The 285,849-nt window shown below is 52.5% G+C and overlaps 4 protein-coding genes and 1 long non-coding RNA gene across 9 annotated transcripts; 2 read left to right on the top strand and 3 right to left on the bottom strand.

The window, feature by feature from the left end:
- Window positions 1–115,567: 115,567 nt before the first annotated feature.
- On the bottom strand, window positions 115,568–129,640 carry CE2H16orf95 (chromosome E2 C16orf95 homolog). Its single transcript, XM_032591434.1, has 7 exons — window positions 129,568–129,640; window positions 128,163–128,214; window positions 127,516–127,653; window positions 121,807–121,953; window positions 121,003–121,039; window positions 117,702–117,912; window positions 115,568–115,779 (listed from the first exon to the last, which is right to left on the bottom strand). Exons 3-7 carry the CDS (start codon window positions 127,651–127,653, stop codon window positions 115,761–115,763), a joined length of 552 nt encoding a protein of 183 aa, XP_032447325.1. The 5' UTR covers window positions 128,163–128,214; window positions 129,568–129,640; the 3' UTR covers window positions 115,568–115,760.
- A 7,450-nt stretch (window positions 129,641–137,090) lies between these two features.
- On the bottom strand, window positions 137,091–182,171 carry FBXO31 (F-box protein 31). Of its 3 annotated transcripts, none has more exons than XM_030298164.1 (10): window positions 181,801–182,171; window positions 169,636–169,707; window positions 166,447–166,533; window positions 159,786–159,862; window positions 154,486–154,653; window positions 153,748–153,822; window positions 147,139–147,248; window positions 145,852–146,005; window positions 144,164–144,549; window positions 137,091–141,464 (listed from the first exon to the last, which is right to left on the bottom strand). In XM_030298164.1, the coding sequence occupies exons 1-10, from the start codon at window positions 182,147–182,149 to the stop codon at window positions 141,242–141,244; spliced, it is 1,701 nt and encodes a 566-aa protein (XP_030154024.1). In that variant the 5' UTR covers window positions 182,150–182,171; the 3' UTR covers window positions 137,091–141,241. The 3 variants fall into 3 exon arrangements, with proteins under 3 accessions (XP_030154024.1, XP_030154026.1, XP_030154025.1); XM_030298166.1 differs by lacking the exon at window positions 181,801–182,171 and adding an exon at window positions 169,893–169,910; XM_030298165.1 differs by lacking the exon at window positions 166,447–166,533.
- Window positions 182,172–188,052: 5,881 nt separating this feature from the next.
- Window positions 188,053–200,934, top strand: MAP1LC3B (microtubule associated protein 1 light chain 3 beta). The gene is made up of 4 exons (XM_030298167.1): window positions 188,053–188,163; window positions 194,478–194,533; window positions 198,381–198,487; window positions 199,127–200,934. Exons 1-4 carry the CDS (start codon window positions 188,124–188,126, stop codon window positions 199,299–199,301), a joined length of 378 nt encoding a protein of 125 aa, XP_030154027.1. The 5' UTR covers window positions 188,053–188,123; the 3' UTR covers window positions 199,302–200,934.
- Window positions 200,935–204,556: 3,622 nt separating this feature from the next.
- ZCCHC14 (zinc finger CCHC-type containing 14) lies at window positions 204,557–260,734 on the bottom strand. The gene is given in 24 exon segments (XM_030298168.1): window positions 204,557–206,614; window positions 207,223–207,827; window positions 207,829–207,873; window positions 207,875–207,939; window positions 207,942–208,057; window positions 208,059–208,194; window positions 208,197–208,253; window positions 208,256–208,334; window positions 208,336–208,373; window positions 208,376–208,526; window positions 208,528–208,687; window positions 208,772–208,927; window positions 209,756–209,838; window positions 209,840–209,876; window positions 210,577–210,668; window positions 212,346–212,625; window positions 213,636–213,662; window positions 213,664–213,688; window positions 213,768–213,862; window positions 214,492–214,601; window positions 217,283–217,354; window positions 225,693–225,766; window positions 237,462–237,585; window positions 260,159–260,734. Coding segments are annotated over 24 exon segments (3,258 nt in total). The 3' UTR covers window positions 204,557–206,559.
- A 991-nt stretch (window positions 260,735–261,725) lies between these two features.
- On the top strand, window positions 261,726–273,019 carry LOC116737787. Of its 3 annotated transcripts, none has more exons than XR_004342962.1 (4): window positions 261,726–261,974; window positions 264,915–265,024; window positions 265,684–265,835; window positions 266,065–267,221. It is a non-coding gene; the product is annotated as an uncharacterized LOC116737787 (long non-coding RNA). The 3 variants fall into 3 exon arrangements; XR_004342961.1 differs by lacking the exon at window positions 261,726–261,974 and adding an exon at window positions 262,106–263,930; XR_004342963.1 differs by lacking the exons at window positions 261,726–261,974; window positions 265,684–265,835; window positions 266,065–267,221 and adding exons at window positions 262,106–263,930; window positions 272,328–273,019.
- Window positions 273,020–285,849: the final 12,830 nt, after the last annotated feature.

The raw sequence follows: 285,849 nt of genomic DNA, 5'->3' as shown, positions 1-285,849 counted from the left end.
AAAAAATGAAGGACACGGCCAGTGCCTCGCAGGCGTCAGGTGACAAGTTACTGGTTATTAATGCATTAACATAACCCCACATTTATATACGTGTGAGTACTGGGGAAATGCAGAGGTGTGGCCACCAAAGTGCCAGCAGCACATTACTCTGGGAGGTGGGGTTACGGAAGATTTTGGGTTCTTTGTGCTTCCCTGTCCTTCCCGTGTTTTCTGGTAAACGCCTATTCCTCATGTTATGTTAAAGAAACGTCTCTTTGTGGGGTCTGAAGATTTGAGGACATGTTGCTTGCCTACCCTCAAAAGCTAAAAACTCTATCTAGGAAAAAGATACTTCAGGGGCGCCTGGGTGGCTCAGTCAGTTAAGCGTCCGACTTTGGCTCAGGTCATGATCTCCCGGTTTGTGGGTTTGAGCCCCGCGTCGGGCTCTGTGCTGACAGCTCAGAGCCTGGAGCTGCTTCGGATTCTGTGTCTCCCCCTCTCTCTGTCCCTTCCCTGCTCATGCTCTGTCTCTGTCTCTCAAAAATTAATAAACGTTAAAATTTTTTTTTTTTATGAAAAAGATACTTTATAGGGTAAACCATCAGCAAAGGAGCTCGTGGTTCAAAGTGTGGAAAGGGAACTTGGAGGAGGAAGGGGATCCAGGGCGGGGCTCTGCTGAGCAGGGTCAGGGGGGCGTCTGAGCCCCAGATGAGACAGGTCCTCTTTCCGCGAGCCCACCGCAGCTCCCGCACTTTCCTGGTCCCAAAGCTGGCCTCGAAGCCCGACTGCCAACATCTCTGACCGCCAACAGCACTGTGACATTTGATGTCGAAGCCTCTGAAGCCCATTTCCAGCCATTCGGAGTCTCCACTGTGGTCCTGCTCGTGCGGCTCTATGGTTTGTTTTCAAATGCCAGTGGTCAAGCTAATTGCTCAGGACCATAGGTGATGGCCACTCAGCGCCCAGCCCTCACCCTGCAGGGGCTGGAGGGCTGGGAACAACTTTTCTACTAATGAGAGACCCCCACGCACCCACCCCCTACAGGACAGCCTGGGGGCACTGCTCCCTGGGCACTAGTGGGCAGACACGTGGGATTCGGCACTGACAAGCTTCTGCAGCCGCTGCCTGGGGTTCCCACCAAACACCCACCTTGGGGCTGCGTGGGCTGAGGCCACCGGTGGCAATTCCCCGAGGTTCCGGCTACCTCTTGGTTTGCCACACATCGGCGGCAAATGTGGACATGAGCGACAATGTGACCCTTGCTCCTCTAGTTCTCCGACAGCTTTGGGTGCCCCCGACCCTCTGAATTAAATCTCTGCCTTTTCTGAGTGATACAAAAACGTTTCCACCTGATTCACAGATAATAGAAGATACAGGATGACAGCTCTGATTATTGTCACTGTCCCTCTTTGTGCTGCGTCCCAGCTCACAGAGATAATAAGAGGCACAGCTGGGACTCCGACTGGGGGCCACCTTCCTCCCCAGCCAGGGCCGGCCTCGTCACTTTGCTGAAACCTCTGTCCAAGCTCTGCATGCACTGGGGCTTCTGCACACAAACCCAGACAACACAGATGATGCAAGACGCCCAGGAGACACAGCATCACAAGTCGGGTCTTGGGGGACCTGGGAAGAGACTGTGCATCTTCTGCCTGTTTAACTGGCATCTCCCTGGAGACCTAAAGGCAGGTCAGTCAGCAAAGGACAGTGTCCAGCCTCACCTGGGTTTAAGACAAGCCCGATGGGGCTCATGGAGGCTTGTGTCAATAAGGGAGCTTGAGAATACTAGGACTGGCAAGTCCTTAGCCCATTCCCAGACTGTAATCCCAAAGGTCCCAAGCCAAGCCTTCGGGACTGTCTCACTACTTACGTCATCTTGGGGCGGGGGGGGGGGGGGGGGCGCGGATAAGACACTGTCAGGTTTGTACATTTCCAGAGGATGTTGGTGACTTAACTGGTTTCTAAAGCAGCTAAACCTTTGTTTAGAATCCACCTCAAGTGGAAGGTCAAAGGGCCTGGCTCAAGTGCGGAGCTGGGGCTGTTTTCTGTCCTCTGACCTGCTTCTTTAAATCTACTCGGATTTGGTAAGGAAGCAAACCAACTCAAGAAACGAGACTAACGGAGTTCCGGGTTTAGGATTATTATGTTTTAAATTGGTGGAAAATATGTATGTATTTATTTTAGGCCCATTAGAGCCTTGAGACTTTAATGTCTAAATTGCCAGGGTTATATGAATTCTCTTTCAAAATCACCGTTAAGACATCTGTAACACGGTTTGGAACCGCCCCCACCACTCCGTCCCTGAGTCTTTTCCTAGTTCATCAGAGCAGATGTGCCTGTTTGGTTCCGCTGACTTTGGGAAGCCCCAGGCAAGACCTTCTCCGCGAGCCACCACGGCAGCCCGGTGCTTCTGCCGACAGTGGGTACTGATCCAAAGACTGGCGAAGGAGCCCCTTTTCGTGGAAACGGTTCAGGGAATGCTGGAACCGCATGATTTATTATGCTAAACATTTCCCCTCCGTAAAAAAATAAATTGTGGTGGAGTAAGGTGTGGAGGGCCAGGCAGGTGGTTCCGAGCGGGGAGGAGGCACACCCTGGGGCCAGCCAGGGGGCAGAGCCGAGTGGTCCTGGTTTCAAACGTCTTCAGATTTTTCCAAAATGAGAACACGGCAAAGTTTTGAAGGTTCCCTGAAGAGTCCAGAGAGTGGCTGGATCACGTCACGACTGTGGGCTATGCAGGCCACCAACGCCCTGCACACGTGGTCCGCAGGCCCCAGAAGGTCCAGGCGGGGCCACGAGCACAAGAGTGAGCACCTGCACGTCCCGTCTGTAGCTGTTTTATTCTGACACCAGGTTCTATGATGGACTTCAGCTGAAAAAAGTTACGTGGGACCAAGAAAAGTTCAAACACCTTGTATCTTTTCCAACTATTTCCTTGAAGAAGATGAGATCCAGAGAGGAGAAATGACTCACCTCAGGCCACGGTATTAGAGTCACAGACCCTGAGGCCAAGAAGGACAGTCATGCTATTTGTGCGTCGCCTGCAGCAGACCCCGGTAAGTCGGTCACCAGGTTTTCCCCTTGAGACCGTTTCCTGGCCGTGGTTAGGCGTGGCCTTGTGATCAGGTCCGGGCCCAGAAGCACACCCTCCATCAGCTCTGCCCTCGGGTGTGGCCGGACCCAGAGGACGCAGAGAAGGACAGAGCCTGCAGGAAGGGGTCCGAGTCCCTGGGTGACCGTGTGGAGCAGGGACCGGGACAGCCACCCCTCCAGCCACTTCTAACAGTTACCTGTGCATCATTCCGGAACTGTCCTACGTACATACCAGCATAAATATTATAGTTTTCCAAAAATCTAGACAAATGGGTTTATTCTAACACAGCCTTCTGTGTCTCACTTCTCAACCTTGTACCTTCAGGGTCACACTGAGCCCGCGCTCAGACCACCCTTGTTGTTTAGCGGTGACCTAGTCTCACTTTACAGACACACACCGTTACTTATCTCTAATTATCTACCGATAGACATTTCAGTGGTTTACGGCATTTCAGTGTTTCCACATTCAGTGCTGACTTCACATACGCATTTGGACATTTCAGTGAAATACATTCATTTCAGTATTCGGGGGCCTCAAGCACACGTGTGAGTGCATCCACAGGGCCCATTCCTGGATAAGAAACTGCTGGGTCCCAAAAGGTGCATGACTTTTATATTCTGATACGTGTAGCCAACTTGTGACTTTTATAGTCTGATACGTGTAGCCAACTTGCTCTCCCAAGCAGCAGTCCTAACTCATGCCCCACACATGCACATCGCATCTCGGGGAAGCTGACAAGTGGCCTCAGAATGTGAGATGGTGTCATGGACAATCGAAGGGACGCTGTTGGTTCAGAGTTGCTGGGTCCCATGGCCCATGTGGAGAATCCCTGCCTTTTGCCCACAAAACACCAGGATTGCAGCTTTTGACCTTTTGGGTAACAGCCAAAAGACATTTGCCCTGAATCAATAAAACACACGAATCCAAACAAACGAGGCTCCCTCCACCCCCGTCATGAGAGGTAGGGTTTGATGTGCACCCCCCTCACCGCAGCTGAACATGTAAGAGCTTCAGAGAATGCTGCTGGTTTGGATTACCACAAAAATAATGTGGCACCGTAAATAGGCCTTATGACTTTTTATGAGGAAGCCATGTGATGCTTTTACTGCCTTCACAGCAATAAATGTCGACATCAATTTAATTATTTGCTGCCTGCCCCCTTCCCACAGAGGGAAAACGATCACAGTGTTTTCACCAGACCCGGGCCCCATGGAGGACCACTAAGGGAGTGGACTGGAGCTGAGGTCTGAACCACGGGACCTCCAGCTCGAGCAAGAGTTGGGGGATAGGTCGCTGACCCCATGGTTCCCAGGATCCACCCCTCAACCACCTCGGTATTCAGTACACGTCACCGTAAAGTGGCACTGCGGTCCCCAACACACACTCCACCCACCTTCTCATTTTCCTTTTAGAAATGATTCCGGGAAACGGGATTCCTGGACCTGGGGCCAGCAGCCAGCGGTGGAGCCAGGAGGTAGACACGACAGGCCGGGTTCAAGGGCAGCAATCATGTGAACCGCTGTGGTCTCAGACTAAAAGTCTTGAGAACAGTCCTCGGTCTTCTTGGCAACTGGCCCTTTGGTGGCTCCCCGACCCCCCCTCCCACCCCCCAGCCACCCTCAGTCACACTGGTGTCCTTGCAGTTCATCGAACAGTCCAGGAGCATTCTACCTCAGGGCCTTTGCACTGACCGTGTGCCCTGGCTGAGATTCACTTACTCCAGTTTCTACGTGGCTCCCTGTCAAACTTCTCTCAAAGTACTTCTTGAATGCCCCCTGCTCAGAGAGGGTTGTAGACCAAGCACGGTATTTAAAGGCAATGCTGCCCCACCCCCAACACCATCTCCCACCTGTTCTCTTTTTGCTCCACAACACATGTCCCCAGCAGACATCTGTTACAGTAGCTTACTTATTTGCAGATTGCCTATCTATCCCCTAGAATGTGCCCCCATGAAAGTAGGGCTCATTTCTGTCATTGAGCTTGGGGTTCACTCTTCTCTGCCACACCCCCACATCCTAGAACAAAGCCCAGAATAAAATGTCACTGAAAAGGTGAGTGAAGGGAGGGGCAGGGGGAGACAACACAAGTGCGTATTCTGCAAATTCTGTTCCCCTCCTGGGACACACAGGAAGGCTGCACTCAAAGCCTCCCCTGCAGCTGGCAGGGGCCCCAGGATGGATTTCCGCCCGGCAGGGCGTGGGCAGTAGAGTTCTAAGTCACCCCCACACCTTGCTTAGGAAACACCCGCCAGGACCCCAGCTCTCTCTTCCACCCTGTCGGTGATGATGGGGCCACATGACAAGGGGCGGAGCCACCAGATGACAGCAGCCAGGATCCCCGAGTCACAGCAGAGACAGCCTAAAATTTCAGGGTGTGTTTGTTACTGCAGCAAAGCCTGGCCCATCTTAACTGATACGGTAATAACCCGTGGAAAGCTACCAGACTAGAACTCAGGAGGCCTGGGGTATAAAACAGTTCTATAACACGGCACGTGGATTCCTTAATATCACTGCAGTGTGCAAAACTGCACGGCGACAACCCGATGAGACAAGGACGTTGGGAGCATAACACCCCAAAACTTCATCAGGGACACAATGAAAAACAAACAGCAGGAACCTAACAAAAACGGTATCTCAATTTCTCAGCTTCTGAGTTAAATGGTTAAAAAAAATACCCAAGTGCTACGGTAAATATGACCCTTGACCTTCAGAAAGACCTGAGGTTTGCAGGGGCAGGGGACTCTGGAGGGCTGGGCTCAGCGAACTACTGCCCCCAGGACAGGTCTGGCCCACTGCCTCTTTCGGTAAATAAAACGCCAACGTCACACGGCCACGCCCGTTCTCTCGCATGTTATCCGTGTCTGCTTTCACGCCAGGCCAGCAAAGCCTAAAATATTAACAAGCTGGCCCTCTACAGCGAGGTAGCCAACCCCTGTATGAGGCGGTCTCATACCTTGATTTGCTAAGAGCGGTGACCAAGCCCCTCATTCTGAGGGCCTCCTCTGTGAACGAGCAGGGCGGGGACCCACTGTGGCCAGACCTTATCTGAGTGGCCCGGCCCCACCCCGGGCACCGTGCCCCTATCTGGGGGCAGCCGTCCTCCCCAACCCCACCCACACGCACTGCGGGCTGGGAGCGCTTGAGTGAAACCTTCCATTTCCCCTTCCTCTCAGGGGACGCCTCGGAAAGCCTGTCTGTCTGGGCCTCTGACGGGCTGGAGGGAAGGCTATGAGCTTGACCCTAATGAGTGCAGCGCAGCATGCCAGACTAAACATCCTTAATTAAGCGCCCACAGAGGTTAAATGGGCAATTAGACCGCCCCAGGGAGGGCAGAATTAGACAGATTGGCCCATTACCCCCACAGGACCCTTGAGGACTTCCCTTTGGAAGGGACACCCTCTAACCCAAGAAGGGAGGGGCACAAACCCCCACCAGGCATAAACCCTGCTTTGCCACACTTGGCCCAACACAGTGTCTCAACAAAGAGCCGAGTCCTCGGCCTGTGGGAGCCTCACAGGTAAGAGTCATCACAGGGACATCTGCTGACCTTCCAGGCCACCAGCCCTGAGCCCTTACAGTGACACGAGGTACCGTGCGTTAAGCCTCTTCTCCCCCCGCACTCACACCCGGCCCCTCTGCCGGTCGGGACAGATGCTGTGTCTCCTCCTCCTCCACCCGGGACCAGCTCTCAACCACCTGCCGGCGGGGCCTCTGCAGCAGCCCGGAGGGCCCCTCCCCGTGGGCCCCATGTCCCGAGGGACCCTTTATGCTGTCGAGGGTCCCCCAGCACCCCCTGCCCAGCACCCTCCAACGGCACGTCGTCTCTCAGGATGCGTCCAAGCACCAGAGCGAGGCCCGCCACCCCCACCCCGCATCCAGCATGTGCCACACAACGGCCTCAGGGCGCAACTCCCCGCCCCTCCAGCCTCTGGGCCTTTACAGTTACTCCTTGCTCTGCCCGGACGCCATTCCCCAAGATGTCAGCCAGCTCGGGCTCTCTCTTCTTCTGGGTCCTAAGCCATCTTACCCCAGAGGCCTTCCCTCACCCAAGTGCCAAACCAGCCGCACCGCACCCCCCACCCTCTCCCTGGCCCTGCTTGAATGCCCCCACAGCAGATGCCAGCTGACATCATGTGACGTGCTCACTCCATCCGTCCCTGCCTGCCATGATGAAATGCCCCCTCTGTTCACAGGTGTCTCCCGGCACCTGGAAGCTGTGTGCCAGATCAGTAAGTACGTTCACCAACCGTGTGCTTCCCGGTGCCAGGAAGCCAACATGCCTTCTCTGCCTCGCCCATTTTACAGAAGGGGAAACGGAGTCTCGAGGCCAGTAAATGACTTGCCCCAGCAATTTAAGTGGCAGAATTCAAACCCAGGACTGGCTAGCTCTCAGACCCAGGCTCTTAATCACCACAAAATGCAGGGATTGCATATGGAAGCAGAGGACAGGTTCCCCCACATGCCTCCGTGCCCATCCACGAATGGGGCAGGGTCAGCTCTGGATGACAGATAATCAGTGGTACCACCTTTCTCAAGAGCCAACCAACGGAAGAGAAAGGGTGGCCTCCTTCCCTTCGGTGGGTGGCAATCTCATCAAGAGGAAAGGAGAGGGCTCCTGGGTCGAGTCAGGTGGGTGAGCGGAGACTGGGCACATCGAGGACAGCCCCAGGGACCAGCCTCAGGCTCCTCGTCACCCAGCTTCAAACCCTGAAGTCCCTCCCACACAAATGCCAGGCGGTACCTCTGCCCCCGCCCGCCCCGCCCAGCGCACCTGTCCCACCCACCTGTCCACTTTCATGGCACACGCACGATACAGTAACATCCACGCTGCCCACAGGGACTGTCTCCAGGTGTTGGAGGCATCTCTTTAGAACACGGTAGAAAAAAGCATATCTGCTTTATATTTTCTCTTTATGCTAAGAAAAAAATAAAATCAAAGTGGGGAAAATGTTTAAATACTGAAAGTGTATAAAACTTTCAGGGAAAATAACTTTTTTTTTTTTTAAGTAAGCTCTCTTGATCTTGCTTTTCTGGATGTCATTTTTTAGAATTAGGTTTTATGCATGAAATTGTTGCACATCAGCCTGGTTTCTCCGAGTTCTTGCTGCTCCCAAAGCCAATTGTATGTGAGGACGTGAGAGGAAGTAGTTTGTTGGGGTGGGGGTGGGGGGTGAGTCCAGCACCCACAAGTAAGGAAACAGGCAAAGAAAGGATGCAAACCAATTAGGGGCACCCTGAAGAATGGGGGGGGGCACTGTGGGCCGACGTCCCTGATGAATGCAGAAGTCCTCAACAGAATGCCAGCAGCTAGGATCCAAGAGCACAGTAAAAGCCTCACACACCATGAGCAAGTGGGGTTTATCCCAGAATGCAGGGATGGCTCAACACCTAGAACTCTGTCCGTGTAATCACCACAGGGACAGAGCAGGGCAGGGGGACTACGCGGTCATCTCAGCGGACACAGAAAGGCATCTGACAAAACCCAACCCTTTCATGATTAGAAAACAAAAGGAAAAAACACCCAGAAACTCGGAACAGAAGGGAACTTCCTCAACATGATAAATGACATTTATGACAAATGCACAGCCCACACGAGACTCAGAGAGAAGACCGAAAGCCTTCCCCTAAGACCAAGACGAAGATGCCCACCTTCACTACGGCTACTCAACATCGTACTGGAAGTCCTGGCCAAGCGACAAGAATAAGGAATAAGAGGCATGTAAACCGGGGGCACCTGGGAGGCTCAGTCGGTTAAGTGTCCAATTTCGGCTCAGGTTGTCTTCTCACAGTTTGTGGGTTCGAGCCCCACCTCAGGCTCTGTGCTGCCTGCGCAGAGCCTGCCTGGGAGTATCTCTCTCTCTCTCTCTCTCTCTCTGTCTCTCTCTCTCTCCCTTTCCCTCTCCCTCTCTCTCTCTCTGAAAATAAAATAAATAAACTGAAAAAACTTCTAAAAAGAGGCACCTATATTGGGGTGCCTGAGTGGCTCAGTCGGTAAGCACCTGACTTCCAGGTCATGATCTCACGGCTTGTGAGCTCGAGCCCCGCATATATAAAAGAGGCACCTACATTGGAAAGGAAGAAGTAAAGGGGCCTCTCCCTGCAGATGACGTGGCCCTGTGCACAGAACTGCCCCCTGGAGAGCAGTTAGCTGCCCACCCTTCCACTTACAAGGACGCTCCCGTCTCCTCACTTCCAGGCTGCCCTCAGGGGACAGTGAAGCAAGCCCCCAGGTGCCAAAGAATGTTCTCAAGCAGAAAAGAAGAGAAACGCAGCTGTTTGAGGTGGGGGCTGCCCGCTGCCTGGACCTGGGCTGCCAGGGCCGTAGGTGAACCGAGGGGCCAGGGGCACGGGCGAGGCATTCGCAGCATCCACCACTGGCCACACATTTTAGAAACGACCCGGAGACTGTCCTCATACTGCTGCACACCGCAAGGCCTGGGAAGACCACCTCTTCCTGGTCGCCTCTGGCCCCTCAGCCGCTCACCCCCCAGCCTTGATCAGCCATGTTTCACTACCAACTCCAGTCCTGAGAGCTTGTCTCAGTCCCACAAGCACAGAAGGCTCTGGCTCACCCCAGAGTCTTTGCACATGCCAGTCCCGCCACGCGGGCTGCTTCCCTCTCTCATTTCTCAACCCCTCTTCATTTAACAAACCTCACCACAAAGGCCTAGAGCTCAGGGAAGACCTGGCTCACCCCCGGGGCCAGGTCAGACAGGCTCACGGTGCTGTGCCAACACTTAGGTTTGTTCCCTGTGCGATGATGTGGTAAGTCTGTGCCCCGCTGGACTGAAGGGGCTGGAGGGTACACAGCAGAGCCACCCCAGTCACCCTGGTGCCCATGGGGTCTGGCACACTGCCCAAAAATGTACCACCACTCGGGACATATTGGGTGAGACCATAAACAAATAAACAAACTCATGATGGAAGACTCTGGACAAGTTACTCAACCTCTTTGAGCCTGACCTCTTATTCCTGAAAGTGCCACCTCGTCCACACTAGGGCTGTTGGGACAGTCCCCTGAGCTAATGTGCGTGGGCACAGCCAGCCCTGAGCCCAGCAAACGCGTCACAGGGACCGTCCACTGAACAGGGCGCCAACACGACACTGTTCCCATCTGGCAGACAAAGAAACTGAGGCCTCATGGTGCTAAGTGGGCTGGCCCCGGTCTGATCATCAGGAGCCGTGCTCCCGTTGCCAAGTGAGGAAAGCAGGGAAGAAACCAGCCAGCAAGCCTCCCGCGGGCCTGTACCTAATACTCCACGGCCCCTCAGAGAGGAGGGGCAAGTGCCTCGCTCCCACAAGGCACACAAATATTGTGTTAAAGGTACATGGAAAGTGAGGGGAGGAGCTGCCCACAGACCCCTGGGTCCCTCGAGGTCCGAGACCCTCACGTGGAGAACACCCAGGGAGACGCCCTCAAAGACCCCGGGCCCTCCTCCAGCAGCCGCGACCTTTCACCCAGCTGACCACGGGGAAGACCACCGGGGAAGCAGAGGTCAGCCAGGGAGGGGGGCTGGTGGGGGCCGAGGGCATCTCCAGGAGGGGAGCTTCTGGGGGGTCTCCGGGAGGGAGGGGCGGGGGCACGGTTCCGAGGGGGACGCCGCTCCATTGCTGTCAGGAGTCTCTGACGTGAAAGAAGCTGGGGGGCAGGGAGAAGGCAAGGAACACGGGGGGAACAGAGGTGACAGGACGACAGGGGGACACGGACGGGCGAGGGCAGGCACAGAGGCTCAAGGACACCCGGCGACGCAGCACAGAGCAGAGACGGGGGGGACAGGCAAGGGGCCGCAGGGTCTTGCTAGGCCCCCTTCCTCCACAGCCAGAGACCTCCATGGAAAACCCGCAGATGGGTTCCAGAGAGCGCAAGACCCTCGCCAAGTCCACAGCAAGCCAGGCATCCGAGGAATTCGAGTTGTGTCGAAAACAAAGCAAAACCGATGTGCACAAAGGGCCCCCCATGTCCCTCCCTCTGGCCCTGGGTCTGTCCTGCCATCTGCCCAGCCCTCTGCCCCTGAGGAGCGGGGGGAGGAGAGGAGGGACGGGGCACGGCCGGCAGGTTTGGCTGCAGAGGCCTGCTCCTCATTAAGGCCCCGCTCAGCCTCACGCTACAGCGCTAATTACGGTGCAGTATGTCATGTTATTTTGATTCATGTTTCCTGTCTGGAAAGCAGACTGCAGTGTTGGGCCCTGGGCCAGGACAGAGGCCAGGAGGGCAGGGGCAGGAACCTGCCCCTTCGCTGACCAGAGCCCCGTGCAGGAACCGGAGCTTTCCAGGGGGCTGTGCTGCCCCCCACCCCCGCGGCCCAGTGTTCACGGGGCACTGCTGACCTCTAGCCGGTGCCAAGCGTGCGTGTCCTCCGCCGCTCCTCCTGGCCCGGCCTCGCTCATGCCGCCCATAAAATGGGAGCGCACGGCTCTGCGGGGTCGGCACAAAGCGCTCAGAGCACCAGACAGGCACATGCATGGCCTCGCTCGTGCCGCCCATGAAATGGGAGCGCACGGCTCTGCGGGGTCGGCACAAAGCGCTCAGAGCACCAGACAGGCACATGCATGGCCTCGCTCGTGCCGCCCATGAAATGGGAGCGCACGGCTCTGCGGGGTCGGCACAAAGCGCTCAGAGCACCAGACAGGCACATGCATGGCCTCGCTCGTGCCGCCCATGAAATGGGAGCGCACGGCTCTGCGGGGTCGGCACAAAGTGCTCAGAGCACCAGACAGGCACATGCATGGCCTCTCTGCGCACTGTCCTCCTCTCTAGTCTAATTATGACCTCAGGGGCCTGGAGCCCCCTCTCTGGAGAAAGCATAGTGGGCAGGAGCCTGGAGCTCTGGGCACAGCTGAGTGCCCTGTTTTCCTCCCTGAACGACAGGTTCACCCCAACATCCTCCTCACTGGTCCCTACACAGGAGAGCCAGCTTGGCCCACACACAACACTTACAGAAGCACCCGGCACAAGGCCAGTGCTTGCAAACAGAGCTACTGTCATGGCCCTCGTCCCTACCATGGTGATGACCCAGCCTAAGGCACGCCTGGCAAAGGGGCTGTTTCTGTCGTGTGCCCCACAGAGAGTTTCTAGCGCCCCCCAGGCCCCAAAGTCGAACCAACGGAAAGCGCAGCATCTCAAAGCCATGTCCACGGAGGTCTGACGGCCCATGAGTCGACTCTCAGGGAGCCCCACGAGGCTGCAGCACAGCCAGCCTAAGAGGCTGAGAGCAGGGTGGAGGGCCCGTCAATTGGAAGGCAGCCCCCACCCCCTTCACCTGCCGAAAAAGCCAAGAGCCAGTGGCAGGGAAAGCTTTCGAGGACACGCTTGGGAGCGAGGGGGCATTTTCCTCAATTCAGAATAGACAAGCCCCCTGAGCTCCGTCCATGGGCCAGACAGAGTCCTGCTCCTTCCTCCGGGGCTCACCATCTACTTGGAGCGTGGGGTCAAGACAGGACTACCCGGCGTGGTGCTCACAACCAGCGAGTGGGACGGAGGCTGTGCGGCCTCCCCCCAGGAATCAGGACAGGGGCTGGCTCGCCAAGGGGCCGTGCAGAGAGGTGGGAGACGTGGCACAAAATCAACGTTGAACAGTGATTTAGAGAACAGTCACATGTGTATTAGGTACAGCATGCAAGGTGCAAGACTATAGATATGCATGTGTACACACACACGTGCACACATACACACATGGGTATACACAGTCCAGACTGCACACATAACGCATGTGTACACATGCACATATACACGTGTGTGTACACGTGTGTGCGCTCTGCATGTGTGTACGCACGTCTACACATGCGCTTATACACATATAAGCACATACACACCTGCATGTGAATGTACAGGTATATACACATGTGTACACACATAGACACCTGTGTGGGAGTGTATAGGTATACGCACACATATACACGTGTGTGCACACACGCGTGCGTGTGTACGCACGCACGTGTGTGCACATGCACTTATAAGAGTGCACACGTGTGTGCAGGTATGCACGTGCGTATACACACATATACACGCATGTGGTCACATACGATCACGTGTGAATACAAATTAACGCTATCTTTGGTAGAAGAAAGAGAAGAAAACACGAACCCGTTGTCTGGAACAACCCAGTGTCCGCCGGCAGATAACCACGCACGGTCCATCCGCACAGCCGAGCGTCAGTCATGCCGGGAATGAGGCGCAGACACAGGCTGCAGTGCGGATGCATCCTGACAGCCTTACAGGATGCCAGACAGACACGAAAGACCACAGATCAAGGCAAATTAGGAGAGAGAAAGTGGATATTAGCAGCTGCCAGGGCGGGAGCATTAACTGAATGTGAACAGCGTGAGGGATCACACTGGGCAGTGAAAATGTCCTAAAACTGATTTCAGGTTATGTACCTCATCGATATAGCTCGACGCAGCTGTTTACGCAAAGCTGCTTCCTCACACGCCGTGTTGTGCAGCCACCTGCATGACCTTCTCGGGACGGGAGGATCAGCTACTGAGCGTGGATGGCAGTGAGGCTCCTGCCCGCTCACTTCCCCTGGACCGTGGAACTGTGGGAGTGCACGCCCACCCCAGTATGTTAATCTGATATGAAAACTGGAGGGCGTCCCTCTGTAAGCCCCACCGTCACCAGACACCAGGGCAGCCTGTCTCCACCACGCTCGCTCGGGCAGGACAGCACAGGGGTGGATGCCGGGTCTCCTGGCCCCAGTTCTAAGCCCTTCCGGAGCTTATGGCTGAGTGATCAGAAGGCAATGAAATTATGGTAACCCAGAGGCATCCAACTGACTGCCATCCCAGGGAGACAAGGATCTGCACTCAGCCCCTGCTCTCTGTTCTTTAATTTCTTTTTAATGTTTATTTAGTTTTGAGAGAGAGAGAAGGAGCATGAGCAGAAGAGGGGCAGAGGGAGAGGGAGACACAGAATCTGAAGCAGGCTCCAGACTCTGAGCTGTCAGCACAGAGTCTGACGCGGGGCTGGAACCCACGGACTGTGATATCACGACCTGAGTCAAAGTCAGACGCTTAACTGACTGAGCCACCCAGGCACCAGCCTCTGTTCTCTGATTGTCCAAGGGCCTTTACGTGGGAATACTGTCACAGCCCCTATGGCCAGAGAGCACCATCAGAAGGGCTCAACGCACCTTAACTCATAACACAGTGCAGGGCAGCTCCATTTGGAAGAAGGCAAACTGGGGCGGGGGGGATTTCTTTAAGCTCCTAAAGGGTGGAACTGAGGATCTGAACGAGACAGGCGGGGGCGCCTGGGGGGTTCAGTCAGTTAAGCATCTGACTTCAGCTCAGGTCATGATCTCGCGTTTTGTGAGTTCGAGCCCTGCGTCGAGCTCGGTGCTGACAGCTCGGAGCCTGGAGCCTGCTTCGGATTCTGTGTCTCCCTCTCTCTCTGCCCCTCCCCTGCGCACACTCTGCCTCTCTCTCTCTCAAAAATAAACACTTAAAAAAAAAAAAAAAAAAAAGACTGTCAACATGACTCCCTATTAACATTTTCCACTGCTTCTGAAGGGAGTCCAGGGTGTCACGGGCCTTCTGCAGAGGTGAGAGGCGCAGGTGACTCTGGACCCAGATCCCACCTATGCGCTGCTCCCCTCTGCAGAAGCAGCCTGAAGGCCCCTTCTCTTAGCCATGCTGGAGGGACCAGCAGGGTACTAGGTGTAGGCGGTGGGAAGAATTTCCCTTCCCTGGGCTGTCCACCTGCCCGCCCACTGGTGGGAGACCGTGGGCAGGGCCCCCTGCAGCAGCAGCACCTGCTGTAAAAGCCTGCCCCCTGTCATGACATTCACAGCGCTCTCCTGGGCGGGGACTTGGACTTACAGAATTCGGTTTGAACCTCTTTGGCAGCCTTGAGCAAACACTTAGGGCACATTTCATTCGCAAAAACAAAAGTCTTACAGTCCAGAGGCACCTGGGTAGCTCAGTTGGTTAAGCGTCCAACTCTCAGTTTCAGCTCAGGTCACGATCTCAGGGTTTTAGGAGTTCGAGTCCCACGTCAGGCTGTGGTGCGGAGCCTGCTTGGGATTGTCTCTCTCTCTCCCTCTCTCTCTGCCCCTCCCCTATTCACACTGTCTCTGTCTCTCTCAAAATAAATAAATAAACTTAAATTTTTTTTTTTTAAATAAAGAACAAAAGGGGTGCCTGGGTGGCTCAGTCAGTTGGGTGTCCGACTTCAGCTCAGGTCACGATCTCACGGTTCATGAGTTCGAGCCCCGCGTCGGGCTCTGTGCTGACAGCTCGGAGCCTGGAGCCTGCTTCGTATTCTGTGTCCTCCTGTCTCTCTGCCCCTCCCAGCTTGCACTCTGTCTCTCTCTCAAAAATAAATAAAACGTTTTTAAAAAAAATAAAAATAGGGGCGCCTGGGTGGCGCAGTCGGTTAAGCGCCCGACTTCAGCCAGGTCACGATCTCGTGGTCCGTGAGTTCGAGCCCCGCGTCGGGCTCTGGGTTGACGGCTCAGAGCCTGGAGCCTGTTTCCGATTCTGTGTCTCCCTCTCTCTCTGCCCCTCCCCCGTTCATGCTCTGTCTCTCTCTGTCCCAAAAGTAAATAAACGTTGAAAAAAATAAATAAATAAAAATAAAAAATAAAGAACAAAAGTGTTACAGTCCAAACAGTGCCCAGCAAAGACCAGGGAAGGGGGAGGGGGTAGGAATGAGACTAAAATAAGGAAAAATTGGATTCTTCTTTAAAATTAAGATCAAATTCATACACCTTAAAATCCTTTAAAGTGTGCAATTCAGTGGTTTTGAGTATCTTCACAAAATTGTGCAGCCGTCACCACTATTAACTCCAGAACATTTTCATCACCCCAGACAGATACCCCGTACCCATTAAGAGTCTCGCCCGGGTTCCCTCCCCCAGCCTGGAGTGACCACTAAGCTACTTTCTGTCTCTACGAATCCGCCTCTTCCCAACATTCCTATTAACAGGATTCGTACAGCGAGTGGCATTCGTGTCTGCCTCTCTCACTCCACACATCCTGGAGGCACGTCCACGCTGTGCACGCAGCAGGACTCCACTCCCTTTCAGGACTGAATAATATTCCACTGTCTGACCAGATGCCAGTACCCACTCACCATCAATGGATATACAGACAACGCTGTTAGACCATCGGCCTACAGGCTTGTGGGCCTGTTTTCCCTTCTCTTGGGCAGACCCCGGAGTGCAACCGCTATGAGAAATGACGTCTCGTCCAAAGGCTGGTGTTCACTTTGCAGGAAGACACGTGTCCACTGGCGTCCCAAGCACAGGAAGGGCTGGGACTGCCCACCACCGAGATGGGCAAGACGTGGGCGTGGAGGGTTCTGGGAGTGGCGGGTCCAGGCGGTGTTCCGGAGTGCTGGGCTTCAGCTGAGCCTGGCAAGGCGGGGGACACTGGGAGAGCAGAGTTTGAGAAGTCCGGGGGGGCTTTCTAGGAAGGAGGCACGGCATGAGCCCAAACCCCATGGTGGGGGTACACACAGCCCCCAGACCACTGGTGCCATGTGATCAGGCATGGCTGTGCCCTAACCCTTCCCACACGTACTGCCTGACTCCACATCCGTGGAGTCTGCTGGCGGAGTCCCGCAACAGGTCCAGGTAAACTCACTGTAGGTAAGAGGTTAGGGCCAGGATGTGTGCTGGCGGGGACACCCGACACACGTGAGGACCTTTTTCTTGAGTATCCGTAAGAACGCCTCCACAAGAATGCCAGGGCAGCAAAAATCCAATCCAAAGATCAGCCCGAAAGGAGGGCAACCTCCAGACAATATTCTTTCCTTCTTTCCCTCCCTCCCTTCCTCCCTCCTTCCTCCCTTCCTTCCTTTTCCTTCCTACCTTCCTCTTCCTTCCTCCCTCCCTCCCTTCCTTCCTTCCTCCTTTTTCACTCATTCGTTCACTCAACAAGTATTCACGAAGTCATGTGCTAGCTGTTGAAGATGCTTCGGTAGACCAAACCCAAGTCCCCACCTTTCCAGGGCTCACAGTCTGATGAGAGCCAGATATCAGAGAAACAAATTGCAACAACACAAAGCATGATTGGTGCCGATTAGAAACCGAGCCAGAGGTAGCAGCAGAGGAAAACACAGAGAAATGGGAGGGTGTGCCTGGATAGGGCGTCACAAAAGGTGTCCTTGAAGCCGAAGCATGAAGCTGAACCAAGACCATCATGAGAGGAGCCAGGAACAGTGCGCCAGGCAGAGGAGACAGGTGTGTGTGGAGGGTCCCAGGACCAGAGCACTGGGGACGCTGGCAGTCCAGGCCAGGGCACAGGGATGGGGCTGGGGAAACCGAAGGGATCTGGACCTTCTCATAAGGGCAAGAGGAAGCCATGGAGAGATTCTGACCAGGGTGATACGTTCTGGGCTCATAAATCCCTCTCTTGGCTTCTCTGGCTGGCTGGCTGTGGGTCCAGGCTAGAATCACTGGTGGCTGGGGCCAGCATGGTGGTAGTGGAGGTAGAGACACAGGGACAGATCTGAGACCGATTTTGGAGCTGGAATGTTAGGACTATTTCAGAGGTGAAAGGAAGATGCCCTGGTGACTGAGCGTATGATTCAAATCCTTGCACGTCACCAAAAGTACGGGCGTGGAAAAGCATGTTGCCCACGTGGAAAGGCAGAAAGCCAAGGTGAGGGAACAGAGCTGACTGCTGGGGAAGGAGGTGGGAGCCAGGACCCTGGGAGCCTGCCCAAGAGCCGCCAGTTCAGCAAGCATCTGGCCCAAACTCTAGCATCCAGAGGGCACGGCCATGCAGAGGGCACCCTACCCTCTGCTCGCTGTCCCCTAGGAGTTTTCCACCTGGAAACTTCCTAATAAATAGTATGCACAAATATGAGAATGCAGATTCCCCCGGCTCTGGACAGAGGATCACAGATTTCAAAAAGTCATTCGTTGGAAAACACTGGTTTCTGTTTTCACAAAACCCTGGGAGAGGGAGTTATGGATGCTCGAGGCCTGGGAAAGGCTGCGGAACAGGCCGGGGAGGGGCCTTGGCCACAGGGGGCATGGAGTGTGGCCGAGCTAAGGGTCTGGTAGGGACATCACAGCGAGAGCTGGGCACTCCCTGTGATGTCTGCATTTTGAATTACCTATTCAAAAAATGAAACTTGGGGCATCTTTCTTTCCTGAAAATTGATTTTGAACCCATACTGGGAAGGAATCGCGTACAACCAACGCTAAAGAGTAATACAGCCAGAGAATAACATCACTACTAAATAACAGCATGAGTCAGTGTGACTCTTAGCGACATGAATGCTGAGAGGTCATCTGTACTAACTAACGAGGAGCTGTTGCTTCACCATGATAGCTGTTCTACGTGTCTACAGCAACCCTAGGAGGTAGACATGACTGTCATCCCCAATTTACAGATGAGGAAACAGAGGCTCAGGGAGGGTACGTGACTTGCTCAAGGTCACGCAAGGTCACACAGCTACTGAACAGCAGGGCCAAGATTCAAATCCGGGCTTTCTGCCTTCAGAGAACTGGTTTTCTAGTGAGCTGAGAGTTGATCAGAGAGCCTTCTTTGCTCCTGTCCTCACTAATTTATCCCCAAATACAAACACAACTCTCTGATTATAGGACATAAAGGACTGGGGTAAGTCCATGCACAGAGCAGAGACAGGATCCTGCACACAGGATCTCAGGCCGGAGGGGATGGGGTGCTGTGGGAGGGTTTCTCATGCTCCCCCAGGCAGTGGTAGGGACAGCCAGCAGGACAGGACGAGGTTACCCTGGAGGAGCAGACAGGCAGGGCCAGTCTCCCTGACCGGGGGGTGTGGAAGGGACTCTCTAGAGAGAGGGCTTCCCCCAAGATGAGCACCCCTTTGCTGTCCAGCTGTCAAAGGCCAGAGGCAGCGATAAGTCCCCGCCGTGGTTCCCCGCAGAGGCCGGCTTGGAGCTCCCGCTCATGCACCCTCATGGACACCCACCTGTCTGTCCACCTGTGAAGCCTCAGGGACAAATTCACATAGCACCTACATAACTAGGTGCCAGACCAACCTAGACGAGCCAGGGATTTAAGGACTCAGCAGGTGTGACGACAGGTGACCTGGGCTCACAGCCGACTTCAGGGCGTGCTCCCTACACTACTCTGAGCAGCTGCCCAGAGCTCCAGGAAACAGTCCTTAGAAACAATCCCGCACAGTGCCCTTCCCACTGCTAAGGAGCCAGCGTCACATGGACAGTCAGCACAGTCCCGTGTGTGCAGACAGTAGCAGTCCACACGGCCATCAAGGCTGTGAAATAAGGGTATCTCTGCTTAAAACAGAATGCAAGCAAGCAAACCAAAATGCTAAAAGAACTAAGTGTACGGGTCACGCAGGATCTTTGTTTTCTTAGACAACGTTGCGAATTGTCCAGATTTTCTACTACAAATGTGTAGTTTTCATGGGAGAGAAAGAAGCGACTTTCACTGTTATTTAAAGTTCAGCACACCTGGCCACCCTCATAATCCTTGGTTGGGCTGCAAAGGGTGCAAAGACCATCAGAGAGGGTGCCATCCCTCCCAGGCCCCCAAGAAATCCAACACATGTGCATTGCCAACACCTTAAGTGAAAAGTCTTTGTTCCCGTAACTCCTTAAAACCTGCCCTAGTGAACCGCGTGGGGTCTGCTGGGGAAGCTTGAGGGTCAGGGCAAAAACCCAGGTAAAAAGAAAGCCTGGCTTCAGCTGGCACCTGGCGGGCCCACCTAGGACAGACGGCCAATCCCGAGGCCACGCGGCCAGCCCCGGGAGCCGATGGCAGGGCAGCGAGGACCATTCTGCCAGCAGATCCGCAATGGTGACCGGCCCGGGAGGAGTGGGCACCCCAGTCTCAGACAGTGTGGCTCTTGTTAAAAATGTCCGGGGGCGCCTGGGCGGCTCAGTCGGTTAAGCGTTGGACTTCGGCTCAGGTCATGATCTCGTGGTTCATGAGTTCAAGCCTCACGTTGGCCTCTGTACTGACCGCTCAGAGCCTGGAGCCTGCTTCGAATTCCGTGTCTCCCTCTCTCTCTGCCCCTCCCCCACTTGCGCTCTGTCTCTCTCAAAAATAAAATAGTGAAACATTTTCTAAAAATGTCTTGAAGTGCACAGGAAATGCCTGGAACCTCCCAGGATCGTCCAGCAGGTCAAGGTCGCTGCCATAGTTACAACCGCAGTGGAGTGCTAAGAGCACTGTCTCTCTGCACCATGAGCATCCCCTCTGCCCTTGAAGTCAGTGCAAAAATCCTTATTTAAACTATAAATTGAATTAAAAACTCACATTTAATATTTAGTTACGGTGTGGTTAACGGTTTTACGGCCCGGCTGTGGCCCTCCTATTTGCTTACAATGTTGTCCTTTATGTCCGCCAAAACCAGGCGGCTCAAATGACTCGGCGGACGCCAAGCTATTAACAATTATTACCTTTTACAGTCATTTTTGGCCCCGGTATGCTTTTTTGGTGGTCTCATAATTTCAAAACAGGGACCTTTGAAATCATACCCCGAGACCAAATGGGCCTGCAGAGGACACTTCCTCTCTCCCGGCCGAGTCCGGCCCGTTTCCCATTGTGAGATGTTTTTCCACCCCACATGCTCACAGCGGGAGCCGAAGCCCCAGGCCTGCGGTACAAATCGTCTTCCCGGAAAAGGAGGCCCCTCTGTGAGGCCAGGGCCCTTCCAAGGGCGTTGCTGAGGCAGGACTCATCACGCTGCTCACTGGGACAGGAGACGGCAGCGGAGCCATGAGTGACAGACTCGGGCAATGGTGTGGGTGGCCTTCACTGTTGTCACCCTCGCCATGAGCTGAGAGCACACAGAGGCCCCACACAAAATCAGCCACAGGCCCTGTGACCCTACTGCCAACAACATCCCTCACAGAGCCTCTCTGAGCCTTGCAAGTCTGGCCTAGATTGTTAGCTGCATAATTGTATGTATGCATGGGCTGGACAGTGCGTAGGGGCTGTGTGTGTGTGTGTGCACGTGTGTGTCTTTCATGCACACAGAGCCTATATGTGTGCATGACTGTGCGTGTGTAAAAAAGAAAGGGGATAGAGAGATGTCACAGGACCTCCCAGTCCTCAGAATAACTTCTATGGGGGCACCTTGGGGGCTCAGTCGGTTAAGCGTCCGACTTTGGCTCAGGTCACGATCCCACGGTTCGTGAGTTTGAGCCCTACGTCAGGCTCTGTGCTGACAGCTTGGAGCCTGGAGCCTGCTTGGGATTCTGTGTCTCCCTCTCTCTGCCCCTCCCCTGCTCATGCTCGCTCACTCTCTCTCTCTTTCTCTCAAAAATAAACATCAAAATTTTTTTTTTAAAAAAAAGAGCAACTTGTATGAAATACACCCTCCTTAGTGTTCTACTTGCTTTAAAACATATTGAAAACCAACGGGGGCGGGGGGGAATGAAATCTCGCCAAATTCTTCCTTTTGTCCCACATCCTCTAAAATCAAACACTTCGTTCTGAATTTCAAACAGAGGGGAGAGGGGGGTAGACACAGGCTTTCCTAAGCAGAGGCCGGGCAGTAAATAATGAGGATTTCGTTTGGATGTTGGTCTTTAGCCCTCCCCCAACAGCTCAGAGGAAGATGTGGGTGTTTCGAAGGCCGGGGGCACAGGGAAGGATCCACCTAGACCAGACGCTCGCTCCACCCGCCTCAGCGGTGAAGTTCTGACTACAACGGGGACACCCTCGAGGACATCATGCTCGGTGACAGTGGTAGGCGTCGTGCAACGCTATTTACATGAAACATCCAGAACATGAGAATCCTGAGATCGAAAGCAGATTCCTGGCTGCTGGGGGCCCGGGGAGGGACTGTTCGTGGATACAGGGCTTCATTTTGGGGTGGGGAGAATGTGCCAGAATGAGACAGAGGTGATGGGGGACAAAACCCTGTGAATCTGCCGCAAAACCCGTCGACTCATGCACTTTCGGTGGGTAAGTCGTATGGTAGGTGAGTTTTATCTCAAAAAAGCTGTTTAGAAAGCAAAACATCTCCTGTGCACCCCAAGCCTCTCCAGCCCCTGCTGGAGCCTCCCGGTTCTGACGCCTGGGTGGCCACTGCCCTACCACAGACACATCTGATTTCTGAGAGAGGAAACCCACGTGGGATGGGTTTCTGCAGCATGACGTGGGCCGGACACATTCTCTGTCTACCTGGCTGGACCCCGTGCAGCTTTCAGTGTGCACCAAGGCCTTCACTGGGCACCAGGCCGGCCCCCCAGCACGGCTGCAGGGTACAGCAGGCCAGAGCAGCCGGCTCGTAACAGAGCAGCGTGCATGCAGGCTTCTGGGCTGTGTTTGACAAGCACGCATGTGAGCAACTGTGCTTCTATTACAGAGAACTAGCCAGTCTCTTTATTCTGCAGTGACCCTGCTCCCGAATGGCCATACTGAGCAAAGTCAGCCACGTTCCACAGACAAAGGCCTAAAGGAAAGAGCCGTGAATGGTCAAGGATGAATGTGGTCTTCCCTCCTCTGCCTCCTGAGAGGCAGTCTGATCCCTGCCTCCTGAATCCTGGCCAGTCCTAGGGACCTGGTTGGAAAACAGAGAATTCGGGGTACCAAAAGCTAGATGTAAGAAGCCCTTCCTGCCTGTGTTTTCTCTACGGACACTCGCTCCAGGATCCCTGAGCTCGTCTGATCACTGGAAATGCCACGCTGGGGAGACCACCCGCTGGTGACGGTTCCAGCTGTGCCAGCTTTCCAGCCACCCCCACGAAGGCACCGGACATGTGAGCGCAGGTGCCTTGGACCAACAGAGCGGCCCTCCCACTAGCTGAATGTCACCAGGTGACCTCCTTGGATGTGACGCAGGGCAGAAGAACCAACCAGCTAAGCACCGCCCCCAATTCCTGACCCACAAAATCATGAGATAAATTGAGTGTTTTCATCTTAATTCCTACAACATAAATGCCTGGCACGGTGTGATTCTGCACCTGGGGATTCTCCACACGACAACTCCCACCTGGTGGGCACGGGAACCCGGGCCCGATGTGGCCGACACCCTGACGGGGCACTCCTGGCATTATGGGAGATGGTGTCCAGGCCGGGATGGCTGGCATCGTGCAATGGCCGACATGGCCTCGTGCAATCAGGAAATGCCCCACATCCTGTGCAAATCCTGACACCGATGGAGCTCAAATTCCATTTTCTAATTTTCTGAGCCTGGAATGTGACTCTTTTCTGTCTATACCTATATATAGACATAAAGCATTTCTTTAATGATTTTAACATATCATCAATTTCCCAAAGACGCATGTACCATGTAGCCCCACTAAAAGTTGCCCATCCAAACACGGCGAGGGCTGGTGAGCCTCGTGGTGTCCCAGCCACCCACACGGCACTCTCAGCGGCCCCTGCTAAGGCTGCCGCCCTCCCGGGAAGTCTCTGTGCTGTAAGCAAGTACATTTAGTCCTTATTTCAAAATCTAAGGCATGAAAAGAAGGGCTCAACAATCCACCACGAAGTATCTTCTGTAAAAGCCTATTTTAGTCACGAGAGGAGGCTAGAACATTTGACTACTAGGCCACGACTTCTGGCACAGGTGAGCACTCACATATCAAAACACGCATTTTGAATAAATAGCCTCCCTTTCATTTCTTCTTTATATAAGGGTGACGGCCTTGCCCTTGGAATTGTGTTTGCAGGCAGGTCGCGTGACATGAATCCTGTTCCAGGACCCCGGGCAGGTGTGGTGAAACGGCTGCTATAAAAAGGAAGCGCCTGGTGTGACAAGGGGGAGGACACCATGCCACGCAGACTGGGGTCCCCGGTGCCACCAGGATGGGCAGCAGTGTCCTGGAAGAGCCGCGGAGCCCTGCAGATGCTGTGACCCTGCTCTGCCCGCTCCTCTCAGCAAAGGATCGCAAGGACGGCAAGGACTGCGTGAACAAACCGTTGGAAGAGAGAGAACAGCACTGAGGACAAGCAACATGAGCAAAGATCTCTACGTGCAGGTCAACCTTCGCTGGCACGATGTCGCTTTGACCCCCCCTCCCCAGAGCACACCCGGCTCTCTTCCCCACTGCCTGGCTCCCGTGAGACCCAGGGCCGAGTCAGGCCCCCTCTCTGAATGAGCCGATCTGAAAACACACCCGGGGGTGGCGGGGGGGGGCTGGAACCTGGGCGGCTCAGTCATTTAAACATCTGACTTCTGATTTCGGCTCAGGTCATGATCTCGCAGTTTGTGAGTTTGAGCCCTGCATCAGGCTCTGTGCTCTCTCTTCATCTCTGCCCCTCCCCTGCTCACTCTCTCTCTCTCAAAATAAATAAAATAAACATTAAAAAAAATATAAACAAATAAATACATACACCTCCAAGGGGAGAGAGTCCCGGGCAAGATGTGAGCACACCCCTTTGCTTTGGGAACCCCTGAGAGGTGGCCCGTCTGCCACGACCTTCCTCAGTGGCCCACTGGCCCTTCTGTAGGGGGGCTGAGTGAAGCACACTCCGGGGACCAGGAGGGAAAGGAAGCAACGTCCATCTTCAACCTCAAAATCAAAAAGCACCATTTCAAACTGACCAATACTAATGACAAAAAAGAAAAAAATTCCCACAACATATTAATGGTTCAAAACACACATGGCAAGGTCATTTCTGGAGAGAAAAAGTAAAAAAAAAAAAAAAAAAAAAAAAAAAATAGGGCTTTTCAGCCTGCGAATAAAAAGTGTCCTTTAACAGGCGATAATTATATACAGGAAGGCAATTAAAGTTTTAATAATTTAATTACCTTCCTGCAAACCCATCAAGGGAAAATATGGAGTGAAAACATTTTTGAGGGCCCGCAGCCACGACGAGGCGCGATCAAAGGCCCCTGAGATAGCTCAGCTCTGAGGCAGTTGACACATTAATTTTTACGGGCTGACCGCCGTTATTAATAGAAGGAACTAGAAGGAAGTATTTTTCCACGGTGGGGGGGCCACATCACCATTTGATGCCTGATGTTACAGCAAACATAGTTTTGGCTTCTCTCTGCAAATAAGTCTTGTTTTCTTTGACCTTCATTTGGCTCGAGGCAGGGCCAACCTTCAAGACCAGGCTTCACAGGGAGGGCTCCCCACTCGGGCTGCCATCTGGGAACATCAACAAGACCGTGAAAGGAGATCAAAGGGGGTCGGGCTAGGAACCGCAGGGCGGTGTGAGGTGTGCTGGGCGGTGCGCCCGCCAGGGATGGGCTGCCGGTCCGGCCACTGCCCGCTCGCCTCACAGGGATCACACTGCCGGTTTGCTGGTGTTGTTTTGATTGCGGAATAAAGGTAAAATGAACCCTGTTTACCATTCTAAAGCATACGCTTCGGTGGCATCGGGGGCATTCGCGATGCTGCGTAACCATCACCTGGACCTAGTTCCCGAGCTTCCCCCTTCCCCCTGAAAGGAAACCCCAGGCCGTGAGCTGTCACTCCTGTTCTCCCCTCCCAGCCCCCCACCCCCAGCTCTGCCCTCTGGCTCTGCGGGCTCCCTGTTCCGGACATTTCATATACACGGAAGCACACACTACGTGGCCCTTTGCGCCTAGCTGCTTTCGCCCGTTACCTTTCACACTGAAGTGAGTGTATCTTAAAAGGAAGCTCTGTATTCTTATCCCCAGTGGCAGGCCTGCATCACTGGCCGTAAACAGAAAACGATCGTGAAACATATGCCGAAAACAAGCTCCCGTGGCCACACTGCTCCGTGCAGCAACACCAGCAGAGCCTCTCCCTCGAGCTGAGCACTGCACTGACTCTCTGGGGGCAGCTGCAACTGACGCCCACCAGGGGCTCCTGAGGACATTTTTGAGTTTCTCGAATTTTCCTCCAGGTGACAGGTGGCAGGGTCTGCCCCCCACCCAACCCCTGGGTTGAGGGATATCCCCGGGGGGGGGGGGGGGGGGTCAATCCTGCCCACCCCTCCGGGCCGCACCTTTGGAGGAGTCCCCGAGGCAGGGTGTGAGGTTGTGTGGGGTCCTGACGAGGGACGCAGCAGGCATGCATGGGAAGTGTCCACCCAAATCAGAAGTGTGCCCGTGGGACAGAGCACAGTGCCCTCAAAGGGTCTGCTGCCAGGAAATCATTTTAGAGCTGCATGTGAAGTCCCGCCCCTTCTACTGTACAGCCACATGATACTCCACCGTGTGACAGAACCATCAACGACCCAACACGTGTCCCATTGACAGATATCTATCACGTTTCCATTTGTTTGCTACTATAAACGCTAAAATTGACATCTTTGTAATCATCCCATCTATGTGTGAGTATGCTGTTAAGATAAATTTCTAGGACTTGAATTGCTGGATTGAGGGACATGTGTGTTTTACATTTCAATTGGTATTTGCAAAGCGCTTTGTGAGACAAGGTCTCAATTCACCCTCTAAGCAGCAGTGTATGAAAATGTCCACTTTCGCACCTGATCACCACTATGGGGAGGGTTCTGATTTCTGGACCGATTTCTGGATCTTGACTAAGCTGATAGGTGAGAGTTGCATACACCTCACTGTAGTTTTAATTTGCCTGTGAGACAAGTAGCCCTGTTTCTATTTTACAGATGAGGAAACAGACTCAAAGGGGTTAGGTCACTTGCAAGGTTACACAGCAAGTAAGTGCAAAACCAGAATTTGGACTGTTTCCTGGGCCCGTCCCCCTACTCTCCTGCCGCCTCTCATAGCTGTGACAGGTTCTGTCCCTTGTACACGGGGCTTGTTCACAAACAGAACGGAAGCCCCTACTTGGCAGGTTCTCTATCCCTTCCATATATGCACTGGGCCTGGCTCAATGCGCAGGACAAGCACACCCCCTAAGCCTATCTGCTGGATCCGGTCTCACACCTGCACACCCACGGGGCAGCCTGGCAGCCGGGAAGCCATACAAGAAAAAGGGAAACCATGGGGACAAAACCTCCAAAGCGTGGCCAAGGGGATACCTCTGAGACCTCCTGGTTATTGAGCAGGGTGGGTCCAGCTTGGCTGAAGGATATGAATGCCTACATACACAGAACTGGGAACAACAACCAGAAGTCCCTTCCACTGGCTGCACGCCCAGGGCTGCTGGGTTTCATATCCCACGGGTTCTGCCAAAGTGAGACTGGATTTCTTTCAGGGTGTCAGGTGCCTACGACAACTGACGCATGTAAGTGCCAGTAGAGCCCCCGTGATCCAAGAGCTCCACAGCCCCAAGGACACAGAGGAGGGCAGGGAGAGCCGTCACTGCACCGCACGTTTGAAGGGCTCCTCGCAAATCCTTCTTCAGCACTCACACTTTTCCATTTTGTGCTTTACGGCCACTTTCACAGGTGAGTGTTACAGATGAGAAAACAGAGTTTCAAAGTGACGCCAGTTTGCCTGAGGTCCCACGGCTGCTACTGGCAGTACGGAAGTGGCTCTGAACGGAGTCAGTGCTCAACAAATGCTCCCAAAAGGCCCCCTTCCCAAACCCCACCCCCGGGGACTCGGGGTCCCCCAGGCCTTGCGCTTCAGTGACGGCCCCAGGGCCTGACCCCCATTTCCACTAAACCTCCTCCGGCCACTTCTCATGCTGGAGAGAACATCTCTCATGTCCTGGAATGCAATTTGGCGGCAGGGGGCTCGGAGGCTGCCAGGACCTCCCCCAGCACCCCTACCCGCTCCCAGCACAGAGGTCTGACCCACACCACGGGGCCGGGCGTTGGCGGGCAGGCGGGACTGCACACACTTCCTCCCCTCCTGGGCTCAGCAGGGGCTGGGTGTGGGCCTGACAGCATGGATTCTGAGAGACACTCCATCGGCCCCAGCCCTGACCGCAGGCACGGCTGGGTGGGTCTGGGATGAGGGGCCACAGCACCAAGCCTAGGCCCCACGTGGTCTCACCCCTGCGCGACCTCACACATCACTGTGAATGTCTGTGCTGGGCTCCAACCACCCCCTTCACAGTCTCAGCGGCAGGCCGCACTTTGAATCTACGTGTGGGAGGCGTGGACAGAGAGGAGATGACCAATGGGAGGTGGGCCCGTGAGTGGAGCAAAACCCACAGAGTCTGGTCCCCTTATCAGTCACACACCCCTCTCCAGCTCACCACCCGCCCTTCGGGGAACAGTCCTCCCCAACAGGGGGCATGGCTGCTGTCAATCCCCCACCCCAGCCATCATGGGGTTTCTCTACGAGTCCAGAGAAGGGACTCTGAGGTCACAAGGCTGTGTCACATGCTGAGCCCCGAGACAGTACCCCAGTCCCCAGGGGCAGACATGGGTGAGAGGCTGGGGCCTCTCAGCCAGCTCCCTACCCACCCTTCCTAACAGCCAACAAATTCCCTTCGTTCTGTCTTCACCGGCTCAATAGAAATGCTAAGGGCTCACACACTTCGTAACTCAGCCCCACCAGAGCCCTCCCATGAGGAACCGAGGTGCAGTTAACAACACAAAACCCGCACGTGGGGGAGGGCCCACACTGAACCCGGGCCTCTGGTCGGCAGGGCCCTGCAGTGGCCATCACTACTGCCAACCAGCCAGCACCGCCTTGATTGAACGTGGCCCCGAGGCCTGCGCTGGCCAATAAAACAGAGTGGAGGCACATCACGTCGGCTCCTTCATGCTCCCCTGCCAAGCCCCGGGCACGGACACCCGTGGGGATTCGCCAGTGATGCCAGACCAAGGCAGCCTGGACGCTGAGCAAACTCACAAGGGGCAGCTGTCCTGGGGAGCCACCTCCACCGACAGTCACCTTTGCATCAGCAAGAAACCGACACTTAGTGGGGCACCTGGGGGGCTCAGACAGTTGAGCGTCTGACTCGATTTCAGCTCAGGTCATGGTACTGTTTGTGGGTTCAAGCCCCATACTGGGCTCTGCACTGACAGCACAGAGCCTGATTAGCATTCTCTCTCCCTCTCTCTCTCTGCCTCTCCCCTGCTTATGGGAGGTCTCTCTCTCTCTCTCTCTCTCTCTCTCTTTCTCTTTCTCTCTCCCCCCCACAAAAAAAAACATTAAAAATAAAAAAGACAGGGACTCCTGGGTGGCTCAGTCGGTGAAGTGTCCGACTTCAGCTCAGGTCATGATCTTGCGGTCTGTGAGTTCGAGCCCCACGTCAGGCTCTGTGCTGACAGCTCGGAGCCTGGAGCCCGCTTCGGATTCTGTGTCTCCCTCTCTCTCTGTTCTTCCCAACTTGCACACTCTCTCTCACTCTCGCTCTCTCTCAAAAATAAATAAAGATTTTTTAAAACTTAAAAAAAAGAAAGAAATTGACACTTGTCATCCTCAGCCACCAGCAGTGCAGGATGTTTCCAACTACAGGAGAGCCTGGGCCATGCTAACCGGTAGAGACTGTCCAACTTGCAAACCACGAGTCCTGTGTAACCGCTCGGGGACAGCACTAGCTCCTGCCCCTCCTCAATAGACAGAATGCCCGTCCTCTTTGTTTCTGTCGGTTACATAGGTCTTGTAAAGGGAGCCCCCATCCCCACCATTCGGGGTGGAGACAAGGCCTCTTTGGTACATGGCAGTATCCCTGTGCTGGCGGCTGCCTTTCAGGACCCAGATGAGGCGAGCCTCCAGGTTATCACCTCTCCGAGATCCCTACAACTGAGATAGTGACTGAGGAAGATGTGCTGGAAATGGGGCCCCAGTTACGGCGCAATTACTACAGACAATGGCCCCCTTTGAAGCCTAGCAGCCTTCAGTTAGCGGGATTTCTGCCAGAAAATTACTTCTCACCCTACAACCCAGCAATTGCACTACTAGGCATTTATCCATGGGATACAGGTGTGCTGTTTCGAAGGGGCACATGCATCCCAATGTTTACAGCAGTGTTATCGACAACAGCCAAAGTATGGAAAGAGCCCAAGTGTCCATCGATGGATGAATGGATAAAGAAGATGTGGTATAGATATAAATGGAGTATTACTTGGTAATCAAAAAGAATGAAATCTTGCCATTTGCAACTACGTGGATGGAACTGGAGGGTATTATGCTAAACGAAGTAAGTCAGAGAAAGACAAATATCATATGAATTCACCCATATGAGGACTTTAAGAGACAAAACAGATGAACATAAGGGAAGGGAAACAAAAATAAGATAAAAACAGGGAAGGGGACAAAACAGAAGAGACTCATAAAATACGGAGAACAAACTGAGGGCTACGGGAGGGGTTGTGGGAGGGGGGATGGGCTAAATGGGCAAGGGGCACTAAGGAATCTACTCCTGAAATCATTGTTGCACTATATGCTAACTAATTTGGATGTAAATTTTAAAAAATAAAATTGAAAAAAAAATGTGAAAAAAAAGAAAAAGAAACTGACAGAGTAGAAAGAAAGAAAGAAAGAAAGAAAGAAAGAAAGAAAGAAAGAAAGAAAGAAAGAGAAAATTACTTCCCAAAACCTTGAGAAGACCAGAGGCCAGAGGGGACCATGGCGGGGGGGCACCCAAAAATACAAGAGAGAGTTAAAATGCAGGTACTGACCACATGGACACACAAACACTGTGCCACAAACAGTTCCGGCAAGGGAGATCCATCCAAACAAAAATGCACACACCATTCTGCATGTGAAGTGAGGGGTCCCCGGGCACCCGCACAGCACTGTCAGACTCCCTTAACCGCAGGTCCGTCCTCAGGACCATCCTCAGCAGTAAGCCCTCTCGGGGTCCCAGAGCAGCTCGACCCAGGCTTCCCGACATGGGAACTCATCTCTCCAACTACTGCATTGGTCAGTAATTAAACACATATTAAGCACTTACTGTGTGCAGGCACTGCACTAAGCACCAGGAGCACGCCAGTGAATGGACAGCCAGTTGTCAAAGAACTCAGGGTCTAGGGGGGAGACAAAGGCATGTGCACAATGACCAGGACGGGTGAATCAGCACTGTGGGCACAGTCAAAACAGCGTCCACATTTTACATGCGTGGGGGGTCCCTGAGCCAGAATGATCAAGAGGGCACCACACAGGTTCCAGCTCAGGAGGATGCGGGGAGCACCGGCCCACCACACCAGAGAAGGGGGAGCACCAGCACTCCATCTCAGAAAGAGGGGAGCATCGGAACTCCATTACAGAGAGGGAGGAGCACCAGCACTCCAGTGGGGGAGGGAGACAGTAGGAGAATCCCACTGTTCTTTGTGTTTTCTTCTGTTGTCTTACACTCAGTTCTCAGACTGCCCCATGGCTTAGGAGCGACAGCAGCCACCGCAGTGACCCATGGGCCCCTCAAACTTCAGAGGGAGCAGACCCTTCCTCACTGATCAGAAAAGCTGTGGTCCCGGAGATGGGGTGAATCCCAGGCACTTCTCCTCTCTCCGTCCTCTGCCTCCTGGCCCAGCCCTGGGCACAGTGACGAACAGTGTGTTGCACAGCACAGGCACTAAAGCACCAGCCTTCTGAATGGGGGCCCAGAGGGAGCCTAGGGAACTGGAAAATACCATGGGAGTCAGAAAGCCGGGGGGGATGGGGTGGGAAGGGGACTGTGAGTTCACCCCTACAAGTTGCTCATGATCTCCTGGGCCTGTCTCTAAGCTGCGTGCACGTGAATGTATCTGACCCTAAACAGCCTGCCTAAGACTTTGAGAATTGAACCCAGTGTGATTGCTGCCCTGGGTCCAGACTGGCCACTGGGCGGTTCACACACAGGGCAGCTCTGACCTGCATGGCAGAGGCTTTGGAAACTGACCTGCCATTAGGATCACAGCTCATGGGAGGCTGGTGGGAACTTGCTGCCTAAACCCAACCAGGTCAATCACCTGATAAAACAAAACTAGCAAAGTTTTCCATGCCACTTAAACAAGACCTGACACCTCACAATACAATATTCAGAACGTCCAGGAGGATACAGATGGAAATTACTCAGAAATTACGAAGGAACAGGAAAATCTCAACCAGCACCAGCAAAGACAAGGGTCAAGCCCCCACATCAATATAGACAGAGGTTGGACTGGTCAGAAAAAGGCTTTGGAGCAGCTATTATAAAGATGCTCCATGGGTGCCTGGGGGGCTCAGTGGGTTGAGCGTCTGACTGTTGATTTCAGTTCAGGTCCTAATCCCAGAGTCATGGGATCAAGCCCCACGTCAGGCTCCACATGGAGCGTGGAACCTGCTTAAGATTCTCTCATGGGGCGCCTGGGTGGCTCAGCTGGTTAAGCATCTGACTCTTGATTTTGGCTCAGGTTGTGATGTCACGGTTCATGAGTTCGAGCCCCATGTCAGGCTGACAGTGCAGAGCCTGCTTGGGATTCTCTCCCTCACTCTCTCTCTCTGCCCCCCTCCCCTGCTCGCATACCCTTGCTAAAAAAAATGTTCTACGAAGTAAGGGCAAACACTCTTAAAGTTAATGAAAAGACAGGAAGTCTCAGAAAAGAAAGAAAACATATAGAAGAGCCGAACTGACGTTTTAGAACTCAAAGGTACAATAACCAAAGTGTTAAAGCTCCCTGATGGGCTCAATAATAGAACTGAGACACCCGAGGAATGAGTCCTCGAATGTGAACACAGATGAATAGAGATCATCCAATCCGAACACCAAAAAGAAAAGGAGGCAAAAATTTTAAAACAGAATAAAAAAAAATCCAAATGAATAGGAAACCAGGGACCCGACCCAGACCGTGTGACACACATGCCCTAGGAGCCCCAGGAGGGGAGGGGAAGGAACACAGCACAGGAAAACTTCTGAGGCACAACTGCTAACAAGTCTCATCTGTTAGCAAACCATACAGATCCAAGAAGCTTAGTGAATCCCAAAAAGGATAAATTCAAAGAAACCCATGACTCACTATATTGTTATCAAAGGCTCAAAGCGTGGGGCAAAAATAATATAAAAATAGGGAGAGGGACAAAACACAAAAGACTTAAATGCAGAGAACAAACTGAGGGCTGCTGGAGGGAGTGTGGGGTGGGGGGATAGGCTAAACGGGTGACGGGCATTGAGGAGGGCACTTGATGGGATGAGCACCGGGCGTTACATGTAGGGGATGAATCACTGGAGTCTACTCCTGAATCATTATTGCACTATTTATTTATCTAATTTGTTATTTAATTTATTAATAAATAAATTAATAAGCTAAATATAAATAATAAAATAATTAATTATTATAAGTTATTTAATTTATGTAACTTATATATATATACACTGATTATATATAATCATATATATTATATTATATTATATTCATTTATGTAATTATTATTATAAATTATTTACTTTATTATTTAAACAAATAAGTTTAAATAAATAAATTTAAATTTAAATAAATAAAATAATGCCAGTTCAGGTATAAATAAACATAAGTGCATCCAAAAAAAAAGGCAAAGAAGAGATCTTGAAAGCAGCGGCGGTGGGGGGGGAGGGTGGAGGAGGGAGGGGGGGGAGGGAAAGAGCGTATCACCCGCAGGACAACAATGAAGCCTGACAGTGCTGCAGGAAGAAACAGCTACATCCACATGATGGGAGAGGACTTCGGCGCCGCTCTCCTTGTGACGGGGGTGACACACAGACTGCCACCAGCAAGGACGCAAAGTGGAGGAACACCAGCCCACAGTTGCATCTGATTTATAAACCCACCAACAGCAACACGAACTTTCTTTTTCAGTGCACGTGGAACACAGAGATTGACGACCGTTTCCCAGCTCCTAAAACAAGCCTTAACAAATTTAAGAGTTGAGATCATACAGAGCATGTCCTCTGATAATAATAAAATTAAACTGGAAATCAATTACAGAATGATAACAGGAATATACCCAAAAACTTGGAAACTAACACACATCTAAATAACCCATGGGTCAGAGAAGAACTCTCCAGGGAAATTAGAAAGCAGTTTTAATTGGATGGAAGGACAGGATGACGTGATGTCTGTGGAATCCGCTACAGCGGTATTGGCAGAAAAGTGCGCACCGTCCGATGCCCGGAGGACAGAAGAAAGCCAATGATCTAGACTCTCACCGCAAGGAACCAGAAAAACAAGAACAAAATTAACCAGAGAAAGTGAAGAAAATAAATTAATAAGAAACAGAAATCAATGGAGTTGAAGAGAAAAATAATAGGGAAAATCAATAAAATGAAAAGCTGGTTCTTCACACTAATAAAATTTATAAAACTCTACCGAGAGCCACAAGAAAACGCAAAGAGAAGTCACGAATTATTAATGCCAGGAACTCAAGAAAGCACATCACTACAGATACTCGACATCAAAGCTATAATAACGGAATACCATGAAAAACTCTATGCCCAACAAATTTGACAATTTCAATAAAAGTGAAGATTTTCACAAAGACTATTAACTACCAAAATTCACCCAGGAGGAAATATTTAACATGAATGGTTTTATAACTATTTTAAAAATTTCATTCATGGCTTAAGACTTTCAAGAAAGAAGTCTCCCTGATGAACTCTTCATGGCATTTAGAGGTGGCACTCTTCAACACCATTTCTTCCAGAAAACAGAGGAGGAGAAAACAATTACCAATTAATTTTATGAGGCCAGCATTACCCTGATACCAAACCAAAGACAGTGTAAATTTAAAAAGGAGAAACAAAAAGCTACAGACCAATATCCTTCACCAGAGACACAAAAATCCTTAAAAAAACGCTAGGAAATTGTATCTATCAATACACAGAAGGGCCAACACACCACAGCCTTGCGGAGTTTATCCTGGGAACACAAGGCCAATTCACTGTTCAAAAATCAACTAATCTATCATATTAAGAGTCTGAAGCAGAAATGCCCTGCGATCACATGAATCGACACAACATATCACTTGACAAAAGTCAATACCTATTCCCAATTAAAAAATAAAAATAAAAAAACTCTTGGGGCTCCTGGCTGGCTCAGTCAGAAGAGCACGGGACTCTTGATCCTGGGGTTGTGAGTTCGAGCCCCACACTGGGTGTAGAGATTACTTAAATAAATAAACTTAAGAAAATAATAAAAAATTTTAAAAACTCTCTGCAAACCAGAAATACAAGGGAACTTCCTTAATCTGAAAAAAAAAAGGAATCTAAAAAAAAAAAAACAAAACCCTACAGTTAGCATCATAGTTATGAAAGCCTGGACCCTTTCCTCCTATAACTGAAAATAAGGCAAAAACGTCTACGATCTCAACACTGGTACTAAACGTCATCCTGGAAATGTCAGCCAGTGCGGTCAAATAAGACAAAGCAATAAAAGGCAATACAAATTGTAAAGAAAGAAAGAAAACTTTTCCGATGCACGTCATGGCTAAAACATAAAGTTTGACCACACCAAGTATTGTGAGGATGTGGAGAAACCGGAACCCTCTGCACGGTTGGTGGGGGTCACAGCGACGCACGTTCTGTGAGACACAGCTTGGCAGTTTCTTAAAGATATAAACATTAATTTACTGTATGGTCCAACCACTCCTAGGTATTGGCCTGAGAGAAAGGAAAACAAACGTCCATGCAGAGACAACGCCAAGAGCGGCTCTGCTTGTAACAGCCCGCAGCTGAAAACGACCCAAACATTTGTCAGCAGAGGAACCACGCATCAGAACCCACCCGCTGGATCGGCACTCAATGACCCAGACACGCTATGGCACGCACCGATCTTGAAATACTCGTGCTGAGCAAAGGACACCAGTTGAAGGAAATGAGCCCATTAACAGAAAGTAGGAAGTGCATCCCGAGATGTGACAAGAGGCAGGGCGGCAGCTGCCTAAGAACAGGGTAAAGGCAGAGTGCAAGGCGTCGCAGAGGACACTGGGAAGCCAGGGCAAGGGCGCGGGTGTCATTGTCTTTGTTTCATTTTTTTTAATTTTCTTTTTCTTTTGAGAGAGAGAGAACGTGTGAGCATGAGCAGGGGAAGGGCCCAGGGAGAGGGAATCTTAAGCAGGCTTCCATGCCCAGCAGGAAGGCAGGACCTGGTCACACGACTGTGACATCATGTGATGTCACTTTCTTTGATGGTGGGGACAGTTTCATAGATGATGCATTATGTCAAGACATCAGATTGTGTGATTTAAATGTATGCAATTCATTGTAAGTCAATTATACTCAGAGATTTTTTTTAAGTTCCTATTTAATTTCCAGTTAGCTAACATACAAGGTATTATTAGTTCCAGAGGTACGATATAAGGATTTCACACTTGCATACAACCCGGTGCCCACCAGGACAGGGGCCCTCCTTTATCCCCATCACCTATTTCCCCCACCCCACCCCACCTCCCCTCTGGTGACCATCCGTGTGTTCTCTGGAATTAGGAGCCTGCTTCTTGGTTTGTCTCTCTCTTTTTCCACCGCTGCTCATTTGTTTTGTTTCATAAATCCCACACAGGCCTCATGAGATCATAGAGTATTCGTCTTTCTCTGCCTGACTTATTTCACTTAGCATCATACTCTCTAACCCCATCCATGTTGTTGCAAATGGTCAGAGTTGTTTTTTTTTTTTTTAACTCAATGGGAAGAAAACAAATAACCCAATTAAAAATGAACAAAAAGACTTCAACAGACACTTCACCGCAGCAGGTACGTGGATGACAAATAAACACCTGATAATATGTCCAGCACCATTAGCCATTAGGAACACGCAAATCAGGACCAGGGGGAGACGCGTCTGCACACTCAGTGGACAGTTAAAGCCTGACACACTGACGGTGCCCGGTGCCGGTGCGGGTGTGGGGAAGCGGGAGCTCTCGCCCGTCACCGGCGGGCGTGTGAAGTGATGCAGCCACTCTGGAAAACAGTTGGGCAGTTTCTTAACAACTTGAACATTCACCCACCACGTGAACTGGCAACGTCGCTCCTGTCTTTTACCCAAGAGAAACAAAGGCACGTGTTCACGCAGATAACAATGTTACACACAAATGTTTACAGATGGTTTATCTATAATCAACATAAACCGGAAACAGCTCCTGGCAGAATGGACAAACAGAATGTGCTCCATCTGGGGCACCTGGGTGGCTCAGGAGGTTGAATAGCCTACTCTTGATTTGGGGCTCAGGTCATGATCTCACGGTTCATGAGATCGAGCCCCGCATCGGGCTCTGTGCTGAGAGCTCAGAGCCTGCTTGGTCTCTGTCTCCCTCTCTGTCTCCCTCTCTCTGCCCCTGCCCAGCTCATGCTTGCTCTCGCTCTCGCTCTCTCGCCCTCTCTCTCTCTCAAAAACAATAAACATTAAAAATTTTTTTTTAAAAAATGAGCTCCACCCAAATAAGGAATACTACTCAGAAAGGAAAAAGAATAAACCGCTGATATACACAGCAAACTTGATTTGATCTCCAAGGCAGGACGTTGAGGAGAAAGAAGTCATGCTCTAAAGGTCACATCCTCTATGACACCACCGGCCTAAGAGCCTGGAGGAGACAAAGTTCTCATGAGGGGCTAGCGATAAGGAAAGGGGTGACTACAAGGGGCAGCGTGAGGGAGACTGGAAGTGGCATGGCTCTTCCGGGCCTGATGGATACACAAAGCTACACGGGTGCTAACATTCATGGAACCACACAACTGAAAGAAACCCGCTTTAGCGTATGTTAATGTTTTATTAATTTATTAATTAAATTATTACTTTTTTTAAGTAATAAGGGAAAAGTGATCTGTGTTCGAGCTCTGTGGCCCTCCACCCTGGACCCTGTGCTGAGGAAGAAAACGTACCCCAGCCCGTGTGACTCCAGCTCAGAGCAGTATGACCGTGACTCTGCCCCAGTCCAGGGAAGGGGGAGACATCCTCCCTGCGCAAAATGAAGAAAATTCACATTTGCTGGAAACTGCAGGACCACAATTCTACTGCTCAGCCAGTTTAGTCCCGAACCTAGAGTGAGGTAATAATTATGGAGCCTGAGGAATCTTAACAGCATGGAAGAGAAACCCAAGCAGACCCGGCAAAGGAGAAGTCCTCCCAGAAACGGGAAATCGGAGCCTGACCACAGGGCTCGTGGTTGCCCTCCCTCTGGAGAGTTCTCGGCCAGGGCGCTGGCAAACCCCGGGGCAGGCTCTGAGCCTCCAAGTGTGCAGCAAACGTGTGCTGCAGAGGCAGACGTTGTGGGTAAGACCCCCAACGCACTGCCTCTCGTCGGGACCCTGCTGTCGTGGATGGGACGGTCCCCAACTGCAGAGCTGCCCCAACTGCGGGACACTGTGCATTCGTGGCCCCAGCCTGTAAACGCAGCGGCCCCTCCCAGTCACTGTGGCAGCCGAAGGTCCCCCCCCACCCCTTCCTGGTGCCCTTTGCGGAGTGGTCTGGTTAACTGGATGCCTATCAGGCTCCACCACGTGGGCCCAGCCCATAGGAGGGCTGCATGTGGGCCTTAAAACCTGCAGGTCGCACCATTAGCAAGGCATGCTAAGGTCACACAGATGCCCCAGATGTGGAATCACAAAACCTAAGTCTGAGCTTGGACCTCACTGCCTCACCTCTCTGAGCCTCAGTTTCCTCATGTGTGAAACAGGGCTAACAGGTCAAGCCTCTTTCCCATGTCACAGTGTTTTACACATTCTGTTCCCTCTTCTGGGACTTCCCCGTCCAGGCTGTCCTATGGCTGGCTCCTTCCTGAGGCAGAAGTTTTCTAGCAAGTGCCGTCTGCTCAGAGACGCCTTTCCCATCCAAAGCAAGTGTGCATCCCGGTCATCTGTATCGCTGTGCCCTGTTGGCTCCCACCAGGCATCCATCGCTCCCAAACCGGCTCTGTCTCCTTCCTGACTGTCCTGCTCCAGACAAGAACGCAAGCACCATGAGCGTGGAACCCTGACTCACCTGCACCCCACACTCCAGGCCTAATCCCTAACTTCCGGGCTGCTTCAAGGGCCAGGGGAGGGCCGGTGTGAGCAATCCCTGTAGCTCTGAGTTGGCCTCACTAAGTGGACCTCAGAGATACCCACCCACACCCTCCCTTGGAAACCAAGAGCAGGGATTTGCTGTAAAAAGCCTCAGATCATAGAGTGCTGCAGAGTATAATCTTCCAGTAATAAAAAAGGAAAAATAAAGTAAAAACACAGAAGGAAGCAAACCAGAAGAGAGTCACAAAGACAGAGAACAAACTGAGGGTTAATGGAGAGAGGTGGGTGGGGGATGGGCTAGATGGGTGATAGGCACTGAGGAGGGCACTTGGTGGGATGAGCACTGGTGTTGTATGTAAGTGATGAATCATGCAAATCTACTCTGGAAACCAACACTACACTGTAGGTTAACTAACTTGAATTGAAATAAATAAATTTTTTTAATTTTTTTTTAATGTTTTTATTTATTTTTGAGACAGAGAGAGACAGAGCACGAGCAGGGGAGGGGCAGAGAGAGAGGGAGACACAGAATCCGAAGCAGGCTCCGAGCTGTCACCACAGAGCCCAATGCGGGGCTTGAACCCATGAACCAGGAGGTCATGACCTGAGCCAGAGTCAGACGCTCAACCGACTGAGCCACCCAGGCGCCCCGCGAATAAAGAGTTTTAAAAAAGAAAAAGGAAAAGGACAATGTTGCCACAAAATTCAGAACCAGTAAGAATCCCGGTTCTGCATCAGCCAGACCAGATGCATCCTTCCCTCCGTGTCGGCGACATCCATCAAACGCTTGTGGAATCAACAGCCACCGTCCTTCCAATACGGGCACCAAGCCCAGGCTCCACGCTTGAACTTGAATGACATTGGACACCAAGCTTAGCCTCCAAAATGATGCTCTCCGTGGTGTCTCAACGTCCCACCCTCCCAAGAGCCATCCACCAGCTCCGATACTACGAGAATAGGGCCCTCCGCTCCACCGCACTGGGACCCCAGGCCTACCTCCTCAGTGCCCTAACATTCCCCACAGGTAGGGTGGAGACGATACTCACCACAGAAAAAGGGAAGGGGAGACCGAGGCTTACAACAGCATCTAGCATACAGCAGGCGCTCAGAAAATGTTACTTAGGACCAGCATTCCTCACTGGGAGGCTTTGAGCAAACCAGTTCACCTTGTGAGCCTCACTTCCTGGTCTGCAAAGGGAACACAAAAGTCCCTTCCTGCCTGCAGGGCTGCTGAGACAGTCCAATTAGATCATGCCCGAGAATGTGCTGGTTCCCCAGGGATTTGTGTCTGGCTCTCCCCTTGCAGCCCTGAGGGCGATTAGACAGAGACTAATGAAATTTCAAAAGCACTTCTTCTTTAAGCAAAGGCTATTAAGATGGAACTTGTCTCAAACTTTTAACCAGGTCTATGAACCAAGCGCTAAAGGAAATATGCGGGAAGCACAACACGACAATCATTGTCATGGGAGTGCTGGAACGGCAAGATGAAGGGGTGGCTAAGGGTGCGGGCTCCAGGCCAGCTGGAGTGGGTGGAGGTGGGGCTGAGGCTCTAGGGAATCTGACACCACGGCTCACCCACATGGCACCCCTGTGCAAATCTGAAAAAGATACCTTATTCCCCAAGACGCTTTGCCGCCACTTTATAGAATATATAAACATTATTGTATTTACATAATATACAAATATCCCTTTATTATTATGTGAATGGTGCCTAGGATTGTGCAATATACAACCTGTAAAACTGCACTCAGCAACCCAAGGAGCTCACACACCCAATAAGGCTTAAGGAAATCAACTGAACACAGATACGTGGATTTGAAATGGCTACAAAATAGAGCATGCATAAAGACCTCAGGAGATACAGAGAAATTGGAACCCTCGTACATTGCTGATGGGAATGTAAAATGACTGAGTTACTACGGAAAATTTTAGCAGTCCGTCAAAAAGTTAAACATAGAAGTACCACATAAGCCAGCAATTCACTCATAGGAATATACCGAAAAAGAACTGAAACAAAAAGTTGTACAAGAATGTTCATGGGAGCATTATCCACAGTAGCTCCAAGGTGGAAACATTAGCAAACAAATAGATACACAAAATGTGGCTTATCCACACAATGGACCATTAGTCAGCCATAAAAAGGAATGAAGTGCTGACCCATGCTACAATGCAGATGAGCCTAAGAAACGTTATGCTAAGTGACAAAAGCTGGTCCCAAACAACCACATGATTCCATTTATATAAAACATCCAGAATCAATAAATCCACAGAGACAGAAAGCAGACTAGTGGTTGCCAGAGCCTGGGGAGAAAGGAGGCTATCAGGAGTGACTGCTGAAAGGGTCTCCTTTGGGGTGACAATAATGTTTCGGGACTAGATAGAGGTGACAGTTGCAAAACACTGAACATACTAGATTCCACTGAATTGAACATTTTGAAGTGGTTAATTTTGTGTTATGTGAATGTCAACTCAATTTTTAAAATACATCAGCAGCTACATTTAGGAAAAAAACAATGACGACAGAGAATGACACACGGACCAGGTGCCCACCACTTATGCTGGAAGGACACGTAAGCTCTGGCAGGAACTTAGACTCCTGGGGGTAAGAGAAGGAGACGGGATGCAGAGGAAACTGACCCTCCAAGCCCACAGTCTTCAGCCAGATGTGACTGAGTCCCTTAGAATAGGCAGACTGGATCTCCCCACACTCAGTGGAAATGGAATCTCAAGAAAGAAGTTTGATTATAGTGAAGAAATAAGGAAAGGCACAGGTGTGCACGCCTGACCTCCTAATTGTGAAAGTCAACATCTGCACCTGGGCTAGGATCCTGTTATCGTTCCCACCGTACGGACAAGGACACCAAGGCCTAGGGAAGCCAAACCACCTGTCCAGGGGACACAGCTAATACCCAGTACATGAACCTGGGCAGCCTAACCCCAGTGCCCCAACCCATTCCTGCTACCCCCTCTAATGTGAAGAGACATCACTGGGCTAAAGATGCCACCAGAGGGGTGAAATAGAATGTGTGTTTATGGGAACATGCAAAACTTAACTCATGAAGATGATGATGGTAGTGATGATTGCGATGATGATGGTGATGGTAATGATGGTGGTGACGGTGATGGTGATGATGATGATAGTGGTGATGATGGGGTGGTGATGGTGATGGTCATGCTGGCGAGGACGGTGGTGATGGTGATGATGACGGTGATGGTCATGATGGTGGTGGAGATGAGATGATGGTGAGGATAATGACAATGATGGTGGTGGTGATGATGATGATGGTGGTGATGGTGATGATGGTGGTGATGGTCATGATGGTGGTGGAGATGAGATGATGGTGAGGATAACGGCAATGACGGTGGTGGTGATGACGATGATGGTGGCGATGGTGATAGTGGTGATGATGGGGTAGTGATGGTGATGGTCATGATGGCGAGGATGGTGGTGATGGTGATGATGACGGTGATGGTCATGATGGTGGTGGAGGTGGGATGATGGTGAGGATAATGACAATGACGGTGGTGGTGATGATGGCAGTGATAATGGTGATGAGGCTGCTGGTGATGGTGGTGATGATGATTTTAATAATGATGGTGACGGTGACAGTCTTAGCCAGTTTGGACTGCTACAACAAAATACCACAGACTCAGTGGCTTAAACATCAGACAGTTATTCTTCATGGTTCTGGAGGCTGGGAAGTCCAAGATCCGAGTGCCAATATAGTTAGGATGTTGGTAAGGGCCCTCTTCCTGGCCTGCAGATGGCTGCCTTCTTGTGTGTCCTCACTTGGTGTAGGGAGAGACAATTTCAATCTGTTTTCATCTTCTTCTAAGGATACTGATCCCATTACAGGGGTCTCACCCTCATAACCTCATCCAACCCTAATCAATCCCCCCCTAACATCAGCACATTGCAGATTTGGGCTTCAGTGGATGGATTTGGGGGAGGACACAAACATTCAGCCCATAGCAGTGATGATGATGGTGATCATGACGATGATGACGACGAAGATGGGAACAGGGTGGCTTTAATGACTTATTCCAGAAAAAATGTTTAAAACCCTTTGTATAATTTCCGGCCATAAAAGCCCTCCATGAATGCCAGCTATAGTGACTGTTGTCACTATCATTATAAAGCTCTGGGTTTAAATCTGACTTTCCAAGCAATTTTAAGCAGATTTGTAAGCATCCCTAAATCCGCACCCTGTGTTAAAACACTTCAGGTTACAGACCACAGAGGCCCACGTCAAGCTGGCGCACACCCATCGGGGCAGGAACTGTTTCTCCATGCTGCAGTTAACGTGGACCAAAGGCTCAGACAGCGTCTCCATGCTTCTTCTCTCTCCTTCCCTCTGCTGCCCGTCTTCGCACCCATTTCATTTCAGGTAAGGTCTTGCACGAGAGTGTCCCAATCCTCGTGTTCAGATCCTCACAGTTTGGCAAACCCAGGACAGCAGGGCATCTCTTTTGCTGTGTTCCCAAAGACCGTCATCAAGGGCTCTCACTGGACTTGTCTGGTCACAGGACACCTCCGAACCAACTGCTGTGGGCAGAAAGGACAGGGAGCTCTTTCTGCTGAGTCTGGGTCTCGTACCCACTAGGACCAGGTGATTTCTTCAAGAAATGAAGGAAAGTTGGACACAGACTGGGCAAAATCAGCGGACGAGCCCTTCGTGCCCGAGAATTTGGGAGGTCCAGGTATGGACAAGCCCACTCAGTTGGGAAAAACATCTATTCAGCCGCATTTATTGAGGGCTTGCAATACAGCAAGCAAGCTGACTGCGCTCCCAGGCTGAGCACTGCCTGCAGGAGACCAGTCAGAGCTGGCTTACCCAGCCCCCAAGAGAGAGGCTGGGGTCCTCTGCAGCCTTGGGTGAGAGAAGACATCCCCCCCCCGCCTGGCTCTCCCATCACAAGAAAGGGGTCCCAGTGACAGGGAGGACCGCCTGTGGGGCAGCCCACTGGGAGGGAGCCCACCCACGGGCTTCCTGCAGGGGAGGGAAACGCTGGGTGGCCTGCAGGCAAGGTATGCTGGGTGGGTCTGCTTACTCAGAAGGGCCCAGAGCCAGCAGACCATCGGGTCAGAGTCTGGCCCCCAAGAGCCACTGGGTTGAGCTCATTCTCCTCAACTGATATCATGAGGCATCTTCTGGAGGAGAAGAGAGGATTCCCCAGATGACACGTATGGATGGTCCGGATGCAGCGATCAGGCAGAGGGGAGGAGGTGTAGGGTTTGCAGTGGTGTGTGAGAGAGAGAGTGTGCGAGTGTGTGTGTGAGAGTGAGTTGTGAGAGTGTGTGTGTGCTGGTATGTGTGAGTGTGTAAGAGAGTGAGTGTGGGGGGTACGTGTGTGGGTGTGGGTGCGTGAGTGTGCAGGAGAGCGCTGCGGGTGGCTAACGTGGGAGTGTGGGCGTGCATGAGTGTGTGAGAGTGAGTGTGAGGGTTGGTGTGTAAGCTTGTGTTGGTGTGTGGTGTGTGAGGCATGAGCAGGAGGAGAAAGACGGCTGACACTTCACTTCCTCTCAGCAGCTCACCCTCTGAAACCACCTGGGAGCACCGCGCACCTGCAGTGAACGAGTCCTACCTGCACGGCGCCTCCCCATTGGCCGCGGCGGGGGGGGGGGGGGGGGGGGGGGGGGGGAGGGGAGGGGCGGGGGGGGGGTCAGGGAGGCAGGAGGGACCAGCGCCTGCTGTTTTCAGAGGACAGGACTGGAGCTTGGAAAAGCTGACCGACGTGGCCATTGGTGCACATATGCCGCTCAAACCTAAACGTGTCTGATTCCAAAACCGCAGCCTTCCCACAAGAGCCCATGGCCGCCTCGCTGCTGACAAATGGCCATTCTGTGTCTTCCTGTCTAAGAATAGGAAGAAATCTTATTTCCTGAGTCTGAAGAAAACAAGCCTCCAGGCCACACTGGGGGCCCTGGGGCTGGATGTGCCCCTCACGTTGGCCATCATCTCGTTTTACCAAACTCTGGATTTGGTTATGTTCAGGAAGTTCATCACAGACTCACGTGCCCTATTTCCTTATGCTCCAGATTCCAATTATTCATGCCACCTGCCCAGCCACTACAGGGCTTCCGAGGTGAGACAGCTCCTGTCAGAGGGAGCTGGGACGTCCCCTCCCCGCGATCACTCCACCCTCCACACACAGAGGTGGTCTAATCCATCTTCCTGTGACCATGAGGGCAGTGACGAAGCTGGTGATGATGAGGGTGGTGGCGACGGTGACGAGGACAGGGAGGAGGATGTCAAGGAAAAGGCGCCCACGCCCCTGGTTAAAATGGTAAGGTGGACTCTTCAGGACCATCGCAACAGGGGTACCCTCACCACAATGGGATTAATGGGGGGGGGGGGTGGGCAGAGACTGGACTGCACTCTGAATTCAGCAAGGAAAAGGGAGAATTTATAGCCAGGGAGCAGGTGCAGTCAGCAGATGGAAAAGTAATAGGGGGGGACATCAGGGTGGGGGACTCTGGCTAAGCTGACCTGACAGATTCTTACAGAAGGCAGGCCAGGAGGTTAGGCCCCCTAGGGGACAGTGGAGCTGAGACATCTGGCCATCTATCAGGGGCAATCACATACCCATGGTGGGGGATACTGGCTTGACTGACTTAGCAGGGTTCTTGCTAAAACTAGGCTCTTGAGGACACGCCCAAGGACGGGTCCTCAGTGGAAAAGAGCTCAGAGTTTGGTCAAGGAGAAAGTGACTCAGTGATGGCCCCAAGTCCCATGGCTGGGGAACATCTACAGCCTACCCTGGACATGCCCACCATTGGGCAACCCATTGAGTCTAATCCCAGACAGACAACTTTGAGTTGTTCCTTGATCTCAGTTATAAAGACACAGCTTTGACGTTTGAAACCATGCACATGCCCTTCTTTAGCAGAATTCCTGGGGTCCTGGGCAGCACCGGGAAGTGCTAGTCTAGAAGGTTCTGGGCGCCAATGGTGGGGAGTGCGTCAGCTGGCTGTCGGCCCCCTCGGGGCCCATCCCAGCCGCAGAGAGCTGCCTGGCCCATGCCACCAGGGCCTGGGCACTTAGGCCAACACGTACACTCTGATTAGCCATCTCCACGGCCAGCGGCCCACAGCCCACAGCCCAGCCTCGGCTTTGTGAGGCTGCATTCAATTTTTTTTTTTAATTTTTTTTTAACGTTTATTTATTTTTGAGACAGAGAGAGACAGAGCATGAACAGGGGAGGGGCAGAGAGAGAGGGAGACACAGAATCGGAAGCAGGCTCCAGGCTCTGAGCCACCAGCCCAGAGCCCGACGCGGGGCTCGAACTCACGGACCGTGAGATCGTGACCTGAGCCGAAGTCGGACGCTCAACCGACTGAGCCACCCAGGCGCCCGAGGCTGCATTCAATTTGACTTCTTCTGCCCAACCCTCCTCAAGCTTGGTCTCGGTATCTAGTTTCAGAGAGCCCAACCTGTGACAGATGCAGTGGAAATTGTGACCTTGCTTCCCCCATCACAGGCACCTGCGCTGGAGCCCTCGGAGCCTTTGTGTGAAGCCTTCAGCCCTCTGAGTCCGGGCGGGGGGCCGACGAGGGAGGCAAGAGGGAGAGAGGGAACACCTCTGACTCCTCACTATTCTCCCGGCTGAACACACTGCGGGGAAGCAGCATTGACCATTCCTTTCCTCAGCAGGAAAAAAAAAAAGCCTTAAAGACCAGAAAAAGACATTAACGCGGAGGTCTCCAGCCTGTGCCCCTCAGCCCGTCAGCTTGCAGCACGTGTCAGCTCTGTGTGTCCCTCAGGAGGAACTCTTCAGACCTACTTCTGTGGCTCAACAAAAACAAATCGGACTCGAGCCTCATACCTACAAAGTTCCACTGAGAATGGCTGTTTTCTCTCACAGACAGCTCTTTCTGCAAGCATGGGGGCGGGGAGCCCAGTCCTCTGTTGCAGGACTCGATTTCCGAGTCCAGGCTGATGCTGTATCAACAAACCCAACTTTGTTTGGCAGTGACGAGACCCTCGGCCTTCCTATTTTATTCATCTGCTCACTGGAGGCTTGGCACAAAGGGCCTTTAGACCGGACGCTCTGTGAAGGAGGAAAACACCCTAAGTCCCTGATGGCTTTCAAGCCCCGTGTCCTTCACAGAGGTTGAATGGCAGACATTGTCAGCCCCAAACAGGAGTTTCAGACGAATACCTCCAAGCCCCTGGGGACAGGGGGACAGGGCAGAAAGATAGGCAGAGCCCCATGACAGGTAAGGGCCTCCCAGGAGGTGAGATACAATCCTGTGGATGGACACTGGACCATGTTCCCCACACTCCAAGGAGAGAACCATCCGCACCAACATCGCATGCATAACCCAGACGCCCCACGGCCTCTCCTTGGGTGTCTCCTCGGCAAGTGTGACGGCTGTTCGGGGGGCACTTCAGCTCACAGAAATGGAAATTTATCAAGGGTCCACACAGGCAGGCGGGTGCGCGGGCACATACACCCACGTGCACACACACACCCACACGTCCAGTTCACGCCTACCCTTCCCCTTTGTGTCCGCCAGAAAGGGTGGGTGGAACGGTGACGTTCAAGGTCGGAGGGTAATCGACCCGGGAATGTAATGAGCAAACATCTTAAAACACCGCGGAGAGCCTCTGCAAACTGATTGGAACCATTTGTGTGGTCAACAAGAATGAGGGCCGCAGAGACCTGGAAGGCCAGGACAATATCTGCTCTGTTCTGAGGCACGGAACACATGCCAGTGTTCCTTCTGACTTTACAGCTTTTTCTTGGCCTGTGCGGGTGAGAGAGGCTGATTAAGCAGGGCCCGCACTGGATGTCAAGCAGCCTGCCAGAATGTGGCACACAACACTGAGGCTGGAACCCTCCGGAGGGCCGCCTCCAAGGCCCAGCAGCCCCCTGGGACCTTCTTCCCACCCCCACGCCAGAAGCCAGGCCCAGGCCGGGGAGCAGAGCAGCACCAACACCCCTCAGCCTTCCTCCAGCTAATGAACCCCCTCGGAGAAGGATGGAAAGACACTCGGCCCCTCCAAACCCATTTCTTCCTACACTGGTGTTGTAGGTAAAACCGAGTAAGCCCCGGGCATTGAGTTTCACTGGGCAAGTCACTGTGTGGTCTGTTCTGAGAGCCAAGACTTTCCAACCATACATTTCAACGGCGGTTACTCAAGTTTGGGTAAGAAAACACTTACCCAATTTCCGAGCAGACGGTGAACCGCGGGGCCTGTAACAGATACGGAGCAGCCGAGTGCGCGTTTCCCGGCAGCGCTCGGCTCCCCGGCCCAGAGCGCACGTCTACGGGGCTGATACAGGATGCGGAGTGCCTGCCAGTTAGCCTCTGGCCCCTTCGGTGGGAGATGAGACAAGGTTCCCCGTGAGCGTTTCAGAGAGTTTCACACGGTGCCCACTCCCCTGCTACAGGGGTCGGGGCCCACGGGAGGAGGCTGGAATGCAGACTGGAGAAGGAAAATACTCTGTTAATGAGGAGCCAGAAAAGACTGGAAATGCCAGACCTGGAAGGGGCTTGGAGAGGGGCTGACTCGGGTCTTGGGGCCTCAGTGGCCTTGCCCATAAATGAGGGAGCGGGGGTGGAGGGAGGGTGACTGAGGCCAGCAGTTCAAGGCCACCCAATGTGTTAGTGGCTCAGCTGGGCCCAGACCCCTGACCCCAATCCAGGGCTCTTTCCGCCATGGTGTGCCCCGGTCCAGGATGGAGCCCAGGGAGAACACTCAGCAGGAGGCAGTATGCTGGCAAGCATTTGTTCTGCTACACCCAGGAGGGAGTTCTCCAGACCAGAGGATCATCCAACCTTCTTTTCACACAAATCCCAAGATGGGTATGATCCCCTGGGCCACATCTGACTGAGGCTCCTCCACTGGTTCCACAGTGTTCTGAGTTGGTCCGTGTTGTGGGGGTGGGTCCATGTCGTGCACAACATTTAGCAAGCACTCCCGCCCTCCATGCCAGCCAGCAATGTGCTGCCCCTGCACTGGGCTCTAGGGGCACAAGGAGGACCCAGGCTCCGTCCCCACCCTAGACAAGTTCCAGTCCAAAAGAGGAGGCAGATGCTAAACAAATACTTAGAATGTGGTATGAGAAGCGGGACAGGGTCCTCACTTTCCCATAGACCAGCAGGCCCCTGAGGATGGAATAGTATGCTGTCTCCCTGCAGGTGACTGACAGCAATGCACACTATTGGTTAGTTGGAGGCTGGTTGTTGAGTAGCTGGTTGGTTGGTTGGTTGGTTGGTTGGTTGATTAGTTGACTCACTAATTACTGATTGATTGTTATTGGCTGGATGGATGATTGCTCACTAGGTGGTTGTTTAGTTGTTTGTTTGGATGGATGGTTAGTTGATCGCCTATTTATTGGTTGGTTGATATTGGTTGGGTGAGTAGTTGTTAATAATGGTTGGTTGGTTGGTTGGTTGGTTAGATGGATGGGTGAATGGTTAGTTGATTAGTTAATTACTGGTTGGTTGTTATTTGTTGGGTGAGTAGTTGTTAATAATGGTTGGTTGGTTGGTTAGATGGATGGGTGGACAGTTGATTAACTAATTTCTGGTTGGTTGCTATCGGTTGGGTGGGAAGTTGTTCATCAGTTGGTTGGTTTGCTGATTACCTGACTGGCTGAAAACAGAAACCAGCTCTGAACCACCAGGATGCCCTAAAGGGAACGTGGACTTCAGGGTCAAAGAGCATGGATCTCACTCCTGATTCTGCCACTTCCAAACTGCATAACCTACAAAAAGTCCCTTGTCATTGATATCTCCAACGTAATGGTATCCACTTTGCAGCTAACATATGTAAAGTGACTAGCACTCAAGGACACTCAGCAAATGGCAGCTAATATCATTATAACTATTCAACATGGAACTGAAGGATTTGATCATGTAACTTGTAGGGCACCTCGAGATCTTGCCCGCTCTCACACAGGCCCAGCCTGTGTGATGGATGAGAAGCCTAGCCTGTGTGGAGAGCCCAAGAAGAAACAGAGCTCACTGCAGCCAATGCATAGTAAAAGACAACCTATCACTGACAAAGTACACGGAACCTTGACGGAGTTTCAAATCCTACCAGCATTCGACACTTCCCTCCACTGGCCATTTGGGACAAAAAGCCAGCAACAACACAAGCATCTGACGGAAAGAAAGGTCCCCACAGTTCACCTACACATGACTTATAAGCATCTAAGACCTCTTACAGTTTGTAACACACATTCATGTCTATTATATCGTGTGACTCTCAGTAGACTCCTGGAAGGTAGTCAAAGCTCAATTAGTCTCCCCATTCTACAGATGAGGAAACTGAGGCTCAGAGAGTTGGACCTACCCAAACAAGTCACACATCAGAGCCCACAAGTCCTGTGCCTTTTCCACATTAGGGCACACATGTAAGGTCTTAGAGCACAAATGCATACTGAGCAGGAATCCTTGGTCCCAACACATCTCTGATGCTAACATTCCACAGTTTGGAATACAAGCCAGGTGCTTTCATCAACACGTTTTCCAAGAACAACCCACTACTGAAACACAGAAATGTTCTAAACCAGCACTTTTTTAAATTTTCCATGAAAATCCCGAAGAGCTGGAAATAAAAAAATAAACACCTGAATATTAACATGATGTCAAACATCATACGAGCCTGTAAAACGCCAGGGTAACCGGATGCCAGCTCAAGTGGGACTGGCTCAGCTCCGATCACATGTGTGACAGGGGACCCCGGGCAATCTTCTCTCCAGGATTCCAAGAAGTGGGTGCGGCTTCCCTCTCTTTCCTATCTGGCGCCAAGCTCTTGTTTGCACTGAAGTCTTTCATTTATGCATCATCTCATCAGCCCACACTAGCCCAGCCCCGTTCTGCTGGCCTAGTAGATTAAGCCCAGTGAAGAAGAAACTAGCAAATTACAAGAAAGGGCTGCACAGTCACATAGAATGCAAGACAGGGAAACTAAGAAGTGGAAGCCAGGAAGGGGAGCTCCGAGACACAGAAGACAGAATGAGAAGCTCCATCAAATATTTAATAATGTTTCTAAAGAAGAAAAAAGAGAATGAGAGAGAAGTACTTTTAGATAAAGTAATACCAAAAATTTTTCCAAAATCAAACACGGACATGAATATCCAGACTGAGAAAGCATACCAACTTACAAGCAGCTTAGAATGAATAGATGAGTGGCTGGAGGAAAGGTTGGATGGATGGATGGATAGATGGATAGATAGATGGAAGGAAGGAAGGAAGGGTATTCTAATGGTGAATTTGAATACTGACATATCTGTGAAAACACTCCTTTAGCTTAAAATAAAATAATAAATTCCTAACTCACCTGCTGTCAAGTACATCTCCCAGAGGGTGGAAAGAGACCCAATACCCTGAAAATCACTCTGACAAAGAGGAACTAAAGAACTTCTTGGACGGGGGCGCCTGGGTGGCGCAGTCGGTTAAGCGTCCGACTTCAGCCAGGTCACGATCTCGCGGTCCGTGAGTTCGAGCCCCGCGTCAGGCTCTGGGCTGATGGCTCGGAGCCTGGAGCCTGTTTCCGATTCTGTGTCTCCCTCTCTCTCTGCCCCTCCCCCGTTCATGCTCTGTCTCTCTCTGTCCCAAAAATAAAAAAAAAAAAAAAAAAAAAAAAAAGAACTTCTTGGACGTACAGCAATGTAAGAATTCCCTTACTTTACAAAGTAACAAAGATGAAAACCCTACTTCATCTCATAGGCAAAAGTAAACTCCAGATGTGCTAAATAGATAAATATGAAAATATGAAAAGTAAAGTATTACAATATTTAGAATAAAATATAGAATAGCTTTACGAATTTTGGGAAGGATTTCTTAAATAACAGGTAAAGACACAACTTATAAAGGAAAAATTATAAATTAGGGGATGCTGGAGGTGTATGGCTGAGTCACAATGGACAACTCACCGATGGTGGGATTTCAGTGATAAGTAAACATGTGGGAGTTGCTGAGTTCCTTCAAATCATCCTAGAAGACAATCATCTATTCAAAGTGTCCAGACCAGCAAAGAATGTTTATCATAATCACCATCACCGTCACCATCCATATCGCCATCATCACCATCAGTATCATCATCACCATCACCATTGTCATCACAATCATCACCCTCATCACCACCATTATCACCATTACCATCATCATCACCATCATCATCATCATCACATCATCTTCACCATCACTGCCCTCATCACCATCACCACCATCAGCAGCAGCAGCACCATCACAATCATCACCACCACCACCATCACAATCATCGTCATCATCAGCATCAGCCACCATCATCACCGCCATATCATCATCATTATCAACAACTGACACATACTGACAGCACTGATCATGCACATTTAATCTTACACGTTCTATCTGCATTTGCTCGTTTAATTCTTACGGAAACCTCCAGAGGCATAGGTAAGATCACTGTTCCCATTTTGTAGATGAGAAAGCTGGGGCTCAGAGAGCTTATGAGACCTGTTCACTTTCCCGCAGCTGGGAAATCCTGGGACTTATGCCAGGACTGGCCCATGTCCGTGTCCATGTCCTCCGCCCTGCCTCTTTAGGTCCTGGCCCATGCCTGCCACGCTGTGGCCTCTACCAAGGGTCTTCAATCTGCTACCTAGAAGTCCACCCTCTACACGCACCAGCCAAAATATATTCATCTGTACCTTTCACAGAGTTTGCTAAGTCCTACCAGGTCCCGGACATTCTGCAAGACCCCAAATATGTTGAGTTCAATTCCACATGGCTCATTTCATCAGACTGATGGGAAATACCACGGCAAACACTTTTTTAAGTTTAGGAACACAAATAATCATGCTGAATATTTTCCAAGGGTTCCATCATAAAAGCATTGATGTGAAGGCATTGAGCCTAATGGAAAGTGAAAGATCCATGCCGGAGAGGGTGGGAGTGAACAAACCCTCTCCCCGTCCCCAGGTTTGCTGGAGAAAACTGTTTTTGCAGGTGGAAAAATGACTACATTTCAATCAGGATCAAATTCCGAAGGCTCTGCCAGTGCTCACAAGTGCCCACATGGTACAGAGCCCTGGCCTGGCCAACTTCCTACTCAATAACCTATTTCTCCAGCTCTTTGGATATTAAAAAAAAAAAAAAAAAAAAATTAAAACACAAGATAAACTCAGCTGAAACCCAAATGAATGGATTCATTCCCATTTTAATGCCCTTTGTGGGTGTTTTATAGCCTGTACTGTGTATCTTTTACACATCTATTTTTAAATACTGCAAACTTAATGATCACTATAGAATACATAAAACCCGTTATGAAATTCCATCTACAAAATTACAGCAAAATCTCGGCAATAAAAATGTGCCGTCAACACCGTTAGGCAGTCGTGGCAGGACCCGAACTGGACTGAATCAATCCTCTTTTGCAAAAAGGGTGCCAGCTAAATACCGTGGTCTTTTCCTAAAGGCGGCCCCCCGTTGTAGGCCCACCTCCTCCGTGAAAATGCAGGAACTCACATGTGATCAGGTGGCAGATGAGGGGTGGTCAGTCTGTGAAGACGGGGGTCAGCTCGTGTTCTCAAAACCACCCTTCTGTAAGAAAGGCCTTCGGCCATTTCAATACGATCAGCTAACGCTTACCGCTTACCGCAGGCCGGGGGCTGCTCTAGATACTTTCTGTGTACTAACTCACGTTAAGACTCGCCACAGCCCTGAGAGATGGCTACCGTCACTGTCACCACCTTATAGGTATGGAAGCTAAGGCGCAGAGAGTTTAAGCAAGTGGCCCAAAGACACACAGCTAGTAGGTGGCAGAGCTAGGACTGGAACCCAGGCCAACTGGCTGCGAGCCCTGTTCTTAATCACCACACTTCCTGCCTTTTGTGGATGCCCGCCAACAAGGTCAAACTTGATTGTAGGTACTTTGCTACCAGATGTAGAGAAAATATAACGATCCCAGTTCCCCCATTGGAATGTGGCCTCCCTCCCTGCAGGTGAAGCAGGCGGTGACTCCAGCCAATAAATGTGCCACTACTAGCCCATACCGAACTTTGGTGTGAATTAGAAAATTATGACCCTTCTTCAATCTGTCAGAAAATGGTCATAATATACTTTTTGTTGGAACAAGTCACTTTACTAGCATCTGCCAGAAAAGTATCGTAGCAAACATCCATTTCTATGATATCTGTGATGTGGGCCCCTAGAGTTGTGCAGTGCACAACCTGAGCAACTGTATATGATGGCCCTACTATCTGTCCTCAGCCAAGTCAAACCAAATGCAGTTTGGACAGTGCTCCTGCAAAACCAGATGGCAACAAAGCACAGAGGAAGAGCGTAGTCCCTGGGGTCACACCTCATCTGGTCACTGTTAGGATTCTGTGAGGTAACAGAATTCAAGTGTTTCTAAAAACTGCCCAGCAGATGTTAGTCATTGCTCGCATCCACCCATTCAAAACACCTCCTCCTGCTCCTCCTCTCCAGTTGTAGCCCCAGACAGCATTAGAGAGGATGCAAATTTCTCCTCCGGGGGAGTTTTTCCACCCGGGCTATCAATGCTGGAAAGTTCTTGCTGCTCAAGGAGGCTCTCATCCAAGTTTCCTTCCACGTTTTGTTACAAGTTCACCAAGATGTTTCTTCTCATTTCCCCTTCATGGAGATGCCGGGTTGCTGACGGTAAAATGACCTAGCAGCTGCCTTGATTCCCTACCTCCCTAAGTACAGTGCGCACATGGTTCCACTAATCCTCCAGGGAACCCTCTGAGGGAGGGACTTTTATCCCCATTTCACAGATAAGGAAACGGAGGCTCAGCCTGGGGAGGTGCCCTGCCCAGAGTCACCGGCGTGTAAGGAGCAGAGCCGACGAGTCCAACCTGATGTGTGTGGACTTCACAGCTACTGTTTTTACCAAAGCAGCAATTCAGCCAGAATGAAGCCATTTTGTGCCTTTTCAGACCACGCTGACAGCGGTCACCTCACGGTCCTGAAGCGTGCACCTGTGGACGAAGACAGGAGCCCTGTCTGGACACAAACCACTTCTCCTTCCCACTGAAAGAAATCATGAGGAGCAGGACAGCTGCCCACCGCTCAGGGCATTTGGTTTCTCGTGGAGACAGAGCCCAGGACTCAAGGTGCTCTGTGCACCTGATCACCTGGTCGACGCAAAGCGCTGACAGAGGGGTCGTGGTGTATAAGGGGAACGCGCTCTCTCACCAGGAGTTTGCCCTTTCAGCAGAACCCCCGCCTCCCCTTCCCGTCAGCTCGCCCAGGCCACATCATCATCCCACCGCAGACTGGGAAACCGAGGCCTGCAGAGGTAACTGCCCCGCGGCAGAAGCGGGACTTGAACCTGGGTCCGCCCGAGTCTGATTTCAAAGCCCCTCCGTACATGGGACGAAGCTGAGGGGGCCGCAGACAGCACGGCCTTGTCATCACTGCACTGCGGAGCACTCCAGAGACAGTGACAACACTGCACTTTTGTCTGGTTTACACAAACTCAAACGCATGCAATTTATCACTTCACTCACGCGTGTCCTGGAGTTGGAGGTGTGCCCACATCGAGGGAACCCCAGGATACAGGCATCACACAAATAAACTTTCTTCCCCTAAACTTCACTCTGATTCTCAGAGCTACTGCGACAGCACGCCAGTATTTCTATAATGTTTTAAATACCACACACGAGTTAGTGCACAACACAAGCCCCTGTGCTTCCCAGCTACATCCTAGCCCTCTTCTCACCAAATTTCTGAATAGACCGGCCCAGCCCTGAAGCCCAGGAGGGGGCAGTCTGCCTGAGAACAGCAGTTAGGATGGTTCACTCTAAAATCGGAGGCAGGTCAGTGACAAGGAGGCGAAGGTAAGAGACACGGGAGATCTCCACAAGCATCCTTCCACCGTGCACCTGGGGCCTGCCCAAGGGGTGGTAACGGACAAACCATTATTAAAACCAATCAGTTAAACCAGTAAAATACCGCCATTTTACAATAAGTTAACTTAGTGCTTCAAAGCCAATTAATTTGTTTTATAACAAATTAAAGCCAAGAAATACCACGAAAACAAAAACAACTCAGCACCTTTGGCATAATCACAGAACAACTGGAATGTGGTCCAGACAGTGCTCTTAAGTGACAAGGTCCTGGATTAGGATGGTGGGGACCCCGGGTCCCCACCCCAGAGCCACACGCTGGCGGAGATAGCGTTCCCGTAGGTAAGGGGGGGACACGCGGTGTGGGCGAGGCCTGTGAGCGGCGCCACCCCATCAGACAGGCGTCGTCATGGGAGGACACCGCGACGCTTAAGATGTTCCTCCGCAGGGCGCCTGGGGGGCTCAGATGGTTAAGCGTCAGGCTCTTGCTTTCGGCCCAGGTCATGATCTCAGGTCTCACGGCTTTGTGGGCTCAAGCCCCACCTGGGGCTCTGTGCTGACAGTGTGGAACCTGCTTGGGATTCTCTCTCCCCCCATCTCCGCCCCTCCCCTGCTCGCTCACTCTCCTCGAAACGAATAAACTGTACTGAACGTGGGACTGAAGAGTCCGAGATGGCACGAGGGTTTCCACACAAGCTGACTGACCAGAAACAGAGGCTGTGTTAAGGACTGAGGCCAAGTCAAGGCCTGTGGGACCGTGGCAGACACTGCCACGGTTGGGGTGGGGCACGTGGATCAAACAAATGTTGTAAAGTCCCATTAAGAACAAGACATAAGCATCCTCCCCAAATCGTGAGGTTATTTTCCTTATAAAAACCTCCCAAGAGTGAGGCCTTGGGGAACGTATTATAGGCATTAGCTGTTGCCCACAGGACATGCTCTCTCAACCAGTGTCATTCTTGTGGACTTCCCAAGGAAGGCCCGGATGCCTCTCCTCCTCTGCTCCAGACCTGGCGCCCTCACGGAGCAGGCGGCTGGCATCTCTCAGGCCTCCTACCTTTCCAAACAGGACACAGAGATGAGCTGTTTTCCAAGAATTATTCATGTTCACACGGAGAGCAGATTTTCACGTTCACACAAAGAGAGCAGATTTTCACATCTGCCCAGAGGTTGCTTTTGGGCCGCAGCCACGGGAATGACAGGGAGCCCCGCGACATTCCGGGAGTCCCCCACCATCACAGCTTCACCCCAGCCGGAGAGGAGGGACCCTCCCGCTCCGCCTCCGCAGAGGCCACTGCCCCCAGACGGCCCGGCTCCGCGCTCGGCCCCCAGCCCTGCGGCCCCCGGCGGGCCGGCCGCTCCCCAGGCTGCCTTCTCCTGCTGGCGGGGCTGGCGCTGCTCGGAAGGCCCACATCTGCTCCTGCCGCCAAGGCCTGTGGTGCCAGCCCCACGTCGGATTGTGGTGGTCTGTCTGTGTTTGTTGAAGTTGGGCCGGGAGAAAGGCCTCCCAGTCAAGGCCGCCTGGAATGCGGGCCCGGGCACTACAGACAGCTCTGTCAGCAAGCTCAGGAAGCAGGCTGCGAGGGCTGGGACGAGGCCCAGGTCTGGAGCAGCGCGGCCTGCCCAGGAACACGCTGTCGCAGAGGGGAAAACGAGGGCCTGCCGTCAGGACACAGGTCCCTTCTGTGTGGAGGCCGGCCTGCCCTCTCCCCGTCTGCAGCGTGGGGCCCTAATCCCCTTGACCAAGGACAGAGTCAAGTAGGAAGCACTGATTTTCTTACTAGGCCACTAGGGCTTGTTCCAAAAGGAAAGCTGAATCATGTTGACTTTCTGGAGACTGACGGCACACCCTCTTTTTCTCAAAGGCACAATCCCTGCACCCTGCCCCTCTTAAAATAATAGCAAAAAAAAAAAAAAAAAAAATTAGTAATAATGAAAGAAGTTCCCACTTATTGAACACTTACTACAGAGAGAGATTACCGTGCAGAGTGAGGTTCAAGATATTTAGCAACCAGCAAGCCACGGGCACCAGTAGCTAAGAATGGACGGGACAGGTCCCAGAGCCTCTGCTCTGCCAAACGTCACCCCTTGGTTGCTTCTTCACGAGAAGGTCGGGTGGCCCTGGGGGCACGGCAGGAACAATGGGAGGGTGCCTGGGGCCTCCGAGAAGCAATCATTCATGAACAAGTGTGGCAAATTCCAGTCCTGCTGCTCTGCACCTGCTTGTCAGCCTGGCACAAAGCACCTGCAAAAGGAGAGCTAAACATTCCGCCCCAGCCTGTGCACACGACAGCTGGAGCTTGGGCCCATTTCTGTGACTCAGATGGGCCTGTGACCGCCCGGCCAACAGTGTGCAGGAGGTGACACGTGGCTTGTCCAGACCCAGGTGTTAGGAAGACCTGGTTCCAGGAGCCCTGAGTCTCCTGCACGACAGCCAGGCTCGCTGCTGGAGAGAGGGCTGTGGGAAGCGACCCCGGAGAAGGAGAGAGCCAGGCCAGGGAGTCACAGTGCTACTCGGCCCCAGTCCAGCCACCACCACAGAGCACGACCGTGAGACACAGAAGAGCCCCGCCAGCTGAGCCCCAGCCCGCCCCCGGCCCACAGAATCATGGGCCTCAATACAAGACCGCTATCTTGGGGCACCTGGGTGGCTCAGCTGGTTGGGTGTCCAACTTTGGTTCAGGTCACGATCTCAGAGTTCATGGGTTCGAGCCCTGTGTCAGGCTCTGTGTTGACAGCTCAGAGCCTGGAGCCTGCTTCAGATTCTGTCTCCCTCTCTCTCTGCACCCCCTCATCCCGCCGACTCGCACATGTGCTCATGCACCCTCTCTCTCTCTCTCAAATATAAATAAACATTTAAAAAATTAAATTAAAACAATGCTGCTGTCCTAAGTCTCGTGTTTGAGGATGGTGTGCTATGCATCCCTAGACACCCAGAATGGCACATTCTCGTAGTGACTTACTATCACTGTGAGTGGGCATTACTATACCCATTTTACAGACTCGGAGAGGTTAAGGAGTTTGTCCAGAACCACATTAAATACCGGAGACCAGCTCAGCTGGCCCTCTCACCCCCGCACCGTCCTAATTGAGAGGCGTGCCCACAGCCCCTCGCTCCCAGACGCCGACCCTCAGTGAGCCTCCAGAGCGTCTGTGGGTCTGGTGGTGGATATGCTCAGGACCCATCAGGCCACCCGCTCTGCCCACGGGGCCGTCTAGGCCCCTGTGCCGTGAGAACCAGCGGGTCTGCCCCCGCCCTCCCCCTCAGAGCGCTGCGTGGCCTCTGCCCGTACCTTCTGGGAAGGCCACCGGCCGCAGGACGATCTCCGTGGTGGGTCTAGCTGCCAGGAGACTCCCCGGGACGGCACGTCGGTCCTGGACCCCGACCCTGCCGCTAACAGGGCCACCACGTGGCTTTCCCACTGCCCACTCTTCATGATTTACGCTCACGAGCTTCCCTGAGAAACACACACGTGTAACATTCACGAGTCTTATTTCTGTCAGTGTTAAAGGAACTGGAAAAACAGAAAATTCTCACCTCCGCCCCCCTCACTGGAAAGTACTTTCCCACAACTTTCTATTACGAACCTTCCCCAGCTGTGCTAATTACTCAAAATGAAATGGCCCCGTGAGACAGAGCTCACTCTGCTGCACAGCGGTCCCTGTCTCAGCCCTGCACTACCCCCCCCCCCCCCCCAGTGACAGCCATCACGGGCTTGGTGCTCCCGCCTGGCCCCGCTCTCCTGCTGCCCTGTGCTGCCCCTTCCAGGCTCTGCTCCACCGCTGCTGCTGCCAGGAAGGCCTTGGGGAGCACTCCCTGGAGGGAGAGGACCTCACCCACCACCATCAGCACCTCACAGGCAACCCTAAGTTCAAACATCGAATCTAATCTCCCGTTAGGCTGCGCCCTCTCCCCGCGTCCCCTGCTCCGTGGCTCCAGTCTCATGTTCCCTCCCACAAGGCGTCACGGTCGTCACAGCTCAGCACCCACCCCGTGCTCAGAGCTGGGCCCTGTGCTTCCCGTGGACTACCTCATTTCACAGCAGACACAAGGACAACCCCACTTTGCAGAGGACAAACCAGAGCTCTGGAAAGGTGAGCCATAATGCGTACCTGGGATGTGAGCCCAGGCAGCCTGAAGTCAGGCCGTGTGTCACTGGCCACACTGGTAATTAATTCACAGCCCTGACTGAGCATCAGCAACAAAAGGAGAAACAGTGAAAGGGCACAATCCAATCTGTTCCCGCAAATGAGCAACAGAGAAAAAGTTCTTTAACGGTAATACACGATCCTGGCCGAGATGTGTCAAGACAGGAACCACCGTGACACTGCCTGCAGTGGTCGAAACGCACACGCAGTCTCCTATTTGTTACGGTGGTACAGAGCAAGAATCCTAAAATCAGCCAGAAGCTTTCTCTCAATCACTCCCACTGCCTATCTCCTAAGGAACTGAGCAAGACATGGCTGGAGGTTTACGCACAGCAACGGTCATGGTCACGGCCGCTGCAGCATGACTTCCAATTGCGAAGACCTGGAAACAACGTAAATAAACAGCAAGAGGGACGGACTCTGGAAATCTGGTTTACTTTCTTCTTTCAGTATTTTCCAAATTCCCTCAAGTTGCAGGTACATGCTTCCGTGAGCCGGGGGAAGAGGGAGTCAAGAGCACTTAAAAGGCAAAAGCAGAGACATAAGCCACCGCCTTTCTGTGGGCAGAGGACAACCTTTGGGGGACATTTTGGCAGCCCGGGTCCCATGATTCTCCTGCTAGAAATTCATCCTGCACAAATCCTCACATGAACACGTGGAGACACGTGTGCAAGCATAGTCATTGGAACACAGGACTCACAGGGCAACCTACCCAAAGGGGATTGTTAAATAGGTAATGGGACGGCCATACAGAAAGCAATTCTGTGTGATTACAGGGAAAGAAATGGGGCTGGAGCATGAAGCACGGGCCATGATACACTGCTGAGCAGAAAAAAAGCAGGTTGCAGACCTGTGTGTATGGCATTATCCAATTTGTGTAGAAAAGTATAAATACGTGGGACTGTTTGTGCAGGCACTGAGTCTAGAGGAATACACAATAGACTTGGAGCCAGTGGTTACCTGGACAGGGCACAACTGGAAGAATGAGGAACCTTTATGTTTCACTTAGCTTTTATATTGCTTGAATTGTTTTCAAAAGCAGTATTGCTCTAGGCAAGTAAACATATTCTTTCCTTTACTTTCTGTTATGGAAAAATTCAAACGCACGCAAAAACAGAAAGAACGGTACGATTAACCCTGAAGTACCCGTCACTCGGCTTCCAGCTTCCGAAAGGATCAAGTCCTGCCCCATCTCGTTTCCCCGCGACCCTGTTCATCCAGAGTCGAGCACCATTGTCCCACCTAGAAAACGTCAATTGTTCTATCTCATCAAAGAGCCAGTCAGCGTTCACGTTTCTAATTCCTCACGATGTTATGTCATTTTTTTAACAGTTCGTATCAGAATCCAGATAAGGGCCACAAAGTACACTCATCGGATGTGACATCTCAGTATTTTCTCTCTCACGCACAGATATGTATACGTGTGTATATGTGTGTGCACGTATCTGCGGATACACGTGTAGAGAAACAGAGGCACAGAGAGGCACACGTCTGCATGGAGACTAAGAGTGGCGGACAGAGAGGCTGCCCGAACAACCCAGGAGGCTCGTCACTGACGTTCCCCACCGTCTGGGTCCGGTCAGTCACACCCCCCGGGGTGTCATTTCATCTGTTCTTCTGTCCCCTGGGCTTCCCGTAAACAGGCGGTTGGATCAGGAGGCCTGACCCAGCTCGGGTTGGAGGTTTGGGGCAAGACTGCGTACGAGCAACGGTGTGTTCTGTCACTGAGGGTCCTCTCGGCTCATTTTGTGATGTGAGCTGCAGTGAGGTTTGGCGCTAGCAAACCCTGGCTTGTGTGAGACACCCGCCCGTGGTCGGCCAAGCGCGAGACCAGCCTCTCTCCACCAAGCACACACATACGGTCATTGTAATCACAGGAGGCATTCTTTGCTTCCAGCTCCCCTAAATTTGATTACATGAGCCCCAGAAGTGTGGGGAGACAGCACCCCCCCCCACTATCAGTGTGTCCTTTTGCCCACCTCGACCTGTCTGAGCCACCGTGACACCGGACAACGCCTTCCCATTGTGTTTACCTCGTGAGGGTGCTTTGGAGGCTGAAATGCTGTGGGGAAACATGGCGGGGGGCTTGTCTACACAGGTGTTTCGTTCCACACTCTGAGGCAATTCAGTAAAAGAGATGAGCTTACAGACCCTGAGGCAAAACCGAAGACCTCTAATCAAGGCTTCCTCACCTCCTGGCCGTGTGACCCCAGGCAAGTCACCTAACCTCTCTGTGCCTCAGTTTCCTGCCGTTGAATGGGAGTAACGTGATCACCCACTTCCTAGGATGGCAGGGGGAAGTAGATTAGGGAACATGTACAAATTCCCGAGCACCACACTGGCACATGAAACGCCAGCACGATTCCATGACCCTTGAAGGGGTTCGGGTGAAGCCCAGCGAGCATGTGATGAACGAGCAGACCCTGGGGCACGGCTCAGCAGGTGGCATGGCGACCAGAGGTGCTTTGTTGCTTGGTTGCTCATGGCAATGCTGCTTCCCCACCACCTCCCCAGCCCCAGCTTTTTATCTGTGAGGTGAGGCTATGACGGAGCCCAGGCATCAGAGGGGGCGGCAAACATCTGACCCCCTAGACCAGGTAATGCTAAGAGCTAATGTAAGTGGGAAGATTCCTTGGCCCTAGGCTTCCTCCATCTTACTGCAGTGTCCCAGCCGCCCTGGGAGAACTGGCCAACCTCTACCCCGTGTGATGTTTCCGGCTCTATGCAGATGACACAGGCTAGCACCAGCCTCTGGGGCGGATGTGTTTCAGAGCTCAGAGTGCTGAAGATTTTAGGAAGGCAGGGAGTTATACACCAGGTATTGTCTTAACACTCTGGCCCGTCTGGGACAGCACCGCTGATTGAGAACACTGATACTTGTTCAGCAAGACATACAAACCACTAAGTGGAATCAATAAAGACACGAATAGACTCACAACATTCGTGTCAAGGCTCCCACCCAATTAGTCAGCAGCAATCTTAGGAAAAATGTCTCGGTGGCCCAATCTTTTGGGATTTTGGCATTGCAGATAAAAGCATGTGGGTCATGGAGCATCTGGGTGGCTTAGTGGTTAAGCAACCAACTTGGCTTTGGCTCAGGTCATGATCTCATGGTCGTGGGATGGAGCCCTGCGTTGGGCTCCGCACCGAGTGTGGAGCCTACTTGGGACTCTCACTCTCTCTCTCTCTCTCTCTCTCCCTCTCTCTCTGCCCCTCCCCTGCTCTCAAAAAGAAATAAACCAACTTTAAAAAAACAAAAGCATGCAGGCTGGCAGTGTGCGTATCAGAGAGACCACACACGGGGTGCAGTGGGGGACAAGGACAACTCCTACAGCAGGGCTCAGAGATGAACACATCAGGCCAATACGAGGCCGTATGGACCCCTGGGCACCTTCACAGATAATCCTAGGAACCCATCCTCTGCACTATGGGCAGGGCTGGCAGTAATGGGGTCCAGGAAGGCAGAGAGGAGGGTATGGAAAGTTCTTTACCACCTTTGGGCTCTTGGTCCCTGCCCTCATGTCCAGGGGGCGCTGGGGTCCCTGAGCTGCTGAGGGGTCAGCCAGACATGCTGTGGGTTCGTCTCCTTGAGGCCCCAGGGCCCAGGTCACCGCAGGACCATGTCAGGGGCACATGGTGGGGTCTCTAGGCCTGCCTCCAGGGCATCCTTCCTCTGTTCCAGGACTCCGCCTCCACGGCCATGGCTGATTGGCCCAGGGGAGATCCCGAGACCCAGTCAGTGTGCTTCCTTGACAGACGCTGCATTCAGCAGGGAGAAGGAGCAGAGGTCCCTCTCGTGCATGAATGGCCATGGCCTCTGGGAGCCTGAGACGAACGAGCAGGTGCTGTCTCTTGTGCCCCCGTGTGGAGGAAGCGGTTTGAGGGAGAGGAGAGGGGAGGGGAGGGGAGGGGAGGGGAGGGGAGGGGAGGGGAGGGGAGGGGAGGAGAGGAGAGGAGAGGAGAGGAGAGGAGAGGAGAGGAGAGGAGAGGAGAGGGAAAAGGATGTGAGGGAAAGACATTTCTCCTGCTCCCCTGGCTGAGCTGACACAGAGGCCCAGGTCACTCCTGCCCTCTCCATGGCTTGGATTTCATCCTTTCCACAAACCCCCATTTTTACCTAATTTCAGTCGAGCTGGGGCAGGAACAGCATGTGCGGGAAGAAAGGGTCCAAGCAGCCGGCCGTGAAGCCACCCGGCTGGGAAACGAGCGCCGTGTTGGAAAGCACGCTCCCGCGTCTGTACTTGTTCAGGAGGCCGGGGACGGAGGGGTGGGCATGTCTTCCCCTGAACCCACCCAGCACCTGCTGGGCAACACTGACCCCACTGCAGGGTTTGGATTTACACAGACTCTGTATAACACCTTGTAAAGAAAGCCACTGGAGCAGAAGATTAAAGAGCACCATTAACTTAGTTGTTTCATTTCTTCTGAGACCAAACAAAAGCTGGAAACGTGCGAGGAAACATTGCCGAGTTATTTACTCTCCGTTACCAGGGGCCGTGCACCGCCCCACGTGAGCAGCTCCAGGCGGGTCACAGCGCTGGTTTATAAGGTGTAAGTGTTGAGGGGCGGCCAGCGCCATCCTGCAGGGAAGCTGGGAGCAGTCGAGAGGGTCCGAATGGAAAGTCAGCCCCAATAAAAGCTCAAGGGGCCAGCCTGGCATCCTGGCTCTGGCGGGACCGGGAAGGAGGTCTGTGCAGTTCCACGGGGTCCCTACCATTCCTGGGTGGAATGTGTGCGGAGGCCCTGCCCTTCTGGGCTGGTCTGCCTCTTTATGGAGTTCTGCAAACCCCTGTCTGGAGCCCTGGGCGTGCATTTCAGGGAGAAAGCCGACTCTCACGTCGCTGGCTGCCGTGCAGAAGAGGAAAGCAGTACTGCGCTCCAGGGAGTTGCAGGGGACAGAAGCGGACTGAGCCAAAGAGAGAGATTTGTTTCAGGTGACAGGCAGCTCACTAGACACTCAGGGCTCAGAGGACCGGGACCAGGAACATGAGCCTTCAGAACTGAGGGCACATGCCCTCAGGCCCAGTCTGTGTCCGTCTCTTGCCTCTCTGCCCCCCAACTAAGTTACTCGTACATGCTTCTCACATCCTTGTGCGGGGTCTTCTACGTCTCCCACTCCAGGCCCTCCTTCTCTGGGTCTCTGTGTGCACAGCAGGATATGAAGGCCCCGTGGCTCGCAAGGCACCATTCAAGCCACCCCCAGACGGCAGCGTCTCCAAAGCCCAAGTTGCTAAGTGAGAGAATCCGGCCAGCCTGCAGCCCAGTGTCCATCCCCCGGCCCAAGTAATCATGGCCAGGGAGGGTCACACAAAAAGGCTCCACCCTGGTCCTTGTTCCCTTCCTGGAAGGCATCCCCACATGTGGTCGGTCAACAAAAACACACTGAGAAACCGCTGTGTGCCAGGCATGGTGCTAGGTGGTGGCGGGCGGGCAGGGGGGAGTGGGGGATACCACGATCAATAAAAGAGACCTGGTCTCTGCCCACGAGACACCATTATCCCAACGAGAGAGGGAGATGGGATTTTAACAAGCACACCGAGGGAATTTCAACTCCAGCAGCGCCGACAGAAAGGGCCGGGGTGAAAACAGAACTCCGTAACGTGAGGGGAACCGACCTGGGATCTAAAAATGAGTTTAGATCATGTGAGTTAAAATCTAGACACTGTAGAAGTTAACCTGGCAAATGATGGAGAAAAAGCCCTCAGGCAGAGGAAAGAGCTCAAGCAAAGGTCCCAGGATGGGAGGGACAAGGCTGCTGGGGAGTGAGGAGGGGGCCTCGAGCGAGCCAGAAGAGGGCAAGGGCGCGGTAGTGAGGGGAGGGTGCTGGGCAATGCTGCGAAGACACAGGAGGAATCTCAGTTCTCGGTTCTCACAGTAGCGGCGATAGGTGCCACTGAAAGGCTTTAGGCCGAGGAGCCAGTGGTGTGGATGGGGGCTCAGGGTGCAGCGAGGTTTCAGGTGAGCCGCTGGAAGGGTGCGAGTGTCCACCTGAGTCCTGTCTCCGCGAGCTGAACCCCCAGAGCCTCCGTTCTCAAGCCTGGCTCTTGCCCAGGGCACCTCCATCGTCCTCCCAAAGCTCTATGCTCCAGAATCCAAAAACTCGCCATGGCTTCAGCACCACCCATGGTGTCCTGTCCTGGGGCCTGGGAAACTCAGCAGCACGGAGAACAATATTTATCTTATATTTAGCCACATCCCCACCAGATGACTAATATCCGGTCCCCACACCACAGCTGAAACACAAGACTCAGCACACAGACTGTGGGATGCAGGAGGCAGCAACCACAGAGACGGGTGGAGGAGGGGTGCCGAGCAGTTATCACGATAAATCAGTGGGCCCCCCCCCACACACGCTCTGCCTGTTAAGACACAACTTCAAACCTACTTCTGTGAGCCCTTGTGAGGAAAGCTGTGTGATAAGACGGGGCGACAGCCCATGCAGGGGGCACCACGGGTAGGAAGGGGCTCGGGGAACTTGGCAAGGTTAACTCACAGCCACACATTCCAACGTGGCCGCTCCTGTTACACTGCCAACGTACTGATGGGGAATCAAAGACACAGAGAGGTCACACAGTCAGTAGGCGATGCGGCCAGTCTGAACCCATGATGGGCTTCCAGAGTTCCCGCTTTTCGCCACTACCGTCTATCGCCTCTCATACGACACCCCGCAAACACAGCCCAGATAGGCGACGTTGCTACTTTGTTAATTATGCTCCTGTTGAACATCCAATCAAATCCGTACCTGTGATGGTGGCCACCAGGGCCTGCATGACCTCCCCAGCCTGCCCTCACTGTCTCCTTGCCGCCATGTGGCCAGGTGACCACTCCTCCCCCGCTCACCCTCTAAATCTCCTACTGAAGCTACTGACAAAGACAGGTGCCCCCCCACCGTTAAAGCCCTGCTACTGCCCCCCCCCCCAGCACTCTGTGCTTCGCCTTTGGGACACTGCTCTCCACCTGCAATGTTACATTTATACGCGTCCTTTTCATGTGACCCAGAAGTGCCAACAGGCAGAGACTGTCTCTGCTCTACTCACCGCTGACCTCTCGGCACCTGTTGGAAGGCCAGTGGCACAGAGTTATTTATGGACAGAAGTTGGGGAGAGGAAGGGAAAGCGGACGGGGACAGAAACCCTGTGTCCAGGAGCACATGGTGTATATGAGCACATACACAGCATTGACTTCTTACCATCTCCTTGACTAACGAGTTGTCAACAGATACTTGACATGGTTTTAACTCTTTGAAAATCATCCTTTGACAGCTGTCACCAAGCACGGCTTTCCAAGACAATCCAAACTGACCTGGACCTTAAAGGATGGCATAGGGACATATGGACGGGACTGGCGGACTGGCAGAGGCCAGGCAGCGTGCACCCGTACAGGGACAGCCACCCCACGCGAGGCACCCTCCTCTGCCTGGGTGGTGCCTAATTTTCCACACCAGTACACCAAATGGGAAGATACGTCAGCAGGGGTGGTTTAGATGTTTATAAGGAAAGACACTGGATTGATCCGGCTCTGGTGGGGGAATTCGCATAGCAGGAGAGCAGACCAGAACAACGTGTGGTAGTTAAATAAATCACAGTGCATCTGGTCAGTGACTGCTTGGTGGGACAAGGAGGTGAGCAGATACGCCTGGTCTGATGCAGACACAGCTGTACGATGCCTCAGATATAGTCCACACCTAACAATGGCTGGGACGCATATTTTAGATGGAAACAAAAAAAAAAACAGCATTGCAAAAGCAGCACGGGTAGAAAATGGTACCATTTACGCTTAAAACTACACGGATGTAGGTATAAACATAAATGTGATTTTACACGTCAAGAAAATTTCTAGAGAAATGATCATGAAAAATTTCCCCAAACCTGGTTTTGGACAGAACCTTCTTAATACAATGTCATTCACAAACCTCCTTCTGAGAAGAAATGGGCATTTCTGGTCGTGACATGCTTACACAATTTTCCAGTAAACTTCAGACTGACCCTCAGGCAAGAGTTGACGGCCGTCCACCAGTTATGCCTTTTTGTGTCTGCGCTAAAGGTCTGGGAGAAGGAAGCTGAGGGCCTTCACTTTCTGTGCTTCTGTAATCTCTGAATTTTTTGCCGTTGCCTTATATTATTTTAACAAATGTTTTTGAAGATTTAAACATGTATCATGGCCAGGTTGTGGAAAAGCTTAAATGTCACATGGGACTATCTGGAAATTATCACACAAACGATAGGGAAGCCACGGAAGAACTCTGAGCCAAGAATTTCCTGGACTGAAGTGTCATTTTTGGAAGATTTACGTTGAACTAGTGAGACTCCCCTCCTCTGCTGCCCATGCTCGCCTCGGCTTCTCCTGAAATGAGGTTTGGAAAGTGCAACTATTCCATGTGGATAGTCGGAGTAGATTTAAACAAAACGTGTGCAGAAAAGCTGTGGGACACCTTGAAATAGGCCAAAAGGATTAGCGGGTGTCACTGGAACCAATGACAGTGACACAGGCACTGGGCCGGGAGGCAGGAAGCAGGCAGGGTGGCCAGTCCCCCGTCGCCTGTGCCCCGAGGAGGCGACAGCCCTGCCCATTGGAGAACACGGGGGGGTCACTGCAGATCCTCGCCCGAGGACGTGCAAACAAACTGTGTCCCGGGGGCCACAGCTCGCTCGGCCTGTTGGGAAGATGGCTCCAAACACACATGCTCTTCCCTGTAGACATAAAGAGGCACGTGCCTGTGGGTGCTCCGCATCAGTCTCCTGATCGCCGACATGCACATCTGTCCCACACATTCTCCTCCCAACAGGCTTCACTGTCCTACTAGCTTATCAGTGACCTAAATAAAATCTCGTGCGTGGGTTCACTTTATCTGCACAGGAGGGGCGTGATTCTGCCTTCTGCTAGCTGTACTCTGACACGACCAAATCTGAATGGATGGAATGAGACAATGGCTCAGCTCCACGCCTGCCATCTGAACCAAGAGGAATCAGAGAGGACCAGAAGTTGGGAGCTGAGTATTTTATGGCCGAGCATGTCAGGCGGCCAGGACCGGAAAGGGGAGATGTGATTTGGAAATAGTTCAGCAGTCAGTTGGGCATGGAGTGGCCGGGGACCGTTCCAGATGTGGCAGAGTTGGCGGGGGGGTTGGGGGGGGTGGGAAAGCAGATGGAGGGAGAGTTGGGGACAAGGGAAAATCTGATTATCAGATGTGCAAGGCGCTTACAGACATGCTTCTGTAATTAGACGATGCTAAACAGGACAGAAAGAGGGAAGGAAAATGAAGGGTTTGTGGGGACTGGATGTGGGGAAACTTGTTATTCTTGAATCTGAACAATGAGGTGCTTTCTTAAAAGGTAATCAGATAAGAGAGCAAAAGGGAGGCTTGTTCCAAACTGCACCCGAGCCCATGATCACACAATATTTACATTAAATTTAGAGCTAATGAAATTCCAGGTCAGTGATCAGCAGAGCAGTGTTGGCCTGCCAGGGCGCCCTCCTCACCCAGGGACAAACTGGCAGGCTGTGTTTTGAATAATAATAGTCCCAGATTGGGGGGGGGGGGAGGGGGGAGCCTCTGGGAGGAGATCCAGTCTCTGGGGGTCCTTTCAGGGCTTAAGTGACTTCAGATGAAGAAAGGGAGAGCACTCTGGAGTCCTCTTCCTGGGCCAGGGCCAGGATTCCCTGAGATGTCACACACTGTCACACACACCCCGGTGAGGGCGGGCTCCTATGCATCCCTCCCTGCCTCTGTGCAGCCAGAGAGACTGTCCAGGTGGACTAGGGACTGGACCTCCCTGGGTTCACCTGCGGGGAAGGCAGAGCACAATGGCGCTCCAGAAGGAAACCTCTTCCTCCTCCTTCACACAGTGCACCTCTCTTGGCTTGAAACCCACACACGAGGAACAGAAAGACAGCATGCTGAGCGAGCCCAGAGGACTTAAAGTCAAGGCTCTGGTTCCTGCAGCTCTGCTCGCTGGCCTCGGGTGGGCTCCCCTGGCCGTCGCCCAGATCGCCCTGGCGGGCCGACACCCGCCTGGAGAGGGGTACGGCGCTCACGGAACTGTCGCTCAGATGCGGTTGATCGCTGGTGGTGGTCACAGAGAAGTAAAACGTGCCAGCTGTACATAACGGCTGCGTTAGGATAGTGGGAGGTTACTAGTAATCGCTTCCTTAAACGTGTCCTGAGTTCTGCCACGCTGTGGTATCTTCATTTGCAAAACGAAGTGAGACTCGGACTTGGCAGCAGGGGTGGAAGGTGGGATTAAGAACTTCTATAGCATGTAAGTGGTAACACGCAGTCCTTCCTGTGTGCCTGGCACTGTTCTATTCGACCCTCACAACAAATCCACACGGCTGGTCCTGGCCCTGCCCCGTCCGACGCAGGCGGGGGCCAAGGCCCAGAAGGTGTGCCGAGCCTGCCTGGCAGACACAGCGGGCAAGTGGGGTAGGAATCCGGCGGTCAGGCTCCGGGAATGGGACTTCCCTTCCACGGAGAGGGCACACCCACACATGGGCCAGGAGGGCGGAACCCCACACAGACATGTCTTGGCCGTAAACCTGCCCTTCGGCACACGGGGTCTGGATGCCTGGATGCCCCCCTCGGAGGTGGGTGAAGGGTCCCCCAAAGATCCCCCCGGAGGCCTCGCTTTCCTGCACCTTCCAACCGGCTTTAAGACCAACTCTGTTCTGGTGGCCAGAAACCAAGTGCCTCTTGGTGGCACCGGAGAATTCCCCAGCTGCCTTTGCTAAGGAAAACTAAAAGCCGTGTGAAGGTAGCAGCACCCTGGCCTGGCTGGCGGTGTGTCCGTTGTGGGCAGAGGGAAAGGCAGGTTTCACCTGGGACAGACAGCTTGTCTCCTGCCCAGGAACAGCCCATGCCAGCCACCAGGTGGGGGACCAATTAACTTATGAGGTCAGCTTTTGAGCTCCCCACAGGCAAAGGCAACATCGACGCACACAGTTTTCCGTTTGTGCAGGAAGTGGCGGCAACGCAGAAAGAGCCAGGAAGTCAAGTCAGGTTCAGTGATTTAATTGAGCACCGGGGAGCGCTCAGCTGCCTCGCGAGCACCAGGGCCCTCTGGGGACCTGGGAAGACTCGGGGAGTGTCTGGACATCCGAGCATGAAGACATCCCCAAAAGGCAATGCTTGGGCACAAAAAAATTACTCTTCTGTGTGCAGCTTCGGAAGGCCAGCACTCGGCTCAGCCAAGCAAACAGAAAGACCTTTCATGAGGCTCTCAGGAGATATTTCAAAAACAGAAAAGTAAAGTAGAGCCTTTCAAAGAAGAAAGTTCAGCCCTCAGCAAAAAACTGGGCTTTTAAAAAAAAAATTAATCAATTTTTGTGGTTTCAATAAAAGCAAAGGGTTTTGTGGTTTTCCCTCAAACTTTTCACCATTTTCCATAAAAACAAAAGCCAATATTTGAAACCATTTTCCCCCAGTGAAAGTGGCAACGTTTTTTCTCAGGGACAATTTCTTGGAAAAACATCTTTGCAGTGTGTCCGCCTCGCGACAGCTCGGTGTGAGCCCAAGAAAGCTGCCGGCCCGCCTGTCCGCACCAGGCACGTTTCACCTGCAGCCAAACATTCAGCCTCAGGTCACAGAAATGCGCTTCTGCTGGAAAAACCCTACATGATGAGAAAAGGTCTTTTCTCTTTCAAGAGGTTAGATTAGAGGGGGGGTCATTTTGCTCTCCAAGGACTTGAACGTGAAGGTCTCAAGGTGAATTCTGATACGCAAGGGTTGTATCTTAAGCAGGTCTGATTGCAGAAGACAAAGCCGTCCCCTCCTGATAACCCATTATAGTCACACAAGTAGAACAAGAGATCTTGTGTGTGACAAGAGTCACATAAGAGATCTCAGAGGAAACGAGTTTTAACCCTCTTATTTTACAGGTGAAGACACTGAGGCCCAGAGAGACTATGGCGCCTCCCCTAAGACACACAGAGCTGTGATTCAAACCCAGGTTCTCTTGATGTCCACCCAATGGTTTTTTTGTTTTGGGTTCCCGCCCCCCACCATCACACACTGTCTCTTGGTAAAATTTACTTATTTTTATCAGTTCTTAATTCCTGAAATAAATATTATCGACATGTTAGCCAGCAAACTTTAGTATTTCTTGACCAGCTGGAAGGGAAGGTAACTTTCAGCCTCCTGGATGTGAACTTCAGCAAAAGATTCCCAACTCACAAAATCTTTCTTTCAGGGAGGGATAAAGAATGTTCCAGGAACTTTTAAGGGCTCATCTTGGTCAAAGAACCTAGGGCTATCAACCCCTACTGGATTTCTGCTTCCCTATGTTTAATATTGATAATAATGTTCTCCTAATTTTGGTTTTGCCTTGGCTGCTAGAAGCTCAGAGCTAATTTGTATGCTTAGCTGCTAGAGCATACCTCGGTCTAGATTTTTTATGTATTTTTTAAGTTTCTTTATTTTGAGAGAGAGAGAGTGCACATGAGCACGGGAGGGGCAGAGAGAGAGACAAAATCCCAAGCAGGCTCCGAACTGTCAGCCCAGAGGCCCAATGCAGGGCTTGAACTCACTAATCATGAGACCACGACCTGAGCCAAAATCAAGAGTTGGTCGCTTAACCAACTAAGCCACCCAGGAGCCCTTAGATTTTTTATTCATTTTTTTTATTTTCTTTTACATTTATTTATTTTTTAGAGACAGAGAGAGACAGAGCACAAGCGGGGGATGGGCAGAGAGACAGAGAGACACAGAATCCGAAGCAGGCTCCAGGCCCTGAGCTGTCAGCACAGAGCCCGACGCGGGGCCTGAACTCACAAACCACGAGATCATGACCTGAGCTGAAGTGGGACACTCAACCGACTGAGCCGCCCAGGCACCCCCAACCCTTAGATTTTTTTAAATACAATTTGTATCTCTACATCTTTATTCTCTGCCCTTTTGCCTTTTATTCTGAATTAGTCGTTTTTATGCTTTGTATTTTCAGTTTAAGTCAGTCAAAATTTTTTCTGAAAATAGGTAAATAGTAAAGTAAATATTTCCTCTCTCAGATCTTAAACCAAAATAAGTAACAAAATTATTCAACAGACAGAGGGTTGCAAGGGAAACAGAAAAGTAAATATAAAAAGAACTTTCCCAAAAAAGCCAGCAAAAGAAAGCCAATAGGTTACTGGCCAATCTTTCAGATCGCTGCGAACCCTCCTGTCCTGCTTTCGTTGTCACCAGCCACGCAGAGACAGGGGAGCCCACACGCGGTTCTGAGTCTCAAACCTGAGGAGCCATCCTCCCTGCGGCGGCCCAAGTGTGAGACATTCTGGGACTGCTGAAGGCATCAAGGCCAATCCCACCATCTCACAAACGGGGACTGAGGGCCAGAGAGGGTGAGTGACTTTCCCAAGGCCGCACCGCTTGGCAGTGCTGAGGTCAAGCTCTGGGCTTTTTCTGCAACGTCACGCCCTTCCTCACAAACATGCTTCAAGAATTTGATTCACCAACATGAGCTTTTCTGCTTTTGTTTTTTCAGGCCAACCTAAAAGCTACATCGAAAGTAAACAGGCTAAGTTTCTGCTTACTGATCTATGACAATCCATAGGCTGGGGGTGGGGGGGGAGTGGGGCTGTGGGGGTGTGGGGGTGTGGGGGGTATGGGGGTGGGTGTGCCTCTAGGAAGAACAGATGATCAAAAATTCTGAGAACCTTTATAGCTAAAATCTAGGAAACTGTTGCTAAAGCAAGCTATCATATGTATTCAACAAATACCATTTCATTCAACAAACGCTTGGCAAGAGCTTCACAGGCACCCAGCCCCACGGAGGGGAGGGAACAGTAAAACAAAGCAGCGCTGAGGCCCCCCCCAGGAAGCGCCCCCCCCCCCAGGAGCACAGAGGTCTGGCCCCGGACCTCGAAGTGAGCTCAGCAGTGCTGGACGCTGGACAGGAGGCAAGGGAGACCCACGGCCTCTTTGTGAACACAGAAAAGGAAAGCTTTACTCTCCATAAGGAGTTGCGTCTGTGAAGTGAAGTGAAACAACGGAACAGAAAGCGTGGAGTCCTAGACATGTGTGTGCCGCACGGAAAACCCGGGCCGGCTGCGCCCACGTGGCCAGCCTGCCTGCCGTCTTTGCAGGGTCCCTGCTTTAGCGTCTGCTAAAAACTTAATGTTGAATTAAACAGCCTCCCTGAAATCTGGGGCCCACAAAGCATGCTTGGGATCTAGAACATTAGTTTTCTGTGTGTTCATGGAGAGGGATTGATTTAAATATGTTGAGAACGTCTTAGTGGTAAAAGCGAGTGGATTTTTTTAAGGGAAATTTTATTGGGAGTATTTTTCCCCCTAGGTGTGAAATCTGGCAGGTAACTGCATTCTCTGATGGACTGTTGAAGACCTGGTTAATTAGAAATAAGATTCAGGTCCAAGGTAAACAATCTGAGCCTCCTAAGTCTTCTTAGGATGTTTGTCTGAAATGCTTCTGAAAATAGTATAGCTTTCTATAAAGAAATATTAACTGGTGTTCATAAATGGAGGTGACTACATTCTAACCCAGCCCTTACTAAATTGGTATTAGACGAGGGATTAGTCTCTGATTTTATTTGAAAATCCCAAGAGGAAAAGCAACTCCAACCACTGCTTTCTTCTCCGTTTTCCAGAAACAAGGCAAGGGAGCCTGCAGACCAGCCCCAATGGCTTGGTGCAGAAAACGAGCAAGCTAATTGCCCACTGTTTATTGATACAATCCACCACACAGACAGAAGGCAAACAGCAGCCCGTCCTCGTCCTCCTCAGAGTTTCACTTAGGTGGGACACTTAATCCTCATTTGTGCCTCCGTGCATCTCACGGCGGGGGACTACCCTCTCCTGGGGAGGGGTCCCATCTTCCCCGCTGGGTTTCACCCAGCTTGTCTTTCAGCCTTCACACCACAAAGTGCTAAGAAGGAAGGTCAAGCCTCCCTGAACTCCCCTGAGGGACCCACAGTGGGGACGGCGCCCCAAGGCAGCCCTTCCTCGCGTGTCCAGCCCTGCTTGGAGGCTGAGCCTCCGCTGGGCGCCCTCTAGGGGCCGCACGCCAATAAGCACCATCATCCCTGCATTTGCAGATGAGGAAGCCCAGGGCGCAGGAGGTGCTGCTAAGTGTCCTCCCAAACATGGTGCAGCGGGGATTCGAACCCAGACCTTTGGAGAAACGGTAATGAGGAGGGCGAGGGGGTGCTGGTGGACACAGTGAGCAGACCCTGAGCTGAGCACTGCGGGGAGGCCTGGAGGTGCTGGGGAGCCCAGCTGCTCGCCCACTTCCTCCCCAGCTTGCACTCAAAGTCCCCTCCTTCCTCTGAAGGATGCCACTCTCCTCCCATCCCCTTTCCCCAACATTTGCCAAACTGTGTGTGGAGATAAAGGAGTGAATACACACATGAGCCCATCTCCGTGTAAGCCATCATCAATCACCAGACTCCACCCCACACAGGCGGGGATCTGGGTGCATTCATGCTCCACACACAGTAGGTGCTCGATAAACGTACGTTGGACAAATGTATTATGCAAAAACCATTCAATAATAAGTCTGTGCTGGATGACAGATTAACGACCCAAGTCTCCTGGGCCTCAGTGCCGATTCCATGGGTTCTGTCATCTCTCTGGGCCCCGAAGGGACCACACTCCTGCATTTCAGCCTCCTGACCGTCTCTGCCTCCTTCCCGTTCCACTCGGGGCTGCAGGACAGAGACGACAAGCAGGGGCTGCTCCCTGCCTGTCCCAAACCCCACACTTGGCAGGAACTCCTGCGAGAGGCCACCAAGCCTGGTGGGCAAAGACTGGAGGGCACAGCCTCCCGGCAGACGAGGCCCAGCACTGTGCCCAGTGACCAAGACCCCTGGCGCCAATCTTCTCAACCCTTCCCTGTGCCCAGGGCCTTTGTCTGGCTCTGCAGAATAGGGTTCTTTCCAGTGCGGGCTTCAGGCGAGAAGTTGACACATCTCCACTAAAGCTGCCTCATAAAAGCTGGAAATATATTGAGCAAAGGATTCCATTTCCTGTCCTCGGCCGGCAGGCGCATGTACCAGGCTTTCATTCTCAGCCAAGTTCTCCAGGGAGGTAACACTGCAAACCATTTTTCTGAGTAAATGTTTACACTGTATAATTTTCCTTTGGTGCAAAGCATTTCACGCACACAGGGGAAAAAAAGAAACCAGCGTAGCCGAGATTCCCGAAGACAAGGTCTCTGGATCTGAGGGGCGGGAGACAGGACAGACACCTACAATCAGGTGAACAAGGCCCTGCGTCTCCTGACACCCCTGGGCCTGCTTCCTCGTGCGGGAGCCGCGAGCAGACTGCACCGCCACGAGTTTGGGGAGAGCGGAGGGTTCCACACACTCGTCCGGCTTCCCCTGGGCCAAAGGGTTGCAAACACCTTAGATAAGCTGCCCTCCCATTAATGCCCCCTTTGTTTGAGATCTGAACTGGCTCGTTTCTGTCTAAAATACTGCACAGACTAGGAAAAATAATTTTTTTAATTAAGAGACTTTGTTCTTTCGAGCAGTCTGAGATTTACGGAAAACTGAGCAGTTTCCACACGCCTGGAGGTGGGCTCCTGCCCAGGACAGGAGATAGCTGGCCGAGGGCACCCCAAAGGTCTGGGTCCACAGGACCTGCTCCCCAGCAGCTCCACTCTAGAGGGGGACACACAGTAAGCAAGAGAAGCTATGGTTAATGAGTGTACCAGAAAGGAGACGACCGGGACAGTCTACTGTCCTAAGAGGTGAACTAAGAAACTAAGAGGTGGCGCCTGCTCTGACTGGGTGTTCAGGGGCAAGATGTTTACTCATTGCTGTTCATGGCCGTGTTTCATTAGTAATACTGAAAAGTCCAGAACAGCCTCAAGGTGCAAGTATAGCAGTGTGGTTCGTTAACCTCAGTAGCCAACGGACGAAATACTATGTGGCCACCAAAAATAACATAAGGACTGTGTAATACCTGGGGAAACACTTACCATACAATTTCAGGCAAAAAAAAAAAAAAAAAAAGGCAGAATATAAAATTGCATTTGCATGCATTAACTTGGAGCACATAAAAATATACATACATTAGAAAGAAACACATCACACCTTAATGGGGTTGTATTTGGCAGCTCAAGGCTGGAAGCTTTCATGAATACACACCCTTATATAAGAGGGGGAGGGAAAGTTTTAAACAAAGAAATGACCTGAAAGTTCAAATCAGTCCTGATGTCAGTTGGAGGCTGTGACTGAAGAGTATTAAACCAGTATTACTGTCCTTGACATTCAGCGATTTCTAAGCACAGTACAAACTAGCTTAGAAACGACCTCAGGGGCACCTGACTGGCTCAGTCGGTTAACGTCAGACTTTAGCTCAGGTCATAATCTCATGGTCAGTGAGTTCGAGCCCCGCGTCAGGCTCTGTGCTGACAGCTCAGAGCCTGGAACCTGCTTTGGATTCTGTGTCTCCCTCCCTCTCTGCCCCTTCCCTGCTCACATTCTGTCTCTGTCTCTCTCTCTCAAAAATAAACAAACATTTAAAAAAAATGTTTTAAGAAACTTCAAGATAATTTGCATACATATTTATACATAGACATTTATATATACATACAGGTATATTCACACATCTCCTATGTGTGTACACATATATACACACACAAGGACACACATATATGGAGAGATAAACGTATATGTAAAATATATACGTATATTTCCCCAAGGGAAAGTTACAAATCTTAATTTGTGCGGCCAAAAAAAAAAAAAAAAAAAAACCTGAAGGTGGACCCCACGTGGTCTTATGAAAACAGATGGCCAGTTGGGATGTTCAAAATTATTTTTTAATTAATTTCAATAGTAAAAAAAGAAAAGAAAAAAAAAGTTCATTGAGTAAACTCCCTGCCTCTAAGTATTTTCACTTAAATGGATCTACTGATTTTTTAACTGGCTCAATAGAAACTCATAGGCCAAAAAAATGAGGTCTGAGCGAGTAGCCTTGGCCTCAGACCATAAACTTGGCTGTTCAGAGCACGAATCCAGGCCCCGTTTTAAACTCTCCCTGTGGTCCCGGGCAAGCTGCTCAGGCCTAGCTTTCCAACTCTCTGCAGAGTCACAGTCACGGTCCACGGCTGGGGCTGCAAACATCATGTGGGCACAGAGAACAAGTAAGGGCTCCACGGACTTGCTCGCCAGCTGGGGGCTATGGGGGGCGGGGTGTGGGGAGCTGGACAGGGTTCCTCTCCCAGCCTCACTCTCCCCATCAGAAAGACGGGGATAACAAAGCGCCTCTCATCAAGACTGAACCAGATAAAGCCCTCACGTGCCAAGGGTCTGCCCCCAGACTGGATTCCATACAGTGGTGTTTACTTCTTCCTCCTGGTTCCTTTCTAATAACTGACTCACCGAAAGGCTGAGTTTATGCCTGTTTTCCCTTGGGCAAAGGCTGGTTTTGAGTGATCACAGCTAGTTTTATTGAGCATCTATTATGTGCCCAGCACTTCCCCCTATTATCAGTTACTATGCTATTTTCCCCTTAGACGGGGAGGCTGGGGCTCAGTCAGCAGTGAAACTGGGATTTCAGTGCCGGCAGGTGGACACCAGTCCACAAGCTCAGCCCCTCCTTCCCACTTCACGTGAAGGGGCAGGAATAGGGGCCTAGATGCCAATTAGGATCTGAGATCTGAAGGAATCCATTCCTTCCCCCTGCCCTCTCCCACCAGGCCCAGACTCAGGAGCCATCAAGCTGTGTGATCCCAGGTGGGTTACTGGACCTCTCTGTTCTTCCTTTTCCTCAGGAGCTCCTACTTCAGGGGCTGCTGTGACTATTCGGTGAAACAAACGTACATAAAATGTTTACAGGTCAGAGAAGCTGCAATGATTTGTTCGACCTTCCACAACCTAGGCCCCCCACCAGCTGCAGTGGAAACTGGGGAATGAAGACACAGGGGCATCAGGACTGACCTGGACTTGGGGCTGGTGAACTTTTGCCACAAAGGACCAGGTAGTAAACATCTTTGGCTCTGCGAACCATGTGGTCGCTTCCATAACTACTCAAGTCTGACACAGACAATCCCATCAGTGAATGTGTGCGGCTGTGTTCCAATAAAACTTTATTCAAACAGGGGCGCCTGGCTGGCTCCATCGGTTGAGCGTCCGACTTCAGCTCAGGTCATGATCTCACGGTTCCTGAGTTCAAGACCCGCATCAGGCTCTCTGCTGTCAGTGCAGCACCCACTTTGGATCCTCGGTCTCCATCTCTGTCTGCCTCTCTCTCCCTCTCTCTCTCTCTCCAAAAATAAACATTAAAAAAAAAAAAAAACTTCAGGGGTGCCTAGGTGGCTCAGCCAGTCCAACTTCACCTCGGGTCATGATCTTACAGTTCGGTTCATGAATTCGAGCCCCGCATCAGGCTCTCTGCTGTCAGCTCAGAGCCCACTCTGGATCCCTCCTCTCCCTCTCTTCCTGTCCCTCCCCCACTAGTGCTCTTTCTCTCTCAAAAATAAATAAACATTAAAAAAAAAATTTATTTCACAAAGAGGCATTGGCCCTCAGTTGCAATTCACTGACCCCTGACGCCAACGGTCTGGCGCTGGGCGCTCTGGACTAAGTCAGTCCTGGTAGGAAGGATGCTGGGTGGAACAGATACCGAGTGTGCCACAATCACTGAGCTAAATCTACAGCAGCAGAAGCTGCCAAGTGCAACAGAAACAAAGAGCTGGGACCCTGCCAAGTGGGGAAAGAGCTGTGCCCCATGTACTTGGCGTTCAGAGAAGAGGCCCCTCCCTCCCTGCAACTCTCAGGAGCGTCCTGCAGACCCCGGCTCCAGGTCCACTTTCTGGGATGGGAACAGACAACAGGCAATCGTGGGCGGCCCAGTGGGGACGATGCTCCTTTCTACCTGGGATCGCCCACAGAGGGTGTCCCCGGCCAGTTCACACCCAGGGCACAGACCCGGGTCCAAGTCCTCATGCTCCTTCTGGCCCCAGGGCCTTTGCACATGCTGTTCCCTCTGCCTGCAACATTCTTGCCCGCCTATTTTCCACCTGGCCAACTCCTTCCCACACCAGGCCTTAGCAAAAGCAAAATTCCCAGGGACGACCTCCCTCAGCCAGACACCACCCGCTCCTGGCTCAGGCCCCCCTTTTTGCAAACTCCCATGCACCTGCACTTCCCCTTGTAATTCTAACCACACTGTGGTTCTACAATATTTATTTGTCTCCCCCACTGGAGCCGGAGCCCTGTGCGAGCAGGGACCACATTGGTTTTATTCTCCGTGGTTTCCCCGGTTCCTAGCTCAGGATCTGACTCAAATATTTGTTGAACAAATTAATAAATAAACAGAAAGAAAACTCAATGTACAAGGAGAAATCTCTCGTTCCAAAGAAGATGTTATAACTCAGTGGCATTACATCACTGGAATAAGTATGTTTTAACTTTTTCCCTCTTCTTATGTTTTCCCACTTTCTTGCTTTCCAAATTTATAAACTGGGGTAAAGTGAGTTCACATAAAGGACTAAGCTCTTTTTTTTAAAAAAAAGTGCTTCAGTGGCTGATGTATTTCATTAGCATCGAAAACAATGCAGTTACATTATACATTTTATACAAACTACTAATCCACGTGTGCGCAAATGTGCCTCTGAGGACAAGTTAGTAGTTTTATGATACGCTTTCAATATTTCCCTGTTGTTCCAATGTAATATTTTTTGCTATTAAAATACATAATAAACTTCTAGAGGGAAAAAAAAAAACAAGGTCACTCTGAGCAAGTAGAAGAGACTAAGGTCTTATACAACCACTGTTTCTTTCTCTCTGATGAGGGAAGTTTCTGAAACTAACTTCACCTCCTCAGGTATGAAAATACATTGAAATAGTCACAGGCCTCAAGATTAGCTTGAACTCATCACACTGCTTGAGGTTTCTGTCCTCGGCCTGCTCTGCAAAGACACAGTGGTGTGTGGGACGTGTCTAAAAACCAAGGAAGGGGCGCCTGGGTGGCGCAGTCGGTTAAGCGTCCGACTTCAGCCAGGTCACGATCTCGCGGTCCGTGAGTTCGAGCCCCGCGTCGGGCTCTGGGCTGATGGCTCAGAGCCTGGAGCCTGTATCCGATTCTGTGTCTCCCTCTCTCTCTCTGCCCCTCCCCCGTTCATGCTCTGTCTCTCTCTGTCCCAAAAATAAATAAACGTTGAAAAAAAAAAATTAAATAAATAAAAAATAAAAACCAAGGAACCCTGACTAGTGGTGTTTCCTGACTGCTTGCTGTGTCCTCGGGTGGTAGGGAGGACTCTTTTAAGTATAATTAAGATTCAGTGTCATATTAGTTTCAGGGGTACGATAAAATGATCCCACACAGGTCTCTCCCTCTTCTCATAAGGTCACTGATCCCATCACGGGGGTCCTGACCAATGACCTCATCTAATCACCTCCCCAAAGACCCGATCATCTCCAAACACCATCGTACTGGGAGGGAGGGCTTCAATGCAGGGATTAGGGGGACACACACATTCAGTCCATGACACTCATAATATCTTAAATGTTGATTACTTGTTGAAAGGATGCTATTTTGGATAGCATGTGGTTATTAAAGAAAAATGCTTGAAAACAAACAAGAAAAGAAGGACGTAATCATGAGAAATCACTCTCAAGGTGTCCTCAGAGCTCACTGCAAGCCCCAGCCAGGCGCGGGCAGGGCTGAGGACACGCAGGGCAGGAGACAGCCAGCGGAGCACCCAAGTCTGGCGGGAGGAGGAAGCCGACAGGCGGTCAGGTGAGGGAGGAAGGAGGGCCCCACATGTGGAAGTAATTATGGAAGCATTCTGCACCTTTCCAAGTGGCACACAGCCCCTCTAGCTCCAAACGTCTTTGCCTCCTCCGGGGCAGAGCCCCCTGAACCCAGCTGGCCAAGGGGCACCTTGAGCATCAGCTCCGCACCCCAGCTCTGGCTCTGGCCCTTCCGCGTGCTGCCCTGGGCTGGGGCCACGGAACAAAAATGCAAGGAAAGTTTGTCTGCTGCCAGTGGGATGGAACCAGCTGGAACCTGCTCACATCCTGCAGCAGCTGGCAGTCACACGGTGATGGATGAGGGTCTAGAACCTGCCCCTGACCTGGGTCCCGGGGGTGGGGGCAGGGCTTACTTAGTGCTCCTGGGCCCTCATGGGGAGATGATGAAACCGGCTGGGCCACACAACAGATCCTGAGCCATCGGGAGGGCTCTGTCCGTGGCATTCGTGGATATTACAGTGAGCAGGTGAGGGCCACTGGTTTTGCAGAAAAAGAGGCCTACGTCCTACAAGTTCCAGCAGGGACCCCAGCCCCATTCACCACCTAGACACACTAAGCCACTGAGTGACCAGGCCCAGTGGAACCACTCACGTGGCCTGCTTTTTTGAGAGGTTCTGATAAAGAACTTGCCCAGGCCAAGCTAACCAAGTACAGGCTGCTCTCTGCCTCTGCTCTGCCCACTCTCTCAGTCCCCCACACTGACCAGAGAGTTTCCCAGAAGGCGCTGCATGTGCATTCTCTTGACCCTGAGAGCACCCCATCATCGCCTCTTCCTGGCACCACCATGTCCTCCCGCTGCCGACCCCCCGGAGAAAACTTCCCTGATGTCTTCCTCCTCCCGGCACTCCCCTGGCCCTAGTGCAGCTACTGTTACCCCCCACCGCGCACCGTCATTAGTTCTAGATGGACTGGTTCCCGTGTCCGGCTGCCAACTCCTCAGAAGCACCTCCATCTATGTCACCTTGGCATGCTCTGACCAGGCAGACAGTCCAGAGCCACTCTGGGCCCTTCCCTTGGAACGGGGAAGACAGGGGAACCGCTGGCCTGGGTCTGAGTCCCAGCCTGACCCTCCTCCTCACTGGGAGCCTGAGCAAGTTACTTAACATCTCGGTGCATAATAATGGCACCCCCCTCCTAGGGTAGGAGCAAGGCTAGTGGGTAAAGGGCTCAGAGCACACACAGCAGGACTAGGGACACTGCCACATCAGCTGCCCTGCCTCTGCTGGCACGGAGCACTTATAAAAGCAGACACTTTTATAACACTCTGATGTCAACCCCAACAGCCCAGTGGGGCTCACTGCCTCAAAACAGAGGCCGGCACTAAAGGCTCCAGCCTCAGGACAGAGAGGCCGGCAGCACTGTGTCTGCTTAGTCACTCAGCTCATGCCTCTCCAGAGGACGACCCCTCTGAAAGACAGCTCATGTAGTGCCGAGGAGAGCTCAGGGCTCGGGCGAATTTCCCGCCTCTGGTCCGGGCCAGCTTTCTTGGAGGCCCAAGGATGAAACAAACAGCCTTTCCTGTGCCCCAGGGATTACAGTGTGAAAACACACTTTAAACCTTACCTTAAGAAGCTGAAAGGCCACGTCCATGTAGGACACGCCATGTACTTAAATTTTAAAACATCAACGTGCCAAGAGCTCTCACAGCTGATGGACCCCTGCTTTGTGCTATTGAAACATGTGCACCTTCCAGAAAGATGATTCAGGCAGAGTGACATGTGCCTGATGAAATCACTCAAAGGATGCCTTCCCTCCTCTGGAACAGTCTTCCCTTCCCCAGGTGTCAGGGCCATGTGAGATGCCGGCGAGGGAGGTTTGGAAATTGTTCATACCGTGATATCGTAACGTTTCAAAGGAGTGGGCTTAGCACCCCGGGACAAAAAAAAAGGTCCTTGTTCAAGGTATGAAACCACCCACCGGATGTAAGGAGAAAAGGCCCCACTTCTGGTCAAAGTTTGGAGCTGTGCCTGTACTTGTTCTTCATGGGACTCAGGTGGGGCAGAGAGCAAACCTTGAGCACAGAAGCCGAATGCCAGACGTTGCTGAAATGTAAAGTTCTTGGGGCGCCTGGGTGGCTCAGTCGGTTGGGCGGCCGACTTCAGCTCAGGTCATGATCTCACGGCTTGTGAGTTCGAGCCCCGCGTCGGGCTCTGTGCTGACAGCTCAGAGCCTGGAGCCTGCTTCAGATCCTGTGTCTCCCTCTCTCTGCCCCTCCCCCACTCATGTTTGTCTGTCTCTGTCTCTCTCTGTCTCTCAAAAACAATTAAACATAGGAAGGAAGGGAGGGAGGGAGGGAGGGAGGAAGGAAAGAATAGAGAAGGAAAAGTTCTCAGATAAGCATCACAAAGCCTGAATTCAAAGCTTGGCCCCTACTACTTCTGAGCTGTGTGACCCTGGGCCACTTTCTTGACCTCTCTGGGCCTTGGTCTTCTACATCAGCAATATGGTAGAAATATCAGTACCTGCTTTCCAGGTTGCAAGTGAAGACTCAGGAAGACCCTTGCCTGAAGGCTCTGCTTTGGAAATTGTACACAGGATTCAAATGTGAGTTTCACCTATCGAAGGTCACTGTGTTGTGTCTTGCCATCCAAAGAACCCAAATCTTATGAAACACCCAGGTGTTCAATGAGATGTAAACAAAAGACCTTTGTTGTTTTTTTCGTAATGGCAAATCCACTGGAACTCAATTCATGTCCATCAAAATTCAGTGTGACCTGTAGCCGTTGAAGAGCACAGGGCAGACTAAGGCCGGCCTTGGAGAGAACACCTACATGTTTTGTTAAGCGGGAGGGACTGAAGGCCCAGCACAACGTGCCCACAGCACACGAGTGGTGTGACGACAGGGAACCATTTCTGCTCATCAGTGAATCTGCAGCTCCTAATAGCACACCTGGCACACAGCAGGCACTCAGAAACGCTAGGTGAACCAATGAATACGCGTCGCAGTATTCAATACACTCAGTGCAGATTGCCGGCGGCGACTGTCCCTGCCAGGGAAGGAACCGGGAAGGAGATGTCAACCCCCTGAGGGTGTTTCCTGGGGGGAGGGGGGCAAGGAACAGCACCGTGTGCTCTGAACTTCAGAATCATTTGAATCTTTACAACGGACCCTTGAGCAAGGGGTTGGGGGCACCGACTCCCCATGCAGTCAAAAATCTGCGTATAACTTTTGACTCCCCAAAACTTACCTACTAATAGCCTACTGTTGGCCAGAAGCCTTACAGATGACATAAACAGTTGATTAACACATATTCCGTATGTTATATGCATTATATGCTGCGTTCTTACAGTACAGCCAGCTAGAGGAAAGAAAAAGTTAAGAAAGTCATAAGATGGAGACAATACAGTTACTGTACTGTATTTACTGAAACAATCTGCATATAAGTGGACCCACAGCTCAAACCCGTGTTGTTCAAGGGCTGACTGTATATTCTTGCATGGCTTGTAAAATCTACAAAATAATCTATAAAGTAATGACTCCCCCCCCCAAATAAAAAGCAAGACAAAAAAGAACGTCATGGATGACTAATGCCCCTAATTAGATGACAAGAATTCAGGAGTCATTAGAAAAAGAATATTTGGTGACCCAGAACTTAAAACTAATGAAGTCAGAGAAGAAAGCCACACCCTCTGACCGCCCACCCCCAGGAGCAGGAACCTGGTGGAACATTCGGAACGGGGAGATACCGCGTCCAGACGATAAACGGACTGGAACTGGAATCGGGGGCTCCCAGCTTTTGCCTCTGTATCTTTATTAACCAAGATCCCTTTGGTTGACAATAGAGCACCCCCAGCACACAGCTGAGGACAACCCTGGCACGGAGCCACTGCAGGAACAGGGCGGGTGGGGGGTCTGGTTCCCTTGCGTTCTTTCAAAGCCTGCTTCAAAGGAGATGCAGAGGTGGGAGAGGTGCCCTCACCACGGCTGTCCTCACAGCGAAGACACGAGATGGTCGCTAACAGGAGTCAGAAGAACGAGACGCTTTCTTCTTAGTGTTTTTTTCCTCACACACACACACACACACTCGAACAGCAGCCAAGGAACTTCTAAAACAAATTAATCCCAAAATTAAGGTTGGGAAAGAAATGTCCCCGAGGACAGCAATCATGTTTGAAGTTGGGTTTTCTGTTTGTTTGTTTTAGAGCTCTCTCAATCTCTCTCCTCAACAGTAGGTAAAACTATCTTCGGGGATCAGGCAAGATCTCCTGCTGGCTCTCGGTCAAAACCTGAACAGACGTTCCCACAGCCGGAAAGCCCACCAGGACCCATCATGTAGCGGGGTCTTACGGACTTGCACACCCACCTAGCACTCTCCGCACACCTGTGTATCCCATTGCCTCAGACAAGCACGAACACAGGTCCACGCGGCCCCCAGCCATCTGCAAATTGCCCAAGTCTCTGAAGGACGCGCCGGGCCATCGGGATCGTGCTGTGGAGACCCGCCGCCTTGCCCCAGCATGAAGCACCTCCACTATCCCCATCCCAAACTCCACCACGCGTGACGACTTTCCCAGATGAGCCATGTCCTACGTGCCTCTCCACCCCCCAAACGCAGTCCCATGTGGGGCTCCTGTGTCTTTGGTGACCTCTGCCAGCTGGTGCGGGCTTTTGTAAGCATCCCGGAGGCTTCAAGGGGAGGAGAGAATAGTTGCTCTGAGTAAGTCTGAAGAAGACACAGATGGACGGGTCCCATGGAAAGCTGTGACACTGCTAAAGACATTTACTGCAAAAGACAGTGGAGACCTGGCACCCAGGCACCTGCTGACCAATGATGTCGGGCGTGTGGCTCTGAAACGCTGCCCGCCCCCCCCATCCCAGCTACACTCCGCTGTCTTCTTCTGGGAGCTGCTCCTCCCCCAAACCAAGCAGGTGGTCCCGTTAGAAGCTTCCAGAGCCATATGTCCCACCAGGTGGCAGCTGGTGGTGGTGACGGATGAAAAAGAGAAGCAGAAATAAAGGTCAAGTGGGTTCATGACAGTGCGTGAGCCCCTTGCTGTAGTTTGGTTGTTCGACCCCACCTTCAGCCCCACGAGCTGACGGCCTGACCTCCTGCCTGAACCTCGTTTCTGTCGCACACTCCCAGGCCTGCCACACCCGGTGTCCGTGCACACAAGTGTGGTAAAATACACATAACATGCAAGTTACCATTTTTGCCATGTTTCAAGCGTATGACTGAGTGGCATTCAGCACGTTCTCGGGACTGTGCGACTCTCACCTCACCTACTTCCAAGACACGTCCATCCCCCAAAGGAAGCCGCCGCACACTGCCGTCACCACCCATCCCCCTTCCCTCCTGCCCCGGCAGCCCCCAGCTTTCCGTCCCTGTAGACCTACCTATTCCGGACATTCCATATAAATGGAGCCATTCCACATGTGACCTTTGGTCCAGATCTGGTCTCAGGGCGACCCTGAGCAGCACTCGGCCTCCCAACAAGGCTCCCCGTTCCAAGGGGACACAGAAAGCTTCGCAGCCTCTCCTCCCAGTGTGCCGTTGGTGCCGGCAGCTTCCATCATGTTAACTGTGTGCCTCCTGCTCGCCCTCACTCAGTCCACATTTGTGAGCATTTATGTAGCACTTCCTGGGTTCCAGGTGCCATGTGCAACTGCATGAGATGAATAGGGGCGGCCACTGCCTTCCAAGAACTCACACAACCGGGAGCACCTGGGCAAGCTGCAATCTCTGTGATATGGACTGAGTCCCGCAGTTGGCAAACTGGAATGACACTCACGGTAAAGTGACGGCCAGGAAGAGCGTGAAGGAGCAAGGAGCCCTGGGTACCTGGTGGCGGGCGGCACTCACTCTCGGGGCCAGGCAAGTGTTGCTCAGGTGGGCACCACCTTCAATTCTGCACACCGGGCACCTGACTCTGTCCTCACCCAGGCTGGGCCCTAACAGTGCCCAGCAGGGCAGGCAAACTGACTTGGGGGGTGCTTCCTACGGGCTGAGCAGAGCATACGGACAGTTTTCTATCTTTTAACTTACCCATTACTGCAAGCCGAGGAGACAGCATGGGCTCCTCCCCTCCCTTCTGCACACTAGGCTCAGAGAGGTGAAGGAGCTGGCCTAAAGCCACAGAGCTTTTGCATGACACAGCTGGAGCTTGACCCTAACTCCAAACAGTCACAGGCAGGAACCTGTCATCTTAATAATGAAAATGTGTGACTTTACATGGTGTCTCAAAGTGAGGGAGCTTTCCTGAGGGCCTCACCAGCATTGACACGTCCATTCCCTAGAACCACAGAGTAGGCATTGATCTGGCCCCCCTCCTACACCTGCAGCCTGGAAGGGCTAACCAGCTCACTCGGGTAGGAGCCGGAGGGGGAGGCGGGGAGTAGCAAGTCCGCACGAACGTCTGTGTTTCATCACGGCACAATGCTACCTGCCTCTAATTTATATTTCGTGCTCACCAATACTTATTTGGCCTTTGTCCATCCGAAATTCTGGGGTCTACCCACAAGTCCACTGGCCAGGGTGCCATTTCCCAGGCCCTTCTGTCCATGGCCAGGAACACAGGTGTGGTACCTGGTATCCGCTGAGGTGGCCATGCCTGCCGAAGGAGCACACATGCAGTGACACCTGTCTTGCACGCCTGTGTTGTGCATCACCACCCCCACGCCAGCCCCCCCAGCACAAACACACAGGCTTGTTGGAAGACAACTCAAGATTCCCAGATGGTGCTAGAGAGGCACAGAGCAGCTCATCTCTGGTTTTCACAGACCCTTGGCAGCCTGAGACTGCTGTTCTCCTACAAGGTTCGAGCCTGAAGCCCTGCCCACCTCAGCCAGGGTCAGTCGGGCAGCTCTCCAAAGTCACAGGACTGACAGGAGATACATACAGTTGACCCTCAGCACAAATTCAAACCACATGCATCCACTGACACGTATATTTTTTCCAAAAAATATGGCACAGAACTGTAAATGTATTTTCCTTACGATTTTCTTAATAACACTTTTGTTTCTCTAGCTGACTATAAGAATACAGCACGTAATACACGTAACAGACAAAAGACGCGTTACCTGTTGCGTGTTCTCGGTGAGGATTCAGGCCAACGATACGCGATTGCAGTAAAGTTTTGGGGGAGTCAGAAACTATACACTACACGGGGGTCCACATCTCTAGCCCCCTGCTGTTCGAGGGTGGACTGGATACATAAAGAGATTTGCCTCAAGCAATTGGCTCACAGGATGATGGGGCCCAGCAAGGCTGAAAACTCAGGCAGGAGCTGATGTTTCAGTCTTGAGGCAGAATTTCTTCATCTCAAGGAAACCTCAGATTTTGCTTTTCAGCCCCTCACCTGATCGGAGGAGGCCCACCCAGATCATCCAGGTTATGCAAAGCCTCCTGACTCAGAGGTTGACTGCACCTGCCCAAAAGCCTTCTCAGCAACAGATAGGTTAGTGTTGGACCAAAGCCCAGCCATCTCACAGCCCGAGGGGTCTCCCCAGGCTTCAGAACCCACTTAGGTGTGAGACCCCCTTCAGGGCTACATAAACCAAGAAGCCAGAGTTGAAACACAAGCAGGTGTCACCCGTGGAAGGAAGGGTGGAAGGGTCTTGCTTTCTTTCTACAAAATGTTACGTGGGATGCTCTTGCGCACTGAGAAAAGCACAACGGTGGACATATGTGGACGTGCATCCTCAGAAAGCGCGGACATGAAGCCGTGGGGGCCTTCTAGGGTTTGCCATGCCACAAAGGTAATCTTGCTAAGCAGCTGCTTCCACAAAGTCACTAGGCAACAAAAAAAAAAAGCCGTGAGTTTTAAATTCTGGTGGTGAGTTCTCTCATCTAGGACGAATCATTCTGTAATACAATGAAAACTCCCCAAATGCACAGAAAAACCACCTGACTCAAAACATCGGCAGGGTGACCCCACCTCACAGCAGCACAACAGCACATCATGGAGTCGTCCCCACGAGACCCCAGCCCTGGCGATAAAATGTGTGTGACTCTCGTTGAAGACATGAGAGGTTGGGATGGAAGGTCAGCAAAAAGATACCTGCACAGTGAAGGAAACAATCAGCAAAACTAATAGGCAACTGACGGAATGGGAGAAGATATTTGCAAACAACATACCTGATAAAGGGTTAGTGTCCAAAATCTATAAAGAACTTACCAAATTCCACACCCAGAAAACAAATAATCCAGTGAAGAAATGGACGAAAGAAATGAATAGACCCTTTTCCCAAGAAGACATCCAGATGGAGAACAGACACATGAAAAGATGCTCAACATCACTCATCATCAGGGAAATACAAATCAAAACCACACTGAGATACCACCTCACACCTGTCAGAGTGGCTCACATTAACAACACAGGAAACAACAGATGTTGGCGAGGATGTGGAGAAACGGGAACCCTCTTGCTTTGCTGGTGGGAATGCAAACTGGTGCAGCCGCTCTGGAAAACAGTATGGAGGTTCCTCAAAAAATTAAAAATAGAACTACCCTACGACCCAGCAATTGCACTACTAGGAATTTATCCAAGGGATATAGGTGTGCTGTTTCGAAGGGGCACATGCACCCCAACGTTTATAGCAGGACTATCGATGATAGCCAAAGTATGTAAAGAGCCCAAATGTCTCTCGATGGATGAATGGATAAAGAAGATGTGGTATATATATACAATGGAGTATTACTCGGCAATCAAAAAGAATGAAATCTTGCCATTTGCAACTACGCGGATGGAAGTGGAGGGTCTTATGCTAAGCAAAATAAGTCATTCAGAGAAAGACAGATATCCTATGTTTTCACTCATATGTGGAATTTGAGAAACTTAACAGAAGACCACGGGGGAAGGGAGGGAAAGATAAGTTACAGAGAGGGAGGGAGGCAAACCATAGAGACTCTTAATACAGAGTACAAACTGAGGGTTGATGGGGGTGGAGTAGAGGGGAAAATGGGTGATGGCACTGAGGAGGGCACTTGTTGGGATGAGCACTGGGTGTTGTATGGAAGTGATGAATCATGGGAATCTACTCTCGAAGCCAAGAGCACACTACACACACTGTATGTTAGCCAACTTGACAATAAACAATAAATATTACAACACTTTAGTAAATACTTGCACACACACAAAAATATATACCTGCATTAAACGAAAACCCAGGCAGCCAAATCCTCCTAGGCTCGGCCCCTGGACACGTTCAGGAGGCCTTTGTGTGACTGCACACGCGGGAGAGAGAAATCATAAACACACTTTTCACTACGGCCGGAGGGGTGGAAGTGAGTCGGCTTCACAAGTGGGGTGGGGGCAGGGGAAGGGAAGGAAACGCCGCGGATTACATACTGTCATCTTAGTGGCACAGCTGACGAAAGGCAGGAAATTTGAAATGTGCGCCGACAACCCGCCGGCCCGGCTCTACACTCCGGGCCCCGAACAAAAGCCGCACTGTGCGGTGCCCGGGGACGCGGCTGGCGTGGCCGCCGAGGGAAGGGGCTCAGGCTTCCTTTCCACTTAATGGCTTTTCAGTGCCGGGCGTAGAAACCAAAATGTTTTCTGCGGGGCTGACACTCCAACAAGATGGTTCCGCGAGGAGAGATGGCCCCTCTCTTCACCTAAGAACGGTCCACTTGCTTTCACCAGCAGGGATGCTGCCTGTCCCCATCTGCACAGAGCCAGGCGGCCGGGACTTCCCCACCCAGAGCCCAAACACCCTCAGCGCTGTCCTTGCCACAGTAAATCACACGCAGCCCCAGCTGCCACCCACCCCTCAACAGAAAGCTGAACACCAGCGTGCAAAGAATCCCCTCGGGAGGGACTCCAGGTCTGGACCGAGTGTGCACGTGAGAGTGTGCACGTGCGGGTGTGCACGTGTGATGTGCACAGAGAAGGAAAGAGCCCCTCAAAGTGGCAACCACCACTGGCTGACCCGAGTTCTGGGGGAAATCACAGAGTTCCCGTGTCTGTTTACCGAGTTTAGGGGACAGTCTTGGAAACGCTAGAAGCCCTCCAGGTAGAAGCCTGGGAGGGTCGGGATGGGCTCTGACAACTCCAACCTCACTGGCGAGGCCAGGAGGGGGAAGAAGGGGAGGCCGGGAGGGGGGCACCAGGTCGGGAGAGGCAGGCCGGCCAGACTTGTGCCTGAGTGAGGGGCCGGACGGCATGCTGGAAGAAAAGGAAGACGTGAAAGATGGCAGGGGGCAGCGGGCAGGGGGCAGGGGCAAGGGAGACGTGAACAGTAGATCCTCCGCATTGGATTGTGCCTTCCCTTTCATACAACTGAAGGCTGGAACTCCCAGGCTTGGAGGAAAATCACTAGGAACCTCCACTTCTCACCATGTTTCAGGAGCTCAAATGCTGAAGCAATGTGGTTTTGTCCCCCAGCTCTGAGGGATTTCTTTGTCACGGTTTAGAAGTCACTCCTGGAGGTCCCACCCAGAGCCAGGGTCACGTGGACTCACCCTGCACCCCTGTCCCTCCCTCCAAACTGCCCCCAGCTCAACCGGTGCCAGGCCTGAAGCCTCCCTGTCTCCACACAGCTCGTCCATGATGCCTATGCCAACGACACAGGAGGAACAGATTCCTCTCCCTCCGTGTCCCCCCAGTACCTCGGCCAGATCCAGAAGGGCCATCACACACCTCCTCTCAGGTCTGGGAGGGGGGACTGGGCCTTGCATCCTTGGGAGCCCTGTAGGCGCCGGCTCCTTCTCCCTCCCGATAAGGAGGGTCTGCGTTCTCCAGCAAAGGCCCTGGGTGAAGGGAGCGGGTCAGAGGCGTCCACCATCTCTTGGGATGCCACAACCAGGACAGCCACCCAGCCACGGCGAGCGCTCCCTACCTCACGGGCATGGGGCTAAAGGCTTCAAATTCATCATCTCACAACTTCTCAACCACCCACTGGCATCTGGACTTTAATCTCCACTTCTCGGGTGAGGAAACTGAGCCCAGAGGGCTCTTGTAACCTGCCCAGGGACGCAGAGCAAGGGGCACGGGCCAGAGCCCACCTTCTCAACCACTCAGAAAAACAGAATCAGGTCCTCATTCCACCAGCCTTTCCTGAGGGATTTCCAGGCAGAACTAAAAACAAGAACAAACAAACAAACAAACAACTCTTGTAATCTGCAAGACAAGTTCTCCTATGAGCAGAACTCATAACTCAGATACAAAATCTGAAAGGAAGCTCTAACTCATTTTACTTTCAAGATTCTTTTCTTCTTCCCCATAACCAACCCAAATGCCCATAATTTCCCCCTCATCTTAAAGCAGCATTTTGGGGAGGAAACGTGGATTGCTCTCTGCTCCGCCCCCGCTGCAGGGCCATAAAGGTGGGACAGCGCCACCTCCTGGGCAGCAGGCACGAGACAGCAAGTGTCCAGCTTGGAGGTGCCCACGAGCAGGCTGTTCCTGAGACCTGCTAAGCACCTTAGCCCCTCAGTCCCACGTGGGAGAGAAAATAATGTGGGCGCGGGTGCTCACAAGAAGAGGAGGCTGCACTGGCCTCCCCGGGCTCACTCACCTGCTTCGGGGCTGCACTAATACAGGGGCTTCCAGGGACGCCTACCAGCGTATTTTGAAGGTCGGCTACCAAACGGGCCCATGAGCCAGAGGACGCAGAGCCTCCTGGGGCCGGGAGACAGCCAACACCAGGGAGGACAGCCTGAGGCAGCCCGTCCGTGGGGGCCCCAGGGAAAGAATCAGGGGCACGGGGCAGGTGCTCAGCATTCACCACAGGACCCGGCAGGAGGGAGAGGCCCCAATAAATGTGTGATGAAGCAAAACGAGGTAAGTCAAGCAGCAAGCAGGCCTGCCTGCCCTGAACCACAGCTGTGGGCATGCTGGGGGTCCAGCCTAACTGAGGACGCAGGGCCCCCACCTGCCCAGCGCTTACAGGACAGTGGGGGACCCGAGAAACACACAAATGAAAACATGGCTAATTTAGTCCCACAAAGTTTATTACAGTAAGTTAAGGTTTTCAGGTAAGATCTCTCCACAGAGGAGGAGCTGGGGTTCCCCAGAGACACAGGCCACTTGAAACCTTCATTTATTCATTCGATATGGACTGAGCGACTATGCAGTGCCAGCTGCTGTGACAGGCACTTGATGTGTATTGTTGCATCAGCTCTTCACCACCGCCCCCCGGGGTAAGAACAGAATCTGCATTCTGTAGATCTGGAAGCTGTGTTCCAGAGGGACCGATTAGCTTGTCCAAGGTCAGCAGAACCAGAACTGGAGCCCACATTCAAACCCAAAGCCCATGTATGGAGTGTGCTAAGCCCCACGACGGTCCTTCATCCAGAAGGTATTTGGTGAGTTCCCGTCACGGGGCAGGCACTGAGTCAGGTCCTCGGGACGTGTCAGGGAAGAGAGCAGGATGAGGGCCCTGCCCACAAAGACCAATGACCATCAAGTGAACGAGACAGCAAGACACAGGGAGAAAGGCAGACTGTTCATGCGCAAAGCTGGACAGACCCGCTGTCAAGCCCTGGCTCTCCTCTCACCTCTCTGAGCCCATCTTCTCGTCTGTACAACAGAAAGAGGAGCCGGTCGACGTGAAGACGGAACTATCTGACACCCAGGACAGACCCCCACAGCAGTGGCTGTTTTGGGGAGCAGCTAGGAAGGCAGCACACCCCCAGGGGGCCGACGGGAGGCCCACAGGCAGGGGATGCCGAGAGGGAAGGCAGTCGCCTGGTGCTGAATTAAGAGTCATCTGATGGCCGTGCCGGGGATGCTGGGGCCAGAGGACGGGAGCGGGCCGTGCCACGAGGCCACAGGGTGGCACCGATGCATCAAATGCCCTGTCGGTGACACTTACTGACAGTCTCAGGTATGCTGTGTGTTTTTCAAGGTGGGAAAGATTCTGTCTTCCTGTTTTCGACTTCTTAGTTTGATGCAATTTCAGACTTGCAGTAAATTCAGAAAAGTATAAAAAATCCCCACATGCCCTTAACCCGGATGCCACCAATGTTCACATTTTCCCACGTTTGTCTTATGCTTTTGTCTCTGTGTTTGTTTTTAGAGCCATTTAGGAGCAAGCTGTCATGCAGACACGATGGCCCCCTGACCCCTCAGTGGGGTGTGTATGTCCTTGAAACAAGGACACTCTCTTTCTCAGCTCTGGTACTCAGCACAGCACCTCACAACCAGAAATCCACTGCAACACACATCACTAACCTACAAGTGTCGTGTCCTGACAGCGTCCTTCATACCCAAGACAGTCCCAGACCGTGCCCTGTGTCTCCAGCCCTCCCCTCATCAGCAGCATTCCTCAGTCTTCCTGATCTTTGTCAGCCCTGGTCTTGCGTAGCATGCCCTTTGGTTTGGGTTTGTCTGACACTTTGTCCTAATGAGACCAAGGGTAAGCATTCCAGGCAGGAGCTCTGGAAAGTGAGAAGTGTTCCTGCCCAGGGCACAGTGTCAGGAGGCCCACTGCGTGTACCTGTCTGTTAACGGTGACATTCCCACCAAGATGGCATTGACCAGGTTTCTTCATTATAAAGTCCTTTATCCTTTGTGATCAGTTTCTAGTGGGTAGGTTCTTTGAGACCACGTAAATATTCTGTTACTCAAGAAAACTTCCACCCACCCGGCGACAGCTTCAGCATACTAACAACCTCGCCTGAATCAGTGATGGTAAGACGCTTGCCACACGGTGGCCCTCCAATCATTTCCTCCAACTCTATTAGTTGGTACCTGGCGTGCCCTTTCTTAGACAGATGATCACATAACAGCGGGAAATTCGTCTGCCCGCTTCCTTCTCGCCGCTACAGTCTATTTCCCATATGAGAAGCAGAGAGACCCTTTGAACAAGGAAATCAAAGCCTGTTCACATGAAAGAGGATGAATCTGGACCCCTATCTTACCTCTTACACAGAAGTTAACTCAAAATGGAGAAAGAGGCTCGATATAAGAGCTAAAAATTTCAGTCCCTAAAACAGAACAGAGGGGTGAGTCTTCCCAACACTGAACTTTCCAACAGATTCCGAGACACGATAACAAAAACAGAAAAACTGATCAGCTGGGCTTGACCTGACATTTCAAAGTACGCTATCAGAAAGTGAACACACAACCCCGTACAGGGAGTGTATATGGATCACAGCCCTGATGGGCACGGAGGTGTCCCCAGCTCAGGCCACCTTTCCACAGGCCCCACAAGCCTGCTGTCCCTTCCACCTGACAGCTCTGGGCTACATCGAATGACACAAACCTGCCGCCTTTGTTGCCCCAACTGCTCCTCACTGACCCTGCAGACAGTGCCTCTCAGAGACTTCCACGTGCACACGCATCACCTGGGGTCTTTTAAGTTGCAGGTTCTGATCCAGTGGGTCTGGGGGCAGGCTGTTTCTGTGCTTCAGGGAAGCACCCAGGCAGGCTGCTGTTCTGGCCCATGGACCACTGTCTAAGTCACAGGTAACAAAAGACCTATTTACCGCACCAAGTAACGGGGACAGGAGGTCCCTTCCCCAGCCACTGCCTTCCCGGAGCGTTGCAAAGGGCTACCGCCCTCTGCAGCCAGTGCCGGGCAGCTGGCATTTGTCCTCTTGATGTGGATTAGACTCTCATAACTTGGAGACGAGGGACAGGAGAGGCTCAGGGACCACAGGTAGTCGCTTCCCCATAATCTTGCAATTCTTGTGTGTTCCAAAGTAGATAATCCACTCTCTTTTCAGGACAATGAGGTAAATAGAGAAAGTGACTTAAAAGCTTACCTGGGTATGAAAGAAGAGATCCAAGTAATAGCTAATGTGGAGCGGAGAGCCAGAAAAAGCTGTGTGTGCTCCCTTTCCTCCCTGCTGGCACTTGAGGGCTGGCTGCAGCCCCTGCCCACATCCACGGGACCGCGGTGAGGGGAAGGGATGAAAGACAAGACAGAGCGGAGGATAAAGGGTATCTGCGAGCCAACTCCATGTCTGGCTTGAGTAATGAGGTCACTTGTCCATTTTTTACAGACAAAGACACTGAGGCTCAGAGAAGGCGAAAGGGTTGTCCAAGGGCACACGGCAATCAAGCTGGCAAGAAACAGTTGTCTCCCTGACTCCTAACAGGTCTCCTAAACTGAATGTTTATATCAAGAGGAGAAGAAAGGTGCAAATGGCATTTGGGGGGATGGCAACTGCATAAATCAATGTGTTCCAATTAACTTGGAAAAACTCACTGAGCAAACAAACACTATACTAAATGAGGAGAGGAGTAAAATCTATAGGCAGACCAAGAATAGTTTTCCAGATATAGGATCTTAAGGAATGGAATGAATGGTTTAGGACGATCTATTTGTTATTCGTTTATCTCAATAAGCAATCAGGAGTCTAGAAAGCATTAAATAAGCAGCTACTGTGTGCCAGGCCTTTCAGTAAAGGCAAGCGGGTGAAAGGGATCGTGCATTTAAGCCTTGCGACAATCACCTGTCATTCCCTTTTTATATATGAGGAAACCAGGGTTCAGAGAAGCCACTACTCAGCCCGGCCGGAAAGAGAAGCCAAGTCTGCATGCACCTGTGTCCCCAACAGGGCACCAGGCAAGTATCACCCCCTTTCCATCTCAGAAACACCAAGTCCTGCGGCTCCGACTACATGGCCAAAGGATGTATCTGACACTGTTCTCAATGTTGACCTAGAGTCAGGAAAACCACAGTCTTCTGATCCAAGTAAGTAGGAAACTAGTGACGTAACCTTTAAGTAAAAAGATGCCTCTGGCAATAACAGAGTGATAAGTACCAGATTTTTCCCTTCCCATCTTATACAACAGAAGGGGAAGGAGGGGGAGGGGAAGTAGAAACAGTAGTAGTGATATGTGAATGGTCATTAGTTCAGGACAGTTGTGCCCGAGACAGTGGAAACAGAGGAGGTGAGTTTCATGAAGGAAAATACATGGCACCCAAGACGGAGAGTGTCTTCACTGAGATCAGCACTAGGCTCTTGCAGCTGGAAAAAGAACTGGTGAAGACAGGTTGATAGAAGTTTTCCAAACTCTTAACACAAAGAGGAAGCGAAGCAGGAAGGGGGTGGGAGGGGGACAATGACCATGAGGACAATGAGCAGTTTTAAAATTTTTTTTTTTTTCAACGTTTATTTATTTTTGGGACAGAGAGAGACAGAGCATGAACGGGGGAGGGGCAGAGAGAGAGGGAGACACAGAATCGGAAACAGGCTCCAGGCTCCGAGCCATCAGCCCAGAGCCCGACGCGGGGCTCGAACTCACGGAGCGCGAGATCGTGACCTGGCCGAAGTCGGACGCTTAACCGACTGCGCCACCCAGGCGCCCCGACAATGAGCAGTTTTAAATGCACCTGGGACAATATAAATAATTTAACATACTTGTAACTGAAACCCCAGAAGAGAGTCACAATGATGTAAAAGATATATGTGAAGAGGTGACAGCTGAGCATTTTACAAAAATAATGAAAGATATCAAGTCACAAATCCAAAAAGGTCAGAGAACTCCAAGCAGGATTATTTACTAGGGAAAAAAAAAAAAAAAAAACAGACAGACATATCATAGTCAAAATCCTGAAAGAGAAAGAGAAAATCATTAAGGCAGCCCAGGGAAATTAAGGAAATATAAGAACAACAACAGACTTGTCATCAGGAACTATGTGGTCCAGAGGACAATGAAGCACTGAGACAGAAAACAACAGGTGACACAGAATTCTACCTCCAGCAAAAAACACCTCTTATAAATGAAAGCAAAATTTAAGTTTTTTTCCAGAAAAATAAAATCTGAGATAATTAATTACAGAAGATCCCTGCTACAAGATGTTAAAGCTAAGCTTTTCAGGAACAAGGAATATAAAACAAGATGGAAACTTGGATCTACACAGAGAAATGAAGAGCTCTGGAAACTGTTCACACAAAAGGAAGACCTTCTTAATCATTCCAAAATACTGAGTGTCTAAAGCAAAGGCCGGTGGATTTATAGCCTATGTAAAAGAAACATACGAAACCAACAGCAGAGAAGGTGGGAGTCCTTATTTGCAAGGAGACTGAAAATGGAGGATGCATATCTAAACCCTAGGACAGCCAACCAAAGTGTCATCAGCTGCTTAATAAAAATATAGTAACAACATATTATCGATTTGTAACATATGTACTCAATAAGACGTACAAGAAAAAGGTAGGGGCTGGAGGAAACGGTTAGTCACATCACTCTGACAATCCAAGCACGGTGGACCATCCCCCACACAGGGTCAGGGAGAGAACTAAGTGAGATCGCACGTGCGCAATATGGAGCCCAGTCCTGACGTGTGCTAACGCTGCGAGATACCCGTTGAAGGAATGAGTCAGCAGCACACAACTCATTCTTTGTACGACAGTTAGGGGTTCTTCCAAAGCACAGAATCCCAAAAAGCTGAATGTAGACTTTCCATGTGGTGCTCCCGAAGAAGAGGGTTAACTGCCAGCTAGCTTTGTGTCTTTAAGGCCTGGTCTGGAATATAATCTATAAATGATTCCACCTCCAGGAACTCCGTCTCCCTCCCAGGGCTTGTAAATGAGACAGTCTCGTTAGCAATGGCAGTCAGGAAAAGTAAGCCAACCACAGCTTATGTTGAGAAAAGGACATTTTTATCCCCCCCCCACATCTGTAATGCACATTATTTCCTGTGATGAACATTTGTACTGCTGTGTCTAACCTTGGGAAGATCCTAAGAGGAATGTATAAACCACCCGCAAACTCTACAGCAAACTAGCCCACAAATACTCTCCAACCTGCCTTGACACCTGAAGATTACTATGAATCTAGTAAATCTAATATTAAATAATATTACTATGAATCTAACAAGGCTAACAGAATAACAAACTCTAGGCTAAAGGCAGTAAATAAAGCCCAAGGAAAGATCTTTAACTGAGACGTTGATCAAAAGAACTACCCGTTTTTCATCTTGCACCCAGGAAACATGACCCAACTTAAGAGAAAACACCTGCAGAAAGAGGATGAGGGGGAGACCGGGGTATGACTGGGGAAAGGCCGGGGGGTCTCTGAGGCTGGCGTGCTGGGCACTGCATGTCCTGCCTGCTGTCCCCTGCCCCACTGCCCCCCGGTTGGCTCCCACAGTTTCTGGGGCAGCCAGCTGCAGAGCCCCCGGACTGTGTGCGTCCTGCTTTCTGCTCGGCTTCTCCGCCACTGCCTGCAGAGGCCCATCCGCCAGAGAAGCACCAAAGGCGCTTGTGCCTCTGTGTCTCAATTTTACGTCCTTGAGAACATGGTCGCGGTCTGTGCAGCCTCAGTGCCTGTTAGCTCTGAGATCCTGCCCCTTCCATAGCTGTTCAATCTGTTATTCGTCCCCCTTGCCAAGAGACATACCGGGGCTGAGCCCACACTTGCTCGCTGCCTGGCTATGTGACCTTGGGCAGGTCACTGCAGCTCTGGGACCCTCAGTTACCTCACCTGGTCAAGTCAGGATGAATTAAGATCATGCATGTTTAGGGGCGCCCGGGTGGCGCAGTCGGTTGAGCGTCCGACTTCAGCCAGGTCACGATCTCGCGGTCCGGGAGTTCGAGCCCCGCGTCAGGCTCTGGGCTGATGGCTCGGAGCCCGGAGCCTGTTTCCGATTCTGTGTCTCCCTCTCTCTCTGCCCCTCCCCCGTTCATGCTCTGTCTCTCTCTGTCCCAAAAATAAATAAACGTTGAAAAAAAAAATTAAAAAAAAAAAAAAAGATCATGCATGTTTAGAAGTCTGTGGAGCAGGCAGAGGGAGTTACTATCATTACCGTTGGTGCTCAGAAACTGTCAGTCCACTTCCCTTCCCCTTTTCCATTGTAGAAGAGCAAAACATTCTGTTAGTCATCAACAAACTGCAGCAAAGGCGGCCCGGCCTGCCAGCTCATCTCTTTTTTTATTTTTTTTAATGTTTATTTATTTTTGAGAGACAGAGCATGAGCGGGAGCGGGACACAGAATCCGAAGCAGGCTCCAGGCTCTGAGCTGTCAGCACAGACCCCGACACAGGGCTCGAACCCACAAACCGCAAGATTGTGATCTGAGCTGAAGTCGGACGCTCAACTGACTGAGCCACCCAGGCGCCCCTCCAGCTCATTTGTTATATGCATGTTCTCACAGTCCTGAGCGTGCATTTCATCGTTTTCCCATGCGGGGTGAGTGGTAAGTGAGAGAACATCTCTGGCTCTCACTACATACAAGGCACTGTCCTGCAGAAACAGGACAGGTGTATTAGTTACCTAGTGCTGCGTAACAAACTCCCTAAAACTTAGCAGTTTAAAACAGCAAGTGTTGGAGCCCCTGGGTGGCTCAGTCGCTTAAGCATCCAACTCTGTTTCAGCTCAGGTCATGATCTCCCAGTTCAGGAGTTCGAGCCCCACATCAGGCTCTGTGCTGCCAGCGGGAAGTCTGCATGGGATCTTCTCCCTCCCTCCCTCTCTGCCCCTCCCCCGCTTGTGTGTGCTCTCTCCCTTTCTCTAAAATAAACAAAACAGGGGCACCTGGGTGGCTCAGTCGGTTAAGCGTCTGACTTCAGTTCAGGTCATGATCTCGCAGTGTGTGAGTTCGAGCCCCGTGTCAGGCTCTGTGCCGACAGCTCAGAGCCTGGAGCCTGCTTCCGATTCCGTGTCTCCCTCTCTCTCTGCCCCTCCCCTGCTCATGCTCTATCTCTCCCTCTCTCTCAAAAATAAATAAACATTAAAAAGAAATTTAAAAAAATAAATAATTGGGGCGCCTGGGTGGCGCAGTCGGTTAAGCGTCCGACTTCAGCCAGGTCACGATCTCGCGGTCCGTGGGTTCGAGCCCCGCGTCAGGCTCTGGGCTGATGGCTCGGAGCCTGGAGCCTGTTTCCGATTCTGTGTCTCCCTCTCTCTCTGCCCCTCCCCCGTTCATGCTCTGTCTCTCTCTGTCCCAAAAATAAATAAACATTGAAAAAAAAAATTTTTTTTTAAATAAATAAATAATAAATAAAATAAATAAAACATTAAAAAACAAAAACAAAACAGCAAGTGTCTATTATCTCACAGTTTCTGAGAGTCAGGAGTCCAGGGACAGCTCACCTGAGACAAGGTGAAGAAGGAGGGAGAGAGGGAGGGAGAGGCACCCAGATAGAAGCCACAGTATCTTTTATGACCTAATCTTGGAAGTGACACAGCAAAGTCCAATAGTCACACACACCAAGCCTAGTGCAATGAGGGAGAGGACCACACAAGGGTGTGAATTCCAGGAGGTAGGACCACCGGACGCCACGAAGGCTGGCTGCCATGACCCACGGAGGTCTGCTCCCAAGGACACCGTCTGGAAGCACAGGCGGGGGCACCCACATATTCCTGTGATGCACTACCACATGTCTGCCATCAATCAGGGTGGACAGCAGGGGCCGGCAGTCCCGGGAAGGCTGGCACCTGATGGTGAGTGTTCCCGCTGGCCGGGCAATCATCTCGGTGCATTCACAGATGCAGGCCCCGTGTGCATTTCAGAAATTCGACCAAGAATCAAAGCAGCCCCACGTTCGTTTCAGGTGGTCCTCGATTTTACTTATGAAGGGAGAATATGAGATTGCACAAACAAAGGTCTGTGCTAGACCGGGCTTTACTCAGCTCCCGTCTCACCTGGGATGACAGAAACAAGAGAGGAGCCCAAGAACCCCAAGCACACTCTGTTAGGATGATTTGAGGAGACAGGTAAGGAAAGGACCTATTTTAGTAGGAAAATACATGAAGTGATAATCGTTTTGTTGTTAATCTTTTCACTGTTTCCGGAAGCGGAAAAATCACAGCATCTGGCTTCCTGCCAGGCCAGCCCATGGAACCTGGCCCCCAGGGACCCCCATGGATCTAAAAGAAGTCACAGTCACTCAGGCAGCAAGGGGCAGTTCCAGGGTCCAGCCTAGCTCCTGCACATTTCACATGTGCATTCTGAGAGGCAAAAGAGCCACAGCGCTCAACCTCAGTTTCCTCCTCTGTAAAATGGGAGGTATCAGTACCTATTTCGGAGTATCCTATTGTTGATGATGATGGCTATGGCTACATGTATTGAACACTTGCTCGATGTAGGCCAGGCATAGGGCTAAGTGTGTCACCAACATAGTCTCATTTGGCAGGTGAAGAAACAGAAACTCAGAAAAGTGAAGTCACTGGCCTCACCCAGCTGCCTAGATACACACGTTGACCCAGAGGCAGGTTAAATAGAACAGTCCTAGTCCTGTAATGGCTGGGTAAGTGGATGGTTAGAAGAAAGGATGGATGGATGGATGGATGGATGGATGGATGGATGGATGGATGGACGGACCAACAGAAGGATAAATGGATAGATAGATGGAAGGATGAACAGATGAGGGGGTGGGTAGGTAGATAGGTAGATGGGTAGATGAGAAGATGAGTGTGTGAATGGATAGATGGATGGATAGACAGATGGATAGATAAATGGACAGATGGATGGAAGGAAGAATGGATGAGCTGGTGGATAGGTGAATGGAGGAATGGAGAGGTGGGTGGGTGGCTGGATTGATGAACAGATTAGCAAATGGGGGAACAGGACCACTGTTCTGTTGTGAAGAGTCCCAACTCCTTCCTTTAGGAGAAGCATTGGAAATTTCCATGTGTTTGCTTTCTACAGTCTCTGACAAATGTTTCACAGGAGAACAAGGTTTGGCTGCAAAATACCTCTTCTTTTCCTGAGGAAAAACCAGCACCTCTTTTTTCTTTCGTGCAAGTGACGCAAAACATTTCACATGGCCCCAAACATATCTAGCACCTCAGGGTCAGGAGCTGGGGACTTCACCAGACACATACATCATTAAAGTTCCCCTGAAATGAACGTTACCACTGTTTTGCTCCCATGAATAAAGCATTAAACAAATACTGAGACTGAGACACCTCATTACCCAGGCTTGTTCAGGAACTCAGGAACACCACAGCTATGTTTGAGGCCAATTAAGAGGCCTCACAGTGGGCGTTGGAACCACATGAGGGGCTGGCACGGCCCTAGCACATAGTAGGCACCTCATAAAACGTGTAGAGCACGTTAACAGGATGCCCCTGTCCCAGAGATTAGCCACCTCCACCAGTGTGCTCTTACATCCCATCCATCAGATTACCTACGACCACAACACTCAGAGCTCAGGACAACTGTGGCACACAGAGCAAATGACCCACCAATGGTAAACACCAACGATGCAGCTGTTTTCATTTCTTTGTGTGTGTGTATGTTTGTGGCAAAATACACAAACATAAATCTTACCACCTTAACCATTTTTAAGTTTACCCTTCAGAGGCATTAAATACACACCTAATGTGCCACTGAGCACCACCATCATCTCCAGAACATTTTCCTCTTCTCCAATTGAAACTATTAAGGGTCCCTTGGGATTCCATGTGAATTTTAGGATGGGTTTTCCATTTCTGCAAAAGACTTCACAGGGATTTTGATAGGAATCGTGTTGAATCTGTAGATCACTTTGGGTACTACTGACATCTTAAGAATATTGTTTTTCAGTCCATGAACATGGGATGTCTTTCTGTTAACTTGTATCTAATTTCTTTCAGCAATGATAGTTTTCAGCATACAAATTTTTCCCCTCCTTGGTTATGTTTATTTCTAAGTAGTTTATATTTTGAATGGAATTATATTATTGACTTCCTTTTTGGATTGTTCCTTGTTAGTGTACAGAAATGTACCTGATTTTGGGGTGTTGATTTTGCATCCTGCTACTTTGCTCAATTCATTTGTCAGTTTTAACAGCTTTTGTGAAATCTTTAGGACATCCTACAGATAAGATCATATTATCTGTGAACACAGGTAAATTTACCAGGCTTCTTATTAATACACTGAGTAGAAGTGGTGAAGGGGCGCCTGGGTGGCTCAGTTGGTTAAGCGCCCGACTTCGGCTCAGGTCATGATCTCACGGTTTGTGAGTTCAAGCCCCGAGTCAGGCTCTGTACTGACAGCTCAGAGCCTGGAGCCTGCTTCAGATTCTGTGTCTCCCTCTCTCTCTGCCCCTCCCCCAACTCATGCTCTGTCTGTCTCTCTCTCTCTCTCTCTCTCTCTCTGTCAAAAATAAATAAACATTACCAAAAAAAATTTTTTTAAAAAGTGAAAGCAGGCATCCTTGCCAAAGGAAAAGCTTTCTTTCTCTCCCCAGTAACTATGATGTTGACTGTGAGTTTTTTATTCATGATTCTACTATGTTGAGATAGTTTCCTTGTACTCCTAGTCTGCTGAGTGGTTTGTTTTTTTTTTTTTTGAGAGAGAGAAGGGGGGGGGGAGGGGCAGAGAGGGAGACAGAAGATCCCAAGCAGGCTCCACACCCAGCACGGAGCCCAATGCAGGCAGGGCTCGAACCCACGTGAGATCATAACCTGAGCTGAAATCAAAAGTTGGACGCTCAACCAACTGAGCCACTCAGGTAACCCTGCTGAGTGTTTTTATCATGACGGTTATTCGTTTTTATTTAACAAACACCCCCTTAGCATCACCTGCCAGGCACTGTTGAAACTGCTTTATAATTGTTAATTCATTTAATCTCCAAAACAACCATAATTTTTTTTTACTATTTTTACCTCCATTTTACAGATGAGGAAACTGAGGCACAGACTGAATGCACAGGAAGCTGTGGAACCAGATTTCAAACCAGATCATCCAGCTCAGAGTCCACGTTTAAAATAACCAGAAGGCAGCGCACAAGCCAGCAGGCTGAAGGGGAACAAGTGGGGGAGACGGGGGGAGGGGGCACACTGGTTACTGACTGAGTGCTCTCTGCCTGCCAGGCCCTTGCAAAGTAATGACACCATGCCCATTTCTCTGATGTGGACAGCAAGGCTCAAGGAGGTGACGTAATCAACCCAAGGCACGCAACCAGCGGGTCTAGGTGACACCAGACCTACTTCTATTGCTACGGCACACGTTCGGTCACAGAGGAACGCCAAAGTATCATGGTCTTCAAGTCCAGGACACTGACTCTTCCTACATGGCATGTGGCCCGTAATTCTGTGATCTAGAACTCCCGGTGGCCAGGACAGCCTGGAGCGTGTGTGCGCTTGTCAGCGTCAGGTTCCCAGGTGCCTCCTCTCCTGCTCTCCCACCTCCGGCCCATCCATCAGCCAATCTTGTCATCGTCATCGTTGAGACACAGACTGCCCCAGGTCCAGGTTCATTGCTGGGTGGCAGGGGGCCCTCCGCCCTCCACGGCCAATTCTCAGCACAGCCACCAGAGGGAGCATGTTAGAATCCCAGCCAGATCAGCGACTCCGTGCAGGGGCTTCCCAGGGCTTCCCCAACTCAGAAAAAAAGCTGAAGATTTTTCTGTGGTGCCGGCCTGGAGCTGACCTCCCGGCCCCCACTCCTGGAGGCTGACCGCTTCTCCCTCCACTCCAGCCACACCGGGCTCCTGCTTTCTGCGCACTCACCACGTGTCCACCTTCAGGGCCTTTGCACTGCTGCCCTCTGCCCAGCACTCTCTCCCTCTGCAGGGTCTCCCCCATCGCCACCATCCCTCTACTCTGCTTCACCTTCCTAGCCCTGCCACCACCCAACCCAGATTTATTTGTCCGTGTCCATGACCTCAGCCCCACCATATTGTGCCCCCTAATAGAAATACACTCTTACAGCACATTGGAGTCCAAGCACATTCCAGTTAAAGATCCATCGCTCTTCTGTTTTGTTTTTTAATATGCTGACTGCCACTGTCAGCTGTCCTTAGCTGGAACCACGTGAGATAGTGGAAGGGACAGCTGGGGTTGTGGACCGACTATCCACAGGAGGAACAGCGCCCAGCACAGGTGCGGGCAAGAAACAAATTCAAACACTGCTGTTGGCTCACACCCACACGGCACTCCCGGAAACAGCATGTGCTGCGTGCAGTGCAAGGTGGAGAACGCATCCCCCGCCGAATACCACACACGACTCACAAACACAACCAACACTCCTACAAACCTGTGTGCGTGGCTCCATTCAGACACAAGCACACAGAACAGTCGCAAAGGTATCTAACGGTGGAATCCTCCAAGAGTAGCAACCATGCTAACTAAGTGTTCCATGGAACCCATTTTGGTACAAACTGCTATCTGGAAAATTCTAGCAAGAGAGAAGCAACACATAGGCAAAGAAGCATCAGCATATCCAGGGTGCCTGGTTGGCTCAGTGGAGCGTGCGACTCTTGATCTCAAGGTTGTGAGTTCGAGCCCCATGTTGGATGGAGAGTTTACTTAACAAAAATTTTTTAAAGGGGTGCCTGGGTGGCTCAATCTGTTAAGCGTCTGACTACTGGTTTCGGCTCAGGTCATGATCTCACGGTTCATGAGTTCAAGCCCCACAACTGAGCTCTGTGCTGACAGTGTGGAGCCTGCTCGGGATTCTCTCTCTCCCTCTCTCTCTGCCCCTCCCTTGCTCATGCTCTCTGTCTCTCTCAAAATAAATAAACTTACACAGAAAGTTAAAAAAAATTAATTAAAAAAATAAGTTGTTAAAAAAGAAAAGAAATAGCATCCTGAGACAGATCCTGGTTCTGCATGGTCCCGTGTAGCCCTGTGGCATCCTATCTAGCCCCAATGTGGCCATGCATGGCCCTGTGCAACCACAAGAGACCCTCTCTGGGTATCAGTTTCCTTTACTGCAACAATAGGATAGCAATAATCTTAGCATTCAAGAAGTAAATGTGAGAATTATAAGAATTAAACAGGGTCCTGGGGACACAAGGACATAATTTTGTAATTTCTAAATCCACATATTGTAAAACGTTCCCCGAGAGAAATAATGGATCTAGTCCCTGGTTGTCAAGAGATGCTAAGGCCACTAGATGGGGCTCTGCCCAATCAGGCCAGCCCCTCTGGGCTTCCTGGTCAGTCATAGCAAATGAAGAGTGAGACCACCAGGACCAGGAGCCTCCTGGTAAGATGCCACAGGGAGCTCGCAGCCCTGCCTAGGAAGCAGTCTTGCCCAAAACACTGTGCCCCAATCTGTCAAGACTCTAGGTCAGGAAACACAGAACAAAGAAGTTCAATGAGGCACTGTGTTTATATTTTTTAAAAATCTTCATCTTTTTACACATTTTCAGACTCATATACCTGTTTTTATATGCAAAATGGTTTCCAGAAGGAAGAAAGGAAGGAGGGAGGGAGATAGGGTAGGAAAGAGGAGGGTGGGCAGGAGGATGGGAGGGAGGAGGGAGGAAGGGGGAGGGAAGGAGTAGAGAGGAGGGAGGAAGGCGGAGGGAGGAGAGAGGAGGGAGGGAGGGAGGGAGGGAGGGGGAGGGAGGAGGGAGAAGGGAGGGAAGAGGAGGGAAGAGGGAAGAGACAGGGAGGAGGAGGGAGGAAGGAGGGAGGAGGAGGGAGGAAGGAGGGAGGAGGAGGGAGGAAGGAGGGAGGAGGAGGGAGGAAGGAGGGAGGAGGAGGGAGGAGGAGGGAGGAGGAGGGAGGAGGGAGGAGGAGGGAGGAGAGAGGAGGGAGGGAGGAGGAGGGAGGAGGGAGGGGGAGGGAGGAGGAGGGAGGAGGGAGGGGGAGGGAGGAGGGAGGGGGAGGGAGGAGGAAGGAAGGAGGGAGGAGGAAGGAAGGAGGGAGGAGGAGGCAGGGAGGAGGAGGGAGGAGGGAGGAGGGAGGGAGGAGGAGGGAGGAGGGAGGGAGGAGGAGGGAGGAGGGGGGAGGGAGGAGGGAGGGGGAGGGAGGAGGAGGGAGGAGGGAGGGGGAGGGAGGAGGAAGGAAGGAGGGAGGAGGAGGCAGGGAGGAGGAGGGAGGAGGGAGGAGGGAGGGAGGAGGAGGGAGGAGGGAGGGAGGAGGAGGGAGGAGGGGGGAGGAGGGGGGAGGGAGGAGGGAGGAGAGAGGAGGAAAGAGATAGGAGGGCAGAAGAGAGGAGGGAGGGAGAAGAGAAGAGGGAGGAGGGAGGAGAGAGGAGGAAGGGAGGAGTGGGAGCCTGCGTCACTAGGACCAGGACAGAGAGGAGGGTCACACGAGGGCGCAGGAAGAGGCTGAACCACTGGAGCACACACAGGTGAGAGAGTAGGATTTGCACCCAGAGACAACCCGCCCAACCTGCCAAGTCACCCTCGGTCCCCCACAAAGCCCATGATGCCGGTGAGTGAGGGGCAAACCCCGGCATCGCAGAAGAGGCCGTGGCTCCCGGCCCACCCCATGCTCTCCAACTGAGAACAGGGAGCGGGTGTGCCACCATTCCTGGAAGTCCCCCCCTCAAATGTGGGATGTCAAACCTTCCACTGCTCCTGGATCAACCCTGAGGTTTGCGGTTTTCTCACACATGGCTGCTCTGGAAACGGCAAGAGCGAATGCAGGCAGGTCCCATCGCTCCTGAGGCTCCCAGCCCCGACCCACCAGCGGGTCACCCAGCAGAGACACAGCGGACCCCAGAATCAACAAGTCCTTACGAAACACCTACTGTGCGCCAAGCGCGGAGAGAGCTGCCGGGGCAGCAGAGGAAAGCCCCGCACCCGCGCCCCTCACTGACTGCAGAGCTCTCTCCTCAGGGACCCACATGGCTTCCGTGTGGCCACAGTGCCCAGGCCACAAGACTGACCCCCGTGATACAAAGCCCAGTGGGCATTCCTGCAGCGGGAAGGGATGGAGAGGACACAGTGAGCACCCCTACAGCAAAGTGACTTGGAGCCGCCCGGAGACGGGCAGTTTATTGAGAGGGAGGTGACCTGGATGGAAGGCAAGAGAGCCAAGTTCAAGTCTCGTATCTGCCACCGGCTTGCCATGTGGCTTTGGACACGGCACTGCCCTCTCTGGCCTCGGCATCCCCATCGACGAAGGAAGTGGTTGGGCTAGGTATCCCCAGAGGCCCTGCCAGCACCCAGGGCTCAGCACATGGGAGCGGAGAGCTCTCTGAGGGTGGGGCCAGGCCAGGACCAGGGACTCCACCAGCCACAGTGGCCTGGCCGAGCCCCTGGGGATCTCACCTTCTCCCAGGTGAGAGGCAATACACGGCCGTCCCAGGGAGGCTCACAGGCCCCAGGAAGCCAGACAGGAGTCTGGAGCAGGTGCAGGGTGGGGTTATGTGCGGAGGTGGGACACGAGGCCCCCACAAGACCCTTCCCCAGTCCCTCCGATGCAAGCTGGCCTCCCAAGACCACACAAGCACCCAGCTCCTGGGCACTGGGCCTATCAACGGGTCATTTCCAGACAAGAGTGTGATGTGTCCTGGCACACAGCTGGAGCTCTGTAATTCATGCACCCACTCCCTCATTCGTTCAACACAACGGCTCCTGACTACCACGTCATGTGCCAAGCTCTGTGTTCAGTGCCAGGCATACAAAATACTGACTTGATAAACTTGGTCCAGTAGGTAGAAAGGGACGATCCCGCAAGCAGTATCAATCCCCAGACACACAACGCCCAGCAAGGGCTGTGCGACTGGAGGTCCCTCACCGCTGCCCAGCAACAGCCCAGCACAGTGCTATCAGATGCCCAGGGTGTGCAAAGCTGGTGTACCATCGGCAGCAAAGTTCACTCAGAGGGACCTCCTGGAATTGGGACCACATTAAGAGAACCGGGGTCAGAAGACGTTTTGCATCCCAGCTCTGCCACTTAGAGCTGTGTGACCCTAAACAAGTTACTTTCCCTCTCTGAGCTTGAAGCTTCTCATGTGAAACACATTTAAGGGCAATACCTCCCTCCCAGGTTATACATCTGATACAAATGGGTGGCAGTGCGGCTCGGTTACTGAATCCTGGCTCTGCCTCTCACCAGCTGTGTGACCAACAAGAATTAGCCTCTCTGAGGCTCAGCTTCCCCATCTGCAAAACAGGCCTGAGGCCATGACAAGTCCTCCCCAGAGTCCACACTCTTGTCCCCCTAGTGCCAGAGCCAGTGTAAAGCAGGGGGCATCACTGCCCAGAAAGAGGTCTGCACCCCCGCCTCCCTCACCGGAGGTGCAGCCACAGATGTGGGTCTGGCTTGGACCGTAAGAACCTTCCGGAAGACTTACATAAGTTAATACGCTATTCAATACTTCAAGACAGCTGTAGTCAGCAGGTGGCTACTGAATAAGTAATGGATGACAAAGGGCCTACTTGCTGAGTTCTTTGGGGAAAAAAACAACCGTCCCCCAGAACCACTCGCCACTTGAAGGAGCCCCAGTCAGAGTCTGGCTGCTGGTCCTCCAATCAGTGTTTCCTGAAGCCCGGACACTGTCCGACTGTCCAGCCACGGCACTCGTTCCGTGGATTCTGCAGCTGAAGAGACGACCCAGACGGCTCCCCTAAGGCTACCGTTTCCTGGCTGGGGCATCATCACCCTCCGGGGGTGAGCCGACAGCTGGGAAGCCAGCCATCCCACACCCGACACAAGAGCATGGCGGCAGGCTCTGCTCCGTCCAGGGCTGGGAGAGACCCATCAAACACAGGAAGCTCTGCCAGCAGGAATATGCTGACCATTGTTCTGGAAGCCAGAAGAAATGGGTTCACAGCAAAGAAACAGTTCTCAGTTGGCTGTAAAGGACCTTTCCTGGAAAGGGAATTTAGGGAATTTCCCTCGGGTTGAAAGAGATTCTCTCGCAGGATCCTTTCTAGTCTCAGAAGTCCTGCGGGGGGGGGCAGGGGGGGGGGGGCTCATCTGCATTCCACAAAGCCAGACGTTTTCCCAGGAATTGTTTTCCTCTCTGCTTGCTGCATCCTGTTTTTCTCCATTTCAGTGTCCCCACTACAGGAAGCCTCCTAAGACCTTGTCATAGGCTTGCCCCATTGTCCCCTGTGCTCCCCTCACTCTGTGCATGTCCCCAGTCCTGGAAAGCTCGCTGTTCTGCCCCCCAGCCTCCGCATCACCCGCCACCGCCTTGGGACTGAGGCCTGGGACAGGGAAAGGGGTGCAGACCACAGCCTCGGGAGGGGTGGAGGGATGTCACCCGTGATAAACGTTGAGGAGCTCTTCAGTTTCATTTGAGTTGGACGTGGCTGCTTTCATGCACAGCAGTGGCGTGGGGTCCTTGGTCCCTGGGTGGGCACCACACAGGCTTCCTCCCAGAAAACCAGAGACACCATCCCCGTTGAGAACAGCCTGCAGGCCACGAGGTCCCTGGGAGCTGGCCTAGCTCTGTGTGGCATGAGCAGGGAGACAGATCACCTCTCTGTCGAGCCCAGGGCTCCACAGCTGTACCAGGGGTGAGTGCCCACTCCACCTGGCAGGCCGTCATGAGCCATTAGCATCGCTGGGACCTACTGAGCCCTCCCTGAGGGCTCTGGGAGCCTGCTGCCTTTTCCCTCACAGCAGTAATGAGACTAGGAAGGTGAGAAGCAGACCAGCATATCTAAAGTAAATGTTGTAACCAGGCTCAGGGAACATTCTAGAAGGCCATGAAGGCTTAGGTCTGTGGCTCTGTCGGCTGGCCAGGGAGGACAGGTCAAAGGCAGCAGTCACAGGGCTACATCTTTGCTGTCCAACATGATGGCTGCTGGGCACAGATGACTATTAAAAGTTAAATTTAAGTGAATTAAACTAAAATTCAGGTCATCAGTTGCAGTGACCATATCTCAAGTCCTCAATAGCCACATGTGGCTTGTGGGCTGTTGTACTAAACAGTGCACATCTGGAACATGCTATCATTGCAGAAAGTTCTACTGAGGGGGGCTGGGCTGCATGGTTACTGCTCGGTAAATGGTATGAGAGAGATGAAAGAGGAGAGGACAGTGAGAGTGGGGTGGGAGGGGGTAGGGGAGGCTGGGGGGAGGGGGAGGGGGTTTGAGAGAGGAGGAGGCATGGGCAGGGGCAGGGAGAGGCAGAGGAAGCACTTTCTCTGGGCTCCCTGACTTGAGTCTAAGGAGCCATGGAACAAGGGAGCGTCCTTCCCTAAACTCCTTAAACTCCCTGGAACAACAAACACTGTGCCTGGAAAATCGAAGATTTCAGGGCCTCGCCCAGAGGAAGCAGCCATAGGTCACACAGGTGGCCTGAACTACCGCTGGGCCCACCTCCCCTGACTGACCTCTGTGCTGACCTCCTCTGACTTCTCCAGCTTCGCAGAGAGGTTTCCAGAGGGGAGACTTCCAGATCACACCTTCTCCGTGGGGCAGGCAGGTGCCGGGGCTCAGGTCAGTGATGACCACAGAGCAGGGCTGGTGTGCACCAGCCCTCCAAGGTGTCTGCATTCCCGACAAGGGCGCCTCACTCGTGGAGTGTGTCTGGGGGATTTCTGGGGTCAGATACTCTTCCACCTGGAACAAAACCACTGCCACCACCACAGGGGTCCAGGCATCCCCATCAGCATCTCTGCCGCTGCCTTGAGCAGGCCTCCAAGCCCACTCGCACCCTCCTTTCCACTCAACTTGCTTCAGCCAAGCTGGCTTTTCCCAAACACAAGTCTGACACACTTGTGATTCTTTTTTTTTTTTTTTTAATGTTTATCATTATTATTTTTTAATGTTTATTTATTTTTGAGAGAGAGAGAGAGAGCAGGGGAGCAGCAGAGAGAGGGGGAGACACAGAATCTGAAGCAGGCCCCAGGCTCTGAGTTGTCAGCACAGAGCCTGATGCAGGGCTCGAACCCATGAACCAACTGAGCCACCCAGGTGCCCCCACACACTTGTGATCTTTTAAAAACTGCCAAGGCCTCCTGCCATCTGGTCCCTACTACATCTCCTGTCATTGCCCCTCCTAAGCATGAGGCTCCTATGTAGACAGAATGCTCCAGACTCTGTCCTGGGCAGGCCCACATTGTGCACCTGTGCCTGTACACTCTGTCCTCACCCTTCATCGCCAGGATAACTGAACTCGCCTTCAAGTCTCAGCTCAGACCACCTTCTCCCAGTAACCTTCCCTGACTTCAAGACCAGGCTGGCATGCCTTGTCTTCTCTTAGTTTCCTCCAAAAGCAGAGCCTGAGGCAAGGATTGACTGCACATGCTTTACTGAGAGGTGATCCAGGGAGGCCTGTGAGGGAACAAGGAAGTGAGCAGAAGTGAGGCAGCCAGGACAAAGCGCATTACCAAGGTGACCACGGAGGGCAGCGAGGTTCAGTCCCGCTAGGAGCTCCAGGAGACCTTACAGAACACCACTCAGAGCTGTCCCATCCAAGGGGGAGGAGGTTGGGTGCGCATTCACAACTGCCACCCATCACTTGCTGAGGGCTGCCCCCAGGGGCATCACTCCCCAGGACACCCAGTCTGCCTGCACGGCTCCCACAGCCAGAGAGACCCCAGTCAGGGACTGCTGGTCCCTGGGGCAACATGGGAATGTGGACAGGATGCCAAGAGCAACTCTGGCACCCCCACCCCCATGCTCATTATGCAACTATCCCTGTGTTACAATATCCCATCAGCCAAAGGGCAGCCTGGGGGTTGGGCACATCTTCCTACGATCGCCCCTGACCATGCCTGACAGTAGTAACACCGACAGGTATTTGCTGTTGAGTGAATGATGCTTCACTGGCCCTTGGGCCAGTGAAGATGTGCCCAGGAGAACACCGCTCTGCCCCTGGGGGAAGCCTGGAGGCCCTCCAGGATGACCTATGCTCACAGGGAAGGGTGTGCCCCAAATGCCCCACAGGGCCAGTCCCTGGCCCCAACAGGAGCCTGGTCATGCTCCGTCCTCTTCAGACTAGATCTCCATCTCTTCCTGCCGTCACTAAGGTGGACACCCCAGTCCACACGTGCCCGAGTCTACTTACTGTGGGAATCTGTCCATTCTTTCCCGCCACACAGGCCAGCTCAGGGTGGGGGGTTCAGTGGGTCCCACTTTCCTCTCTGTGCTTTTCTGTATTTTCAAAATCTTCCAAAGCAAACTGTACTGCTTTTTTAATTAAACTTTTATTTTGAGATCATCATAGACTCACATGACTGACAAGAAATAATAAAGAGAGATCCCATGATGCCCCTCATCCAGTCCGCCCCAGCTGAGAACATCTTACAAAACCATAGCGTAACATCACAACCAAAACATGACAAGAGTCAAGATACGGGATATTTCCATCACCACAAGAATGCCTCATGTTGCCCTTGGACAGTGGCACCTATTAGCCCGCCCCGACCCCTGGAAACCACTAGTCTGTTCTCCGTTTCTTTAATTTTATCATTTCAAAAATGGTTTATGGAACTGGATATCCACATACAAAGAGCACCATATACACACACCCCACACCATATGCACGCACCCACACCATAAACCAAAGTTACAAAACCAACTCAAAATAAATCAAACACCTGAATGTACAAGCTGAACCGTAAGTCTCTTACGAGAAATCATAGGTAAATTTTTGTGACACCGGACTAAGCGGTGGGTTCTGACGTATGACCATCTGACCTAAAGCATAAGCAACCTAAGGAAACAGAAAAATGGATTTCATTGAAATTAAAAACTTTTGGACTTCAAAGGACATCATCAAGAGAGGGAAAATCCTTGCAGATGATACACCTGATAAGGACCTACTACTTAGAGCACATCCAGAACACAAACTCAACAACAATGAAAAACAAAGGATGATCCAATTAAAACACAGGCAAGGAGTTTCAACAGACCTCTCTCCTAAGCAGACACGAATGGCCAATGAGAACACGTAGAGATGCTCAATGTCACCAGTCATCGGCGCTCCACACCCACGGGGACGGCTATCACCCAAACAATGGACAGTAAGTAACAAGTGTCCGCAAGGGTGTGGAGAAATCTGAGTGTGTCGGCCTGGCCGGCAGGAATAAATATGAAGCATGACAGTGCAGGGCCCCGCTGTGGAGGACTGCGGCAGCCCCACAGAGCACTGAACAGAGCTGCTGCCCCACCTGGCGTCCCCAGGTGCCCACCAGAGACAAAGGAAAAGGTGTCCACACGGAAACAAACATTCAGAGTAAAGCCGACAAGCGAAAACCACCCCAGGTCCATCCAGCCCCGCTGCATCCACATAACAGAACATCACTCAGCCAGAGAAGGACGCCGCATCCCCGGCTACAAGACACGTGCGCCCTGGAGACCCTGCACTGAGTGCAACATGCCGACGCAGAAGGCCCGCACATTACAGGCCTCTGTTCACGTGAAACATCCAGAACAGGAAAAGTCACAGAGTAGGTGAATGGCTGCCAGACGCTGGGAGGGAAGGGAGGGAGGAGTGATGGGTCATACGTGCGGGGTTCTTTCTGGGGCGACGACAAAGATCTAGAACTAGACAGCGGTGAAGGCTGCACCACCTCATAAATACACCAAAATGCACTGAATCATCACACTTTAAAAGGTGCAATCTATGGGATGTGAGTGATATCTCAGTTTAAAAACTCAACTCTTATAATTTTACACTACTTAAAGCATGAGCCACCCTAAAGAGGTACTAAAGCCACTTCCCGGCCCTCATCTGGTGGGCCCGCTGACCAGGGTAGAGGCGGCCTCCCTCCCACAGGGACCCCACAAAGGAGAACCAGATGCCCTCGTTCAAGAAGGGGCCACTGTGGAGTCTCACAAATAACATTTATTGGCTGCATTCAGGGTCTCACCAGCATCCCTAGCTTCCCGGATGATAAGCAGCTTGGATTCAACCCTGGGTGTGAATTATATGACCTGAGACAATGCGGGCCATCACAGACTCCTCCTGACTTGATTACAATTGACATGTTCGCGGATGTTCTCAACAGTAGCTGAAGATTCCAAGTTCAAACCCAAAACAACTGGCTGGAAAGCAAAGAGAAAGGCAGTTACTAGGAACAGTGGCCCACGCTGAGCCCACAGTGCCTGGGCAGGATCTGTAAGGAAGCCTCCATGGGCTGGAAGGTGGGGACACCCTAACAGCAGAGGGAGGGGTGCCATTCAGATCACTGGTGCACTTGGTTCCCGAGGAGCACAGGCAGGAAAGGGTGCAGTGAGGTGATGCCAGGATACCTTGCAGCCGTGGGCCCTGGGGTGGATGGGCACTCAGCCCCCAGAGCCCACTCTCTTCCTTGGGTGGGAAAGGGAAGTCCAGCCTTGCAGAGCTATGCACAGAAGCCAATGCGAGGAGGCTGTGGCAGCCCCGTCCCGAAGGGACCTGCCTGTCTGTCACGGCCCTTCCAGGGTCCCTGCTGGGAAGGCCCCACACTCCCCCTCTCCCGAGGCCTCCACAGCAAACCTCTGCCAGGCCAGCTCACGGGCAGCCGGCAGCTTCTCCTGAGATAAGCCACTCATGTAGTCTGTGGGGATCTCCCAGGGCACCCCACAGACACCCCGGCCAGACAAGATACTTCTCCCGAACAGCTGGCTGGGACCTGTGCCCTTGCCCTAAGAGCCTGGTTCAGAGGCAAACGCCTCCTACAACACCTTCAGCGCATCCCCTTGAGCCTGCCCTGCCCATCCACCTCACTCGTCATCTACACCCAAGCTTCCTTCTTTGCTCTTCCCAGAGCGGGCACGGGGGAGCCCTACCTACTTTGATGTCACATTGGCAAAGATTAAAAAAGAAACAAATCTTTGCAAAAAGCAAAGAAGAAACCATGGTACGATGTCAGGAGCCCTACTCGTGTTCACCAATCACACAAAGCTCACGGACCCCTGCCCCAGCCCCCTTCCCGAGAGCACTTGACCCACAGAGGATGCAACCCACGTCTGGGCAGGCGCTTGTTTGAAGATGTGCCCCGTGGCATCATTTGTAACCACAGGGGCAGAGGCAACACCAGGGCCCAACACCAGGGGAGCGGGCCTACAGGATGCGGGCGGAGGGCCTTCCACCTCTGGCCAGGACGGGAGACAGAGAGCTAACCTCCTATGAACAACCAGAAAACTGGACAGAAGACACCTACAACCGTGTCAGATACTGGACATTTTCTAGAATATTCCTCTTACATGGAGAAGACAGACAAGCAAAGAGCCAACAAGTCAACCTATGTAGGTTTGAACTGCACACACTGACATGCTGCCACAGCTTTGCAGATCTTCTATTCACACGTGTGTGGGCACCTGCACGGATGTACACAGGTGTGATGGAAGAGCCTGTGTGGGAAGGTAAACGGGGATTGGGGGGGGGGGGGGCTATTTTAGAGACTAAAGGAAGCAGCCCCTTCCTGTCCGCTCGGGGAGGTGTCATCCTGGAGGCCTCATGGGGGAGGCACTGGGTGGGGTTCTAGGTGACAAACGCAAGGCCTGCGTGTGGCTAGTGGGTTCGAGGTTGGGGAGAGGGCTTCCCAAAGTGGAGCCTCGATGAATGGGCCTGGGCTGGGGGAGAGGCCGCAGGTCCCCAGACCTGAAGGGGTGCTTCCACCCCAGAGGGCTGGCTGGGCGAGTGGGCTCCAAGGTCCACTTGCAACCCTGACAGGACAGAGATGTGCGCAAGCTAGAACCAGTGGCAGGCTGCCACAGGACTTGGGAACAGGGAAGAGCCCCGAGGTGCCCAGCCCCCCGCCGTCAGCTCTGATGCACCTGGACTGCCGTTCCATCAAGTGTGTGGTGTGGACAGTAGGAGCAGCAGTGTGGTAATCCCGCCACCCCATTCCTCACCCTCTCACGGAACCACAGCCAAGGTCTCCCACGTTCTCGGTTCAACTGATCCCGAGGCCGCCGACCGAAACAGCCCGGAAGGGAGACGGGCCCAGGACCCCCAGTGCCCCCACCCTGTGCCTGCTCACCGAATGGCCACCACGACCCTCACGACGGCCTGCAGCAGGGTGAGGAGGCTGAGGCCAAGGGGCAGGATGGGGGCCGGGGGGCTCTCTCCCCTCCCCGGGGCCGGTGGCTCCTGGTGGTGAAGGGCCTGGAGCTGCCGCCACTTGAGGAAGAGGCTCCCATCACAGCAGACCCGCCAGCGGTGGTACCGGGAGCGCAAGTCCAGCGGGGATTCTAGGCGAGAAAGCGAGTCAGGCCCAGGGCAGCGTGAAGATGGCCCGCCGCGTCTGCACACCGCTTGCAGGAGAACCCTCTGGAACCGAGGGCGGGGACTCCAGGTGTCCCAGCAAGGCTGGTCCCAGCCCCATGAGTGTGGACGCTGACCGACGCCCATGGAGGTGAAGGGGACCGTGCCGTTCACTTCTTTCGGGGCTGGCCGTGGGGCTCCTGCCGGCGTTTCTGGAGTCTTTACCCCTCACGGCCACGTGAGGGCACGGTTATGGTTATGAACAAAAGGAGACAGAATCCAGGTGGCATGTGCTTCACGTTAATCTTTGTTTTCAGAGGAAAACAAGTGGTGAGGCCCAGATGAAACCAGACTGGCAAGAGGCTGATAATGACTGCAACTTAGCAATGGAAACATGGGCTGTGTCTGAGTGTCTGAATCCATGACCCCAGGTAGGGCTCCTGGGCTGCTGTTGCCCCAACGTGAGCTTTTCTGAGACCTGCTTTGGTCATCCTGTGACCCTTCTGATGTCACATCTTGTTTACGGTTTATCACACTACTGACATGCTACTACAAATTACACTTTATTTATATGCTATACTGTACTATATACACTACGTTACTACTGTAACTATACCAAAACGTAAAAGCATGATTAACATAAAATACAATAAATGTGTTTTCTTTGTTAAAAAATCCTACCGCAAAGGCATGGAGAAGAACACCAGAGGAGCCCCCTCTTTACAAGGAAAACACAAGAAGAGAAAGGCAGACTTTCTCTTTAAAATGGAAATAATCCGGATTTGACGCCAAGGGAAATATTTTTAAATCACTGTATATGAAGCTCAAGGGGCAACAGATCCCGCCTGTCCCGGCACCGGTGGGACCCAGGCCCTCAATCCTGTCCTGGGACCGGTGGGACCCGGGCTCTCAATCCTGTCCTGGGAACACCCTCTGGCCTGAATGGGTTTAAGGCTTGGCACAAGATCCCTATAAACTGCCTGAACTGTCAACAATGACTGGACTAAAATACTGGTTTTTGAAAACATATCAAATTGATGCATGATTCAACAATAAACAGCTTTTAGCTACTCTTGAAGATGCCAAGTATTCACAGCCAAAAACAACCAATAAGAATAAACCCATAAACATGTGATTATACAGTTAAAAGAGCACTTTCTCAAACTGTTCTTGTCCTGCTACTGTGGGTTTTCTTTCATAAAGTGATTTCTGGCTCTTCTCCCTGAAACTTGAGCCAATGTATCGCTTGCTCTTGGTTCTTTACCTGTATTCCTGCCCCCCCACCCCCCACCCCCGCCGTGTGTTACGCGCGACTCAGCTTAGACACACACCACCTAACCCTTGTCCTCACCCAAACAGGGCTTTAGCTTTTCAAATGCACACACTTGGGGTCCTACAGCGTGGACTGCAGCAACTTAGTTTCTCCACACAGCCACGTGCCCGGGGGCCCCTCCCATCATGCCACAGGCTCTCCGTGGCAGGTGCCACATTTCAAATATACCCCCTGCTTTTATGTCCATCCTCCTACTGAGAGACACTTCAGCTGCTTTGGATACCTTGCCGAGGACAGACATGCAGTGGGGGTGTCTACGAGACATCACCCAGACGTGGGCTAGCTGGACTAGAGAACATGTGCATCACAAAGCTGACGGATGGGAGGAATGGGGAGTCAAAAAGTACGAACTTCTAGTAATAACATAAGTAAGTCCTGGGGATCCAATCTACAGCATCATGAGTACAGTTGGTAATACTTCACTGCATATTTGTAAGTTGCTAAGAAAATAGATCTTAAAAGTTCTCATCACAAGAAAAGAAATCTGTAACTGTGTGAGGTGACAGATGTTAACTAGACTTCTTGTGTTGGCTATTTCACAATATATTTAAATACCAAATTGTTACGCTGCGCTCCTGAAATGAATATAATGTTATGTGTCAATTATACCTCAGTAAAAAATAATTTGATAGAGGCCCACACAAAGGCTGTGTAGATTTGTGCCGCTCCTAATCGTGTTACTTTTATTACCAGGGAAGACATGTATTTCTGTAGCATTAAGAGGTGGGTGTGCTGGCTGGTGGCCACTCATCCTGGCACTCTCCCAGCCAGACCTGTGCCCCTGGGCTCTGGCAGGCTGCTCAGATCGCCTGCCCATCCCAAGAACCCAGCCCCAGCCCAGCATCCATCCATTCCCTCCTGCACAGATTGTGGCCAGGGTGCTCCCACGCAGAGCAAAGCAGGGGCACAGCTGGGCACGGGGAGGACCTGATACAAGCCACAAAGCGTGCCTGCTGCTTCGGTCCCGGGCAACACGGAGGAGGCATACATGTTAGCCGTCAGCACCGGAAAACGCCTTCCAGAACAATACAGCCCACTTGTTTGAGGGACAAAGAATGTACCGGTGGGGATGGAGATGCCGTCTCCTCGTGTGCTGAAGGGAATGAATGACACAGCGGGTCACAAACACACAAATATATGCACACGCCCCATTGCGAGTATCTACTGCATCATGAACAGATGAGTACGTGGCACGTACTACAGCCTCCATAAATGTGTGACGATACACGCACTAGGTCTCAAATATGCAAATGTATAAACACACCGCAAGAGGAATGCGTGTCTAAATATCACGTCATGAGCATATGGTGTGTCCTGCACATGGAAATGGAGGTACAGGCGCCACGTCGTTAATAAATACATATAGTAGTCGTGCGTACACATATGTATGTGTGTATATACCCACCCGCCCCCCACACACTATGTCATGAACACAGAAGGTTAGAGCTTAAAAGAAAATACGCTTCAGATACCATCTAACTCCAGGCTGCAAACTGGCTGCATCTTGAGAGCCACTGCAGATGGACTGATAAGAGTCTAAGGCTCTCTGGGTTCAGTGGGAAATGGGGGGTGACTAGCGATGTCTGGCAAGAGAAGGGGGGAAGGGGGCGAAAAGGCGGAGTGTATGCCACACAGCCATGTCTGTTTTACAGACGTGGGGAGGAGAAAGTCTCCCCATCCCCACCATAAGACCCCGCCTCCCTTGGGGAGCGGGAGGGGATGAGACGCACGTACGCGCTGTTACCTTGCATGCCTTTAAAACTCTGCTGCCTTTTCACCACCTAAAAGAAAAGAATGTGGGCAAATGTATCAGCCCTGGCCTGGTGATCTACCAGAAGGGTGGGCCCAGTGATGTGGCCTAGAAACCAGGAAAGGGCTGTGAGCAGCTCAGGACGCAAGCCAGCTCAGGACACAGCTTCAGGACCAAGCTCAGGTCCCCTTTTAAAAGGCCTTTGAGTCTGAATTCTAGGGACAGTTTGCTATTTGATGACAGCAAACCAGCAACTGGAAAGTGGGTGGAGGCAGAAAGGAAGCTTCTACTGACCACCCAGGGCACCTGAAATGCCGTGGGGCTGAAGAAGACTGGGCCTGGCCAACCACCCCAGCAGGGGCTGGCCTGGAACCCAGAGCCCCGGAGAGGGCCAGATAGAGCTGAAGAGTGAGGACAGCAACTCAGAACAATGGTCCTTCCCAGCTCCTCCATCCGCCTGCTGGGATGCCCACAGAGCTGGAGCAGGAGGTGAGGCCAGGTGAGGGGGGGGGAGGAGGGGCAAGAGAGGAGGAGGGCAGGAGAGGTGGCAGGAAAGATGGCAGCAGCAATGCTGTCCCCTTCAGAGGGCAGCGTGTCCCGCCCTCCGGGCACCCCCCCAGGACACGGAGCCTGCCCCTCCCCTGCCCCCCCCCCCCCCCCCGCCTGCACTCTGCTGCCTTTGCTGTGCCTTCCAGGAGACCCTGGATGAATGGAGGCCACTGTGGGGAGAGAACCCTGTACCCTCCACCCCATCTCCGGGTCCCTCTCGGGCCTCGCTGCCATGAGCCTCCCTCTTACCTTCGTGTGAGGCCTCAGGACCTGGGGCACCCAGTAGGGCATCACAGCCTGATCCCTAGGCATCGGGAGGCGGCCCCCAAAACGGTGGCATGGGCAGGGGCATGCCTTGGTGGTTTTGGGGGTATAAAACTGGACCATCTTTGGGATCTAACAGAGAGGAAGGGAAGACAAGGTCCAAAGGGATAGTGCCCCAGAAAGCTTCACGCTGGAACAGGGCCCTGGGAAGTTCTTCTTCTGTACCCCCACACAAGCACACCCCAACCACCCAGCCGAGGGAGCACAGTCCCAGGGGACCGCCTGCATCTCTGCAGTGCCACGACGCAGGGTGCCACGGCGGGACATGTGGGCTGCAGTCAGGAGGCATGGCTCTGCCCTGAGCTCGGAGGCCACCAGGAGTGGCCCCTGGGCACAACATTTAGCCCCTCGGAGCGTCAGCGGTCTTGGCTCTAAAGGGGGCTCTGCCAGATTTCTTAAAACAGAGGTCAGAGTCCAAAACGGGACAGTGTCTGATTCAGCAATTCCACTCTCGGACACACGTGCGTCTGCAAAACGACGCTCTTAAAGGCGGCCGGCATCAGCCCTGGCTGTTGGGGCCCAACAGCACGAATGCCATCTGTAAGGGACGATAAAGGTGGGACACGGGGACAGCAGGGAATGGGGCAGCCTTTGGAAAGAGCGAGGCGGACCTTCCCGTCCTGACGTGAACGAGTGCAGAGAGGGGACGGTGAGTGAGAAATGCAGCATGCAGGCACAGCAGCTGCCGTGCGTGGTTTCCACGGAGAACCTACGTGCCCTGCTGCCTGTGCCTGAGTTGTGGGGGGCCATGCCCTCAATGCGTTCTGCACCCTCCCACAGCCCTGCCCTTTGCCCTGCGACCCCAGTTCCTTGCAGCAGGGGGACAGCGTGGAGCCCAGCCCTGGACCTCGGTCAGGCCCAGAGAACAAGAAGTGACAGCAGCCAGGGCCCGCACGCCAGCCCCAAGATCAGGGACAGGTGGGGCCGTGGTGCCCAGCAGAGCCCCTCGGACTCCTGTGCAATGACAATGACTGCTGTTTCAAACCAGGCATTTGGGCATCGGTGACATGTCGCCTGTGAAGGAGCACACTCACAGCTCATCTGCAGGCCACGTGGGGAAGCCTCGGAGAGGCACGGGCAGGGGGGCATGATCTTCACTGTACCCCTTTGTACCTCTGGAAGTCCCCACCATGTGCTCATGTCGCACATTATAAAAGACACTAAAACCTACCTCTGAGTGGACCCTGCCAACTTCCTGAGGCCATGGAGGGCCCCACAGAGCACGTGTGCGACGTGAGGCGAAGCACAGAGGACCCCGCAGGGGAGGGCTGAGGAGTCGCAGGCTCATCCAAAGGAGGAGATGGAACAGGTTCTGGAGAACCCCTCCCGCTTGCCACCAGGGTGCTGCCCAGCAGGACGAGCACACTCGGGACACTTGTGTCCACCCACACCCCAGCATGCACCTGAGAGCCCTCCAGATGTGGACAGCACAAACTCCCTGGGCAGACCCTGTGGGTGGCCCCTGCCACGGTTATTCCGCACCACCCACCCCTTGTTAAAAGAACCCAACTTTGCTCAAGGGACCAAGTGCCCAGTCCCAAGGGACCAGCCTCAGCCAGGCAGGGCTTTGCCAGCAATGTGTCTGGGGGTGAGAACAAAGAGATCAAAGACAAGTTGGCTGGGGCTTCTGGGAATTTTTTACCCTGGATAAGAAAAGGGAACGAGACAGTAAGCCTTCCATGCACCCTCCCCGCCCCCTCCCCCCCCCCCGAGAAAAAGAGGACATCATAAAGGCTTCCTTTGTGCCACATGTATCATGGTGTAAGGAGGAGACCCATGGCCGCCATCTCAAAACACGCAAGCTGGAAGTACCAACACTAGGAGTAAAGGGTAAAAAGAATCTGGATCTTTAAACACATTATCCAGCCATAAAACCAATCCTAGAAGAATCCTCTCTCTACCAAAGACCCTGGTTGAACCCACTGTGCGTCAGCTCTCTGTTACTTGCACCTAACACCTCCCCCTGCCGGAACAGGAGCCTGCTGGGTGCATGGAAAGGAGGCTGGAGCCTAGGGGGGTGGGGGGTGGTCAGGAAGGACCCCAGGAACTCCATCAGGGACTTTGGTCCATACTCAGAAATGAGGGGCTGTGGGGGAGCGACAGGACCAGATATACAGTTTTCAAAGCTCTTAGGTGGTGGGGGTGCCAGGGTGCCTCAGTCCGCTGAGCATCTAACTCTTGAATTCGATGGGGTCATGATCTCACAGTTTGTGGGATCAACTCTTGTGTCTGGCTCCACACTGACAGCACGGAGTCTGCTTAGGATTCTCTCTCTCTCTCTCTCTCTCTCTCTCTCTCTCTCTCTGTCTCCACCCCTCCATTTTCTCTCTCTCTCTCAAAATAAATTTAAAAACTTAGGAAAATAAATTATAAAAGCTCATGGGGCTTCAGATCAGAAAATGGACAGCCAGAGCTAGAACGGATGGAGGCAGGGAGACGAGCTGGAAGACAGGAGACAGGCTGGGCACCTTGGCCTCTGCACTCCTTCCACCCTGCTTAGGGCCACCTCCTCCCCGACGCCCAGCAGCATAACTCAGTGGAGAGAGTCATGGACTCTAATCCCTCATCGGCTGTGGACTGACCCTGTGACCTTAGAAAAACCCCTGTCCCTCTCTGGACCTCAGTTTTCCCATCCTTTAAAGGAGTACAATCATACCTACCCTGCCCAACTTTCAAATGATACAATGGCCAGCAGGAGGGACTGAGGCCATCATCACTGCCTAGAACAATGTGACTCAGTGACCTTGAGGCCACTGACCTGTTTAAGAATCTACTAAAAAACAAGAAATGAGAGATGGCCTCACTACAGATTCTACTGATATTACAAGGGTAATTAGAGAATATTATGAATAACATTATGCCAGTAAATTTGACAAGGATATAATGGACAGAATCCTTGAAGCTCACTAAGCAAGAGACAAATAACATAAATAACTCTATATCCATGAAAGAAATTGTTTGCAGTTAAAAACCCTCCCACAAAGAAACTTCTAGCCCCATGTGGCTTCACTGGTAAATCCCACCAAACCCTAAAGGAAGAAATAATACCAATTCCACACAGAGTCTTCCAGAAATTTGAAATGAGAGACTACGTCTCAACTTATTCTACATGGCTAGCATTACCCTAGTACAAAGGCAAACAAGGAAAAGGCAGATCAATATTCTAATCAAATTCTAACCAAATACATCAGGAGAACAATACATCATGATTACATGGGGTTTCTCCTAGGAAACAGTTTAACTTTTGAAAGTCCATCAATGTAACAATATTAACAACCCCCCCCCAAAATTATCATTTCGATAGACATAGATAATACCCAACATTCATTCTGGATACAAACTCTGAGCAAATTAGGAATAGACAGGAACTTCCTCAGCCTGACACAGGACATCTAAACCAACAGCTAACATCACACTTAATGGTGAAAACCCGAATGCTGTTCCCCTAAGATGAGGAAGAAAACAAGGGTGTCTTGTCTCCCCACTGCGTTCATCAATGTACTAGAAGTTCTAGTCAGGGGATAATGCAACAAAAAGAAATAAAAGACATCCAAACTGGACAGGAAGGAAGGAAATCCTCTCTCTCTGCAGATGGCATGATCTTCTACGTAGAACATCTGAATCTACAAAAAGATCCACTAGAATAAAGGAGGTAATGCAATATTGTGGGATACAAGATCAAAACACAAAAGTCAGTAGTATCCTTAAAAAGTAGCAATGAGGCGGGGTGCCTGGGTGGCTCAGTCAGTTAAGCATCCGACTTCAGCTCAGGTCATGATCTCATGGTCTGTGAGTTCGAGCCCCACGTCGGGCTCTGTGCTGACAGCTTAGAGCCTGGAGCCTGCTTTGGACTCTGTGTATCCCTCTCTCTCTTGCTCCTCCCCTGCTCATTCTCTCTCTCTCTTTGTCTCTCTCTCAAAAATAAACATTAAAAAAAAATTTTGTAATAAATAAGTAAAAAATGACCTTCAAGCCATAGGAAAAAAAATCAACTTAAAATGGATCACAAACCTAAACACAAACTATAAACTATAAAACTTCTAGAAAAAAAACACAGGAGAAACCTTTCCAATCTTGGCTTAGGCAAAGATTTCTTAGAAATGCTTAGAATGCATGTGCCACTGCTGTGCTGGCAGGGATGGAGGGGGAGAGGGCGCTGGGGTAGAGGGGGGAGGGGTAGAGGGGGGAGGGTGCACCTAAACAAGATCCAGAAAAGATCAAACTGACAAACTGCACTTCGTCAAAATTTAAAACTTATGCTCTGTGAAAGATACTGAGAAGAGAATAAAAGGACAAGTCAAGAACACGGAGCAAATATTTGCAAATTAACTATTTCATAAAGAAAGTATATATCCAGAATACATAAAGAATTCTCACAACTCAATAGTAAAAAAAAAAAAAAAAAAAAAAAAAAGCAAACAACCCAATTTTTGTAAACGGGCAAAATATGTGGAGAGACATCTACGTATCAAGTAAGATGCGCAGATGGCAGGGGCGCCTGGGTGGCTCCATCAGTTAAGCGTCTGACTTCGGCTCAGGCCATGATCTCACAGGTCGTGGATTCGAGCCCCATGTCGGACTCTGTGCTGACAGCTCGGAGCTCAGAGCCTGGAGCCTGCTTTGGATTCTATGTCTCCCTCTCTCTCTGCCCCACCCCTGTTTATGCTCTCTCTCTGTCTCTCAAAAACGAATAAACATTAAAAAAAAAAAAAAGTTTTTTTTAAAGTAAGATGTGCAGATGACGAAAGCATATGGAGGAGACCCTTGGCATCACTAGTTACTATGGAATTAAGTAGTGGAATTTAGCCACCTATTAAGATGGCTAAAATTTAAAAGACTGACCAAACCACATGTCAGTGAAAACGTGGAGGGACTGGAACTTTATACAATGCTGGTGGGAATGTCAAATGACACAACCATTTTCGGAAAACAGTTGCCCGTTTCTTAAAAAGTTACACGTACCCCTACGGCATGATCCAACAACTCGCCCAAGAGAAATGAAGGCACGTTCACACAAAGACTTGTACACAAACGTTCACAGCAGCCTTACTGCTAAGAGACAAAACTGCTGGAAATGATGCCAATGTCCTTCAGGGGGCGAGAGGCTACACTGTGGCTGATTCAGATGACAGAGCACTCTCCAGTACTCCTCAGCGACCACGTGGATGAAACTCAAAAATAATTACGCTAAGGGAAGGAAGCCAGAGTACCCACCACACGACTCCATTTATATAAAATCCAAGGAAACGCAGACTGGCCGCCAGCAACAGAAACAGACCAGCAGTTGCCAGGGATGGTGGGGCGGGGAAGGCTGGGTGCAGTTGCAAAGGGCACAAGGAAACCCTTCAGGGTTGTGTGTATATGTACATTAACTCAATGACGGGGGTGGTTCCACAGTGTGTATCTATGTAGAGATTTAGCAAACTGCCCACTTCACACATGTGTGGTTATCGCATGTCAATCTTAACTCCATAAATCTGGTTTAAAATAAAAATCCCGATTTAAAGAAAAACACCAACTGTCTCCCAGAAATTGTAAAACATCACTCATGTAATATCTATGATGCCGAGATGTGACTGGTCCCCTTAAGTTCACCCTGGACTCAGGTGAAGAAACCTGGCTCAAGTCACCTACCTGCTTTCGGGGTCTCAGGGACAACGGGACCCAGTAAGGCAGGGCAGCCTTGACCCTGGGCACGGGCAGGCAGCCCCCGAACCTGGCCTGGCACTCACAGCAGATGGGCTCTCGAACAGCGCTGGGGACGGGATACATCTGAGCATGAGCCAGAAAAGACAGAATTAAACACGCTGTTACATTTAGCGATGTGAGCCGAGGAACTCTCTGGAATAGTCCATCAACGCTCAGAGAGAGCCAGGGTTGAGGCAGGGTGTCCAAGGGCAGGGAACAGGGGCCTCAGCTCCTTCTGCAGCTCAAAAAGAGGCAGGCTACCACGGCTCACCCTCCAGAGTCATCTAGACAGAGACCAGCAGAGCTTGCAGACCAGGTTGTGAGGATCCCCGGCCATTTACGGTCACATTGCCGTGTGCATGGTTGGGGAAGTACAATCAACTACAATGGGGGCTGCTCTTTTTGTGGTTATGTCAGGGGTGGGGGAGGCAGTGGGTGACCCTACATGGAGATACTAGGGGCCAGGTGATGGGCCCCATGTCTGACACAGCCTCATGAGGTGTGGCTTTTGGATGCACCCACATTCTCCACTCTCCCCAACCCACGGGCATGTCGGAGTTGGGGCAAAGACCCTGAGTGTTTGCTTTCCTTACCGAATAATCTATGAGGCACACTTCTTTCCCAAAGATTTGAAATGTGCTCTTCCTAGAAAACAAGAACAGGAAGGCTTAGAAAGTTCTGGGCTTTGGGTACATTGGGAGACAGGGCTGTTGGGCGACGACCTGGGCCAGATTTCTTGAAACTGACTTGTGTCACTAAACCCCAGGGAGGGAGGGGTCATCGTTCTGAGACTCAGAGGGTGTAGGGGCTGACAACAGAGTCAGGTGTATGCACGCTCACATGCTGACATCTAGGGGGTCCCTGAATGCCGGGCTCGTGTAAAATCCCGTGTTCCCAAACCTAGTTGCTTCACGCACGCTCCAGCTAAACTTGTGCTAAGCCCTTCAGGAAAGAAAGCAAGCTCCAACCTGCTGAGAACTTCCCAAGCCCTGGAGCTGCCAACCACCACACCTAGGACATCCCCAAGCTTCTACTTGGGGAAAAGACAGTCAAACCTGTCCATTAAATGAAAGTCCTTCCAGCATAACCTGAATGCTCTGTCTCTGGGATGACAAAAGCATTTGGGGCTACACAGACCGTGTTACCCTTCCCCATTGTCCCCCCTACCCCTGCAACAAACTGCTAGAATGCCATATGGGGTCTCCAGTGGGCATGAATGGAACACACAGCAAAGCAACTTTTCCCTGACAGTGATGGGCCCGGCGGGGGGGGGGGGGGGGGGGGGGCGGGGGGCGGTTCTGTAGCATGGAAACCGTAGGAGTGACACGGTGTTTTGGGGTTTCATTTTTAGCGTGATCACCACCACTACTGCTATCTTATTACAACAACAGCTTCGGGTCATTGAGCTCTCTCAGCACACCCAGCTGCCGCCAGAAAACACGGGATGCGGCCCCTGCGCGCATCCTCCCCCTGCTGGTAATGACTGCATCGCTAGTTCCTTAAGGGGCCACCCCTGTCTCCGCCCCCACCGCTCAGCCCCCCAGCCCAGAGGCTGAGGCCCAGCTCTCTGAGGACGTTGGCTCAGAAGGGGGACATTACCCAAGTCAGCCCAGAGAAACTCATTTGGGGACCGGGGGCCAAAATTTAGGGGAAAAAGAATGTCCTTTTGTGTGGAGGTTGGAAGCCTCAGGTCTCGGCTCCAGGAGGGAAGCCGGCCCGCAAGCAAGCGGAGCTGACAGATGGACAAAGCAGTGTCCGACCACAGTCCCTGAGCATCTAGATACACCCGTGTCTGAAGAGCTGCCCTCCGTTCTCAGCCGGTGGAACAGTAACCCGCCCCCCGGAGCTCCCGTCAGCGCAGACGTGCCCTCTGGCCTGCCTACGGGACACAAGCTACCGCCGGGCCGGGGTGACGTGGGGCCCGGGCGCCTGGCGGCGGGGCTGGGGCTGCCCCGGGTGCGGTGTCCGCGGCCCGGCGTGAGGGACTCAGGCACGCACCTGCCTGCCGCGACGCGCTCCGGGGAGTGCGTGCTGACAGACCCAACGGACACCCGGGGCGCCCGGAAGTGCCCGCCGCGGCTGTGACAGGGTGACGGGGTGGGAGGGAGCGGTGACCATCGTGAGGCGGCTGACGACACCACGGCCGGCTCCCACGCGTGCGGCTCCTCCCTGCAGCCAACGAGCACACGCACGCCGCGCACGGGCCCGCCCACCCCCCCAGGTCCCGCCCCTTCCGCCCGCCGCCCTCTCCATGTCCCGCTCTTCCGGCCCGACGGCGCCGCTGACTGGCCCAAGATCAGCCAATCACACGCCGTCTTCTAGGTATGTGCCCTCATCTGACGGCTGATTGGTCCCTGGCGGCACGGGCTCGAGGACGTAGGGTCGGCAGGTCGGACCGAGGCGGAGCGTAGCTGGATTCCCGGGCTGGAGCGGGGCTCAGAATCTGTGCCCGGGTCTCCGGCGCTGGGTGGTGAAAAGGCAGAGGCCGCCGGCCGGGCGTAACTCGTGGCGCCCTCAGGCCGCCGGTTGCCTCTCTCAAGTTCCGACGGAGCGGTGCGCACTGCATCTCACGTGGTGGCCGCCTAGCCGGCCCAGGCCTGGACGCTGCGGTCCCGACGGTGCCGGCCTGCGTGGCCCCGAGTCCCCGCGCGATGCGCGGTCGCTGGACGCGAGACTGGCCGCGCGTCTTTACAGACCGGATGAGGTCTGCCTCTCCGTGTTGTCCTGCTTTATCCCAGACTCCAGTTTCCAACTCTTGGCAAACGAGTTTACCCCCACCTTTTAGTATTTTCATGCCGACTATAATATTCTCCGTTAATCCAGTGTTTGCCCAAACCAACGTGAGTAACTAACCCTGATGGGCGGCACCCCGATGGGCTGCCTCCTAGCCGTGGAGCGAACAGGATGCGCCCGGGCACTGCACAGGTTTCTTGGCTCCGCTGCTGAAGTGTTAGGGTCAGAACCTATGAACAGGGCTGAACTTCCAGCCAGGGCTCACATGTATGCTGTTTGGCCGGCATCCAAGCTCACTGGGCAGTGCCCCTGCCATATTAGCTGCCCCATAGTTCAAACATCACCCCTGCGTGTTGTGTAAGTAATGTCACTAGTCTCTTTATTAATAGCTCATGACAAAATTGTCCAGGAATCTCACTACTAAACTAGCACTTTATTTACAGCTCTCTTGTCTCTGCCCGCCTGCCTTGGAGTCTCCATTCTCCTTCTGAGCCGACAGGAATATCACTGCAGCATAGAAGGCAGGCTCATGCCTTCTGGAAGCTCTGGCACACTGTCTTGCTGTTTCATGTCAAGAATAGCTCATCCCTGCCCCCATCACCTCCCCCTCCCCAGGAGTGGCTAGAAGGTCTAACAAACGCCAGCTTTATTGAGGATGTGGCAGGTGGAACCCTCATACATTGCTCACAAAATTGAAATAACTATTGGCAAACCGTTTGGCAATATTTACAAAACCTAAACATCTGAATGAATAGCCTGTAACCAAACAGTGCCTTGCCCAGGTATACACTCCAAAGAAATAAGAACTTAGTCCACCAGAAGGCACACACAAACCCAGCCAAAGCAACTTTTAACAGCTTCAAACCAGAAATGCCACAGATGTCCACTCGCAGGAGAAAAGATGAAAGAAACCAGAACACTACACAATGACGAATACTACACAACCACAACCCACAACAGTGTAGAAGAAGCCAGACCCCACAGCATGCAGTGGGTGCACTGCATGTGTCACTGTAGTGACTGCACACGGACGACTGCAATCCAGGAAAGCAAATCCATCACCACACAGCGATCCAAAGCAGTCCTTGCCCACTCTGCCCTGAGTGCTCAGTCACAGGAGCTTGTTCCCAACTCTGGCCCTGCCTGTGTGTTATCAGGCGGCTCGCCTCACTTCTCCAAGCCTGGGTGTCATCTGTAAAATAGTGAGAGCCATAGAACCAATCCACAGGACGTTGGAGAAGATGAGATTTAAGACCAGACACGGTGTAAGCCTCCCGGGCAGGTCAGCCTGTCGTTACACAAGTATGGCAGCTCCCTGTATTTTCCCTTTCCCCACCCACTTAAGGCAGAGCTTGGCTCATTGCCACTGCCTCAGAGGAGAGAAGTCAGACCAGAGAAGCCTGCGGCCATTAAACATTTCTCGGTTTGGCTTTTGTTTCCAAAACCCCCAGGTAGGAGGAGGAGGAGGAACAGAGAGAGACCTCTATGTCCCAGAATCATGGGGTAGTTGTGCAGTGCGGTCACCAACCGAGAATCCCTGGCTGAGAGCATGATGAGTGGGCCTGTGTTCCACCTGCACTGTCCCCTGGGCCCGTCCCCACTCCCGACCTTATATGACCTGCATAGGAGCACACCGAGCTAGCAGGAGCCACCAGACCAGAGGGAACAGTCTGGCCTGGCTTGAAGGGGATGGAGAAGTGCTGGGCCACTGAGGCAGCCATGGCCAGCATCTGTGTGTCTCTTCCTCCCCATCCCCATAGCACCCACGTGTCCATGGCTGTCAGCTCCTGTAACTGCCCGGAAATGACACCCAGCCACCAGAGAGTCTCCAGACCCCCGTCTGGGGGCAGGCCAGGAGTGTCAGGATTAATGCCCCTGGGAGCAGCCCTCAGCAATGACAGGGAACGTGGATAAGTATCTGAGCTTTCGTGCCCGCAGGTGGCATGTTGCATACTGCCCCCCAGCTTCCCTGCAGGACCGAACCCCAGCTGCCCACATTGCTGCCCCCCTCCCTTGATGATGCCCTTTGCAATGCCCCTTGCTTCTCACCTCCCCATACCCTATCCCAGGTCATCTCCCCAATAATATACCTGCAGGTCTTAGCTCAGGACTGGCTTTTAGGGAAATCAGCCAGGACAGGCCCCTCCTACCACCCCTGTGACCATCCCTTGCAGCCTGGAGGGGCTCTTTCAGATGGTCACGAAGCCTCGTGCCGCCTGCATCTGGCACAGAGCCTGGGTCCAGGGCCAGCTGTGCCCTCAGAGAGCTGGTGGCAGAGGGGACTCTCCCCAGCCACTCCTGCATGTGGGGAGGTGGGGGGGGGGGTGCAGGCTGCAACAGCACGGGGCTAAGTGAGCACCAACAAAGCTTTTCAAACCGACAAGCCCTGGGCAGGTGTAGAACAAGTGAAGGAGGGCGACCACAGCCTTGCCGGGGCTCAGGCAAGAGGAGTGACGCATCTCCAAACACCAGCAGGCACGGTCCACGTTCTTGCACGGTCCCTTGTTCCAAACCGGGTTTCCCAAAGATATGGACCTCCTCTAGTAGTCAGAGAAAAGGGCCTGTCCTCTACTCCAGACGAGGACCTGACCCACAGTTACAAGCAGGGGTGGGGCCAAGTGGGGATGCCCGTGTGACATGACAGAGCTGGCTGCCAAGACAGAGGGCCCAAAGGGGCAGGTCACACGCCCACCCCTGTGGGCAGACAGAACAAGGGAGAGGCCACCAGCAGGAAGGACACTGTCCTCAGGACCACCAGAGCGCTGCCACCAGGGCTGTGGCTGGGGTACTGCCACCTCCCACTCCTCTTGGCTTGTCCACGTCCGTATCTTTGAGAACCTTGTGACTACAAAAGCCTGTATTGTTGCTAACCCAGAAGTTGTGATTTTGTTTTGAAGTTTGCTATCACAGGATAACCTTGCCTGACTGACCCATGACAGGCTCAGGAAAGGGGTTCTACAAAGCTAAGCCCGTGGGTTGGGTAAAAACAAGATTTAAAAATATTTTTTTTCAAACTTTTTAAGTAGGCTTCGCGTCCAGCGCAGAACCCAACACAGGGCTTGCACTCAGGACCCTGAGATCAAGATTCGGACGCTTAACCGACTGAGCTACCCAGCTACCCCTAAACTTTTTTTTTCTTTTTTAAGTAATCTCTACACCCAAAGTGGGGCTCAAATTCACAACTCCAAGATCAAGAGTCACACGCTCACGTCCCTCATTAGGAACACTTTGGGGTCTCTTGAAGTAACGCTTCTCAGCCTAGTCTGGGTCAAGGTCATGCCAGGTGCCACAGACTCTTGCAGTATGTTGTGTTAATGGCTCCCTGGAGGCAGAACTCACTTTTTCGCTCAGATTGGGGCCCTGCATTTGACCGGCCCCACTGGTGGGCATCATTCTGTACAAGTCTGCTGCCTCACATCCTTACCCTTCCTTGTGGGGTCGCAGGCTCCGTTGTCACCCCTTACTGTCCCTGCCTCTCCAACCACACCATTCTGGAGCTCTCTCTTCAGTGAGCTGTGTACCCTCAGCACCTTGGTCTCCCTTTCCTTCTCCCTCACCGTGTCCTGCACTCTGCTGAGATGCCACAACCACCACCCTTACCATCATCAGAGTGCCATAGGAGGGACGCAGCCCAAGCCAGACAACCAGGCTCACAGAGAGTTTGTTCATTTCCAGATGCTTGTCGCTGTCTCAGCCCAGCACCAAGGACCCATGTCCTAGTGCTTCCCATGAGATCAGAGCGTCCTCTGGGATGGGCTCCACACCAGGTCTCCCCATGCCCATGGCGCTCTGGAAGCCTGCGTCCCAACAGAACTATGGGATGTTGGCAGCAGGGCAGAGAAGCTCCATGGTGATAAGGGCCATCTACCTGGGCTCCATAGCCTCTGTCCCCATCCCAGGTCTTGGAAGGAGCCTGAGGAGACAACAGGAATTGGGTCTAGGTACTCACTGGCCTCTGGTCCACAGGGGTGCCCAGCAGCAGCTCTCTGAATGACAATCTGCAGAGGGGCTGACCTGCCCATCCCCTGCAGGCTTAGGGCTCCCTGGCGGAGATGACAGCATCCCTGAGCCAGTGTCTGGGCACCTGCTGTCCACAGAGTGGTCTCAGCGCTCTGCTGAAGTGGGCCCCAGGGCTGAGTCACTAACAGGTGGGACTCCCGAGACCGCATTCGGCCCAGCAGCACACCCAGATGACAAATCAGATCTACTTCCCAGGCCAGGCCTGTTCTAACCCAAATCCCCACGGCAGCCTCCTGCGCAACGCCTCCCACCTCCACCAGCGGTCCCTTCTCAGCTTGGCAGCCAGGGCTCCTGGGGGGTCTGAGTGCAAGACCCAGGCCTCCCTCTGTCCCTGGGACACCACGTGACCTGTGCCTGTGTGAATGCAAGCACACGCACGTGCATAGAGACACAGACCCACACATAATGCACACGGTGTTATCTATGGTATTCAAAGGTCACGGGGAGTATTAGAAAAGAGTCTAAGAAGGCTCCTTGGAGGGAGATGGTGACTGGCACGCTGCGTGCTGTGGCTCTATTCTGGAAACTTGACGTTCTGAGAAAGGCAGAGCCACGGGATGCAGGCCAACCAGCGACCGCGGCTCGGAAAGGGGAGTAGGACTCTATCCCGATCGTGGTGCTTGTCCACAGCTGCGGGCACACGCTAAACATTCACATAAATCACAACGAACCTAACCAAGAAAAGGAAAAAGGACAGCTCGACCATCTGTCACCAAAGAGCGAGGGACAGCTATTTGTTAAAAACACGTTCCTCTGAGCCCTCTTCCCAAAAGATACTGGGAAAGGAGATAGTTGTTACACAGCATGGAGGACAGCCACGGAAGAGGTGTGCTGCATGCAGCACCAGAACCCTTAGCGGGGTTGGGAAGCTATGGATGCTCAAACCCTCTCCCCAGAGGCCGTGGTTCAGCATCCCGGGGCTGGGCAGGCATCTCCCTCCCTAAACTCCTGGTGATGCTGAGCTGCACACCCGGCCACCCCACGGGCCCAACGGCAGGCAGCACTAGTGCCGACAATGGCCCTCGCCTTCACCAGGGGCCAGGACAAGGGTGCCAGGGACGGTAGCACCGGTACCGGGAGAAGCCAAAACTCCGGAGCACCAGAGACCCAGCTCCCGGGCCCCTGCCGAAGGTCCGGGAGTGACGTCCCTCCTGGGTCGAGGGAGACGGGTGAGGACACAGCACTTCACCCACAGACTAGGCCCTATAGGTACTGGGCCAGGCATCACCCAAGCCAGGCACCACAGTCCATATGCCTGCTTCCGTGTTGGCCTTGACACTCCACCGCACAGGGGATAGACCACACTCTGATAGGGTACCCCCGAGTGTCCAAGGGAGGCCCCTAGGCCCGTTTGGGGGACCATCTTGTGCTGTGACCTGTGCAGGCCTGAGACCCTGCCTCTTGTTCACTGCTGTGTCTACAACGTTCAGCACCACGTGTGGAGCATGGAGGTGCAGGTACTAACCCCATGGTTCCCCACAAGGTGACCACCCACAGGAGACACCGGCCATGTCTGCAGGCATTTGGGGTTGCCATGATGGGGAGATCAGGGAGGATGTTCAATGCCCTACAGCATCGGATGGCTCCAGCACAGAACCCCATGCCCCCACACATGGGAGACTGAGCACCCAGCCAGCTCCAAACAAGCAGCTAGGGCTTGGGGACAGAGCAGCCCTAGGAGTCAGGAGGTGCTGAGCCAGCAGTGGGACTGGTCCCCATAAAGATCTTGGGTCTGTGGCTGGGTCACTGCAGGACAGCAAGACAGTCTGGGAAGGGAAGGCTGGGTCTGCTTCTGAGACCTCCCTCTAGGGCCCCCCAACACATGAGGGCAGTCCACTACCTCCTTCCCTCTGGTTCTGCTCCCCAAGAAACACCTGTTCCTCCCAGAGCTGGACATCCACACAAGGGCCTATGGGTGGAGGAAGGGGCTGCAGGCGCTGCCCTCCACGTGTGCAGAGCATCTGGCCCCTGCAGCCCTGTTTCCAAAAACCAGGTGCTGGAAGACAGCCTTCCAGCACTCATGGATTTTCAAGTCATGCTGGCTGGTGTCACACGTGCATGCAGCCACCCTAAATCCCCCAGCAGAGGCCAGGCTACAGAGGGCCCCAGGAGGGAGCACAGGGAGATACAGGACACACACACGGTGCTTGGCCAGGGCCCTGCCAGCCACAGCCTCCTGCGGGGGAAGGACCAGCCAGCCCTCCTCCAGGGGACCAGTGGGCCTAAGCCAGTGCCCAGATAGAGGAGGGGAGTGCTCCTGCCCGAGTGGGAACAGAAAGTTCTTGTACTCCTGTATTAAATTCTTGCACTGTTCACAAGATAACTTTCACAAACAGAAAAAAACAAACCCGAAAATGAGCTGTGTGCCCTCAGCTGGGTGCCCACCACAGAGCACAGCCCCAGCCCTCTTCTATTCAGCCAATCTTATCCTGTTCTCAGAAAAACCAAACTCTTTTTGAATTTAGTCTAAGAAAATCCCACAGTGGCCCCCACTCCTTCTGGGCCACCGCTCGGGGATGGGGCCATATATCAAGCCAAGGTCAAGAGGGATCCAGAGACCTACCGTGGTCTGGGTTCCAAGGGATCACTTACCGCTTCATTCCACGACAGAGAAACCAAAACTCAGTCAAGTCCTGATGTGAGAGGCTCCCAGAGGGCCCCCCAACCCCGCCAGGATCCAGCCCCCTCCTCTGGCTGTCAGCCCCCCACCTCATATTGTTTATGGCTCTGGATCACATCCCAAAAGAAACAATTACAAAGCACACAACAAGGTTTCAAAAACTGGTTTATGGAGAAACAGCCCCACAAGGTCCCATCCGGTGACAACGCTGGGCACAGGCTCACAGCAGTGGCTCCTCGGGGCGTGGCCCTGCATGGCCCCTGCTCCAGCCCACCCTACACCAGAGCAGATGCCTGGGGGGGACAGCGACTCCCCACGCCTCACCTGTGGCTGTCAGGGCGTGGGACTTCAAGATCAAGCAGCATAAATGTGCTTCTTCTCCAAGTAGGCTATGTGATCTCAAATAACAACCAAAAGTAAAATCAGACTAAAAAAGCACGGGTTCGGAGCCCTTCCTGGGTTTGGTTGGTCTCCCTGTGAGCACACAAAGGACCAAGCCTCGGTGCTGCCGCTGGTCGCCCACGCCACCGAGCACTCGGTACTTTGGCACTGTTTCGTCCCTGTGCACAGCTTCGGGCAAACCAACAGCGTCATGGCTTTCTCTACTCACTCAATGCTTCTGAGAACGTGTAGCCAGGTGACATTCCGGATCTCCCAAACAAAAAGACAGGGACGTCAGCGTATGTGAGCACTGGGATTGGCCACGGACTGGGGCACGCTAGCCTCAAGCCAGGGAGGGCTGCACGAGAACATTCCCATAAGCATTCCTAGCACTTGGAGCACGAAGGCAGAAGACGGGGTGAAAGGTTCTCACACTGCAGGACAGCCTCCTCAAAGCACTGAGTCTACACGGGGCGCTCGTCCTCAACACAGCAGACACCGTGGGCACGAGGGGCTCAGAAATCCCAGGAATCCCGTGACTGAGTTGCCAAGTAAAGGGACTGGACAGGGTCTTCTGCATCACCGCTCACGAGCACTACAAGGTGACCACACCTCAGCAGGGCGAGACACCCGGACAGCCCACAGACAGAAATCCAGCCCCGAACGTGGCAACCGTCGAGCACAGAGGATCAGCTGGCTGACGGAGGGGCCTTGCCCGACTGGGACCCAGCAGTAAACCACGCCAGGTTCTCAGGGAAAGAGGAAGTCTGCCATGGCGGCTCCGGCTCGAAGTCTGTTCCACATGAAGTGGGAAAGCAGGCCCGGCCTGTGGCCTACACCGTGGCAGCCCTCCCGCCCTCTGCCTTGGCCAGAAGGAACGCCGGGGGTACAGGCACCCACCCAAGCCGCCTGGATCAGGACAAGAGGGGAGGGAGGGAAGGAGGGAGCGGCGGGTGGCTGTGACCCTGAGCAACAGCCACAGGGAGCCAGCTGCCCAGACAGAGGGACTGAGGGGTGAGGCCAGGAAGCGAGGCCCCGTCTGGACCGTGGGAGGGAGGATTCTGGAAATCCCGCCTCACAAGGCCTCCAAACCTGCTCCCCAGCAGCAGACACTGCAGGTCTAAGCTGGGCGGGCCAGCGTAACCAGAGAGACCGCCAGGCCCGATTCGCACAGGGAAGAAATCAAGGCCATTTGCAGCAGCCTTATGCAGGGAACCTTCAGCCCCAACACAGAGGAACCCAAAGACTCACATCTGAAACCTCTAATCACGTGCTTCCGGGTCAAGTCCAGAACAGCACGTGCCCAGGTGTGCACAGACACAACTGAGGCTCCTGCCACCATAAAGCACAACAGACGTCCCCGGTGTCACGGCAGCTCGGTGGCGAGTAAAGGTGACATCAACCGGCGGAAAACATCCAAAGACCAACCTGGATCCACCTGCCACCTTCCCCCAGTCAAGCTCCACAAGGGCGTAGACAGCCCCTGAATTGGGCCGTTCAGGTTCCTTTTTGGGACCTGCTTTATCAAAACCCCAGCTGCCTTTAGGCTTCCAACCACAACTTCAGCCTTGTTGAATCCTCACCTGCAACAAATTAACGGGCTGGAAGCCGCCCTGACGAGTGGGGTGCGCACTCTGCCGGAAGGGGCGCCTGCTGGGACTGGTTTGCACGGACCCTGCACACTCACCTACAAACTGGAAACCAGAACCGGCCACGGATACGCCAAGTGGGAAACAACACGTACTCTGGGCCCCCGGCTGCGCAGGTGACACACTCTCACCATCCACCGCCACGGACCCCGCCTGGCATTACCCAGGCCGCTGCCCGCCCTTCGGCCCCACAGGCCCCCGTCTGACACCAGAGACGGGACGGTGCGAATGCAGCCAACAGCCACTGCCAGTGGAAACCACGTAAAAAGGCCCACGCCCCAGAGGCAGGTCCCACAGTCTGGGTTTGAGACTGGTTTTTCATCAGAAAGGTTCATCTTCGATCCAAATGGGTTTCAAGGACGAGGGGAGGCCCCGGGTGGAAAAGCCTCAGAATGAGCCTCCGAGCGAGCCCCAGGCTCGGGCACAGTGGGACACACAGCAGCCACACACCCAGCCGGCCTTGCCCCGTCCTGCCCGAGGCTTCGCGGACGTGGTTACTGCCATGCGGGAGCAGCCACAAGGGGCAGGGATGGGAACGCTTGGAGGCTTGCTTGGTCCTGCGAAGACGCGAACACAGACCACGCCTCAGCCTGACTCCAGGTCCTACCAGAAGCATGTGAGGGGCGAGCTCGGCATCTCCGACAGCCGGCCAGGAGGGACCTCTCTCCCCCGCCTTCTCCACTTGCCTCCTTCCCGCGTCAGAGTCTGGACAGAACCTCCTAGAAAGTCTGCCTTTTAGGGGCCGTGCCCCAGAGCTTATCAATTCTATGATTCTGGGAAGCAAAGGAAGTTCAAAGTTGCCAAATGTACTGAAGCTACAGCAATAGGGATTTTTATTTAAAAAAAAAAAACAAGGCCAGTCAGGGAGAAATTCGTCAGGAAAACAGGACATGTTTCATGGGACATCTCAGGTTGGTCTCTACATGAAGGCACCACAAAGCTGCCCCCTTCCCTGGGGTCCCTTGTCCCCAGCACAAGGGCTCAGCACAGTCCACCCAGCAGGGACGAGCCACAGACAGGGGGACGAAGTCTGCCCCCTGCCCCGGTGGAGCGCCCGCCATGGAAGGGGAGCATGGTGACAGCTCTCTGCAGGCTGGAAGCGGAGCAGGAGCTAATTCTTGGGGGTCTACGTGCATTCAGGGCTCTGTTCTTCAGGAGACACTAAGATCAGCGGAGACCTTACAACAGCGGGTCCCCAAACGCAGGTGTCCATGGGACACGGGCACACCACCGGCAGAAGCGTCCGTGCTCAGGGTCTCCACACTGGAGGAGCCCGAGATGCCCTGGTCTCCAAAGTGCATTCCACATGTATGGGGTGACTTTTCTAGAAAGCTGCCCTGTTACCCACAAAGGGGCTCCAAAGTCATCTTGTGCAACCACTCTGCTGCTTTAACACTTCCGAGAACAGCACCTGTGTATACTAAGCAAATGGGAAAAGGCAGGGCTGGTTCAGATGTGGCCCTGCAGAATTCTGAAGAAGGTTCTGGGACAAGTGGCTCAGCTCAGGGTTCTGACACCAGAGCCATGTGCAGGAGGTGGATGGGGGGGGTGTGCAAACAAATGCCCTGCCTCGAATTGGCTGCAGCAAAGGTCTTGATTCTAAAGCTGGAGAGAGGCCAGGGCCTCCAAGCTGCCCAAAGGCCCACCATGACGTTTCCTACTGACCCGTATCACTAACCCCACTGCGCTGATTCACAAGCCCATCAGAGGTGAAACGCTTCTGTCCAAAATCCAAGCAGGTTAGTAAAGACACAGGAATTCAGTCCAGGGTCCTGGCCTGATACACCCGACCCCCTGGAGCTCCCTCACTGCACACACTGTGCCCCACCCAGGCTGTAGAACGCTCACCTCACAGAGGCCCTCGCCCCAGACCCTTGCCAGACCGCAGCCACGGTCACTCGCCTCACACATGATCCCGATCGTTAGCCCCCAGGGTCGCTCTGCCTGACCCAAAAAACGTTCAGCAGGCCAAGGACAAACCCAGTTTCTCCAGCTGAGTTGTTCACAAAACTGTGCAGCCGGCCCTCTCCATCAGTTCTGTCCCGGGTCATTCTTTCTGTGAGACAAGCTCAGTCAGCCTTCCCATGAGCTACTGACGAGGACACGGGCATACGTCGCACACTCTGTACAGAGTTTTGGGGTGGCTGGGCCGAGACTCCTACGAGATGGGTGTTCTGGTCAGAAGGCCGAATCTCCAAAGTGCATGCTGCTTCCTGTCCCGGGCGGCAGGGTCCGGGGCCCCGGGAGCCGCCCCACAGGAAGTGGCCCGTCAGGAGGTCAGGGACTGGATGTTCTTCAGCATCTCCTCGAAAGCCTGTGGGGACGGCGCCTCTGCGTTCCGGAAGGTGGCCCGCACCCTGCTGTACAGGCTGAAGGATTTCAGCTCGAGCCAGATGAACCCGAAGCGGTCCTCGTCGAACAGGATAAAGACTCCAGGAGTGCGCTCAGGGCTGGTGAAGCCGTGGCCGGCGATGAGGCCCGTGCCGTAAAAACTGAACAAAGACAAGAGGAAAAGTGCATGGGGAGGGAATGAGAGGGACCCAGAAGGAGTGCACCGGGCCCCAGTCCTGCCCTGTCCGCCTGGGCTGTTGCAACGCCCGCCCCCCCGCGCCCCTGCCAGCCCCTCCTCCCGCCAGCAGGAAGCCGCAGGCCTCAAGGCCCACGAGAGCCCGTCTTGCCCGGATCACCTAGCAACCCTAACTGCCCAACGCACCAAACCACGGGCCGACGGTTGGGCTCACCCGGCTAAAGGAAGAGGGTCTCCAGCAGCCCCAACCACGTACCGCTGTCCCAAAGGACACCTTCACAAAGCTGGCCTAGGTAACCAGCCTTAATTCCAGGGATGCTTATGTTAGCACGTCAACGACTCAAATACAATCGATAAAGACTTACTGTCACGAACCCAGCAGGCAGAACTTCCAGATTTCCATAAGGCCAAGTTTCAAGTTTCAAGACCAGGGTCAGACTAAGCTACGTTTATGTCTTTCTTGCCAAGAATTTGGGGCTCCTACAGATAGGTAATAGGGATGGGGGCTGGGCCCATCTCCTGGGACCCCCCACCTCCAGCCACCACACCAAGGCTCCCCTGGGCGGGAGAGGAGAGCAGGCCTGTGCCTGAGGGTGTGCACAGGAGGGTGTTTGGGGAAAACCTAACGTGGGAAAGCAGCACCAGAGGCCACAGGGAGGCCAGGTCCTGAATTGGTGTGGTGGCAAGGCCTCGCAGACACAAGAACCGAACAGGAGGGACCGCAGCACGCCCCTCCCAGGTCACAGAGCCCAATATTCAGCAGGTCCTGCGTGTCCACCGCAGGGCTGGCCTCAGAGCGCCCTGGGGAGCCACGGCTGAGCCACAAAACACTACGAGTTTTCCATTTCCTAAGGACAGCAGAGCCCTATCTCATGACCTTCGATAAATTCACATCAGTCTAAATCCTACCGGAACGCGATTTGCATGTCTCCTCCAGGAAAACCCAAATTCAGCCACTTTGGTGACAACTGAGCAGCATGAAGAAATGGAATTGATTTTCCCAGTGGGAGACAACAGAACACACGCTGATCTCTGCTCAGGTTCCCGGAGCTGGGCTCCTGAAACCCACATAAATTCCGAGGGGATAAGAACACCAGGAGGTGACTCAGGTGGCTCCCGGATGGCAGGTGGTTCAGAAGCCTGGAATCCTCGGCTGCTCCGCGATCCCCCAGAGCGGGGAGAGGGCTACAAACGGAGCTAATGACCGACCAGGCCTACGGGAGGAAACCTCCAGAACAACCCACAGTATGGGGTTCAGGGAGCTCCCAGGTGGGGGAACACGTCCACCCCAGTCCCAGGGCGGGTCAGGGTCCCACGCATCTCGTCGTGTGGCTGTCCATCTGTGTCCTTTGTCACCGCCTTCAGCAAGATGGTGAATGTAGTGTTTCTCTGACTTCCGTGAGCCGCCCCAGCACATTCATTGAACATGAGGAGGGGGTCGCGGAATCCCCGACCTACAGCTGGCTGGTCGGAAGCACGGAGACAAACTGGACTGGTACCAGGCGGCTGAGGGGGCAGGGCAGTCTTGCAGGGTCTGACATCATCCTGGGTGCACAGTGTCAGGACCCAGTCGAGTGGCAGACACCGGCTGGCATCATGGAGAATTGCTTGCAGGTGTGGGGCACCGGGCGCTCAGAGCCAATTTAGCCGCCCAGCCCATGCAGACACTTCAGTCCTCCTCGGGGAGCTCAGTGCCCTGCCCACACTCTAGTGGGCATGTGAAGTGCCAGTCACAGGGCCCAGGGGTCAAGGCAACAGACCTCTGCACATAAGTGGACACACGTGGAAGCCAAGCGGCTACGATGCCACGAGACGGGTCATTCCCTCAACACGTCCCCTAGGGCGACGGTCCAGGAGAACTTCCTGCAATGATGGAACATTCTAGGCCTGCAGAGCCCAACACACCCGGGGCTGCCGGCTGGGGATGCGGCCAATGTGACTGAGGACCCGAGTCTGTCCTTTTAGGTCATCTCAGCTCCAGCAGCCCTGGAGGTTAGGGCTGGGGCGAGGGTCTCCTCATGGGTCCTCCAGGGCTGGGTCCGGGGCAGATGAAGGGCGAGGCCTGAGACAAAACCCTAAGAACATGAGTCAAGAAGCAGGAAGCCGGCCCTGCGTCAGGGAACCTCCCAGCCTCTGTGGGGAGGACAGTGCACCACCAGCCCTTTACACATGCTTTCTGAGTTGGGAGGGAATCCACAGGAAGAAATGAAGGACTGACGCTGGAGTATGTCCAGCAGGAGATGGAGGGAGACCCCCAACAGGCCTCACCGGCAAGGACACCAGGTGAACTCAAGCCGGCTTCTAGGGACACAGGTTGGGAGGGCCCCCTCCTCACCGGCTGCCTTCGCCACCGCCGGTAGACTCAGCTGTCTACCCTTCCCCTGACTGTGCAATGGCAGGCATCTGAGAGGAGGCCTCACGCCCGGCGGTTCTAATAAGCCCCCTTTGAGGCTCCCCAGGGGTGAGAGCTCAGGAGCCCCCGACGTCTGAGATGTGGCCGTGCAGCCCAGGGAAGGACGCTGCCCACTCGGGCCCGAGCTGGAACCCAGAGAGAGTTCCCCGCCCAATGCAGCGAGCCCTGCGCCGGCCCCACAGCCCGCGTCCACGCTGGCCGGGCAGGGGGGCTCTCCGGAGGGCCTGTGGCGGCCGCCCTGGCATCCTTACCACATCCTGCAGGTGCGGGGGTAGTCCTCGTTCCGCGAGCTCACGCCCACGGGCAACACGAACGGCTGCCCCTGCCCGGACTGGGCCGGCTGCTCGGGTGCAGGCGCCGCTGCGGCCGCGGCCTCTCCGCCCGTCTCGGCAGGCAGCTCCACGCTGGGCCGGGCAGGGCCCCGCTGGGGCTCGCGGGGGCTCTGCGGGGCGCGGCCCTCGCCGTCCTCGGCCCCGTCCTCCTGCTGCTGCTGCTCCTGGCGCACCCGCTCCCGAACCTCCAGGACGACGCGGGACAGCTCGTTGAAGCTGCGGAGGCTCTCCACGTCAGGCAGCTGGATGCGGTGCATGAGGTCGATCTCCACCGTCTGCTGCCCAGCAGGGATGTTGGGGTCACCCTGAGGAGCGAGCGGGCGGCCGTCAGCGGGGCTCAGAGACCGGCACAGACACGCCGCACGGTTTCCAGCGCAGAGCACGGCACACCTCTGGCCAAAGGAGCTCACTCCAGCATTCCCACTGACTTAGCGGCAACTCCTTGCGAAGTAAGAACGTCTTAGACGTGCCCGTAAAAACTAAGTGCCTACGGCAGGCAACCCATCTGTGAAGGGGTCTTTGAAAACACGGACCTGACAGCATCCGAGTGACCTTGTGAGGTGCACAGGCCCCTGGCACAGTGGCTCATGTGTGCTTGAGACCTCCAGGTGTGAAAACCTTCCCAGTCTGGAGGGGCTAAGACTGGGGCTTAGATGGGGCACCTGGGTGGCTCAGTTGGTTAAGCGTCTCTTGATTTCTGCTCGAGTCATAATCTCACGGTTGTGAGATCAAGCCCCACATTGGGCCCCATGCTCAGAGTGGAGCCTGCTTAAGAGTCTCCTTTCTCTGCCTCTGACCATCTCCCTCTCTAAATAGAAGAAAATAAGATAAGATAAAAAAAAAAAAAACCTGGGGCTTAGAGAAGTGCACAGACCCTCCTGGCCTGAGCGCCAGCCCAGATCTGTCTGTCCGGGACGCAAACGCTCCTGAGCCTGAACCCAGGAGCTCCTCCCGGCCCTGCAGCTCCGCACGGGACCCCAGGGCTGCGCTCCGCTCACAAGGAGCCTTCCCAGAGCACGGGGGCCCTGGCCGACCAGGATTCAAGAAGAAGGCTTTGTGAGAACTAGGAAGAGGCATTCCTCCCCGGGACGCTTCGGTGCACCTGCCAGAAAGGCGCCCTGGCTATGCAAATGACAGGTGAGCACGGTGTGACCGGTGTCGATGAGGCAGGGACAGAGAGGGCTGATTTGTTTAAGACCCGCCCCCCGCCACCTTCTTCAGCTCAACAGTCCTCCGACTGTGTGCACCAGCTGCTGAGGTCAGGACGGGCAGTGGGAGCCCGTGTAATAACGCAGGGGGCTCCGATGTGGCAGCGCCCTAGCGTCACCTGGGGAACTCCTGGAGCCACGCACCCAGGTCGCCCTCCATGGATCAGAGTCTCTAGGGCCCGACATCAGTGTTTTCTCAACATCTCCAGGGACTCTGGCGTGTGGCCAGGACCGGGTGCCATGGGGTTAGGCCACCTGAGAAACGCTCCCGATCCCCTAGAGGTCTTGTGAGATGCAAATCCTGCTTCAGTGGGTCTGGCTAGGCCTGACAATCTGCATCCCCGGCAAAGCCACGGCTCCAGGGCCCACTGTGAGTAGCCAGGGTGGCGCCAGACTCACCGTGATCTTCGTGCCCCTGGCCCGCTTCCCGTGGAAGCTGAGCATGACGATCTCTAGGCCGTGGCTGCCATAGGTGCCTTTGAAGAGGCCGGGTCTGATGAGGTCGTCCGGGTGGCTGGGCGGGAGGTAGATGCGGCGGTACGTCAGGCAGTTGCTGTGGGGGGAACAGGTGGCTTGAGAGCAGCTCGGGTGGGGGGACGGGGAGGCAGAGCACAGAGCTCACGCACCTCCCTGCCGGGTGACGGAGGGCCGGCAGGGCAGGGCGGCCCGGTACGGCCCGGTTGGGGTCCTCCCAGGCCAGTGGGGGGCAGGAGGCACGCCGCGTTACTGAGCGTCAGTCGTCGCCCCCTCAAAACACACGCAGGGCACACGTCACACCTCATCGGATTCTACCAGGGCTTATGCTCTACCGGGCACCGCGGGGCAGCTGTGGCGGGTAGAGCTCCCTGCAGAGGGGGAGGGGATGCCACTCCTGCTCTGTCATCCCGGCACAGGGACCCGAGACTGCGGAGGGGGCGTTCGCTGCACCAGGGGTTGTTTACGTGGGACCCGGGGACAGGGCCCAGGGGCAGAGGCCAAGGCAGGGAGAGCAGCTAAGAGAGGCGGAGGCCTCCCCCAGCAGACGTGGGGAAACGCCCTGAGGCTTTGGCACACGGGCCAGGCTTGTCAGAGCACACCGCTGCTGGATGCTGGCGACAAAGCAGACAGAAAACAGACACCAAGGTAAGGCACGGTGGGGAGGATAGAAACTGTACTCAACAGTACTCCGGGAGAGACTATGCTCACAGTACCTACCAAGAGAGGGTCTGTATTCACACCACCCACAGAGGGAGCTGCGCTCAGTAACCGTGAAGGGGGACTAGGCTCACAGTACCCACAAAGGGAGCTGCACTCAGTGTGCACAGGGACGGAGTGTGCTCAGTACCCACAGAGCAGGGGTGCACTCGGTACCCACGGAGAGGGACTGTGCTTAGTACCCACAGAGGGGGACTGCATTCAGTACCCACAGAGGGACTGTGCTCAGTACCCACAGAGAGGGATTGAGCTCAGTACCCACAGAAGGGGACTGCACTCTGTACCCACAGAGAGGGACCGTAACCAGTACCCACAGAAGGGGACTGCACTCAGTACCCAGAGAGAGGGACTGTACCCAGTACCCACAGAGCAAGGATGCGCTCACAGTGCCCACGGAGAGGGACCGCGCTCAGTACCCACAGAGAGGGACTGTACCCAGTACCCACACAGCAGGGCTGCGCTCACAATGCCCACGGAGGAGGATGCACTTACTCGTACTGACTAGTGTAGATAAACTTCATCAGGATGAGCTCCTGCATGTGCTCGTGGAAAATGTCCTCCAGTGTCCGCCCCCATTCTTCCCTCAGCCACGTGCGGAATTCCTTCCAAGAGAACACGGTCATGAAAACCACCATGACTCACACGTAAGGCCATTCCCTGTGGCACTGAGCGGATACATGCAGCATCTTACAGCTTGGGCACGCCTGCACCACAGTCCCCCTGGGGTGGACGGGATGGAGATTCGGCTGGCCAGAGACAGGGGCTGCCATACTGTGGTCTCCCGGGACCCGGCCTCCCTCCTGGGGGGTGAGTCACCAATGAAAAGTAAGGGGCTCTGGCCCCCACTTTCCCAAACTTCAGGAAACAAGAGGGACCGTGGGGTCCCTTCAGGCAAGGCTGGGGCCACAGCCCACTTCCGGAGCTCCCAGGCAGCAGCCACATAAGCCTCGCTTCCGTGGCCGCCATGGGATATGGTGTCTAACCCAAGCCTAGTCCTCAGGCTTCTGGGCTGCAGGACTCTTGTCGCTAAACCCCGTGCTGGTCACACTGGCTCGAGCTGCTTTCACCAGCTGCCGATGAAGAACGAGATAGGTGTGGCCGGAGGAGAACGGAGGTGCCTTCATAGCTACGTTATATGTTCAAAAAGTTTATTTGCAAGAAGGGAGGTTCTATAAACATGTGTCCTCAAAACTCAGTAATTCATTGTGGAATCAAACCATGTGAAGGATATTTAGTGCTTAATAACTTCATGGTGTGTATTTAACCTAATGCCCAGCTCTGAGTTCTGAACTCAATGTAGCATTTTTAATGACCGTCTAAAATTAGCTTTACAAACAGAAGCAAGAGAGATTTAACAACAACAACAACAACAAAGTACAGAAGAGCTATAATCCGTCATTTGCTTTAACACATCACTGCCTAACCTCGAGCCACAGTGACTGAAGCACACGGCTACTAAACCACAAGCTCAGTATATACAAATCAACTGGAAGTATCTATATCAGGAGCACAAAACTGGAAAACGAACTTTTACATCCTATTTGCAGCAGCCTCAAACAACACAAGACCTGGGATCACATGTTAGGAAACACGTGTGTGGCCCCTGCTCCGACAACCACAGCACCGAGAGGGTGCAAATGAGCCTCCGTGACAGGGGTGCCTGCAGCCGGGAGGACTCAGACCAAGCCAGCAATTCTCTCCGAATCCATCTGTAGACTCAGCGCCATGACAGTCACAGTCCCACCAGGATTTCTGTAGAAAATGACAAGCCAATTCTGAAATTCGTATGGAAATGAAAAGAACCTACAACACCCAAAGCCATCTTTCAAAACAACAAAGTTGGAGGACCTCCACCAGCTCACATTATGACTTAAAGAGAAAACCACAGTGACCAAGATGGTGGTAGGAGCATCGGGACTGACAAAAACATCGATGAAATGAAACGGAGAGCCCAGAAACAGACCCATTTAGCTGGTCAGCTGATTTTTGACATATATGTCCAAGCCACACAATAGGAAAAAAAAAGTCTCTTTCACAAATGATGCTCAAACAACTGGACAGCCATGTGGAGAAAAGGAACCATGATCCCGGCCTCACACCACACACAAGAAATAATTCTGGATGGGCCACAGACCCAAACATAGCATGAAGCTACCATGCTTCTGAAAAGAGCGAGAATCTTTGTAACTTAGGGATAGGCAATGTTTTTTGTTTGTTTTTTTTTTTTAAGTTTGTTTTTGAGTAAAAGAGAGCATGCGCACACATGCACACAAGCGGGGGAGGGGCAGAGAGAGAGAGAAGGAGATACAGAATCTGAAGCAGGCTCCAGACTCTGAGCCTTCAATGCAGAGTCCGAAGCAGGGCTTGAACACACGAACCTCAAGATCATGACCTGAGCCGAAGTTGGACACATAACCGGCTGAGCCACCCAGGTGCCCCTAATTTGTGAAGGTTTTCTTTTACGGTTATTTTTCTGTATCTTAATAAACACTGCCTGTCCCAGGGTGCCTGGTTGGCTCAGTCACTTAAGAGTCCAACTCCGGCTCACGATCTCACAGTTTGTGAGTTCAAGCCCCACACCAGGATCACTGGTGTCAGTGCTGAGACTGCTTCGAACCCTCTGTCCCCCTCTCTTTCTGCCCCTCCCCCACTCATTTTCTCTTCTCTCAAAATAAATAAACATTAAAAAAAAAGAAAACTGGGGCACCTGGGTGGCTCAGTTGGTTGGGCATCCAACTTTTTGGCTCAGGTCAAGATCTCACAGCTTGTGGGTTTGAGCCCCACATCGGGCTCTGTGCTGACAGTTCAGAGTCTTGAGTCTGCTTGGGAGTCTGTGTCCCCCTCTTTCTGCCCCTCCCCCTACTCACACACTGTCTTGCTCTCTCTCTTACTCTCAAATATAAATAAATATGGGGGGAAAAAAAAAACCCTTGACAAATTATACTTTACCAAAGTCAAAAGCTTCCACTCAAATGGCTGAACTCATGGAGGAAAGGCCCTCAAAAACTCAAACCGATAAGCAACAGATAAAAATGGAATTGAAGTATAAATGAGCAAGGACTTTGATGTTACCATGGTGAATAATCGGACTTGAACTAAATACCACGGAAGATGGCTTGTGAGGAGTCGTCGTAATCTTATTTACTTTGCACGAAAAGGTCAGAGTCATTAGAAATAGCAACCAGGCCCAATTACTCAGAACAAAGGCCTTTGAAATATGTTTATTATGCAATTATCTCATGAGAGGTGCATGCACAAGGAAAACATAGGAGCCCGGAACACAGAAGACAAGAACAATATTTCCCAGAGCTTGCTCACCACGTGCTGGCGCCATATAACCATCGTGTTAATCTTCACAGCAGCCCGGGAGACAGGTGCTAGCGTCTTCCCCATCCTACAGAGGTGTGGGCCTTCGGAAACCCTTCCTATGTCACCAGGAGTAGGTGGCAGAATCAGACCTCATCCAAAGTCCACGTGCTCCCTGGCCTTGCTTCCACCAGGGCCACCGTCACGGCCGGGAGGAGCACAGGAAGCAGGGGGCTCACCCGCCCTGGTGGGTTGTGAACATGAACCAGCAAACTGGCGACACATAACAAGAATCTGGAACATCTTCAGGGCCTTTTACCTGGCAATCCCACAACTGTATGGTCCAAAAACCAGGTAAGGTTTTTGCACAGAGTTCAGGCAGTTCAGTTCCAGGAAGAAGCCTGGTGTCTCTCCCAGGCGGCCGTGGCCAGGCCTGGTGCTAAGACTTTCACATACTGTGCCCTACTCAGCCCTCCAACTCATGTGGGTTCTGCGGGTAACTGCATGGCCCTGTTAAACAGGTAAGGACTGAGGCTCTCAGAGAGCAAGTCACTTGAGCACATGGTCAGGAGGGCAGTGGGGAAACACAAACACCTGAGCACAGACCCCATGCCCGACTGCAAGAGAGAGGATCACACTCATAGAGTCAAAGACCTCAGGTGACAGATGGGATGTTGCGGTCAAACTGAAGTTTGTAAACAATTCTAATGAGACTGGGAAGTATTTCTGGAACAGCTAAACAGCTTTAAAAAAAAAAAAAAAAAGACCCAAATTAGATAGAGTTAGATTGTAATTACATAAAAAAACAATTTGGAAAACATGAAGGGATAACACAGGACAAGCACAGGGGCTGACCCTGCGTGGGGCTCCAATGAATTCGTGTTTGATGATCAGAAGGTGACATTTCAATGCTCAGGTGAAAAAGTACAAAAGACAAAAAAAAAAAAAAAAAAAAAAAGCAAAACAAAAGCGTCTTGCGTCCCGTTCAGGAATGTAGGGCGAGAACCTCTCCACACGACAGAGCGCCAGGAGCGAGGCCTGGTCGGGAGGGATGACGGACACCCACAGCATCTCAGGGGTGGGGCCTGCCCATCCTGCCTCCCTCCTCTCTTCCCCATCTCTGCTCCTCCTCGCAGCCCCGATCTCCAGAAACCTCAGGCTGGGGGCTGGACAGGCAGAGGGTGGGCAGGGAAGACGGCAGCTGGGCCTGGCTGTCATCTAGTGACGGAGGCCAGAGGAGGCAAGTCTGCGTGGGCCCAGGAGCCTGCCCTGCTCACAGAACCCAGGAGAGGGGCTGCGGTTTGTGGAGCACGCACAGGTCCCCCGGGGCATGCCATGAGGAGCAGGCTGAGGGCATCGCGGCCTGACTCGCATCTGAACTTGGCATTCAGAGGTGCACACGGCGGGCAGAAACCCCGGGCCCGGAGCTGGGTGGGAGAAGCGGAAGGGCTGGTGAGCAAGACTCGGTGTATGAGCCAGAGACCCACGGGGCACCTGGAGTCAGCACTTCTCAGACAGCCCAGCCGCCCGGCATCCCTCACGGGCTCTTGTGGTGCCACAGAGAACGAAGGAGAGCAGGGTGCCAGGCCGGCCCCTGGGGGCGTGAGGACTCCCCCGTCCCCGGGGAAGACTGCACTTGCTGCCATGGTCCCCTGCTAGCCCTCTTGGCTGCCAGGAGCTCTCAATCCCCTGGGAAGTGCCCTCTGGGCCCAGAATTTTATTTTATTTTTCATATGTTTATTTAATATTTTTGAGAGAGGGAGAGAGAGAGAGAGAGAGGGAGAGAGAGAGAGACACAGCACAAGCAGGGGAGGGGCAGAGAGAGAGGAAGACACAGAATCTGAAGCAGGCTCCAGGCTCCAAGCTGTCAGCACAGAGCCTGATGCGGGGCTCGAACCCACGAACCGTGAGATCATAACCTGAGCCGAAGACGACACTCAACTGACAGAGCTACCCAAGCGCCCCAGGGCCCAGATTTTTAAATGACCGTCAGCCATTAGAGCACAGGGCAGCCAGAGTCCGGGGCTCAACCCTTCGCCTCTGTGCTCAGAGCTATCAGGACACATGGCGACGTCCCCCCCACGGCCTGTCCTCTCTCCCTGGAGCCTGGAGCCATCCTCTGGATCCAAAAGACTGAACGAGAAAGGGAAGACATCACCGGCTGACACACAAATCCACAGGAGAACCCCATCCCCACACAGCTGAGGGGAGACAGAGACAAGCAGCAGACAGCAGAGCACCTAAGATGGACAAAGTGACCACAGGGCCAGACGGCAAGCTCTCCCACCACAGCAACTCCAGGCTGGCTCACTGGGGACCTTGAGGTCCCGCCGCTCTGCCCAGGGACGGTCTGCCTGGGGACAGGGCGCGGCCCTCTGCTCTGCACGGGGGACGGTCTGCCCATCCTCTCGGATGGGCCGGGCAGGGGAAAGAGAGATGCCTCTGACTACATAAAAGTTAAAAACACATAAACATTAAAAAAACTCCTGGAGAAAAACACACTATAAATCAAACCAAAAGACAAAATAATGAATAAGAAATGACTCGCAACTCACACCTTGAAGGATTCATTTCCCCAGACGATAAGCTGCTACGAGTCAATTAGAAACATCAAGCAGAAAAAGAAGCAAGGATGTTTCCTAACGTTCAGAGAAGGAGCCACGGGGAGCCCTTGCTCATGCCCCTCACCTCAGCCTCGGCTGAGGTCGCGGTAAGGGAAACGCAAAAGGACCCCAGGGCCAGGAGACCAGCAAGGCCGTGCTCCTGCCTCACACGCACTCGTTCCTAGTTTCCATCCACAAAGGACTGGTGTCACTGCTTTTACAATCGAAGTTATACCATTCCACTTCCCAATCGGCGAGCCCACAACAGAAGGCGGCGGCCAAGAACTTTTCCCGATCCCAGCATATGTCCTTCCAGAAACACACAGCACGGTCCCTTTACAGTCTCGACAACTGAGGAGTGTCTACTCTCGGGAAACACGCGGACGTCTTCTGCTGAAACGTGAACTACAGCAACACCTGAGTGTTGTGCGTGCGACGTACGTGCAATCGTCGCTGACACTGTTGTGAAAGAATAGAGCATTTCCATCACGTGCCACATATTTGAGGAAACAGGGACCTCCTCCGCCTTCAAGGGATTCCAGTGAGCGTGTGCATGCACACTTTACACGAAGACGCGCGTACGTGTGCGCTTACGTTCAATCTCCCTGCACTTCTCTGGCTGACAGGGAAGCGACCGGACTCAGAACCTGACCGAGAAATGCAGGCCCAACCAATAACCATCAGTTCAGGGAGCATCCGACACTTTAAAAATTCAAGTTTTCCTTAGGATGTTTTGAAATGGCGGTGTGACTTAGGTCCTCAGAACACAGAAACTCAAAGGCAATATGAAATTACTTGTGCAAATAAAAGGAAGTCCAAAGAAACTCACGAGTGAAGCTCGGAGACAGGCCTCCCCTCTGTGTGGCCATGACGTGGAAATGTCAGCCACGAGGCCCGTCTGCCGGGAGAACACAGAGGCTCCAGAAAAGCCGTCTGGTCTCCCCACGCACGCACACGCGAGAAGAATCTCCAACAGCACCTGGACTCTCTCGCCAAAGGGGCAAAGGGGAGCCGCTCAGAGAAAACTACTTCTCTTCGCTCCGCCTGTTCTCAGGGGTGGCGGGTAACGAAAGCCCATGGCCGTGCACCCGCACACACGGTGCCCTTTCCGACGGACGGGGCAGGGGAGACGACCCTCTCAGAGGGGGCACGCTGGCGACGTCAAACCGCGAACGGAGGGGTTCAGGCTCACCTCCTGCCTCCCGCCAGACATCCTGTGGTGGTCCGTCTGGTTGCACTTGGTGGAGAACTCGTCCTTCTTCACAATCTTGAGGGTTCACGACAAAGGAGAGGGGAACGGGTCAGTCACGGCACGCCGGGCAGGCAGCCGGGGCAGCACGATCAGCCTCTCCGGCACGGACACCCCCCGCACGCGTACGGAAGCCCAAGAGCCGCCGAATCGTGGCCAGTCCCAAGAAGGGAGCTCAGGGCTGCCTGGACGCGCACCTCCTCCTCAGAGGACAGTGCATCTGGGAGGCTTTTCCAAGGCGACACGTCACAGCACAGCTAAGGGGCTGCTGTTTCACACGGGCTCACTGGGGTGGCGGTTCGCCAAACCATTATCAGAGAGCAGAGTGTTTTATTCCAAGTTGATACTCTTTCAAAGAGGAAACCTGGGGAGCGGTGAGGAATCATGGCAAAAAGGACGGTTCCGACCGAACACAGAATCCCTGGCAGGTCCCAGCGAGTGAGTCTCTGAGGGGCTACATCACAGCACCATCACGTCGGGAACACACCCCAGGGGCGGGGCTGAGCCCTCCCCTTCCTCCCCTGTCTACTGCTCTGTGTGCACACGGGCCTGCAGGTGGGAACCCCACGGCCAGCTCAGCCAACACTGCACCCCTGCTGCCACTGGGACCGGGGGCGACAGAGGAGCCCAGCCCCTTGCCTGCACTCGGCTACCGCATGTAAGGGAGCCCCGGGCGCTCACCTGGATGTGGCCATTGTGGGGCCCTCTGTGGCCATACATGCACTCCACCGTGGCAGACTTTCTCTCCATCAGGTGGACCCTGAACAAGGGCTTGAATCGCATGGGGTCGTCCACATGAGGGTCATGGGGAGGCAGGTACATCCAGCCAATGATGAACAAGCCGTCCACCTGTGGTGAGGAGGAAGGGCACAAGTCCACGTGAGATTTAGGCTGAGGGGCTGAGGCAGGAGGTCTCCACCCCACATTGCCCTCGAGGACCACCCTCGTCCCCCCACCGCAGCCCCGCCCAGAATCTTGGGGCCAGGGAACATACAGTCTAGCGCACCAGGACCCAGCGCATCAGGATAAGCATGGCCCACCTACCAAGTGCTTGTTGTTTCAAAAGTAGTTACTTTTCATAAACATGGTGACTGAAATCTTCTAAAAGAGTAGAACTTAAGTGTTCTCACTCAGAAAAGAACGGATAGAAATGGGAAGTGGAGGACGTACTCGTCACTAGATGGCAGGAATCCTTGCACAAAGAACACAAATATCACCAAGATGTATTCCTCACGTAGCCCACAACTTTGTCAATTACACCTCAACGAGGCTGAAAATAAACACATACCTGCACCATTATCTACAGTAGCCAAGATATGGAAACAGCCTAACTGTCCGTCAACAGATGAATGGATAAAGACGTAGTGGGTACACAGTGGAATACTACTCAGCCGTAAAAAAGAATGAAATCTTGGGGCGCCCAGGTGGCTCAGTCGGTTAAGCGTCCGACTCTTGGTTTCAGCTCAGGTCACGATCTCACGGTTCATGGGTTCGAGCTCCCCATCAGGCTCTGCACTGACAGCACAGAACCTGCTTGGAATTCTCTCTCTCCCTCTCTCTGCCCCTCCCCCGTTCACGCACACGCACTCTTTCTCAAAATAAACTTTAAAAAGCTAAAAGTAAACAAATAAAATGCCTGAAAATCAGAAACAAACTGAGAAGACAGATGCCGTGGCTGTACAACATGCATGATAACTGTGGGTGTGCACGCTGCCGTGGCTCTTTGGTGCGTGCAAAGCGGTGGCAGACAGACAGGGACTGGACTGGGGGCGGGGGAGGGGTGTCCCGGGCAAGGAGCTTGGGTGCGCTCCCATCATTCCTGTGGCAAACCGGTCTGACAAGGGCAAGCCAACACTCTTTTGTCATGGCTCCATTCTCCCCTAATTACCCCCTCCTTTCAGAAGCTGCAATTTCTTTTTTACTCTATTACTCACTGCCAGGAAGAAAAACAATTATCACCCTCCCCGCCTAAAGAAAGGAAAGCAGTCTGCCCACGCTGGGGAGCAGACTGGCTTGTCCTGGAAGGAACGTTCTAAATGCAAGGCTTTCCCCAGTGATGTTGAACATAAACATAAAGCATGTTTCTTAATGGATGTTTCCACTGCATCGTAAAGAATATGAAGCAATATTTATCCCTGTCCAACCCCCACCTGGTGAGCAAACCACAGAGTGACAGAGCTCTTGGGGCCCCCAGGTGACTCAGCTGAGCCAGGCTCTGAAGAGCCCACGCCGAGGCTACGCAGGGCCCCAATGTGCCGTCTGTTACTACCACGCGCTTGTGGCCAGGCCCGTGGACTCACCAAGAGCGTGTGCAAGCAGAGGGGGAAGCAAGATCAGAACACGGGCACTCCCCAAAGGGCACCAGACTCCATTCACACTGGAGCACCAGCGGCAGTGACACGGGGGTCAGGCACGTGCACACCCCCAGCCCTGGGGCTTCTGCTAAGAGCACATGGCGAGCCCGAGGAGGGAGGGGGTCTCCACGCTGGAGACCCAGCAAAGCGCCGCACCCCACGATACAGATGCCTGTAAAGCACTAGAACTGAGCAGCTACTATTCAAAACAGGACAGGCAAGCGACGGAGCAGCACGTAAAAATGAAGCTACAAGACTTTCCTCCTGGGGCGCCTGGGTGGCTCAGTCGGCTGAGCGTCCAACTTCGGCTCAGGTCATGATCTCACGGTTTGTGAGTTCGAGCCCCGCGTCGGGCTCTGTGCTGACAGCTGGGAGCCTGGAGCCTGCTTCGGGTTCTGTGTCTCCCTCTCCCTCTGGCCTTTCCCCATTCATGTTCTGTCTCTCCCTCTCTCTCAAAAATAAATAAACATTTAGAGGCGCCTGGGTGGCCCTAGTTAAATTAAGTGTCTGACTTCAGCTCAGATCATGATTTCACGGTTCACGAGTTCGAGCCCTGCGTCGGACTCTGTGATGATAGCTCAGAGCCTGAGGCCTGCTTCAGATTCTGTGTCTCCCTCTTTCTCTGCCCCTCCCCCACTCACACTCTGTCTGTCTGGCTGTCTCTGTCACAAATAAATAAACACTAAAAAAAATTTTTTTTAATAAATAAGTAAATAAACATTTTTTTTTTAAAAAATAAAAAGACTTTCCTCCTGCTTAGGACCAGGGTGCTTACAACAAACAGCCCCTCCTGCAGACACCAGCTGGGAAGTCTGCACACACAGCAGTTCGAATGCTGCCTGAAGACACCAGGGGCCCCAAGACAAGGACCCAGGGCCTGAAAAGAAGGGACAGGTGAGCCAAAGGGGGCAGGGCCTCCCACCCCTGGGTCCCAGGCCCCTGACTACTCCTGGCAGAGGGTGGTGGGGTGGTGGAGCCCCCAAGGCTGCCTCGGAAGCCACGGCTCTAGGGCAGGATCCCAAAGTGTGCAGAGCTCTGCCCTTGAGGCACCTTCCGGATCCTAACCCGTGAGGCCGGGAGATGGAGAAGTCAAGCAGAAAGTGGCTGCTGAGAGGCCAACCAGCCAGGAGAGGCTTCAGCGGTATCTGTGCCCTGCTGGGAATACAGGCCCTGGAGAGGAGGTGCCTAGGCTCTCTCAGGTGACAACCTGGTCAGAGCCAAGTGTTCTGCTGGCTATGAACCCAGGCCAGAGGCCAGGGACCCTCCTGGGGAGAGCAGCAGCCAAGGCCACGGGTGCGGGCAACGCCAGGCCATGCCTAAAAATCCAGAGGAAAAAGTCTGTAAAGTGAACTGGAGGTCACAGACTTTAAAGTAACTTTGCCTCCTCATGTACTCTACAAGACAAGGAAGAGGGAAAAACCTCACCAGAAGCACAAGAAACAAAGCCAGACTTGCATCCTGGCCACGGTGGAGTAACGGGGGCTGCTGTGAACACAAATGCGACCACGGCCAACACGCAGCGAGGGGCTGTAACCCCTGGCCACGCTCTGGATTCCTGCCAGAGGCACCTGCCAGACCCCAGAGCAGAGAGGGGCCCAGGCAAACAGAGAAAACAGAGACTGGACTTCGAGGTGGCTGGCGTGCTGGAGCACGGGGGTCAGAGTCCCAGAAAGGAGGGAGCTGTGTGGAGAAAGACCCCCGGGATCTGCCGAGGGGCCCGCACTCCGGCTGAACACCGAGCCCGGGACAGGCTGGGCACACGCTGGACACCCCCCGGGTCGGCCAGGTCTCGAGACGTCCCAGCTGCAAGCAGCAGAGATGGGGGCCTCCAGGAACCCCCGGGGTACGGACAGGGGTGCCCCAGCACCGGGACTTCGACACAGAGCTAAAGCACGCCTCCACGAGACCCCCCGACCGCCTGAGCTGCCTGACCACGTTTGAGGGAAGAGAATCACCAGCTCCTCAGTATTGAGCGACAGAGTCTGCCTCCACAGGGAAAAGAACCGGCCTGCAGGAGACGGAAAGAAGGCGGACAGACAGAATCAGGAAGTCTAGGCGGCTGAAACAAGAAACACTATGGTCTGGCGGGGAGAAGCTCTCAGGAGACAGGATCAGGCTACTGGCACAACCAAGCACCTGCACACACCCCCACTGGGCAAGCTGTCCCCTTTGGTCCTCTTCTGCCGGCCCTGGTCCCCTTTGTCCCCAGGAGCACAGGCCTCAGCTCATCATCCCTTCCTGCCTACGGTGAGCCGGGCACTCAGCAGGCAGAAGGCAGTTCTTCTGGGGCCTGGCCCCCAGGAGGGTCTGTGTGAAGGGGTGCCCACGATCACATTCAGGTTGTGTATTTTTGGCAAGGATCCACAGAAGGGAAGCTAAGTCCATCGAGTGAAACCAGGAGGGGCCTGAGGTCAGAGTCCCACTGCCAGTTAGCTAACGGGGATCACCGCGATGGGTGCTGTTGGCCACATCTCCCCCCCGTAAAGGCCTCTTCCTCCTTGTAATCATGACCGCTAAACAGTAGCTCCCAAAGAAGTCCTCGGAATCCATGAATGTCACCACCCTACACTGCAAAACGAGGATTTTACAAACGTGAAGTTGAAGATCTTAAGAAGAGATGGCTGGGGCTCACCCGGGCCCTCAATGCAATCACTCCATTCCCGAGAGAGGGAGGCAGACTAGGTCTGAGACACACAGAGGGGAGAGGCCGTGTGGGGTCAGGGGCAGAGGCTGCAGGGGTGCAGCCACAGTCAAGGGACACCTGGGCCTCGCAGCTGGGAAGAGGCAGGGAGGACCCTCCCCCAGAGCCTTCAGAGGGAGAGCGGCGACCCCACGACACCCTGGTCTCAGCCTGGTTAATACTGAGGACGTCAGGCTTCCAGATGAGTGACAGAATCCACTGGTGGTAGTTTGGTAATTTGGCCCCCGGAAGCTAAGACGGCGAGTAATACAGGATTTGTGGGGAGAGGCTCGCAGATTGTGGAAATACAGTTTCCCCCAAAGTGCCCACCGCTGGTTTTCCCATCCATCAAGGACCCTGGCCTGACCCCAGTGTTACTATGGTGGGTGAACCCCACTTTCCGACTCCGCTGAGGCTTCCGGTCAGCACCAGGCCCGCCTGGTCCCAGGGCCACCGTGCCTCCCAGGTGACTCACCAGGACACTGCACCCCAGCCCGCCGTCCTGGCCAATGAACTGCGTCTTATTCATGGGACAGGCACTCGCGAGCATTAGTGGAACGATAAAAAGTCCGCATGACGAGTCACAGCTGGGGCACGCCTCGGGGCACAGAGACGGGGCCGCCAGGGTCAGAGGGTGACTGTTTACGGCTCCAAGGGGCCCCTGATTTAGGACAAGAAGTGAGTGCACAACCCAAAACTAGCGTGTCCTGCTGGCGTGAACACAATGGCCGAGATGTCCGCAGGCGGGGACCAGGATGAGGGAGGGAGGACACCCTGTGGCTCCTCACCACGAAGTCCAAGGTCGCAGTGAGAACCTTTGGTCATTTACAAAATCGCAAGTCACCTAAGGGGGCTCCCTGTGACCACCGGGCGGCGCCTGGGGGAGAAGACCACTAGGGCCTCAGTCCCACCCGCACCAGGGCCCAGTGCCGCGGGCTCGGACTCACCACCACGTTCAGCAGTCCTCCGTAGGGCCCGATGTCTGGCTGCCACAGCCCCAGGATGTGTCTGTAGCGGTGGAGCACTGCGGGAAGAGAGAGAGCTGTCACGCCAGAGCCGGCCAGGCTGTGCTTCACAGTCACCCGGGAGGAAGCGCCTGATGCTGGTAACTAACAGAGCCTCGTGCGCAAATGTGGACCCAAGCAGATCTTTGCAAAGGTTTCTGGAGAATTCTAAGAATGAAATGTCTTTCGAACCCTTAACAAAACAGACAACTGGACCATTCTGAAACCTAGCCTCTAAGTGATCAGTGCCGGTGACTGCTGCCTTGAAAGACACAGAGGGAGCGCCCCTGTAAAGTGGGGAGCCTCCCATCAGCGGGGGAGTCAAAGACTGGGACACCTCCCTCCTGGGGACACGGCGGAGGGGACACTGGCATCTGTATGCGAGACGTGTCCATAAAGCAGTTAGGCTAAAATTCCCACCAGAGTCAACTGCACGCCAGAGTCAACTGGGCAACAGGTGCCCACGTGTGACCCACGACAACACATTTACAGCAGGTGCATCTGAGAGGGTGTTTCCAGACAAGGTTAGCATTTAAATCCTCACACTGAGTAAAACCAACCGCCGTCCCCAACTGGGTGGGCCTCATCCAATCAGTGGACAGCCTGGAAAGAAAGGCTTTTCCCCAAGGAGGGGACACCTGCCTGACCCCGTGAACTGGGACATCGGTCTTTCTAACTTGGGACATGAAAGGAAACATGGGCTCCTCCAAGGTCTCGAGCCTGCCAGATTTCAGACTTCAACTACACCCTCAGCTCCTCTGGGAGGTGGTCCCAGGGCCACCATGCCTCCTAGGTGACTCACTGATGGCAGACCTTGGGACTTCTCAACCTACATTCACTGTGGGACCCGATTCCTTACAACAAATTTCCTCACATAAAGGAATGGCTCTGTTTGTCTGGAGAACCCAGGCTGATGCACAGCGGGAGGCAGGGATGGGCTGGACGGCACGATCACATCATTCTGCGGGAAGCAAGACCCAGCCAGCAGAGCCAGCGGGACCTGGAGACGGGCTGGCAGCTCTCAGGTCTCCACTGTGTCTGGAGTGCAGGGAGGAGGAAAGTGAGGCCAGAAGCAGCCCAGGCCTTTGAAGTATGCAGACAGCTGGCGGGCAGCTACCCGCTGTCACCGGAGGTTCCAGCCTGTTAACACAGGTTTCTAAATGAGCCTTTACTGTCTCCCAGACACCTGCCATTCATCCCGTGTGCAGTCTTCTGAGTCGGTTTACAAGACGCACAGTAAAGTTTGTCTGGCTAATTTACAGTCACACCCGGGTAGGTTTTGTGTTTAACACACAAGCAATAATCAGCAGGACCAGGAACCATAAACAAATGAGCTGCAGACTGACGTATATACTCAAGGGTTCAGGGGTGAAATATGACAGCATCTGCCACTTACTCTGAAATGCATCAATCGAGCAGGATGATGGAGAGATGGGTGGATGGAAAGCTGTGAGATAATAAAGCGTCACAGACGGTTGTAGAATCAGGTGATGGCAAGCGGGTGTTTGCTCTATGACCCTTTTTGTAGACTTTTTAATTTTCATGATAAAACACGGGAGAATAAAGTCAATGGGCCCATTCAGCATGACCCTCTCCTCTCGTATCCCCCTCCCCTAGTCCCCAACTTGACTACAAGCAACAGTCTGTTCTTTCCAAATCAGTCTATGACCACACAGCTCCTGGACCACTCAAAGACCACACAAGACTCTTAGCAACTTTGAAAGGAGACCTCCCTCTTTTCCTTTAAAAGCCGCAGCTCTGGGGGCACCTGGGGGGCTCGGTCGGTTGAGTGTCGGATTCTTGTTTCGGCTCAGGTCGTGATCAGGGTGGTGAGATCGAGCTCTACATCAGGCTCCACACTGAGCACGGGGCCTGTTTGAGGTTCTCTCTCTCCCTCCCTCTGCCCCTTCCACACACACACACACTCTCTCTCTCTCTCTCTCTCTCTCTCTCTCTCTCTAAAAAAAAAATAAATAATAAAAAATGACAGCTACAGCTCTCTGAAATTAAAACACTGCCTCCCAGCTGTCTGCCTGGAGTGGCAGAACCCTCGTATAAGCTCTGCACGTGTGAGAAAAATCATTGTTCTCCTTGTGGCTTCTGCTGACACAACACTGGCTCACGGGCCTGGGATGGCCCCCAAGATGGTCCAGGAGAGAGACAAGACCAACACCCTCAGCCCAACTGCGAGCACGCTAACTTCTAAGCAGGCAAGCCATTTCACAACGTAAAGTCTGTGTTTTATGTTATGCGCTTAAAAAAGTGGAGCCACCAGAACAGAGTCTAGCAGAGGTGACCCGAAAGCCTCAATGAGCCCAGGGTGCCCCCAGGAGGGGAGCCACGTTCGGAGCTAGCCTCTAACTAACGCCCGGGGCCGCCATACAAGGAGCGGGCACTGGCTCGCCCACTTCCCCGCACGTTCCCACGCGGCCCTCACCCTGACCCTGTGTGGGCAGAAGGAGGGTCTGGGCCGAGACGTCCTGCCCCAGGGCACTGAGCAGACCTCGGGGCTTCTCACCCGGAAGACCCCCAGCTCACGGAGCCCTCCCCAGCGTTTCCAAACAGCCGGTGGCCACTGGTCAGGAGAGGTGGGCGGGATCAGGTTACAGAGTCTGGCGTAGCCCCAGCAGCGGGCGTGAGACCCGAGAGTCCAGCGGACTGTTCTAGACGCTTCGGGTGCTTTACTGTCACGAGCACCAGGCCACAGCCTCAGTCCGTGGGTAGAGAGCCTCGACACGAGAGAACTACGCTCTTCGGGATGACGGAGGAAACGCCGCTGCTCCAGCCCCACGAGGCAGGACTCGGGCCTGTCAGAACACTGGTATTCAGCCAAAGGAGGCAGCTCAGAGGCTGTTCCAACCGCTGGTCCCCGAGGTCAGTGCGGCTGTGTTCAGAAAAACATTCCCGGCTCTGAGACACCCCACCCCCTGAAATGGAAATGAGTGCGATAATCTGAGGTGAAGGGACCTCTCGGCTAAGCACTAACGGGAAAATGCCCCGTGCTAGTCCGTGCCCGCTAACTCTCATCCGCCAACAGAAAGGCCACTTAACAGGCCCAGCAGGAAACTCTTGGCACACGAGGCCCAAAAGATCCGGCTCTCCTCAGCACAGCGTGAGCTGGGAGCTGGCTGTCCCGGGTGCAGCCGCGATGGCCCTCCACCAGCCAGGCCATAAAGCTGCTCTGGAACCATCACGTCTGCTGCTGCAGAACAGGGGTTTCAGGCAGTGGGTGGTCCTCAGACTCAGACTTGTGAAAAGATGAGCATAAATGCAACTGATGTAACCGCTGCCACTTGCTGGTAGCTTCTGGTTATTAAAACAAAATCAGAGGAGGGGACACGTCCAAACTCATTCCCCCCCACCAAGGCCAGCATGACCCTGATCCCAAATCTAGACGAGGAGGCCACGAGAAAACTATAGGCCAACATCCGTGATGAACCGAGACGCAAAAACCCTCAACAAAATACTAGCAAATCACATTCAACAACACATTAAAAGGACCATTAACCATAATCAAGTGGGAATTATTTCAGGGATGCAGAGATGGTTCAACATCCACAAATCACTGTGGTAACAATCACATTAACTAAATGAAATCATATGTCATCTCAATAAACGCAGAAAGAGCATCTGTTAAAATTCAACATGTACCGATGATTAAAAAAAAACAAAAACCTCTCAACGAGATGGGTATAAAGTGAACACAGCTCGACATGATAGAGGCCACATACAAGAACACCCCAGCTGCATCATCTTCAGTGGGGAAAAGCTGAGAGCTTTTCCTCTGAGATCAGGAACAAGGCAGGGACGCTCACTCCCGCCGCCCGTATTCGACACAGTCCTGGAAGTCCCGGCTGCAGCCGTCGGGCAAGAAAAAGAAAGAACAGGCGTCCAAATTGGAAAAGAAGAAGAACCGTCACTGTCTGCAGATGACACGGCAGAGCATATAGAAATCCCCAAAGGCTGCGTCAAAAACGCGTCAGAATAAAGGAACCGAGCGAAGCTGCAGGATACGCACTCAGCATGCAGAACGAGACGAGGCTCTCAGAATCCGGCCGGGCGACGGGCAGGCTGCCTCCCTCCCTCAGACCCACTTCCCACCGGGGCCTCCCTGCCCTTTCTAGGAGCGCCTTCCGTCTTTATACTGCCAGGGTCTCCCCCTCCTCGGGAACCCCACGTGTTCTTGGCTCCACCAGGCAGAGGGGACTCTGGAGGAACCTTCCCATCAGGTGCACCTGTGCGGCCAAACACCGTGTCATCTACGTCGAGGGTTAAAAGCGACTCGTGCACCTCGTCCCGGAGGAGTGCGTGACACTCCGCCAGAGCCCCTGTACCTACCAGAGCCGTGGAGCATCGCTGGGACTCCAGACGGACGCCTCACAACCCTGAGTCCTCTGGTCACTGGTCACCATCAATTCACACATAGGGACACGCGTCAGCTACGTCGTTAACGATGCGTCCCCCACGATGCCGCCAACGCCTCACGGACACAGACCACCAAGAGTCTCAGGCGATGACAATAACATGCGGCCTGACAGACAAACAAGCACAACCGACACGGCCCAAGCCGCTCGTGGGGGCCACAGAGGCCCTCGACGCCCAGCACCATGAGGTGGGCTGACGTGCGCCTCCCCAGGACAGCGTCTTACGCGGAGGCTGCTGACCGTTTCCGGCCCGGCAGAACCTGGCCCAGAGGACTTCAAGGGACCAGGGAACACCGGGTGCCAAGAGCTCCAGGAACAGGGCAAACTGGTGAGAGAGAAAGAAACAGTGCCGGGTCCCAAGGTCCTCACAAGCCAGTCGCCACGCAGACATTTCCAGAGGATCTGGCCAACGTCAAAAATGTTGCATCCTGAGTTGCCCTCTACAAGAACGCACCAGGAGCCCTGGAATACCGACGGCCTGGGCATACAGGCCTCAAATTCGGGTTGAAACTGGTTTCCTTTCTTCACGCACGTGAACTTCTTTCCTGATGTTCTAACAGACCGTGGAGACAAGAGTGCTCGCAGTGTAAGTATGTCCCCAGAAAAACGCAACCAATACTCACAAGTGGTTGTTGTCGTTGTATTTTCTGGGTCGTCCAAGGTTTCTATAATGCCCACTGTATTTTTAAACAATACCCAAACCTTAGAGAGGACAGCAGTGGGTGGTGTCTGATTAGAACAGGCCTGTTACAAAGCTGTCAGCTACGAGCTTGGGGGGGGGGGGGGGGGGGAGGAGGGAGGGGAGAGCACAGCTTGTGGGTGAAAAGCCTAGATGGACTGTGACACATCCCGACAGTCAGAGAACACTCCTGCCCACCACGGGGGACAAAAGGACACACTCTAGGTACTGCCCACAGTGGGTCAGAATTCCATCCTAGCCCTACGGTATAAGCCCCAGATGGACTGTGATTCCGGAAGGATCCGTGACAGACATAGGACGTGATGAAGCTCTATGGTCCTGCGCACAGGCGGTTCCTGTCAGCACAGCTCAACGTTCTACCTTTGCTCACTGACCACTAAGCGGGAGGGTGGGTCACTCCACAGCACACTGTTCTAGAGGAACCTTCCAAGAGGGCAAGAGGGTTCAGAGAACACAATTCACGCCTTCGGACTTCAGACTTGACCCACTGGACCCCCCAGGTGGCCCACCCGGCTCCTCGTGCCTGCTCACAGGCACTCCTGACAAGCCCCCTTGTCACAGGAGCTGAGCACGAGCTCACACGTACCCTGAGGCACACTAACTAGACCCAGGATGGTCCCTAAGCGCCACAGGACCAGCGGGCACGTGTCAGCTACGTGTCCAGTCTGACGGGATGAGGCGCAGTCCCAGAAGCAACACTGCTCCCTCTGCTCCCATAGGGTCTGTTAGACACGAGATTCCAGAGGGGGCCTGATCCAGGCACGAGACACAGACACGCGGAGGCTCAGAAGGGTGGGCGTAACAGGACGGAGCGGTGCCCTGTGCTTCTAGGAACGTGAAGACACCTTTTAGCGCGAGCAGGTACGTTTAATGTCTTCTCGACAACAGACACTCACCCTGCATCTCAGCTCAACCTTACGAAGAGCTGAGGTGGCATTAATCACCTGGAACAGGGCTTATGGAAATTTCCAGACTCGAGTGATGCTAATCAAGAGAGGAATCAGATTCTAATTAACCAACTGTTTCTACACACTTCTGTCCAGCATGGGTACGTCGTAGGATTTCTTTTTAATTCACGCAAGCTATTACAACGTGACTAATGAAGTCTCGGAGCAAACCATTTACATTTAATTTTGGAACAGAAGTGTTTCAAGGCTTCTACCCTGTCCTCTCTCTTCAGCCTCAATAAATAAAAAATATGAAAACGTGCATCAACAGAGTGATCTTGCTGCTACAACCCAAAAACCCCAAAGCTGCTGCAGAATCCCAGCCCGTGTGTGCAGCTGACACGGGCCACGGCTCAGGTGTGGCCTCGGCTGTGGTCAAGCCACGGAGAACAGCAAGAAAACAGCAAAAGCCAAGGAGGGCAGCTCGCTGTTAAGACCCAAGCAGTCCTCGTGCCCAGAGTTAGAGGTCCCTCTCCATGCAGCTTTTCGGCCGTGCTTGCCCGCAAAAGCCAGAGGCAGCAGGAGGTACGTACGGCAGGTGTAAACATCTCTGTACTCCATGTGCTCGTAATCGGGAAGAATTTTCATGAAACGTCCCGACTTGACGCGAGGGTTTATACCTGAACAGACACAGCAGGGAAAGGGTAAAGATGGTTCTGCTCCCACGAGGGTATGAACACTTTTCATGACAACACCCTCTCCCGCAATGGCCACGGACATTTCCTGTTACACGCTCGGCCCCCAGAACCTCAGGAGGCCAGCATCTGCCAGGGGTGACCTATCTTCCTTCAACCAAAGGAGTCACACCAGAAACTCCAGATGGTGGGCAAGCTCGGGACCCTCCTCTCTCGACCACCACAGATCAAGGGAGCACGGAGGTGGGAGAGCCAGGGCCGGGGCTGGGGGACCTTGGGGAGACCGTTTAGGGAACCCCTGTGCTCAAGTCAGATCTCTCCCTTGCCTGGTGCACACCTGGTGTTTCCCTTGACCTTTGCCGCGTGTGTTTTGTTTCTGACTAAGGGCAATGTCTGCCAGCCTCCTAACTCAGACCTCCTCCCTTCTGAATCACGGCTGCAGACTCTACCATCTACACCAGGAACCAGCATCCATTTTCTTCCAGCACCCATTCCAGAAGCTAAGCGATTCCCTCCTGGGTAAGGCTCTCAGAGCAAGTTCACAACGACAGTTCCCGCACCATGTATATGAAGACCGAAGCTGGCTTTGACAGGAGCAGATTCAACACTTCGGGACCCTGAATAAGGGACTATGAATCATTCCCCGGATTTTGCAACCATTTACGGGTCAAGACTCGGCAGTGAAAAGAAATCTCCAGATGTCCGCGTGTGCCTGTCCACACCCCCAGCACTCCAGACGTGCACAGGAGCATGTTCCCCTTACCCTGTCCCCTCTCAGTCGCCCAACCCTGGCTTACCCCAGCCGTACCACCCACTGCTCAGTCACTGCCCACCTGTGCTCCACAGGACAGCAGGGCCGAGTCGAGCTCTAAGGAGGCCTTAATTCCCACATCTGCAGCCACCCCCGGTGGGCAGAGGAACCTGCCTTCCTCCAGATGCTATTTTGAATGCCTACACTCCCGAGGACAAGTTTGAGTGCTTACTTGAAGGCAAACTTCTCCCTTCAAGCTGCTTTCAGATGACACTGTCAAACGACCTAACAAACTCGAGCAGTCAGATGATAAAAACTTGACGTAGTGGACACTCCTAGCAACCAGCTGATGGTCCAGAAAAGCCAGGACATCTCTGTCCTCTGTGCACGCACATGGAGACCATTGTGGGGCATGTGCCCCTGCTTCAACGACAATCTGACATCCACGCTCTGGCTAGATTTAAGACACGAGCTCTGGGAAACCACGGAGGAACCAGAGTGAAGCCAGGGCCACGTGCACACCCACCGAACACAGCGGGGGCAGGGAGGGGGGCAGAAGTGGCTTTCTGCCTCTGGAGTCTGGGCTTTGCAGGATGCAAAGCAGCACTGTCCTGGCCGCTGAGAGGAGAGGACAGGAAGGAATCCAGCATTCAGGATGCTTGACCACTTGGGTCCCCCAGACCCACGTCCCCTGGAGAGATGGCAGAACGTGGAGCAGAGGCATGAGCAGAAAGCAGAGTCTGAGCGCACAAGGAGAAGCCCAGGGAAAGGGGAGCTGGCGGGTCCCAAGCAGCCGGCCTTGCACGGGGTCTAGGGGCAAAGACGGGGAGCAGGGGCAGCTGCCGACCTGGGTGCAGCAGCAGAGGGCGAAGGGGAAGCCCAAGGCCCTGAGGAAGGCGGCGGGGGGGGGGGGGGGGGGGGGGGGGGGGGAAGCGGGGTGCTGGGCGCGGCAGGGCAGAGGCCCCCAGAGGTGCGCGGCAGGTGGGAGGGCACCGCTGAGCCCCCACAAGCTGCGTGTGTCGTGAGCACGCTGGCTCCTCAGAGGAAGGTCCGTGAAGAACCCCAGCCTCCGACAGGAGGGCTCGCCGGTGTGAGCAAGCCCGCATCAGAACACGCGCCACGTGTGGGGACAGAGCCTCTGATGGGCGAGGCACCCGCCGGACGACGAAATCAGCCTGCAGGGACAGAGCCCCACCAGGGTCTCCCTCAGAGCCCGTCCTACGTGGCGACCCCACACTCCCCGTGAGGAGGGGCATCCCAGAGAGAGACCCCGAGTGACAGACCTGCTAACAGGAAGGACAGGGAAAGAGGCGGGAGCCTGCGCGGCCCGGAGCCTGGAGGGGCTGCCAGGGCTTCGGCGGCTCTCCGCGACCGGCCTCCTTCTCTGACCAGAGTCGGAGGTGTCCCCGCACAGAGTGCGGCCCCAGCTGGCAGGCAAGGCATTAAGGGAGGAGAGCACCTGCCGTGCTTTCAATGGAGAACATTTCAAAAGAAGGAAAACCCAAATCTACCAAGATGGTTAGAGATGAAAACTTAAGGTCCTTTTCACAGCAGTGAACAAGTCAACTTTAGGCCAAAGAGAACTGGGTCACCATCGTCCCTGCGCTCTCCGATCCCCAGCTCCAGGCGGCGGCCGGGCAGTGGACCTGCGGGCTGCCCTCTGCGGGTCGGCGCTGACCCGCGGCTCCCGGGCCGTGACGGTGTGAACACAGGCCTTCGCACACCAAGAGGCCCGAGGAAAGGTATTGGGGCTGGGGGGACTGTGAACACACAGATGGGGAGTGTCACTGATGACTCTGGAAAGCAAGGGAGCAGAGAACAAGAAATGGGGGGGCCCGGGGGGTTCATCATGGCGACAGGAGACTGCAAGGCAGAAGGAGCCCGAGAAGGGGGAGCCTGGGTGGGGCTGGAGGACGGTGCGCTCCAAGGCAGCCCAGCCCCACCGGCCGAGGGAGCCTGCGGGAGCGGCCACACCTCACCATGGAGCTGCTGTCCACCTGTTCCCTCAGGCTGCGGGCCCAGGATCCAGAGGAAGGGACACTTCTGGAAACACCCAGAGTTTCCAGGGCAGCCACGTTTCTCAGAGCTAACGGCCCTTGACACCTAATAAAAGACACCATTCTCCTTGACGGGCTGACAAGTAAGGGTGAGACGCCCAGAAACAGAAAAAAGAGCCCCTTGGTTTTAGCGCTACCACGCCAGCTACAACCCTGAGGAGGTGTCTGAGAAGGGCCCCGTGGGCTGTGGGTCAAATTCTTCGTGTTCCTATCATGGGTGCTCACTCTGCGTCTGGCTCTGGAACTAAGGTGACAGTGGGTGGCAACAGGTTAACTTACGCTTGGCATAGACGTCTCTACAAGACACGCCCGTGATGTCCAGCTTCCGCAGGTTCTCGCAAACGCCATACTCTGCAACAAGAAATATTTGTGGAGATCATGGTCAAGAAATCATGAAACGACAGAAACAGATTGATGGAGGGCGGGGGACGGAGTATGGGGAGGTGCGCTGAAACCTTGGCCCCGCCTTCCAAGTGTGTGTCTGTCCCCTGCTGGGGAGGTTTTGTGGGACTTCTGCACACAGCGCCCGCACTCACCAGTGAAGCCTTTATCCTGGGTTCAGACCACACCTGACGAAAGGACAACCCGCACTGTCCACTCCGATGAGCTCCAGAAGCCTCACGGCACAAAGCCAAAATCGGACAACGCCCAGCTCGTGACGGGGTGCGGCACAAGCTCAGTGGTCAGGAAACAACACGTTCCCAGGAAATGAGATGGTCCTTGGTGTCAGGGTTCCACCAAGGCCCCCTGAACCCCTGCTGTGGCTCGCCACACTGCTGGTTCTATTAAACAAAGCCACAGGCCTGTGATCAGAGTCCTGGGCGAGATCCTGGAAGGAAGAGCTGCACACGCATGTCCCTTTGGCACCAGGCCACCTAGACCCCAGCCAGCGACAGGGATCCTTGGAACCCTCCTGCTTCCTTCTCCCTTTCCCTGCCCCGCCCCACCACAGCCCGGCTTTTCCAAGTCACGCCCCAGCACTTCCCAGCTGAAACCTCAGGTGACCGCGTCCCAGCAGGGCTTTGAAAGGAAAGCACGGTCCCGAGCCAATCACCACGGATCCAGACCTGCCCACTGGCCAAGCTAACAATAACCACACCTGCCCGGTACCAACCGTTGCTCGGGCCAGGCGTCAGTGTGGCCGACCCTGCCGGCAGGCCCGAGACTGCTGCTGCTACTACCCCGTCCACATCAGTGCGGAGGAAACACACGCAGAGAGGCCTAGGCTGCCACAGCGGAGCAGAGCTCGCGCCGCGGGACCTGGAACTGCAGCCCGGATGGGGCGCCTCAGGGTGGCAAGCACGGCCCCCCCGCCCAGGCCCTCACGCATCACCACAGGACTCTCCCCGTGCTCACACTCGGTGCAAGCGCCCAGCTGGGGCTTCACGGCACGGCCGCCTCTGGGACTGTGCCCCCGGCACAGGAAGGCAAGTCAAGGCTGGGCAAGGCTGGCGTCTCAGCAGGCCGTCTGGAACGTGGATCGACACGGTGGGACCGGCAGTGGCAACGTGCTGCCCCCCACCCCCGGCCCCGATCCTCCAGAGGTCCGGTCTGGTCTTTTCAACAGAATGGATGATACTGGCCCAAATGCCTCTATGAGCTGGTAGCGCTTCAACAGTACCCAAAGTAAAGCTCGAGATGCACGCAGCACGGAGAAGCTACCTGGGGGCTGGCGGCTCAGGCCTGCCCGGGACCCTGCTTCTTCCTACCTCCTCTGCTGACGAACAGACGCGATGTTGAAGACTAAGACAAAAATCACAGACTTGCTCGTTATCAAGCAAAAAAAGCACAAAGCATGCAGGGTACCCTGCTGGCTGGAGAGCGAGGACTGGAGGCCTGCATCTGGAGGCTGACGCAGGCTGAGGGCCTGGGAGCCCTCCGTGAGCCTGGGGCAGGGACTCAGCCACACCTGCATGGAACCTGAGACAGCACAGCTCGTCCACACCCGCACAGGCCACCCGGGCGGCAGAACAAACTGAAGCAACCAGTCTACCCCACAGTCACTGAGAAGGGCTCTGCTCCACGTACGCGGCCTTCACCACTTCCTGGCCGCTCTGTGATGCCCATCGCAGCCAAGCGGCTCCTCCCGAGAGCCACCGGTCAGCGGTCACTACTGCGTCTGGCTCTCCAGACACACTGGCTTTCTCTTGTGCAAACCATGCACTTCAAAGTTGCCACCGCACAAGATTGCTGCTTCAGTTTGTTTGCTGTGTGGTTTTGAAAGGACAGCTCCTTCCCGGCTTCAGCAGGCCACCAGTGCGTGCGGTGACGGACAATGAGGAGTCTCTTACCGCCTCCTTGGCCAAGTGGTGTGACTGCAGGGGGCGGGGGTGGCGGTGGTCCTCCGTGAACCGCACGCTTCTATAATACGCGCACTGGCACCCTCGGTGCCAAGGGTCAGATACAGGGCACAGATGTGAGAGCGGGAAGTCAACGGCCAGGACTCCGTGAGGCACTGATGCTGCTCCCTGGGCCCAGGTCGCCGAAGGCTAGTGACTTGACATGGCTTTTGCGTCAGAGTCCAACCCACACTCCGTCGCGACAGGAACCAACCTCCCAGATGGCTCCAAGGACTGCAGCCACAACGGCCACATCACCAGCTTTCTGTGCGCTGCGTGAGGGCACAGCACTGCTGGCTGGCATCGCACGGGCTATGAAGCTGCACAAGCAGTAAGTGTCCACAAAAACCCCACCAGCAATCAGAAGAAAAGCAAAATTAGGGTGCAGTGCTAATAAACACAGCAATCCTTAGCGGGGTTTTCTTAATGTTCCCTAAAGGCCCTAACAAATCCACCAAGGCAGAATAATGCCATTCTGACCTAACCGTGCCTCGGAGAAATGTTTGATTATTTTCCACCCGATGGAAAATCTTTCTCTTGAATAGGGAATAAGAACAACGCCACATCCTCTGATTGTTCCAGAAACCTTCCAAAAGTCATGAGGGGAAACTGCCCTTAAAATAGCTTTAGGGGGGCGCCTGGTGGCTCAGTCGGTTGGGCATCCGACTTTGGCTCAGGTCGTGATCTCACGGTTCGAGTGGGTTCGAGCCCCGCGTCGGGCCCTGTGCTGACAGCTCAGAGCCTGGAGTCTGCGGCTGATTCTGTGCCTCTTTCTGTCTCTGCCCCTCCCCCACTTGTGCTCTGTCTCTCAAAAATAAATTTAAAATAAAATAAAATAAAATAAAATAATACCTTTAGGGCCTGCAGACTGGCCAGCACCATGTACCCTTGCTTCTAGAAAAACTACCAAGTGTGACCTCTATCCTTTGGCACAGACCCTGTCCCAGATGACTGAAAGCTAGCACGCCAAACCAGGATGCCTCCGGCTGCTTTTCAAGTACTGGATTTGGGGTGGAAGGCTGGCGATTCAAGTCTCCTTGCTGGGGCATCCGGCCGGCTCAGTTGGTGAAGCATGCAACTCTTGATCTCGGGGTCGTGAGTTCAAGCCCCACGTTAGGTATAGAGATGACTTAAACAAAAAACTTTTTTACAAAAAAGGTTTCCTTGTTTATCTATTATATAAAATAGCTTAAGAGACTCTTTTTTTGAGAGTGTCTACTCCAATGATGGCCACAAAATAAAAAATAAAAATTAAATTAAAAAAAAAAAAAGAGGTTGGGAGGGGGAGAAAAACGGGTGAGCTGGGCTTGAGGAAATTTATAAAACGTGGAAAAGTACGGGCACACAGAATTACCATATGACCTGCTCTCATTCTCCATCTGGGATACATCCCCAAAAGAGCTGAAGGAGGGGCCCCTGCACCCACGCTCCCAGCAGCACTACTCACAATATCCAGAAGGCAGGTAAGTGGGCCATCCACACAACGGGATATTATTCAGCCTTAGAAAGGAAGTAAACTCTGTCACCTGCTGTAACATGGATAAACCTTGGGGACCTTATGCTCAGTGAAACAAGCTGGTCCCCAGAAAACAAATAGTGCAGGATTCCCTGGGGCATTTGATTCAGAGAGACAGACAGAAGAACGCTGGCTGCAGGGGCTGGGGGAGGAAATGGGGAGCTAGTGATGGGGACAGAGGCACAGCTGAGCAAGAAGGGAAAGTCCTGGAGACGGGCAGGGGCGATGGCTGCACAACGATGTGAAAGTGCTCAGTGCCACAGACCTGTACATTTACAAACAGCCCAAGTGGAAGTTTTTGTTGCATGTGTACGTTCACCACAGTAAAAAAAGTAAACTGCCACTTCAAATATTCCAACGGGAAAATTTCCACAGCGCCTGGGGGGCTCTATCGGTTGAGCGTCCGACTTCGGCTCAGGCCGTCATCTCACAGTTCGTGGGTTCGAGCCCCGCGTCAGACTCTGTGCTGACAGCTCGGAGCCTGGAGCCTGCTTCGGATTCTGTGTCTCCCCCTCTCTCTGCCCTTCCCACACTCTCTCTCTCTCTCTCTCAAAAATAAAATAAACATGAAAAATTTTTTTTACCAAAAAGCTATTTGAAAAATGTTCTGCCCGAGAGAAAAAACAGCCCAGTGATTTGGCCCAAGTCAAGCCAACACAAGCGGCAGCCTCTTGTGACCTAACTGCCAGGGGCTGCCAAGTGCTCACCACGCATTCCCTCTCCAACGAGCTCTGGGCTGTATGATGGGGTTTCCCAAAAACTCCCCATCCACACGGCACTCTGGTCAGTCTCTATGGGTGGGAGAGAATGGGCTAGAAGCGTTCTCCCTCTCCCTCACCCCTGCAGAAACCAGCAGACACACTTCTGCTTCTTGAGAGGCCCGTTCCCTGGAAGGGAAGGTGGAGATTAACAGACACAGTCCCTGTGCCAGCCATGACAGATAAGCACACACATCAGAGCAGAAGGGGACCAAGAACGGGAGCGCCATTCTTCCGTGTGCCACATCAGTGCCAGAGGCGGCCACGGAGGGACCCAGCCTCCTCCTCCTCCCCGTTCACGCTGTGACAGCACCGCACTCAGACGCTACCGCAGCGAGCCGATGGGCACACAAGACAAATCTGGAAAGGGAAGTTGTCCCCCAGCCCTGGAGGGAGTTGGACGGCAGCAGTGATGGGAGGCCACAGGCAGCACCAAAAACAAACAAACAAACAAAAAGGCATGGAAGATTCTAGGTGGAAAAGCAGCAAGGACAGAGCCTCCACAGAGGACCATTAACCCGTGGGGGCGCCAGCAGAGATGTGCCTGGAAATGCAGGCGGGGCTCCAGGGAGGCCACTGCACCACCAGGTGAGGCAGAGGCAGGAGGAAAGGACCGTGTGACCAGACACGTCACTGGACAAGCAGGGAGAAGGGCCGGAAGGTGGACCAGAGGCTGCTGATTTCCTTCCTACCTGCCGCACGCTGCAGGGTTCTCTAAATAAAACTCTAAGATGGCTTGATTGGTAAGACTGATTTTTGTGTGCACTAAATTAGGAGTGAAACACCCTCCTTAATAAAGTATGGCTCCAAGTTTGACTTGAGGCTAAAAACAAAGTTGGGGGCTGGGGCTGGTGGGAGGGGGATCTCCCCCAGGCAGGACAGGGGAGTTGGGCACCCAGTCCCCGGGTTTCCCAGCACCGCTGCTCTGTGCCAGTATCCAGGACCACCTCTCCAACGACAGACCACTGGCCTGAAACCCATGTGTTCTCCAGTGCCCCGCTTTGCTTAGCTATTACTGTAACTGCATGAAATGCCTTTCTCTCTCTCTCTCTCTCTCTCTCTCTCTCTCTCTCTCTCTAATAATGTAGCAGATCTGGAAAAACTCTGCAGCCAGCTCATCTTAGGATGAAAAGACTGTAAAACCCAAAACATGGACACAGCCCACAGGTGTCTCTTATTAAACACCTGGAGTATTCGGGACACTTAAACAAACACTTCCCCAGGACGGCTGACACCGCCTATGACTCATGTGACTTGTTCTCAACCAGTTCAGTCCATGTAAAGATAAGCAATCTCAGTGCCAACGGGCTAAGGACTCTGACCCCAGTCCGCCTCCCACGACAGGCACCCCCCTGCTGGCCAAGTGACACCCACTCCTGGGAAGGCCCATCTGTCACCCTCAGACACCCACACTCCCTGCCCCACCGCCCACGGATGAGACCAGGAGAGAAGCCCGTGAGCCTGACGGGGCAGTCACTGCCACCCCTCCCCGGACCTTGTCTAGTGTTTCTGACACGTCCCTGCTCCTCCACTAATACTCCACACGCAGGCCTGGCCAGCTCAGGTTCCCGAGCCTCTCCATCGCCACCGGGCGGACAGTGATGGTGTCGCTGGCAGAGGACGCTGACTCATGAGTTCCAAACCCCGCCAGCCTTGGGGAAAGGGCCTTCTTTGCAGAGGACGCTTGTTCCTCTGCAAAGTCCCAAAGACACCCTTGTGTTTGCAAGCCCTTTCCAGCCAGAAAGACAAAGTCAGAGCCTCACACGTGTTACACACTCATTTTATAAACACAGGGCAACAGTAAAAATGGCAGTGCCTGGACTTCTAACAACCAATCGATCCTTTTTGGCAAGGTACCAGTGTCTATCCAATTAAATATGGTCGGGGGACATCTTTATTCGATGCTTTCTGGGTACCAGGTTCACTTTCTAGCTTACTTTTTTAAGGTCAAAAAGACGAAGTCTAAAAAATGTTCCCCTATGATGCACCACTGTCCTATACCCTTTTCTGCTTTGCTAACCAGAAGGCAAAGGTTTCTCTGTAAAGCACCATATGAGATTCAACTTGCAAAAACACAGAGGACTATAGTCCTTTCAACTGGTAAAGCAGGAAAAAAAGATAAAGGTTTTCCCCTCAAATTTTGAAATCCTGCCGCATGTACCGGAGCGGGGCTGGCCTCCCCTTCTCGCGGTTAAGACACGTGCGTTTCTATTACAGGAACAGTTCACTGACCTGCCCATCCCACCACCAAAACCAGTGGGCTAGGATCTGCTTTACAAGTAATCATAAAATATCCCTGAAGCCAGCCTTATAACGTACAGCTTGCCCATTTCACCTCTTCCTCAGATGACCTTCCAATTTTAACCATATTTAACAAAAGCCTCGTTGCTCATATTTTGCATCAGCATATCAGATAGGACAGAAATAGCATTTTCTTCTGATTGCAAAACCAGAATTAAATATTGGTTTTTAATTTCCCATTTCTGTCAAAAAGATCATACGTTATTGGAAACAGATTATTTCTAATCATGACGGAATCTAAACCCACTTTAGACTTACCACAGATCAAAATATTACCCAAATATCATTCTATGTGTCAAAAAAACTTACCATCAAGGGAAGAAATGGGCAAATTATACATACGTATGTAATATATATATCTTAAGTATATATATTATATATCTTATTATACACATATATATAATATACATACCTTAAATTCAAAACCTGACACCAGCAGGTACTGAGCTGAATGATATGAAATCCTTATGTCTGAAGATTTACAGCTCAGTGTGGGAGGGGAAAAACACACGCATTCTAAATTTTTCCTTTGTTATTATTTGATTATTCTGATTAAGAACTAGGGTGTGAATGTGGACCTCTAAACTCACCAACTAAATGGTGAAGTATTAACCAAGAAAAGCCTCGTCAGGGTCAAAGGCAAAATAACGCACTTGGCTTCGCCCTCAGAACTCCGAGAAGTGATGACTTATTTATAGCCCCACACGTAAGTTACTGCAGGAGGCCTGCAGCCTAAGGAGTGATGATGCATCAAAAAGTGTTTACCCTGGCCCTGGCCTGCACCCGCCCTGGAGGCCGGGCTTGGTTTGATCCCATTCCCGTAAGCCAGCCAGTTGTTATGTGCGAACCCCAAAATTAGGAGCTCAGACTTGGCTTCTCCCTACCAACCTTCTTTCACCTGCCCAGAGAAATACCACTAGAAAATATTTGATCCAACGGCTCCAATAAGCAGCAGACTAGAAAAGCCAAAGTTCTATACAAATAACTGATTTATTGCTAGGACACTGGAAATTGTGAACGTCTCACCAAACATTATAGAGAGCTACCTCGTTTTCAGTTCCCAGGGCTACCCCCCGACCCTCCCCCCTTGCAAAATCATCCTATCATTTTAAACATGCAGACATTGTCTGCACCCTGAAAGTCAATCATGGCCCTAAATCCTATAAAGCAAGAAAACACAGGTGTATGGTATCCTCTTTCCCACTCCCATTTTTGTGGGTTGCTTTCTGTTCTGGAAAATCCAATCAAAAGATAGAAAGCAAACATGTAAACATGCAAATTCACTAATTAGTCTCACCCACCCAAGACACTAAAAAACGGAGGCACCATTAAACTCCCATCAGGGCTGGACCAGACCTGGAGGTTCCATTCACGAACCTGAGGGGCAAGGACAACTCACCTTCTCAGCCAGCCTGAGATCCAGCCTCCTGATCACCAAGGCTGGGAGTACTTTGGTTTTTACCTAAATAGACCTGGCACTTTGGCCTTATGAACACGCACCTTAACCAAATGTCTAGTTCAGGAAAGAAGAACTTGGGGAATTAAGAGAAGGGAAATCAGGCCTGTCTCATACATGACTATTCTTATACGTGTATATGTATTTCAATCACAATTAGACTAACGCTATGACACGTCTAGGTATACCATATAGGATTGCCAACAGTCCAATGTTTGACATAAATGAGCTTGCAATTCAAGCTACCAGAATGAACTACTGAAATCAAAGACCCAGCTGCCAACCATCTTCATAACCTTGAGATGAAAAGCATTACTTAAACCCAAAATTCACGAATTTGATTAACATGTAACTTTCACAAAAGTCATTATAAATGAAGTTAAATTGCAAATGACTATAGACTACATGAAAATGTTTTACAATATAGTAAACAGAAATCGATCCAGGTGAAATAAATTAAACCCACAAAATAGTTAAGAAAAATAATAGGGGAGAAAATGGGCAAAAAGGATAGGCAAACAAGAGAAATCCAAACTGCCAATAATTATTTTTTTAAATGTGCATCCTTACTAGTTATCAGGCACATGCAAATTAAAATAAGTAAAAATGCATTGTTCAGGGGTGCCTGGGTGGCTCAGTTAGTTACGCACCCAACTTCTGATCTTGGCTCAGGTCATGATCTTACAGTCGTGAGACTGAGCCCCAGAGGGGCTCTGCACTGACCGTGCAGAGCCTGTTTGGGATTCTCTCCTCTCTCTCTCTCTTACTCTTTGCCCCTCACCAGCTCACACGCTCTCTCTCAAAATAAATAAATAAACTTTTAAAAAATGGATCTGAATTTCAGATTAGAAAGAATTTGGCAGATACTGGATTAAATGGGATAACTTAAAATAGCTGGACCAGAAATGACTGCAACTTTGTAATGATGCATAATGAACATTTGTATTTCATCTTTTGTGACTTAACCTGTCCATGCTCTAGTGACAGGTGTGAAAGCAGCTAAAATCAAGCCCAGAAATAACTGGGCAGTACCTAGCAAAAGTGCAAATCGCACAGCCCACTGCCCCAGCAACACTACTTCTGCGTGTATGTTATCTGCATTCAAGGAAACGTGTTGTTCACTGTATGCTGTATATACTAAAAGAAAGAAATAAAAATAAGAGAAGCGACAAAGTGTGGTCTCTCCAAATGATGAACCACCACACAGCATTTGAAAACAGTGAACCAAAATTAAATGTATTCACATGGACAGAACTTAAAAACAGAAGTTCACAAGGGGAAGAAAAGCAGATGTACGATACTCACAGAGGATATATTTCTAAAAACTAAACCACCACAAATGTTACATTTGGGGACAACGTCCTAGCATACGCTATATACAGATGTATATGTCCTATGTACACTAGTCAATTAAGCCTATGACAGCGGCTGCTTCTTGGAGTAGAAAGGGCAGTGCTGACCAGAAGGGACGACTTTGAGTATCAGCTGAGATGTTTTCTGCTAAAAAAGGTCAAGAGGTGCCTGGGTAGTTCAATCCCTTGGGTTGATCATCTGACTCGTGGTTTTGGCTCAGGTCATGATCTCACAGTTCCTGAGATCAAGCCCCGCGTCTGGCTCTGTGCTGAGGGTACGGAGGCTGCTTGGGATTCTGTCTCCCTCTCTATCTGCCCCTCCTCTGCTCTCTCTCAAAATAACTAAATAAATAAACATTTAAACAATCAAAAAAAAAATTACAAAGGTAGAGGAATCAAAAGCAAATATAACAAAAGAATTAACATTTATTGGGGGGTGACTAGGAATATGCCTGTTTTTCCATTTTATTTATTTGTTTATTTTTTGAGACAGAGAGAGACAGAGCGTGAGCAGGGGAAGGGCAGAGGGAGAGGGAGACACAGAATCCGAAGCAGGCTCCAGGCTTTGAGCTGTCAGCACAGAGCCCAATGCGAGGCTCGAACCCACAGACTGTGAGATCCTGACTTGAGCCGAAGTCGGACGCTCAACCGACGGAGCCACCCGGGCACCCCGTTTTACCATTTTTATCTTTTTTTTTTTTAATTTCTCAAAATGAGAACTTTCCCAGTTAGCCTTCCTTCTACCACATGGTCTGCTGTCCCAGGAAAGCTGAACTGAGAAGCGCCCCAGCGGGAAGGGACTGCATAGTCCTCTCTCTGTCCCAACTACCTTCTACAACCGCATCAGGACTTCCTATATTTCCATTAGCGACTCTAGCAATTCACCCTGAACTCTATCCTCAGTGAGTTTTACTCTGTGGCATACCTTTGAGTTTTTGATTACACAAAAGTCTTCGCTACTCTCTGTTTCTAGAGTTGAGCTAGCCACATTACAATTCCCCAGAGACAAACCCATCGGAAAGCACCACACTGGTTTGGCTGACGGATGGACAAACTTCTCAAAGCACAATGGAACACCTGTGACCAATCTGGGTCTTACAGGTGTACAAAAAGCAAAACAAATGAAAAGACAGAGTTCAGAGAGAAAGAGAAAGGGGAACTTTCTTTCCCTCTACTTTAAATTCTCAAAAGAAATGCACTTGCCACATATAAGACAAAAGGTGAATACTGCTAATACTTGGAGAGTTCTCACAAATTTGTCCTTACAAAAATAGACCGTCTTAAGAGACAAAAACAAAAACACACAAATAAGGAATCACAAGACATGAAATACAATGGCCAAGAGGCCCCATAATAGAACATTACCATTTAGGGGGTGAGAGTTTCACATGCATCATCTCATTTAACCCTCAACGTGACCCTAAGGGAGCAGCATTTCCCAAATACCTGGGAAGGCGAAGCAGCATGTCCAAGATCTCACAGCATATAAATAGAGCCTGAACCGCTGAGTAAAAATCCAGAGCCCTGACCACTGAACATTACCGCAGAGATATGACTGACTGACCCCCTTGTTGGGGGGAGGGGTGGGGGTGGAATCTGGGGAAAGAGGTCTTCTCAGGCACCCTCTGGGGTGGGAGGGGGTGCAAATTCCAACGGCTGGGCAGTGGGTGTCTATGTGCCATCAGTGTGTTACACTCCACTACCCACAAACGTGCTGCGAGGACGTGCACCCTAACAAGACAATCGCAGAGGTCCTAAAAGACACATGGACATATAAATTGCTACAGTATCTGCTTAAAAGCAGCCCTGAGAAGCACTGTTTATGACCAGGAAAAACTGCAAACTCAGAAGTCGACCGGTAAGGGACTAACTAGTCTGCGGCACGTGCACGCAGAGACATACCACGAAGCTTTTTCTATACTAAACTGTCTCTAGAAGAATATACGTGGTACGATCCCATCTAAGTAAAAATGTGTACAGGACTCTACATGTGCATACGGAGAGACGTTTTCCAAAATTGTAAGAATGGGTTATCTTTGATGGCAGGGATCTCTGATGATTTTTAATTTCTTCCTTCTGCCATTCTGCATTGTCTGGATTTTTTTCTCACCTATCCTTTTTACCAAAACATGACACCTCACTGAACACCTGGCATCTGTCAACGTTCAAACGTTTTCCAGAGACTCTGGAACTCTGGATTAAGTAAACCCTTCCTCCTGGGATCTGTTACAAAACTATTCGCCACCGTCATTACAGCCACCAGCATCCAAGAGAGGGAACTCAACCCTCGCTCCACCTGCCCCTCCACAGACCCGCCCCTAAGGAGACCCTCCACACTCCCCGGCTCGGGCTGCTTCCCCAAACCGTTCGACTTCACCCCCTTCGCTCTGCTCAGCTCCGCCCCCCGAGGCCTGGGGACCGAGGCCGATGCCCACATGCGTCAGCTTACTCCCTGGCCTGAACCCAGCCCCAACCCCAGCACAGTCAACCGTCCGGTCCCTGAGGCCGGCGGACCCGTCCACCCCCGCTCAGGGCCCCCAGGGCGGGTAGAGCGCGGCTCCGCGGCCCTGCGGGGACTCCACCTCTCCCAGGCTCCGCGCCCCGGCAGTGTGGGAGACAGCCCCGGAGTCACCGCCCCCCGCCCGGCCGGGACCCTCCCTCGGGGGGACCCCCGCCCGCCAGGACCCCCGCCCGCCAGGACCCCCGCCCCCGACGCGCTCACCCTCCCGGCAGCGCCTTCTCCAGATGGTGTCGGTGTGCAGGATGCGCCGGAACTTGGTGCAGACCTGGGCCAGGCTGGGCAGGTCGGTGCCGGGCAGCGAGGCGAAGATCTCCACCAGCAGCTCCGGCGGCAGCTCCAGCAGGGAGCAGCGCGGGGGCGGCGAGGGGCCCGCGCCCCGACCGCCCCCCGCCCCGGCCAGCGCCGCCGCGCCCGCCTCGATGCGCTCCTCTTCGGGGTCCGTGTCCGGCTCGCTGTCGGCCGCCGCGGTCTCAGCCGGGCCCCGGCGCTGCTGGCGTCGCCGGCATCCCCGCGACGGGCCCACGCCGCAGAGGCGAGCGCACACCGCCATGCCGGCGCGAGGGACGGCCGCGGCGCCGCCGCCGCCCGTGCGCACGCGCCGCCGGTCGGCCGGGCCGCCCCCGGGAGCACGACGGGCCCCGCCCCCGCGCCGCCCGACCCCGCCCACCGAGCGGTGAGCGATTCAGGCCCCCGCGGCCCAGCCGGGACCTGACGCCCAGGTCCCGCGCCCGGACCGGGCACGGGAAAACAATGCCACTTAACATCGGGCGATGGTAGCCGCGTCCGACTGAGGACGTGCTCGAGGACCCAACTCGCCACCTCCAGAGTATGGGCTCACGCCCTCCCCTCTGCGCTAACAGGGGTGGCGACGCCGTGGAATGCCGGCTGGCTTGACCGCAGCTGCGAGGAAGGCCGGAGGACCCCCCCAAGATGTTCGAGGACTCCCCGGAGGTCCCCATCCAGAACCCCCCAGGACAGCTGAGGACCCCCCCCGGAGGTTACCCTCAGAACCCAAGACGGCCCGAGGTCCCGGGAGGTTCCCCAGACCCATGAGAACCCCCCAAGACGGCCCTGAGGACCCCACCCCCACCGCCGTGGACGGCCCCAGGGACCCTCCAGAATCCCCACAAACACACCACCATGACTCCAAGAATTACCCAGGACAGGGCCAGGAGCCTGAGGCCTGATTAGGTGGCCAGGGGGATCGGCGCAAACTTGTCTAGCGCCCGAAACCGCCCACGTACACCAAATAGAACCCCGATTGTGCCAATCAGCCTCCTTTCTTTATCTAAAAATTGACATTCATCATTTCTTCTTTATCGCAATGAAAGGGGAAATCATGCTAGCTGCTGAATCAAACACCGACTCCTGCATTGTCCTAACTGGTCTTGTGGTTCCGCCCTTAGTTACCTTGTTTACTGTGCTCCAGGGCACGTGTGTTCTAGAAGGCGGGGCCCAACTGAGAGAATATGCAAGCCTTCCCGTGACAGGCTTACCTTAAATAGCTCACAACAACAAGAAACTGTAGTTATTAGTTGTTTCCAGAGTCAGGCCCCTGGGGTGTGGGTGTGGTTACAGGAACCGCTCTACAACAAAGCTGCGAACCCTGCTGGGACTGCCCAGGGTCTTAAGGGACGCCAAGAATCCCCTGGCCACCCCACTGTTTCTGGGAGAGCTTGAGGTCTTGCTAGTCAGATAGAAAACTAATGACCCTGCCAGTTTCCACCATTCCTGACTGTTCACTATCACCTCTATAGAGCAGTCTCAAGGCCAGAAAGAGGCTGCCTCCCCTGGTCCCTGGAATCTGATAATAGAGGAAGTGCATCTTCTAACAAAAATAACTAAACAGTAAGTCATGGTTCAAACCTTGGGTACCTGCAACTGAAAAACAACACCCAACTGGCCTTTCCATCTAGACTGCTTTTCAGACCAGTCTCCACACTGGCATCACAACTCTATTCTTTCAAATAGTAACACATGAGCCAAAGCAGACTCACTGTGGCACTCACCCATGTAAAGGTATTTAATGGCCCCAATGATTCCTTACCACACCATGCGTAAATCCCGGTCTGGCCTTGCGGCCTGTGCCCACACCCAGCTCTTAGGGGAGCCCTCTGATAATTCAAAGCTCACCAGCCTAGTTAACATCTCTGACTTTGCTCAAGCTGTCTCCTCTGCCAGGAAGACCCATCTCTTCTGTCTGTGCCATTAAAGAGCCAACCCCCCCCCCTCAAACTTGTCCCCAAATGGCATCTCCTAGGAAGGAGCACCATCACGTTGTTTTATCATAAACACTTGCTTCCTTTTGTACCAATCTCCCTAGATGTATCCCTTGTCATGTGATATATACACCAACACACATCATCACGCAACGAATGTTTACTAAATGTTTCTTGAATGAAAAAATAAAAAAAAAAAACTGGCTACAAGACTAAAAAGAAACAGGAACCACACAGATTTAGAGAAACCTGGTGGGTCACCATTATGATCCAAGGTAGGAAGTATTTCAGCAACCAGAAATACATGATAAACTTTTGCAGAATGCCTGACTAGCCTACGTGCTATGTTTGGCATGGCTCCATAGCTTCTAAGGCATAATCTTTGCCACTGTTACATTTAGTGTTGGTTTTTTTTTTTTTTTCTAAATCTATCTACCCCTTCCCATAGGCAATTTTCTCCTAGAGGAGCTTAGAGTTGTACTAACGTACAAAATAATTTTGTTAAATTCCCATCTTTAGAAGAATGGTGAAACTATTCTGTTTAGAGTGTGGATTCGGTAACTGGACAGTTAGGAAGGCCTAGCTATATCCGTGTATTCTTGAGGGCAGGACTAACAGAAGGTTGTATACGATAAGCCACCCCAACATGTGCAAGGACTGAATTAGTGCTAACCAGAATAGAAAGAAACATTTGGCTGTGGGAGCTTGGGTAACCCCTGTTGGCAGAAAGGAACCCAAGAGGAAAGGCTGTGGATAGCAGATAACTATTACACATTGAACAGGAAAAGTTTTGTATGTCCTGAACACTTTCATCATCCCTTATACAGAAATGTATCCCATACAAAGAACACTAAGGAGGACATGTTCATATCAAAATGAGAAAAAAAAAACAGATAAAATAGATCATTTGTTTTAACACTGGGATGAGACTATAGTAATGAGTTCTTTGTTATAGAGAACTGATAACATCTAAGGAGATAAGTAGATTACAGAGCAGGATTATTGTTTTCATTGGTTGCCCCAGGGGGAGCCTGGGTGTCTCAGTCAGTTAAGCTTCAGACTTTGGCTCAGGTCACGGTATCACTGCTTATAAGTTCGAGCCCTGCATTTGGCTCTGTGCTGACAGCTCAGAGCCTGGAGCCTGCTTCGGATTCTGTGTCTCCCTCTCTCTCTCCTCCCCTCCCCCGCTCACACTCTGTGTGTGTGTCTCTCTCTCTCAAAAATAAATAAACATTAAAAAAAAAATGGTTGGCCCAGAAGTCCTAGAAAGTAGTATTTCTTGGACCTAAATAAACTGTTAGCTTTACCCACGCTGGTTCTCACAATCCAGATTTGAAAATGGAATCTTACTCCCCTGCTCAGAAGAAACAAAGTGATAGAAAGGGGAAATATTCAAAGGCCAAACAGAAGGTTCACAGTTTAAAATAAGAGGGCGCATAGACTCTCAACAGATGCCTCCCTTAAGAGTCCCATATATGGGCAAAAGCTGGAAAAACAGCAATCCTTCAGAATTTACGAATAATCAAACAAAAAAACCCGTGGAGCGCCGAATCAGCTGTCCATGGCCCTTTCAGAAACAATGTTAGATCATGAGAGTGATTTATGATGGCTTTCCTGCATGCACTCGCTTGCTGATTTCTGAAGTTGTCTGTCACAGACAGCTTCCCGGGAAGAGGAAGCACGCTGCACGCGGTGCCTCTGGCGGCTGCTGACAGCAGCTCCCGGGAGCCAGCGAAGACACTCCTAAACACTGCGATCCATTGAGGGTCAACTCCAAAATCCTCCTGACTAAATCCTTTCTGAGAATAGCTCCTGGGCTTCTCTTGAGCAATACTTGTTTGTTTACTTGTTCTAAAGAGCAAAGAGATGACCCGGGAATGATAGGACAACTGGCCAATGAGTGCCCAGACATCCTCCAGGCCGGAGTATCTCTTCCAATCAGAAAGAGGAGAGGTGGGACGGGCCGGGCAGGCCTGAGGTGCTGAACAACTTCTTGGTGTGACTCGTCCTCCATGTTGTGTGTGGCAAAAACAAGGTCTCCTACCCTGCGGTTAATGTTTCAGGCCTCATTTAACAGATTCTTAGAAATAGCCGGACGGCATGACTTACAGCCACGTTATATCACGAATGCTGGGGGCATCATGTTCAATTTTTTAGCGGTGACCTTATTTCCTCCACAATTATGGTCATTTCATGTCATAGAAAAAGGAATAGGGTCGGAGTTATTTAAAACTGACACCATCTGGCTTGCTAGAATAATTCTATAATAATTTAAAAGCACCATGAGATTCCTGGAGAAAGCATTGAATAAATTTAAATGAAACATGTGTTCTAGTTTTTAAACTTTATTTGGATTATTTTAAGAAACGGTAATATTTATATTCTTTTAAAAATAAATCTACTATGATATTAACTAGCATAATAATTCATGAATATTAACTTACCACTCGGAAAATTGGTCACTACATCAAACTTTTAAACTGCAATCTGAGGGCACATGAAATTTTTCACATATACTCAAGCACACTTGTTTTCTAAAGTTACACTAGGTTACATTATCAGTATGTTAAAATAAATCAGTAAATTTTAGATATGATTTAATATTAATTATATGAATATGGTATTCTTACATGGAGACGATGCTTATGAGACACCTTTCCGTGCCCACTACCATGGATGATTTTCTGAGGCACACGTAGCGAGATGGGGTTTTAGCTGCCAGTAGGAATTCAAGGTTAGGGAGGACTTAAGCAGTCACTGTAAATGTGGACTTCAGTACTTGAAAATCACAGAGTGATCCTGAAGCATCAGTAGCTGGGCCCTTGAAGTCTATCCCTGTGGCTGCAAACTCAAGGCCTGGGGTAATTTGGTAAAGCTTTATGGATGCCTAAGGGACTAGGGAAATATGAAACTCTCCTTCCCTTCCCCCACCTCCATATGCCAGATATTGATTTTTTTTTTCCCTCTTGCATTTGGGAACAGTTGTCCAGCAAGAGAACAAAAAGTCCATTTCTTACAAAATAGCAATTAAGCCAAGAAAGCAACTCACCAGTCAATATTAAAAAAAAAAAAAGAAAGAAAAAACATTCAAGAAAAGCAGCATACAGTCCACACACTCTTTTAAGACTTCAACCCCGATCACTACGCCTTTGGCAGTAGGTAGGTACATAAACGCTTACTGGATTTCTTTCTCCATTTTTCACAGAATAAATACAAAGCAGCCAAGATAGTACACTTGGAGCTTGAAGCCTTCCTCTGGAACTTTGGAAACCAGATAGATGTTTAAGTGTTTATTCAGAGGTTTTTCAAGGTAAAGGACTGTGACAAAGGAGAAAAAACCTGGGGCAGAAAGCGACGCATGCACAAATGCCCTGTTGTCTAGTAAACAGCAGCGGGAATGAAGAGCTACAACTAACATCGTTGTCCTGGGCTTGGGAAAGAACTATACAAGGATCTGCGCCATGTTTGGCTTTTCTGAAAGGAAAGCAATCCCAGCTATATTAAGACCACATCGAGGAATAGATTTTAGTATGTTTTATGCGTTTGCATAGTAACGCATGTAGCACAGTCCACTCCACCAAACGCGCACTTAAGAAAGGCTTCCCCAAACTCAAACAGGAGAGAAGCCCGGAGATGCGGGAAGCGTTCAAAGTACGAGATGCCGACTGCAGCGCTGTGCGCACCCGTGCACGTCCCGCAGGCGGGCACGCGCGGGCAACCCGCGCCCCGCAGGCCCTCACCCCGCGCCCGGCGCCTCAGCAGTCACTGCGCGTTCACACAGGGCTCCCGGGCTCGCGGGGGCGCGCAGCGGCGCGGAGGGCCCTTCCTCCCCGGGGCCAGTTCCCTAAGCGCTCGACACCGACAGGTGCCTGATCTGGACCCCAGACCCGTGGCGCAGCGGCGGGTGCACGGAGCGACTGCTTTTCGGGTCAGAACTTTGTCAGAGACGCGGCACCAAGCGAGGCGGGCTCAGTCGAAGAGCTGGGCCCCGCGGGACTTCGGCGCGGGAGACGCTCTGACGCGGGGCTACGGGGCCAAGACGCGCGCCCCCTCCGCGAGCGAGCGGACAACCCCGCCCGGCACGCGCGCCTGCGCAGGAGGGCTTTCCGCTGCGCGCGCGGCCCGCTTCCGCCACGCCCGCCATGGCGGCTACGGCGGCCGGCCCTGGCCCCGCCCCCTGGGACGCCGCACCGGTCACCTGACGCGGCTGCGGCCTGAAGAGACACAAGGGAAGTCGCTGTCGCCACAGTATCCCGCCGCCGCGCCGTCTGGAACAGCCCGGACCCTCCGCCTCGCTCCCGCGCCATGCCGTCGGAGAAGACCTTCAAGCAGCGCCGCACCTTCGGTGGGTGCCGCGGCGGGGGCCCGGGCCCGCGGAGGGGCTGAGACGGGGAGCGTGGGGAAAAAGGGAGGAAAGCAGGAGGAGGCGGTGGAGGAAGGAGGGCGGGGGGGGAGGGGGGAGAGCGAGGTGAAAGGGGGAGGAAAGAGGGGGGGGGTGAGGGGAAGGAGGGGGGAGGAACCAAGGAGGGAAGAAGGAGGGGTAGGGGGGGATGAAGGATGAGGCGAGGAGAGGAGGGAAGGACGGAAGGAGAGGAGTCGGGAAACGGGGGAGAGAGGGGGGAAGGGGACTGGAGGGAAGAAGGAGAGGAAGGGGCAAGGGGGAGGAAGTAGGGCCGAGGGGGACACGGGACGCAAAGGGGATGAGGCGGGAACACGGGCGGAAGAGTCGGCTCGCGGCCGAGGCGGGATGGCGGAGGGGCGAGGGAAGGCCGAGGAGGGCCGGGGGGGCCGGGGGGCGTCGGGGCTGGCCGGGGGCCGGGGGGAGGGACACCGGGCGGGACGCGCCGGCGCGGAGCTGCTGAATCACCTCTTGGCCCTTCGCGGCGGCGGCGGCGGCCTGGCCGCGGGCACCGCTGTGCAGCAGCCCTCCGGTGCGGGGCGGGGCGGGGGGGTGGTGGTGGAGGGGAGGGGTCGCCGCCCGAGTGTGAACTGTCATGCCTGCGGGGGCGGCCGGCCCGGAGGCCGTCTGCGACAGGTCCTCTGAAGGGGTGGCATTAGCGTGCGAGTGAATCTCGTCCAGGTGAGGCCGGATCACACGTGGTCGCTCACAAACGTCGGGTCCCCTCGACGGAGGGGCTGTGGGCCGCGGAGGGCCCCGGAGGCGGGCGGCGGAGACGGGCGTGGCGGCGCGTCCTGACCCCGTTCGGGGGGAGAGGGGGCCAGCGGCTCGCGCCCCCGCGGCAATGGGGACGCGGAACCGACGGGTGCTCCCCGAGGCCAGCACGTCCCGCGCGGACGACGTGGCCCCCGGCCGTGTGTTCGTGGGGCTGTTGGCAGCGGCCGCCGGCGGGCAGAGGGGGCCGCCGCGGGGCTCGTGCGTGTGCCCCGCGGGCCTCCTCCGCAGGGTCTGCCCTCCGTAGAGGGCCCGCAGCTCTCCGGGAGGCGAGCGGCGCCCCTGGGTCTGTGGCTGTCGTTACGGACAGTCGTGAGCTCCTGCCCCTGCGAAGCCGCGCTCCGCGCTCGGGGAAGCGCCCGCCAGGCCGTGGCTCCGTCTACAGAGGCGGAGTGTCCGTTAGCAGGACTTAGACGTGCCTTTCCCGGCGGGGATTTTCTCGCTCACGACCTTCGCGAGCTCTTCTGCAGCCCCGAGAGCAGCGTTGGAAGCAGATTCCCTCTGGTATCGGGCTCCCGTCCACACGAGTCTTGCATTTATTTTGAAGCTAACGGGGGGGGGGGGGGTGTCTGGCCGGCGCAGTGGATAGAGCGGTGTGGGTCTTGATCTTGGGGTCGTAGGTTCAACCCCCCCCCCCACGTTGGGCATAGAGCTGGCTTCAAAAAGAAAAAAAGTTAACTGGGGACATTGGTGTGGGAAAGATGCTTATTTTCCCATAGCTGAAACTATAGTTACTTTCCTTTTGCTTCGAGTATTTTTAGGTTACTCTAGAAAAATCTGAACAAGAGTAGGTGGTAAGAGTAAGGAAAGTGAGATTAATGTGTTCTGATGAATTAGAGGGAATTCACCTGGAATCTGGCCCCTTTTTAAAAGATCCCTTTAATAGTCATTTTCGCAGAAAAATATCGAGTGCCATTTAGCGGCTACTGCCTTTCCTGGCTCCGGGGCTGACAATTTTCACTTGATTCGTAGCCCAGTAAATGAGAGACGTTAATTCTTCGGTGAGAACCTCTTCACGCACTCAGACCAGCCCCAGCGAGCTCGAGCAGTTCTCTCTCTTTCCATGGGAGTGAGTTCAGGCTAATTCAGAACTGAATAGAGCGCTGCTGATACCTCCTACCAGGATGCAGAGGGTTGAAGTGGACCCTCAGGTTCATCCAGAACAACCCCTTCTTCCTTTTGTAGCTGAAGAAACTGGGTGGGGCCCACAGAGGTGACGATCGTGATCCACCTAGTGGCAGCGTCTGGACTTGCACTCTGCCTTCCGCCCTGTGTTTCCGTCCTCCCGGAGGCCGCCGTCGTTTCCAGTACAGGAGATGGGCCAACACGGAGTCGAAAGGCATAGGGTGCCTTTGCACAGAGGTGGAAACGTGAGCTTCCAGAATTGTACTCGAGCAAAAAATTCTGGATTTGGTCTTCTCAGATGTAAAAGTTTTGCTTTAGCCCCTGGGGTTGCCCCAGTTTATTTAATGACACTGTTCTGCGATTTAGCGGTGAGCAGGCTTAAGCTTCCCCGTTAATAGCGGAAAAGTTTGCATGTCTCAGGGGACGTGTATGTGTTGGTCTAGAATAACTACTGTAAAAGGCAGACCTGTAGAGCAAGGTATGTGGCAAAACGCAGGTAGCACTCCATGAACTGAAGCTGTACCAGTCGTTGAGGGATTGAATATCTATCACACTTAACGATTTAGACAGATTGGGGGCAATATTATTATGCTTCCATTTCACTCAATGAAATAGTTTTATTTCAAATGCCTTCAGTAGTCTCAAAGCAACTTTGCAAATACATTGGTAAACTAAGACACTTTAGACTCCTATTCTCCGTTTTTGTTTGTTTGCAAGGCTTATAAGGGTCTTAGAAACAGGAGGAAAGGAATCTGGGGAAGCATATCTGGATATGCTTTTGGAGTAGTATTTATTTCCATTTTACAACTTTAATTTGTTTATTAAATTTGTTTATCATTTTCTGTGTACAAGCCTGAGCCCTGGGGGAATACAAAGATGACTAGAGGCAGGTCCCTGACTGCCGGGGGCACTCTGTTGAAGACAAATGATAAACAGATCACTACAACATTAAAAAAATACTTGAGTAAAAGAATTGCTCATATGTGCCTTTATCTGTGGTGTTGGTAATCTGTTGTTAAATCTACTGTTAGTCTCTGAAAATAGCTGTCCACTTAAAAGAGTGAGGGACAGGCATGTACCATATTTGCTGTGTTACTCCAGCTCACCCCTGCGTTTTCACTGCAACTGCTCAAGACACTTAAGACATTTCTAGGAGACTTTAACACTATGTGTTTTCTTTTTCTTTTTTTAAGTTTGTTTTTGAGAGAGAATCTCAAGCAGGCTTCACACTGTTAACGTGGAGCCCGATGTGGGGCTCAAGCTCACAAACCGTGAGATCATGACCTGAGCCGACACCAAGAGTTGGGAGCTTAACCACCTGAGCCCCCCAGTTCCCCAGTACTAAGTGTTTTCACCTTAAGGAAGTCACTCACCTTCATACTTTGATTTTCCCACCTTTAGTAAAAAGAATCATTTTTGTCGTTTGGGCCATATTTGGGGGCTAAATCAAGATAAAGAAACTTTTGATACTACAGTATAAAAATTCTGATTTCTGACTTTAAAGTCTCATATTTAGAGCCTATTTTTATTGTATTTTTTTCCTTTTCCACTTGCCAAAACAAACCTGTTTCCTTGTATTAAAAAAAAATCTCCCCCTTCTGTCTGAATGTTTCCAATTAAACTTTTACATGTATTAGGATAAGTCTTTAAATGTGAAACATATTCCAGGGTAAATTAAAGAATTATCATTCATTTGCTAGAGTGAATTAATTGTGATTTCCTCTAACCTCTGGAAGAATCTTCTCTGACAGAATGGAGGTTTTTGTCGTGAAGACGGTTGATGGCTAAAGTCTATATGGTAGAGCACCTTTTCCTGGGGTAAGACAGACAGGGACAGGGCTCGAAGCTGAGAGGGGCATTGAAGGGGAATCAGAAATAGAGAAGGATTTAAAAGATGATGCCAGGGAGAAAATCCTCCTCCTGTGTCTCCTCTACTCTCACTATTCTAATCACTGCTTCACTTTGGACCCTGGAGGTGTGGCTTTTCCACACATCGAACTGAATTCAGCTGGCTGTCCTAAAATTTAAAAAAAAAAAATTGTTTTACAGTCATCTCCATACATAAAGTGGGTTTCTTTCTTTTTTTAGGTTTATTTATTTTGAGAGAGAGAGAACATGAGCAGGGGAGGAGGGGCAAGGAGAAGGGGGAGGGAGAGAATCCCAAGCAGGCTCCACGCCGTCAGCACAGGGCTCAGTCAGGGCTCGATTTCACAAACCACGAGATCATGACCTGAGCAGAGATCAAGAATAGTGCTCAACCAACTGAGCCACCCAAGCAGCCCTATACCCAGTGTGGGGTTTGAACTCAAGATCAGGAGTCGGATGCTCAACTGGTTGGTGGCTGTCCTACAGTTTAACTCAGTACTAACTCTTTACCTGGTGATAGCTTCAGATCCAACAAGTTGATAAGAGTTAAGTCCCAAAATATTGCCCCTCCCCACCACGCCCAAACACTAATTCCAAGTTCAGCTTGTTAATCTGTGCTTCTGACCACTGGCTGGAAATCAGAAGTTCCCATAACCCCCCCCCCCCCACCAACCATGTTTAATTAAATTGCTGGAGTGGCTTGCAGGAAAGCTGTTTATTTACTAGATTACTGGATTATTACAAAGGATATTAAAGTACACAAAAGAACAGCCTCATGAAAAGTACTGGGGTGAGTTCTGGAAGAGTCCTGAGTGCAGGAGCTTTTTTCCCCGGGGAGTTTGGTATTCTCCCAGCACCCAGAAGTTCTGAGCCCCATCCTTTTGGGTATTTACGGAGATTTAATTACATGGGCCTGACTGGTTAAATCATTGGCCATTAATGATTAGTTCATCCTCCGAATACCTTTCCCATCCCTGGTTGTTGGGGTAGGTCTGAAAGTTTCAAACCTCAAGTCACTGTTCTTTCCCCTGGCAGCCAGTCTCCCATCCTTAGGAGCTTTCCAAAAATCACCACATTAACACAAACCTCAGACATGGTTGTTTGGAGTTTGTTATGGAGAAACAAAAGATGCCCTTATCAATATCACTATTCTTGTTTAGAAAATTCCAGTCTCCCATTCTTAGGAGCTTTCCAAAAATCACCACATTAACACAAACCTCAGAAATGGTTGTTTGGAGTTTGTTATGGAGAAACAAAAGATGCCCTTATCAATATCACTATTCTTGTTTAGAAAATTCCAAGGGTTTTGGACCAGATACGTCAGTCAGAATATTATAGATGGGAACCACTAGGTTAAGCTTACTATTAACAGTACCTAAGAAACAAACCAGGTTAACATAGAGGAAGGGATGGATGAATAAGATAAACAGGCAAATCATAAGAGATTTAAATACAGAAAACAAAATGAGGGTTGCTAGAGGGGTGTCAGGTCGGAGTTGGGCTAAATGGGCGATGGGCATTAAGGAGGGTACTTGGGGTGAGCACTGGGTGTTATATGTAAGTGACAAAGCACTAAATTTGCAGTCTTTATAGTAGATGTGTTGTATTTAGTGATTTATCTTAGAAGCTGTTTTAGAAATTTTGGGTGGGAAAATAGAAATAGAACCTAAACGTTCATAATTTGAACATGGGAATTATTTCAGTCATTTTAGTAAATTTTTTTGAAATTCAAAAAAGTTGGTAACAGTAGTATATACATTTATATAGGTCATAGCATCTTTTTTTCAAAGTCACCAGGATTTCTCAGGAAGCCCATGATATTGATCATTTACATAAGTGATTATATTAAGGAGGAGAATAGAGATTGTCAAAAAACTAGTATTCAACAGGAGACTTTGTGCTTTAAACTTTTAGGTAAAGGGAGGGGTGGGCACTGAGTGAAACTGTTTAAAAGTCAAATAGGAAATTCTTTTACCCATATCTATTTTGGGCATTTTCTTTCCTTTTAAGGACTATATCATTGAAAAGCAGGAAGTGAAAGGGAAAATTGTACTGGAGAGCCTATGGTTGATCATGGATTTCTGTACCAACGTAAACTATGGAAAATGCACAAAAATTGACAGGTGGGGGAGTCCTTGGAGGAAAGATTGGTAATACCGTGCAGTCAGTCTGCTGATTGTATTTGACTGAGCCTGGGGTCCCAAACCCTTGAAACTAGGAATTCTGTACTCTTGGTCTTAGGCTATTCCACCTGCTATAGCCATGTAATTACATGTTGGTTTACACGGAAGTTGCATTTGGCCTTACATGTCAGTTTACCAGATATGAAATGCCAGTGCTTGGTTCTTCTGAGTTCCAGGAAAGATACCCTTACTGCTCTACTCTGCCACAGCTAGGGATAGGTGAATTCACATATGGAAACCACCAGTGAAAATGCAGGAAAGAAGCTGCATTGTCACCCTTAATAATGCCTGTGTCTTTTCCTTTCATTGCAGAACAGAGAGTAGAAGATGTCCGACTTATCCGAGAGCAGCATCCTACGAAAATCCCAGTAGGTAGTCTCCAGCATCTGTGTTTCAGTCATTAATAATGTATGCAGACGGGAGCACTGCTTAAGTACTTTGGTACAACACTGCTGTGTGCAACCATGTGACAGGGGTTTCTACAAAAATCCGGACCAATAGCCCCCAGTGTCAGCTTCATGACCTAGAATTGAGATCACTTAATACACAGTTGTTTCATCTAACCCCATTGTTTCCTCCTGAGTCTGAGTTTGCTACCTTAATGTTACACACGTCACAAGTCAAATATATTTATTTGGGGGAAATGAATAGAGGGGCTAGAACTGGTAGTCTTTTTTTTTTTTTTTTTAATTTTTTTCAACGTTTATTTATTTTTGGGACAGAGAGAGACAGAGCATGACAGGGGAGGGGCAGAGAGAGAGGAGACACAGAATCGGAAACAGGCTCCAGGCTCTGAGCCATCAGCCCAGAGCCGACGCGGGGCTCGAACTCACGGACCGCGAGATCGTGACCTGAGCCCAAGTCGGACGCTTAACCGACTGCGCCACCCAGGCACCCCTAGAACTGGTAGTCTTTTATGAGTGGAAGGAAGTACCCACTGTCTGCTAAAGGAAGCTGAGTACTGCGGTTGGAAAATGAGTAGTCCTCAGGATTTAAACGTGACTGCACATTCCAGGATGTCTTTTGACGCCCCAGAGAAGTCTCTTGTATTTGGCTTCTTCGCAGGAAATGGAGGAAAAACACTGCTCTTTCTTGTCACGTGTAGGTGCCTCAGATGCTTTTTGGTGTGCCCAGGAACCCACATCCTCTGCCCCAAATCCTTTGCTGGCAGACCCTAGAAAAGGTTTCTGCCTGAGGCACAAGGTCTAGTGGGTAAGAGGAACTCCTGGTTTCAGACAGAGGCTGAGTTCAGGCCTTAGGTTCAAGGTTACTAAGTGATTTTGAGCTAGTTACTAAAATTCTGAAAGGTGCTGCTACTCTTTATGTGTAAAACGGGAAGAGAATCCCATCCCATGTAGTTGTTGGAAAGATTTGCATAATTCTTTGTACGTGGTTGTCACCTCCTACAAATTCTATAGACCCCTGAGAAACTCCACTGTTAAAAGCTCTGTGGCAGCTTTCGTGTTTGGCTTTGTGACATGTGATCTCATGCCAAACTGAGGGGAGAGAAAAGATCCAGGGAGGTGGGGCTGTAAGGTACACAGAAAAGAGAAGACGGGTCTTCCCAGCAGCTTCCCAGCTGTGGGGTCCTACATTAAAAAACAGTCTGTTTTCCTTGGCCTGCTTAGAAACTTCAGTCTGTCCTGGTACTTGGTCAACATGTGGCCTGGGGGATTTCTTTAACTGTAAGGTTATCTTCACTTTGAATACCTCCTGTTTTATCTGCTCGCAGGTGCTAGCTGTTGGAAACAAACAGCCCAGTAGTCTGCCAGGGTTTGTTCCACAGCCTCCTTTTGAAACGCAGATATCTGCATATGTTAGCAGTCCTTTCTGGGTTTTTGCAGAAATCGTGTACTTATATTTCCCCGTTCGTGCTTGTGATCCCCTGAACAAGTCTGAGAACCACTGTCACAGGCACTGCTTGTTGAGAATCGGATGGAAGGACCGAAGGCAGAAGCAGCTCCACCGGCAGTCTGGTCTCCACTCCTTGAGGGCGGCTGTGTCCTCCACGCTTCTGCCCACAGTGGCCGCCTAAGTGCAGCACTCAGGAGGGCACTCCTCAGATGCAGCCAGACGCCTTACCCCATGACTCACACACCTTCTCTCCCAGATTAGAAGGGTACAGGAAAAAGGAAAAAGAAGGGACAAGGAAACCAGTCATTTGTAGGTGATGGTTCTCATGGGGATGGCCAGTGCGGGCGAGTCAGGAGCAGCTCGAACAGCTCCTCTCCCCGCAGAGCAGCCTGAGCACCTGAGAGAGAGCAGGAGGTGCCCAAGGCCATCCTGTCCTGTGTCCCCAGGCTGCTGCTGTGTCCTCCTTTAAGGGAAGGGTTCTAAGGTCTTGAGTTTTTCCTCCGGTGCTTCTGCCTCTTCTTGGACCAGGAATTTAAGATTTCTGCCTTGCTTCTGATCTCTGCTACTAGTCAAACCCAGGCAAGTGTACTCTATCTACTGATTCTTTCCTGTGGATAATGTTGTGAACACACCCTGTGGATAAAAGTTCTAGATCTTATCAAGGAAGGTGATAACAGTTTGATTTGGCCTTACACAGAACCTCACGCGGGCTCCCTTACAGCAGAGCCATATACAGACAAGTCTCTTCCCCTTTTCTGAAGAAACGTTATGTGAAGATTCCCATTCCTGTCTCTCAGCTTCTCGTTGTGGCAGGGTATGGCTGTTTTGCTTTTGTAGTGGCGTAGAACTAGGGGAAAAACTGTTTTTCCTCTGTGGAAAGGAAGTATGGCAAGGAGCTGATGGATCTATTTCAGTTCATGATGTAAAACTATTGACTTTTTACATTTTTTTTTAACATTTTTAATTTATTTTTGAGACAGATGGAGCACTAGGCGGAGAGGGGCAGAGAGAGAGGGAGACAGAATCCAAAGCAGGCTCCAGACTGTGAGCTGTCGGCACAGAGCCTGACGCGGGGCTCAAACCCACAAAGATTCTTGACTTTTAAAACTCATTAAAGAGGGGCACCCGGGTGGCTCCGTCAGTTAAGTGTCCAACTTTAGCTCAGGTCATGACCTCACAGTTTATGGGTTCAAACCCCGTGTCGGGCTCTGTGCTGACAGCTTGGAGCCTGTTTCAGAGTCTGTGTCTCCCTCTCTCTTTGCCTCTCCCCTGCTCACGCTCTTTCAAAAACAAACGTTAAAAAAATTTTTTTAACTCTTTAAAGAAATATAGGGAATATTTTGTCAATATGAAAGAATCTTCAAGTCTTTCTGCACAAAATGTGTTTCCAGAACCAGTGAATCATTGTCTCTACTTGTCAGGTATTTACTTAAGACTTTTTCCATGTCAAGTAGAGAAACAGGTCTAGTATGAAAAAAACATGAGTGTATTACCGTAACAAAAAACTTCCACACTTCAGGGGCGCCTGGGTGGCTCAGTCGGTTAAGTGTCTGACTCCTATTTCAGCTTGTGTCATGATCTCATGGTTCCTGGGATTGAGCCCTGTGTTGTGCGTGTGGACCCCCAATGTGGGGCCTGCTTAGGATTCTCTCTCTCTGCCCCTCCCCTGCTCATGAGAGCTCTCTCAAAATAAACTTAAAAAGAAAAAAAAAGAAGGTACGGGGCCCTTGAGTGGCTCAGTTGGTTAAATGTCCGACTTTGGTTAAGGTCATGATCTCACAGTTCATGAGTTTGTGCCCCGAGTCAGGCTCTGTGCAGATGGCTTGGAATCTGGAGCCTGCTTCAGATTCTGTTTCTCTCTCTGTCCCTCCCCTGCTTGTGTTCATTCTCTTTCTCTCTCTGTCTCTCTGTCTCTCTCTCTCAAAAATAAATAAAAACATTAAAAAAGTTGTTGTAGAAGTACATCTAATTAAAAAAGATCTTACATATTTCAGAGGAAATGGTGGTGGTGTCATTGACAGATTCAGAGCTTTACACTTTAAGGTGGCACCTAGCCTCTGTTCTTAGTATTTTTTTTTTTTCTGACTAGTTAGTATATTCTCATGGTTCCAAGTAAAAAGAATACATAGCTCACCTCCTGGAGGCATCCACTGTGTATTTTGTGTGCCATATTCTGTAAGGGACAGAGTGTAAGCTGATAAATGATCACCCTTCACAAGAGCGCTATGAGGAAACTAACAAATGTGCCGTTTCTATTTCAGACCCCGTTTAGGTATGTGCCAGTTACAACATAGGAGGTATTTTGTCTGTTCTTCATAGTTAATGCTGATCTCAAAATCTCTTTTCTGGCTATTTTTTTAGGTGATCATAGAACGATACAAGGGTGAGAAGCAACTTCCTGTACTGGACAAAACCAAGTTCCTTGTACCTGATCACGTCAACATGAGTGAGCTCATCAAGATCATTAGGTATATAATCACTTTTTTCTATTTCTTTGGGTAGCTTCTCATTCTTTATCAGACTTAGATAAATCTTTAGTTTTGTTGTTGTTGTTGTTGTGTTTTGTTTCAAACTTTTATCTTTAGTTTTGATTAAGATCTCCACAAGCTCAATAAAACCTAAAGACATTTCCTTTCTGAGTTCTTCTCTCTTCCCTGTTGGATCAGCTGTCCTTCTGATTCTTTCACCATAACATCTAGTATAGATGTTGTCTCTTGATCAGAAAAATTACAAGTTTTGTACAGCAAAATTAGTAAAAGAATGCAGACTTGGTACTATGGTAATATAAACTATATTTTGAAGTATTTCTCATACTAGACACTAATGGCTCTTCAGAGAGCATGCTAGTTTAAGACTGGCCTCAGGAATATAGTAAGAATAATCTATCAAGTATTACCACTAATATATCCTTTGTCAGTGTAATTCTAGGAAATGTCCTGTACTTTATGAGAAGCTTTGAGAGTAATCATCAGTAGGCATACGTTTTATTTTGCCAGAAGCAGCATGTACAAAATCTTTGTACTTGTGTGTCAGTGGGGGGTGGGTGAGATTTTGACACATCCCGGGTATTGGTTCAGTATCTCTTCACATTATTTTTCTTTCAATAGGAGGCGCTTACAGCTCAACGCTAATCAGGCGTTCTTCCTGTTAGTCAATGGACACAGCATGGTGAGTGTGTCCACGCCGATTTCTGAAGTGTATGAACGTGAGAAGGACGAAGACGGGTTCCTGTATATGGTATATGCCTCTCAGGAGACATTTGGAATCAAAGTGTCTGTGTAAGACTAGAAAATGCATCTGTTCTAGAATTTTTTTAAGCCCTTACCAAGGAAAAAAAAGGGATATTACCAACTGAGATTGATCCGTTCATCCAATCACAGACCATCAAAAACAGTAGTGTTCCTGCCTAGGAGTTGTAGGAAGTTGTTTTGTGCTACAAGCAGAAAAATGGAGCTCCACATGAGCACATTCAGCTTTGGAAAAACCATTATTTAACCTAGGCTGTTTTGTTTTCAAATTTAGAAGTTTAAAAATAAAATACTTTGCATTCTAAGTTGCCGATAAAATAGACCTTCACATTATTCTAATGCTCTTTCCCTATGAGGAACTTGCAACATAAGCATTCAGAGAGAAATTCTTTTCTAGGTTCACAGAACCAGCCAACTTTTTGTAGAAGAGTTTCCACTCAACTAGAGAACTCTCTTTAAGAGGATCTTGGAAAGCATAAGTTGTCAAGCATAGCCCCCTTCCCGCCCGCCCACACTGGCCATAATAGTGGGCAAAAAGCAGGAAAAATTGAGGTGGATAAGAAAACTCTGAACTGCTGCTCAAGGTTCTCGACTCCTAGTGTAGTGTGCCCCAAGTCCATGCCTGTGCAGTGCCACTGGGGGGGGGGGGGAGAGGGTTTCGTTTGCTTCTCTAGACAGTAAAGCACCGCTGCTCAATAAGAACCTTGAATAATTTAAAATTTTGGTCTAGTTTCTCAAAGGGCCCAGGGAAGAAAAATGGGACATTTCTCCTGGTTTGCATATTCTCTGAGAGGTCAAACTGCCATCTGCTTTGGTAGAGAAACAAGCTGTTCAAGCAGTTTTGTTCCTTAGGTCAGTGGTAGAAACTACAGAACATGGAGACTAAAGCATTAAAATTCAGATGCACTCCCTCTACCTTTCAGCCTAAAGCTGTAGATGATCCATGTTTTATGTTGTGTGTGGCTCTGTTATGAAAAAGTTCCCACATTTTTAAGAGTATTTCAGTGTTGTCACTGTAGGTCAGAACCGTCCTGGTTCCTCTGCTCAAAGTGCATGTCAGTTGTGAAAAAACAGTAACAAATGAGACATACACTCTTCATGGATATTAATGTCAAAAATTAAACATTTTCCAAATTCAACTAGAACCACCAACGCTTCCTACTACCTGCATGGGCTCACTATTTACTATTTTTGTGGGAGTAACAGAAAGATCACAGTGACTTTAGACTGTACATGTAACAAGCAGGTTACGTTTCACCTTTGTGTATTTAGACGTGTGTGGAATACCCGGACCTGTTAGTGGAAGTTACTTATTAATGGGGGCGGGGGGGGGGGAGGAATATTGCTGCATATGGGCGCTTGACTCCCCAGCCTTCCGACCATTCCCACTGCATGCATCTGTCCACGTGGCTAACTTTTAATATGTGTATTTTTACATTATGTAAATTCTTAATCAGCCTGTCTTGTTTAGATTGTACACATCATTATACCTGACATTCTTGTAACTCCTGTGTGATAAGATTCCTAGAAGAAATTCAGCTTTTTAAAAAATACCATGTGGGAAGGGCGCAACTTCTACCCCACATTAGTGGGTGGTCACTATAGGATCTCTAAGCCAAGTACATTTTTAATGAACTAAGGTGAATAAAGGCACAACTAAAACCCGTCGCCGAGTTCAGTTTAATGGATCGGTATCCGATACTTGTAGTGGTATAGCGTCCGCGCTATCCCATGCCAGGCGGGGAATTTCCTTCCTAACGCACAAGGGGTTTGGGGGGGGGGGGGGGGGGGGGGGGGGCAGAGGGGTGCCCGCCTCTGAAGGGCTCTGCCTTGTCCGAGGCACCTTTCTCACCTCAGTCCAGGTTCTGCCAGTCGTCTTGTCTTTACCAAACAGGAGTCTCCTGAGAACTAAAAGACCGGCCACAAAGTGTACGGATGGATGTGGGACCCGGGTGTTTTGTGGGAATAAACACTTGGAACCCTACCACTCTAAATGAAAAAGTACCCCACAGAAGGTTGAGTATGCGCTGCCTGGTCGAGAAGACATTTCGTGGTTTACGGGCACCTCGTGCTTCATCAGGGAAAGGTGGTACAGACTGCAGCCAAGCAGTGGCCAGCACTACGCCCTGGAAAACCTCCACCATTCCCAGTGGGAAGCAGGCACCTCAGAGGTTTGTGGAAGAACCGGGGAGCGAGCTGAGGAAATGCTCTGCTTCCGCGATTGTACTGCTCAGGCGCGCACATCCCCCTTCAGAGGCCCCTCTCTCTTCCGAACGGCGAGTCGGGGAGGCTGCCGCCAGCTACAAGGATGGGCCAGTGGTCTCTCCTGACGGAGGCCCTGATGCCCCGAGCCACGTGCGCACCTTTCTCTGGGCAGCCTCAGGCCCGACGAGACCAAGAGGCCCTGGGGACCTCTGCTGGGGAGTGTGGCACTGCTCGGGGCAGTGCAGTCCCGGGCCAGCTTGTGCTCACTAGACCGCCACTGTCCCAAATCCAGAGAGGACAGAGCTTTAAATGCCAGGACACGTTCGTGCCGTGTGTAAATCACACGTTTACAAAAGTCTCAAGTATCCTCGACATCTATCTGTTCCTGCCAGTCTTGATTTCTCATGGAACCTCTTTAAACCCCAAATCAAGAGTAACTTTTCTGTTCAAGGCAAGGATGTTTTTAAAAAGTGGGAAATGACAATGGACTTAAGGGGCACCTGGGTAGCTTAGTCAGTTGAGCATCTGACTCTCGATTTCAGCTCGGGTCATGATCCCAGGGTCGGATTGAGCCCCACGATGGGGTACAGGCTGAGCATGGAACCTCCTTGGGATTCTTTTGCCCTTGACCCTCTCCCCTGTTCACAAGTTCTCTCTCAAAAGAAAATCAGTTTTTAGAAAATGGATTTGGGCAGCTGGGTGGCTCGGATGGGCGTCTGACTCCAGCTCAGGTCACGATCTCACGGTTTGGGAGTTCAAGCCCCACCTGGGAGCCTGGAGCCTGCTTCGGATTCTGTGTCTCCCTCTTTCTCTCTGCCCTCGCCCACTCACGGTCTGTCTCTGTCTCAGAAATGAATAAACGTTACAAAACTTACAGAAAAACTTAAAAAAAAAATTTTTTTAAATGGATTTAAGACCACGTATCTCTTGTCAAATTGAGAAGGCAAGGTTTGACTCCCTAGTTGGAGATCAAGAATTTCGATTTATTCAAAAAGATGTGTGCTCCATTTTCTATGAAACAAAGGCCTAATAAAATGAAACATTTTTTTTAATTTTTATTTTCAGTACATTAAATTTATAAAAACATTCTAAAAATGTACAATTTTTCCTTTTTAACAAAGTATAATAAAACATAAAAACTTCAAAACAGAATACTTAACATTTACAATTCAAAATCAAATTAGCAGAATATTAAATATTTACAAAACTATATCTTTTAAAAATATTTATAAAGTTACATGCAATTTGTAGAATTGACATAAAAGAATGGCTCAAAAATGGGAGAATTTTCCTTCATTCCTAAAAAGAAAATCTGTCCAATATAAGCTGTGAAGATTCTTGAGTACACGAAGTCTTCGGTTTCAGTACCAAGCCTTCATCCTTGTGCATGTGAGAACTTAATGCATGTGAGGGGCTTGTTACGATACCCAGGACTGACTGGGACACTGATGACGCACTGAGCTCCCCTCCACCTGGAACAGCGTAGCAAAGTCGACCTTGGGCCTCAACCAGCAAGTGTGTGGTTTCGAGAGTACTGATTAAAGACTTTTTCATTCAGAACCTCGGACTTTGCAAATTGAGCCTCTTCAGAACCCATGGTTTTAAACGTCACCTGACTCATTCTTTGGGGAGTCGTCTGCACTGTGGAAAGGAGGTCCGCCCGCTCAGGTTCCACAGGCCCATCCTCTGGGAAAGACACGGCTTCCCTTACCATCCTTAAGATTCAATTCGTACGCCATCAGTAACTAGTATGTAAAACTAGCAAGGCATCAAATAACCCACCACAGAAGCAGGAAGAGTACAAAATGACAAGGAGTGAGGAGGGTGCAACCTGATTCCACTGGGCGAGCGCTCTCCAGGGACACTGGAGTGGGCCCAGAGCAAGCCTCTCGTCAGATCCCGATTGATCAGATCTGCCGGTGCTCCCACCGGGCCGCGTGTGTGACGCTGGGCTGAGCTGCCGCCCCGCACCTCCACACACAGCGTAGTGCAAACTAGCTACAGTGACTTCTAAATAGTGAATTAAAACACCGAACCTACTAGCTACCATATTCACAGCTGACTCCTGTGATCTTCTGGAGATTATAGATGATGCTGGTTGGTTGCTTTTTTTCAAAATAACCCGATCATGTACCATGCTTTGAAGAAAATAATTTTTGTCTTTATTGTAAGTGCTAGCTCCCATTTCCTCAGTGCTCTTTAGCAATTACGAGTTTTAACATTTAAACACTTTCCAATTTTCAGTACTTTGAAATAAAAATTAGAAAGAAGGTAGAAAATTGGATGTTTGGCTAAAAAAAAAATTTAAATAGTTGTTTTACCTCGACATTGTATCTACTTCAATCTGTACATTCCACTTCCCCATCTTGAAGACAAAAAAATGGGGTGGTGAGAAACTTTGATATACGATAGACCACACACAGCCAGTGGCCATGCCACACCTACCTGGTGCTACAGCATTTGGAAACTGAGCCCCTGGTTTTCACGAAAATGACTACGTAGTGAAGGGTCAGTCGGATCTGTGTTTCTAAGAAGATGAGGACATCTGAGGAAATGCAAAACGCTCTTTAGGCTTAACGACCTTTGGTTGCTTTTGGAGAGAAATTCATCGGAGATAATACTGCCAGCAAACATTCCCAAGTCCAAGTATGGAAATTCACTTGGGGAGAGATCGCACAGATCGGCAGCTGAATGCTTTATGTCCCGTGTATGTCACATTTACGTTTCACAATTCTCACCTTGGAATGGCCTCACTGGAGACATCACACCGCACATGCACTTCCAAGACAACTGGGGATTTTTCTAAGACCTTTGATGACTGGAACACAAGCCGCACAATGTCTGGACTCATTTACCTCAATTTGAATGTCATACTTTTAATCAAGATCTTGTTTCAACTTCTTGTTATATGGAACGCTAACTTCTAATATTTATCAAAATAGTCCTAAGGGTAACAACCAGACACTTTCATTCCCCAATACTGACCACTAAAACAAAACCCTAAATATGATTTTTTTTTCCTCTTGTTATGAGACAGTTTTCAACAATTTCACCGTGTTGAATAGGATTTATTTAAAATATTTCTTTTTTTTTTTTTTTAAAAAACCAAAAAATTTAAAAAGTTTGGCTTTCAGCACATGTCCAGGCCACCATAACGGCCTTCAGAAATATTAAAATCGTAAACATCAGTGGACACTCCCAAGTCTTCCTCTAACATCATATGACAAGTTCCAGGCTCGTACTCTTTAAGGCAAAGTTGTGTCAGTTCTCGTTATTTGACATTTTGTAGTGTTTACAATTAAGAGATCAATGTCACATTCCCCCAAAAAAGTTGCCGTAAGCATCACCATTGCTTCAAAACCGTATGTAATACTGTGCACTGGGAAGAGAGACGCGTACAGAGGTCTGTCCATTCTGCATTGCATAGAAATGAAACTCTACTAAAATAAACGCTAAAAAACTACTAAAAGCCTTTCATTAAAAATGTAACAACTCTGCTTTAGTTTCTCTGCAGCCAGGAAACGGATCATAAAAATTTGAAGCCTCACATCACAGTGCCTCAAATTCTAGGGTATTCTTTTGATTTACACCAATTCGGCATGAGGCTGATGTCCCATTTTAAGAACGGTCTGAGTATTATGATTTTTTTTTTTTTTTAATACATACTCCACTGCAAAATCCCTGGGCAAGGCCTAACCAATCAGTATTTTTAATATGGAAGGCTTTAGTGTTTAAAGTACTATTGTTATTTGAGCAGAAAACTCCCTTTAGCTTTGAAGATTTAAGTCCCTACATTTCAGACCAAGCAACTTTCATTGCAATGGGGGTGACACGAGAGCTGTGTGGGATTTCTTTTCCCACGTTGGAATAAAACCACACTTGTGCAGATCTGTGGCTCTGTCCTGTTGGTGCGGCCTCTTTCAGAGTCTTACCACTTTATTGTAGTTTTCCAGGTAACTTCTCACGGAACTAACCATTAATACACAGCCTAATACAAAAGAAGTGGACAGGAGAACGTTTCGAATCTTTTGCTCCTAAGTTACAGGACTGTATCATTGTTGAAATGTCTGTCTCCAGTGTGAATCCGTTTAGCAGTCAGCCTTGGGGGCCTGGGAGATCCGTGTGACATAAAAAGAACTTGCCAACTTTGCTAAGGGTGTCGTAGCGTCCCTCGGAGCCAGCCCACGAAGGCCCGGGCGGTTACCATGTCCCTGCGAGAGCTCCGTCGCGGTGGAGACGACCAGACTCCACGCTACTGACGGGCTGGGGAGGAAGGATTCTCAAAGCTCTGACAACTAGGGATTCTCTGGGACTTGGACCCTTAAGATATTAAGTTGTTGCGAGTAACTATTTCTATTTAATAATGTAGTTTAAATGTATTCGCAGAGAAAAAAAAAAAAGGAAAAGAAAAACCTGGAAACTGCTGCAAGTGTTTTAAGGAGGGAATGGAGAGACGCTGACATCTTTGTCGTGTACCAAGTCACGCGGCCTGCTGGTGCCAACTCCTTAAACGCAGATTCTCCGAGTGTCTTGCACTGACTGGTCTCAGGGAGTCTGTTCTCCCAAAACCGCAGAGACTGGCATCAGTTTACATTCTTCTGTAGTGCAATCCTAAAAGCCCAGAGAGATTAGTGTCTAACCACTCAAGGAACAGAACAAACAAAAACAGAACAAAACAGAGGCGACATTTTCCCTCACCCAGGGGTGACCAGAGTCCGACTGGTGGAACGCCACGCAGGGAACTCCAACCCTCAGTACTCGAGTCCGATCTTGCGTAGCTGCCCTGGAATTACATGTGAGCCTGGAAGGACCGAGGATGGCGATGCTCCTCGGGAGACGGAGGTCTCTGCATCGCGACCACGGTGGAGGCGCCGACCAGGCGAGTCCTGACGTCAAGCTCCAATCTAGGATTTTGGCAATAAAACTGAGTTTGATGCACTCCTACACTAGGTTTTCTATCCAGTCTAGTAAAGTAAAGCACCTTTGGATTAAAAATATTAAGCTCAACAGCAACTAGACTTCTCGGTCTTGTATTTAATTCCTTATGTCTCCATGGCTTAATAGTGTTCTGTTGCCAGAGGAAAATATCAGTCTGTGGAGTCCAGACTTTCTGCTGGAGGGGCATATTTCAACCTAAAGTACCTAGAAGTGGGGAGGGGGGGGGGGGGGGGGGGAAAGAGATCAAATTTGAATCACTGCACAGTTAGCACAAACAACCAAGCTGTCCAAAGTTCTTTCTGGAGATACTGCTCAAGATGCGGTGCCGGATACCTGGGACTACCTCTTCTCCCCACCCCCGAAACTAGACTCTACGAGTGCATCAGTGCAGACCAGGGGTCCCCTGGCTGGTCACCAGCCCAGTCCTCTGTTGACCAGGAGCCGGGACAGGGGCAGGGGTGGCCTGACCGGCACCAAGGCCTAGGACCTGCAGCATCTAGACTCACACGCACACCCTTGGTTATCAGCTCAACCCTGAATCCCCCCCCTCCGTGCTCCCCTCCGCTGCATCGGCAGGAATCCCACCGGGCCAGACGACCCGTCCCTGGCCAGCTAGGCCCTTCTAGAAGAAGGAGCAGGCTGAAATCAACAGTCTCAAAGACAACGTAACCCTTCCAGGGGCTTCACGGCTATGGAGATCCAATGCTTCTCCAAAGAGCATTTGAAACATTATGTTCGCTTCCAAAAACAAGCCTGCGAGATTCCCTAAGGAGTAAGCCCTCGGGGCGGCTCAGTCCGCCCCGTGGCTCCGCCCGCCTTTACCTTGCCGATTGAAGTCCATGGACGGCTGCTTGCAGTCCTGAGCGCGGTGCCCCGTGGCCCCGCAGTTGTAACACGACAAGTTGCCACTCTTCTTATGGCCCGGGCCGCCGCCGCCGCCGCCGCCCACCAGCCCCGGCGCCTGGTACACGCCCGCCGCGCCCGCCATGAAGCTCTGCACGGGCGGCACGGCGAAGGCCGACTGGCCACCCAGCACGGGCTCGGGGGGCACGCCGCCGCCATAGGGCGAGTGCACCACGGGGAAGGCGCCGCCGCCGTACTGCTGGGCGCCCACGTAGCCACTGCCGCACACGGGGCTGAAGGGCAGGAAGGGGAAGGGGAAGACGGACGGCCCCGAGAACGGGTGCTGGAAGTAGTTGGCGTAGCTGACGGTCAGGCCGCTGGAGCCACAGCTGCCGCTGCACCCGCACGACGTGCACACGACGCAGCCCGGGGGCGGCGCGGGCGCGGGCTGCTGGGGCGCCGACTGCTGCTGATGGTGGTGGTGGTGGTGGTGGTTCTGGGCGGAGGCGGGAATGTTCCCGGGGGAGCCGGAGCCGCCGCCGCCGCTGTAGAAACTGCTTTCGGGGGCCGAGGAGGAGCGCGGGGCTGGAGCTGGGGGACGGGCAGCTGGGCACGGTGGCCCATGCTGGCGAAGGACGTGGAGGGGTGGCTGCTGGAGGAGGCAGTGTTGCTGTTCGCACAGAAGCGCCCTGCAGGGGCCCCACGGGCACACTGCTCATCGCAGAGAAGGCAGCTTTGGTGTTGGCGGTGTACAGGGCAGTCCGGGGGTTTATTATTGCAGGGGGCACGCTTATTTGCACGTATTAGAACAGGGAGTTTGCCGGAAATGGCAGAATCCGCGGGGACGGATGAAGACACCAGGAGTTTGATGGGGGGCCGAGCCACGTGGAAGACGGTGCTGGACGTGCCCGCAGCAGCGGTGCTGGTCTCCCCGCCCGGGGGGGCTGCGGGGCCGGCTTCAGGACTCTGTCCAGCGCGGACGTGTGCACGACTTTGGCGCGGGACCAAAGGAGACGGTGGGTGACACGGCGCTGCTCTCGGCAAGCGCGGAGAGGACCTGCAGGGGCTGCTGGGGGCCGGGGCGTGGGGGCCGCGTCGATCACAGCGTGGCCGAAGTTCTGTCCACTTTGATGCCGCCTCTCGGTCCCGAGAGCTTACTCCGTTCTTCGAGAGACAGCAGCGAGTGCACGGAAGGCGGGAGGAGCTTCATGTCCGCGCCCCCCCTCTCCGACTTGTGCGCGGAATTCAGCATCCGGATGGGCGCCAGGTGGGATGGCCGCAGCCATCATCTGGGGGGGCAGGGCGTGGTGGCCGATGGACTGGAGCCGCCTCGTTCTGCACGGGGAGAACCTGGCCGTGGGCCTGGCAGAGCTTGAAGCGAAGTGGTTCAGGAGCATGACGGGCTTCTCCTTGTCAGAGCCCTCCACGTGAATCCCACACCTAGAGACGGGGACACGAGCGGTCAGCGCGCCGCCCCGGGCCAGCGCAGGGCCAGCAGAGCGCTCGGCACGCCGGGCGTCCTTACGTCTGTCGTTCTCCTCGGCGCTGTCCGAGCTCTCTTCCCGGGCCTGCACCCCCATCGGGCTGGGCGAGGAGCTGGAGCACTCGGAGGAGCTGCCTTCCCGGGCCGTCTGGTGAGGGGGCTGCTCCACTTCCACCCGCAGCGCTGCGGAAAAGGGGGGCCCACACGGGTCGCGCCGGCCGGCGGCTATCACACCCTCCCCGCCCCGCTCGAGGCACCCCCGTCGCGCTGCCCCCGTGAGGCGGGTGCCGTCACCCCACTTCAGACAGGACCCTGACGTTCGGAGAACACAGACTGCCGAGGGCCCACAGCGAGTTACTCACAGATGTGTGCGTGGGGCCGGGGGCCGCTGTGCCTCCCTACTCAAACGCCTGAGAAGGGAGAAGCGTCCCCCGGCCACCGCGGTGCTACGTTAAGTGAGATCCACAGCACCGAGGGACACCGGCACCCTGTTTTACAAGACCAAGGGACGTGACAACTTTGTAGTCAAATAACCACTTAAAAGCCACACAGGCATGTTTCTCTTCTTGGCCGTTACTGTCCATACGAGGGGCGGCCATCACAGGCGTCCTCCACCCAGTCTGAAGAGGTCCCCGAGAGGAGGGCTGCGGTCAGGCAGGCTGGGCAGTTCGGGCCAAGGACCCTAAACGTGACCTCTCTGCACCCGCCTGGGGAAGAAGAGTATCTTCATCTACTTGGGGATTTCCTTCTCTTTCCCTCTCGCCAGGAAGCTTCTGGCTCTGCTTCTTTTGCCCCAACACCTTCAGGCGAGCCTCCAGCTTCTAACCCAAACGTCCCTTCTATCTTCTAGCGGTGAGACGGTAAAGCCAAAAATAATGAGAAGTAACTGTCTAGACTAAAATTATGCAAATGGCAACAGGGTGCGGTCTGTGATCTAACGATCTCTCAAAGGAAGGGCCCGAGATCCTGCATCACGGCCAACCGTGCCCATCCGTCCGTTCCACACCTACCTGCAGCTGTGGGCGCCTCGCACGGTCTGCACGGGACCCACGTGGCTGGTCGGGGGGACGCGAGCCACTCCGCTGCCGGTGACCGGGGGTGGAAGCTGCAGGGTTCAGGCACCGTTTCTCTGACTTCTCCCTGTGTGGCAAGAAAGGGTGCGAGCAAGTGAGCGCTCAGGTCCTATGCGGAGGAACTGCTTTCGTGCAGATTCCTTACAGGGGTGACTGCCCCGCACAGGTCCCCAAGGTGTGGAAAACGAGGCACTGTGGTGGTCAGATTCACTGCCAAGGGCCTTGCCTGGCACACCAAAACCACATCTGTAGAATTTTAAAAGCGTTAATGAAGCTTTGAGAAGCAATCAAATAATCCAATCAAACGGCATTTAACCGTAAGTGCTGGTACCTGTTCAGCGTAGAGGCCGCTTTTAGGAAAACAGGCTTGGGCGATGTAATGTGGATCGAAGACAGCCAGGCCCGGACCCACCCCGAAATATCCACTGGCCCTAACTGACCAGCGTGCTCCTTACAACCAGGCACAGTTAGCAAAAATGGGAGAATTCCAGGCGTCGCCGTCCTTCCTATCTTCCGCCTTTAGGAAGAGCCCCCTCCCCTACTGCCTCTTGGCAGACAGTCTCTCCTCTGCTGTCCTGCCCCTGCTCCCTGGTGCATTCAGTAGACTTCTATCTCCTTTGTTCTGCCTCAGGTGAATTCTTTCAACGCCCTAGGTTTCCACCTGATCGTCATCCCACATTTGGGGGCCCCCATCTGATCAGGAGACACCCCCCCCCCGTATGTTAGAAATGAAATTAAACACACACATTCTGCAGCTGCACACTTACTTCTCCAGCTCTAGCTGAGTCTTGAGTTTTTTCTTTGCTCCCATGGTGAGGGATTCAAATTTATTTAGATCTTCCTCAGTAAGGCTCAGAAACTTCCATAGAAGAAAGAAATTACAAAGTTATTGAGAATCAACTTTGAAAACAAAGAACCTGAGACATAACTTAATAAATGCATTCTACCAGTAGGAGAGGTAAATGGATCAAACCTAACTGGACAACGAAAGCCTTGGGAACATGAGGTCACTTGCTAAACGATATGGTGTCCCTTGTTCAAAATACGAAACGGTCACTCTACACATGAGGCTCACAGGCCGTGTCCCCCAGGCCCTCCACTCACCGCCTGCAGAAGCCGGGGCACCTGGAAGGTCCACGACAGGCAAGTAAAGAAAATGCCCTCAGTTTCCACTTCTACAGAGACTGGACCGGTGGAAGTGTCCCCCTCCTGTCCTGGGATCTACCCCCTCAAATGCAAGCCATTTATTCTCCTGCGGACAGGGACTATTCTTTTAACAGCGCTTTTGTCTCAAACACCACCACTTTAGGGACAAAGCCACTTTGTCCTGAAGCAAGTGATCCAGAAGAGCAGAGCAGATGTCATCTGAATCGAATGGCTAGCTAACCGGAGGTCTGACACCAAGAAAACACAACACTCTGGTTCCGTAATGTCACTGGTGATGTTTATGGCTAAAATTCAACTCCTACATTGTAACATTTTAAATTGACCATGAGGCAAGGCTGGCAAAATGTGGTTTTCAAGAGTTATGAATCGTAAGCCAAGGGTATTACAAATACAGTAAAATCTTGGTTTGTGAGCATAATTCATTCCAGAAACATGCTTGTAATCAAAGTACTCATACCGAAGCGAATTTCAAGAACCAGTGGCTCAGTTGGATCATGTGATGTTCAGCATCATGTACGACTCACAGTGCAAGACACTGCTCGTTTATCAAGTTAAAATTTATTAGAAATGTTTGCTCGTCTTGCAAAACACTTGCAAACAGGAACAAGTTACTCGCAATCCCAGGTTTTACTGTATACTTAAGAGCCGTCTTTTATTAGGTACTAAAAGCTTGATTTCTAGGTTCAATTGCAGATTTTTGGACACATGAAATTTTTACATAGCTAAAAGCACCGAGTGACTGCACCCAGCAGGGGGAGTCAGTTCAAACACTGCTACAGGCCTCATTTAGTTTTATCGCCAAGACACCAAGACTTAAGAAACTTCAGAATCTTCTAGAACGAAAAAATGCTCACCAAAATTCTCTACTGTAAAAAACTATCCCTATGTAGAACTGCTCGAAAGACACAAAACCGATCTATTCCTTTTGGTTCTATGACCCTCAATCGAGCCAGATCATCAGTGGGTTGTTCCCTTGGGTCCAAGCATTCGGGACCCCTGTAAAATGGGCCCTTCCTGCACTGGAAGGGAGCGTGCGCACCAGAAATTCCCCATTCCTGCCGATGGCAGGGACGCTGGGGGATACGATGTCCTTCAAATTGCACGGAGTATCTAACCTGCGGAGACCACAGTTAGCTTTAAAAAAACATGTTTACAACCAGTCCTGTTCCAGTTTTTGCTTTGGCCGCAGGGAGACTTCAAATCCAAACCCACCACGCCCTCCAGTGAGCGTGCAGGACTTGGGGCACACACCGTAGGTGTCAAATACCAGGCGTGTGACTTCCACAGCATGGATGGCAAGACACCCAACTCAAGCCCGCTAGGAACGAGCTTAGAGGAAGACTACGTTGCCTGCAGGTCACCCACGTACCTTCTCCATCGTGAGCTGTTTGAAGACGGGGTAATACTTGTGCAAGCGCAGTTTCCTAAGCCAGTCTAAGATCCCATTCTGCTCCTGGGTCTGAGGGGTCTGCAGACTGGAGGGCATCAGGATGGCGGGCGACGTGTCCATCTGGGCCCGGTAGGCCAGGGCTGAGCCGGCACCCCCCGCGTGGGAGCAGTGGGGCAAGGCGGCCGCGCTGGCCGAGTGCTGCATGTGGTGCTGGGCGCCGCTCTGAGAGGAGGGGATGCCGGCCACGCCACACACGGGCCTGTGGGGACAGCAGACAGGTGGTTGCTGCCGCGGACGAGAGAGAGGGGCACGGGGGCCAGCTCCGACAGGCTGGACTGCACGGGAGGCCCAGCCCCTGCCGACATCAGAGCCCTTTTTTGCCGCCGCCCCTCCCCGACACCACCACCCTGAAGGCGTCCGTAGCTGTGCACACGTACACATATGTGCACACGCTTCTGTATCTGTAGGGTGTGCGTGAGTACACGCATCTGTGCGTAGACAGGTGCATTCGTATGCTCACGCTGGAGCGTATGCACACGTAGTGTGTGTTCGTGTGTGTCACCGCCAGACTTTTGGTTTCACTGTCTCATTTGTTACTTCTGTCATACACGACAGAACGGACTCCTACATCTTTAACAACTGAATGCGTGTTTTCTGACCGAGTCCCAGCAGCGGGCTGAGAGGAGCGCTCCGCATTCGGCTTTCTGCCCTGGCCCCATTCACACCAGACCGCAAATCCACACGTGTATCGCGTGCTCCCTCTGTGCCACGCGGAGGGGAAGAGGGCAGCACTTCCACGGGCCTCGTTACCTGACGGCATCGTCCCACCATCTGTGCACCTGTGTGACTGTGACACGGGCCCATTTTAATGGCCCGTTTGTCCCCTGAGCACTGCGACAGTTGCTGTCGGGCCTCATGCTGACAGAGGATCCTTGGAGCACTGGCTGTGCCACCTCACGGCCACAATCGCTCCCTGGTTGCTCATAAAAAGGAAGATTCCCTGAATTCTGGTTTTCCTAGCATGTGCGGGGCCCGGAGACTGGCATTTGCGATAAAGGGTCCTTGTGAATTCCGGCTCCAGTAGCTCAGAAAACCACTTGTTTCTCTATGTGGAGAAGTCATAAACCAGAGCATCTGTATCCAATCCTCTCACAGCATTATTCGAGACCAACTCCAAAAATGACTTCACTCTGGGAACAAGTCTTTACACATCATCAGCAGAAGCTCCACCCTGACCTGAAACGTGCTGGTTACCCAGGAACGTCTCACCTTCCAGACACGCCCATCACGGTGCCACTTTGAAAGGGAAGGGGTGCCAGGACCTGTAAGTTACAATAAATGTCAGAAAGTGTACACACAATAAAACGGTTTTGTGTATTTCATCACATTTCACAAACTCACTTGGACTTTGAAGCTGTTGGGTGGGAGATGAAGTGCTGAAAAATTTCTTAATGTGGTCATTTTTCAATACATGAGAAGGTAATGAAGTCAAATACCTAAAAATTAAGCAAAGTGGTTTTATCAGCATTAAGGTGGTATTCCCAAAAACTCACTGGGAGACAAATTTTAATTTCCAATGAAGAGAAACACACACTAGAGTGAGGTGAACAAAAGCACCACAACCCGTACTCTTTCTGCTTCAATTCAGCTGGACCCCTGTCACGACCTCTTACCACCCCCCGGGGCCACCTCCGTCGCAGGGGCTGGGTCTCCGGGCCCGGACCCAGGCAACATGCCTGCCCGCTCCGCACACTGACCAAGCCAGGGCACACTCTGCGGCTGGGGGACGCTGGCCGGGGGACTTCATCGGGCCCTGTTTTGCCCTGCAACAGTCTCAACTTTCCACTATGGGACCTCATTTCATCAAACTGTCAAAATCACACTAAACAGTGACATATACTATGAAATTCCTTTACTCGTATCTTCAAAAGCATGCCTTTCAATTCTCCATGGAGGCGAAACAGAGACCCAGACTGCTGAACACAACATGTCCCCTCAAGAGCTGCTGGGGCGACCACGAGGCTCAGGTGTGCACTCGCCCGGCCCTGGCCACGCCACAAGGCCACGGGCAGGCACCACGGGGCAGCACCCTGGCCGCGGGTGCAGGGGCACAGTGGCGCATTACCTCAGGTCCGCTTCCAGATCCATGTGGCTTCGCTCTACGTAAAAGGAATCTGGGCCAGCCAAGCAAGGAATGAATTTCTCCAGATTTTCTTCAGGGTACAGCTGAGGTAACTGAAAGAGACAGAAAAGCATCGGAGGTCTGTCAAAATTCACTTGACACGGGAACCCCTGCGGTTGAGAACCGGGTAGGTCCTGGGTGCTGACATCTGTGGGACACTATAGCCCACCCTTGTCTCAGATCTCTGGGATTTTACTTCCACTCGGGAGGGGAAAGCCACAAGAGAACATCACTCCCACCACAGCTTCAGGAAAAAGCTTGGTCATCTACACAATCTCCTTCCCATGAGCCCATCAGAGAACTAAGTTGCGAGGTCACTACGTGAACTGAATTTCAAGAGGGACCTGCCCCTCCAAGGAGAGACAAAACACATGACCCATCTGTGGCAGAGCACAAGGAAGAGGGGGCCACCACGCCAGCAGGCAGAAGAGGTCAGAAGACGGGACACTTCCCGCAGGCCGAGTGTGGGCCAAACATCAGTCAGGCGAGAGCCCCAGACGCCAGGGGAGTGTGCCCTCCTTCCCAAGCTTGCTTCCACAGGAGACTGGAGAGAGTCCCCAGGGTGGCAGAGGTGGGGGCTGGCTACCCCTGGGGGCCTGGCAGGAACCCCCAATGCCTCTCCCTGGAGCCTTCTCTAAATCCGAGACAAAAGCCCTTAAGCCTTAGGGATGAGGCGGAAGCGATACCCTCCTGCCTCTACGGGAGGGGAGGGAGTCTGCTTGGCATGAGGCCACAGGCAGAGACGCCCTGCTTCTGGGGGGAAGGCAGTACGCGCACGACCCTCCGGCCCTGACGAAAAAGCAAAAAACCCTCTTGGGCAGAGGATGCTACGCCAGGACAAAGCCAGGATCAGCCACTGTTGGGGAAGAAAGGGGCAGGGATGCCGAGAAAGCCCCCCAGGGCCCCGTGCCTGGGACTGAGGCCGGACCAAGGGGATGGAGAACACCTCACCCCTACGTCTGTTACCAAGCAACAAGTGACCGCAGTCTCCCCTCCGGTTCAGGGAGAGCCCCTCCGGGCCATGGACACAGAGGACTACTGAGGGCTAAGAATGAAGTCGGACCACTGACAGGAACCTCTGACACTGCAGGCCCCTCCCCCGGCTCCAGGTGCAGTGAGGGACCAGAAGCCCGCAGGGTACACAAGCCCACAGCAGCAACAAAACCCAAACCCAGCTCAACTCCTGACTGGACCAATGCGAGGACCACCCCCCCCCCCCAAGGGCCTGAGAGCAGCGGCAGGGCGCCCATTCCCAAGCAGATACATGGCTTCCCTCGGTTTCTACATTTTCTAAGCACGAGGTCTATCGTTCAGTCAAAAATTGCAAGATACAGGGGGAAAAAATAAGAGGGAAAAAAAACTATGGTCAAGCTAATCATCAGAGCCAGACTCAGAGATAACCCAGATGCTGGAACTATCAGACAGGATTACAAAATAACCATGATTAACATACTGAAGGATTTAGTGAGAACACAGACAACACACATGAACAAACGGGAAATCACAGCAGAGAGATGGAAACTCGAGTAGAAGACATGTCAAACAGAAAAGCTAGAAGAAACAAAAAACAACCCAGGGAAACAGAAAACCACGGTCCCAGAGATGAAGAACTCGGCACGTTAACTAGCCTCAGGAGCAGCCTGGGCAGAGGTGAGGAGAAGCCCCAGGGGACTTGAAAACAGGGCAACAGAAACTGTCCAACCGAAACACACAGCGGAAAGAGCAAGAAAAACAAACAGAGCACCCAAGGGCTGTGGACAATGTCCAAGGTCCAGGTGCATGGAGCGGACATCCCAGGGCCAGAGAAAGGATGGGGCAGAAGAAACATGTGAAGAGATCATGGGTGAGAATCCTCCAGAATTAACAAAAGGCAATAAACCAGATCCCCAAGGAGGCCAGGGAGCCCAAAGTCCAGCAGACAAGCAGCACTGCGCCCACCCAGCGGGTCCAAGTTCCCGCCTGCATCACCACAGGCCAGAGCGATGGATTTCGTACCAATCGAGAGGCCAGGCACACAGGAGAGGAAATGTAGCGTTCTCAGTGTGACAGAGGAAAGTGCATCCAGGGGGAGGGGGCAGTGATCCCAGAAAGCGTGGCTCACAGGCCAGGAGGAAAGGCGCCAGCAAACAACTTCTGTCTGAGCTTTTAAAACAGGACCCATCACCTGGATTTTCTCCTGCAGGATTACGTCCTTGACTTTATAGTGAAAAACATAACACTCGCTTCGGAGACACCTTACATACGTCACTCCATGAAATAAGGGGACTCATTAAGATGCACCTGCTTTGGCTAAAGACAGAGGTTCACCACTCTGACCCGGGTCAGTGGACTCCGAACACGTATTAGCCATAAAGGCACACACGTGCCTGCGTATGTACACATGTCAAGTGGCATTTAGTTAGTACTGGAACCTTTTGTTCGGGTGACAGCTGTTGAAACAACTGGAAAATCCAGTATGTACGACAGACCCGGGTGGAACCAGGTGGAGTCTCTCTGAGCCTCCGCTGCAGAGTAACCACACCAAACACCCCTCAGCTGCCTGTGCAGGCCACAGCGTCCTGCGTCTTCGTGCTCTCCACAACTGCAGGGAGATCAGATCGCGGCACCGGGGACCAGGCTTTTATGGCCATGCACCAATTACTTGCTCTGCCAGCTGAAGGAAGCCATCCACTGAAATCACTCTGCAGTGTTATCAAGAGCCTTTTAATTTTTGAAGAGCCCTTAATCACCTTACCTTTGACATAAATTCAGTCACTTCAGAGGAAGATTTGGTTACTGATGTTACTGAAGAATCAGACCACAAGACCTTGAAAACAAACAAACAAACAAACCTTAAAAACAGACGCCACATGTGTGACTCACAACGCACCTGTCCGGGGAATCTTCGTGGGCACAGGTGCAGTGAGCGCGATGAGCCCTAAGTGTGGTGGACCTTGTGAATGGGGTAGTTACACATCCCCTGACTCGTGAGAGGAAAGCTCACCTGGCTCAAGTCCCTTAAGGCTTAACTTCCTGTTGTGTGCAATTATTCAGATATCGCCAATTACTCACAAGCATGGAGTCTGAGGCTGGCTCCACAAACTCGTACGCAGTCGCTGACCCTTACGACCGGCCGTGTATGCCAGCGCCCACCGTCCTCAAGTGCACCTCCTCTTAGGTCAGAAGGAGACGAGGCCCCTGCCCTCGGGGACCTGACAGAACAGGCCCGGGCCAGTCAGAACTAGCAGAGCGCTGGGGCCACGGGCTGGGTAAAAAGCACCAGAAAGGGCTTTCTGGAAGAAGCTCTACAGTGCCGCGTGTGCCCAAGACTGTCCATACTGCACTTACTCACCCGCACACGAGGGGTGGGAGGTTGTATTTCATCCCGGGGTCAAAGCGGGTCTCCCGAGACGGACTGCATGCGCCCTGGGGGGAGGGCTGTGTCACCTCCCTCCCATTTTTCCAGTGTTTCCTGACCACCTGTGGGCACCACCAACAAGTGGGGGGGGGATGAGAAGGGGCGGGGGTGAATGGAGGTGGGGGTGAGTGGGGGTGGGAGGAGGCGGGCGGGGGTGGGGAGCAGCACTCAGGTGCCTGAACTGGGAAGTAGCATGTCCACCACAGGAAGAGGCGCACGGGTGTGAGGGGTGAGGCGGGCAGGGCCACGACAAGAGGGGTTAGACCATGAAGCAGGGATTCTGCCCTCAGATCCAGAAGAAGCCACTGGAGGGTTTCAAGCCCAGAAGTAAAGTGACGAGAAAGAACGCATTGTGTTTCCAGCGATGGAGTAGGCAGAGCGTGGCGGTTTGGGTGGCCCCCCTCTGCTCCCCCCTCCTGCCAGCACCTTCTAAGAAACAGCCCACCGTGGCCCCCCACGCCCCCTTTCCTCCGCCAAAACCCACACGAGTCCCTTCCATCCCCACAGGTGCCGTGACAAATATGAAGGTGGCCGTCTCACCAACCTCCCACGAGACACAAGCCAACTGAGGAAAGGGCTCCTCCCCTGACCTCGGAGCTCCGGTGCGCAGCGGCCTCTCCGCGTCACACGCTGGCGCTCTCCGAACGAATGTGCCTCGCCGCCCAGATGGACCCCACAAGGTGCACTTAACTAACCTGCTCCTGCGTGAGACAAACAACTCTCAAGACACCGGCCACACGTTTGGAGCAAGCTGCTGCCCATGAAATACCAGTACCATCCACGACCAGAGGCAGGAACGCTCTGGTCCTTAGACGCTGGGCCCAAAGCACTGCTGACGTCCCGCGTCTGTCAAAGTGCAACACGGGGTGGAGGATCTCTCTTCTCCTCGTGCCTCTCAGACCAGGGAGGACTGAGTCCAGTCGGAGTCTGCCTCTTTCTGTTCACGTTCACATCCGTGAATGCATCTTAGACCCCACGAAACACGAAATCCAGCGCCCAAGCAACAAGCGCAGCATGGACAGATCACGTTATGTTGAAACAGACAATCTGCTGCCCCAGAAGTCACGTGCTTTCAACAGGCAAAATCACGGCAGGTGTCAGCTCCTGATACATTTCCATTTACTTCCCCACGGAGCTGATAATTCAGCCTAAGGCAGACAGAAAGCAAGGGCTCACTTCCAGGCCGGCCTCGGCACCACCATGCTCTACAGCCGACACAGCTTCCTTCACGCTCACCCTCAGCCTTCCCCGCGGGCCCACACCCCTGCACGAGAGGAGGGCACAGGCCCCGGGAGGGGCATGGACACAGAACAGCCTCATGGCGCGCCACGTGCTAGACACATGTCCCGTCAAATTCAAGGTGGCACCAACTGTAAGCTACCCCATTATCTTACGTACCGCCAAGGAAAAAACTTGCCAGACAAATTATGGCACGATATTTTCCTGTCGCTTGTACCTATTCAAAGAGCTACTAAGACAGACTGTAAAATACCCCAAGAATAAACAAAACGCAAAACGTGCACAAAACAGATAGACTACGTCACATTATGTCTCAGTCCCCTGACTGACTTCTCAGCTCCATCCCCGACGTCCCTGTGTCGCCCACAGCACCTCAGCCAGAGGCCCTGCCACAGCCCGGACGTGAGCAGGCGGGCCCAGCACTAGAATATCTAGCACCAGGCCTTGGAGAGCCCAAGTAGGCCTGGTAGAAACAAAGGCCATGTGCGAAGAAGAAAACAGTTTTAAAAAACTAAAAACAATCATTACTATTCTCATTGAACTACAGAAGAAAGCATAGCCAAGAACAGGATGCTATGAAAAAAGAACGGCCAGAGAAAAAGCGTTCCTTGAAATGGAAACAGGACAGGAGTGAAAAATTCCATTGAAGAGAGGGGAGATGATGCAGTCTTCCATAAAGTGGACCGAAATACCAAAGGGAAAGAAAACAGAGAAAAATATAAAAGAAAGAACCAGTCTTGAGATCCAAAATGCAGACAGCAGGAGTTCCAAAGCAAGAAAACAGAAAAGCAGAGTAGAGGAAATCAAAAGGGAGGATTCAGGACGAGGCCCCCAAACGATGGATGTGAGTTTTCAGGTTAAAAGGGTCCATGCAGTCCCAGCACAATGATGAGAACAGACCCACAGCCAAGCATGGGTGAGGAGTGGGCAAACACCCAGGACTGAGGAAACCCTGGAAAGCACCAGTGAGACAGGAGTGCTCCCCATTTCCTAAGGAAGAGGGACGTCCAGCCGCCAACTGAGTGTTCTCAGCACCACGCCAGGAGCATACAGACCTCACACACTGTACCTCCGGAGCGCCCTGAGAAGCCACCAGACAAAGGGTGACATAAGACCCGAGAACGGGCAATGGTGCCTGCACGGAGGGAGGCAAGTGGTGGTGAGGGGAGAGCCGCGTGCCCACCAAGGACCGCCGCTCCACACGGTAGCAGAGTCGCAGCTCAGAGATGGAAGCAACGGGGTGCCGGGACCGAGTGCGATGAGGGGTTTCGGACGACTGGGGGACTCCTAGGGCGAAGCCACTTCTAGGCACCGCTCCTTAAGCGGGAACCAAACCGGCACACAAACAGGGTCAATTCCAGGGAGAGCCCTGAGCACGTACCACGTGGCTCCAGGATCAGCAACCCTCACGCAGTCACACTACGACCACGCAGCCACCGTGGTCCACATCAAGACACGCCGTTCCCTGCTCCGCCTGGCCGTGGACGCGGAATTACTGGACTCTCCGCGCTCTGCATACAGAGCTGATAGAAACAAACTTAATTCAAAAACCAGTGGTCAAGACTCATCTTTGCCAACGCCGAGATGATACTCAGAGAAGTCAAGATTATTTTGAAATGAAAACATAAAACTTCCAAAGAAAAGATCTAGCACGAAACTAAACGTAATGCCTGGATTCCTGGGAAAGAATGGCACAAAAAGAATGTTTTTTTCATTAATATTGTTCCACAGTTCTCTTTAAGTCAATTAAAATCCTACAGTCCAGTGAGTATCTCAAGGGGTCGGGTCATCTTTTGGTCTCTTTTCCCCCCTCTGTCCTCACATCTAACAAGAAAATCTTTTCACTAAAAAAAGGTTCAGTTATTCCAGTGTCTTAACAGTGAGAGGGAGAAAGCTGGTAAACGCGGACATTTCCCACGTACGTGGTCACGTACGAACTTGGGATTTCCAGGCGCTTGCTTCCTGCCTCCTGATCTGCTCTCCTCAGTAACCAGTGACTAGCAACGGCAACTTCCGCAAAAGACACAACCAACTCCATGGAAAAGAACAGGTTTACATACTGACGGCATCTCAATCCGGCTACCTTTCATCTGTCTCCTGGAAAACAGGGCTATGTACAAATTAAAGCTGGAGATAAACAGGACTGCGAAGACGGTGGGCAGGGGCCGCGGACCCCTCCCGGACCCGGGAAGGCTGGCAGGAGGAAGGCTTCCCCGCGTCCCCCCTGCTGCCAGCACACGGGCCCGCCGCCACGCGCGGAGGACGCCCCTAGAAGTGTTCTCCCTGCTCTAGTCCCAGAACAGGAGCTGTTTATTTCCGTACAAGAGATGCCACACTTAACGGACAACTTAATTTTCATTAGTTAGGGTTCTGTGGGCACAAGGAAAGGCTTAATCCTCAGGTAGCTTTTTAAAAAAAGTTTTACTGAGTTATAACAGACGATGAACTGCACCTATCTAAAGGGTGTAAAACTCGGTAATTTTGGGCACGCATCTATGCCCAGGAAACCATCACTCCTGTGGATACAATGAACACACCCGTCACCTCTAGAAGCTTCCTCCTCCTTTCCTGAGGAGGCTGCTCCTGCGTCACTGTAGTTAGTGTCCACCTCCTACAACCTTCTGCAAGTGGGCTCGGACAGAATACACTCTTTTCTGGCGAGGGCTCTGGCTTTTCGTACACAGTGTCATTATTTGCACATTCTCCACATTGCTGGTGTAGCAACAGCTCAGTCCTTTCCACTCCGGGTAGGCCCACACCCTCCTGTGGACGGATATTCGGACTGGTACACATAAAGCTGTCGTGAACGTTCTTGTACAAACCTCTGTGGGAACAAATGCTTTCATTTCCTGCAGATCAACACCTTGGAGAAGAACTGAGGGCTCAGACTTCAGGGAAATATTTAACTTTGTAGACAACTACCAGATACCCTGTAAAGACACTGCAGCCCTGTGCACACGCCCCACCAGTGTGGGGACGGTCCCCAGCTGCGGCCACCACGTGGGCACGCAGAGCCTCACTAGGGGTCTACCTGACGTTCTCCTAACGACTAGTGAGACAGACGGAGTATGTGCTCACTTGGGACATCCGTCCTCCAAACACGTCCTCTGCTCACGTGTCCGTTCACATCTTTGGCTCATTTTTTATTGGGTTGTTTTCTTATCACTGAGTCTGGAGAGTTCTTTACAAACTCTAAATAAAAACTCTACCAAATATGTAACTTGCAACCACCTTCTCCTGGTGTGTGGTCTGTCTTTGCACCTCCTCAAGGCGCCTTTTTTTTTTTTTTAATTTTTAAATGTTTATTTTTGAGAGAGAGAGAGAGAGAGAGAGAGAGAGAGAGAGAGAGAGAGCGCGCGTGCGCACAGGGGAGGGGCAGAGAGAGAGGGAGACACAGAATCTGAAGCAGGCTCCAGGCCCTGAGCTGTCAGCACAGAGCCTGATGTGGGGCTCGAACTCATGGAACTGTGAGATCATAACCTGAGCCGAAACGAAGAGTCAGATGCTTAACTGACTGAGCCACCCAGGCGGCCCTCAAGGTGCCTTCTGGGGACGAAGTTTGACATCCTGAGCAAGTCCAATGTATTTATTTTGTCTTTTATGGATCATGTTCTTGGTGCTGTTGTGAAGAAATCCGCCTCGCCATACAGTCTTGTATGCTTTCTTCCACACTCATAATTTTAGGCTGTGCGTTTAGGACTATGACCAGTTCTGAAGTAATCTTGTATAAGGTGTGAGGTTTGGTCAAGGTTCCTATTTTTGCATATAGGTGCTCGCTTGGGAACTGTTGTTGAAAAGACCATCCTTGGTGCACCTGGTGGCTCAGTTGATTTAAGCATCCAACTTTGGCTTAGGTCATGATCACACAGTTCATGGGTTCAAGCCCCATGGTGGGCTCTGTGCTGACAGCTTGGAGCCTGGAGCCGGCTTCAGATTCTGTGGCCTCCCTCTCTCTCTCTCTCTGCCCCTTCCCCGCTCACACTCACTTGCTCTCTCTCTCTCTCAAAAATAAACATCGAGAAGAGAAGAGAAAGAGAGAAAAACAGAGAGAGAGGGAGGGAGGGAGAGAGAGAGAGAGAGAGGGAGGGAGGGAGGGAGGGAGGGAGAGAGAGAGAAAGAAAGAAAGAAAGAAAGATCATCCTTTCTTCACTGAACAGCCTGCCTGCCAATTGGCCGTTTGCCTGTGAGTCTAACCATGGACTCAGAGCTGAGGACGCCCCTCCACCTTGTGGTGACCCCCCCAAACCGGCGCCCCTGGGGTCTAGTAGCAAGTCCTAAAGTCAGGAGTGTGTGGCTTCCAACCGTCTTCTTTTCAAAATTGCCTGGACTACGCTACTGTTCTTTTGATACACACTTGAGGGCTGGCTTGTTGATTTCTAAAACGGAAAAATCCACTGGGGCTTATATTGGCGGGGGGGGGGGTCGTTCCAGATGATAGAAGGGTAAGCCAAGGCAGGTTCACTGCTGGCCCCAGGCCACCCACACGCTGTTAGCAGAGTTCCCAGTTATATGCCCAACTGTACGCAGCCCCCAGGTGGCCTCACTTCCTTGCGGGACAGGAGTCCCCAAGCTGCCGCATAAACGGCAGCCATCAGCGGCACCCGTCTAAGCCCAGCACAGAACAAGCACACAGTTTAAGCTGCGCAAAGTGTTTTGTAAATAATATTTTTTTCATGGTGACTACGTCCTTCCTTTGTGCCTTCAAAGACAGTTTGGGCTGTGAAGTCCTTAAGGATATCAAGTCAGCACCCCAAAAGAAAAACCAGTTTGGACTTCCGGGTTACTGGAGGATTATCACTTTCCCGAACACAAGAATACTTTCACCAGTTCTCACATCAGGAGGAGGGAGCTCTTCAGAAACCGAAGCTTCTGCGTTAAGTGCTAAAACACTTCAGCTTACCCACTGGGATAGAAACGTCTTCAACTACACACCTCACCCGTGTGACGGCATCCACACCGGGCGACGCTCCCAGGTCCGGTGCCGCCAGCTCGGAGCTGCCCGTGGCCACAAGGCCAGGGCTCCAGGCTCCTCTCGGAGTCGTGCAGCTCACCTGCAGGGGACTCAGGGCACTGCGTCCCCATTCTTGCCAGCCCGCTGCCTCCCTATCCCTGACCATCACTCCCTCCTCCAAGGGGCCACAAGAGGCTAAGTGTGTATTTCACCAAAGCTCGTGTCTTCAGAGAGAAGGTGTGGGCATCGTGTCGGACACAGTCACCACACCTCCCACAAGCCCAGGTCGTGGGCCCAAGGACGGGGGCAGATCGAAGCCTAGCACGACTAGATGGGCTGAGTGGGGCCCCCTAGCCCAGAACGGCTCCACCCCACGGAGGCGGGGGACCCCTAGGGGAGAGATGGCAGAGAGGCGCAGAGCACAAGGGACAGGAAACGTGCTCAGGGTCCCAGGGACCTGCTAAGTCCCGCCCCTTTGAGGCCTGAAAGATTTCAGGATTCCAAGGTTCTCCCGTTGCTGAGACGTGGGTGCCAGTCCCAAGTTTTGACAACCTCCAAAACCTTAGGCAAGTCTTTCCCGTATATTCGAAGACACATGCATAGCAGAACAGGAACAACGGATCCCCATAATGCAGTGTATCTCCCAAATCAAAAGAAGATTTTATTCTTTAGTGGTAAAAGTATTTCAAGTATTTCAATGTAGCTGCTGAAAAATTAGTGAACCACACACAGCATGCGTACTAGATACTAACCAGAAGCTTTGATTCCTGAGAACACTCCCCACAAGGATGCAGGAAGCAGGTTTCCTTGTCAATCAGTATTCAGGCACATGGTCAAAGGAGAACCTCACACAACATGGCGGGTAAGAAACAGAACCGTGGGGACATGGCCACCAGAATACATTTCCCAGCCTTTTCTGCAGCTAAGTGGGACCAAGAAACTCAGTTTGGGTCAACAAAACGGAAACAGAAGTACCTGTGGCTGCTTTAGGAATGTTCCTTAAAAGAAAGAGAAAAGTAAACTTTCCCTTCCTCTTCTTGCTACCTGGAATGAAAACGTGACGACTGGAGCCCTGGCTGCCACGCTGGACCGTGAGGCTCGGGGTTGCACCCCAGGGGATCAAAGCAGTCGGCTGGGAGAGCCCAGGCCCCGAAGGACCTCCCCAGCTTGCCTCCTGGCACACTCTGAGGCCACCGAACCACCATTACGGTGTGCCTCCAATCCTAATACACAGCGTGTCTCAATTTTCACACGGAGTCTCTGCTTCAGCCAACTCTGGTGAGCAGCCAGCAGCAGCTGAGCACGGCAGTCTAGACGACGCTTAGCACTCGGGCTGCCGAGGCCCGGTTGTGGGGGGAACAGCCGCACAGGCTGGAGACGGCCCGCCCGCGGCCCACGCCTGGCTTTCTGCCCCCCCACGACACTGGCACGGTGCTTGGCTATAAGGCCCATCTTCCCTTTAGATAAATCAAAGTATCTGATCACGGCAAAGGTTTTCATCCTATCCCTCAGAGGAGAAAAGGGGGAAAAAAAACAAAACGAAACATGACATCTTACCTCAAAGGAACATTCAACATTTCTTTCATTTTTTGTGTGTGACAATCCCTTCAGGTCTATCTTTTCAACACTCACTGTAAAAGCAAAAAACAACAACAACAACAACAGACAAAATTATAAAAATGAAATAACACTTGAAGTACACATTAGTTAGCATTTGGTATTTCAGTAATTTTCAAAATGAGGCTTTTGAGGCCAGCGCAGTCCACTCTCCTCTGCGGCGTGCTCGCCTGGGAAGAGGAACTGAGGAGGGGGGCAGAGCAGTCACACGCAAGAATAGTGGTGAACTGAAAAGCAGAACAGAAAAAAACGGGCAAAAATTCAAATCCTAGAAAAGGAAGAGAACGGTACTTGCAAAGAGAACGTAAGTTGACTTGAGTGCACAAGAGCACAGCCTCTAATTATGACTAAGGACCAGTTCTGATCTGTTCTGATTTCTGAAAAACTAACACGCCTTGTCTTCGGCTGTGATTGTCTCAGACACCAGTGCCCAGACAGTCCCATCTGGGTCTCTTCATCAACAGATACGGATATCCTTCTGGGACAGGGCCAGGCCGGAGGGGTTCAAGGCAGCGGTTACGGAGGAAGTGACGAAGGTTCCTAGCCTCGGAAGACCAGAGAGGGCCTGTCAGAGGCCGCAGCCACACAGACGGACAGTGGCAGAGGAGAGACAGAAGCACCGTGAGAACTTCCTGCAGACATCAGTCCCGCCCCTCCCTGCCACTTACAGGGATGCCTTCTCCTTCTCCTCAAAACTAAGTGGTACAGGGGCACCTGGGTGGCTCAGTCGGTTAAGTGTCTGACTTCGGCTCAGGTCATGATCTCGCCATTCCCGAGTTTAATCCCCGCATCGGGATCTGTGCTGACAGCTCGGAGCCTGGAGCCTGCTTCGGATTCTGTGTGTCCCTCTCTGCCCCTCTCCTCCACTCACGCTCAATCTCTCTCCCTCCCTCAAAAATGAATAAACATTAAGAAAGAAAAACTTGGGGCGCCTGGGTGGCGCAGTCGGTTAAGCGTCCAACTTCAGCCAGGTCACGATCTCGCGGTCCGGGAGTTCGAGCCCCACGTCGGGCTCTGGGCTGATGGCTCAGAGCCTGGAGCCTGTTTCCGACTCTGTGTCTCCCTCTCTCTCTGCCCCTCCCCCGTTCATGCTCTGTCTCTCTCTGTCCCAAAAAATAAATAAACGTTGAAAAAAAAAATTAAAAAAAAAAAAAAAAAAAAAAAGAAAAACTTAAAAACATTTTAAAATGGTACAATCAGGTTCCCAGCACTTAAGTTTGAAGATGCAAATTAAGTTTATAAAATGCAAATATCTGAGCACAAATACGTGTTGAAGATAAAACAGGCATTTACAAACACGATGCAGTTTGCAAACTCCCAAACCACACGAAGGGCCGTAAGTCCTATTTCCGATTCAAATAGCAAAGTTCCTCAAAGGCTCCTGTAACTGCTTCCTCCAGTGTATGTTTCTTGCAGATGGGGACAGTCTAGTCATCCACCCTGTGGCTAGTCAGGCAAGACCGTGACGGATACAGAGCTTCAACACGTGCGGGTCGTACGCCCCTTCCCCCATTTCACTGCTCGCTATTCCTAGACACGCCTTGGCAGTGGACTATGGGGATCTCTACAGAGCTTTAAAACCTCGTTGTGCAACATAAAACACTTGACGTCAACTTCTGAAACGATTACACTCCACGTCCTGCGGACGCCCAATGTCCCGGACTGCCACACGAACAGTCTTCCAAGGTCTTCTCCAAGAACACCAGTGCCCGAAGGTGTTCACGGGCACGCCCAGAAAGCTTCACAGTCAAAGAGCCTGGAGGAAGGGGCGCCGCGGCGGCTCAGTTAAGGGTCCGACTCTTGCTTTCGGCTCAGGTCATGATCTCTGCGCTGAGTGCAGAGTCTACTTGGGATTCTCCCTCCCTCTCTCTCTCTCTTTGTCTCTCTCTCTCCCCCTCCCTCCCTCTGCCATCCTCTTTCTCTCAAAATAAATAAATACACATTAAAAAAAAAAAAAAAGCTTGGAGGAGAAAAATTCGAGAAACTGTCCGTGTACGTAAGCACATCAAAGGCTCTGAGCAGTCCTGCAATGAATAGATCAGTTCTTATTAACAATTCCCCAGTTTTTTGGGCCACAGAACTCTTTCTTCCCTTACTGTGAACAGACCTCCCAGAGAACAACAAACTGCTCTGTGCAACTTGTTCTGGGGAGGGTTCTAACCCCTGCGGTGCCCGACGCTGTTGCCACTAACCACATGTGACCACTTAAATTTGTATTAATTACAGCGGAATAAAATTAAAAATCCAATTCTTCGGTCGCACTAATCACATTCTAAGTGCTCAACAGCCAGATGTGGCCAGTGGCTGCCATACCGTACGGCAGAGACACAGAACATTCGGTCACCGTTGAGGGTTCTAGTGGGCAACGCTGTTCTGAGCAGGGCTGGCGGACTAGAGGCTGCCCCCGGCCTGTCTATGTAAATGGCTCTGCCGGCACACAGCCATGCCATTTGTTTACACATCGTCGGTGGCTGCTTTCCACCCCACGACAGCAGAGCCCAGTAGTTGCGCCAGAAACCCTATGCTTCCTAAAGCCAAAAATATTTACTATCTGGATCTGAGCAGAAAAAATGTGCGATCCTTGCTCTAAAACCAACAATTGTTCATTCACCAACATGTCCCGTCAGGTTCCTGCTGTGCGCAAGGTCAAACTCCAGGGGCTGGGCACAGAGCAGAAAACACAAGAGGCGGGTCCCTGCACTCCAAGGTTATGGGCTGTTGCTGGAAAGACCTTTCACTTGCTGAAGTGTTCTCTCCTAGGCCTCCCTCACTTTGTAAAGTTGCATCAGGGTCGATATGCACCTTGGGAGATTCTAGAACCTATTCGGTTTGGAGTATTTTAAGCTTATAATAGCACCTTACAGGAAGGAATTACTCTAAAAAAAAAAAAAAACCCCAAAAACAAAAAAGCGTTTATTTCCTTTCTGGCAAAACAAAGAAAACACATTTTGAGGTTGCACACCTCCTTATTTTCACTCAGTGAAATCGCATGCTGTTCCTGTCTGGCTTCCTGAGTCAGAACGTCAGCAAATAAACAGCTTTTCTGTTTCCCCGATCAGTATTTTTTAAAACTTACCCACATGACATCACTCTTACCCAGAACTTCCCCCTTTTCAAACAAGAGAACATACGAAGTCAATGAACACAGAAAAATGCAGTCAGCATTCTCCCTGGCCACAGGACAGCAACGTGCACCTAAATGTTCCAGGATTTAATATTTGGATTTATGCAAAAAAGTAAAAAAGAGAAAACCCCATCTGGCCTGAAAGCGGAAGTGACTCATATCTGGACAGGACAATGTGAAAAGCAGATGGACGTTATTCAGCTGTTCGCAAATAACAGAGGCTTCTGGAACTCCGGGGCTGCAGGCTGGGAGGCGGGAGCAAGCGCCCCGGGCCGGCGCCACCACCCCACCTGCGGGCAGCCGAGCTCTGCTCCTGGAATCCGCCTGCGGTGGGATTCTCCCTGAGAAGGCACCCGCGGCCACGCGGGGCCTTGCGGCAGGCGTGGGGGCGAAGGTGGCTGATGTGGGGCGGGGGTAGGGGACGCTTAATTAGGCTTCAAAGATGGCTAAACATGCTGTCAATTTTGGAGCTCAGATTAAAGACCATGATCACGAAAATGAAAACACGAACAGACACTTGTCAAATTAACTAAGAGTTCACAAACTGCACGTGTAACGTGGCTTTAGCTGTTTAAAATGTAGAAGAAAGACTAAGTTACCGAAACTGACAGGGACTGTTGTGCTTGGTGGTGGAACGAGGAGTAGTTTTTCCTAAATCTCATGATTTTAGAAGGTACTCACTCCCACATACACACAAACATCTAGTCACGATCCGCTGCTCGACTGGTAAAGTGACCCTGTCCCTCGCGCCTCCCCGGTCAGTCCCGCAGACGGTCATCTGCCAGGCAGATGGGAAGTCTCACGACCTTCTGAAGAGTGCAAGCAAACGTGGCTAAATCTCAGGGGCTAGAGGTCAACCCGCCACGAGGGGGTGGGATCTGCACTGCCCACAAAGACGCCGAGACTGCAAGGCCGAGGCCACAGGAGCACTCGAGAGGTGGACGGGGCTGCGGAGAAACGGGCTGGGGTCCGGATGGGACACAGGCGCGCCCGCAGAGGACCCGTGGGGCCGGGGCAAGGGCACCCGAGTCTAGACCAGCCTGCTCGCTCACATTGAGCTGAGAAAGCACAGACAGATGTGCGTGCTCCTAAAATTCTGTTTGTTCTAACTTTCCTTCTTTTCTCACTCAAGACGTACACGAGGAATCCTCTGTCAGTCCTGCAAGTCAGACCACAAGGCGGCCTTCGGCCTTCGATAAAACATCTACTTGCACTGAACCACCTACCACTTTTGTAACTGGATCGATACCTAATTTCAAAACCCGATACACTCAAGTAACTGGAAAAGGAGGGAGGGAGCTCGTGTGGAAGAGAACAAGGGCACCGCCGGCTCCCCCAGGCACGGGCTCCAGCGTCCCGAGGCAGGACTGGGCATCTGGATGAGGGCGGGGCTGGCAAAAAGTCACAGACGGCCCAGACTGAGCCAGACCCAAAGGCCTCGCAGCCGGCAGCCACGAAGCCAGGCCCAGGAACACACTGTCTCGATGGCAGCCCTGGGGGCTCCTGGTTAAAGCTGCCACGCTCGAAGGGTCACCTTTGCTGCCAAGCATCTTCAGGTGATTTTCGAGCACTGTCACATCATACTTATAAATCAGACAACTAGAGATAACGGCTTTAGTGTGTTCCAAGAATGAGTCGCTCTTTTGAAACTTTCCCTCTTTCGACCCTAAAGTTTCCTGGAAGAAAGTGGGTAGTTGGAACTTTTCGGCCACAGATCTTTTACTTGATTTCAAGGTATCTTTGGTCAAACAGTTTAATTTCTTTCATTTTTTTTTAAATGTTTATTTTCTAGAGAAAGAGAGCAAGTGGGGGGGGGGTGGGCAAAGGTGGGGAGGGCAGAGGATCCAAAGCGGACTCTGCACTGAAAGCAGATAGTCCGATGAGGAGCTCGGAGCTCGAACTCGTGGACCGTGAGATCATGACCCGAGGCAAAGTCGGATGCTCCACTGACTGAGCCACCCCGGCCCCCTAACAGTTTAATTTCTACATGTCCCACACGGGAAACCCCTTCCCAACTTACCAAAACTATGCCACGAGCAACTACAGTCAGGAAAGCATCATTTGTGACTGTGGGAAAAGATGAAAAATCACCCTCCCCCCCCACCCCTCACAAACATCCCCTTTTGAGTCCTATACAACGGACCCCACGGCTTCCCACTTAAAGAAAACAGAACCAGAGTAACATTTAAGATGCATCCGCTGAAATTTTTATCACTGGAATTTAGTTTTTCACTTGAAAACTGACAAACTGTATTCTTCAAAGCCTCAGCTGAATAACAATGTTCCTCAGATATCGACTTTCTCCCTTCCGTTTGGTTGTCTGTGTTAATGGGGATCATTTTTAGAAGCACTTCTCTGGCTGTTGTTAAAATCTTAGCATTCACTAACTATGTTGATTAAACTGAGCCTCCTTTCTGACACCTTTTCTAGGGACATACCATGTTATAGTTAAAAACTCCATAATTTGTTTTTCCTTCTTTTTTTTTTTTTTTTTTATCATCTTAGCTACCTTGTATTAAATTTGTTAGGTCTCCAGAAACTGAAATAAAAACAAGAGTGATGCATGGCATGATCTAAAAAATGTAAAGCTGATAAAAGAGATTTCTCAAGTAGCAAAAATAGGAAATAAACATGCACATATTCCATTTCAATGGTTAGTGATATGGCACTTGATCTAAGGGCCCGAGGAATTTCACTTATTTGTATATTAAGGCAAACATTCTATTCAGCCTTAGTATGTACCAGGCACAGCACTAACCACGAGTGACATAAACATTACAAAGTTCAAAGCAGTAATGTCTGAGCTGGACTTCAAAGGGAGGAGCCCATCTGGGCAGAGGGACAGAATGACCAAGGTCCAGGAAGGACAGAGAATGGCATCTGCACAAGTTTGCTCGTAGCTGCAGCCAGGAACTCGGAGGAGTGACGAGACCAGAGCAGGGACATGAGTAAACGTCACAGGGAGACACAGGCACAGACAAGGCAAGCCCACAAGCCCCAAGATAGGCCTCCTCCAGGCAGGTCAAGGTAAGCCCATGGGATCTGCTGCCACATGGGCTCAGTCTGAAACGTCTCTTTCCAGCTCAGAGACCTCGGGCAGATACTCAATCCCTGAACGAAAGGAACACCTATTCCCATTTCACGGGACTGTGATATCAACTAGGTGCACACATTTTGAGGATGGCGCCTGGCGGTCAATGCTGTGACAGCAGCTGCCACCGTGCATGCCATGACATGCTTCCTAAATGGGAGGACTGTGGCCCAGACACAGAGCAGGTCCCTGCTCAGGGATGGACTAGGCAGGAGAACCCACAGGCGGCAGAGGGGATGGTGGCCACAGTGACAGGAAGAAGACTCCATGACGGCCCCCTGGGGCCACGCCAGGGCTGTGAGGCCGAGCCCCTCGTGCGGAACAGGGACGCCTGAAGGTCAGCACCAATCACGTCTGTGGGAAACTCATCGCAGGGGTGGCAACGGAAGTGACGGGTCCGTCTGGGCACATGGGTAGAGGCACCAGCAGGCCACCTTGGGGAAAATATTCACAGGGATCTGGGGTCCCGAGCAAGGGTCTCAGCTGAACTCTCAGATCTGAAAGTCATCAACAGATCAACAGAAGAGGCTCAGACAGAGCGGGAATGGGCGACAGAGGGGCCCGGGCCGCGTCGGCCTCTCAGGAGTGGATGAGGAGGAATTTGAAAGGAAACAAACACAGATAAGAGGAAGAGTGGGAAGCGTGTTACCGGGAGACCCGTGGAGCACGCACACCAACACTTTTGTGTGCATGATGGTCCACCACTTAAAAATGGAAAGAAACCAGGGGAGGACAGAGCTGGGGGGTCAGATACCAAGAGAAGAGCTGACCTGTCGTCACCTCTCACGAGCGCAGCTTCAGAGAGGGGGTTGCTCAGAAGGTCGCAGAGAATCCCCTGCTCTTCCTGAAGCAGGGCTGGGGGCATGCGGTGGGCGTGCGTGCACGGGACACACACAACCACAGCCCGCGGGACATGTCGGGGGGCTAAGTGGCGTCCTGGAAAATGTCTCACAGCTGGCTGGGGGACAGCCCCTCACTCGTAGCAAGTTCTGACGTCACCACGGCTGACTTCATGCCATCAACAGGACATCGAGAGACTAAACGACGCCCTACACTTTCAACAACTGATACAGGCCAGCACGAGTGGCTTCGGTACTGAGCACGCTGCAAACACCGCTGAGCACACCGCAAGGTTTGCACGCCCCCCCCCCCCCCCCCGTGAAGTGGGTCAACAGTAACTCAAGGTAAGGGCTGAAAAGGTAAAGATGTCCACTGTCATCCCTGTAGCTTCTCTCCTTGGGGACTCAGACAGCTGAGCCCTGTTGTCTTAAGGAAGCCACTTGGGATGGATCAGCTTGACTCCTACGTCTCCGAGTCAGACTTTCTTTAGGGGATGAGAAACAGCCACCTGGATAACTCTGTTCTGTGGTTCAAGTGAGAATCATTGGCTGAGGAATGTAAGCAACCAGTTTTCTGAAAATAATCAACAACGCGAGAAAGCACAGCGAAAGAGTCAAAAGAACAGCTTGCTTGGAAATGCACCAAACAATGCCATGTCTTAAAAAGAAATGCAATGTCCTCGTGGGTGGGGAGATGGGCAGATAAGGGAAGCAGCAGGTAAAATGAAATCGTAGAATCTGGATGGTAAGTACTTGCTGTAAAATTCTCAATTTCACTGGATGTTTCTAAGTCTTAATAAAATGTTGAAAAGAGTCAACAGAGAAATTAAAATGATCAAAACGCCTCAGCTCCAAAAGCACTTTTGAGTCCCCAGTGCAGCCCCAAAACAGTAACCTATTACTGGTGTTTTAGAATTTGGGTTTTATTATCACGCTGCTTATTAGAATTCCTGCTCTAATTCTCTGCGGCGGGTTTTGTGTCGCCAAAAGGATGAGACTTTTGGAGTTCAAATTTTACGTTTGCTTCCGTCATAATGTTGCTACAGGACAAACACAAAATCCTCAGGGGCGCCCAACACAAAGCATCTATTCAAGTAAAAAAAACAAACAATAATTTAAAAAACCCCAGTTTTAACTTATAATATGATAAATACCTATATGTATACACTACATAAACAAAAACTCTTTGGAATCCTTTTTTTTTTTTTTTTTTTTTTTTTTTTTTTTTTTCCAACGTTTATTTATTTTTGGGACAGAGAGAGACAGAGCATGAACGGGGGAGGGGCAGAGAGAGAGGGAGACACAGAATCGGAAACAAGCTCCAGGATCTGAGCCATCAGCCCAGAGCCCGACGCGGGGCTCGAACTCCCGGACCGCGAGATCGTGACCTGGCTGAAGTCGGACGCTTAACCGACTGCGCCACCCAGGCGCCCCTGGAATCCTTAAGTTTAAGAATGCAAAGGGGTCTTGAGACCAGATTTTAGAACCTCTGGCAAATGACCTGCAGTGTAATTAAGTTTACTGTGATGTTCAGCCTCATACAAGGACAATTTTTTAAAATAATTATTCCAACCAAGAGAACCAAGTCACAGGACTTCTTTCACCGAGAGTATCATTAAAAGTAATTCCAATCTCACCTTGTACTTTAGAACTGTTTCCCTAAGTCTTGGTAACAATGAACCGCGACGTGTGGGTTTGGGGGAAACGCATGGCAGCTCCGAGCAATTCAAGGCCCCATCAGGAACACGTGGCCCACTACCCACTGCTGAAGCCACATGTGCAAACTGCTGTCCTGTGCTCCCTACCCCGGTACTTGAAGGTCTTCACGATACAGGGCACGGGGAAAAAGGACACGATCACTCTCAACACCAACTTTGCAGACCACCACCCTGAACACAATCTGGGGACCGCAGTCAGTTTCCAGCTGCCTCTGAACTTTCATACAAAACAGACGTGAAAGTCTGACCTCTTTTATCGCTAGGGACTTCCAAGGAAGTAGAGAAAAGTCAAAACACAAGTAGAATGCAGAAAAGACAGCGAGAAAACCCTACAGTAATAACACACTGACTTCGGGTTTTGCCAGGAGCGTCACAAGAAGCGTGACTGTGAAAACCAACCTCACTGTCCCCCAATTTCTGGGCAGAAGAAACATATTACGTAGGACCCCCGAATGGAGAATGCAGTGGACAGCCAAGGAGGCCTGGCTTACATGCTTCACTCCACCAATGCTAACACCAGCTCATCCGTGGGCTCTCGGTGCGCCACAGCACGCGGACAAGGGAAGGCCAGGGAGCATAGATCTTCCAATTATATTTAAAAAACAGGAATGAGGGGTCTTGATAATTATGCCTCAAGGAAAAAGCACAATGGGAAGGAAGAAGCCATCCCTCTGTATTGGGACGGTGCAGGGCACAGGTCCACGCTGGACAAAGGAAACACCACCTCATCGGAAGGCACTTCTCCCAGGACGACACGTACAAGGAAAAAGGATGAGAGCAGTTCTGGAGGGAAAAGTCCTTACAACTGAGTGACAACTATCCACCCTGGAGGCAAGGCCCTGCTGCGTCTTCAGAACAACAGCCTCATCCAGGAGCGGACCGTGCTCCCAGGGCTGCTATGAGGACGCGCTGCTTTAACACCTGAACCTATCTACACACATAAACGTGGCAGAGCAGTTAGGACGTGGCTATTCCTGGCACGTATGACCTAAGTTAGGGATGGGTGGCTCTTGTGATTTGGTCAGAATGGGGCTTTATTTTATTTTTTTGTTAAAAAATTTTTTTAATGTTTATTTATTTCGCGAGAGAGAACGCATGAGCAGGGTAGGGTCAGAGAGAGAGGGAGACAGAGAATCCCAAGCAGGCTCCGTGCTGTCAGCGCAAAGCCTGACGCGGGACTTGAACTCAAGAACTGTTAAATCGTAACCTCAGATAAAGTCGCAGCGTCAACCAACTGGGCCACCCAGGCGCCCTTGAGGGTCTTATTTTAAAAACAAAGTATTTATTGGGGTACCCGGGTGGCCCAGTTGGTTGAATGTCCAACTCGTGATTTCGGCTCCAGTCACGATCTCCCAATTCGTGGGTTCAAGCCCCACATGGGCAGAGCCTGCTTGGGATTCTCTGTCCCCCTCTCTCTGTCCCTCCCCCTTCTGAAAATAAATAAACATTTAAAAAAAACAAAACAGGGGCGCCTGGGTGGCGCAGTCGGTTAAGCGTCCGACTTCAGCCAGGTCACGATCTCGCGGTCCGGGAGTTCGAGCCCCGCGTCGGGCTCTGGGCTGATGGCTCAGAGCCTGGAGCCTGTTTCCGATTCTGTGTCTCCCTCTCTCTCTGCCCCTCCCCCGTTCATGCTCTGTCTCTCTCTGTCCCAAAAATAAATAAAAGTTGAAAAAAAAAAAATTAAAAACAAAACAAAACAAAAAAACCCGATTTATTAAACATCCGTGAGGAACACTGTGCCTGAGATACAAACAAAAGGGGAAAAAGGCGAGTGAGGGAAGCAGCAGGTGGTCTTAAGTGTCCTGGGCCTCTTCATCACAAGTCCCCGTCCTACACATCACCTCACTCGCCTCCTGTAAGTCCCCACACCGCCACTCAGCCTGCCAAATGTATAGTAAGCGCAACTCTGGGACTGTCCAGCTGGTGCAGGAACCAAGGACACTCAGCTTCGTCTGAGACGTGCCCTCTGTCCTCTCCAGAATGGCGCTGTCCAATATAGCGGCCGCTCTCCACACTGAGCCATCGCGGTTGCAATGGAAATGAAATAAAGATAAACTTTCGGGGGGCGCCTGGCTCAGTTGGTTAAGCATCTGACTTTGGCTCAGGTCACGATCTCACGGTTCGTGGGTTGAGCCCCACGTCGGGCTCTGTGCCGACGGCTCGGAGCCTGGAGCCTGCTTTGGATTCTGGGTCTCCCAGTCTCTCTGACCCTCCCCCACTCACGCTGTCTCTCTCTCTCTCTCTCTCTCTCTCTCTCTGGCGCTCAAAAATGAGTAAACATCAAAAATAATAATAATAGGGGCGCCTGGATGGCTCAGTCGGTTGAATGTCTGACTTCGGCTCAGGTCATGATTTCACAGTCCGTGAGTTCGAGCCCCACGTCGGGCTCTGTGCTGACAGCTCAGAGCCTGGAGCCTGTTTCAGATTCTGTGTCTCCCTCTCTCTCTGAACCTCCCCCATTCATGCTCTCTCTGTCTCAAAAATCAATAAAGGTTAAAAATTTAAAAAAAAATAGTAATAATAATAAATGAATGATGAACTTTCAGGTCCTCGGTTGCATGAGGCACATTTCAAGTGCTCAAAAGGCACATGTGGCTGGTGGCCACTGAGTGAGTGCGGATGGAGAATGGTACATGATCTCTGTAGAAAGTTCTATAGGGTAGTGCTGCTCTACGATTTAGGACTTGTTTTGGTGTGGGGGCAGGGAGGAGGGTGCAGCAACTTTCATTTTTCCCCTTAATAAACATCAATATTTGAGATTTTTACAGCCAAGACATATATGTTCGTATGTTGCTTAGAGAATTTAGAAAAACAATGCACCTTAACTAAGATGTTTACAAAAGAGGAGAAAGTATTTAACCAGACACCATCACACAGATCTGTTTTGCACACTCCAGTGCGCCTTCTTCCTTGGGCCCCTCGCAGACATAGACTCACCTTTGGAGTGTTTCCCCACAGTCCTCTTGGGCAGCGACTCCTCCGTGGAATGTGCTGATGTGTGTAGTGCATTCTCCAAACTATTACTCACGCTGCTGACGGGAGCCTCGGTTCTTGGAGTTACCTGGGAGGACAAAGAAGTCATATTTTCTCCCATTTGGTTCACGCGGAATGACTGTTCACTGTTACCTGAAAGTCATTTATGTTCATTGTAATTTCAAAAGTGTATACAAAGCATATATATAAAAGCACACATACGTACACCTTCTAGAGGAGACGGATATAAAGCTTCTTGAAAACACCACTCCTACAGTAGCGTACTAACAAGTGCTTCCCGCGAAAGAAGACGCTGCCCGTGTCCCACGCACCGCTGCGATGCAGCGGCAGCCTGGGCACCTGCAAGTACACGTGGGAGCTTGGGCCTGTGCCAGCGGTTCAGTCGCCTGCCCGGGAACCACGTCAGCCATGCTTCATGAATTACACACCTCTACCTGAGTAGAACCTTGTATTTTATTTCTTCAAGTCATACAGCTCCCTGTAAAATTAATTACACAGCAGGACTCAACTCTGTCCCGTAAAATCTTGAGTAAATGATAAAATACTCTGAACAGAACAGTAAAGAAGGAAATACGACTGGATCTCTGTGGGGCACGTACTCTAGCATCACATTACGATCCTACTTCTAGGAATTACTTGCACAAAGCACCTACTCCTGAGAAGAGTACGGGGGGGCTGGGGGCGGGGGGCGGCACTCACAGCCGCGGCGCCTGTAGGAGTGAAAACAGAAAGCCTCTGAAGCAGCTGTGGATAGAGACCCGACCAGACGAAGGACGGCAGGCGCACAGGCGGCCGTGGCACCGTGGGCACCGTGGCGGCAGCTCCGCAGGGAACTGAGCTCGGGCTTCCCCTCCCCTCCAGCCCCTGCCCACGGGGAGGGGGCTCTGTGCGAATGTGCCGGAGGCAGGAGGGGACCCTGGGCACCTGGGGCGGGGACAAGAACTATCCCCCCGCCCCCACCCCGTAACGAGTGTCAGTACCTGAAAATTTACAGCCAAAACACACGTAGTACTTGTAGGATTCGGAAGAGGAGGTGACTAGTACTTGACTTGTTCAGAGTCACAATTTAGGACGTGTCAAAATCTCAAAGGATAATAAAGTTGAGATTTTCAAGTTTATCAAGAGAGATGTGAGTTTTAAAGCGTGAGAAACACTATGCTCCACACACAGGGCAGGGGGAGGTTTGGGGGAGAAGAGGAGCAGGACCCCTGGTCCCCATCCTCCCCTGGAGTCACCGGCCCCTCGTTTCATTAGTTGGCTTTACCAGCGGGAGGCCAGGGGGCGCCCACCGGAGGACACCGTGAGCCCACCGCAGGCAGAGAGCCACCAGGACAGGACGGAGATGCCACCACGCCCGCAGGACAGCGGACGCCACATGGCCGTGTGCCCGGCGGGCTGCCGAAGCCCCTGCAGGAGGCCTCCCCACGCACACGGGAGACGCCACGCAAGAAAAGCAACCCTGCACGGTCTAGTTCATTTGGAAGTTCACGGAACTCACGGAAATAAATCCTGACTACCCAGTACTCCCCAAAGAGCCAAGTCTTTTGGTAACACTTACCAAGATGTTATCAAGACCGTTAAAATTTTGAATTGCTTTTATTTGTAATTTAACTAAATTGGATTATTTCCCTTAGATTTGGCAAAGTTTCATCCATTGGTCTGAATATTCTAGAAAGGAACTTCTTTCATATTGAATAAGATAACAGAACCAACAGTTAAAAAATTATTTGCGGGAGCAAGATTTTTAGTTCCAAACAGCAAATATTACTTTGGGAAGCAACTCAGGAGGTTAACCTTTTAACTCTTACAATAAACCCGATGCACAACAGCTTGTGTGCTATCTGGCCCGATGCGAGTGCGCCTCCACGTCCCCTGGGCTACCCTGCTAAGTGCATCAAGTCCTCGTCCTGATGACAGGGAGGCTCAGCCGTCCGAACGACCAACCAGAGGCGCCAACCTTGCCGGCTGGTTGGTGACGAACCTCTCCCGCACAGGCGGACACAGACACACACCGAGACCCCGCACGCACACCACCACCCACCCTGAAGCATCCTCAACAGCCACAAAGAGAAAAGTGGCCTCCAGACTCAGCCTCTGTGGGGAAGGGGCAGGGGCAGGGACGGGACAACAGCACCACAGCCAGGACGCCTCTGCGAGCACAGCTTCGGGCACCTGGGCCCGGGGGTCTCAACCCCGGTGTGCGCTGACCTCTGGGCCTGGCAAGGACACGTGCGCCCACCCCCTGTCCCATCAGCATGTCCAGAGGGGGGCCAGGACCCTGGTCATGCCAGGCACCGCAGCCAGAGTCCAAAGCACGGTAGGCCGGTTGTCTGGTCAGCCCTTGCGAGGAGGAGGAGGAGGAGGAGGAGGAGGAAGAGGAGGAGGGGGAGGAGGAGCAGGAAGAAGCAGGAGGAGGACACCCAGGCAGAAGACAAAGCTCCTTCCGTGGGCGGGTGGCTGGGTGAGCTGATGGGGTGGGTCTGTGCACCACGGCCCCAGGGGGAGGGGGACGGGAGGGGGAGAGCCCAGGAGTTACCCCGGAACGCCAACCACCAACATAAGCAACCACGCCCGCCAACAATATAAACACAAGAAAGAAAACTGTAAAATCATAACCAGCGGAAAAGAAATCTTTGTTCGCCTCCCTGTGCTTTCAGAACGTTTCTTCCTAGTTTTCCAAATGTTCACTTTTTCCAACCAGGCCTTTATCTTGAATTTGCTCTTTTGTTTACATTGAAAGCTCTCTTCGCCTGCATTTCCCAGAAATGCTGTGTTTGGGTTATTTTTGGTGAAGTTAATTTGCCCCATGTGACCTCCGCAGCTCAACTCAGATGCTCTCTGACTCACGCTCACAAGTGGAGCCCCAGTCATGAGCCTGATGGACACGAGAATAAAGACCTGATCGGTTCCAAATGTTGCCTCCTGCTGCGGCCACAGGAGCCACGAGAAGCACTCTCCAAGCACAAGCCTCGGCCCTTTCCACGAGGCCCCTCACTCGCTGAGCTCCTGGACCGGCTCCTCACGTCCCACCCAGACAGCCCCCCGCCACAACCTACAGAGGACCGTGGCATCACCCACTCCTCCCCTCCGCTCAGCCCGCTGTGGCTACCGGGGAGGGGCCTAGGGTGCCCCCGCCCCCTCGCTGCTGTCACATCTACACCTCTCGGTGAGGACCTGTCACAGCTCAGCGAAGGAGGGACTTCCCGTGTGTCCCATTCACTGCCATGTCCTCTGCGTTTCACACAGCACCCGATGCAGCCCAGACGCTTGATGAGGACCCCTGAAACAGGGCCGCCTCCTCCAGTCTTAAAAAAAGCAGGATGAACCGAGCCAAAAAAGCACCTCTAGTTCAAAGGGCAGGTCCGCATGCTAAGCTCTGTACCACACAGTCGCCCGGGTATTTTGCCAGGTCTAATCAAGGGCCGCCAGGGCCGTACGTGTGAATGAAACCGGACTCCGGGGCCTGTTAGCGGCCTGAGGCACACGGTCCGCCCGGGGGCTCCTCCGGGCAAGATGTGGCCCCGGTAATGGGCCAAGACCCCGGCTCTGGGCGCCAGCCTCCCACCGGCACCGCCGCCTAAACAGAGACGAGGCCCCTGTCCCCAAACTTCCACGTGCAAAATGCTTCTGGCGTCTGAAACTCAAGCTGTGACTCAGAAGGTCAGGTGGGGCCCGAGCCTCTGCACTTCTCTCATGCGATGCTGATGCCACCAGAGTATTTCAGGATGGTCAGAACACCCAAAGGCCCGACAACCTCCCCAGGTGGGCTGTAAAGAGGAACCCCAGCACCGCACAGACTACATCACGTGAACCCCACGTCCCCTTCCGAGAGGGAGGGACGGAGATGCCAAAGGGCGCGCACGGGCTGGTGGCACGGCTCCTGCCGGTGCACATGCTCCCTGCTCTCAAGGGTTTCCTCGGCGCCGGCCTCCAACGAGACCGACCCTGCAGAACACAGGTGGCCTGAAACGTGGTGTTGAAAACTCACTTTAATATTCATGGACCGGAGCCACAACTTTCAGAAGAGAGTTTTAATTTTTAAAAAATCGATTTCATTAAAGATCATTCAAAGTCATCGGACAAGACAAAGCCGGGCAGAGGGCAGGGCCTGCAGCAAGCACTCGAACGTTCGACATGGCAGGGAGGGAGGGAGCTTCTCGGAAAAACCCGGTAAAGCGGTCGTTAATATGTGGAGAAACTGAAGGCTCGGTGTCCTAGCTGTGCTGTAATGTAAACGAATCTTCAGTCACCAGGGTAAGACACTGAAGGGGCTGCAGCAGGCGACAGAGAGCCCCCTTTCTCCAGAAGGCAGTGGTCTTCGACAGTGAGACCCCCTGGAGACCCTCCTGGGGAACTCCTACAAAAGACGATGGCCTTCCCTCACCATGAAGTTGGAAGTTCCCAACTTGGCCCTCAGTTGCACGCGAGCACACTCAAAACTGCTTCTCTACAAGGTCCCCCACGGCAGTGACACTCGCAGTAGCAAGACACAGAGATTCGGTGCTCGTACCGTGGGGCTGGAAAGTAGGTGATGATGACGCGTGTGTACAGAGCCATAAACGAGAGGCCGGTGAGCCAGGCTGTGCTGTGAAGGGGTGGTGAAGACGGGACTCCAGCTTAAAACGCAGGTGTGCGTGGAATGCCTGAGATGTGACACACGGCAAGAGGCCACGGAGAATAAAGGAACGGAAACGACTAGAATTATGATCACCCTTTACACCGTTCTTACCGTGGATGCAATCTGCTTGTATCCACCCCAATCTGCTCCACCCTTCTCTTGAACAGCAGAAGCGACTGGTGCCCATCACGACTCTCCCCAAGGTCAGTGGACCAGTAGGGGGCAGTCCCAGTGCGGGTCACACCCGGGGACAGCAGAGCCCGCTCGCGGAGGCCACAGCACTGGTTCCAGCAGCCCCTGCTGGCTGTGACGGCGGCCAAGATCCAACTCCCTCAGGTCCAGTCTCCCCAGGCGCCAAGTGGGGATTAACGGTGCCTACCTCACTGGGGTTTTGTGAGAATTTCAAGTAGCGGCTGGGCAAACAGTCAATATGCAACATAATGTCCGCTGCTACCGTCACTGAGGCGGCCGGTCCGGTCGGGAAGCGGGAAGCCAGCGGCACAAGTGCCCTGGCAGAGACCAGCTCTGTGAGAACACCCGGAAGAGACACCTCGGAGGTCCCGGCGGAAAGAAAACCTCTTCCGTGAGGCTGATTCTCCCCAAGGGCAAATCGACTCCACTGTCTGTGCCCGCGGTGCCCGGGGACGGGCTCCAGACGGCCACCGGTCCCTGTGCCCCTGCGTTGGAATCGGGGGCCTCCCTTCTGCAAACACGCGTGCCACTTTTCAAAACCGGACTTCTCCATGACAAGTGACCACTTGCTCTACAACTAGCACGTGACAGCTGACACGATTATGTGTCACCTGAACCACAGCTCCGTGACACGCTCTTCAGGGCCAATGCTCCCACTGTTACGATGGGAGCAAACTCAGCCCCCAGTAGCAGTGGATGTAGCCACCATGCATCACACCGGGACAGGACCTCCAGATCTACCAATCCCTCTGGGAGTTCCCTCTCCTAAGAACACAGTCGGTGACACAGTCATAGGTCTGTGTGCGAGGAAGTCTGTCTTAGCTTTAGAAGAGCAGAAAAGGGGTGCCTTGCACAGCGGGTGGTGTGACTCTTGACCTCAGGATTCTGAGTTCAAGCCACACACGGGGTGTAGAGATCACATAAAAATAAAATCTTTTTTTTTTTTTTTTTTGAGAGTGTGAGTGAGCAGGGAGGGGCACAAGGAGAGAGAATCTTAAGCAAGTTCCATGCTAAGCAAGGGGCCCAATGCGGGGGGGCTTGATCCCATGACCCTGGGATCGTGACCTCAGCAGAAACAGATGGATGCTCAACGGATGGAGCCACCCAGGCGTCCCATAAAAATAAAACCTCTCCGGGGGGCTCCGTTGGTTGAGCGTCCGACTCTCGATTTCGGCCCAGGTCGTGATCTCGTAGTTCACTCGGTTCACGGGATGGAGCCCCACGTCGGGCTCTGCACTGACGGCACAGAGCCTGCTTGGGCTCCTCTCTCTCACGCTCTCTCTACCCCTCTCACACTTGCATGTGCTCTCAAAATAAAGAAATAAACTTAAAACAAACAAATACCCAAATAAAATACTCAAAAATAAATAAATAACGAGCAAAAAATACATCTATAAATAACAAATACCCAGCAAGGTTAATATCTACACGTGTAAATACAGATCTACATGGTTAAATATTATGCAGTCTTTAAAAAATAACTTCAGAAAACAAAAGGCACAGGAATGCATAACTTGTCAAGGGTGCACGCACACAGACACGCATTAAAGAAAGAAGAAAAATGTGCCATAATGCTATAGTGTTTATCATCTTTGGGCGATTTTTAAAAAACATTTTTCTGTTTCCCAGTTTTTCTGCAAAGAACGCTTACTCTCAGAACCAGAAACGAGTTAGAAGCCACGAAGTCTCAGCGTAAGTTAACCTCCTACAGGACGGGAACATGACAGTAAAACAGAAGCAGCTTCTGAAAACCAAACCCCGCAGCTCACCCCCGAAAGGCTGTCTCCTACTCTCAGAGGCGCTGAGGGGCCACGACAGGCGGGCAGACGCTGCCAGGGGACCGGGCACGGGGGACAGACCAGGCGACACCTAAGCCAATTCCAAGGGAGGACGCGAACCCCGCGGCTGAGGCCGAACTGGAGAAGGAGCCACAGCAAGCGGAGGAAGGGCCTTCCAGGCACAGGAACCGAAGTGCGGGGCCCTGAGGCAGAAAGGCCTTCAGGCCGGAAGCTTCCTAACGCCAAGGGGCGGCAGGGCCGGGCCCTCGGGGACAGGCGTGAGTTAGTTCCACAGGCTCTACACACCGAGTCATTGATTTCCAGTCTATCTTCCAAGCAGCTCACCTCCACACCGGAAAGAATACCATCTGCTAAATACTCCTAACTCAATGGGAAAAAATACATAAAATCAAAAAGCAAAGTGATTTGTAAGCATTTTACTAAAATAGTAATTATGCGTCTCTCAAAACCAGAAAAAGAAAGTAGATAGTTTAATAGTGAAAGCTATTTGCTGACTTAGGCCAAGTGAAAGCCAATGCTAACCAGAAACTGTTTTCCACATAAAAACGTTCCTTTTTAAAATGTCTTACCCTGCAGCTGTACTCATTAAAAATGAGAGACAAAAAAAAGATGACTGCTCAAAATCTCAGTGAAAGGTACCAAACCAAGCCCTCGGCTAGAGGGGTCCCGGCAAAGTGACCGTAAGGCCAAGTCCCGCCAGCAGCCTGCAGAGCAGGCCAGACTCTAACAGCCCGCCCAGCCCTCGCCCTGCACACCCGAGCAGCTCTTGCAAATTCGGATCCCAGGGCTCCCACCGCAGGCCAATGAACTAGAACCTGAGGGGGCGGGTCAGGTACAAACGGCTCCTGGCGTCCGAAACCCCCGCCAGGGAGGCTCTGCAGTGCAGACTCAGCCTGGGTCCCAAGTCAAGAGCCCCAGCTGCTAAAGATGGGATCTCCAGCCACACACACCTGCACAGCAGATTAAAGTAGTGCCCGATCCGCACCCTCGGCGGCAGCGAGGACCTAGACGGTGGCTCTAATGGAGCCTGTCACACTGCAGGTGCTCAACAAACAGCACAATTTTGTGCAGGCGTGGCACCAGGGCTTCCGTCTGAACGGCCACACCCCCAGCCTCCTAGTCTGACTGCACCTGAAACGCAGTGCCAGCAGGCTTGGTAGACACCTCCAGGGAACAGGTGGCAAACCCAAGGTGCGGGAGGGGAGTGAAAGAACTCAGCGGTCGCTGGAGAAAGGCGCGAAGCTAGAAGGAGCAACAGGCGACCGACCTCGAGGGAGCACACAGACGCGCTTTTACAAGCGGGAGTTTAAAGGGCACGGCCGCCCGGGAACACCCAATCTTCGTGAACTCCAAGGCAACACTGCGTGGGAATCTAAAACAATGCGTTCAGGAAGACAGCACCCCCCCCCCCACTTCTGGAAAAACTTAAGTCGTGTGACCTGGGTGGGATCGAAAACGGGGAGCAGCGGTCGTCGTCCCCCCTCGTGTGCACTCAGCCGCCTCCGGAAGGGCGACAGGTGAGGCACCCACCGCAGGCTGTCTGTGCCTTCAGACTTCTGACATCAGGTGCATCCTATACACGCTACGGTCACTGTGCATGTGTGTTTGGGCCAGAACGATGTTTAAATATCGGGGTTTTCTCTGAGAAACCGTCTCAGTGTCTGGCAGTAACAGGTAAGCTGTGCCACAAGGACCATTTTGGTTCCCAATATAACATTCACCTGCTGAAACGAACCGTTCAGAGCGGTCAGCACGTTAAAACGGTTGCTTGATGACCCCCGGGAGATACCGGCCACGGCAGGAGTTAGGTTACAGAGCATGCAGGCGCCCAGGACGGGAAAGGACAAGCACTGAAACAAGCTGGAAATGAGCAAGAAGCATCTGGATGAGAAGAAGAGTGTATCAAAGGTCCAGAAGGTGTCGGTAAAACACGCCCTTGGGTTTTATTTCTATAGAAGCCACAAATTCCATTTAATGAGTCTTGACTGGATGCCTATTAACAGCAAAACAGAGGTGCTCAGAGAGTCAGAGACCAGACCCCTATGGTTAGCCATGCAGGGAAAGGTCAGGCCAGAAGCGGCTCAACTGGATTGAACAGAAAAGACACAGAGGCCAAGAAATTCCAGACTGACCTCCTACAACAGATACAGCAGATCCTCCATCAACAGGTAAATGGTATCTGTCCCTAGGAGCCGCTTGACGACGGGGGGGGGGGGGGGGGGGGGGGGGGGGCGAGCTCCAGATGCCCAGGGCGCCTGGCTCTGTTCCTCAGCACCCACTCGGGGCCAGGATGCCTCATGATCACCCCACTTAACGTTCTCAAACGACCCTCTTATCTCATCATCTCATCGGTTTCTCCTCCACACAGAACCTCATTCTTTGTAAGGACAAATGTCACCATTACTGTAAAACCCTCCTTCCCAGCCACACCTCCTTAGAGAGAATCAATCCTCCCTGCACTACGTGGCCCATATTTACCACAACATTTGGTTCTACGTTCAGTAAGGACGGAGTATTTGGACCAACCTTCTTGCCGAGAACCGTAACTCCGAACAAAGTATAAAAACCGATAAACTGAACACGACCAAAAGAAACTAAAGAAAGGTCTACATTTAGAAAAAGGGATTGGTACCAGGTGTGCTTCATGTCCCCTGGGCCCAGTCCTCATCAGAAAAAGCAGCAGCCACAGCTCAGACAGCACTCCTCAGTCCTACCGCCCTGACGAGCCTGAGATCTGGTAAAATATGATAGCGCTGAGTGAGGGAGAAGACTGTGACAGAAGAGTGTCCGAGAAGGGGACACGTCTAGTCCTGCATATAAATTCTGCCCGCACCTCTGCGTGAGCCCTGAATTAGGCATGCAAGCCCCAAGGAGACAAGCTAAGACCAGACAACCAGAGGTTGGGGCTGCTGGCCAGCAAAGGAAGAGAGTTCTGGGGTTTGGGTCCGGCCAAATGTAGTGCCTGCTAAAACAAACACAACAACAACACGATACTCTGCAGGAGGACCAAGCAAAACCCAGAGCTTGTACAGGGTCTCACTTGCAAAACCCAAGGGGCAATCTGTAAGCACGAGATACGTAAAGAAACAAGAACAAGATCCAATACAAAGAGAAAAAGGAGGCCAAGCCCAAGAGGAATCACACGCTGGAATCAGAGCCAAGAAGCATTAAGTGGCTGTTGTTACAAGGCTCAGAACATAAAAGAAAATGTATGTGACATAAGAACCAAAGAATATCTCAGGAGAGAAATGGAAACTCTTAAAATATGAAAATTCAGGCAGCAACTGAGGTGTCCCACAGGAGGTGAATGCATAAACTGTGTGCACCACACAATGGAATATTACTCAGCAATAAAAAGAGCTGTCAAGTCATGAAAAGGCATGAAGGAAAGTGAAATGTTATCTGAAAAGTCTACATACGGTGTGACTCCAGCCAGATGACATTCTGAAAAAGGCAAAGCTATGGACGCAGGGAAAGACGAGGGGCTGGAGGCAGGGAGGTGCGCAGGCAGAGCCCGGAGGGCTGTCAAGGACAGCGAGACCGCTGTGTGTGATGTCATGGTGGACACCCGTCCTTATGTGCTTGTCCAAACCACAACCTGTACAACACCAAGAAGGAGCCTTGATGTAAACCGCTGACTTCAGGTGATTACAATATTCAAGTTTTCTGTGAACCTAAAACTGCTCTAAAAAAATTAAGACTTAAAATCATAAAAAAGAATCCAAGTAGAAATTCTAAAATAAAAAAATGCTATTTCTGAATTTAAAAATCCATTAGATGAGCTTGGGGCACTTTGTGGCTCTGACCCTTGATTTCAGCTCAGGTCACAATCTCACAGTTCGTAGGTTCAAGCCCCACATTGGGCTCTGTGTTGGCAGCATGGAGCCTGCTTGGGATTCTCTCTTTCCCTCTCTCTCTCAAACAAATAAACTTTAAAAAATCTATTGAATGAGCTTTACAGCAGTTTGGAATTAACAGAAGACTTGCAGAATTTCAAGACAGATCAACTGAAAGTGTCCAGCCCGAAACACAGAGAGAGAAAAAGACTGGAAAAGAAAAGACAAAAGTTTCTAGCACCTGTGGAATAGGAGACTTAACGTACCTACAGTTGGAGTCCCAAAAGGGATACTGAGATACCGAGACACAAAAAACTATGGAGAAATTATGACTGACGATTTCCCAAATTTAGTAAAAGACACGAATTTACAGCTCCAAGAAGTTCAGAGAGCACCGAACAAGATAAACTGAGGAGAGCAACGCTGGGCTGCCCCCATACTGCACAGGCCTCCCCTTCCTTAAATGCTGGAGCGAGACGGTCAGCAGGGACTCCTACATCTGGTGACGGGTCCCTGCAGCAACACAGGCAGAAGCAAGACACTCTTGCAGGCACGAAAACTAAGGAAATTTCGAACGTGCAGACCCAGACTCCAGAAAATGCTGAAGGAATTTTCCAGACTGAAGGGACACGATAACAAGCAGGCTTTTTTTTTTTTAAATGTTAATTTACTTTTGCGAGAGAGAGAGAGAGAGAGAGAGAGAGAGAGAGAGAGAGAGAGAGAGAGCGCGCGCGAGCGCGCAGGGGAGGGGCAGAGAGAGAGGGAGACAGAATCCGAAGCAGGCTCCAGACTCTAAGCTGTCAGCACAGAGTCCGACGCGGGGCTCAAAGTCGGGATGGGAAGATCACGACCTGAGCCGCAGTCGGACGCTTCACCGACAGACACGCAGGCGCCCCCAAGCCGGCTCTTTAGTGAGTAATGAAAAGCAGTGGAAAGAGCAAGTATGTGGGCAAACATAAAATAACATTTTCTTCTTAATTTTTAAAAATACATCGTATTAAAGCAAAAAGTGGTCTCACGCTGCGGGGCTTACAGCTAGTGCAGAGGTAATACACAGGATAACCACAGCACGAAGGGCGGAGAAGGTAACTGGCTGCCATACGAGAGCGCGACCCCAACATCTGCCCAGGGTGTTCCCTGGACCCACCACCGCAGATAATGCCACAAGGCTCGCCGGGGGCTCAAATGGAACTCTACGGTCCCGCTCTGATGAAGGTTTAGCACAGGCGACACCAACCAGGACCGGGGGAAACAGATTTAAAGGTGGGAGGCGGGGAGGAGGAGGGGGAGGCTGGGGGGTGCCGAAGGGGACAAGTGACCACAAGAAGCGGTGACGGGAACTTCTATACCTCGACAGGTATGCGCTACAGAGCTTCCCACATTTACCGAAACCCTGACAGGGTGCCTTCCGCGCCTTTCTCCAGATGAAGTTCTCCCGTGAGCAGGTGGACGCAGGGCCCTGCGTGCACAGCGGTGAACTGGTGGCGCCACCAAGGCCCCGGAGAGCCGCGGCCGACACCCGCAGGGGCCGGGACAGCCCCCCCTCCCCCCCGCCAACACCACACAATCTTCTGCTTTTCCCCCTGACTTTTAATAATAAAGTAAAGCCGTTTTAAGATATAATTTTGGCTTCACATAATAAAAATAGCCCCTTATGTCCTCTTTGGCAAATTACTTACACTTAACCTGTTTGCGTCTGTTTTGTCACCGCTGAAACGGGGACAGTGGCGGAGCAGTCACGAGGGCTAAGTGAATAGGTTCGGGGCGCTTGGAGCAGTGCCTGCACACGGCAAGTGGCATTCCCTCCCACCACCTGCTCCGTCCGCCGTCTCTGTATTGAGAATTCAGCAAGAAGGTCATTTGACTGGTAAACCAGCCTCCTCGCCACCAACACGAACGCGTACCAGGTCACGGGCCTCACGCCTTCGTGAGCTCGAACAACCGCCCCCACGGGTGCCCTCCGGCGAGCAAAGGTGCCCTGCAGGGACGAGCCCGCTGGGGGGGGGGGGCTGCGGGGCCAAGAGACCCCAGACCACACCCCGGATCTCACACCGCACGGCAGGGCGCGCGACTCCAGCCCGGTGCCTACGACGGGGCTCGTGGACTCAGCGCGGCACAGCCGGGCTGTCAACAGTGCCCCCAAGCCTCCACATCCTGTTGAAATGCCCAAAAGACATGGGAGAAGGGATCCCCTTCCCCGTAAATTAATTCTCCTCCTTTTACAAAGTTATTTTTTTCTCGTCTAGACTAAGTTTCCAGAAGTTCCTACATATACGTGCTTTAATTAGATTCACTGTGAATCAGTATGAAACCTGAGGATACATTTCTTTCCAGTAATTCTACTGAAGCTTTTATATAAAAGTCCCAAATAATTAAGACAACGACTGTATAACGCTCCCTCCTAATGAATCTGATGTCAATGTTTAAAGTATAGAAAATGCAAACGAAACTTTAATTGGCAAGACGAATGGTTATTAGTTTATCGCCATTCTACACCAAACAAAAACAGCGGGGCTCTCCGCGATTTACACTTTTGTAAACAGCAGCCTTGCAAAGCTCCCACCACCACTCTGACACGAGACTCACAGGAGGCAGGTCTACACAGCACCAACAAGCGCTCAGCAGACTGGTCCATACACCTGGCTCTGTCCTGGGGTAGTATCACCCAAACTACCATGTGCAGAGAGGTGCTCCCATTGGAAGCATTCGCGTGCCAGCTGTTGAAGAATAAAGTAGAACGCTGACGTTAAAATCCACTAGAAACCTACAGCTACGTGATGTATGAGAGAAACAACCAATGAACAAAAGCAACCAAGGAAGAGTACGATTTGGTAACAGGTGTCACTGACAGGACCACAGAAAAGCACTAAGGAAAAAACGTTTTCACTAGGGTGGCTTTTTTTTTTTTTTAATGTTTATTTATTTTTGAGAGAGAGAGATCAAGAAGCACAAGTGGGAGAGGAGCAGAGGGGGGGGAGAGAGGGCGGGGGAGGGGAATTCAAAGCACGCTCCATCCAGGCTATGAGCTGTCAGCACAGAGCCTGAAGCGGGGCTCAAACCCACGAACCGCGAGATCATGACCTGAGCTGAAGTCAGACGCTTGACTGACTGCGCCAGGCACCCCATCTTTTTCGGTTTAATGTTTATTTTTGAAAGGGGAGAGCACAGAGAGAGGGAGACAGAGAATCCAAAGCAGGCTTTGCGCTGTCGGTGCAGAACCTGATGTGTGGCTCGAACCCACGAACCACAAGATCATGACCTGAGCTGAAGTCAGACGCTTAACTGACTGAGCCACCCGGCGGCCCCTAGGGTGAGCTTTCATCAACATCCAACACCTCCCTCCCACTCAGATTTCACAGATGCTCAGGACACAGCCCCTGTGGGGTGGCAGGGACCACAAGGTTCTGGACTGAAAGAGACGGTCTCTGCCCTCCAATAAGTCAAAGTCTGGTGATGGAAATTTAAAGAAACACACTTTAATATAGTAAAAGATATAGGACAGAAGGAAGCCATAGAAGGCTTGTAAGTGTAAGCCAAGAACTGGGGGCTGGGGAGTCCCAGGTACCAGGTGTCCTATCTGAGAGGTCAGTACCTACGAAGGTTCAGGGAAAAGAGGGATTGCAGTAAACATAAGGAACCTCGAGTGTAGACAGAGGTGAGTACAGACAGGCAGTAGGCAGATCACAAACGCTGACGCACGCCATGCTAAGACCTGCACGCCAGAGAAGAACAATCCTATCGGCATCTCACCATGGCACCTGTTGTTAGAGGCTAAGAGTGGGGTCAGGGGGACAGGTTGTCACAGTAGATGAGACCCAGTCAGTGGGATGGGTTGTCACAGCAGAGTAGACCCTGGTCATGAAGATGGGTTGTCACAAGAGACTAGACCTAGGTCACGGAGATGGGTTGCCATAGTAGATTAGACCCCGGCCAAGGTGAGAAGTTAGACACGTCACTGCGATTTCTAGGAAAAGTTAAGGTACCAAAGTTTCAGGATAATTTAATTAAAAAACACAGCTACGAGTTATTTCTTGCAGACTTTAAACAGTGACATCAGCTTAATTCTAAAGGGAGATAATCACTCACTTGCGTGCCAGCATGCCATCTTGACTCAGGGGAAGGAGTGGAGCTACACGAGGCTAGGGGTTGTGCTTGATCCCCGAAGACTATTTTAATCTACGCCCGGGCTCCCTGGCAAATGGCCCCAAATCTAAGTGCGCCTGCACAGAAGTGTGCCATAGATGGGACCATCGTGTCAAGTGTGGCGGGAAGAAAGAGAGGGAGAGGGACGGACAGGCAGGGCAAACACTGACTTGGACTGCAGTGTCAACAGAGCAGAAACCCACGAGGATGCTGAGGACTCGGTCACTGACTGGAGGGAGACCAGAGAAGGCCAACGACAGGAGAGGCGTGGACTTCTGGCCGGGGGTATCGGGGCCGGGGCGAGGCAGTCAAGGACCGTTAGAGGGAGCTTACCTTTGGGCATACTGACTACCTGGGACCTCCAGCTGGAGCTCAGAGCTAGCCGGGCATGCAGATTTTGAATTCATCAGTGAGAATACCATCATCAAAAGGGCAGGAAAGCCGAGAGGCCGAAAACACTGGGAGAAGCAAGAAGAAGGGAGCGCGCACTGCGAGAATGAATGGAGGCGGAGATTCTCAGCGGGATGCTCAGCCAGCCCAGGAGCCTTTAAGCCAGCAGCCAAGGGAAGCACCTCCACAACCACGTTGGCCTTAAAAAAAAAAAAAAAAAAAAAAAGGAAGCACCCTCCCCTGGAAGATAAGAAAGATAAGGACTGAAAAGCATGCAGCGAATCCTTCAAATAAGAGGCCATCCAGATAAAGACATCAATGAAACCGAATACACAGAGTTCAGAAGCCACCCCACATATACATGGGGAGGGCAGCACGATGGCATCATTCAACACATGGCACTGGGGCAACTGGGTTTTCATCTGGAAAATATAAAACTAGCTCCGTACCTTACCCCAAATAAATTCCAGATGGCTCTGTTAAATGTAAGAGGAGAAACCGCGCGAGTTCTGCACCAGAAGGCACCACAGGGAAGGTACACGGCATCACAGGCGCACGGCCGTAATCCATCGCGGGCGTGACGATGTGTACAATGCAGAAAGTATAAAGCATTTCCACTGATGACACAAAGCCCAGTCGCCACACAAGATTGATAAAAAGAGCGCTAAAAAGAAACTGCATGGCAAAGTCAACAGGCAAGAAAAAAACGCCAGGAAAACAAATACTTGCCACTTCTACTAAAGACAAAAGGACAACTTCCTTGAAACTTAAAGAGCTCCTAACAATAAAGATCAACAACTCGGCAGAAAAGGGCAAAGGATGTGGAAAGCTTGCCAAAAATAAAATGCTCATTTTTTTAAAAGTTTATTTATTTTAAGAGAGACAAAGAGTGAGCGGAGGAGGAGTGGGGGCAGGGGTGGGGGAGAGACAGGCTCTGAGCTGTCCCTGCAGAGCCTGAAGCCTGCTTCAGAGTCTGTCTCCCTCTCTCTCCGCCCCTCCCCTGCTCACGCTCTGCCCAGCTCTGTCTCTCTCAAAAATAAACATTAAAAAGAAGATGTTTTTTAATGTTCAACCTCACCCACGAGGGGGCTCACCCATGAGAACAAACCCCCCCCACCCTCAGAGATGCTGCCCCCCAGCCACGACCCCCGCCCCCTCTGCCGCTGGGAGGTGTGCAAACAGACGCTCACACATGCCACCCCGGGTTCCAGAAGACGGACTGGGGCAGTTGCCTGCACTCACACAGAGGCACACACCCCGTGGCCTACCAGCAGTCCCATTTCCAGGTTTCTAGTCCCCGGGTACACACGCATCCAAACACGAAAGGCCGCACACGTGTCATGTGTAATATGTAAATGACTGGATTGTTTATAATAGTGGCATGGGAACCAAATGCCCTCCCTGGGGACCCACGAAACCAGAACGAAGACGCTCCATGGCCTGATGTGGACTGCATGTCCAGAACAGCTGCCAGGGGGAAGAAAGCAAGGCGCAGACCTGTGTGCGGAGCAAGGCACCAGTTACCTACTCGTAAATACACGGCAAGTTCCTCTGGAAGTATCTACAAGGAACAAAGAGAGAGACAGAACTGGATACTAGGAAAAAGGTAAGAAATCTCGTTTTTTTTACGTGCGAAATAACAAGTATCAATACGCAGGTAAAGGAGAGAACGCGGCCCACACCTCAAACTGTCCTGTGTGTCCTTCTCCCATGTGTGGAGGAGGAGGGAGATGTTTCACTTTTGTCTTTTCAGTTTGCACCTCTGGTTTTGTGCTCTATTTAAATTTTTTTAACAGTTTACGGAGTTCCCTTTAATGAACATAGATTTCGCCAAAAAGGATGGAGGCAAAAGCCAGGTTCCAGGAGGCCGAGGTGGCAGCGGAAGGTGAGCTGGCTCCAGTCTGTATCGTCTGGGGGGCCGGGCAAGGTGCAGCACCTGTGGGAAGATCCTGTCTGTAGATGTGTGCATAGAAGGTTTTAGAAAAATGTGCATGTGCTTACAAGCGTGTTAAAACGTCAGAAGGATACACAGCAAGTTGTTAAAAACGGACACTCCCGGCAAGTAGGAACGAGGTTGGCTGGGGGAGGACTTGCTAACGAAGGGACAGACAGTGGACAACGTGGAAGGAAGGGGTTCTGCTGTTTCCAAGACAGGTAAGAGGCCCATGACAACACTGATGTGCCGAGTGGAGAAACAGAGGAGGTCAAAGACCGAGGCGGGGGACTTGGGGGGAAGTGGGAAGGGCAGGAAAGGACAAAGTTCAGACACCTGAGCCAACACCCTCCCGGAGGAAACAGAAAGATGTGACCACAACAGAGACTGAGGGACGAGCCCGTGAGAGGGCCCATGACGGAGAGAGGCGCTCTGCCTCAGGACCTCAAGGAAAAGTAAGGAACGGTAAGGACGCACACAAGACATTTTGGGGGCTCGTGATTTTTCTACGCACCCGAGAAACACCCACCTGAAATCCCAAACACGCTTACAGGCGAGATGCTTGGTCCAAAGGGTCTCTGACACCGAGTGCCCACCCCCACCCCCAGTTTAGAGTCAGGGCCACAGGCCTGCGCTTCTCCTGGGGGCCGCACTGGCAGGCCGAGGCCCGCCCCGTACGGCCTGATCCCAGATCGGAGTGGCTGCCAGACCATCAATCACAGGAAAGATGTTCGGTCCGCCTCTGTCTTCACTCGAGACCACCTCAGGCCTTGTAACTCAGAACAAAACAAACGGCTTAAGAATGAGCCTATTTTATACCATCCATTCAAGAGAGTGACTGAATCAACTCCAGCCGTAATAAAAAAAAGAACTAACTTATTTTATTAAGCTCTTGATTACACTTTTTCACGGTGACAGGAAGTAGCTCTGCGACACAACGGGTCTCTCCACACACAAGACCTCGTGGGGACTGGGGGGGAGTCGCCCTTGCCGTCTGCACTGCCTGCAGCAGGCTGGCGTCGGGAATCAGAAACCCTCGACCTGTAAACTTGTCAGGCGGCTCGTAAACTAATGAGAGAACTGGTGTCCTGAAAGGTGGTTTCTCAAAAAAAGAGAAACGTCCCAAAGATCTTTTTTCTGAAATGTAATCCATCCAAGGCAGAAAAACAATACTCAAATAAACTATTTTCCCGAGACATCATAGAAATTTTGAGTCACAGTCTCTGGGAGGTCGGCAGCCACCAATTTAACAACAAACAAAAACGTACCTTCTACTAGCTTGCCTTTAAAAATGTAAGACTCATACAACCTGGTTGGTAGGAAAAAAAAAGATTAATCCAAAACGTCCTCAGTCCAAAAGGAGGGGGGATGAAATACGCAGGACTGAAGAGAAAATCAGAAATGGGTAAAATGAGGCCCAAGTAACTAGTGAACTTCCAAAACCGCAGAAATAAGGCAGATGTTGACGAGTGCCTGTAACTGTGCCGTAGCGCATGTAAGTACCTCCACATTACTCGTTACAAACGCAAATCAAACTCCACACCAACTACAGCGGCAGCACTAAGGTTTGTGGAGCTGGACGCAGGGAACATGAACTTGTGCACATGACAGTTGACAGTCAACAGCCCCAACGTGGGGGGGGCGTCGAAGGACAGTAACCAAAGTCCCCGCGGTTCGGGTCACCCTACCGCACAACGGCGGGACCACGGCAGCTCCAAGCAGATGTGGTCGGATGCGCATTTTCAATGAGTAACTACACCACTGCCACAAAGTAAAACTGCCTCCCAGGATGTCTCAATGACCGTCGCGTGCGCTCACTGGAAAAAGAAGGCAGTCCTCGGGCCTCTGAGAGCTGGCCAAACACGAAGTAACAGACGAAGCGGTGCAGGCGGCCAGACTGAGCTCAGATGCGGGGCTCAGACCCCCATCAGCGCCCGGAGCCAAGTGCAGAACTGGAGCCACCACTGTGCCTTCAGGTCACGGCTCCTCCTTAACATCAGGGATAAGAGCAGCTGCTCTGGACAGACTCACTCCCTTCCCGTGGAATGCCAGATCCTCTACAGCGGGCAGAGCGTCAGGTTAGAGAGACCGGAGGCGGCCACTCACACCTCACAAGGTAACCAGGGCACCAACTACCAATGCTCCACCTCCGATCTACAACGATTTTCAGCAGCTTAGGGAAGCGATGAAACACAGCCAGCTGGTGCCTGCCTGAGGCGAGACGTTATGAGCAGTATTTGCGTGCAGCCGGTGTCCACCGTGCCTTCCCTAGCGCTCTTGGGTGCAAACCCCAGGACACACGCCCGAAGGAAGACCACCACCGCACTCCCGCACCGAGCACGCCGACAAGGCTCGGCACCTGCTGGAAATCTCAACGTCACGCAAGTCGTCCGGCTGTGATCTTCGCCAGGAGGATTCCGAAACACCAGGGCGGGGAGGCAGCTTTCCCCTGCCCGGTCCGGCTAGAGGGGAGGCTTCCACTGGCTCTGGACCACCACACTGACCGGGCCCGGGGCTCAGGGCAGCGTGTTCTCAGCGACCTTCAACAGCAGCTCCCAAGAGGGGTGCCATGCAAGGTGCCTAAGCACCCACCGGGCGGGCTCGGATGGAGACAGTGAGGTCCCTCGGGACAGCCACACGTGGACAGTGCTTCAGAGACGACTTGTGAAGCATTAGGTGTAAGGGATTAAAACAAGAGCCTATTAGCCCCGAGGAAACAAAATCTAAGAATGAGCACGTGCAACCATCCAAGTGCCCATCAACCGATGAGCAGATAAACAAAATGGGTCTATCCACACAACGGATAGTATTCAACCCTGAAAAAGCAGTGAGGCACGGACACATGCTTCAACAGGAATAAACTCTGAGAAGTGGTGCTAAGTGAAGGAGGCCCACCACAGAAGGCCACACATTGGAGGACTGTGTTCGTACGACACGGCCGGGACAAGCACAGGCCGCCCAAGCAGAGGAGCAGGTAGGGCGTGGGGGGGGGGGGGTGGGCAGGGACTGCCGACAAAGGTGCGGGGCTCCTTCGGGAGGTGACGAAACCGTTCTGGAAGCAGAGAGCGGCAATGGGTGCACGACTGCGTAAGTGTATTAGAAACTATTTTTAAGCGTACACTTCGAAGCAGTGAAATTGTATGATTTTTAAATTAAATCTCAAAAAGCTGTTACTTGAAAAAATAAGCATATACCATAACACATCATCATCTTATGTAAAGGAAAGACTGCGAAGGGTAAAATTAAACTTTTCCCACAACCATGGCTTCACACTTAAACGGGAAGAGAGTGTGAGTCCCGCCGACCCCCAGCACCAGCTCAGGAGGAACCGCAGACCAGCACACCCATGGCACCTGTCGGCCACTGGGCACGCAAAGCTACCGCAGTCTGCCGCCGGCTTTGCCCTTCCTTCCCGAATGTGAAAATGTCGATTTTACCTCACTCACACTCTTAAGCGCCTTCTGCTTGTCCTCCGAGCAATGAGGACTGTTAAACAACACGGTGACCGTATCAGAAGACATACTTATAAGAACTGCTACTTTACAGAAGGTAAAGAAAAAACCAAACCCACGTCTTTCTTTCGAAAGGGTTCAGAGCAAAATACAACCACTGACAAAAGAAAGGCAGGTGGAGCCTTACCAGGGCTGCTTTCCCGGGACGACAGAAAATGTTAGATTCAGAGACCCCAAGAAGGCAAAACGCTCAAATGTTCCACTTCACCACAGAGGCCGACTCCAAGCAGCAAAGGGTGCATCGGGCCTTAACTTTAACAGAAAGTTAGATGAATGTGCTTGAAATTAGTTTACCAGTAACATAGGGGAGGTGGGGAAAACGAGGCACCGTGGTTGTTCAGAAATGTGAAAGCAACAGCCCTAAGGTTACTCACCATAACCTCATTATTGATCAATTTCCCATGGATCAAAGCTCCAAGCAACTACTTAAAAACTAATTTAGAAAACATGAACTCAAACTCAAACTTGGGGCGCCTGGGTGGCTCAGTGGGTTAAGGGTCTGACTCTTGATTTTGGCTCAGACCACGATCTCATGGTTCATGAGTTCAAGCCGTGCACTGAGCCCTGCGCTGACAGTGCAGAGCCTGCTTGGATTCTCTCTCTCTCAAAATAAATAAACATTAAAAACAAAACAAAACAAAACACAAGACAGGAGTATTTCACTCCATAACAGCGTGCCTGGCTTAAGTCTGCACTCCCTGCACACGCTGTGGGCACGTCAAGTGTGACCTCACGTAGCCCCCCGACAAGCCCAGGAGGCAGGTAAGCTACCTCTACTCCAGCAGGGAAACACCAGGAGGAGGGAGGGTTCTGGCCAAGGTCACACAGCTGGCCAGCCGGCCGTGTGTGGGCAGGGATGGGGGCGGACTAGCCCTTCATGTCATCAGAGGAGTTTCTCACCAGACAGAAAGGCTCTCTTCGAGAGCGTATTTTCATTCCGGGGCTAGCGCCTGCCCCACCAAAATCATCATCGCCATCTTCCGCTTCTGACAAGTGATGAGTCTGCACACACAAAAGAATCCCCTTCAAGAGCTGATTATGCCTGGACAAACAGCCCCAGACGCTGGTGCACCGCACCCAAAGAGAAGGCAACAGCATGTGGAACTGACCACAAGGGACTAAAATCCCACAAACAGGTGACATGCCACTGGCACCCCAAGAGCCTACCGAGCCCCCTACGGACGACCACAGCGCTTTCCCTTTGTTGTAGCTGAAACACCGTTTTCCTGCCCAGTGCACATCATGCGATTCAGAGTCACTTGAACACACATTTAGGAAAAAAACCACAGTCTCAGACCAACGCCACCAAAAACAGATAAGACTTAGATTAAAGCCAACAGAGGCACCACAACCACATCTTAGAGAAAAACACGGAAGAAAAATAAGCCACAATCCGGGGTTGAGAGACAGCTGAACACCACCACCAGCAGAACAGAGAGCACAGGAGTGTTAGGTGAAAACAGCTCAGACCCCGTGCAGAAGGCACCGGGCAGCACTCGAGCCGACAGCAACCTCTCCAGGGAGAGTCCCAGGGTGATATCCACACACGCCACCCTGGGTCACAGAGAAACCCTTCCTCTCTCTGCACCGCTTTGGCACTGGGTCCCAGGGGGCTGGGAAAAAGGAGCTGGAGCCCCGAACGCTTGGTGTTTACATAGTTTTGAAACATGCAGAGGAAAGTTCACGTTTCTGAGGGAATGACCACGATGCCCTTCCTGCTTAGCTTGGAGACGGAGACGTTAACCTCACATTCCTTAGGAGACCAACACCTCGGGGACTCGGGCAGATCTGCCCCGACAAAGGCAGGAGGACCTCCAGGAAACAGCCGTCTCGCAGGCGTCCAAGGCCCCGCGGGACAGCCACCACCCCACCGGGGAAAGGACACCTAGGCCGCGGGGACTCCCCGCAGCGTGCCCATCTCCCCCTCGACCGCGGCTTCCTTTCCTGCTAATAAACACCAGATTTTGGAGAAACCAAGGCGACACAAGGTATAACTCCTGTCGCCCAAGGGGACGATGAAGGGGACAAAAGCGTTCTCGCGTGTCCAGCCGCAGACGTGAGAGAAAGGCACAAAGGGGCCGCGAACTCTGACCGCACACGCCGGCCCGCAGCCCAGGGGGCTCCCCGGCGACCTCTGCGCGCCAGGCGGGTGCGACCGCCCACGAGGGGCCCTGGGGGAGGGGGGTAGTGGGGTGGGGAGAGGCTGAGGGCGCGCACCTTGTGGCAGGCCGGGCAGGTGGGCAGCGCGCTCTTGCCGCCGTGGCCCCCGCCGCCGCCGCCGCCGCCGCCACCGCCGCCGCTCAGGCTGCTCTGGATCTGCGTGAGCTCCTGGCGCAGCACCTGCTTCTGGTGGAAGCTGAAGGCCGGGTGGTTGGAGGCCATGGTGAAGAGCAGCAGGAACTCATCGCCCGTGCGGCCCTCGTTGAGCTGCAGCCCGTAGTTGTGGATGATGGAGTCGATATGCGTGAGCGTGCGGTACAGCACGCCCGCCGCCTCGCGCTGCTCCGAGCCCAGCAGCGCCAGCGACACCAGGAGCTTGCTGCGCACCACCTCGTCCGTCAGGTTGGTGAGGCTGCCCAGGTCGGCCGGGTTGTTGGCCTTGATCTCCGAGTCGCGCAGCGAGTGGTAGTCCTTGCGGGCCAGGTCCTCGAGGCACGAGCCGAGGAAGCGCAGCTCGAGCGGGATGCACAGGTCCAGCAGGCCGCACAGGAACTCCACGCGCTGCGGCGACGGCAGCTCCGAGAACCAGCGGTACACGCCGTCCCTCTGCAGCGGGCAACGCTTCTCCACCATGCTGCGCCGCGCCGCGCCCGCGCCCCCGGGCGGGGGCCGCCGGCCGGGGCCGGGGGCGCGGGCGGGCGCGGGCGGGGGGCGCGGGGGACCGGGGCGCAGACGGGGCCGGGGGCGACGCGGACGGGGCCGGGCGATGTGGCGGGCGGGCGCCGCGGGACGCGCCGGGGCCGGGGGCGCGCGGCGCGGGCGGGACCACCCGCCAGGGGCCGGCGGGAGGGCGCGCGCGAGGGGAGGGGGGGGCCCGGGGCGGCCGGGGCGGCCGGGGGCGGCGAGAGGCCGCGGGCCCCCCCGCTCACGGGCGGGCTCCTGGCCCGCGCCCGTCCCCAGCGGCGGCCGGTGCGCGGCGGCGGCGGCGGCCGCTCCTCGTCGTCGTCGTCGTCGTCGCCCGGGAGGCGGCCGCCCCCATCTCCCCCCGCGCCGCAGGGTCTGTCACTGCGGGCCGCCCCCCGCCGGAGCCGCCCGGGCCATGCCTCCTCCTTCTTCTCCTCCTCCGCCTCCTCCTTCTCCGCCGCCGCCGCCGCCGCCGCCGCCGCGCCTGGGCCGGCCGGCCGTTGCCGGGTCGGAGGCCGCGGGCGGCGGGCGGGAGGGCGGGCGCGTCGGGAGCGGCGGGCGGGCGCGGGGCGCGCAGGGACTCGCGGGCGCAGCGGCAGCGGCGGCGGAGGGATCTGCGCCGGCACTCGCTCGGCCTCGCGCTTCGGCCTCCCCGGTCCGCGGACGGATCCGGGCCGAGCGCGGCCGCGTTCGCTGCTGACGGGCGCCGGGACGAGGCGCAAGTGGGCGGGGTGGCCGCCTCTCGCGACAGCCGCGCCGGCCAGGCCCGCCCCTCCCGCTGATTGGCTCGGGCTGCCCCTTCTCGGCCCGTGATTGTTCCGGGTCCCCAATCCGATTAGCCCCCGCCCCGTCCACGCCTCCCCGGGGCTGTCGATCACGCTGGAGCCGCCCCGTCCCGCCCCGCGGCGACCGGAGGGGCGGCGCGGCGGAAAACCCGGGGCGGATTCCCGGTCGCTTTTGTTCCCGCAGATCAGCGCGCAGTATTGTTTGAGGTGAAAGCCGGGCGTCCGACCTTCCCGCTTGACTCCCGGGCGTCGCCGTAGGGAGGAAGAGAGTATCTCCGAAAAGCTGCTGGAGCGGGGGCTCCGGAGACCTGAGCCGTGACGCGGTTTTCCCTCAGCGAGGCTGTGTGACCTTGGCCGAGTCGCTTGGCCTCTCTGAGCCCCGGGCGCCTCCTTGGAAACCGAGGGTAACCCTCACCGCCCCGGGGAGCGGGAGGGGGCTCGCGAGGAGGTCGCGAGCTCGCAGACGGCCTGCGCCCGCCCTTGCGAGCCGGCCGGCCCGCCTTGGGGTGAGAAGGGAGCAGCTCTCTCCGCAGACCTCGCCAGATGCGGCCATTGTTAAGTCAGCCGGCTGTCAGCGCGCGAGGACCCCGGGGCACGAGCAACGCCCCCTCCTCCCCTCCTGGCCTGTGCGCGGCCCCCACCGCAGGTGGAGGGGAGGCCGGGGCCCCCGACCCCCGTGAGTCCTACAGCGGCAGGCCCGGCCCCGCAGCAGTGGTCCATTCTCCCTGCCCTTCCCCCTGGGTGCCGTCTTTTGACTTCTGGCGACCTACGACTCATCTGTGCGTGCCAGGCTCTGAGGCCCTGCCCTGCCCGCCCCGTGGAGCCTACACCCTGGTTCTGGGCAGCACACAAGAGCAAGGCACTGAATAAATGCGTGCATTTCTGCAGGACGTGGTCCAAGGTGCTGGAAACTTCCTAGCAAGACATTCGCCAGCCTTGGGACCTCGAGGCTGAACAGACTTTGCAGAGCCACTCTAGGGAGAGAAGGAAAATGTGCTTCCCACTCCCTGACCCCTCTCCACGCCTTGGGCAAAATTTCCCAGAGCCACCACGGTGTTCTTGGTCAGTGAAGGGAGGAGCAGGCAGTTGAAAATCCACATAGGCAGGAGGGGTGAGGCTGGTCCCCGTTGGGTCTCCCTGCCTCACTTCCCCGGTACAGTCTACTGTCTACAAGTAACCACATCAATCCTTGTTCACTCTGACCTCACCTTTTCAAGTCATTCCAGGGAAGTAGCCACATTCCAAAAGCTACGATAGGAGAAAGTAAAATAATATGGAAATCGGGGCAAGTCAACACGTTTGCCTCCTATTGGTTAATTAGGTTCCTTGGAGCAGAAAGATCTTGGGACCTTATGGCGCTGAGGTTCCTCCAGGGCAGCCCCACCAGGGTGTGAAACCTCCAAGCTGTGGTGACAAGCTGACCTTCGTTCCAGTCCCAGCTCTGGCCAGCTCTGTGACCTTGGCCCTTCACCCAACCATTCCAAGCCTCAGTTTCCTCATCTATAAAAGGAAACCAGGAGTCCTACTCCCGGCAGCTAGCAGAGATGCTAACCGGCCGGCCCTGGACAGCTGGGGAAATTGAACCACAAGTAACGATCGAGGTCCCCCAGCTCCTGACCGCCTTCTTGTCCCTTTTTTGCTCTGCCGTTTGCTATTTAATGTGTGTACTGGACAGCTTATGGATTAGGGTGTCCTTGTAATAGACAGAAAAGAACAAGCAGAGACTCCCGGTGGGGAAGGCCATGTGAAGACAGAAGCAGAGATTTGGAGCCAGGGGTCGCCTGGAGTCACCAGGAGCTAGAAGAGGCAGGAAAGATCTTCCCCTGCAGTCTCTGGAGGGAGTGTAGCCGTGGGACACCTTGACTTTGGACTTCTGACTGCGGGAGAACACTTCCATCGTGTTAAGCCCGCAGTTGTTTGCTGTGGCCACTCCAGGACAGTCTTACAAGTCTCATTTCCCCTCATCCGTACTCCAGCTCAGTTTAATCCAGATCAGTGGATAATAAACCACTACCCTGCGGGAGCACACCCCACAAAGGGTTTGGGGGCCTCCAAGAAGAATGACACCCAGCTCCTCGACTTTAAAGAACAGACGCCTGGACTCTTGTTCTGGAAGCCGATGGCCGCCCATCTGTGGGAGCTTTCTATCAGCACACAGTTCCCTTCCCAGGAAACAGCCAGGAGCCTCCGGAGGCTAAAGTGGACGGTGACCTGCCAGTCCCTCTGAATGCTAGAAATGCTGTCTCTTGGGGCTGGCCATGCGGCTGTGGTTTTCTCAGCCAGCTGCTGCCCAGGGCTCCTTCCCTAAAACAGCCTCCAGCCCCAAGCTGTTTGGAGCTGGTCCCTTTCCCTGACTTCAGGTGGGACTTGAACGTTTCTCCACCTTCTACAGAGTGGAGGGCCTGAGGATCTGTGGGAGGAGGCCGGGGAGGGGACCTCAGTGTAAGTCAGAGGGTAGGGCGTTCCTCCACGTGATCAAAGGGGCTGTAGGTAAAAGGGAAGCAGGCCGTGTGTTCAGATGAGAAGAGATTCCTGGTACAACACTGTGTGGACAGCAAAACTCACTCCCAGGAGTGAACATACCTGCCACGTGCCTAACTCGGGCCAGGGACCGACAGTACAGTGGGCCCTGCCCTCGGCAGCTTGTGGTCTAGGGCCGAACGATATGTCTGTCTATGTTTTCCAAAGGACTGGAGTGGAGTATAAATTAATACTATTGTTGAGAAAGAGAGAGAGAGACTTGGGATTCACCCCAAATGCCCCAGAGAAGCGATTTTGCAATGAGGATGGGCTGTGCCTGGGATGACTTCCTGTGTCTGAAGGGATACGGAGTTGCCGCGGTCCTGGAATGCGGCTGAGGCGAGAGCTCGGCCACCTGGACCCCAAGTCCAGCCCCCGGCCCCCATCGCCCCGCTTCTCCGTTCTCGCGTAGAACCCAAGCCTAGGGGAGGAGCCTGGAGCCCATGTTGTGGCAGGAAAATGAAAACAGAGTGCAGGTCGCGAGTCCCATCAGCAGGAGAAGTCCTTGAACAGTGGGGCAGAAGTACACCCAGGCTCCCTCCTGGATCCGCCACTTTACCTTCCCATCAGGGTCTGTCGAGGGGTGTGCCTGGTCTCCAGTTGGAGACACGTGCTGATGTGCGTTTTTCCTTTATCCAAGGCCCTGTGTTTCTGACACAGAAAACAAAGGGCCCCCAAACCCCTTCCGTGCAGGCCTTACGAAGTAGGTCCCTGATCTCACTGATGGCATCATTGCTCGGTGCCTCAGCCCCTGATAGCCTCTCGTGATGGCCACAGCTCTGTGAGCCTGCTTCTGAGCTGCTGTCACTGTTCACGTTTTACAGATGGAAAGGTCATCGTGGGCCCAGGGCCATGCAAGTTTGTACGCGTTGGAAGCAGATTCTGACCTGAGTCAGTTGCCCAGGATCTGCCCCTCCCGGAGGAAAGCATAAAGGTAACTTGTTTATTCGTTATTCCTGCAAACCAGAGGCTCCAGCCATTATCTGTTATCTGCCGCATGCCAGTTTTCCTTAGCCGTGGCCTCCCACAAAGTCCACCTGGAGTCGTAAACGGGCAGTTGTCCCAAACAATGCCTGGCGCTGATTCTGCACAGACACACATTTTCCTCCAGGGCAGACTTGCTTTCTTAGGTGTCTGTGGCCTTGGGCTAGGTGCCGTTGCCACGGCGGGAATTACCTGGGCTCTTATTTGAGATGGTGGTTCCTCAGCCTGACCCCGGGTACGGATCCAGACTCCCTGGGGGTGGGGTCTTGGACGCCACATTTCACCAGCTCCCGTGTGACCCTTGTGTGCACCTCGTGGAGACGTTTTGCTGTCAGGCTTCCCGTGTGCTGCTTTGGACCGAACGATAGCAACCACCAAAATAATCAGTTAAGTCCATATCACAGGCCTACACCTTGACCGGGATCCTCCCTGTTACAGATGGGGAAGCTGAGGCACCATCCGGGGCTCGTGGGTTCTTGACAAGTCCTGAGCCTTATTTGTGTCGTATGTCTGTTCAGTTTTCACATTTGTTCGTTTCCCACACCGCAATTAATTCACTGCTGCTTTTGGTTTTGTGCGTTTTCTCTTTCCACCATGGAAATTTCCAAGCATACCCAAGAGTCAGTCGACTAGTGTAGTGATTCCCTGCGTCCCTACTGCCCAGCTTCCTCAACGGTGACATTTTGCCATTCCTGGTGCATCTGTTTCCCCCACCCTGCTCTAGCATATGTACATAATTCTTCCGGACTGTTTTAAAACAAGTAAGTTATGGATTTTATATATATAAGTAATCAATAATATACATATATATTGTTTTGCCTGGTCATGAGGTAATGCATGCTCCTTGTACAGAGATTATATCTCACTAGAAAATGATATAGAACTCACAAAGAATCTCACTTCTCAGTCATAACCAACGTCAACATTTGAAAGTACATCTTCCTAGACACTGTTGTATTCATATGTATTTATGCACACCTATTTTTACAGGAGCAGTCTACTCTCCACAAAAATAGGGCTGTTCTCCACATTTTGCGATCTCTTCTTTCCACTTAACAACATATCCCAGATGTCTTCGCCTGTCACGGACTCTCTTCCAAGTCCTGGTTTTCAAGGGCAGCCCAGAATCCCTTTGTTTGGGCGTACCGCAAAATTTTCTACTCATCCCCTATTGCTGGACATTCAGATTATTTCTGTTCTGCTGGCTGAGTTTCAGAAGGCAGTTCTGCTTATCCTGGACCTTGCACCAGGCTGAAACCCGACCTGCCTCCTCCAGATCCCCCATGTGTTTCCGAGAAGTACGAGCAGGGCTAAAGCGGAGGAACTGGATTGCTTCCCAGTGCCATCCCAATCAAGGCTTCACCGCCTGGCTTGAAGTCTCAAGATACAGAACACACCCAGACTCAAGTCGGGGTGAAAAACACATTTCAAAGGCAGGTAACGTATTGTTTGGGTGACAAGGTGTAACTCTGAAATATGGGAGGATTCTTTTTAAACAAACCCACCAGAGCTCACCCAGCCCAGTAAAGCTTCCTCCTTCAAGGTGCTCACCCCAGAAGGCCAGCTCCTGTTGTGATAAAACTATGATTGCTTGAAAATATACATGTGAACTCCTCTTTTAAAGCTGCCTCCACAGTCTGTGTAAATAGTTTTTGGAGACACTGTAGGCCAGGAAGTCTTTGTGCTTCAAGGTGGATTGACATCTGGAAACAGTCCATACTGCAGACAGAAGAGTCTACTATGTCTGGTTTGAGCAGAAACAGATTTATTAAGTTACAGCAGGGGCCTCAAAGTGTCTGGCAGGATTGGAGAACAGATGTGGACACCATTTTTGTATCTTCCTCTTTTTTTTTAATGAATTGCCTGTTCATGTTTTCTGCACATTTTTCTATCAGGTTTTGGGTCTTTGTTTCTGTCAATTCCTAAGAGTTCTTTATATATTAGAGCTATAAAAGCCCTTTATCTGTGATTTATGTTGAAAATATTCTGTCCCAGTTTGTCAGTTGCCTTTGACTTCATTTATTGTGTTTTTACCTTGAAAAAAAGTGTATTTTTGTGATCATTTTTTGCATCTGGATTTTAAGTGGTGGTTAGAAGACCCCTCCCTACACCCAGGTTATAAACAAATTAATCTGTGTTCTCTTGTATTATGTATATGGTTTCATTTTTTTTTTTCATGTTCAGGTCCCTGAACCATTTGGAGTTTATTCTTATGCACAGTATGAGGTATTTGCTTTTGAAACCCAGTTTTATTAAATGTATCAATTACACCAGGGGTTGCAAATTAAAATGCTTTAAGGCCAGGCAGAAAGTAAATGAGTGAAGGTAGGTGGTATAATAAAATAGGGTGAGGTTTGTAGGTGGTCAGGGATTAGATTTAAAGCACACACACACACACACACACACACACACACACACACAGTGGGTATGTTAGTTTCCTATTGCTGCCGTAGATAAATTATCATAAACTTCGTGGCTTATAACTACAGCATCTATCCTCTCATGGCCCCGGAGATTAGAAGTTTGGAATCCAGGGGGCAGGGGGGCAAGGTAGGTTCCTTCTTAAGGCTCTGGTTAAGAATATATCCCAGGCCTCTCTCCCAGCTTCTGGTCGCTGCTGGCAATCCTTGGTGCTCCTCGGCTGTAGCCACATCACTCCAGCCTCTGCCTCCATCTTCAGGTGGTTGCCTTCCTATCTCTGTGTCCAATTCTGTGTCCACCTCTTCTGACAAAGACCCCAGGCATTGGGTTCGAGGCCCACCCGATCCAGTGTGACCTCATTTGATTACATCTGCAAAGACCCTATTTCCAAATAACGTCACATTCATAGGTGCCAGGTAGACATGAATTTTGGGGGGACATCACTCAACCCAGAACAGTGAGGGAAAAGCAGAGCTGTCTGGAGCCCCCCGCAGCCTGCGTGCTCAGAGCTTGGGCCCCTTATGCTGCTGTTGGGGTCATCTACACCTAGCAGTAACGAGTCGCTGTATTTGGAAACTCATCACACTTCATTCTGAGAATCAGTCTTGAAAAGCATTGACAGATTGTCACTTGAAAATGCCCTGAAAAAAAGGAAAAAGAAATCTGATGGCCAATTCTTCCAAATGTGAATAGATGGCCTGCCCCACAGCCAGTAGAAAACAAGTTTGTTCAGTATGAATATTAGGGCTTCCCCTTGGAGGCCAGGTCTCTTGTTACGTTTTTTCCTTCAGAGTAAGAGGTGAATTTCTACAGATTCCTCTGTGCTGAAAGAGGGCCCATTTCATACCAGAGAAGGAGGAAAGTGGTGTCTCCCCTGCCTAGAGATGGGGGAGGGGGCTCTCTTGCAGCTAATGTCCCTGTCAGACCTCCCAGGGTCTAAGTGAACAACACTGTATAACACTAATCTAAGTGAAGAGATTTTGCAGATGTAAAGTCCCAAGTCAGGTGACCTTGACACACAGAGATTATCTGGGTGGGCCTGGCATAATCAGGTGAGCCTTAAAAGTAGAGAGCTTCCTCTGGCTGCTGGCAGAAGGGGTGTCAGCAGCGTTAGAAGCGTCAGGAAGACATGTGGTATCATTGCTGCTTATAAAACAGACAGGGCCGCATGGGAAGGAAGAAAAAGGTGGTCCTGACCTATAGCCAGTAGGACACAGAGACCTCAGACCTGTAGCCTCAAGGAGGTAGATTCTGCCACAGGCAAGAACCCAGCCACCAAAACCTTGACTTCTGCCCATTAGACTCTGAGCAGAGATTCCGATGGGTCTGTTCAGATTTCTGGCCCACAGAACTTCCAGATGATACATGGGTATTGTTTTAAGCCTCTTAAGTTTGTGGTGACTGGTTATACAGCAGTACAAATTAATCTACCTCTGCTTTTGTTGAAGGTCTGGGGGCAGGGACACTAAGAATGGGGAGGGAAAATGGAGACGTGGGATTGGATAATCCCTCCTGCACCCTGCTGCACCCTCCCACCCACCCATGAGAATTTCAGGCCCTTGCGTGAGACATAGAGACACCAAATGAATGGGGCTTGGGGTGTCCTTGGTGGCTTCAGAGGTTGATGGAAATCAGACATATGTCCCCTCTTCTTGTGCTTAAGCAGTTACTGAAGACGAGGGAGATTGGTGGGTCTAACCACATTTTATCCTGGTGTTTTATAGGTTCGTAGGACCAGGAGGAATCCTGGTATTTAACATAATTAACATAATCAATTCCCCCTTTGGGGTAACATCCCGGAAAATTGCATCCTGCCTGCCCCCACCCCCCCAAAAAAAAGCAAGCGGCAAAGTTTTTTCTCTAGGTGCACCTAGCTTTGGGCAAGTCACTTCCCCCTCCCAGGAGCTCCTACTCATAGACTTGGAGGCAGCGGGCATGAAACATGTGGCTTGTAGCAGGTGCTCAATAAACGTTAGCAGTTGGGTTGTTATGACCGTCAAGTGTAACACCTGTTGCACTTGACCCCACCCCCATGTCGCTAAGCTGCATGACCCAGGGCAGCTCTTCCAAGTGCCCTTTCCTCATCCTGTCACAAAAGTGAGGACTAGAGAAGGAGCTCGCACAGCTCCGGCCACACAGGCACTTCACCCGGGCACAGGTGCCCGCTGCCAGAGCGGAGCCTTGCCTGGAAAGGTAACCCCAGGAGCCCTGAGCGTTGAGAGGCCACGTGGATGGCAAGTGCTAGGTTTCGGGTGGGGGTTAAGGTCCGTGCTGAGCAGGACAGTTCAGGGGCTTGAAAACCATTTTGTCTCTGGCAGGCTCTGGGACTCCTGTGTCCCAGAAAACCCTCCGGCGGGAGGAGGAGAGGTCAGTGCCTGCAGCAGAGGACTCTAGAGGGCCTCTGATGGAGAGGGGGTGTGAGGAAGGAGCAGGGGGGTCAGAGAGGCCCTACTCAGGCAAGGCTGGCCCGAGGCCGTGGGAGCAGAGGTGTAGGGGGAGGGTCTAATCTTGGAAGAAGGCATCTTTGTCCCTCTAAAGGGAACAGGTGTGGTCCTTTACTTTCCCTCGCAAAGAAGACAAAAGGCAGACACGGGTCTCTGTTAATGGTTAAACCGTGTCCCCCTAAAACATGTCTTGGAGCCCTAACACCCAGTACCTGTGAATGTGACCTTATTTGGAAGTAGTGTCTTTGCAGATGTAATCAGGTTGAGTGAGGGCATTTGGGTGGGTCCTAACCCAAGGACTGGTGTCCTTCTAAGAAGAGGAGACACACGGGAGAGGCCATGTGAAGCTAGGGGCAAAGACTTGGGGACGCCTGGAGCCCCCGGGAGCTGGGATAGGCAAGAAGGACCCTCCCGTAGAGCCTTCGGAGGGAGCAGGGCCCTGCAACACCTTGACTTTGAGCTTCTGGCCTCCAGAGCTGTGAGAGAACGCATTTCTGCTGTTTGAAGCTCTACCCCCATGTCCCGGCTCCCCGTCCGTGGTGCTCTGTTACGACAGCTACACAATACGGACCTGGTCTCCAAGGCAGGGGTGGGGACAGCCTCTTGGTAGATGTGCAGCATGGCTGGTGAACTACCAGAAAGCCCTTCCCAGTTGTTCTCCCACTGGCTACAAAGGTTGGAAAACAACACTTTCCCATGCCTGGCTTCCCTTGTATCCAGGAATAACCTTGTGATCCAGTTCTGGCCAGTAAGACTCGAGTCAAAGCCTGACGAGGGGTTTCTGGAAAGTGACTTCTCTCACAGAGGGGAAATGTGTCAGGCAATCCTCTTTGCCCTCCCCATCAGAGCATTCTGGAACACAGCACAGCCACGGTGGTGGAGGCCTTGTTCCCTTGTGATGACACACACGAGGGAGACTCACCCAGACCTTGTGCCTGGCGCCACCCGGGCGCAAGCTTCTTGTTTGAAAAATAAACCCACGTTTGTTCAAGTGAGTTGGGCCCTCTGCCACCTGCTGCTGAATGCCTTCTTAGCCGATATGGTGGTTTGCCCGCAGGGGCCTTCCCAGACCCGTCTCCCCTCCGGTGGACCAGAGAGGTTGAGGGCAGACACTCCAGAAGTCAGAGTGAGCAGATTCCAATCCTGGCTCTCACCCCCAGCTTGCCCCGTGTCCCCCTTCCTCTGCAAGATGGAGGTAAAAGGTACCTACTTGAAGCGGCTGGAGAATTAGGTGAGAGCCTGCTCAGCAGGTGCTCAAGACGTGGTGGCTGCCAACACCTGTAGGAGCATCTCCATCCTGTGGTCTGCTGAAGACAGGAGCCCCGCAACACATGCGTTGCTGTAAACGTCGGAAACGGCCGGGGTGAGCGGTATCCACGTCATCTGGACTCTGAACAGGCTCTTGCTGCCGAATGAGTGCCCTTGAGCTGACTGTGTGCGTGTGTGTTTGCGGCACAGACAACCCCCAGGTTGGCCCAAGCCATTTCCACGACGGAGAAGAAAAATGGCAGCATATCATCCCAGCTGCGGTCAATCATCACAGCTGCGGTGGGCTCCGCGCGCAGGACACAGAGTGGCAAGTCACTTTTAAAGGACAGACAGCTAGCAAGTGACAGAGCTCGGCCTTGCGTTTGGGAGCTCACTGTGCCTCCTGCCAAGCCCAGCCAAGCTGAAGGTTTTGGCAGCAAAGGAGGGAAGGCCGAAAGAAATGCCAGGGGACAAAGCACTTTCACGCCTCATTTAACCCTTGTGACATGCCTTTGAGATCAATAGATCGTTATCCTCACCTGGCAGAGGAGGCGACTGAGCCTTGAGGAAGGAGAGCTGAGCGGATGCGGGCGGAGCAGGGCTAGAACCAAGGTTTCCTGACCCCCAGTCCTGCCGCCCTGTCCCCCCTGGAATGGCTGCAAATGGAGGCTGAACCCTGTGGGTGAGGAGGGTCATCATAGGGCATCTCTTCAACACAGCTCGGGTGACCTTGGAGTCACGGAGCTCACGCTCGTGGAGACCTGCCGGAGGCTGTGTGCTTTGCATTATTTCCTTCGATTCTCCTTTCGCAGATGAAGAGACTGTGGTTCAGAGAGGCCACCTGCCCTCTGCACACCACCTGCAAGGACAGATCCCACGTCCGGTCCACTGTGTGACCCTAGTCGCATTGGATGTTTCCTGACCGAGTGGAGGCCTTGCCCTCACGTTAACCACGGCAGCTCTGGTGCGCGGTTGTGTTTGCTCGTATGTGTAATGTGTATTTGACTTCAGCTTCAGATTCTGTCTGAAGAGGGGTTGCTGAAGCTGACCGTTTTTTGAAGCCACTGGTCCAGAGGTCACACGTGTGATTCTTTTCATGCATTGGCTCCTTGGCACTGAGACTTCCTCTTTCTTACGCAGGGACAGCGTTCCACGTGGACGTCTGTACGGAACTCTCAGAACCATCCCTGGCTGTGAAATACGGTAAGGCCATGCCAGCGTGTCCCAAGGGAAGTTCGGTCCTGTTGGCACACGTCTGTTGGCACCTTAATTAAACTATAAGCTCCCTGAGAATAGGGACCGACCGGTCTGATACGTTTTTGTCATTTTGAGTTTCCAGCTCTAGATGGATGCCTTGTATACAGAAGGCACTCGCTAAGTGTTTGCTGATGGTCGTTGCGACTTCCCAAATAAGTTTTTGCAATGCTTCTTCTAGAGCTCTGCCTTTTCCTCTGTAGAGATTGTGGTACCGTGCTGATTTCTCCAGTGAGTACAGAATCTTGTCTGTCAGGGATGATTTATTATGTGTAATTATGTTTCTGACCTACTGCTTGCAGAGTGGAATTTTTTCCCAAAATATTGGTAATATTTCCTTATAACATAGCCTGAATCCCAGGACAGGAAAGTCTTGATCTGAAGAGAATGTGGTGGTCATGTGAGGTTAACTTCTTCATCAGCAGATGAAAAAGGAGATAAAGGGACCATCAGGGGTCATCCAGCCAGTTCACTTATCAACCTGCCTTTGGAGGCTGATTCCTAACACAGAAAATAGTTGGTATGATTCACAACTTCTTCAGATGTTTTTAATGTTTTTTATTTTTGAGAGAAAGAGACAGAGGGTGAGTGGGGGAGGGGTAGAGAGAGAGGGAGACACAGAATCCGAAACAGGCTCCAGGCTCCAAGCTGACAGCACAGAGCCCGACGTGAGGCTCGAACCCGCTGACCGTAAGATCGTGACCTGAGCTGAAGTCGGACGCTTAACCGACTGAGCCACCTGGGTGCCCAACAGAGTCTTCAGATTTTTGATCAACTGTGTTTGGCCAAGTTTTTCTGTATTAAACGTATGATAACATTTTACGATAACGTGTTCTGTTCACATCCCCTCATGCTTCTGACATTACATGTGATGTTATCCATGTAACCTGCTAACTAGCAGGTCAGAAAGTCCTGAGACATGAAGGATCCAGAATTGGTTCATGCACTGTCTCATGGACACCACTGAGGACCCAGCCTCTTTCTGTCTATACATTGCGCCCTCCTCAGGGTGTTAGCCTTGACCTTAGGCTGGTTCTCCTCAGGCTAACAAGTGGCTGCAGCTGTTCCAGGCATCACATCCAGCTTCCAACAGAAGGAGAAAAATTATCTTTCTTTGTGTATCAAGTTTAAGGGGGAAAAAAGTCTTTCACCGAAGCCCCTCTGCTCATTGGCTAGGTTGTGTCATATATCCACTGAAACTAACCACAGACAAGAGGGCTGGAGTCATCGTAATGGCCCTTGATCAATCAAGATATGCCTTCTGGGACTGGAGCCTGCCTCTCCTGAAGCCCATACATGTACAGAGTGTGTAGAAACTGGAACAAAATCAGGGGTCTCTTTGCAGATGAGGATGGTGAGGCTCAGGTCACCTGTGGTACACTCTGAGATCTGTCCGACCCCAAACATGTCTCCAACGGACCACGCTGCCACGTTACGTGAGGTGTGGGTGGGGTTGTTGTCACCCTTTATCATAAACGCACTGGGCATCACCTTCCACTAGAGCCAGCTTTTGATCAGGTACGTGCTCCGTAATCAGTCATTTCACAGCTGGGCAGATACAACCAGGCCAGGTTCCCGCATTGTCCGGAGGCCAGGTCTGCCGGGTTAATCTCGTCGCCGGGAAGGACTCTGCAGCCCCTGGGTGCACTTTCTCCCTTCCCGGCCACCCCTCGGCTTGTTATCCGGGAGCGAGGGAGGGGACCTGTTGCTTCCCAGTCCCGTCAGCCTCTCTGGAAAGTTGGTTGAGAGGCGAGGTTGGAGGGGCCGTCTGTAGTGGGCGGGGGCACCCCTGGACTGATTCACCCATCGCTGGCCCGTCGCCACGGATAACTGAGGGGTCACACCTCCACGACAACCTTCTCACCCTCTGGCTCACGTGCGTGCACACAGCACTGTGCGTCACCAGCACGGACACGGGCCCGTGTGCTGCCCCAGTCCTGCGGCGACCGTGCCGGCACCCCCTTCATCGTGTCTGGGCTCATTAACAGTCGGCTGTGTCGGAAACGAGAGCAGGCTGGAAGAGCCCGGAGACACGGGAGCCGTGGTTCTTGGCTGTGTGGCCCCAGGCGCACCACTCAGTCTCCCCGCACCTCACTTTTCCAATCTGCATGGTGGGCTGCCGTGTGGCTCGGAGACCGTGGGTATGGCGGTGTGCGTGTGGCCGGCACCCGTGAGCAGTGGCCGTTTCTCACAGCCGTCGGGGTGTAGCCGTGGCAGGTTCGGATGGAGCGAAGTAACCTCCTGGTGGCCGCCTGACCTCTTGACATTCTCTGAAAGGAGAGCCTACGTTTTCCTGTGGGGGTGGCCTTCCAAGTCTGTGGGCTCGCTCTTGCTTTGTGTGGGGAAACAGGGAAAGCAGCCTCAAATGTGTGCTTCCGGGCGGGTGCCTTAGCTTCCCGTGGCTGCCACAGCAGATGCCCCCAAACTCGGTGGCTTGAGACGACACACGTTTTTATCTCACTGTCCTGGAGGCCCAAAGTCGGACACGAGTCTTACAAGTTTAAAAATGGGTGGGACTGGAGCTCCCAATAGCCAGAACTGCTAGGGGGGGACAGGTCTGGCTCCCCCACCATGCACAGAGTCCCGGTCGGGCGTGCACAGGGCCGCTACAGGGAAAACGCAGCCCCGGGTTCTTCTCCCCTTGGAGGCGGCGGTAGGAGGTGGAGACCAGCACCCTTTCCTCGCCTTCCCCTAAAGACTGCACTGACGCAGGGGTGCAGGGTGGAAGTGAATGTGTTTGGACAGTCGACAAAGGCTCTTATCAAAGGCCTTCGAGGAGAGCTTGACCCCCCTGAATGTATCCACCACATTTTGCGTGAAAAGCCGACGTGCACTTTTTAAGGCGGAGTTTCTGGCTTCCACGGCATTCCTGCGGGGGTCTGATCCCGGGGGACGTTGAAGAGTTGGGAGAGCAGCGTTCGGAGCCCAGGCTGCGTTCTGGCTGTGAGGCTGTCCCTTCACGTGTCTGAGCCTCAGCTTTGCCAGCCTGGACAATGGGACAGCCCTGCTCACTGGCGTTGTCGCCGTGGAGACACAGCCTGGCGCCTCGAGGAGCTCCGCGGCTGGCGGTGAGGCCCAGTACCAGCGACACTGGGATTTTCTGTCTGCATCCTTCTCCCCGGGGCTGCACCGGCCGCCCTGCGTTCCCGGCCACCAGCTTCCCCAGCAGCCTTTCTGTTTGTTTGGAACAGTTTCTCGGGGTCTCCTAGAGAGAAGATTCTCAGCTGAGTTCCGGCAAACGGACGCGCTACCCCACCCCCTGCTTGGAGGGATCCCAGCAGCTCCCTTGGCTGCCCAGTGAAGAAGAAGAAATGATGTCAGGAGTGTTTCTCTCTTGAGGAAGCTGGAGACTCCTTTCAGCAGGACGAGAAGACACTATCAAGGGGATGTAGGGGGGCTTGCCAAAGCATCCTTGCACGGTGCTGTGGAAACATCCGTTTCCTCTGTCTGCCTGGAGAGGGGCTGGGTCAGCTGGGCTGGTGGTCTCAGTCTTGGTTCTCTCAGCCTGATTGTGCTCATTTATGTCACAAAACACACACGTGGCTCAGGACCAAGGGGGCTGGGAGCCCCAGCTCTAGACTTTGGGTAGACACGAGGGGCCCTTTCTGGGCTCCATATCAAGGCTTCCCCTCCTGGCGAGCACAGAGGTGGCGCTGTCCTTCGATGCCCTGTGGCACCGACAAGGAGGGCCCATGGTGAGCTTAGCATCCACAGAAGACGCTGAAGGGCCTCCGCTCTGGAATCGTGTGACCGGAGCTTAAATCCGGGCTCCATCGCGTAGAGGCTGTGCGGCCTCAGGAAAGCTGCCCAGTCGGAGTCTCGGTTTCCCCACCAGCAGAATGGTGGTGGCAAGGTTCCTGCCTCCACAGGTGGTGGTGAGAGCAGAAAGGGTCCCCGTTGGAGGGCGTTCAGCACAGGTGACTCCGGACACACGGAGGGGAGGTCGGAAGCAGGAGCCACTGCTATTTCAGTCACCTGACTATGAAATCGAAAGATCGGAAAGTACAGAAAACGTCAAGGGAGAAGAAACCCCAAAGTGTTCATAGCCCCAGTCCCCGGAGACACGCGCTGCTAGCTTGCATTGGGTGTCCTTCCAGCCTGTTTCTACGTGTGCGTGTGTGTTTCGTGGGCTCAGATCACTGCTGAATGAGCACAGCCTGTGTCTGTATACGCGTGCTAGTTTTTCTTAAGACCCGGCATGATGTTGCTTAACCCGCTTCTTTTCAACTTAAAAATGTATCAAGACCATTTCCTGTAAATCATTACATTTTACCATGTTGCATATTTTCCCACACTTTGATGTTTCTGAAATAGGAATGTGTTTTAGAATCGTTGTCAAAAGAAACATCCCAGCTACTTCTCTCTTGTTCTCCCCTGAAGGGGGTTATGAAATAGGCGATCCGTGTGACAAATGACAGCGTCTCAGCCTCCAAAAAGCATGGCGTTCTGAAAGATGCCTTCTTACGGGCCACATGGTTCTCTTTGGTGCCTTTGCCATAATTAACTTAATTGACCTCCAGTTTTGGGCATTTTAGCTCCTTCTGGTTTCCTGCTATTATCAACAATGCTGCAAAAGAAAACGTATGGCAGGAAATCCATTCAAGTGGGTCACTGACCCTACAGGGCAGAAGCTGGATGGAGAGGTCAAGGTCACAGCCAGTCTCCAGTGACCTTCTAGGGAGGAAGGTCGGAGACGAGTGGCTCCTTTGTGGCCGGGGTGCGGAGAGGCCCCGGGTCGGAGGGGTGATGTCCCGCGCAGCAGTCCCGTTGACTCGCTGCGCTGGCTTTGGGCTGGGGCTTTCCCTTCCCCACGCGGAACAGAAGGCTCGGAGAGAGACCCCTTGTCAGCGCCAGGCACAGCTCGCTCAGAGTCCACGTGCTCCGAGGCAAGAGAGGAGAGGCTTTCTCCTTTTCTGGAGTTCCGTCTCATGCCTACGTTTTGGGTAGGATGCTATTTTTAAGTGCCTGGCACAGTGGATTTGTACACCCCAGGGGAGGAGGGGGACTCGACGCAGGGCAGGGCTGGGCGGGCAGCAGGCATGGGCGCGGGCAGGGGGGCTGCATTTGCTCTGCTCTAACAATGAGCCGCGGCGGCTGTCACACCCACAGCCGGCATTAATCACTTCCTGCCTTGCCTTCCCCAGCAGCTCTGACACAGGAGGCCACGCCCCGCTTCTGGAAAGTGCCCCACTCAGACTGTGAGGGTGCTTCCAGGCCACACTTCCTCCGTCGGGTCCGTGCCCCCCCCCCCCCACGTGTCTCTTTTGCCTGGCTCTGGAGACTGCATGGGCTCCGGCCACCACCACAAGCGGGTAAAGCGTTTTGCAGGCTTTGAGGCAAGGCTGCACCCGTTCGGAACGTTGGCAGTTGTGTGGGGCAGGCCACGCGGGGCCGGGCGTGATGCCCAGCCGGGTCAGTCTGTCACCCAGGGTTTTGGGGTTGCAAGCAACAGAAATCGACTCTTGCTGGCTGGGGTTCAGGGGAGGGGGTTACTGGGTGGAGATGGGCTAGTTTACAGAACAGAAAGGGAAGGTGGATAACGGATTAAGGCTCAGACAGGAGCCGCACGGCGCCCAGGATCCAGGAGTGGGATCAACAACCGCCTGGGGGGAGAGGAGGTCAGGGTGCTGTGCGGGCCCGTTTGCTCCATTTTGCACATGAGCGACTGAGAGCTGGAAAGGAAGGGACTTGCACAGGGCCAGGTGGCTCGCTCGAGGCACAGCCAGTCCTGTGTAGCGGGACCAGGTCCACGAAGACGAGGGCTCCCGCCAGGGCCCACCCTGGAAAGCTTGCGGGTGTCACAGCAGGAGCTCCTATCCTGGGGCTCCTTCACCTCCCAGATCTTGACCCCTCAGGCCACACATTGCTTACTTTGGATTGGCAGGCAGCCCACGCCCGAGGCGGAAGGAGGGGGGTGGTGCTCAGGCAGGACCGGGGTGTGACTCACTTCTGTCTGCCCAGCCAAGTACCAAACAGAGAGGCTGGCAAGCAGGAGCCAGTCCACAGCCACTAACCAGCAACCGAAACCCTGCTCAGAGTGGCCAGGCCTCGACTTACACAGAGGTCACCAAAGGATGGCCTTGGCAGGACGCCAGTCCTTGCCTCTCTGTTGACCACCCGCGAGCCCAGTCGCCAGCATCTGCTGCCGTGATGGGCCCCTCCCCTCCTTGTTCTGGCCACGGGACAGGCTCGCTGGCCTTCCCTCCCCACACAGAGTCAAGCATGCGGTCCACCTCGCCTAGAAGGCCCTGCCCCGGTTTCCTCCCAGCCCCACCAGCTTGGCATGAAAGAATTCGGGCTCTGCAGTCAGAAAACCACATGTCTGTCTTCACAGCTTCCTGGTGTGGATCTTGGGCAAGTTGTGTGGCTTCTCTCTGCCTCAGTTTCCTCCTTTGTAACACGAGCCCTCCCTTGCAGGATTCCTGTAAAGATTGGGAGTAAGGTGGGCGAACACCAGTGCTTGGCACAGGATAGACGCCGGCTACAGTGCTGTCACTCTCTGCCCGAGGCCTGGCATCTCCCTGCAGGACCGACCAGCCTGGAGGAATGTTCCAGGCCCCAGGGTTGCTCTCTCTTGTGCTGACAGTCACCTTGATCTGGGTCATTTGGATAGCACTTTCCAGATGCTAGCCTGCATTGCACTCGTGGCAAAAGGGAACATTTTGGCTGCTTAAACCCAAGCCAAACAAAAAAACTGACTGTCATCATTCTTGCCCTCTAAAGGGAGTGGCAAATTCGTACTGGGGATGCTGGCCTGGGGACTTTGGTTAGCCAAGAGCAGAGGAAAACATGTCATTTCAAAGCACCAGCTAGTCCTTCATGCTGCTGACGGCTGGAGTCCTGCCTTAGCCAAGCATTTTAGTGCTTCCTGTCTGTATGTTACTCGGTACTCTCTTGGCTGCAAATGATGGAGATTCAGTGTGAATCTCTAAAGCAAAAATAATGTTCATTGGCTCACTGACTGGAAAAGACAATCTCCCCGTGAGTCAAGCTTCAGGTACAGCTGGATCCAGGGGCTCTCCTTCTCTCTGCTCTGCTTTGCTCCGTGTCGGCCTTGTTTTGTAGATACCCAGGCACTCATCCCATCCCGCATGCCCTCATAAAATGTGACATTAAGGGCCCCCAGGTGGCTCAGTGGGTTAAGCAGTTAAGCGTCCAACTTCAGCTCACGTCATGATCTCACAGTTTGTGAGTACAAGCCTCGTGTCGGGCTCTCTGCTGTCAGCATGGAGCCTGCTTGGGATTCTCTGTCTCCCTCTCTCTCTCTGCCCCTCCCCTGCTCACTCTCTGTCTCATTCTCTCTCTCAAAAATAAATAAACGTTTAAAAAATAACTAAAATAAAAGGTGACGTTAACACACTTCCAGCAGGAGGTAGGGTTTATGGTCCCTCCTCTTGACCTTGAACTTCCCTTTGAACTTCCACAATCAGTACGAAGTGGTGGAAGTTACATGTGATTCCGGAGACTGGGTCTTAAGAGGCATGCAGCTTCCAGCTGGCTTGCTCTCTTTGGGGACACTCGCCCTTGGCAAGCAGCAACCATGCTGTATGGAAGCCTGTACCAGGCTGGCTTTCGAGGGGAGACCACAGAAAGAGGCCCGTGTGGAAAGGACCTGAGGGCCCCGCCGACAGGAGCTAGGCTGGGCCCGCAGTTAACTCTGGACTCCAGCTTTTGAGACTTGCAGTCGAGGCCCCGGACGTTGTGGAGAAGCAAGGTCCACACCGTGTTTAGTCTTGACCCTCCAAATCCATAAGTGTAGTAAACGGTTGACTTCTGTCGGTAGGTTTGGGGTATTTTGTTGCATCGCCGTAGCAGCTGCAGTAGTTTTCATGATCCCTACAGCTCAGACTCTCAGCTGAGGAGTGCCAGATCTGCCCTCCGCCAACACCCAGCATCCGTTCGTAGTCAAGATGCAGGTTAATTCCGCTCGGGCATGAGTCTTCTCTCTATGTGGTTGTTGTGGCCGGAGGGGTGAGGAGTCCTGGCTGCTTAGGCTCAGTCTCGAGCCACGCTCCGGCCTGGCGGAGGATGGGTACAAAGACGGCCTGGTCAGGACCACCGGGAGTGGGCCATCGGTGGCTCAGGAAGGAAAATTGGGATGCGGCCATTGGATGAAACAGGGAACCGTTCTGGAATATACAGGCAGGTCCGCAGCTCCCTTATGAATTGCTCTCCCTACCAAGAAAGCGATTTCTTTGTTAAGGTGTATGTGGCGGGTCGCTGGGGCGAGGAACCCAGAAAAAGCGGAGCTTTTCCTACCACACTTTGGTAGGATTTGGAGAAAGCAGAACGCCAAGATATGCGAACTGATACCTGAGGTACCTGTGTCTCACCTGTGTGAGGACCTGACTTTTCTCCAGCTCTGTGCTTAGCACTGTGTTTGGTGTTTTGTCTACACGCTCGCTTAGTGAGCACGAAACTCCTGGAGGGCCAGGACAGCCTCCAGGACAGCAGCTGGCATGTGATGGCCTGTGGTAATTAGGATTGCCTCTTGGCTGCTAGAATGGGGGCCAAGATAGCGGCGGTTCAAACAAGGGAGAAGTTTTTTCCTTTCACAACTGCCCAAGACGAAACACTTCAGGCTAGTGTGACCACTCCAGGTTCTCTCTTATGTTTTTATCTTGTTGCTCTGTCGGGGCGACTGGCTGGCTCAGTCTGTAGAGCGTGCGACGCTTGATCTCAGGGTTGTGACTTCGAGCCCCGCGTTGGGTACGGAGATCACTTAAAAATAAAATCTCAGGGGCATCCGGGTGGCTCAGTCGGTTGGGCGTCCGACCTCAGCTCAGGTCATGATCTCGCGGTCCGTGAGTTCAGGCCCCGCGTCAGACTCTGTGCTGATGGCTCAGAGCCTGGAGCTGCTTCGGATTCTGCATCTCCCTGTCTCTCTGCCCCTCCCCCGCTCGCACTCTGTCTCTCTCTCTCTCTCAAAACTAAATGAACATTAAAAAAATTTTTTTTAATAAAATCTTAAAAAATAAAAGTCATTATGTTGTTTCTCTGCTAACCCCAATATGTAGTTTCTCTGCTGAGATCTAAGACAGCTGCTCCAGCTCCTGCCAGTGCGCCTGCATTCCAGCCAGGGCAAAGAGGGAAGAAACGGGAGGTAAAGGGCACCCCCTCTTCCTTGTAAGGACAAGGTCCAGAAGGTTTACTCATGTCTTCTGCTTATATCCCATTGGCCGGAACTTAGTCACCTGGCCCCAGCTAGCTGCTAGGGAGGCTGGGAAATGTAGTTCTTAGCCAGTGACCAGGAGCCCACTGAAACGCAAGGTTTGTAGTGCTAAAGAAGAGAGAGAATGGATACTGAGTGATGGCCAGGAGACTCAGCCTAAGACACTCAGAGCTGTAGAGTTGGTAGTATTCCCTGTGGGAGATGCAGTGTGGCCGGAGAGCCAACCTTCCAACGGCTTTCATCTTGGCTCTGCTCTTTACTAGTGGTGTGACCTTAGTCGCGATTGTCTCAGCCATAAAGTAGGGGCGACAGTAATACCACGTTTCATTGATTCGAGGATTCGCGTATTAACGTCTCTAAAATGGGGATGTGTTTGCAACTGAGGACGTGTTGAACTGGCCGTGTCTTTCATTCGAAAGAGTATAGAACAGAACAGTGTGTCTTACAACTTACAGGTGTCTTGTTTTGAGGATAAAATATAGAATATACATATCTACTTATTAATAGAATTATCAATCAAATACAGATGTCAGTATTCATAGTTTTCACCGATCAGCGCCAGGATCATGGTAAGAATGCAGTAAATGCCAGCCTCTGTTGCTGTCAAGGATCCCCCGTGGGGAGACGGAAGGGGCTCAACCAGCCGGGGCTGACGTAACACCCAGGGCTCAGGGAATCAGCTTTAGCACCCATCTTCCAGCAAGGCACGAGGCCGGCAGGTCCTTCCTCCACCCCGCACGCCCCTCGTGTTCTCAAATTCAACTTTGCAGTTGATGGCTAGGTGGAGGGGACAGGGACCAGCCTACTTATTATCTTAGTCTCTCCGGCTGCCACCATAAAATACCACGAACTGGGGCGGGGAGTGCTTATAAACACCACATGTGTTTCCCCTAGTTATGGAGGCAGAGTGCGGCATGGTGGGGCCCTGGTGACCTCAGCGGGGGGGGGGGGGGGGGGGGGCAGAGCTGGGGCAGCGGGCCCCCTGCTGACTCCCTCCTGAGGGCCCCGCCTCCTCACACCGTCATATGGGGGGTGGGGTTTTGACATAAGAGTTGGGAGAGACACAGACATGCAGTCCGTGATACTTACCTTCCTGGTTTTCCAGCCTGAGCCCTGGATGGGTTTCCTGTGGCTGCCACGCAAGTTGCCACCAGCTGGAGGGCTTCAGACAATAGAAATGTATTTTCCTGGTCCTGGAGGCTGGGGTCTGAAATCACGGTGTGGACAGGGCCGGGCTCCCACAGGAGGCATCAGGGGTGTGTCCTTCCTGCTTCTTCCAGCTCCTGGGGCTCCAGGCGTCCCTGGGCTGGTGGCCGCGGCTCCCCAATTTCTGCCTCTGTTGCCACCTGGCCTCCACTCTGTGTCTGTGTCCTGTCCTCTTTTTGCAAGACGAGGGCCCGCGTTAGGGCACACCCCGATCCAGCCTAACTGTACACCTGCAAATACCCTGTTTCCAAAGAAGGCTACATTCTGAGGTCTCAGGGAGAGGCGGATGTTGGGGGGCGCTATTCAACACAGGGTATCCCCTCACTGCAGTCTGTCCCCCGCCTGGCTTCGGTCGATTCCGCTCTTCACCTCCTCATTTTTGCTTTTTTCCCCGCTCCCTGCCACATCTGCCGGTTCTGCGTGGCGTCCCTGACACCGGCCGTTGAGAACATTCTGTTCCACGCAGATGGGAAAGGCGGTACCCAAGCCGTTGTGCTAGCTGCCGCTAAAACATAATAAGCTCGAGAAGAGATGAGGGGAGATAAGCCTGAGAGAAATAATTAATAGGAAGGAATGTCACATGGCATGAACTCACTCAAGCACAGCAAAATTTGTCACCAAAGATTGCCGTGGAGCTCTATTTATTATTTTATTTTGCTCTTTCAGTAAACATTCCAGTAAAACACCGACTTGTCCAAGCACAAAGAAATGGCACAAGAAAGATTTTGAGTTTGGGGTGTTGGCTTTTTTTCTTTCTTGGGGCGAAAAGCCAATAGACGAGTCAAATGGGCTGTGAGCACAGGTTGCAGATGGGGTGGGTGGTTTTCAGCCAGGGGACGGAAGACAGCCAGCCTCTCAGAGTCCACGAGGGCAGTTAATTGAAGTCAGCTTCTGGGTGCACTTGGGCCACTGTGATGCGGTGATGTTTTTGGAGATGTTTAAAAAGCACCAGGCACTTGGTTTTATTAGAATTCTGGAAAAAGTGTTCTGAGGTCAGGTTTAATTATTTAAAAGCTGGAAGGGATCTGAAGAAATCAGACATAGTTCAGTGGCCCCCAGACCTATTTTTTTTTTCATGCTCCCTTTCTTATTCTGAAATGAAATTCATAGAAAAGGTAATCTATCTACACACCAGTTGCAAAAAAAAAAAAAAATCAATATGAGGCCTTAACTGTAACATAAAGGAAAAGTCATCTAAAATAAAACAACATGGACCTCGAAGGTAAATGTTTGGGTCTGACCACACTAGACAACGTAATGGCCAGAGGCTTGCACCACAGAGAGAATGTCGGTGACACAGGTGTGTCCCACAGAGGCTCAAACACCACGAAGGCATTGCTGCTGGCAACGTGATTTTCCGAAACGGTGAGCAACTCTCGGCAAAGTCCAAATGGAGGTGACAGTTTCCCCTTGACCACGTGGTAGTTGCAGTCCCAGATGACCCAGCGTCTTGACAGCTCCGTGAAAGACAGACAGACAGAAAATGGAGGCAGGTTCTAGACCCACAAACTACAGGAGGATTGTTCATCTACATGACGGTCTGGTGGGGCACTGGGAAGTGGAGGAGGTTCTTGGGGGACTGTCCCACTCATGGATCCCCTGCAAGTTTCCAGAATGCTCCATAGGGGGCAGCAGTGCCCCTATTGAGGGCCACTGATGTTTGGGGTCCCTCATGTTTTAAGGTAAGCAAAATGAGGCTGAGAGATGGGATGAGGCTTACCGGGGTCACACGGCCACTGAACTGAGTGTCGGAGCAGGTAACTGGTCACCTTAGCACAGGCTTTCTGGCAACAGAGGGCCCTTCCTTCCAACACTCGGTCCTTCCTGCTGAGAAGGCGGGGGCGGGAGGGGGGGCTGCTTCTAGGCTAAGCAGCCTCGTGAGCTGTGGAGTCACCAGAAGTAACATCCTGGAAGGAGGAAAGAAGGATCCCCCGGCAACCCTGACCTCACTTTAAGGCAGTGAAGTGTTGGGAACACAAACTTTGAAGCCAGAGAGACCCGGATCGGAGTCCTGGCCTTGCTGTCAACTGCCTGTGTGCTATCAAGCCAGTTGCTTAATTTCTCTCTGAGCCTCGGTTTTCCCACCCGTGAAATGGGGTTAAGAATGTCACCCACCTGTAAGGTGGTTGAGAGTACTTCGTGGGAAAGATGCATGTGAAGTGCTTCCTTAGCCCAGAACCTGGGCGACTAGGCAAGTCCGGCTCAGTGATCACGACAGCTTTGTAGCGGGCCTCGGCCTGGGGGGGGGGGGGGTGGGGGTGGGGGAGGGGGTTGGAGAATTTCTTTTCAGTTAATCCTGCCCTTCGTTCGTTTACAATTCAGTGCTTTTTAGGATAGTCAGACAGTCGTGCGGCCATCGTCACTACCTACTTCCCGAACGTTTTCGTCACCCCCGAAAGAAGCCCCATTTCCGGCAGCAGTCACTGCCCACCCCCTGCCCTCAGCCCCTGGCAACAGCAGATCTACGTTCTCTCTCTGTAGATGCACCCCTTCTGGACACTGCACGTAAGTGGAATCCTGGCCGCTTTCACTCAGCATCGTGTCTCAGGGGCTCGTCCCCGCCGTAGCCTGTCAGGACCTCCTTCCTTGTTGTGGCTGAATGATACTCCGCTGCTCTGACAGACCACACTTGGTTTGTCCATTTGTCTCTTGGTGGTTCCCCCACGTCCTGGGCTATTCCAAACGGTGCTCCCCTGTAAGAGCACTACCCCCAGCACGTGGTAGGTGCTGGATGAGAACTAGCTGGATCGATTCCGAATCTGGCCCTTGTCTGGGGTGGAAGGACGCGGATGGGACAAGCCCGGCTTCGGATCCAATTCCATGAGTCCCCATGTACCTTAACCTCTCTGCATCTGTGTCCTCATCGAGCAGATGGGCAGTTTCAAGGAATCAAGAGAGTGTTTTGTATGTGACTAGCCCATAGTAGGTATTCAACGTGTGGTCTCTCATTTGTCTGAGGGCAGCCCCTTCGAAGCCTTAATCGTTACTCTCTGGCCAGGGCAGAAGCCAGCTCAAAATCGTAGGATCCAG

The sequence above is a fragment of the Lynx canadensis genome, chromosome E2, assembly GCF_007474595.2.
Source record: "Lynx canadensis isolate LIC74 chromosome E2, mLynCan4.pri.v2, whole genome shotgun sequence".
In the NCBI taxonomy this organism is placed as follows: Eukaryota; Metazoa; Chordata; class Mammalia; order Carnivora; family Felidae; genus Lynx; species Lynx canadensis.
Note: the sequence above shows the minus strand (reverse complement) of the source record. Positions and strands in the feature narration are given on the sequence as shown.

What these genes read in the sequence shown, in the direction of transcription:
- CE2H16orf95 (XM_032591434.1), bottom strand. Translation starts at nt 127,653, where the DNA reads ATGTATCCCGTCCCCAGCGCTGTTCGAGAGCCCATCTGCTGTGAGTGC. An exon ending in CCCTGAGACCCCGAAAGCAG is followed by an intron (nt 121,954 to 127,515) that starts GTAGGTGACTTG and finishes CCTCTCTGTTAG; the next exon opens with ATCCCAAAGATGGTCCAGTT. An exon ending in TCCTGAGGCCTCACACGAAG is followed by an intron (nt 121,040 to 121,806) that starts GTAAGAGGGAGG and finishes CTTTTCTTTTAG; the next exon opens with GTGGTGAAAAGGCAGCAGAG.
- FBXO31 (XM_030298164.1), bottom strand. Translation starts at nt 182,149, where the DNA reads ATGGCGGTGTGCGCTCGCCTCTGCGGCGTGGGCCCGTCGCGGGGATGC. An exon ending in TAGAGACGTCTATGCCAAGC is followed by an intron (nt 166,534 to 169,635) that starts GTAAGTTAACCT and finishes GTGTCTGTTCAG; the next exon opens with GTATAAACCCTCGCGTCAAG. An exon ending in CCCCGCACCTGCAGGATGTG is followed by an intron (nt 141,465 to 144,163) that starts GTAAGGATGCCA and finishes GTCTTTGTTCAG; the next exon opens with TTTTTACGGCACGGGCCTCA.
- MAP1LC3B (XM_030298167.1), top strand. Translation starts at nt 188,124, where the DNA reads ATGCCGTCGGAGAAGACCTTCAAGCAGCGCCGCACCTTCG. An exon ending in CAAGCAGCGCCGCACCTTCG is followed by an intron (nt 188,164 to 194,477) that starts GTGGGTGCCGCG and finishes CTTTCATTGCAG; the next exon opens with AACAGAGAGTAGAAGATGTC. An exon ending in AGCATCCTACGAAAATCCCA is followed by an intron (nt 194,534 to 198,380) that starts GTAGGTAGTCTC and finishes CTATTTTTTTAG; the next exon opens with GTGATCATAGAACGATACAA.